The 288,358-nt window shown below is 40.3% G+C and overlaps 2 protein-coding genes and 1 long non-coding RNA gene across 4 annotated transcripts; 2 read left to right on the top strand and 1 right to left on the bottom strand.

The window, feature by feature from the left end:
• Positions 1–63,066: 63,066 nt before the first annotated feature.
• On the bottom strand, positions 63,067–180,026 carry KLHL14 (kelch like family member 14). 2 transcript variants are annotated; one of them, XM_069569349.1, is made up of 9 exons: positions 180,002–180,026; positions 177,259–178,242; positions 145,817–145,938; positions 85,543–85,632; positions 78,701–78,779; positions 69,289–69,479; positions 69,049–69,207; positions 65,796–65,953; positions 63,067–63,901 (listed from the first exon to the last, which is right to left on the bottom strand). In XM_069569349.1, exons 2-9 carry the CDS (start codon positions 178,197–178,199, stop codon positions 63,761–63,763), a joined length of 1,881 nt encoding a protein of 626 aa, XP_069425450.1. In that variant the 5' UTR covers positions 178,200–178,242; positions 180,002–180,026; the 3' UTR covers positions 63,067–63,760. The 2 variants fall into 2 exon arrangements, with proteins under 2 accessions (XP_069425450.1, XP_069425449.1); XM_069569348.1 differs by lacking the exon at positions 180,002–180,026 and adding an exon at positions 178,521–178,925.
• Positions 180,027–213,469: 33,443 nt separating this feature from the next.
• Positions 213,470–262,260, top strand: LOC138428306 (uncharacterized). The gene is made up of 4 exons (XR_011252377.1): positions 213,470–213,676; positions 251,074–251,670; positions 259,320–259,443; positions 259,957–262,260. It is a non-coding gene; the product is annotated as an uncharacterized lncRNA (long non-coding RNA).
• A 6,468-nt stretch (positions 262,261–268,728) lies between these two features.
• On the top strand, positions 268,729–269,068 carry LOC138428478 (large ribosomal subunit protein P1-like). Its single transcript, XM_069569244.1, has 2 exons — positions 268,729–268,780; positions 268,854–269,068. The coding sequence occupies exons 1-2, from the start codon at positions 268,729–268,731 to the stop codon at positions 269,066–269,068; spliced, it is 267 nt and encodes an 88-aa protein (XP_069425345.1).
• The last annotated feature ends 19,290 nt before the right edge of the window (positions 269,069–288,358 follow it).

Raw genomic sequence — 288,358 nt, 5'->3', positions numbered from 1 at the left:
GTTACCGGTTTGGCAATCTGGCGCTTTGGCTTGCTTTTCCTCGGGGGTTTCTCGGGTGTTGTAGAATCTTTCTGCTACTGTTATTAAATCCTGGATACTCTTTTCACCCAGGCGTTCTAGTTTTTGTAACTTCTTCCTAATGTCGGGGGCCACCTGGTTGACAAAATGCATTATCAAAGCAGCCTGAGTGCCTTCTGCTTCTGGATCCTTGGGGGTGTATTGTCTAAAGGCCTCCATCAGCCTTTCCAGCAAGGCAGCTGGACTCTTGGTGGGGCCCTGCTGAACATCTCCCTCTCTAGCTAGGTTAGTAGGTTTCCGTGCAGCTGCCTTAAGCGCCCCCCAAAAGAGTCTGGTGGTAGACCCGGAGCCTCTCCTTACCTAGTGCCGTACTGTAATCCCAGTCAGGTCGCGATAGAGGAAAAGAGGTGTTAATTTCATCTGTATTAGGGGTGGGTTCTCCATTTGCCCCTGGGACCCTTTTCCGGGCCTCATTCTGTATTCTCTCTCTCTTCTGTGGTGAAGAGAATCTAGAGCAGCTCTGTTGGCAGTCGTCCCAGGTGGGCTGGCGAGTAAAAAGCACAGTCTCTAGAAGGTTAGCTAGGTCTCTAGGGTTGTCTGAGAACTTAGCATTCTGGGATCTCCAGTTATATAGGTCACTAGTAGAGAAGGGCCAGTATTGATGAGGTTGGTTTCCTTCCCCATTGGGGGGGGCGACCACTTGTAAGAGGAGGGCAACCGTTGAGTTTGCCGGCCCCTCCTGGGGCATGGCTGGCCGGTGGTGAGTATTTTGTGTGGGTCCCCCACCCTGTCTTTCATCCCTGGGTGAAGGGATGACGGGGGCCTGGAGTGGTTCAGGGGGTTGATAAGGGGGAGGAAAGAGAAGTTCTACTTCTCTTCCCCCGTGCAAGATGGGGTATAGCGGCACTGTTGCTTCAGGCTCCTTGGGATTCTTCATGTTCTTTCCTACATGTGTCACCAACAGCTGAGTGGTAGAAAATCCCTGTTGAGGCAAAAAAGGTTTTACCCAAGGAGGGGGGCGCAATATGATATTTTCCCATACTATGATATAGGGAACTTGGTCAGGGTGTCCGATCCGCGGTCGGAAGATGATATCCCTGACTCGGTGTACAGTTCCCAAGTCAAAGGTGCCTTCTGAGGGCCAGTCTACAAGAAAGGTTGGCTATTCTGTGCTGCAAAAAGCGATTAATTTATTCCTTTTAATTTCTACACTGAGGTCATGAGCGCGCATCTTGACCTCCTTAAAATGGTCAGTGATCAGAGATAGAGGAGTAGGGCTAGACTGACGTTGCCCCATCGTTCCTGGATCAGTCAGATGTTGGTAAATTAACACAGACAATACGGACAGCCACACAGACAGACAGAGAGACAGGAGAAATAGACCTCCGGGAGTCCAGAGGCAAAACTGAAAGTAAGACAATGGCCTCCTGCCGTTCAGCAGGCGCTACCCACTATTGCCTACAGAGAACAGGGGCACTCTGTCCCCTCTGAGGGGGTCGGGGATGTCTCCCAACGACCCACACCGGTGACCCGTCGGCAAATGCGCCTGAGTCATATACCGGTCACAGAAAATAGGCCCTGTCAGAAACGAAAAGAAAGACAGAAAAAAGCTTACTGGCTGCAGATGACTCTCCGGATTGGTCTTCCCGTGGAGCCGGTGGGAGATCCCGGACGAGTCCCAAGATGTTATGCCCAAGTGGCGAAATCTCCCAGTGACCACCAGGGAGCTGATATCTGATGCAAAAGCAAGAGAGTTTTTATTACCAAGCTCGAGCTGGGGCTCCCACCGTTACCAATGCAGCAGCTATAGGGAGGAGCCCCGGGTTTTGGATTACATTGCTTATATAGGGTGTGTTCATGAAAAAAAGAATTTCTAGGTAGGGGGACGTCTGATTGGTCGCTTTCTTTTGAAGGGTTTTGTGTTGGTTTCTGATTGGTCCCTATTACCTAGGTAGACCACAAGTTCCTGAATGTTAAGTCAGGAGATTCTGGTCTGGGGTCCCATCGGCTCATGGGTGGTGGGGTGAGGTCAGGGGATTTCCAAAGGCTCTTTTTCCGGAACCTTACAAAATGGAGTTTTTCTGTTAACAGAATGGAGTGGCTTAGGTTCTTCAGTGACATTATTTGCTGAAGATAATGAGAGAATAAGAACCAGAAGCTAGCACCTATTGCAGTGAAAAGCAGAAAGAAGGATGAGTTTTTCTCTTTTCCTTTCCTGAGAACAAAGAAGATAAAGAGAACAGTGAGCAGGCCTGAACATTCTCAGAGTTTTTACTTTAACTGCTCCTAACTCTGCATGTCTGTAACCAAGTTTGCTTTTTTTGCCCCCTAACTCTACGGGAGCTACAATTCCCATTTTTTCCTTTGACTCTACGCTCAGTTCAGTTCAGTTGCTCAGTCGTGTCCGACCCTTTGCGACCCCATGAATCACAGCACACCAGGCCTCCCTATCCATCACCATCTCTCAGAGTTCATTCAGACTCACATCCACTGAGTCAGTGATGCCATCCAGCCATCTCATCCTTGGTCGTCCCCTTCTCCTCCTGCCTCCAACCCCTCCCAGCATCAGAGTTTTTTCCAATGAGTCAACTCTTCGCATGAGGTGGCCAAAGTACTGGAGCTTCAGATTTAGCAGCATTCCTTCCAAAGAAATCCCAGGGCTGATCTCCTTCAGAATGGACTGGTTGGATCTCCTTGAGTCCAAAGGACTCTCAAGAGTCTTCTCCAACACCACAGTTTAAAAGCAGCAATTCTTCGGTGCTCAGCTTTCTTCACAGTCCAACTCTCACATCCATTCATGACCACTGGACAAACCATAACCTTGACTAGATGGACCTTTGTTGACAAACTAATGTCTCTGCTTTTGAATATGCTATCTAGGTTGGTCATAACTTTTCTTCCAGGGAGTAAGCATCTTTTAATTTCATGGCTGCAGTCACCATCTACAGTGATTTTGGAGCCCCCCAAAATAAAGTCTGACACTGTTTCTACTGTTTCCCCATCTATTTCCCATGAAGTGATGGGACGAGATGCTATGATCTTTGTTTTCTGAATGTTGAGCTTTAAGCCAACTTTTTCAATCTCCTCTTTCACTTTCATCAACAGGGCTTTTAGTTCCTCTTCACTTTCTGCCATAAGGGTGGTGTCATCTGCATATCTGAGGTTATTGATATTTCTCCCGGTAATCTTGATTCCAGCTTGTGCTTCTTCCAGCCCAGCATTTCTCATGATGTACTCTGCATAGAAGTTAAATAAGCAGGGTGACAATATACAGCCTTGACGTACTCCTTTTCCTATTTGGAACCAGTCTGTTGTTCCATGTCCAGTTCTAACTGTTGCTTCCTGACCTGCATACAGATTTCTCAAGAGGCAGGTCAGGTGGTCTGGTATTTCCATCTCTTTCAGAATTTTCCACAGTTTATTATGATCCACACAGTCAAAGGCTTTGGCATAGTCAATAAAGCAGAAATAGATGTTTTTCTGGAACTCTCTTGCTTTTTCCATGATCCAGCGGATGTTGGCAATTTGATCTCTGGTTCCTCTGCCTTTTCTAAAACCAGCTTGAACATCTGGAAGTTCATGGTTCACGTGTTGCCGAAGCCTGGCTTGGAGAATTTTGAGTGCTACTTTACTAGCGTGTGAGATGAATGCAATTGTGTGGTAGTTTGAGCATTCTTTGGCATTGCTTTTCTTTGGGATTGGAATGAAAACTGACCTTTTTTCAGTCCTGTGGCCACTGCTGAGTTTTCCAAATTTGCATATTGAGTGCAGCACTTTCACAGTATCATCTTTCAGGATTTGAAATAGCTCAACTGGAATGCCATCATCTCCACTAGCTTTGTTTGTAGTGATGCTTTCTAAGGCCCACTTGACTTCACATTCCAGGATGTCTGGCTCTAGGTGAGTGATCACACCATCGTGATTATCTGGGTCATGAAGATCTTTTCTGTACAGTTCTTCTGTGTGTGCTTGCCACCTCTTCTTAATACCTTCTGCTTCTATTAGGTCCATACCATTTCTGTCCTTTATCGAGCCCATCTTTGCATGAAATGTTCCCTTGGAATCTCTAATTTTCTTGAAGAGATCTCTAGTCTTTCCCATTCTGTTGTTTTCCTCTATTTCTTTCCATTGATCGCTGAAGAAGGCTTTCTTATCTCTTCTTGCTATTTTTTGGAACTCTGCATTCAGATGCTTCTATCTTTCCTTTTCTCCTTTGCTTTTCACTTCTCTTCTTTTCCCAGGTATTTTTAAGGCCTCCCCAGACAGCCATTTTGCTTTTTTGCATTTCTTTTCCATGGGGATGGTCTTGATCCCTGTCTCCTGTACAATGTCAGGAACCTCATTCCATAGTTCATCAAGCACTCTATCTATCAAAACTAGGCCCTTAAATCTATTTCTCACTTCCACTGTATAATCATAAGGGATTTGATTTAGGTCATACCTGAATGGTCTAGTGGTTTTCCCTATTTTCTTCAATTTAAGTCTGAATTTGGCAATAAGGAGTTCATGATGTGAGCCACAGTCAGCTCCCGGTCTTATTTTTGCTGATTGTATAGAGCTTCTCCATCTTTGGCTGCAAAGAATATAATCAGTCTGATTTTGGTGTTGACCATCTGGTGATGTCCATGTGTAGAGTCTTCTCTTGTGTTGTTGGGACAGGGTGTTTGCTATGACTCTGTGCTAAATACATCCTATATCTGGTGTTTACCCTTACAACACCCTTCCCCTTACATATCAGAAAGAAGGCTGCAGAGCCCCCAACTGCCAGATTCAATCACTGGCTTACTGACACCAGTCCAAGACTGTCTCTGAAACAATGCGAGAGGAAGAAATCAAGATCCCATCACCTTTGTTCCTCATCACTGACACCTGACTGCAAGCCCTTGCCTTAAAGAAGCCCCTAGATTCATGGAGGGGGTGCACAGTGCTTGAAGCCTGAGCTTATTGTCTTCCCCTCTCCACTGGCTGAGAATTAAAGCCACCTTTCTGTTTCCTCCAAACTTGCTCTATTTTTTAATTTGACTTCGGTGGGCAGAAAAGGCCAAGATTTTGGCCAGCAACACACCTAGTACAATGTCTGAGACACACACCTAAAAAGCTATCTTCATCAAGTTGGAGCAAGTGCTTGGGGCAATGGGAAGATGTTATTCAACATTTGATAGCAGGAAATCCAGCCAGACAGATTAAGTTCTTTAAGGAGTGTAATGATGGGCAGCAAGCAGCAATCCTGGCAGTTGGTCTCTTCCAAGAATTCAAAGTAGGATTGTGGTTTCTTTGAAGGAATGGTGATAGATTAGCTATCAAATGAAAGACAGTTTCTAGTTAAGAGGAACGGAGGAGGTGGGAAGTCTACAGGGAAAGGGATTCAGACACAGGATAAAAAAATGGAGACTCAGTAGTGGAGCTTGGTTCTTTTCAAAGCAGAAGTCCAGGGAGACAGGTCCTAGAAAAACTAGCAGTGAGGCTGTGTTACTGCTGGAATGACTGAGGACACATGCTGATGACGTGACAAGAAATCCAGTATTGTCATAAAATGCCCTGGATGAAGATTAGATTGCCCCCAAAGTCCAGGGCATATTCAAGCCTGCGATTTTGGGGAGTATGTGCAAGCTAAGTTGCTTCGGTCCTGTCTGACTCTTGGCAACCCTATGGACCATAGCCCGCCAGGCTCCTTTGTCCATGGATTTCTCCAGGTGAGAATCCTGGAGTGGATTGCCTTGCCCTCCTCCAGGGGATCTTCCTGACCTAGGGATTGACCCCCGTCTCTTACCTTCTCCTGCACCAGCAGGCAGGTTCTTGACCACTTGTGGTTCAGCTGATAAAGAATATGCCTGCAGTGCGGGAGACCTGGGTTCGATCCCTGGGTTGGGAAAATCCCCTGGAGAAGGAAAAGGCTACCCACTCCAGCACTGTGGCCTGGAGAATTCCATGGGCTGTATAGTCCATGGGGTTGTAAAGAGGCGGACACAATTGAGTGACTTTCACTCACTCACTCTTTACCACTAGCGCCACCTGGAGCAAGATTGCTTAACAACACGTCAGACAGCATTAAAGAATCAGGAAATAAGAGATACCCAGAAAGAAGAATTTATGGTGGAGGAAGGGATGGGAGACAGCTCCTTCTACCTCCAGGCTCTGGAATCTGAAGTCAGCACTTTCTAAACTCAGAGGGAAAATTCAGGCCCATTGACCCTTGCGCTTCTATCAGCAGTACTGAGTGGTCTTTTGAATTGATCATGTCAATTTCTAAATGTTATGTTTAATGAAAAACTGGAGATTCTGCTATAGATTCCTAAGGGGAATCAAGAAAGACATAGTATTGGTTTGGGGACTATTCACTGAAGTATCCCAGCAGCAAAACCCCAAAGAAACACAGCTGGAATCGTTTTATGAATTGCAGGCAAATTGTAAGATTGAATTCAGTCAGAATAACTGGTTTTTAAGTATGTCCTTTTCTCTTTCTCCTATTTGATATTACCAACATGAAGTCTTTTGAAATTTCAATAATTTAAATGTAATTTAATTTATTTAATGACATTGTTTAATATTTTGAGAATAAAAGAATAGCTTTTGAGCAGTGGGAGAGGCTGGTGGAGGCAGGATGATGCTTGGCCTCCAAGGGGAATGAAGGTGCCTTCCATCTCTCCAGGGTGACTCTGGCTAATGCCACTGGAGTCTCTTTGAAAGGCTTTCTGTTTCAAGTTCCCCCAGTTGAATGCAAGGTGTGTGTGTGTGTGTATGTGTGTCTCAGTCATGTCCAACTCTTTGCGACCCCATGGACTGTAGCTCACCAGGCTTCTCTGTCCAGGAAATTCTCCAGGCATGAATACTGGAGTAGGTAGACACATTCCCCTCTCTAGGGGATCTTCCCAACCCAGGGATTGAATGCAAAAGGTACTGTCTGCCAAATGCCATTCAGGAAATGTAAACTGTATTAAAATAGGCAGAAATCAAATAGTATTAAATATAGTCCCCCTGCCCTCAAAATGCTAGTATTTAAGTAAAGTTGGAATCTGGAAAACAGATCGGACTGTCATAACTCCATAGCTTGGTGTTTAAAGACCTCCACAGCTTACTTTTTGCAAAAACCCTGAATCAGATTCAACTCTGAATCATTTTCAACTTAAAAAAAAAAAAAAGAAAAGAAAACGAACTCTTTCTCTTTCATGTAGTTTATGAAGTTAAATTTTTGGTACATAGAGTCAAATAGAAGACTTTAAATTTATCCCTATTTAATATGATCTTGTGACTTTGAACTAGACTAAGTTTCCAGGCTGTTCAAAATTTTTTGAATACTGGTTCAACCACCTAGTATATTCTCTGTTTCTCCCAGCTCTGTGCCTTCGGCAAATGTAACAATTATGCTGTTGACTCCTTCATCCAGATAATTGATTGAAAGTGTGGAGAGGACAGAGTTTAAAGACAAAGCTGTCCAAGCCTTCATTTTCTGTGGGCTGATATCAATTAACAGGGAATGGGGGAGGAAAACAACTTTTACAGAATATCTACCATGTATATGATACTATAAATGATCCCTTGACTGTATTAGCACATTTAATCTTTAATTCTACTAACACAGCTAGAAAGTACAGAAGTTGATTTTTGACTCTACATCTGTCTAACTTCTTGTTCTTACTAGTAAACCTTCTTGCCTCCAGTTAATTAAAGTTTTTACTTGCTTGTAAAACTTCTTGCCGATTTGCCAAACTGCATTAGTCTTCCAGCCCACATTTTGTATCTTGTCCACAGAATATCACAATAGGCCTCATTAAACATGTAGCTGAAATTAAAATACTCTATGTGAATTTCCCTCAGTCGTAATGAAAATAAGATAGATTAGGTGTGGTAGTAACGTCCCTGGTGGCTCAGATGGTAAAGAATCTGCCTCCAGTGCAGGAACCTGGGTTGGGAAGTTCCCCCAGAGAAGATAATGGCAATCCACTTCAGTATTCTTGCCTGGACAATCCCTATGGACAGAGGAGCCTGGTGGGCTACAATCCACGGGGTCACAAAGAGTTGGACACAACTGAGTGGCTGACAATCACAATCAAATTAGGTGTGGTGGTAAATTAGCTAAAAGAGGACAGTTGGAAGTGACAGAGTTTGATTTTTTACAAAAGGTGGTACTTATATTTGGTTAGTTCTTTTTGATAAGAAATAGATTGTATATGACACAAATATTAGAGTAAATAGAATGTGGTTTTTCATAATTTTTGTAGTATCATGTCTCTATGATTTATTTCTACAGTTGCTTTCTTTTTCAGAGTTTGGGAGGGCCGGTCCTACGATGGTGGAAGAATAGGACGGGGAGACCACTCTCTCCCCCACAAATTCATCAAAAGATCATTTGAATGCTGAGCAACTGCCACAAAGCAACTTCTGAACGCTGGCGGAGGACACCAGGCACCCAGAAAGGCAGCCCATTCCTCTCTTGGAAAGGAGGTAGGACAAAATATAAAAGACAAAAAGAGACACAGAAGAGTTAAGGATGGAGACCCGTCCTGGGGAGGGAGTCGTGAAGGAGAAGACATTTCCAAACAGCAGGAAACCCTTTCACCAGCGGGTCTGTGGGGAGTTTTGGAATCTCAGAGGGCAACATAACCAGGAGGAAAAAAAAACAACCACAGAAGAGGGTTTGGAAATTAAGGATCGAGTTGTAATGGGAATTCTGTGACATCTGAGGATGTTCTCCTCAATACTGCCAGCTGTAGTGCTAACAGGAAAAATTATCACATTTAAATATTTATTCTCTATCAGGCATTGTGTAAAGTGCTTTACATGTATTAGGTATCATCTCACTTAAACACAACAACCCTTTGAAATGCTTCCTATTATTACCTTCATTTTATAAATTAGAAAACAGACTAAGATGTTATGTGCTCGAGAGCTGCGGGTTGAACCCAGGGAGATGGGCCCCTCCAGTGCCCGTGGCTTCAGCCACTGCTGGGAGAGAATTCTCTAAGGATCTCCTGTATTTCTGTTTGTATTGTGAACAGAGGAACTGACTGCCCTATTCTGAATGATCTTTACAAGGAGTTTAAATAATGAATAACCTTAGGAGATACTGTCCAGTATAATAATAATTTGGGTTTCCCTGGTGGCTCAGATGGTGCAGGATCTGCCTATAAGGCAGGAGACCCAGGTTTGATCCCTGGATTGGGAAGATACTCTGGAGAAAGGAACGCCTACCCGGTCCAGTAATCTTGCCTGGAAAATCCCATGGACAGAGGAGCTTGGTGGGCTTTAGTCCATGGGGTCACAAGAGGCGGACATAACTTAGAAACTGAGCTATCAAATAATAAGATAATATCTCATAATAATTTATCTTGTATTTTATAATAAGAAAATAATCTCTCTCTCTGGGCCAGAGGTTAAAAAGGCCTGCTGTCCACTATAGAAGATGCAGATTCCCTAACCTCAGGATTCCTCTCCTGTAATGCAACTCACTGTGCAGACATCGACTGGCCCTCATTAATCACCTTCTGGGAGTGATGGTAGGGTAACTGGTACAAATGCAGACCCTCTGGCTACTGCTATTGCAGACAAAATTCTTTGTCTTTCTCCCAAGTTGCTCGTGCCTTTTTCTATGAATCTGCGGTGGGCTCACTTGTTATCTTGTGATTAGGATAAAAATCTCAGACCCTTCATGGTTCTTGACTGTCTCTATTCAAGAGTATGTGATTATCTCCTCCATAGCCCAGCAACACTATCCACCCCCCCCCCAAAAGTAACCTTATAAGAGAGGACTAATTGATTTCCAATGATCCAAACATCTTTGATGATATATTGGGTTGATCAAAAATTTGTTCAGGCTTTTCCATAACATCTTCCAGAAAATTCTGTGTGAATTTTTTTGCCAACTCAATACTTCCAGGTAATAAACCCCAGGTAGTGGCTTCTCTTCTCCCTCTCTTAGATAACAAAACAAGCATATGAGAATCTGACTCTCCTTTGTTCTTGTTCAGTCACCCAGTCATGTCTGACTCTTTGCAACCCCATGGACTGTAGCAAGCCTGGCTTCACTGTCTTTCACTATCTTCTGGAGTTTGCTTAAACTCATGTCTATTGAGTCAGTGATGCCATTCAACCATCTTATTCTCTGTCACCCTCTTCTCCTCTCCTTAGGTAACCTTGAAGTATAGCTCGGATTAAGAATATCTTGAAGCAGAGCTTCCAATTTAAGATGGCAGAATAGAAGGATACTTTCCTGGGTTGCCTTGTTTGGTGCCCTTAAGAATATGAACTCATTTTGATCGAAAAAAAAAATAAACATGGAGAAAAATCATTCAGTCTGGGTTTGTTGTAATTGTAGAGCTTGATATGCCTCTAACAACAGCAGACTGATCTAGTGTCAAGAGGTACAGGATTTCAGGAAAAGAGCTGCTCTGGAATGAATAACACTTACTTGAGAAAATCTTAGAGATTTATTGCTGAAGCTATGCTTTTAGTTTGTTCAGAAAAAGTGATCAGTAGAGTGTACAAAGGATGATTATTTTATTTTTACATAATGATTAGAATACTGTGCATTTTCAAGTTTGGGGTAGAAGAATTTGGGTTTTCAATAGTTTTCAGTAGATTTTAGGAGTGTTTTCCTAAGTTGCATGCAAGAGTTATAACTCTTGAAAGGTTGAACCCAAAGGTTTTATTCAAACTATTTAAAATTTCATGCACATATCTAATCTCTCCCAAATTTTCTGCTTAGCTTACTTGGGACACTGTGTAAAAAATAGCCAAAGTATGCAGGCTCCCAGGCAGGGTCTTGTCAGTGGTGCGTTGGAGCACAGATTTCAAATATGGGTGCATGGATTTCCTTCTTTCTAATTTTGCAATCAAATTAATGGTGATGGATGCAGAGAATGAGCTGGTAGATGGCTAGGAATAATGGAAATATTGGCTGTAGCTGGGCTGTCCTGGCTGATTTGTTGTAGAACCACAGACCAGCGAGCTTCAGAATTTCCTAGAGAGCTTGCTGTTTTTGTCTCACACCCCACCTCTAGAGTGTCTGGGGTGGGCCTGAGAACTTCATTGCTGTTAATAGTAATTAGTTCCTAGATAGTGCTGATACTGCTGGTTTGAGGAACACACTTTGAGAACAATTGTCTTACACATTTTCTGAGGGACAAACAGTGCGTCTGGTCTAAGATGGAGGAGGGGAGAACTCATTAGAAAGATTAGTCTTATAGAAAAACCTGAATGAATATTTTGGCCAGTGCAATGTTTAGTTTTTTTTTTTTTCATATTTGCCTTGTCCTTGCGCGCCTGCTTAGTCATGTCCAACTCTTTGCAACCCCATAGACTGTAGCCCACCAGGCTCCTCTGTCCATGGAATTCTCCAGGCAAGAATACTGGAGTGGGTTGCCATTCCCTTCTGCAGAGGATCTTCCTGACCCAGGATTCAAACATGCATCTTCTGCATTGGCAGGCAGATTCTTTACCAACTGCGCCCCCTGAGACATATATTTGCCTCAGGAAAGATATCAACTGTAGTTTCCCAGGGGACTTTCCTTCTGCTGCTGCTAAGCCACTTCAGTCATGTCTGACTCTGTGTGACCCCATAGATGGCAGCCCACCAGGCTCCCCCGTCCCTGGGATTCTCCAGGCAAGAACACTGGAGTGAATTGCCATTTCCTTCTCCAGTGCATGAAAGTGAAAAGTGAAAGGGAAGTCGCTCAGTCGTGTCCAACTCTTTGCGACCCCATGCACCGCAGCCCACCAGGCTCCTCTGTCCATGGGATTTTCCAGGCAAGAGTACTGGAGTGGGGTGCCATCGCCTTTTTCCTTCTACTTCATGCTGATTTTTGTTTTCCATTATATTTCTCAAAATGATAGTGAAATCCTGCATAACATATACTGACTTTAGTTGCAACTGTTCATTCCTTTTTTTCTGCTTTTCTTCCATCACCTTTTTCCTTCACATGTGAAGCCACACATACTCATCGTTAGGTGATTTTTCTGGACAAAATAAATGCCTATGATGCAAAGCTATTCTGAACTGCAAACAAGTGACCACTTGAATTTCTTCTGGAGAAGGAAGGAAACTGTCTGTTGTTGCTCTTAGTCTTTATTTGTTGAATTTCTGAGTGTTGTATGTCAACAAATTGTATGGTGTTTAAAGCCAAGCCCCCATCTGGATTCATACTTCTAGTAAGTGTTTGCTTTTTCTATAATAACAGTCTTCTACTCGGCTGTTGTATGTTTTTCTCATCATGATGAGAAAAGTTTTCATCCCAGTGTAGCCATATTGATCACATTTGAAATTTGTCATATGAGGCTAAGTATATTGTAAGTCCCCTACATACGAATAAGTTCCATTCTGAGAACACATTTGTAAGTACAGTTTGTTTGTAAGTCCGACAAAGTTAGCCTAGGTATGCTACTAACACAATTGGCTATATAGTACAACAGTAGGTTTATAATATGATATTTTCCCCACAAATAATACATAAAAACAAACAAACAAGAAGACATTTTTGATCTTACCTACAGTACCTTGAAAAGTACAGTAATGTAGTACAACAGCTGGCATACAGGGAGGGGCTGGCGTCAAGAACCAGCCAAGTAGAGTTACTGACTGGAGGAGAGTGAGGAGGTGGGAGGTGGTAGAGCTGAAGAATTGTCACCAATAGGAGATGGAGGGCAAGCTGCAATTTCACTCTTGCTTGATGTTGATGGCACAAGTTCTGGTTCCTTGTTGGAAACAGATGCACGTTCCCATCTTTGAAAGTTTGCAGCTTGAAGGTTCGTATGTAGGGGACTTATTGTATTCTTATTTATTTTTTACTGAAGTACAGTTGACTTACCATGCTGTGTTACTTTCTGGTGTACAGCAAGGAGATTCAGTTTTACATAGATATATATATAAACCCACCTTTTCACTTAATTATCCTGTATGCTTAATCTTGCTGAGTTTTATTTTCCTAATCTATAAAATAGTCATGAAATGTCTATTTCACAGGCTTTTGATAATTAAATGAGTTAATAGATGTAAAGAACATGTCAATAAAGGAGCCTATTATAAATGAATTACTGGTATTTAGGATGGGATATTTGGAAGAACCATTGTTAAAGATATTTGAAATTGGATGAGAGAATGTTTTGTATGTGATGAGTGAATTGGGGCCAAAGGATGAAAATTATACTAGGGAGAATTACAGTCAGTGAATATAAGGATGAACCCTCCAAGAACCAAAGCTAGGCAAGCAATGGGATGGGCTTCCACATGAGGCAGTGAGTTACCTAACCCAGAAAATATTCAGAGAGAGGCTGCAGAATTTGGATCAGATTGTGCAAAATGATTCCAACTTTAGACAGGAGGTTGAAGTCTATAATATCAGAAATTCCTCAAATTCAGTTATACTATAAACTCACCCCAGTGTCTTGTGGAAAAGCACCCTCTGTGCTCCTATTTCATTTACATTACTGCCGGTGATAACTCTGGGATTCCAAAGAATTTAGATTTCCATAAAGATGCAACGGGTTTCAGAAGAAAACTCATCAGTGTCAGTGTTTAAAAACCAACAAACAAAATGAGACAACAGGTATCCATTTCTTTTCGTTGCTTTAAAAAGAGTAATAGGTGCTTTGCTTACCCAAGGGCTCAAGCGTTGAACACACCCAGTTAAGCAGTCTAAGGTTGACAGGGCTAACAAGAGCACTTTTTCTGAAAAAGCACATCAGAACATGGCAACTGAGTCCGGCAGCCCCGGGAAGAAGCACATCACTGTGGCTGGAGGTTTCTGGTACAGTGATCAGCAGTGAAATGATTAACAGTGTTGGCATTTAAGTGATCATAATTAGGTTTCAAAGTTAACAGCCCATTGAGATAAATAGTGGAAGTTCACACCTCTCTCAGTGCTATTGTTTATCAGGCTGTCAAGTTGCAGATTCAGGAAGACAACATTAATGTGGCTTTGGACACTAATTGCCCAAAGCCAAGTTACATCCACCTGGGAGGGTCCTTTGGGCATTTGTTCAACTAAAATGTCAGGCGATATGCAGTGCTGGGGTTTTGCACTGCCTACCAGCATAAAACATTGCATTGATATTTTGATGCATAGAAGGCAAATGATGTGAAAATATGTTGTAATGTTTGAGAGGAATCTCCTTGTTTCATGGTGTATTTTCCTCAGTTTCTCCTCTCCAATAATAGTGACACTACTCACTTAGACAAAATGGTTTCTGAGAGAAATTTAATGATTTAAGCAACAACAGCAAAATCCTTTACTCACATGAATTAGATTTCTTAATGTTATTGTCCACAAGGAGTTATAGGCACATTCCATCAATAGAAAGGCATGGTGAGCATAATTAAATGAATTTTCATAAAATTCTGAACCATTTGTTCACAATTCAGTTTCCACGCATGTTTGCATGCTGCCCAAGTCTCAATAAGGGTAGACATTGTACAGTTTCAGTTTGCAAAGGATTGATTTTCTTTTTTCAAAAGACCTTCAGTAATTAAAGACAGAAAAACTGGGGAAAAAGAGCCCCTAAGGCGTAAAAAAGAATAGCATTGGTTGTCTTCATGACATAAACTTTTTTAAATGATCAAAGTCATTGGTATTTCATTATCATCGTCAACATGAAATAATTATTGGACTAGTTAAAAAATTACACCATCAAATAAGCCAAAGGAAAACTGAAGTTTAAAACTTCTCACTTCTTACCATTTTACCTTGAACAGAGTTTTCCTTTTTTTTTTTTGGCTTTTATTCCCCCCATCCCTCTACTGACAAGTTAGAAAATGGATCACGGCATGCCCTTTAGCTGAGGCTACCATGGGGCTTGACAGTGACCAAAGATGGGGGGTGGGGGGGGGTCCCAGGCTTGAAAAGGCAGGAGAAAAGGAAAAAGAAGAGAGGAAAAGAGAGGTAGAGGGACTTCCCTGGCAGTCCAGTGGTTAAGATTTCACCTTCCAATGCAGGGTGTGCAAGTTTGATCCCTGGCCAGGGAACTAAAATCCCATATGCTTCATGGCCAAAAAACCAAATATGAAATAGAAACAGTATTGTAACAAATTCAATAAGGACATTAAAAATGGTCCACATCAAAAAAAAGAGAGAGAGAGAGAGAGAGAGAGAGAGAGAGAGAGAGAGAGAGGGAAAAGCAGAGTGGAAGAGAAGCTCAGGAGAAAGAATATAGAAGAAGGGATTAAAAGCAGCCACACTGGAGAACAAGGAAGGATCATCCGTGAGCTCAGGTGCTGGGCCTCTTGTTTTCCTATGTCTCAGAAACAGTTGTCTCACTTCTGCTGCCTTCAAGGAGCTCTTCTCTGGGAAGCATTTCATGAAAAGAATTACACCAGAAAGAAATGGCTCTACTCTTTCTGAAAGAATAGGAGGTGTTTTCATTTCTTACTATTTTCCAACTGTTACACCCTGCTCTGAAGTCGGTCAGTAGAGGCTGTTTACACAGACAATTGAATCAGGGTGGGCTGTCCGGGATGCTCAGATTCACACTGGCATCTCTTGTCTTGTGACTGGGAAAGAATCATGTTTTCTTGTTTGTGGAAATAGGAGTAGACTATGAACTCCCTGAGGCCAGGTGTTGCGCCTTATTAATTTTAATATCCTCCATCTAAGCTCAATGCCTGGTACATGGATTCTTTTAAAGGGTAAATGAAGAATTTATGACAGATTTTCCTGGTGGTTCAGATGTCAAAGAATCTGCCTGCAATGTGGGAGACCTGGGTTTGGTGTCTGGGTTGGGGAAGATTCTCTGGAGAAAGAAATAGCAACCCACTCCAGTATTCTTGCCTGGAGAATTCCATGGACAGAGGAGCCTAGCAGGCTTCAGTCCATGGGGTTGCAAAGAGTTGGACATGACTGAAGTGGCTGATACTTTCTCTTTTTCACTTTAAAATATTTACATTAATCCTCATCTTTCATTAGGAGAGGTGAAAAGCCACTGGGTAATTATTATAATAATACTTATACATGTCACTGTATAGTCCATGGGGTCACCAAGAGTTGGACATGACTGAAAGGGCTTCTCTAGTAGCTCAGCTGGTAAAGAATTCACCCGCAATGCAGGAGACCCCGGTTTGATTCATGGGTCAGGAAGATCCCCTGGAGAACAGATAGGCTACCCACTCCAGTATTCTTGGGCTTCCCTGGTAGCTCAGCTGGTAAAGAATCTGCCTGCAATGCAGGAGACCTGGGTTTGATTCCTGAGTTGGGGAGATCCTGTGGAGAAGGGAAAGGCTACCCACTCTAGTATTCTGGCCTGGAGAATTTCATGGACTACAGTCCATGGGGTCACAAAGTTGGACACCACTAAGCAGCTTTCACTTTTACTTTTCATGCATTTTATACCACACATTATATATAAAAAATAATTCACTTTTTTTTTTCCCCAAAGTGCTTCCACAGTACTTTGGGACCCTATTGAATGTCTTGTGATCTGAATGCATGTCTGTGCCCAGAATAGGAAGAAGGTGCACCCACAACATAAGCCATGATGTGATGGTCAGTTTTGTGTGTCAGCTTGCCTAGGATATGGCCAGTTATCCAATCAAGTGCTGATCTGTGTCGCAGTGAAGGTATCTTGTAGCTATGACTAAAATATATCAGCAATTACTTCAAGTATGGAAGATTATTTTATATGTTCTGGGCAGGCCTAATTCAATCTGGCTGTTTTTTTTTAAATTGGAGTATAATTGCTTTATAATGTTGTGTTAGTTCCTGCTATACAACAAAGTGAATCAGCTATAGATAGATAGATAGATATAGCTGATTATATATATATATATATGATATATCTATCTCTCTCTCTATATAGATAGATAGATATAGATAGATAGATGTATATATATATATACATATATAGATGATATATATATACATCTATCTATCTATCTATACATCCCCTCCTTCTTGGACCTCCCTCCCACCTACCACTCCCCATCCCATTCATCTCGGTCATCACAGAGCACCAAGCTGAGCTCCCTGGGCTATGCAGCAGCTTCCTAATAGCTATCTTTTACACATAGTAGTTTATATATGTCTAACCTAATCTCCCAATTCATCCCACCCTGCCATTCCCCCATAGCTGGCTGTACCCTAGCCACGTTGACACATAAAATTGACCCTCACATCATGGCTTGTGCTATAGGTATCCACATATCTATGTCTCGGTACTAGGTTCATCAGTACCATTTTTCTAGATTCCACATATTGTGTTAATATACGACATTTGTTTTTCTCTTTCTGACTTACTTCACTGTGTATGACAGACTCTAGGTCCATCCACATCTCTGCAAATGACCCAATTTCATTCCTTGTATGGCTGAGTAATATTCCATTGTACCACAACTTCTTTATCCATTCATCTGTCGATGGACATTTAGGTTGTTTGTAAATTGTAAATAGTACTGTAATGAACAGTGGGGTACCTGTGTCTTTTTGAATGATGGTTTGCTCAGGGCATATTCTCAGTAGTGGGATTTCTGGGTCATATGGTTGCCGGGAGCCAGCGTGAGGAATCCCGCCCATGGCAAATGTCATGAGGAAGGAAGCCCGACAAAACGCAAAGGCATGATCTGGCTTCAGGGGTTCCCCCTGGGTTTTCCTGAACATCTACCCCCCAAAACCAGAGTCTGCCTGCCTTATTGTACTGTGCTTTCTACTCTTCTGACTTTCTCTGGAAAAAAGTTAATTCAGGGCTTCAGTCTCCTGCATATAAAAGGAATGTTTCAGCTCAAACCCCTTTGATGGCTCTCTAACTTCCCTCACAGGTTCCCCCAGACTTTTACGATTTGTGAATTGCTTATAGCCCCCCAACCGCGAGAGGCACAAAGCTTAAAGCATCTTAAAGATATAGAGCCTTTTCTAAAGAGCTAAAAATTATATTGGTGACGGGTTTTCACTGTTGACTCAATTACTGTTGCCAGGCCTCCATATTCTTTATCTTTTAGACACCTGAAGGATATTAATCAATGTAATTGGGATATAGAAATAGGAATATAGTAGTTTTGATGTTAGCAATACTAGACTTTTGAGTTAATTACTTTTCTCTTTGTTATAAATCACTGTACTTCTTTCATTGTTATAAATTGTTGTGTCTTTGATATGTAAGAATGTAACTTTATTTAATGCTTTCTGAGAGTGGCACCAGACTCTGGGAAGAACAACATTTTTAAGACAAATAAGTCTTCTGGTTGACAAACCCGTATCAGAAAAGGGCCGTAAAATGTTAATTGGCCTTCTGGCCAGAAGGTGATGTAAATCACCTAAAACTTGTGTATATAACTAGGTATGCAGAGAGAAAGCCTGGTCTCCATAAGAGTCAGGGCTGCTGACACTGCATAATTTTATATTATCCATTGATCTCTATGTACAAAAAAAGGTATAAAAAGCCTTTACAACAATAGAGGAGGGGCCAGTCACTGGACTGGTTTCTTCCATGTCTCTTCTTTTCTCTCTTCAGGCTGAATTCCCATCTGGAGCAGGGAGGCTCACCACGTCTAGTTACTTGCCCTGGCTTCTAAGATCCGTGAGAGAGGGAGCCCAAGGCAGGGCACCCTCCGATATTCAAACGGGCACCGGTGGCCCAAAGTAGATGGTGCAAACTTCTTGTCCTGAAGTTTTATTGGCTTTCCCCATAAACCAAGTTATTCAGCATCTTTTCTCCACTAAATTTTCCTACTACACTATTCTTTCCTAATTTCTTTTATATTTCTAAATAAATACATTTTTCCTCGCCATGCCGTCCCTGCTTCAAATTACCCTGGATCCACCAGGGGCTGGACCCCGGCATATGGCGGTTTCATTTTTAGTTTTTTTTTAATGAACTTTCATACTGTTCTCCATAGTGGCTGAGTCAATTTATATTCCTAACAGTCAGGCTTTAAATGCAAAACAGGCTTCCCTGTGGGAGAAGAAATTCCCCTTGAGGATGCGGTTTCAGCTCCTGCCTAACGGTTTCAGCCTGCCCTTCCTGGTGGTCTGCCCCAGAGATGTCCAATTTGCCTAGTCAGCCTCCATAAGTGCATAAGCCAATTGCTTTCAATACATTTCTTTCTTAAAAAAAAAAATCGTTTTTGAGATATGATTTACATACCATATAATTAACCCATTTGAAATATACAGTTCAATGGATTTTGATTATTACATTATTAACTTTTGAAAATTGTGGCTGAGTATATATAACATGAAATTTGCTGTTTTAACCATTTTTAAGTAAACATTTTAGCGCCATTAATTACATTCACAATGCCATGCAGCCATCATCACTATTTTCAAAGGTTTTCATCACTCCAAATAGAGTTTCTAAACATTATGTAGTTACTCCTCTTTCCCTTCTTCTTCCCAACTCCTGGTAATCTCTAATCTACTTTCTGTCTCTATGAATTTGCCTATTCTAGATATTTCATACAGTAGAATTATACAAAATCTGTCATTTTTTGTCTGGCTTATTTCACTTAGCATTAGTTTTCAAAGTTCATCCCTGCTGTAGCGTGTATCAGTACTTCATTCCTTCTAATGGCTGAATGATATTCCATTGTGTGTGTGTATATACCGCATTTTGTTTTTCTTTTCATCAGTTGATGGACACTTGGGTTGTTTCCATCTTTTGGCTGTTGTGAATAACGCTGCCATGAATATCAGCACTCGAATATCTGTTCAAAAGTTCTTACTTTCAATTCCTTTGGGTCTGTACTGAGGGTCATATGGTATTTCTATACAATAAATCTATATATCTATATCCGTCTCCTCTATCTATCAATATTTATCTATCTCTTCTAGTTCTCCTCCTCTGATTGACTCTTGGCTGATACAAAGGCATGTGATGGGGGAAAGGAGGGAAAGAGAGAACACAACACATTTGCAGAACTGAAATAAATCTATGGGCATGTTTGCTATATTTGCTCCAGTTAAAATATGTTTTCAGATGTAACAGGTACAGTTAAAGCTCTTACAATCCCATCCTTCACTCTCTCACTCCCCACCTCTCTTCTCCCAAGGTAAAGAACATTCTACAGCTGCTGTATACCCTTCTGCTCTGTGTGGATACATTTTCACATACATGTAAATGAATATAAACTGCTGAGTATTATATTTTGAGTTTTATAAATTTATATAAATTCCATAGTACTTTATCTTTTTTAAAATTTTATTTTTAAATGGAGGATAGTTGCTTTATGATATTGTGTTGGTTTCTGATGTAACTTACTTTTTGTGCTACTATAATATATTAAACATTCATACAAAAAAAAATATATATATAAATCTAGTTCATTTATTTTAACTTCTGAGTAACATCCCATTGTAAAAATGCACCATTATTTTTCATACCCTTGCTTATTGGTTCTAATTTTTCACTACTTCATATAGTGCTAAATGGATCCTTTTGCCTGTTTCCTTTTAAAACTGTGCAAAAATTTAGCATACAATGAAAGATGGAATCTTAATCTTTTATCTATGTCTAATCTGAAGTTTTGGAGAAGGCGATGGCAACCCACTCCAGTACTCTTGCCTGGAAACTCCCATAGACAGAGAAGCCTGGTTAGGCTGTAGTCCATGGGGTCGCTAGGAGTTGGACACAACTGAAGCGACTTAGCAGCAGCAGCAATCTGAAGTTTGGGCTTCCCTGGTGCCTCAGCTGTAAAGAAGCCATCTGCAATGCAGGAGATGCAGGTTCAATCCCTGGGTTGGGAAGATCCCCTGGAGAAGGAAATGCAACCCACTCCTGTATTCTCACCTGGGAAATCCCACAGACAGTGGAGCCTGGCAGTCTACAGTCCATGGGGTCAGAGTTGGACACAACGTAGCACTAAACAACACTAAACAATTTGATGCTTATGACATCTGTTGAGTTAATTCTAAAACTACTTCTTTTTGGAAAAGTTTTATTTGGCTCATTTTTCAAATTCACTTTTATTTTATAGATTTTCCTGTTCTATCATTATGCCATTTCCTCCATTCTGGGCAAAGGCAATTGTATGAAAAAAGAGTGTATATTAAAGAAAAGAAAGTTGTATTGGAGGATTTTGTAACTGACTAAACATAGGAAATAAAGAAGAAAGAAAAATACACATAAAACAATGAACATTTACTGAGCACTTAGCATGTGTTGGGCTCTGGGCCGAACATATCACATGCATGAACTCATTCATATTTCATGCAGTAAAAGATTTGAGCCTTGACAGATGACAGATTTAAGGGTGATAAAAGTGTATGTTTACTGGGAGACCTTGGGCTATGCCAGATAGTCTATGCTAACATGTGACTCACGGTCAGGGTTTGGGCTTCATAGTATCAGCGTGGGGGCTTCCCTAGTGGCTCAGATGGTAAAGAATCTGCCTGCAATGCAGGAGACCCAGGTTCCATCCCTGGGTCGGGAAGATCCCCTGGAGAAGGGCAATGGCAACCTATTTCAGTATTCATGTTTGGAGAATCCCATGGACAGAGGAACCTGGCAGGCTATAGTCCATGTGGTTGCAAAGAGTTGGATACAACTAAGTGACTAATACTTTCACTTTCACTTGACATCACAGGAATGAATGTCGTCACCAAGGTTGAGAATACAGGGAGAAAAGATAGAGGCTAAGAACAGAATCCAAGATCTACTGATGTGAATAGATGAGATTGAAAAAAGGAGCCAGTTAAGGATACTGAAAAAGAATAGTCAGCAGGAAAGGAGGAAAACCAGAGAATTATGCCAAGAACACCAAGGGTGGAGAGTCTTTCAAGGAGGAAGGCATGGATAATAGTGTCAAACTTACAAAGATATCACAAAAGTTTATAAGTGAATAGTGTCTATTGGGTTTGGGAACCAAGAGGCTGTGGCAAGAGCAGTTTTTTTGTTTTGTTTTGCTTGCTGCCTTGTTTCATTTTGTTTTGGTTGGCTGTGCAGCATGCAGGATCTTCGTTCCCCAACCTGGGATCAAACCCTTGCAGTGGAAGCAAGGAGTCTTAACCATTGGAACTCCAGGGATGTGCCAGGAGCAGATTTAGATGAGTGGTGGGGTCAGAAGCAAGGCTGCAGTGAATGGAGTCGAACGGAGAGATGAGTGTGGCAGTGGGGAGGTAGACAGCTCTTTGTCATCTGCATTGTCACTTGTCATTTTCTTGATTCCTTGGAATGTGAGTTTTTGTCTCCTGGGGGACTGTTGTCTTCATTGGGATGTACAGTCTGTCACTGACCCCTGGGAGTGGCTCAGGAATAAGCCCAATGCAGATGCAAGTTCCTATTTCATAAGAGTTGGTGTGCTGAGGAGCAGAATCTTGGTGGGTGGGAAGGCAGCTATACTAGGGGATCAACGTTCCTGGCGGGATTCAGAGCAACTGGGCTAGGCAAGGTTCATGGGGTACAATCGTTTTTGGCAGTTAAGCTGTGGGTTAGACAGACCTAGTCTCAAATCTTGGCTCTGGTACTTTCTTTGTGCAAGCGTGCATGCTAAGTCACTTTGGTTTTGTGTCTGATTCTTTGCAACCTCATGGACTGTATACCTCCAGGCCCCTCTCTGACCATGTGATTCTCCAGGCGAGAATACTGCAGTGGGTTGCCATGCCCTTCTCAAGGGGATCTTCCTGACCCAGGGATTGAACCTGCGACTCCTGGTCTCCTGCACTGGCAGGCAAGTTGGTTCTTTATCACCAGTGCCACCTGGGAAGCCCTTTCAGTGTAACTTTGAGCAACTAAGTTTCCACTTTCTTATCTATACAAAAGGTGTATTAGTTTGCCAGGTGGTCATAACAAATTCCCGCAGTCTAGGTGACTTAAACATTATTGTCTATTTTCTCACAGTTCTAGAACCTAGAAGTCCACGATCAACGTGCAGGCAGGTTTGACTCCTGAGGTCTCTGCCTCCTCTGCTTGCGGATGGCTGCCTTCTCGCTAGATCCTTGCATGGTTCTTCCTCTGTCTGTGTTGCCTTATGTTCCAATCACCACTTCTTATCAGGACACCAGAGACATTGGATTAGGGCCCACCCTAATGACCCCATTATGACTTAATCACCTCTTTAAAGTCCCTATCTCTAAATATAGTCTCATTCTGAGGTATTGGGAATATTGATTTCAATATATGAATTTGGGTGGGGGACACAATTCGTAACAAAGAGGATAATCTTACAACCTACTGCATATAGTTTGAGGAAGAAGAATTGAGAAAATATATAGGATATATTTAGTACAGTATCAAGGCCTTTTGCTCAGTCACTCAGTCGTGTCTGACTCTTTACAACCCCATGGACTGTAGCCTGCTAGGTTCCTCTGTCCATGGAATTTCCCAGGCAAGAATACTGCAGTGGGTTGCCATTTCCTACTTCAAGGGATCTTCCCCACTCAGGGATCAAACCTGGGTCTCTTGCATCTCCTGCTTTGGCAGGTGAATTCTTTACCACTGTGCCAACTGGGAAGCCCCAGTGACTAATAATAAATGACCTAGATGAAAATAAAACACACAGACTTATCAAGGATGTGCTTGCCTAGCTCCAGAAGGAAGTAGAGAGGAAAACCCAAAGTTCACATTCTGAGCCATTTTTCCTAGAACACAGCCCCCTAGCCCTCTTGTCTATAGGCGGGTCTCCTCTCAGCTCTGGTCCTGTCTGTCTGCTTCCGTTATGTCCCTCCTGTCATGACTGTTTTCCTCCTTGATGATGAATTCTTCAAAGGCAGAGATAAAGTCTATCTTGTCTATATCACCAGTATAGAAGCAAGACAACCTGCACAAACATATTTATTGAATAAATGAATGACAACATTTTTCTGAGATAACTCAATGACTCACCTTCCCTGCCCGCCACCACCCCCCCATCTTTACAGCAAAGCAGTACATTAAAAAAGCTAAAATTTAAAAAGATTAAAAACATTGCTTTGATTCATGGGTGTTTTGAATCTCTTTTATTGAGTGAAATTGCTGTTTAAGTTTCCCTCTTTGAGTAAAGGAAACCCTGATATGTTTGCAGGGCACGCAATCCACACACGGTTATGCTTTCTTAATATTTAGCTAGCTTTCTGTCTTTCTCGCCACCTCACTGGAGCCAAGGCTGAATTTTAATTTTGTCATTTTAGACCTAAATTTTAGCTATAGCCTTTACACAATTATGAGTATGTAGACCCCACCCCCACCACCAAAAAAAAAAAAAAAGAGAGAAACATCAAAACTCAAAACACGCTCTATGTAAATTCGCCTTCTCAACTTCGGCACCTGAGCTCAATGAGGCTCAGAAGAACAGTTGCAATTTGGTTAATGTTTTCCTTCTGACATAGAATTTTAATTTGGAATTGTATTTCTGAAAAGGTGGTACAGTTTAGGAGGCTGACAATTTAGGAGGCCATTTAAGATGATGCCTGCTCTATTAAGGGTCATAGGAGGGCTTCTTCTCAGGGATTAACTGGGCTGAAAGTTCACCAGGGTCAGAGAGCAACAAATGTCCTTGACATTGAGAAGGTCTGTTTGGAAATGTGAGAGAGATTCAGAGCCCCAGTTGTTGTTTTTAATGCTGTTAATGGGAGACAGAATGCTAATTAGTCAGATTCACTAAGTGGCTGAGTCATGCTGTAACCCTTCTTAAAAAAGAAGTGCCCATTTTGAGATGCTGAATGAGGCCATAAAGGCGGCCAACCATACCGTTCCTAAAACAGAAGAGAGTGCCAATGAGGCTGCTAATGTAGCCAGTGAATTGAGTTTTTTGTGTGTATCTGCACCTATATGTGTCTCTATCTATCTCTGGGTCAGTTTTCACATCTAGGGTCGACTCTAATAAGCACTAAAATAAATCCCGTAGTAAACCTGGGTTTCCAAGATATTGAATCAGAATCAATTTATTCTTAAGGAAAATCTGCTCACAATTTTTATTTGAAAAAAAATTCTAGAGCTTAAGAATTTAACAATTTTCTTCAAATATGAACACATATACATGGAATCTAGAAAAATGGTACTGGTGAAGCAATTCGCAGGGCAGGAATAGATATGCAGATGTCAAGAATGGGCTTGTGGACACAGAGCGGGCAGGGAAGGGTGGGAAGAGCTGGGAGAGTAGCCTTGACATATATGCATGGCTATGGGGAAACAGGCAGCTGGGGGAAGCTGCTGCATAGCTCAGGGAGCTCAGCTCGGTGCTCTGTGATGACCCAGAGGGAGGGATGGGGCAGTAGGAGGGAGGCTCAAGAGGCATACATGTGGCTGATTCACCTTATCGTACAGCAGGACCTAACACAACATTGTAAAGCAATCATAATCCAATTAAAAATATATTAATTTTAAAAGAACTGAACAATTTTCTTGAAAATTGTTATCCAAAGAAAGGTCAGAAGGGGAGAGACAGGTTCTGAGGCAGACAGAGGAATGAGATATGGGACTTGCAGGATTCAGCCACAGTTTCTTGGGAAGGATTTCTTAGATGGGTTTTTATTTTTTACTTTCTTCAGGAGAATCAAATTTCCAAGCTAATTATTTGCCTTTTTTTTTTTTTAAACTGCCTCTAGCGCTCTCTCTTGGTCGGTTCAGAGGTTACCAAGATAAAGCATTTGAGCTAGAATTCTTCCTAGAGGTGTTGATAGGCAGCCCTGAGTGGTGTTTGTTTTCACAACCGAGCCTATGTTTCAGTGCCTCCTATCCCTGGTGCAGCAGGACTGTTAACAGGAAAACCAATCCAGGGTTACTGGTGCTTGCTAACCAGAAACAGAATACACTGGAGAACTTGCAAAAGTGTAGCTCTGAGGAGACAAGCAGATCATCAGGGGTTGTCATTTCTCCCAGCACACTGATTAGCGACACCGAGGAAACAATGGCTTTTGCTTGGGATGATCTAGGCGAAGGGTATGATTAAGAAATACCATCTCACACTGGCCAGAGTGGCCATCATCAAAAAACTACAAACGATAAATGCTGGAGAGGGTGTAGAGAAAAGGGAACCCTCTTGCACCGTTGGTGGGAATGTAAATTGGTACAGCCACGGTGGACAACAGTATGGAGGTCCCTTAAAGAGCTGAGCATAGAACTACCATATGACCCAGCGGTCCCACTGTTGGGCATATCCCCGGAGAAAACCGTAACTCAGAAAGACACATGTATCCCAGTGTTTGTTGCAGCACTATTTATTAATGCAAAGCCAAGACATGGAAGCAACCTAGATGTCCTAGACGAGTGGATAAAGAAGATGTGGTACACATATACAATGAAATATTAGTCATAGAAAGGAATGAAATTGAGTCAGTTTTAGTGGTGTAGATGAACCTAGAGCCTGTCTTACAGAGTGAAGCAAGTCAGAATATGGAATCGAGAAAAATGGTATTGATGAACCTATTTGCAGGGCCGGAGTGAGGCACAGACATAGAGAATGGACTTTTGGACACAGAGGGGGAATGAGTGGGGGATGAATTGAGAGAGTAGGACTCACGCATATACTACCATGTGTAAAACAGATGGCTAGTAGGAACCTGCTGTACAGCACAGGGATCTCAGCTCTGTGATGGCTTAGAGGCGTGGACTGAGGTGGACTGAGGCTCTAGAGGGAAGGGATGTATGTATTCATATGGCTGATTCACAGTGTTGTACATTGACAATGTTGTACAGAAATGAACACAACATTGTAAAGCAATGATACTCCAATAAACATGTTTTTTTTTTCTTTCTCTCTCTGTATCTTTAATGCTCTCTTGGGAAAGGATATACATTCGTTTTATCAAAAGCAAGAGAAGAAAAAAGCATGGAGCTGGGACAAGCTAGCTTTGGTGACAACAGATGGGGGCCTGTGCCGTGGGGAGTTGACTTCAGGAGGTCACCCAGGAGAGAGCCTGTAGCTGGTGTCACCACGCTGACCTCCTGCACCAACCACCACTTGGCGCAGCCCTGAGCATCTTTAAGTTTCCTCTGATGGGAAAAGAATGCCTGGAGAGATGAACCTGCCCTGGCACAACTGGGGATGGAAAAACAAAGCAAAACACATTGGGCCTATTATACTCTGTACCTGTATAAACCATTTGGGTTCTATTTAGAGTCAACTGAGGTTCACAGTCAACATTATTCCGAGTAAAGAATGATATACTCAAGTTTCAGAAACATCATTTAGCAGCCAGCAAAGCAAAGAGGCTGAAGAGGAAACACAGAGGGAGAGAGACTGGAACGGAGCAGGACCCCATGGTGTCCTCTGCCTGCCTTTTGTCTGCGGAAAAATTTTAGCCAAAGAATAAGTTTCATCAGAGAGGTGAGAACATGCAGAAACAAAAAACAGTCAGAGGAGAGCAAATTGTCAAGGGATGCTGAAGCTGAAGTTCCAATACTTTGGCCTCCTAATATGAAGAGCCGACTCATTGGAAAAGACCCTGGTGCTGGGAAAGATTGAGGGCAGGAAGAGAAGGGGGAGACAGAGGATGAGATGGCTGGATGGCATCACCGACTCAATGGACATGGGTTTGGGTGGACTCCGGGAGTTGGTGATGGACAGGGAGGCCTGGTGTGCTGTGGTTCATGGGGTCGCAAAGAGTCGGGCACGACTGAGCAACTAAGCACACACACACACACACACACACACACACACACACACACACGCCCTGCCTGACTAGCGCATCCAAATATCTGGGGGTGTGTTCCAGGAAACTCTTCACATGCTCTGGGAAACTCTTCACATGCTCGGTAGTAGATTCTTTTTTTTTTTTTTTTTAAACTTTTCCATTATATGTGTTTTACATGGATACATCTATCACATAGAAAGATGAAAATTATCCTCCACTGTCATCTTTTCTATACATTCAAAATACAAAGAAAAGGACTACTTCAAAATAAAACAAAGCAAAACTTAAGTAAATTATGTCTGTTTTAGTATATAAGAGGTCAATCTTTCCTCTCTAGCTTAGCAAGTTCATGGTTAAGCTTGGATATGGAGTTCTTCCACAGTGGATCACAGTTCTTAATAAGTTCTCCACCATGTGCCGATGGACTGCAGCCCTCCACAGACATATCAGTAGTTTGTGATTCAGGAGGGAAATGCATCTGGGTTAAAATCTCTAGCAGATTCTGAGGACGCTGCTGGACAAGAAACCATGCGGGAAATGCCAAGTTCTTGGTCACCTGCTTGCGCACCTGGATGCAGCCTGGCCTTCCTGCCCTGCAGACATGTACTCTGTAGGGTTAACTTTCCATTCTAAAGCAATGAGGGAATGCCTTTCAACCATCAGGGTTCCACTTGGAAAACCACAACTTCCAGGGAATAAATCAGGCCACCTGGGAATAGTTTAGTCTCTTTACTTGAGAGGAGTGTTTCATCAGCTTCATTTCATCAGAGGATCTGGCCTGCATAGTAATAATAATCATTTTGATGACAACCAGCATTTGTTTAAGGAGGGATGGATGATGGCAGGGTATGGAGGACTTAAGTGTGGAGCAGCAATAAATCCTCTCTCTTTGTCTTTGCGGGCTAGGATAGTACTAATCATTTTCTTCTTTCCTTCCTCCCAGGGCTCTGCCTGGGCAGAAAAAAGCAGGCAGCAGCTTAGTGGGGGTGATTTGGGGCATACCACAAAGACCTCCGGGAAGGCCTAATATCCTTCCTGTCTGCCAGTGTTCCCCATGTATGGGTCCCTCTGAAATTCTATTGCTTTCTTTTACCCATCGAAAGCTTAGTTGCTTAAAATATGAGTTTCCTCTGAATGGGCTATAATTGAAGAGTATCCTTTAAATGACTTTGAAGAGGAACCCAAATATATTTATCTTAAAATATACATGTTCTATACTTGCTGTTGTTTAACCACTAAGTCATTGTCCTACTCTTTTGTAACCTCATGGACTGTAGCCTGCCAGGCTCCTCTGTCCGTGAGATTTCCCAGGCAAGAATCCTGGGGTGGGTTGCCATTTCCTTCTCCAGGGGATCTGCTCGACCCAGAGACTGAACCGGAGTCTCCTGCGTTGGCAGGAGGATTCTTTACCACTGAGCCACCAGGGAAGCCCGCATGCACTCTAGTACCAACATTATACATGTTATACTGATGCAAAAATAACAATGAATACATAATTGTGTATGAATCATACATTTCCCCCAATCTCCAACTGACTGAGCGGCAAATCTTGCTTCACAGAGTCCTGCTCTAAAACTGAAAGTCTTAATCTGAGGAAATCCATGAATGGGCTCCAAATGGTGAATCAACTACATAACATATATGCAAATCAATGGGCATTTCTTTTCTGGAGAGAAGGTATACCTATGGTTTTCCTAGAGGGATTTTTAAACTCAAAACATGTTATATAGTCACAGGTAAGGGAGAGAAGGATCTCCAATAGGATTTCACATGGGGTGAGGAGGGAGAAAGACAAGAATGGAAGAAATGGAGTTATTTTTAATGAGCAGCTGCTGTAAGTTAGACACTGTCTCTGAAACCCTGACTTCCCTTCTCTTACTTGATTTTCACTTTTCTTGCTGAAGCAAGTCATTGTTATCACTATTTTATAAATAGGCAAACTAGGACTCAGGGAAATTAGATGATTTTCTCAGGTCTTAGGATGGATGGGATGGATGTGAGATTCAAGGGGGGAGAACAATGGGTTAATGAATTCAAAGGGCTTCAAACAGGGAGATCAGGGATCTCAAAGAGACACATCCCTTCTTCTGGGCTCTGAGACAGATGGAGCGCTCCCCTTATCCGGGGCCAACCCTTCCAGATACACTGCGGGTTCTTCCCTATCCTGTCTCTTCTGGGACCATCTCTATCAAATGTTTTCTCTCCCTTGTACACCTTCAGTCTCTCCTGCTGCCCTGAGGATCCTCAATAAGAACAGAAGCACAGATATAGAGACCGGAGGGGTGGACGCGGGGTGGGGGAGGTGGGGTGAACTGGGAGATTGGGATTGACGTCTGAACACTGCCATACGTAAAACATAACTGGTGGGGGCCTGCTGTGAAGGACAGGGAGCTCAGCTTGGTACTTTGTGGTGATCTAGAGGCATGGGATGGGCTAGGGTGGGAGGGAGACCCAAGAGGAATGGGATATATGTATACACATTGCTGATTCACTGTGTTGTTCAGCAGACTCTAACGCGACATTGTAAAGCTACTATACCCGAACGGGGGAAAAAAGTGTCCGAAAAGGGCAAGGAATGTGTTTGAAAATAAAACCAAATCCTCTCCAGATAATTCTACCCTCTCTGTTTCACGGTCCCCTCCCCAACTAAGAACTTTACTTTCTATTTATTCTTTACCCTCCTGCATCCCTGATTACAAAAAATTTCCCTTAAACTGACATGCTTTTCCTTCTCTCAGTTCCCCTCTTCTGTCCTCTAGTACTTTTAAAGCACAGCTCTGTTCCTGTAGCTTTGGTGCATAAACACCTTCAATTAAAGTACATACGGTAAGATTCGTAGCCTACCCCTCTTTCTATCATGAAAGTCTGTAGTAGTATGTTATTTTGTCTTCCTGGGCCTGACAGAGAGCTGGGAACCACATGATAATGCAGACACAGTGAAGGAATGACTGGCTTCCCTTGTCAAAATTCACAGATTAAACTCTATGCTTTATATGGTCAACGACTATGGTGGTCTTTCCAGGGCTGAGGGGTTTCTTAGGATGCAGAACTTTTTGCTTGAAAGCTGGGCCAAATTGGTTGCCCCATGCCTTGACTTAATGGTCCAGACCAACTTGATCTGGCCCCAGGAAGCTTTTCCAAGCTCAGTGGTATTAGTTCCTCACAGACATTCTGTGTTTCTAAAAAGAAAACAAAACAAAGCATGTCCTTGAAGATGGATCATTTGCTAAACCTGCGATATGGATGCAGGGCCTCAAACCAAGTAGCTTGAGAAGCCCAGGGGTGGGGGAAGAGAGGCTATTTTGGTTGTACTTGGCTCAGTTTGCAACTAGAGGTCATGGGAATGGAACTGACCCAGAGGGATATTTGGATAGGAGTGGGGGTGGGGGAGGGATGATGAGGAAGGAGTCTGCTGTGGTGAGGGAGTTCTCCAAGTGTGGTCCTTGCCTGAAAGTTTGTGTGGTGTCTCGCCTGAAAAGAAAGGAAGTGTGGTGTCTCGCCTGAAAGTTTTCAGAAATGCAAATTCTCAGCTCTGCCCTCCTCCCCCCAGCCCTCCTGAATCAGACATTCTGAGGGTACGCCCAGCAATCTGTATTTTAACAAGTCACCCACGCACTGTGTTGCACATACAGATGAGAGTGCTACTGTCAGGGGAAATGAACACTTCCAGGATTCAGAAACCTGGATGGTAGTGCCAACTGTCATGCAGATGATCTGTGAAACTGGGGGGCTCCCAAATCTCTTGGTATTAACTGAGGGGGTTGGCATGGATGCTCTCTGAAGTGTGAGGGAAAGTCCTACCCTCCAATAGCTCTAACTTCCTCTTTTAGCCCCTGAACAACTATCGTCCTATGACTTCTCAGCCTGTGTCAAACCTTGATTTAATTAACTATTGTCTGCCCACTGCTCACTGCTTGGCTATTGCTACGTGGGGTGCTCTCCTGCAGGAATGCTGTGAAATGACTTAAGCCGATTTGATCAACCCTATTAAGGTCTGTGGGGGAAATATCTGAGGCCTGGTCAGGGTCCTAGATCTCTCCTGGATTGGGACAACCGTGACACCATGTTCTTTTTCAGTCATGCCACACAACTTGCAGGAACTTAGCTCCCCATCCAGGAACTTAATCCATGCTTTCTGCAGTGGAAGACAGTCCTAACCACAGGACCACCAGGGAATTCCCAACACCAAGTTTCAACACTATTGTTTGTTGTTTCTAAATCGTGTCTGACTTTTTTGTGACCCCATGGACTGTAGCCCACCGCGCTCGTCTGTCCATGGGATTTCTCAGGCAAGAATACCAGAGTGGGTTGCCATTTGCTACTCCAGGGGATCTTCTCCATCCAGGGACTGAACCTGCATCTTCAGCACTGGCAGGCAGATTCTTTACCATTGAGCCCTATAGGGAAGCCTCTTCGACAATAGCAAGGCTCAGATCTAATACTGCCACACATAGAAACATTTAAGTCAGGAGACACAAAGGAGTCACATAAGCTGTTCTATGAGCTTGAGACAGTCCCAGCTCTGGGTCCCTTTGAGTGTTCCAACAGCAATTTGCCTGGAGGGTTCACTAGAGGCAAAGAGGCAGTCATCGAGCAGCAGGGTTCAGCTAACATTCCTGCCGGATTCAGACGAGGAGACTCCTCGGAATCAGCGGCTAGACCCAGGACAATTTCCGAATCAAGCCTCAGGCTGGGCTCCTAATTGCACAGGCTATCAGGCTCAATGGATTCTTAGCCTCGTTCACGCATGACTGGGATGCCTGTGTACTATTTCAGTCAATACACACATCTTGATCACCACTCATTTCACCAATGAAAAATCATTTCTCATATCCATTACTCTAACAAAGAAAGCCTCTGGAGTCTATCGGCCATAAAGATAGCTGAAGTGTTGCTGGAGCCTCATATGGGAGCTGAAGTTTCCATTAGAGTCTTTTAGATTCTAACCACCCCAACAGAGAGAGCCAATGAGGGGGCTGACTCTGCCTCCAGCAAGAAGAAAACTACCTAACAAATACTGCTTATGGCTAAATATGCGGAGAAACACAATGTTATAAATTTCAGAACATGTGAAAATGCTGTATTTTTAGGTCCGCAATCTCTGGTTAAGGTTAGGAATTTTCTATGATTCAACCAAAGGACAAAGTCCTGGAGCACTTGAATACCTTGTGTTATCTCTTTTTGTCTCATTCTGTCTTTGCTAGTCTCCTTGAGTCTCCCACCTTTATCTCTTCCCAGACATTGACCTTGGTTCTCTGCCTGAGATGGTTCCGTCTCAATCTTTTTTTCTGCAAAATGCCAATTTTATCTGAGATATCAACGTATAAAAGGGATACTAGACTCCTCAAATATACCAGTGTTCTCCTGGGATATCTTTTTTAAAAAATCATTTTATTTTTGGCTGCTCTGTATCTTCTTCGCTGAACACAGGATTTCTCTAGTTGCAATGCATGGGCTCCTCATTGCGGTGGCTTCTCTTACTGTGGAGCGCAGGCTCTAGAGTGCTGGCTCAGTAATTGGGGCACGTGGGGTCAGTGATTCCACCGCATGTGGAGTCCTCCTGGACCAAGGAATCAAACCTGCATCCCCAACATTGGCGGGCGGACTCCCAACCACTGGACCACCAGGGAAGTCCATCCTAGGACATGCTAAACATCCTGTGCTAACTGCCTTCTGAGCACCATATTGTATCAATTCCTTTATCCTGGCCTGTATAGTCAAAGCTATGGTATTTCCAGTAGCCATGTACAGATGTGAGAGTTGGACTAAAAAGAGGCTGAGTGCCAAAGAACCGATGCTTTCAAACTGTGATGCTGGAGAAGACTCTTGAGAGTCTCATGGACAGCAAGGAGAGCAAACCAGTCCTAAAGGAAATCAACCCTTAATATTCACTGAAAGGACTGATGCTAAAGCTGAAGCTCCAATACTTCGGCCATCTGATGCAAAGAGCCAACTCATTGGAAAAAAACCCTGATGCTGGGAAAGACTGAAGGCAAAAGGAGAAGAGGGTGGCAAAGGATGAGATGGTTAGATAACATCACTGACTCAACGGACATGAATCTGAGCAAACTCCGCGAGATAGCAAAGGAGAGGGAAGCATGGTGTGCTGCAGTCTATGCGGTCCCAAATAATCAGACACGACTGAGTGATTGAACAACTGGCCTGTAGGTGGTGTGCTCCCCAACAGCCTGAGCAGGACCCAGCTGGTTGTCAGGACAGAGCAGGAAGGCAGCAAGTAGTACCTTATGTTCCACAGAAAATTGGAGAAGTTTTCTTGGAAGGAAAAATGAGCTTAACCTGAGTGACAATAATGTCCCCAGTGGACAATATAAGGCAGTTTACAGCTGGTGCTAAATGTTGAGATATGGTCTGTAAGTGCCATAAGCAGTTAAGGATAGGAGATTGAAGGTGAGGCTAATGGAAAGCCAGTTGAAGACATTTAGGAGATGAGATCTGAGCCCTTGTCCTAAGATTCCTGGAGACAACACAGGCCACTCTGCTATCACCCACTGGGCTCACCCTGGACCATTCGCTGTGGGGCAATGAGGCTTCCGTGCACTGAGAGAGAACTTTTGGCATCACCAGATATATGCAAGGGCGACAGAGGGAGGGGGTAGGAATAGCAATAGCAGTTACACCAATGACACCAGAACTGATATCGTCTGGGATCGCTCAGCCAATTAGCATACAATTTAGTGTAACAAGAAATCAGAGAGAAGAGAGAGAATGAGAACACAAACCCATGCGCCTATCAAGGATAAGCGAGGAAGCAAAAGACCGAAACTGCTGGCTTTGCATGTGGGTAGATCTCTCTCATTTTGCCAGCAAGAATTCCATCCAAGAAGGAAGATGACTGTGTCCCAGCCATTTTGGAGTCCGGCGTATTATCTGTTGCAGATTTTGATATCTTACTTAGGCGCGTGCCAGTCTGATTTTAGGAAGAGTGTACATTATTTACATGAAAACAAATACGAGCATTTGGAGGCATTTTTTCCCCTGCGTGCAATTCCTACTAAAGAATTTACATTCTTCTAATTTGCTGCTTTACTGCATCACTTAGTATCCGCCTGAGATGAGCACAATGTCCTCAGTTGGGAAGGTGCGGAGAAAATTTACCCTTTTTGCACCGAATCACTTGCTCTTCTCCTGGAAGCTACCAAACCCTTGCTCACTTGAAATACCCTTTTCTAAGCACCAGCCTCTGCAGGTATCAGCTGACCCCCAAATTACAATGTAGGCTGGGGAAAACGTTTGATTTTAACATTTCGTCTTGAGCGTCCTGTGCAGTATTTCTCCTCTGATTGAAAATGGTCTTCTTGATAACAATGCAGAGGCATGTGTTTTATCGATGCTGCAATTGATGGATTCATCTTGCGAATGGGGGTTCTGAGTGAATTTTAGCAACACACTAAACGTGAATACCATCTGGTGGGGCTGCTTCCTGCAGAGTTAGGGTAAACATCATGAATAGCATTAATGTAAACCACATGTATTAGTGGTACCCACCCTACCAGCTCAATAGACTTACAGACTGAATCTGAACTAGAAATGGTCTTTGGAAACCAGACATTGAACTTCTGAGTTCCTCTAGGAAAAGGAAGACACATTTAGAATTTTGGCTTAAACACACTGGAATTCTAACACCCATGCTTTTGCTTGCTGCATTTTGAATTTTAGGACTAAGAGGAATCCAAGAGGCCAGCTCTGAAGGCAGCTTTTGATGCGATTGTGGAGGTCTTACCAATTCAATTGAAATTGAAAGAAATACAGAAAATCATTGGAAATCTTTGTGGCTTCATGGCCCCAAGCATTTGCAGCTGTGCCCATCGAGCTTAAGCTGAAAGAACACTGGCTCAGGAAGAGTTTTTGTGTTTATTGAGAACAAATTGGTGGTGTTGATCATCACTGGGACAGAGCAAAGGCAACGGAGAGGCTGCTGGAATCGTGTTCATGGAGACTGATCTTTGTAGCAGTGCTTTACTTTCAAGTATCAGTAGGGAACAAACCTCTGCTGTGTGGTTTTTGCTCAACATTTTCTTAATATAATATAGCTTGGCCAGATTATTATAATCTCTGTAGACTGTATCCATGACTGCAACCTAGAATTTGAAGTCTTTTCCAAAGGGTTTGTTTTTACCATTGTGTCTGCCTCCTGCTGCTTAAATCCCTCACAGATGTAGGGAGATGGGAATAGGATATTCTTTGCTCTCCACTGTCTATCCCTCTCTGCCTTCTTATTTATTGTCTTTACTATATGCCTGCGATGCAGGAGACGCAAGAGATGCAGGTTCGATCCCTGCTTTCTAATTCCTGGCTCAGGAAGATCCTCTGGAAGAGGAAATGGCAACCTGCTCCAGTATTCTTGACTGAAAAATCCCATGGACAGAGGAGCCTGGTGGGAAACAGTTCACAGGGTTGCAAAGAGCTGGGCACGACTGAAGTGACAGCACACACACAAGCAAGAGGTCAGAAACTCTGGGTTGTTGGCCCCTGCTTGACTCTCCTTTTGCAAGGCCAACATTCATGCTTAATTTCAGCACCAGATGCCTGGAATTCCATTTTTTTCTTTCCTGAACCCCTGCAATGACCTTTGGCTAGTCTCTTTGCCACCATTTTTGCTCCCCTAGGGTTTGTTCTTCACGCAGTAGGGAGAATGAATGTATTAAAATGAAATTCAGACTTCCTCTTCTCCTCTTTTGCCATTTCAGGGATATTATGAATGCTTTGGTCTGAAATTCTGCTCATCTGCTTTTGGCAGAGCTAGCTTCTCATCCTTCAAATCTCATCTCAGTGACACCTTCTCAGAGGGGTCTTCTCTGGCCAGACTAAAGTATTTACATCCTCATCTTACTGTCTGTCTCACGCCCTGTTTTTGTCCCTTGTAGCTTTTATTGCAGTTTTTGCCTGTTCTATTTAATTGTCTTTTCCTATAGTATTCACCTTCTACAAAAGCAGGGATCCCAGTAGTTTTTGCTTCCTCCCCATTAAATCTCTACTACTTAACATGGAATCTTGCTCGTGCTCCATCGCTCCAGGTTGTGTCCGACTCTTTGTGACCCCATGGATTGTAGCCCGCCAGGCTCCTCTGTCCGTGGGATTCTCCAGGCAAGAATGGGGTGGATTGCCATTCCCTTCTCTAGGGCATCTTCCTGACTCAAGGATTTAACCTGAGTCTCCTGCATCGCAAGCAGATTCTTTACCATCTGAGCCTCCTGGGAAGTCCTAGGGAGATGATCTAAATGAGAAGCAAAGGGAGAACTGCCCTTCTCCAGGCAAACCCAGGGTTTGGAGCCACATTCTGGCTGCTCTATCTCTGACTTATATGTGAGAGGGGTGGAACCACTAAGTGTTCAGGTCCCCAGACCCAAGATCACAAAATACTCATGAAGTCTCCTATTCTATGCACTTCCACCATCTCTGCAAGCAGCACAGATCAGAAAACTCATCCCCTTCTTATACCCGGAGAACAGAACAGATGTAGAGAGAGATGAAATCGTTTGCCAAAGGTCACAGAGTTCATCATGCTTGAGGGCAAGGACCAGGAACTCAAACCTTTCTTTACTCCGAATTCAGAGCTTTCTCTAGCAGATGCTTCCGCCTGAAAAGCTGGTGTTTCAGTTCTTGTATGCTAAGCTCTGTTGCAGCATTTCTTCTGATGTATGGCCCAAATTCTGCTTCAGTGGGTCTTGCTCAAAACTCATTTCTTTGGTGAACCATCTTCTAATCTCAAATGACCACAGGCTCTCCTTAGATGGAAGCTCCCAGACATGGTCTTTGAAAAATTACATCATAATCCTAAAAAGAAATGAAGGAAATTGAAACCAATCTTTGTGACGTTCTGTTTTTATTTGGTTCCTTGTGCTATTTAGATGAAGGGGTTACAGGATAAGGGCTATATCTTTTCCATGTTTTATACCATGCTTAATAAGTTCTCAGAATATAATAAATGTTTCACAGGCCAATGAAAAATTCCAATGCACATAACCTACCAGAGAGGTTATAAAATTATTCATGGCTGACATTGATGAGAGGATCAGAGCTTTTACCCTACAGGGAGAAGACTGTGACTGAGAATCTAGGAGTTAGTCTCAGGAAAACCAGATAAAGAGTATTTCAATAAAACCAATTTCCAGCATGAGTTTATTAAGACATATAGAAATGTACATAATAATAAAGTGCTAATTTATGTTACTCTATGATAAACATAATAATTGGTGCTGGTTATTTATCACATGATACACTCATTTTGGAGAAGGAAATGGTGACCCACTCTGGCATTCTTGATTGAAAAATACCGGAGAGGAGCCTGGTGGGCAACAGTCCATGGGGTCAAAAGAGTCAGACACAACTGAGCTGCTAAGTACATACACACACACACACACACACACACACACACATGCACTAATTTTAATATGATTTTCAAAAGAGGATAGATATTACTGATTGAATGAGATAACACATGGGGAGGAGACCATGTATATAGTAAATATCACATATATGTAAATGGTTATCTTGATGGAATTATTTCCGATGTCTGAACAACTGAATAAGCATTGTGAAATTAGTGGAAAATAAAATTTCAAAGATGTTGGACAAATAAAATTTGAAATTGAACCGTCTACACTGTATGGATTGAGAGGTAGGAGAAAAGATTATCTGGAATAGGAGGGAGGAGAAAATCCTTTAGTAATTTTTGAACATTTGCTTCCTTAATTTATTGGTTGTATTTTCCGGAAGTCAATTTTCATTGCAAATAAAACCATTTACTAATGTGTGTGTTACTGAAAGGCTTACATGCTTATGTGTTCTGTAATAGTTCAAGAATACTATAGAAGGTGAATACAAAGAAATTTGGGGGTCAAGATATGAGTATATAGAACCACTGGGAAGCAGAGGCTGTGAGGGACTGAAGGTCAAGTCAATGGTCAAGGCTGGTATGAGTGGGTGAGAGAAGACTGACCTGGAGGAAGATGTCCTCAAGTAAGAGCGAGGTAGGGGCATGGACTCTCGCAGTTTTGTGAGAGAGACTGCTAAATTAATAAATGCAAAGTGCTAGTGGGATGATTGACTTGTTTGATCATATATTAGGTATCAAGTATATATTCCACCTTGGGGCTTCCCAGGTGGCTCAGTGGTAAAGAATCTGCCTGCAAATGCAGGAGAAACAGGGGAGTTTGGTTTGGAAGTAGGTTTGATCCCTGGGTAGGGAAGATCCCCTGGAGGAGGAAATGGCAATCCACTCCTGTATTCTTGCCTAGAGAATCCCACAGACAGAGGAGCCTGGTGGGTTACAATCCATAGGGTCACACAGAGTCGGACATGACTGGATGACAGCATACACACACACACACACACACACACACACACACACACAATTTTACCTGCATTTCTGTGTATCAAAACACCTTATGTGAACAAGCTAACAGACAGGAGCAATTATAAGATGCTCTGAAATCACATATGAGGGCTCTCTAACCTAGTCCAAGAGGATTAGGTTAGGTTTCTAGGAGAAGGGGAATGTCTTAAATCAGAGTGGAGGGGAGATGGGGAGTAGGCTGGAGAGAGGAGGGCATTCAGAGGGCCCCTCAGAATGGCAGAGAAATAAGGTGAATCCCTCTCCTTCAGACTGTTGTCCTTCTCATCAGGGTTATCTTTGAAGTAATTGCTGGTGAGAGAGTCATCCCATACTTAACCAGAAAAATTGAGTATCCCCTCCAAAGTTGCTCTTACCGTTTATGGTACCTATTGTTCTTGGTCATCAATATATCTGGTCTCCTCTCCAGCCACAGAGAAGGCTAAATTTCCCTTATCCTCAAGACATAGCCACGGAATTTGCTTTGGCCAATGACATGTGTGCAGAAGTGAGCTGGGTGGAGGCACATAAATGTTAGTGTGCTGTTCTCCCTAATTCTTGTGTCACCGAACCAGGAGATCACGTGCTCCAGATGGTACAGTGACAGGAGGGTGGAGCCTCTGTCTCTCTGGATCCTCACTCAGTGTCTCAGAGAGGCTCTGGGGGGTCCCCTTGACCCACAGCAAGTTTTGAGTGAGAAATAAATTTCTGTTCTTCTAAGCTGCTGAACGTTTTTTTGGAGAGGGGATGATCATGACTGCAGCATAACACTATCTGTACCGTTTGACTTTATCTTTGTTGAAAACCTTTTTGTTTTTAGATTTGTGTCTTGTTTTCATATTCTTTGACTCACTTTTTACCATAAAGTATTGTCTAACGGCTCTTCCTGGCATCTAGATTTTTGCTGGAATTAAATGACTTTTGAAAATAGCATACTATTATTTACAAATCTTATGGTAAATTTCAGGTGGTCGTGGAAGTATTAGTTGCTCAGTTGTGTCTGACTCTTTGCAGCACCATGGACTGTAGCTCGCCAGACTCCTCTGTCTGTGGAATTCTCCAGGCAAGAATACTGGAGTGGGTTGCCATTGCCTTCTCCAGGGGATCTTCCTGACTCAGGGATTGAATCTGGGTCTCCTGCATTGCAAGCAGATTCTTTACCAACTGAGTCACCAGGGAAGTACAAATATCAGATGGGAAATGCTTCTATTAAAATCCTAAATGGGGGCTTCCCTGGCAGTCCAGTGGCTAAGACTCTGCAGTCCCAGTGCAGGGGGCAGAGGTTCGATCCCTGCTCAGGGATCTAGATCCCACATGCTGCAACTAAGAGTTCACATGCTGCAACTAAAGATCCTGCATGCCACGACCAACACCTGGTGGAGCAAAAAAAAATCCTATATGGATAATATACTGCAAAAATACTCAAAACTATACTGCTACCTTCTAGGTGTTCATGCTTGGTTTTTTAGTTTTTTATTCTGTTTTACTGGTATAACACATTCTACATTTTTCCTATTGTCACTAATTAAAAAAGAACTTAATTTTCAAGTGACATGGCAGTCATATTTATTAGGAAACATGAGTTAAGTCCATATATCCTTCTGGAACTATTTTTCTTTTTATAGAGAATGTTTCCACTACATTGCTAGATCTCACAGTCTGCATTAATTAAAATATGCATTCATACACTTCACTGAAGCCAGAATTTCAATGTTAGACTCTTTTGGATGGTGTGAGAAGGTTGGACCCCAACTTGCAAATTTGGCCCAGTTTATTACCTAGAATCTACTATCAGTTTTGTTTCTCAAAGTAATTCAAAGGCAAAGTTAAAAACAGGTTAATAAAAATTCAGGTGCAACTACATCAGTAAACTAGATGATTAAGATGGGTTGTTGACCTGAAACAAGGGCAAAATTTTCAGTGGAATTCTGTTCATTACGTAATTTGAGAAGGATAAAGGGAGTATAATCTTTTCTGGGGTGTTTTAATTTGGAGACCCAGAGAAAGAGAGTAGGAAAATATAAGACTTCTTCCTTCCTCTGTCCAAGGGATTCTCCAGGCAAGAATACTAGAGTGGGTTGCCATGACCTCCTCCAGGGGATCTTCCCATCCCAGGGGTCAAACCCACATCTCTTGTGTCTCTTGCATTGGCAGTAGTGTTCTTTACCACTAGTGCCACGTAGGAAGCCCATAGAAGTGCTTGCTTGCCACCAAATATAAAACACATTGCTCATTTGACTTTTTCTTTCTTCCTTCCCTTCTTTTTTTTTTTTTTTTTAAGAAAAAACAAAACTGCTTTTTATTGGAATATTTGATGGTATCTTATTGTAATTTGAAACATATCATGGGATTTATAAAGTGAGCTGCAACCCCCTGATAACTTTTAGGAACCTAAAGGACTTGTTTGAGATATCTTCAAATCTTTCTGTGACAGCGTTTACATAAGAGCTGTATTTTTTATTATAATGTGTTTATCCTCCTGGACCCAGAGAGTTTCCTTACTAAGAGATGAAGTGATTTGTGTGCTTTAGTGATGAGACTCATCTTATCTATGTTCTATGACGATTCAAGGACAGTATTCAGAATAAATTTCCAATGTATATGTACCTTTTTTTTTTTTAGTACTTGTTTATGCCTTTCTGTACCATTTATTTGCGGGCTCATTTTCTGATTAAAAAAAAAAACCCATTCCTTCCTTTTTTGGAGCCCCTGTCCTATGATTAAGCACAATGTTATCTTCTACAGGAAACAGTGGAGATAAATGTTGAGATGACCACGATGGTGAAGAAATTGGCTGCGTATCATAAACTGAAAAAAAACAGTCTTTGTCCTGAGCCTGTCTACACTTTTTTCTTCCAGATTCTGTCACATTTCTGCACGTTAGTTCTTCATCTTTCTCTCCCACTCCTATTCCTGCCCTCCCCTCCTTACTTCTCCCTCCTGATACAGCCCTACCCGACGTCCACTATCATGCTTGTTCTTGCCTCCTAGCTTCTTGAGGGAAATAAGATGAGATGTTTTAAACTTCTTTTGACAGAATGAGGCATACTGATCATCCTTTCCCAACTCTTTGTCATGCAGATTACATCATTACTTCTCCAAGTCAGGCTCTGACCAAAGAGAAACAGAAAATGGGAATGATAAGATCTACTCTGGCAAAATAATTTAGCACCAGACTGTTTCACGTAGCACATACAGCTTACTGCTATATACAAAGGTATAAATTATCTGGTGACAGAATTATAGATTAAAAATTGTGCCTCAGAGATAATAAGTGCAAAATAAAGTGGAATAAAGAAAGATTCGCTTGAGAGCAGAATTATGCCATTACCAGAAAAATTAAATTCTGTATCTTGAGATTCGGCTTTCCCTTGTGGGGCTCATCCTGAGCGCACTTGCTTCTCTTTTGTTCGGTCTCTCTTTCCTGGTCTGTGTCCTCTGAGAAATCAGTGTCTTCAGGTAGTTTCCTAGCAGAGCCACTGGCACTCTGAGCAGGAAATCAAAGTCAAGCACACAAACTGGGTTGTCCAAGATGGAGTTTGTGGGTGGTCTCCGCAGTTCTCCTCCAGTGATTGCATTGTGTGGTCTGTAATAGCTACTTGGTGGAATAGAATCAAATGCTTCAAATACACATATTCAGTTACTTCAGGGTCTATGCATGTTTACTTTTCTGATTCGTATATATAAACACACACACACACACACACATATGTAAACACACGCACAGTATCTTGTTATCAGGATACTGTACAGGGCATGCTTGAATTAAACAGCGAGATAGATGGTCCTAGGTGACAATGAACACTACTTTCAAAACATGGGCAACTCACTTACCATTAACATGGCTGATAGAAATTACTCAACTATTGGGTTAAGTCCCCAAATGAGGACACCTTGTACGTTTTTTTTCTGTTTTCACCTTTGCATATGAGTTGTTTCAATATGCACCAGGACAACAGAACCACGAATCCCCTCAAACAAGTTTTATTGGGGTTTTTATGGTGATGGGGTTTTTGTTCTTGAAAGGATTCTTGGCTGTGTTGCCCTATATTGGGGTTTCAGTTCAGTTCAGTTCAGTTCAGTCACTCAGTCGTGTCCGACTTTTTGTGACCCCATGAGTCGCAGACGCCAGGCCTCCCTGTCCATCACTAACTCCCGGAGTTCACTCAGACTCACGTCCATCAAGTCAGTGATGCCATCCAGCCATCTCATCCTCTGTCATCCCCTTCTCCTCCTGCCCCCAATCCCTCCCAGCATCAGAGTCTTTTCCAACGAGTCAACTCTTCGCATGAGGTGGACAAAGTACTGGAGTTTCAGCTTTAGCATCGTTCCTTCCAAAGAAATCCCAGGGCTGATCTCCTTCAGAATGGACTGGTTGGATCTCCTTGCAGTCCAAGGGACCCTCAAGAGTCTTCTCCAACACCACCATTCAAAAGCATCAATTCTTCGGTGCTCAGCCTTCTTCACAGTCCAACTCTCACATCCATACATGACCACAGGAAAAACCATAGCCTTGACTAGATGGACCTTAGTCAGCAAAGTAATGTCTCTGCTTTTGAATATGCTATTGGGGTTTAGAATGTACTATAAAAGTGTACTTATTTGTAAATGCTAGGTAGTGTATTTCCTATTCTAGTTATATTTTACTTTCACTGATGGTGAAAATTTATATTTCCTCAGCACAGCTGCAGTTGGAGAAAGGTAAGGCTTCCCAGGTAGCTCAGATGGTAAAGAATATGCCCACAGTACAGGAGACCTGGGTTTGATCCCTGGGTCAGGAAGATCCCCTGGAGAAGGGAGTAGCAACCCGTTCCAGTATTCTTGCCTGGAGAATCCCATGGACAGAGGAGCCTGGTGGGCTACAGTCCGTGGGTTGCCAAGAGCTGGACACAGCTGAGTGACTAACACACATACACATTGAGTGCAAAGGGAAAATGAGGTGGAAAAAAATTTACTTCGGACAGAAATTTCCATTTTTTGTGTGTGTGATGTTAGAAAGGAGACCAAGGCGATTATGAGCACATGGATAACTTACATTTTTTATTATGAACATGAACTTATCCACTTTATTTTTTTTTTATAGGAACATTCAGGACTTATTTTTTATTAGGAGAGTAAAATACATTTTATAGGAAAAAAATACAAATCAGCATATCCAAAAATTCACCTCAGTTTAGAAATACATTGAGTTTAGATCTTCACTAAAAGATCTGTACCACGTATTAAGAGTTATCCCTGAGGAAAGATTGTTAGTTCAGTCATTTCATTTTTATGATTCCTTTGGAGAGAACTAGAGACTTGCTTTAAAAAGTTGCATTAGACTTGTGTCAGAGATAACTGTAAATTGCTTGAAAAAGAAGAAAAACAGCAACAAAAAATTTCTATAAGCTTTTTTTCCCTTTAAAGAACCACGCTGGAATGGTAGACAGCACGACATGGGTGTGTGTAGACACACCCAGCTCTATTGATATTTGATTCTGAAAGAAGAGCCTATGGCTTTATAGCAGCAGATTAGCAAATAAATGTGCATTTGTATATTTTAAATTACAATAAACTCTTTAAGGCACGTTGTGTCTTTTTTCTTTTTAACTTTAATTGACTGGGGCAACTTGTCCTAATCTTTCTACCTTTCATTCTGTGCATGATCGGTGGCTCAATCGTGTCTGGCTCACTGTGACCCTGTGGACTCTAGCCCGGCAGGCTTTTTTTTTTTCCTTCTGGTCCATAAACACGCTACAGCTTGCTATGTATTTAGAACTTCGACATCTTTTGTCAGTGTTTTGTAGTTTTCAGGTATGTTTCGTTATATTTAATACCTAGTATTTTATCTCTTTTGAGTGACTGAAAAGTATTATGTGTTTTTTTTCTGTGTCCATGTGCTCACTGATGGTATAGTGGGGTAGTGTGTGCTCAGTCCTGTCTGACTCTTTACAACCCCATAGACTGTAGCCCACCAGGCTCCTCTGTCCATGGGATTTCCCAGGCAAGAATACTAGAGTGGGTTGTCATTTCCTCCTGCAGGAGATCTTCCTGACCCTGGAATCGAACTTGTGTCTCTTGAGTCGCCTGCGTTGGCAGGTGTGTTCTTTACCATTAGTGAAGGTATATAGAAGAAGAGTTGTTTTTTTGTATGTTTATCTTTTCCTGTTATCTTGCAAAATATACTTATATGTTCCAAAAATTTTGGGGGTAGATTTTTGGAATTTTATACATAGACAATCATGTTTGGTACAAGCAAGGACAAATCTATTTCTTATTCCTATCTTTGTCTTTTTCCCTCCTTACTTGCTTTACTGCACTAGTTACCATTTTTAGCACTATAATGAGAATGGTGAGAGCTGATATCCTTGCATTGTTCTTGCCTTAGGAGAGAAGCATTCAGTTTTTCATCATTAAGTACAATGTTAATGGTAGGTTGTTGGTGAGTGGTTTTTTTTTTTTTTTGGGTAGCTGTTCCTTCTTAAACTGAAGTGTTACTATTTCTATTTTTCTGAGAGTTTTTATTATTAATGAGTGTTAACTTTTGTCAAATCCCTTTTTAGTCTCAGTTGATATGATCACATGAAGTATGATTGGTTGTTTCTCACCCTCAACTCCTGGGAGGGAATTCATTCTTTAGGACCATGGCATATATATGGCTATTGCTGTCTGCCCTAAAGCTGACAGTCTTGCAATGATGTCTGGTCATCAGGTCCTTGCAAGTCATTCTGTATCTTTCCTAGGACCTTTTCAAATGGTGTTCTTTCAGCTCCTTTGGCTTTTTAAGCTCTCTTGGAAATACAGAAAAATCTAGAGGCTCTTCTATATGAGAGTCTTGAGTGTTTATTGTGGTAGTATAATAAGGGTGGAGAAACCAAAATTATATTGAAAAGTCTCAGTTCAGGCCTGTTCTTGACATATGTGGGACATGAAGTGTCTTAAGTTCAATTATAAAAAAGCTATTAAAGAAACTAGCAAACTCTTAAAGATATGTCCAAACTCTTACCTTAATAAAATAGCTCTATAGTGATAAAAAATGCATAAAAATGTGGTTTGTACATGACTGAAAGTCAGCAAAGTATCTAAGGTAGCTGAATTTAATTATTATTTTGGATTTACGTGCGTGTGTACGAAGTTGCTTCTGTCGTATCTGACTCTGAGACCCTATGGACCATAGCCTACCCAACTCCTCAGTCCAGGGATTCTCCAGGCAAGAGTACTGGAAAGGGTTGCCATTTCCTTCTCCAATTTTGCATGTATGTGCATTTTATTGATAGGCTAATGAGGTTTACATAAGTAAAGATAAAAGCATACATATTTATATATTAGTATATATTTATTTCATAAAACTTATTTTTTGTATATTCATTTCAGTAAAATCACTAGTTACTTTGCTATTATCAAGATTTTCATGTAACTTGTATTCTGTTGATAACAAGGATAAATTTTACAGCCTTTGCAAATGCATAATGATTCTTATGTAGTTTTTTTTATTAATTTCAATTTGTATAAACTTCTGCTGAGACAATAGTAAACAAAAATATCAATAAAAATTTTAAGGACGTATCTATATTTCTACTTCTGTATTTTGGTGGAACCCTACCTTTTATGCTGACAAAAATAACAATTTGTAATATGCAATGTTATTGCCATGTTTAAAGGTGGTTATTGCCATATTTAAATTTGTGTTTACTGCCTAATTGGGTTGTTTTACCCCTTGAAGTTTTGCCCCTTGAAATATACCTTCAAAGGGCAAAACTTCAAGGCTTGAGTGTCAATGCTTTTTATGCTAAGGGGAAAATATACAATGAAGGGCTATTTTTGAAACAGTGGAGGTTGCCAGGCAAGTGAAATCCATACACAGGTGATCAAGAAGGGCAGGCTGGAACTGTCCAGCACTAGCTGAAGAGGAAATCCACAGATGGAATTTCTTATTTTTCTTCTTCCTCCTTTTTTAAAAAGTTTTTTCCTTTTTTTGATGTGGATAATTTTTAAAGTCTTTATTGAATTTGTTACAACAGTTCTTCTGTTTTATGTTTCTGGGTTGTTGGCCACAAGGCTTGTGGGATCTTAGCCCCCTAACCAGAGACTGGACCTGCCCCTCCCTGCACTGGAAGTCTTAACCACTGGATGCCAGGGAAGTCCCTCTTCTTTTCTTATGGTATTTCAACTGACTGAATCAAGTCCAGTCCCATAACTAGAATAATATTTCTTACCTAAAATAACCTGACTATAGAATTTAATCACATCTACAAGATACCTTCTCACAACATGTAGATTAGTGGTCAGGTAACTGGAGTCTTCTTGACCTCCATAATTGTACGAGCCACCTCCTGTAATAACTCTTCTGCTGCTGCTAAGTCACTTCAGTCGTGTCCGACTCTGTGTGACCCCATAGACGGCAGCCCACCAGGCTCCCCCGTCCCTGGGATTCTCCAGGCAAGAACACTGCAGTGGGTTGCCATTTCCTTCTCCAATGCATGAAAGTGAAAAGTGAAAGGGAAGGCGCTCAGTCGTGTCCGACACTTAGCATGGACTGCAGCCTACCAGGCTCCTTCATCCATGGGATTTTCCAGGCAAGAGTACTGGAGTGGGGTGCCACTGCCTTCTCCAAACTCTTCTCATATATATATTTCTCCTCTTGGATGTGTTTCTCTGGAGAGTTCTGCCTAATACAGCAGTTTTTAGAAAGTATATATATTACATTTACTCTTTAAAGATTCTATGGAAATACAGAGTACATTGCACCAAAAGCCAACTTTGGAAGTGAATTCAGTGAGTCTCACTTGTGCACTTTTTCTGCTAATCTCTGTGCTCTACAAGGGAGACCCTGAGTCTTATTCACCTTTGTACTTGAAAGTTCAGTACAGTCTTGCTGACAGAGAATGAATTAAAATTTCAATAAAAGAAAATGACAATAGTTAACATTAACTGATTGCCTAAAATATTCTAGGCAAATGTACTAGGAAGTTCCTATGTAGCCGACTCATGTAGGTTTGCTTGGGACTGAGGGGTTTCTGAGATATGACACTTTGAGTGGTAAAACTGTAAAGATCCTAGTCAAACTGGGATAGTTCTTCATTCTGTCCCATGTATTAACTTGAAGCAAACTGTAGAGTAATGAAGAGCCATTAAACAATAAAACGTTGTGCACTTATGAAAGTATTGCCTTTAAAGTACAAGAGTACTGAGAAAAGTTCACTAGCTGTCCTTGGTCCCACTAAGTTTCCAGGTCTTCAATGAATTCCTTATAAGCTTCAAGTTCCTTACAAGTGGCTTTTATGGCTTCCCTTGTGGCTCAGCTGGTAAAGAATCTGCCTGCAATGCGGGAGACCTGGGTTTGAGTCCTGGGTTGGGAAGATTCCTGGGTTGGGAAAGGCTACTCACTCCTGGCCTGGACAATTCCATGGACTGCATAGTCCATGGGGTTGCAAATAGTCAGTCATGACTGAGCAACTTGCACTTTTTAAAAACAAACTTTTTATTTTATATTGGAGTATAGCTGATTCACAATGATGTGTTGGTTTCAGCTGCACAACAAAGTGATTCAGCTATAGATGTATACATGTCTACTCGCTTTCAAATTCTTTCCCCACTTAGGTTGTTACATAATATTGGGCAGAGTTCCCAGTGCTTATTTGTGGAATCTAAAAAAAAAAAATGGTAGAAATGAGTTTATTTGCAAAACAGAAACAGACTCACGGACTTAGCAAATCCAGCATTATCGTTGGGAAGCAGGGTAAGGGGAACAGTTAGGGAGTCTGGGATAGACATGTACACATTGCAATATTTAAAATGGATAACCAGTAGGGATCTACTGTAAAAGTGCTTTTTTAACATTACAAAATCTGTGTTTCCTCAAAATGCATACTAGGACAGGATTACGGAGCATTCACTTTATTTCATTATTTGGAAATATAGTTACTGTTGGTAGAGGTTTCTCAAGCTGGTACATTATCTCATTTAACTCTGACAACAAACTTTTGGGGTAGAAATTACTATTCTCATTCATAGATGGGTAAATGGAGGCTCTGAAGAGTAGAATAATCTGCTTCAAGTCACAGACAAATAACAAGGCAATGAACAGTACAGTTGTAGCCTTTGCTCTTTCTAAGGGCTTGGCTGATGGCTCAGCAGTGAAGATGGCTCCTGCAATGAACTCAGATTCAATCCCTGGGTCAGGAAGATCCCCTGGAGAAGGAAAGGGCTACTCACTTTAGTATTCTTGCTTGGGAAATCCCATGGACACAGGAGCTTGGTGGGCTGCAGTCCATGGAGTCACAAAGAGTTCGACACTCCTTAGCGACTAAACAGCAACAAAGGCTGCAGAAACTGGATCTCAAATAATGAATCTGATGTGAAGAGGGAATGTCCAAAATGTATATGCCAGTGGTTCTCCAACCGGAATCCCACCTCCGGCTCTGCCAGCATAAAGGAAGGCACTATCTGCTCCCTGATCCCTGATTCAATGGGAACACATATTAGATTCTCCCAAGGGTGCTCTGGATTGTGCTTTGGAAGCAGGACAGAGCAGGCTCTGTTCTACAGCAGGAAGGTACCTTTGGGTAGTTAGCAGAGATCTTAGCTTCTACTCAATCAAATAGCTTCGATTTCCATGAGTGTCTGGAGAGTAGTAAAATGGCCCAGCACTCTTGAATTCTACAAGTTCCCTTTGAAAATCTCTAATAAATTTATAGTCTTTGCTTCAGAAGTGTTGGAAGGTTATAAGTTACTGGACCTTTTTGCCTCTTCAGCTAGTCCTCTGGGAATATGACCCTCACATAAGAAGACATGCACAGCCACTGCTCAGCTTTCCTGCTGCAGGGAGCTCGCTTGACTGACAGCCCCAGTGGCTGAGCTCTAAGTTGGTCACTGTGTCAAAGCCACCGTCCTCATGGATTGCTGCCAGCCAATGACTGAGTGGGTCAGGCGTACTAATACAGGCCTGCTCCCTTCAAGCAGGGGACTTTTCTGATGAGTGATGTTGCCTTTAGAACTTCTGACTGACCTCCTTCAAACTTTAGAGGCTAACTGGGGGCTAAGATTCTCCATGTCCAACTCACCTTTCTTCCCTTCCTTCTTCACTATGGTCAGAACCTGATTTGCATTTTTTTTTTTCTTTGCCATGCTGCGTGGCATGTGTGATCTTCATTCCCTGACCAGGGATCGAACCCCTACCTCTTGCATTGTAAGCTTGGAATCTTAGCCACTGACCACCATGGAAGTCCCCTTGAACTGTATTCTCAAAGTTCTTCCTGTCTCCGCTACTGCCTCCCCCATCTCCCAAACAGGCCTCTTCCTCAATTCATGTTTTTTCACGTCTATACCTATCATGGTGTTTGCTTCTCAGAGAACCTGAACTAACACATATTGGTACTGAATACCCACTGTCTTCAGTTTTTAGGACTTAGCCAAAGTTCTAACCTGAGACAATAGGAAAAATTGTATCTAATATCCTGCTACATATGCCATGAGTTCAATTTTTAGAGTATTGGATTTCATACCAGATATCTGAAATCAAAACATATTGGGAGGAGGTAAGAGAGTAGACTTGTGTCAATGGAGCACTTGAAGACCAATCATTTAGTCTGGATAATTCCCCAGGCTTCCAGCTCAGTTTACTTGTATAAATGTAAATCATACCAACCGTAAAGAAAATGGAGTAATGCTAGAGGATGGTTGACTTGGGACACTGAAGCGAGTTATGTGGCTCCTGAATTTCTCCTTCTCTTACTAATAATGGTCTTGAGTACAACCCTTCTGCATTATGCTGTCTTCACCTGAAATGTGTAAAATTTTTCATTCTACTCAAGAGAAAAATATCATCACTCCCATTTTGCAGATAATGAAACTAAAGCTGAGAGAGAAGATTGCAACTTGCCCAAATTAACCCAGTTAGGAAAGAATAGAATCCAAGTTTGGATAGGAGGATTGGTGGCTACAGTCTTTACTCTTTCCATCCATTTAAAACCCTATTCAGTAATCTTTAAGGTGTTTCTAGTTATTAATTTGATGGATTTGTGCACCTGAAATTAAAAGATAAAATTTGCCTAAAAGCACATTTTAACTGTGCGTGGGTTTTTTTTTTTTTTTTGTCAGTGAAGGGAACTACCTTATTGGGCAATTGTAGTTTATTTTTCATTGGCTGCTTTACTGAGCCTCATCAAATGTATTTGCTTTGCAGAGCTGCAGTGGATTAATCTTGAGTAAGTAATTTGGAAATGTTTTTATTCATTTCTATGGAAACCATCTATCTGGATTTTCATATATCAAGATCGCAGAGATTTGTCCCAGTCCAATTGCGATCTTAGTCACAGCAGTGTCGGCTTACATATTAAGGGCATAGTTTTGCTCTGATGGCCCTTCAGAAATCTGTAATTGGTGTGGAACACAAACACGAACAGAATGTGTCTTAGGAGGTCCTGTGAGTTAGGCTTCAGCAGATTAGCTGAGTCTTTCTTGATGGAACAAGCCCTTTGGAATTTATTAATACTCTGCTTCGTCCATTAACTACTCATGTCTTAAAATCCACTTGGTCTGTGTTTGCTAGCATTTTAAACAGTCAAACCTGAATCTGAGACTTAATTGACATCCATAGTGATATACACCAGACAAATTCCTTCACTTTTTATCCCCAAACAGGACGTTTTTTTTTTTTCACTTTGGGATAACAATACTACTTTTATATATCTTCCTTCAGCAGAGAAAGCATCTTTTTTTTTTCATTCTTAGAATACATCATCCTGCTTCTAGTTTGACTGTACTCCCTACCCCTCAGTGGTTTCAGGGCTTTTGGAACCATATTATCTCTTTTCTTCTGAAAATATTGAGAGTTGTGTGTTTGTTTGTGTGGGGGTGGAGATTGGGGGCTGTGAAGGGCAGCCTGCCTGGAGATTATGAACCATGTTTAAAGAATCAATACTGTGAGAAAGGGCCTATAAATCTAAGAAGTATGGTAGAAATTCAAGCCAAAGATATTAATCCTGGGAGAGTGTGTAACAAATATGCAAAAAGATTTGTCTCTTATCTATTTGCTATCTATATATCATCTACCTATCAATCTTTTAATCTATCAATCATGTCCATTTGCCTATTTATCTGCTTTTTCTCTTTGTTTTTTCTTTTTCATTTCATGTCCAATAATATCTTAAATTTCTTAATATATTGATTATCTACAACTGATTTATAATATGTAAAACAGCACCTAGTATGCAAAAGTATTATCAACCTAGAAATGCTAGGCTTTTAATGTAGGAAGAAGTCATACTCATTTTCATAAACTTTGTTTATATATATATTTTTAAATTTTTACCATACTTACTGCTATGGTAGCTACATCAGCTTTCTTTTGGTATATCCTTGTATTTAAATTTTGTCTCCTGTTAGGATCATATTGGAGAAGGCAATGGCACCCCACTCCAGTACTCTTGCCTGGGAAATCCCATGGACGGAGGAGCCTGGTGGGCTGCAGTCCATGGGGTCACTAGGAGTCGGACACAACTGAGCGACTTCACTTTCACTTTTCACTTTCATGCATTGGAGAAGGAAATGGCAACCCACTGCAGTGTTCTTGCCTGGAGAATCCCAGGGATGGGGGACCTTGGTGGGCTGCCGTCTATGGGGTCACACGATTGAAGTGACTTAGCAGTAGCAGCAGCAGGATCATATTAGGAGCTATTTTTAAACCAGTCTGACAATCTTACTCTTTCATTTGGAATATTTAGTCCATTTACTTTTAGGTGTGTGCGTGCTCAGGCATGTTTGACTCTTTGTGACTCCATGGACTGCAGCCCACCAGGCTCCTCTGTCCATGGAACTTTTCAGGCAAGAATACTGGAGTGGGTTGCCATGCCCTCCTCCAGGGGATCTTCCCAACCCAAGGGATTGAACCCACATCTCCTGTGTCTCCTGTATTGGCAGATGGATTCTTTATCTCTGTGCCACCTGAGAAGCCCCATTTATCTTCACTGAGCTTACTAATATATTTAGTTTTATATCTCTCATCTTATTTGCTTTTAATTTGGTCTGTTTTACATTTTTTGTCTTTCTTGCTTTTTATAAAATTATTTTCATTATTCTACTTTCCTCCTATTTATTTTTTAATTTTACATTTATTTTTTAAAATTTCTTTATTTTTAGTTGAAGCATAATTGCTTTACACTGTTATGTTTGTTTCTGCCTTACTACATTTATTATCAGTGCATGCTAAGACTCTCCAGTTGTGTCTGACTGTTTGTGATCCTATGGATGGTAGCCTGCCAGGCTTCTCTGTCCATGGGATTCTCCAGATAAGAATGCCTGAGTGGGTTGCTGTGCCCTCCTCCAGGGGATCATCCTGATCCAGGGACTGAATCTTGAGTCTCCTGCATTGGCAGGAGGGTTCTTTATCACCTGTCTTCCCTGGCTCAGTCAGTAAAGGATCTGCCTGCAATGGGGGAGACCTGGGTTTGATCCCAGCGTCGTGAAGATCCCCTGGAGAAGGAAATGGCAACTCACTCCAGTACTCTTGCCTGGAGAATTCCACGGACAGGGGAGCCTGGTGGATTACAGTCCATGGGGTCACAAAGAGACATGACTGAGTGACTAACATTTTTACTTTCTTTATCACTGCCTGTTAAACCACCTGCTTAACTTGCTAAGCCACCCACTAAGCCTGTTATTATTATTAGCAGTAGTAGTTTAATGGTTAACCTAGAGATCACAACTTGACATGACTTACTAAAATTATTTTTTATCTTTTCTCTAATACTGCTAGAAACTTAAAACATTAAACTCTGCTCCATCCCTGGGTTGGGAAGATCCCCTGGGAAAGGAAATGGCAACTCACTCCAGTATTCTTGCCTGGAGAACCCACCCCGTGGACAGAGGAGCCTGGCGGGCTACAGTCCATGGGGTCACAAAGAGTCAGACACGACTGAGTGACTAAACCACCACCACCCATCTTTCGAATTACTCTTGTTATACATTTTAATTATCTCTATATTTTAAATTTCACAATAATTCCTGATTATTTTCGTATGGTCGATGTTTATTTATAGTTACCCACATATGTATCATCTGTCTTCTTCATTGTTTGTTTTTTCCATGTTTCCAACTGTGATCATCTTTTTCCTGAAAATCTCTCTTTGGTATTTCTTTTAGTAAAGGCCTACTGCTGATAAACTTCTTCAGTTTTCATTAGTCTGAAATTCTCTACTGTTATTTTCAATTTTGAGAGGATTTTTTTTTTATCAGATATAGAAATCTGAGTTGGCTTTTCTTTCAGTGCTGAAAAATGTTATTATAAATTCTTTTGGCTTCTATCATTTCTGTTGAGAACTAAGTTGAAAATCTCATTGTTGCTCCTTTGAAAACAATATAACTTTCATCTCTAGCTTTAAGATTTTTTTGTATAAAATAGATAACCAACAAGACTTATATAGTACAGGGAACTATATTCAATATTTTAAAATATCCTATAAGGGAAAAGAATCTGAACTATATTCAATATTCTGTGATAAACCATAATAGAAAATAATATAAAAATAATATATATATGTGTATAACTGAATCACTTTGCTGAAACTAACGCAACATTAAAATTATACTTCAATTTAAAAAGAGAAAAGCATACAATGACAAAATATTTTTGGTTTTCAGGAACTTTACTACGGGTGTTGCTTTGTGTTTATCCTGCTTGGGGTTTGCTGAGCTTCTTGTAACTGTGGGTTGATATTCTTGAACAGTTTTGGAAAATTCTTGGCCAATATATCTTAACATATGGCTTTTATGTCATCTCTCTTCTTTCTTTCTAGAACTTAGTGATACATATGTTAAACATTGAAAGTGCTTACCAGAAGTCTCTTTCTCTTTGTTCCTCCTATTCTTTTTTCTCTTTATGTTTCCTTTTGAATGTTATCTATTAATCTTTCTTTTTAAATTTTTATTTTACATTGGAATAGTTGATTTACAATGTTGTGTTAGTTTCAGGTGGAGAGAAAAATGGTTAGGATTAACATATATACACTACATAATCAACAAAGACCTACTGTATAGCACAGGGCACTCTACTCAATACTTTGTAATAATCTACATTGGAAAAGAATCTGAAAAAGAATAGATATACATATATCTATAGATAAAAACTTAAAAAGAATCAAATGGTTATTCTAAAACTAAAACAAAGTATTGAGTAGAGTGCCCTGTGCTATACAGTAGGTCTTTGTTGATTATGTAGTGTATATATGTTAATTCCAACCTTCTAATTTATCCTTCTCTCTAATCTTTTCCCTTTTGTAACCATAAGTTAAAAAACAAAATAGATCCTAGTACTCTGGTGAAATTCTTCATCCTTTCACTTATTTTGTTCACTTTTCCTATATTTTATTTAACACATTGATTATAGTTATTTCCTTGCTAACTCAAAAATCTGGATCAGCAGGTTGATTTCTATTCTCTGTTTTATTCTATTGGTTATAAAGCATATGGAGCTGTACTTTTCTCAAGTCTAGGAATTTTTGACTAAATGCACTGTTTTGTGTATTAAATAATGTACTATGGTGGCTGGATATAATTTTATCTTCCATTAAAGCATGTGTCTTCTTTTTCTGTTATGCAGATAGAATGAGGAGGTGGTTATCTCAATTCAGTCATGGATATAGCTCGGCTAGGGTCCCTCTTCCTAGGGCAGGCTCTCCCAGGCTTTTGCTTGAGAGCCTATTCTTTGTGTCCTCAACCTTGAAGTCCAGAGAAAATCCAGCTCTTCCCTTTAGCCATTTTCCACGTAACTATCCTTCCAACTCATAAAACTTTAAAATTTGCAAATGTCCTAAGGGAGTGAGCAGTCATGCATTTGAAGCAATTCTTTTCATTTGGCAAGTCTTGAGATTGTGGGAACTTTTTCCTGCTTTCTAGAAGTTTTGACCTAGTTCCCCATCTTCCTGTACAACACTAGAACTCCAGAAATTTCCTTCCAGGCAAAGTTGGCTGTGTTTAGGGCTCCTCGGGTTTTTAATTGTGTCACTTCAGTTCTGTGTGACAGCTAAAGTTGGCTGGTTTCTCTTTCCCATTGGATGGATCCTCTGCCTGGGCTACGGTTGATCAACATGTGGCCAGGGCTTGAAAATGTCCCTAGAGAAAAAATACTGGCCATCAGAAGCTCACCTCAGAACACATTTCCCTCCCTAGAACTTGAGTACATTTAGTCCTAGTTGCTTTTATAGCTCTCTAATGCCTTGAAAAATATGGAAGTCTTGGCCTGCTGTGGCTTAATTTGCTCTATCCAAACATGAAAATTCCTTGACCTCACACTATTTCATTTTCTTCATCAATTATGTATTTAGTAGTTTTCTATATGAAACCGGCTTAGTTGTTATTTATTGTATTTTCAGAGATTGTCTTTACAAACATTAACTGAAAAAAGATCCATTCATTTTCTACTTAGTACTGACTTTGTATACTTCCTCTGACCCAGCCTGACTCCCTGGTTCTCCTAGTTGGACATCAACTCTTTTCTGGAATTCCCACTTTGCCATATGTGTATATCTTTAGAAGACGAGATGGCTGGATGGTATCATCGACTTAATGGACATGAATTTGAGCAAACTCTGGGAGATAGTGAAGGACAGGAAAGACTGGCATTCTGCAGTCCATGGGGTTGCAAAGAGTTGGACACAACCAAGTGATTGAACAACAACATTGTATGTATATCTTGCATTGTAGTTACTTAGGGATGTGTATATCCTATGCAGGGACCATCATAGAGCTTTGTTCATAGTGGAAGGAATACATGAACAAAACACCAACAGCATAAAACATAAAAATGCTCTAGGGATATCAAGAATTCTTACATACTCAGCCTTGTCACTGGTGAAGAGATCACTCAAGAAGCAGTATTTGTGTTGTTTTCTGAGCTGGGGGCCAGAATTACACCAGTACAATCCCATTTGTGTACCGGGGCAAAGATTTTCATAATAACAAGAGTTTCTGCATACAAATTCTGGCTTTCACAGTCATTAAATAGGGGGGACACGGTTAAAATGACAAAGGCAACTAGCTTGCACACACACAGACTAAGGCTATTTGCAGGGTTTGTCGTACTGGCAATGGTTAGATTGTCTCTCAGAAAATCCATGTACAACTTACATTTTCAATATGAGGTGGAAATAACTCCACTACTCCAGGGATTCTAATACTTCTAAAGTCAACCACTACTCATTCATGGAGCACCACACTGGGAAAAGCATTGTGGAGAAACATACCATTTCAGGCATTGTCCATTGTCCACCAAGGGGATTAGATAAAACAAGCCACAAATATATCATAATATATCATCGGTATAATAAAATATGTGATAGGTAAACTATGTGAAAAATATAGATAGTAAATATTATAATAAATATTGTAAGGATTTAGAAACAAAGATGACCACCCTAGTGATGATCTAGGGAGACTTGGATTATATTTTCTCATCAGACACATAGCCTTAAGGGCCTTTGGCTTTAAACTTCTTTCTTTACTTAGAGTTGGTTTAACATGGCCAATCATGTTGGAAAAGAAATGAATAAATTTGACATGGCATCACATCCCAGCTGGTTTTAATAATCTGAATTGCTTTTAAGACAAACTTGTAAGAACAAGTAAAGAACTTCCTGCCAAACTATATGAATGCCATCTGGTCTGAAGTGAGAGCTTGGTGGTGGTCTAAGTCCATTCACAAGGAGGGTACAATTTACCACAACTATTCTGGCAGAGCTTGGAGGTGGGGGAGTTGCAGCTTTTCTCATTACACGTTAATTGAGGAGAAGGATCAGAGAAGGCTGAATAAACAACATCTCTGGAGAGCTAGAAACTTTCATGTATTTCAAAGAGTATGTTATGGTGAAACCATATTAGTAGTTGAAAAGAACATGAATTGTGGAGTAAAACTGGTTTGAGGAATCAGAAAGAACACAAAAGAATGTTTGTTGGAGGACTACTTGTGACACCAGTGCATAAATCGAAATTTGCCAATGTTTGAATGTTTGTTCAGCATACTATGAAACTATTAAAAATTACTATAGAGACCACCTTGTCACCTAGAAACATGTTTATGAAATGTTGAAGATTTAGGAGATCAAGATATAAATACAGGGATCTTCCTGGCAGTCCAGTGATTAACACTTTGCCTTCCAGTATAGGGAGTGTAGGTTCGATCCCTAGTCAGGGAGCCAAGATCCCACATACCTTGTGGCCAAAGCCCCAAAACATAAGCCAGAAACAATATTGCAACAAATTCAATAAAGACTTTAAAGAAAGATATAAATCCAGTTGTACAGAATGCAAAAGTGCAAATGAAAAAGACAGGGAAGAGTCCGGAGCCCAAGAGACAAGTCATTGTGTTAAACGTAATTTTCTTTCATCCCTCTGTATTTCCCAAAATGTCCATAACTCGATTATATTAATCATTTAAAAACACAGGACTTTTATTCGAGAAATATTTCATGACTTCATGGTTTTTTCAAAGACATATTGCTTATTATCTCTACCCTCAAGGAACGCTGAATCTAGTAAGGGGGAAAGACATAAAATCTTATAAATAGTATGGAGTATAGAAAGTAAGAGAGCCATGGGAAGTCAGATGAAAACCATCACACAGGACTGTTGTGATCACGAAGGCTTAATGAAGGCAGTGAAGTTTGAACATGACCTTTAAAGACAGGATTTTAATAGATTGTGTTGAGCATGAAATGGCATTCTCTGTGGAGAAATTGCACAAGCAAAAAGGCAAAGATGGAAAAGCATAGCTGTTTATGTGGAAAAGCAAGGATTCACAACGCTCAATGAACAGAACAGCAAAGAAAAATGTGACTTGAAAGCAAGACTGAGGCCAAATTTTAAGGTGTCATTGCCAGGCTAGAAGTTGGATTTAATCATTGCATCGTAATAGCTGATTTGTGTATTTTTCTTCAGGGTTTACAAGGTGCAAAGTGTTCTCACATTCTTTACATATGATTTTTTCAATAATGTTCTGAAGATGAGATTATCACTCTATCTACAGATGACAAAACTGAAGTTGGAGGAACTGGAGGATGCCCCAAGTTCGCAGAGCAAGTTCCTTCTGCTCATTCTTCCCAGTGGTTCATTCACAACAACCATATAGCATTTGCCATAATGCACTATCGTTAGTTGTTCATTTTCCCCTCTAGCACATCCTAGTCACTTATGGAAAAAGCAGCCAGTTCACTGGGATTTCCTACATGATTTCAAATGATTGATCTAAGAAATTAACTTTGTTAGCAGGAGAATATGATGGTTGGAGGATGGGCTTAGATTAAAGCCTTAGGTTGAATCCTAATTCTGCTGCCTGTGAGCTGTATATCAAATAGTTTATCCCTTCCGAGCGTGTGTCCTTACTTTTCATATATGATTAACATTTGCTTTATAGAGCTGTTTAGAGGAGTAAATAGGAGAACACATGAAATGCCCAGGAGTGTGCCTGACGCATAACAAACACGAAGTCAGTGGAAGTGTTATGTTGTTATAATATTGCTCATATAACTTTGAATCAGTAACTAAATCCCATTCCTTTATTCTACTTTTCTAATTTAGTTCGATCAGTTTCCAGATGACCCAGATTTGAGAGACTTGATTGGGAGTCAGGAGCCTGCCATCTCTCTAAATGTAGGGTGACTTCATCCTGCAGCCAAGTGTTCCCCTTCCCTCCTGCCTTTTCACATATGTCACTTTGTTGTACAAAGGGGATTTGGAAGGTCACAGAGAAAGAGTCAACCTAATAAGTGAAAAAATGGAAGGAGAGATCACAATCAAGGACCACTTTACTTGAAGTGATATAATTATTCTGAGCCTGAGTAGACAGTCCTAAATGTCAAGTCACTCCAACCATCTTGTTTTCAACAATATCAGTGAGCTAAAAACATTAAGGTAATGCTACTTCTGCTAATGTTAAGAATTGACATTTACTGAGTCTTTAACATATGCTAGGCAACAGCCTAGAATAGAATAGGCCACTCAAGCTTCAATTTGTAGAAGAACTTTTTCCTTAGTCCTACCCCATTGTGTTGTATTCTTGACACACGTTCTCAGTCCGCATCTCTAGATAGAACTGAACATTTTGTTTATGCACCAAACCTGAGAGTCAACCAATGTAGGAAACCTTTATTAAGAAACACAACCCATGGCTCCTCAAGTGGTGCTAGTGGTTAAGAACCTGCCAGCCCATGCAGGAGACATAAGAGATGTGGCTTTGTACCCTTGGAGAATGAAATGGCAACCCACTCCAGTATTCTTGCCTGGAGAATCCCATGGACAGAGGAGCCTGGCGGGCTACAGTCCATAGGGTCACAAAGAGTTGGTCAGAACTGAGTGACATCACACGCACATACAACCCAATATAAGGCCCAAATCTAATACACAAGGCAGAGTAGAGCTCTACCATTGTACCAGACATACTCAGTATTTGGATATTTTCTCCTCATATTGACCTTTCTTCTTTTTTCTCACTGCCATTTTATTTTCCACCAAAATTTCAACATTCTCTAGGTCAGGTGCTTCTAGGGAAGTCAGGCCTGATCAGTCATGATCTTCCTTCTACCTCATCCACAGGAACTCAGTCTATTAAGATACTCACCAGTGTGTATTAATTGGCTTTGCTATGCTTTACCAATCCAATTTTAGCTGGTTTGCTTGTTCATTTAAAAATATTTTGACCTAGAGAACCAAGTTTAATCAGAATCCTGGAATTTACAGTGATGCCTTTGAGGATATGCTCAATAAATACTTGATACTTACAATGTTGATAGTGATAAGTGATATGTCAGGCAGCTGGGAAATGAGAAATTTGGCTCTCAAAGGGGAGAACAAACACAGATACTAATTTTAAGACCACAGACACAGCCTAATTAATTTTTAAAAATCTGGTCCTTATGTTTTCTCTTCCAGTTTTAGTCTAGTCATGGACTTAAGGAGAAGGATATGGCAACCCACTCTAGTATTCTTGCTGGGAAAATTCCACGGGCAGAGGAGCCCGGTGGACTACAGTCCATGGGGTTGCAAAGAGTTGGATATGACTGAGCACACACATGGACTTAAGTAGGTGGACCCTGGGATTAGGAGAAAGCCAAATATAACTTCTTAACTCATCATGATAACCGATCAGCACTAGAGATTTTGAGGCTTCAGAGTATTGGAAAGAGGTTCTGCAACAACTGGACATTGGCTCAGGAGAAGAGGAGGCTACCATAGAGAAGGGCCTTTCCTGCTATGCTACAGTAGCATGGTGAGCTGAAGATTCAGTGGGTAAAAGAAACTCCATTACTCTTGCTTCTGTGGAATACTGGGGAGAGTCAAATGACCCTTTAATTACCAGTTTAGTCATCAATAATGGAAGATTTGCCAGGGAAGGATTAAATACTTTCTAGTTTGCAGGCTCTTTGCCTGGAAGTTTGCCCAAACCTGCAACCACATGCCTCAGTTTCTCCTACGGTCTTCCACAGCCCCATCCTTTCCTTGCCCTGCACAACTCCCCTCACCGCCCCCCCCCCCACCGGCTGCAGATTTCTAAAAATAAAATGAACCACTGTATATTTAGAGAGTTGACTTAATTAAATATGTAATTCATTTAGGGTTAGGTATAGGGTTTCTAAAAGGGTTACCCTTTAGAAAGTGTGCAAGTATTGTTTCATGCATAAGGTGCTTCTAATAATTTCTCTAAGTACTCTGTTATTAGATCTTGGATAAGTATGCCTCATTGTAACATTTTTACAATGGAAAAACCAGATTCAGTTCATGATTTATAACTCACAATACTTTTTTATGAAACATTCTGTAGTTTTTAGCATTAATGCTACACACATATATGAAGGGCCAGGAAGCTAAATAAATTGATAAAGTGTATCTGCAGAATGAAAATAATTATGCATTTACAAATTAAAAACCCTCAAATAACTTAGTGTATGGATTTATACACATGCTTTATAAGTCAGAATATGAGAGACAGTTGAATTAGTACATAAAGTTTTTATTTAAAGTTTTCCCCTTCCAAGCAAGCTTCATTTACACATTCTAATACTGTACAAAATTTACATTCTCTGTGATTTATTTATTTATTCACTCTTCACTTTCTAATAGTTTACGCCTTTCTGAAATACAGAAAGCTTTACTTATAGTTCTCATAAATGCTTTTATTTATTTTGGCTAGAAATAAAAAATAAATGAAGAACAAGTCCAAGGAAAGCAAATACCCTTGTATAAACTGACTTTCGGAAGAGATGGGGACTATTGACGATAAAAGGTTTTGAAGGAGACCTTGTATTCTTCATGACATCGGCTGGGAATTTTATCACAACTGTAACCTTTCTTTCTATGTATTCATATGTGATCAAGGAAAAAGAAATGAAAAGCTGATTCCACTGGATATATATATTTATATATATATATTTTTACAACGGATCCTTTGGATCTGAACATACAAATAAATACAAAAACAACAAGGATTGCACTTTACTGTAGAAATGGCATTGGATTCCAGGACACCCATCCATCTTAACATGCTCCACAGTGAAACCTTGTCACCAGGGCAATTTTAATCGGTGGCTTCCCTATGTGGTTATTTTTGAACAACATACTTGTTGAGGGATTTGAAAACATCTCTTGGTGATTCACAACATATTTTAGGCTTTGATTTGTTCCTAATTGTTGTTGTGGCAGCTCTGAAGAGCTTGAAAATCAAATCCACGTTTCTGCTAGTTTTTCCCTATTGTAGGTCACACTGATACTGTCTCATGCTTTTCTGACCTTCTGCTCCTAAATTCCTCGGGCTTCTCAAGACAGCTAGTGATGGCTCGCTTCACTGAGCCCAGACATCTCTGGTGACAACAAAGAAATGTAATGGGTTGAGGGGAAGGAGGGTTCATCAGGTGCTTTTCTAGAGCCACACTTAGAGTCTTTTCTAGAGCTGAAGGTGTGGAAGAGGGAGAGCTATTGTTTGAGGAGCTACAGTTTGCTCATTAGGCTCTTTGTGGCCCCATGGACTGCAGCCCGCCAGGCCCCTCTGTCCATGGAATTCCCCAGGCCAGAATACTGGAGTGGGTTGCCATGCCCTCCTCCAGGGGATCGTCCCAACCCAGGGACTGAACTCATGTCACTTAAGCCTCCTGCATTGGCAGGCGGGTTCTTTACTACTAGCATCACCTGGGAGGCCCTGTTCGCTCCTTATATGCTGCCCCAAATGAGAAAGCCTCAGCCACTATAAACTGAATAGTGCATTTTGTTTCAATCTTTTGGATAAAACTGAGGACACAGAATTTATGACTCTGGCTAGCCTGGAACCGACAGGGCAGAAAGGAGTTGCCACAAGAGCCAATATCTTTTTCTTCTCCGTTCCCACGAGGCGCTGTAAGGGGCAGAAGGTATATAAAATGAAGTTCTATGGAAACAAAAACATTCCTCTTCAGTCTTACATGATTTTCTATAACTGTGTTGCCTCCGGAATCTGTGAAGCTGCCCCAGGTTAGGAATATAGAATCAGTGGCCATTTCTGTAATGTCGTATGAGTGTTTGGGTGGGTCAAATTTGGAATCATTCATGAACACAATATCCCCAAAACTTCAACATAGATCACATGCAGGTAAACTACAATGCACAATACTGATCTCAGGTCTCTCAGGGGGCACTCCTCCGTATTTTCTTTCTCCTGTTGAAAGTCGAGATCCACGTGGGGGGATTTCATAAAGCTGAGACAAGTTAAAACCAGTCTGAAATGGAAGAGTCTGTCACCACAGGAAGTTTGATGTGATCCGAGTTACAGAGTTTCCGTTCAAGAACAGGTCTTTTCCTTTTGTAGCTTCTTGTAAATCATCAGACACTAAAGTGGGTTTCGGCAGATGTACCATTAGAATGCATTGTTCTGGCTACAATAGGGCTGTCACTTGTCACTGCTTCCTCGAATGTGTCGTTCCGGGGTTTCCTGGTGTTATTTGTTGTAAGGTACGCAGGCGGGCAGGATAACTGTTGCACAGGCTGGCCCTGCCAGTGGTTCTGCCACATCTCCTTCGAGTTCTGTCCAGCTGCCTTTTTCTGGACAATAGCATATTGTGGATGACTTGTAGGCTCCCTGGAATGGAGAGCAGAGAGCCTTAGGGAAGGCTGTTCAGAAAAGTGCCACGGCAACCTTATTTATCACATCTACACTGGGATGGTTTACAAATCCTTTATGATAACTTAGCCCATGTTGGAAATTATCCTTCTGGTTTAAGTTTTAAAAAAGGAAAATTTATCTTAAATATTCTATGATAACTTACCCCAAGTTGGAAATTATCCCTTATTTAAGTTTAGAAAAAGAAGTAATTATCTTAAATATTCAAATAATTGAAGCAAATTGGATTTTAGATTATCACCTCACTTTTCCATTTTTTATCTTACTACTATAAAAAAATCAGAGACAGAGGGTTCAAAACCAGTTTAAAATAAACTGGAAATGAAGGTTTGTCAACTTCTTCACATGTTGATTTATTTGTTTTCAAGGGGCCACATGAGAAATAAAAAAATGTCTTTGATCTTCTTTCCTTTGTCAACCTCAGCAGCTAGTGCTTGTATATTTCCCTTTCTTAACCAAAGCAGCCTTGTTTTTTACCATAGGCAAAGAAAAAACCCAAAAATCCCAACCAACATAATCATTTTCTGGTTCCAAACACACATACGTTTGCAGCTAGCAATGTATGCCAGCAAATAAGGACATAGATGAATATCTAGTGATATATGTCAACACGGTTCACTTCCACAAGACTATAACTTTTTAAGGCTCTTCAAAACTTTAAATAACAGTTGTTGGATGCAAAAGAAATGAGGCCAATTAATATTATTAAAACCCCAAATAAATCTTATAAAACCAACAGATATATATATAGGAAAATACAGTCATCATTTCAAAAGTGGCTGTGTAGACCATTAGACTTATGTGTCTTCTGATATGTCATTTGAATTACATAGCCCCCCTCCTGTATATTATTGCTATTAATAAAATAAAAAAATTTTTTTTAAAGCTGAACTCAGGTCCCAACCGATAACAGTCTATAGGAACTATGGAGACAGGAGACTGTTTTTAAATGTCAACACAAGGAAATCATTAGCCAGTACCAGAATGTTGGGTATTCTATAAGATAACTGACCTTGCTTTTTCAACAAGTCAATGATATGGGACAGAATGAGGGGCAGGTGTAATTCTCCAGATCGTGGGGGATGTATGAGATATAATAGGAAAATATAAGAGAGGTCTTATGAATCCTAATTTGAGCATGTCAATTTGAAAAGCAGAATTTTTTTTCCAGATCAATGGGATAAACTTGAAAATGGATAGGATATAAAGGAATTACTGTTGATTTTATTGGGTGTAATAATGATAGTGTGTTTATATAAACAAGTGTTTTTTTAAAAGAAATACTGGAGCATTTAGGTTGAAATAATATGTCCAGAATTTGCTTCAAACTGCTTCGACCAAATATTTTTAGAAGGAGGAGGGATAAAGTATTGCAAAGCACCGATTGTCGAAGTTGGATGGTTCTCAGTTTTTGTGTATGTTTGGAAATTTTTATGGTAAAGAGGGGGGCAAAGTGGAAAGCAATGGCAAATTACATAATCCTAAATAGAATTTGTGGATAACTGAACAATTATTTTCCATTTTCTATGCTTTGCCAGTCAGAAACTTTTCAGACTCTCCTATACAGATTTAACAGACATCTGTAAAACCACTTCAGCCCAACTTTTAGCTGGAAAGCATGAGGATGGGAGAGAAGCAGAGACCTACTGTATTTTGTGATACAGTTGACCAGATAGCAAGCCAGATCTACAGCAACCACACTGATTCTATTTTACTGCTTAAAGTAATTTACTGTGTGCATATAAACATGATACTCTTAAAAGGTATTTGTGTGGGTGGTAACACACTTGGAGGGACATGAAAAGTAAGCACAAGCAAAAAGGAGGATGAGGAGGTAAATGTAGACACATACCATACTCCAGCTGTAGCCTCCCACCAGGTAAATGCTGTCATCGAGCACTGCACAGCCAGGACCACTGCGACCCTCTAAAATGGGTGTCTGGAGAATATTCCACTGGTCACCTTTAGGGTCATAGCATTCCACCAGCATTACATCGAGATGGGAGAAACCTAAGTGACATAGCAAAATGGAATCATCAAAGAATAAGCTCTTGGGATTCCAATTAAAGGCTAGAGCTTTTTTTTTTTTTTTAAATAAATGACCAGAGCCAAGAAATAGACAACTATACCTTTGAAGATGTATATATAAATTTACAGGTGAAATCAGGAGTTGTCAGAAAGACCTAACAAGCAAACGAATAAAAAATCCTCCCAAACCCCAACTCTTGATGTTTTGGATTAATTTAAAGCAAAAATGCCTGGCTAGATGTCATTGGCAAAGGTTGACTTACCTTGGAGTATCAGCAAAGATTTATTTAAATCTTATTAAAAAGCTTTAGCAATAGGTGAACTGTGAAATTCCAGATGTTCAAGCTGGTTTTAGAAAAGGCAGAAGAACCAGAGATCAAATTGCAACATCCGCTGGATCATTAAAAAAGCAAGAGTTTCAGAAAAACATCTATTTCTGCTTTATTGACTATGCCAAAGCCTTTGACTGTGTGGATCACAATAAACTGTGGAAAATTCTGAAAGAGCTGGGAATACCAGACCACCTGACCTGTCTCTTGAAAAACCTATATGCAGATCAGGAAGCAACAGTTTGAACTGGACATGGAACAACAGACTGGTTTCAAATAGGAAAAGGAGTATGTCAAGGCTGCATATTGTCACTCGGCTTATTTAACTTATATGCAGAGTACATCATGAGAAACACTGGGCTGGAGGAAACACTGGCTGGAATCAAGATTGCCGGGAGAAATATCAGTAACCTCAGATATGCAGATGACACCACCCTTATGGCAGAAAGTGAAGAACTAAAGAGCCTCTTGATGAAGGTGAAAGAGGAGAGTGAAAAGTTGGCTTAAAGCTCAACATTCAGAAAACGAAGATCATGGCATCTGGTCCCATCATTTCATGGCAGATAGATGGGGAAACAGTGGCAACAGTGGCTGATTTTATTTTTCTGGGCTCCAAAATCAGTGCAGATGGTGATTGCAGCCATGAAATTAAAAGATGCTTACTCCTTGGAAGGAAAGTTATGACCAACTTAGACAGCATAGACAGAGACATTACTTTGTCAACAAAGGTCCATCTAGTCAAGGCTATGGTTTTTTTCAGTGGTCATGTATGGATGTGAGAGTTGGATTATAAAGAAAGCTGAGTGCTGAAGAATTGATGCTTTTGAACTGTGGTGTTGGAGAAGACTCTTGAGAGTCCCTTGGACTGCAAGGAGATCCAACCAGTCCATCCTAAAGGAAATCAGACCTGAATATTCATTGGAAGGACTGATGCTGAAGCCAATACTTTGGCCACCTGATGTGAAGAGTTGACTCATTTGAAAAGACCCTGATGCTGGGAAAGATTGGGGGCAGGAGGAGAAGGGGATGACAGAGGATTAGATGGTTGGATGGCATCACCGACTCAATGGACATGGGTTTGGGTGGACTCCAGGAGTTGGTGATGGACAGGGAGGCCGGGGGTGCTGCAGTTCATGGGGTCGCAAAGAATCAGACACAACTGAGCGACTGAACTGAACAATCTTTAAAATGGTAATAGTTAAAGCAAGCATTTTATAGACTGCTTATAGTAATCTGGTTCTTTTCTAAGTGTTTTATATGAAGGAACTCATTTAATCCTCTCAACCACCCTATAGATATTTCTACATTATATTAATTTTATAGATGAAAAACTGAGGAACAGATGGAATTTTAAAACTAAATAAGTCACATAGCCTGTAGCTAGGCTGAGATTTGAAACCAAATGAATAGGCTTCAAAAGTCACACTTTTACAGACTAAACTTTATTGCTTTTCTTAAGTGAATATTAAACTCTATCAAAATCTTTTACTTTTTTTGACAGTCTGATTATGTAAACACCTGTGATGATGTGCTTTAACTATTATGAACTTGAAAATACTTACTTAAAAATGACATTTATCCAGTACTTATTACATTTAGGGGTAGATATGTATTGCTAAATAACAGAAAAAATGTGCATATCTAACCTGTGGTTTAAGAAGGGTATATGATTGGAAAATAAATGCATGAACAAAGGTGAAGTTTCTTAGTCATGTCCAACTCTTTGTGACCCCATGGACTGTAGCCCACCAGGCTCCTCTGTCCATGGGATTTTCCAGGCAAGAGTGCTGGAGTGGGTTGCCATTCCCGTCTCCAGGGGATCTTTCCGATCCAGGGATTGAACTCAGGTCTCCCGCATTGCAGGCATCTTTACCATCTGAACCACCGAGGAATCCCATATATGGGTATATGATTGGAAAATAAATGCATAGAATGGCCTTATGCACCATGCCCAGATGGCCTGTATTTCATTTCATTCAGTTTCAAGAATCATGGAAGGTCAGAGCTGGAGGAGATTTTAGAGACCAACTTGACCGGCTTCTTCATTTATAGATGAGAAAACTGAAGCTCAAAGTGATTCCACAATGTTCTCAATATCACAGCTCTCTTTGCTTTCCTGTAAAATTTAGTGCTGCACACATGCCCACAAACTACAAAAAACTTGCTGCCATATACATAATAAGGAGGGAAAAGAGCCATATATGGTTCTAAAAATACTGTTACTTACTAAATAAGCAAATGGAAAGAAGTTGAGAATCATAGATGGTTTGATATTCAACTCTTCAAAGAAGTAATTCTAAATTTAGACATGAAATTCTGTTTTCTTTAAGAAAAATCACGTTCATTTCTTTGTGCAGCTCTAAATTTAAAAAGAAAGTTCTTTATGATGATTACAAAAACAATTTTCTGGAAAAAATCCATTACTATAATTTGGTGATAAGGGATAATTTATTTTACTGAATTCATTGTTACAACCAATTGTTTGTGCTTTTCAGTTATTAATGCTCTTGTTTTTTATTTTCTGTAGACATCATTATTCATTTCTTTAATGTGTGTGGTAACTTCAAAATAATCCTATCTGCAGGAGAGCCAAAATAAGTGCTTGCCCAAGGGTACTGCTAATTTGCAAAGAGTAGATTTTATTTGGTCAACATGTTTTATACTTGGTTAACTATGATTATCTAACGAGAAACCCCCTTAGCAAGAAACATGAGATGCAAATGTTATTGTGATTTAAAAAAAGAGGACCTTTCAAATGATTTCCTCCAATTGCATATAAGCGATCATTCATTACAGCCAAAGTGTGGATAGCGCGTTTTGTGTTCATATCTTGTTTTCGAGCCCAGACATCCATGACGGGGTCATAGCAATATAGCCACGGGACATACTCTCCATTGTGTACACCGCCTGTGAATTAAACATAGACACACAAGTGAAGAAAGTGCCTTGGAACTGAACTTTGTAGCAGAAAGTGGAGGAATGACTTGCCTGAAATGTATATTTTCCCATTGTGCACTGCTCCTGCATGAGCCGCCAGAGGCTGTGGCAAAGAAGACACATAACGCCATTCATTTGTTTCCAGGTTATAGCACTCCACACTGGACAAATAACCAGTTTCATTCCGTCCACCAATCACGTATAAATGTTTGTCCAATCGGCATGCATAGAAACTGGCTCTTCTACAATGAAACAAAACAAAACAAAACAAAACCCTCTGTAAATACAAAGTAGCCCCATCAGTCAGGGAAAGTGGGGGCATCCTGCTTCAGAAAAGGGTGCTGTGTGAGCTTAGTCACTCAGTCGTGTCTGACTCTTTGTGACCCTTTGGACTGTAGCCCACCAGGCTCCTCTGTCCATGGAATTCTCCAGGCAAGAATACTGGAATGGGTTGCCATGACCATCTCCAGGGGGTCTTTCTGACTCAGGGATAGAACCCTCATCTCCTGTGTCTTCTGCATTGCAGGCAGATTCGTTATCTGCAGAACCATCAGGGAAGCCCCAGAAAGGGTACAGAGCTTTGGACATTACACATAAGACTCCTTGCTAAATCAGAGACCTTGAATAGTAATTATCTGTAATGCCCATCCTGGTTAACATTATTGACACTAAAATCACAGTAGAGGAGAAATTTACAACTCTTTGTTTCAGCTCTTTTTATCTTGCTTTTATACACTATTCAAGTGTTCACTAATGTTTGGGATATTTGGTACCTTGTAAAGATATCACAGCTCAGTAAGACAAAGTGAAAAATGAGGTAGATAATGTAACAATAATAAATTATCTTGACATTCACTTTCTTTATGGTCCTTCAAGGGTCATTGTTCCCAATTTATAAGAGAACTACATCATCAAAATTTTTCTTCAATTATCTTTTTTTTTTCTTTTTTTCCCCCAGTATGACTGCAAGTAGAGAAACTTTTCGGACTGAATATAGTGTTGAAATTTTGCTCTTAGGAATTTCATCTGTGTAGCTTTTGATGTTTTTACAAAGCCATAGGATATTTTTAAATCTCTTTTCAAGAAAGACTATTAAATTATCCCACCTTCCCTCAAAGGCAAAAGACATGCAAGTTGTATGGAAAGGATTGGAGACAGGAAGGCTTTTCTGAGGGAGAATACAATCTAGGAGTGAGAGATTGAGGACCTGAAATAGAGTTCTGGTAGAAGACATGGAAAGTGGGGATGCAAGATATGGTAAAGGAAGATGTAAAGCTTAACAACTAATAAACAACTAATAAACAACTAGTAAACAACTAGTAAAGCTGAGGGAGAAAAGAAGTTGGAGGAAGACTCAAAAAGTTAGAGTTAGGATGACAAGGTTGCAATCTGAAGCAAGACTTTAATCTTTAGCTTCTTTTTCTCTCATTGATGCTACTGGGATAATATACTTCACAAGGATAACATGTGGGTCAATACTGGAAAAGAATAGTTGTGAAGTGCCAAGCCCTTCAGAGGCTTTCCAGGTGGCTCAGTGGTAAAGAATCTGCCTACCAATGCAGGAAACTCAGGAGACTCAGGTTTGATCTCTGGGTCGGGAAGATCTTCTGGGGAAGGAAATGGCATCCTGCTCCAGTATTCTTGCCTGGGAAATCTCATGAACAGAGAAGCCTGCAAGGTTATGCATGGGGTCAAAGGAGTTGGATACAACTGAGCATGTATGCACAAGCCCCTCAGAGAACATAACTTAAGTTTGATGAATTGTTGTTATAAAAATTTATAAAAATTATTCATAAAATTTTATAAAAATTGATGCCAAGACTCTTGGGCAAAGTCAATAGCAAAATAAAGAATCCTAGAGGTTTTGAATCAGGAAAACTTATATTGTTTGAAGATTTTCCAAGCTGTGCCTATAAAGTATCAAGACCTCTGGGAAGCAGTAGATAGCATCTTGAACAGTTAGGACTCTGGAATCAGATTGCCAGACCATATGACATATTGTAAAGTGCATGTCATAGTGTCAACATTTTGTTCACTCTCATGAACTGTCAGTTGACATTGTCTGGATAAAAATTTTAAAAAAATCAGCCATTGTGATGTTTGCATATAAACTTCTAATAGCGTTTTCAGTGATGACTAAATTCTTTAATTTTTAAACACAATTTAGTACCATATACATGCACACTTAGTCGTGAGGTCATGTCAACTCTTTGTCACCCTATGAACTGTAGTCTGCCAGGCTATAGTTCATGGATTTTTCTGGCAAGAATACTGGAGTGGGTTGCCATTGCCTCCTCCAGGGGATCTTCCTGACCCAGGGATCAAATTCGCATCTCCTGTGTCTCCTGCGTTGCAGGAGGATTCTTTACCGCTGAGCCACCGGGGAAACCCATAGACATATGGCATATGCTATAGATGGTGATGTATTCAGTTTTTTTCCAGTTTTATTGAGGTGTAATTGACAAAACTATAATAAATATAAAGGGTACAGTGTGATGATTTGGTACATGCATACATTGTAAAATGACTTTCACAATCAAATTAATTAACACTTCTTCAGCTTACATACTAACCTCTATTTTTGTTTGGTGAGAACACTTAAGATCTACTCTCTTACCAAATTTCAAGTAAACAATAAGTATTATTAACTATAGTTACCATGCTGTAATTTTATCCTCAAAACTTACTCATCTTGCAATAGAAAGTTTGCATCCTTTCATCAATTTCTCCCTATTTCCCTCACCCTTATCCCCTGGCAGCCACCATTTTAACCTCCATTTCTTTACCTCTGACTTTTAAAATACAAGTCTACATATAAGTGATATACAGTATGTCTTTCTCAGTCTGGCTTATTTCACTTAGTGTAATCACTTTCAGTCTCATCCATGTTTGTCATGTAAATGGCAGAATTTCCTTCTTTTCTGTGGCAGAATAATATTCCAGTATATATATATGTGTGTGTGTGTAAGCTTCCCAGGTAGCACAGTGGTAAAGAATCTGCCTGCCAGTGCAGGAGATGCAAGAGACATGGGTTTGATCCCTAGGTTGGGAAGATCCCCTGAAGGAGGAAATGGCAACCCACTTCGGTATTCTTGCCAGGAAAATTCCATGGACAGAGGAGCTTGGAGGGCTACAGTCCATGGGATCACAAAGAGTTGGACACGAGCACATACTTGCATATTTATATATACACCACGTTTTATTTATTTATCTGTCAACAGACACTTAGTTTGTTTCCACATCTTGGCATTTGTGAGTAACGCTGCCATGAACACGGGAGTGCAGGTGTCTCTTTAAGATCTTGATTTTGGTTCCCTTGGATACACTGTATATGCAAAAATGGGATTGCTGGAATATAAAGTTCAGTTTTTCTGGATAGTTCTGGACTTGTTAGCATCATTGTTTATTTGAGAGTAGTATTTTGGCTATTTTTTTTCCTATATTTTCTTGATGGTTTTGACAGAAATGTGTGCTGTAGAAAACTCAGAAAGATGATGAAGAGAGCAATAATGGAAAAAGAGAGAATGTTATGAAGGAGAACGAAGAACAGGTGAGATAGATTTCACTAAATAAAGTTTGCTGCTAACCTGGGGCCATGTTTTCTGAGGGGTATGTGAAGCTCTGAAATTGTAAAAAAGTCTTTTAAATAAAATTATATATATATATACATATATATATAGTGAATATGCACACACACACACACACACATAATGCTTTTGTTTAGTTGTAAGTTATGTCTGACTCTTTGTGACCCCATGGACTGTAGTCCACCAGTCTCCTCTGTCCGTGGTATTTCGCAGGCAACCATACTGGAGTGGGTTGCCATTTCCCTCTCCAATATATTATAAATATGTGTACATATATGTTGTGAAAGTGCATTTTTTTTGGAGGCATATGTTTGGAGAAAAAGATTTTGAGGGGAATTTTTAATCAGATTATTAAGGGAATTTAAAACCTAAAAATTTGAAATTTCTTGGTATAAGAACATAAAAACTCATCTAAACATAAAATTAGGTTTAAAAACAATAGCAAAATTAAGTGCACATACGTAGACCCCTAGTTCCTTCCCTTTCTCTAGCCAGATTTCAGTTGCTCCCTTATTGAATATGATGGGTCAAGGTTGCTTTACTAGTGCTTTTACCTTCTCAAGTTAAAATATTTCGTTGAAAAGACTGACATGTCTATGAAAATTTGTACTAAAGTAACATATTTTTTTGCATCACGGACACAGGGTAGGTCAATATCCCTCTTCTGTATGACTCTATTACAAGTTTTGGAAACTCTGAAACAATTAAGTTACTAATTTTACTAATAAATCATCTTTAGTGGGCCAATTCCATAATTTGGACCGTGTTAGTTGCAATATACTATATTCTAAGTTCTTCTTTGTATTATATGTACTATATTCTGGTCTAGAAGAGAAAAATTGCTAGTCATAACAAGCATGAAACTCTCTATTAAATTAAGTTTAGGTAGTGGAGAATCAGAGAAAGATCTTCTGGCAGTGTCTGGCAGTGTGAACTCCTTTTATCTTGTCTACAGTTTAATTTTCTTCCTCTTTCTGATCCTGCTCCTTCCTTCCTCTCTTCACCCGAGGGAGCTGTCAGAGCTGTCTTTCTAACCCCAACATTCCTAATGTGATGTTCCATGTGTACTCCTAGCTTTATCCACACAGTGTCACTGTTAGGTTCTGAATGGGGAAAAAAAAATCAGTAGGTTTCACCTCCTGATGAAAAGTGCATTTTTATGTAGAAATTTTAATAGCTAAGGTTCTGAGTCTCTGACTTATTCCCTTGCATGCCCAAAGTGAGAATTCATGAAATGCATTATGGAAGCACTGGGTAGTTAATGGTCTATCAGCAACTGTGAACATTTGCTTGAGGCTGAAATTTTACCACACCAGGTTTCTCCTGGGAATGCTTCCTGCCCCTCCTCCCCACATGAAGAGCACACCTGATTAGGCTACTGTGTTTGGGGGCAAAAGGAAGCTTATTGAAGATTTTTTAATGGAATGACACTATTTGTATTTCAAGTTGTTTTTCTCTCCCTCCTCCACCCCTCCACCTCCTGTCCCAATGCTAGAGATGATATTCAGTGAATTGAGATAAGTTTAAATGACTATTGATGCCCTCTACAAATATACTTTGAACCTGCGTATAGTACAGATTTTTATAAGCCCTTTCTTGAAGCTTAAGGTGGTCAGTTCATATTCTCAAGAGTCATACTGAGAGGGTTTCCCTGATGGCTCACTGGGTAAAGAATCCATTTGCAGTACAGGAGACAGGAGATGTGGGTTTGATCCCTCAGTCGGGAAGATCTCCTGGAGTAGGCAGTGGCAACCCACTCCAGTATTTTTTGTCTGGAGAATCCCGTGGACAGAGGAGCCTGGCGAGCTTTAGTCCATGGGGTCACAGAGTCCAACATGACTGAGCCACTAACATTTCTTTCCCTATCTCTGTTTCAACTTTTGACTTTTACCATCAGGTTAAAAATAACAGATTTTGTCAAGCAGAATATTGTTTCTCATTGCTTCTTGTAAGGCTGCTAGAAACAAAGTATTTAAATTTGGAAACTTCTTTGATATACATGCTTCTTGCTTTTCACTTACTCTGAAACAAGCTTTCTTATTGGTGCTTCCCAAGTGGTTTTCCTCCCTCCCTCCCTCCCTCTATTCTTCCTTCCCTCCCTGCCCTCTCTTTTTCCTTTTTCTTTTTTGTTTCCTAGAGCAGCAGCTGCTGCTGCTGCTGCTGCTGCTGCGTTGCTTCAGTCTTGTCCGACTCTGTGCGACCCCATAGCTGGCAGCCCACCAGGGTCCCCCGTCCCTGGGATTCTCCAGGTAATATTTCCATAAGAATAACACCTAAAATGTCTACTTTTTGTTGGGAAAACATAATGGAAATCACCAAAGCGTTTTTACTGATCCAGTCGTTCATTTTTGCCCTCTTCCTACTGAAGAATCAAATCCTAAGTCGGAGATCAAAACAACTCGAGCTTTACATTTATCTTTGTACTTTTTTCTAACCCCTTCTGTCAGCAGCCTCATAGGTAGCAGACATACAATTCATGAGTTGACCTATGGCTGAGTAAGCCTGGAGGTCATGTGCCCATTTCCCTGATGAACTGGGAGGGTGTGCTGCCCTTTCATTATACTCTTTTGGAAGCTCTGATTAGGCAAGATATCTGAGGAATTCGCCCAGCCAGCTCTGTTAAGAGTGGGTGACCCTAGAGGTGACTTTCAATGTGTTTCCATTATTCTTAATCAGTTTGGTTACTTCTCAGCGTAGTAACAACTTCTCAGCAGTTTGGCAGCAGCTGAGGGTATGAGGGGGATTCCCAGGTGGCTCAGCAGTAAAGAACCCTCCTGCATCGTAGGAGATACAGGAGACACAGGTTCAACCCCTGGGTCGGGAAGATATCCTGGAGGAGAGCTTAGCAGCACACTTCAGTATTCTTGCTGGGAAAATATCATGGACAGAGGAGCCTGGCGGGCTACAATCCATGGGGCCGAAAGGAGCCGGACATGACTGAAAGGCCTGAGGACCCAAACACAAGGGAAGGAGGGAGGTGGGGAACTTCTGGTGATTCATGGTCTATACAATGCAGAGCTAACTCAATTAACTATCCCAAGATATCTCTTTTCTAATCTGAAGAGTATCTCATAATTTTCAATTTTTTTCCTTCTTTGTTTAATCACCAATTAAACCACACTGGTAGCTAACTGTACTTGCTCGGGTGAATGGAAGCTTGGCAATGACAGAAGAATTTCATTTTAAGTTATGGATTGCTGCCCAGGTCAACCAACCCATAGGAGATATGGAGCTAGAAGATTGACTGGGCATTTGTGAGATCTGCCTTTTCCCATTCAGCTCTGGAAGGAGCTCTTTATTTGGTCTATCGAGTTGATTGTTCGAAATCTAAAAAAAAACTTCTTTTACTAGGGACCTGACATGATATACCATAATGACTTGGAAAGAAACGTTAAACAGTCCATCCTGTCAACGGTGGCTGCCGGGCGCCGACAGACCATGGCAGGTCTTTTTATCAGGTCAATGAGCTGCTAAAAATTGTCTAAGTAGGACCCTGCCCTGATAGGCTATAGTGCCTCCGAGGAAGTCATTATAGAATATCAAGTAAACAATGCACATTTAAAAAAATTACTAATTAGGTTTTGCAGCAATACTTCTCATCCTTAGGGGCTCTACAGTGAGATAATTGACCGCGACGTGAGTTATGCCTCCCAAACCCAAGGCATGAAGGTTAATTATTGTGGTGAACAGCCCCCAGCAAAGGAGACCATGGTGATGAGATGCTGACATCTCAAACATGTTTTGATGTATATTTAATTTTTTTAAAATAAAACTTTTGGAATAGTTTGGATCAAAGGTTAAAGTGATGCAGCTAATAATAATAGCAACCAGAAAATAACCCCCAAAGGAGAGAAATTAGGTATGTTGGAGAAAGAAGCTTTCTCCAGGAAAGAAGCTCTTCTCTCAGGAAGCTTTTATATATACATGTATACACAACAGGAGGATTGAGAAATTTGTCAAGATATTAACTGAGCCAGAATAATCCCTTGAGGTACCTTTGAGTTAGGCATTCCTCTCTGTGGTCCTTAGAAAATGACTAAAATGACTAAATGACGAAAATGATGAAAATGTCATTTTCAGTGTATAACTTTTAGTCCCTTGAAAGAGTTTCAATATCCTTATATGGAATGGGACATTAGATACTAAGTTTATAGCAGAGCTTCTTACTCTCTTTTGGCAGTAATGTACTTTTTTGAGTGAATGGTATGATCTGAAATTTTTTTCACTTGGAATTCATGATTAAGGATTTAACTTGATCTCAGTGTAATCTGTGGTGCTGGAGAAGACTCCTGAGAGTCCCTTGGACTGCAAGGAGATCAAGCCAGCCCATCCTAAAGGAAATCAGTCCTGAATATTCATTGGAAGCACTGATGCCGAAGCTGAAACTCCAATACTTTGGCCACCTGATGCAAACAGCTGACTCACTGAAAAAGACTCTGATTCTGGGAAAGACTGAAGGCAAAAGGAGAAGCAGGTGGCAGGGGATGAGATGGTTAGATAGCATCATTGACTCAATGGGCATGAATTTGAGAAAATTCAAAGAGAGTGGAGATAGTGAAAGACAGAAGAACCAGGTGTGCTCCAGCCCATGGGGTTACAAAGAGTTGAACATGACTTAGTGACAGAACAACAGTGTAATCTGATTGAGTGTTTAAAAAAGGAGATGTTTAAGGCTATGAAGGAATAAGAACAAAAATTATTTCTTAGTTCAGCTGAGAAGAGAAAATAGGTTGCAGCTTATTGTTACTATTGTATCAGAAAATTTGCTCATGAGGATGTTGAGATATTATTTGAAAAGAACCAAGTGTTCAAGATTTAGTATGTGAATTTGCATGTATATATTAAGACATGGCTTCCTGCCTAATAGTCAGGAGAACTGAATGTGTACAAACACAGTTGCCTTATCGTCCTTTGATGTTAGAAAACTTTGGTGAGATAAACACTGCATACATTAAAAACGAGAGGACACCTTGCAAAACTGACTTTTCATTAGATAGCAAATCACCTATTTTTAAACGTCTGATGGGGAGATGCTTGAGGAAGTAAACAAGGAATTTGAGGTAGCGAGACTTGGAAACTTTAATATTGAAATATCTGCATCAAAATACATACATTGTGAGAATGGTGTTCTATATTTCAGTGATAAGATTTGAATAAATTACAACTGAGAAGAGTGGAATAGCCATGAAATTGTAGCTCTGCTTGTCAAAAAAAACTAGTGCAACATGGAAAAGGAAGACAAGCCATGGATGGGCATTATGCTAAGTGGAATAAGTCAGACAAAGATAAATACCATATGATATCACGTATGTGTGGAATCCAAAAAATGCAACAGACTAGTGGATATAAAACAAAAGCAGGAGACTCACAGATACAGAGAACAAACCAGGGGTTACCAATTGGCAGAGGGAAGTGGGGACGGGCAAGATAGGGTAGAGTATTAAGAAGTACAAATTAAGTGTAAAATAAGTTACAAAGGTCTATTACACAACACAGGGAACACAGCCAATATTTTAGAACTACAAATGGAGTGTAACCTTTAAACATTGTGACTTTTTATATTGTACACTTATATAATATTACACAGCAACTATATTTCAATAAAAAAGTAAACTTTAATGTGAAAAAAAAAACAACAAAGAAGACAAGTTATATAAATTCTTTCTTCCTACATTGGAACAAATACTTGACCTATTATTTTTCTCCATCGAGTTAATGAAGCAGTTAATCAGAGTTGGCCAGACCAGGTTTTGCATTTTGCCTCCAGTTTAATTCATTGGCTTTGTTTAGCATACCTTATTATGGAAAATCATTCAGTATCCTTCCTTCAGGTAAAGCAGCCACGAATGTTTCAGATGCGAGAGATAAACACTTACCGTTCTTGCATGGGCGGAAGTTGTATCCAGCTATTAAATCGGGGGTCATATCGGCTGACAAAATTTGTACTGTGTTTTCCTGTAAAGATATATTTGAGACACTTAAAACTTAGATTCCTTTGTTGTTTTGCACATTGAATAGGGTTTTATAAGATGCCCCTGTTCTCTGGTTTAACAAACAGATGACAGTAGAGGGACTATCTACCATGGTATGAGAATGAGGAGTCAGAACAAAAACCTATGTGCCACTTTAAATATTTTTCTCCTTTTTTCTTCTTTTCTCCTCTACTTTTTTTGGAGGGGATGAGTTAGAATAAAAATAGTGAAGTGAAAGTAATAATAAACATAAGTCAACCATAATAATAAAAGCAGATATGTTTATCAAACTAGTTTTATCCCAAAGTTAGGGTAAAATTTCTGTGTTTCTGTATTTGCATTTTAAAAACATGAAGTTATTATCTAATCATAATCAGTTCCAGAGACTACCTTGAATGATATCTCTGGTTAAAGTCTTTTTGATTTTTTTTAAGTGATTCAAGAATTCTAGCAGTGGTAGAGGCCACTCTGTCTCCATGGAAATGATAGCACTCACTACAATAAGAGTTCGCATACGAAATCAGTTGTAGCCAATGTCTGCCAAGTAAGTTCTGCTTTTGCATTTGGGGAGCACGCAGTTGCTGTAGCAGGTACGTTTGCTGAAATGTGAAAACATGAGTCCTCAGAGCTGGTTATTTAATAACCAGGTTATTTCCTCTGTTGAGGCTAAGAAGCACAGTAATGTCTCCAATGTGTCAAAATGAACCTTATTGTACATACAAACTGACACCAAAGCAAGAAATACAAGCAAAGAGTGTGTTACATTTCCTTTGTACCATTTGAGATGATAATAATCTAAAATACCTGAGGTCTTAACTCTAAAAGTCTGTTTTTTGTTAATATATGTGCAACTAACCATTGAAATATAGCTACTAAAATTCACTGCAGGAATAAACAGATAGGAGTGTGTATGTGTGTGTGTGTGTGTACATGCACTCACACAGGCATGAATATACCACACGAGTATTAATTGCACAAATACACACTGAGCACCCACTATGCGTCTTATGTATTCTAGGTTGTGGGACTATATTGGTAAACAAAAAAGACAAAGTTCCAGTCCTTACAAGGAAATAAATACAAACTTGTAAACTTGTAAATTCATCAAGTGAAGATGAATGTTATAAAGAAAAATGAAGCAGGAGTTGATCAAGGGAAACTCAGTTTCAGTACTATGGACACCTGTTCACAGATACACTCTGAAAGTCATGCAAATATCTGCAGAATTAGAGTCTCAGACAGTAGGGAAAGTGAGCACAACCTCTCCCTGGGCTGGCCATGGGTTCAAAACCAGCTAGACTGCTGGGGCTACTTGCACAGAAGTCAGAAGTATATGAAGGTCTGGACATAGTGTGCCTTGTGGCCTGATGCTGATTTTGGTCTTTTCTTCTAAGAACATTAGGAAGTCACTGGAAGGTTTTGAGCTAATGAGGAACAGGGCCTCACTTCTGTCTTGCTGTGACCATTCTGGCTGCTGTGTAACACACAGCCTGTAGAAGGGCTGCTCTGGAAGTCGGGGACCTGTCAGGAGGCCATCACAACTGTCAAGGCAAGAGCTGGCTTGAATGAAGGTGGATGCAAGATATGGCCATGCTTGGGATCTACTATTTGGGCACAGCCAATAAAATTTTCTGATAGACTGAACACTGGTGTAAGAAAAGGTGATAATTAAAGATGACCGCCAGAATTTTAGCCATAGTAACTGGTCAGGGGGGCTTCTCTGGTGGCTCAGTGGTAAAGAATCTGCCTGCCAATGTAGGAGACGTAGGTTTCATGACTGATCTGGGACTATCCCCTGGGGAAGGAAATGGTAACCAACTCCAGCATTCTTGCCTGGGAAATCCCATGGACAGAAGAGCCTGGCGGGCTGTAGCCCATGGGTCTGCAAAAGAGTGGGACGTGACATAGCAACTAAAACAACAACAATAACAACAACAACTGGTTGGAAGGTCCTGCAGTTTGCTGAGGTGGGGAAGACCAGGCAGGAATAGTTGAGGGTTAGGGAGAGAAGCCATGAAGTTTGTTTTGGACTTAATCTGCAGAATCCTACAGGATCTCAAAGTGAAAGTGGCTCATAGGCCACTGGCTAACTGAGACTGAGTTATTGTTTAAAATCATAGAACAGGATGAAAATCTTTAGTGAGAGGGTACGGAAATGGAAGATAAAGAGTCCTGGAAATGAGCTCTGGGGGAGAAGAAGGAAAATCCGCAAAGGAAAGGAACTGTCAGAAGTAGGAAGGAAAGTGCGGTGGGAGTTTGGAAGCCATGTCAGACAGAGGAGTGAGGAATGGGGAAGTGACCACAGGATCTGGAAACATGGCAGTCACCAGGACAAGCCTTGTTTACGCAGCGGACAGGAGGGGATGAAAGCCTAAGTGGGGACTCCTCAGGGGAGACTAAGATATAAGAAAGCAGAGGCAAGAGGATAGGCAAAGCTTTTAGGGCTTTCGGCATAAAAAGTTGAAGATTATAGCTGGAATGCAGCATCAAGAGAAATTTTTATTTGGTTGTTGGTTATGGTTTGAAATTCAGAAGTATTCCAAAGTCCTTGAGGAGGCAAAAGGGAATGAGGAGTAGACTTTAGGTTGGAGCAGAAATGATAATAGGAGGGATTGCTGCTGTGCTGTGCTAAGTCGTGTCTGACTCTTTACAACTTCATGGACACCAGGCTCCTCTGTCCATGGTGTTATCCAAGCAAGAATACTGGAGTGGGTTGCCATTTCTTTCTCCAGGGAATCTTCCCAACCCAGGGATCCAACCGAGGTCTCCCACGTTGCAGGCTGATTCTTTACTGTCTGAGCCACCAGGGAAACCCAATAAGAGGGATATATTTATCTAAAATATATGGGTAGTGGGACTTCTCTGGTGGTCCCATGGTTAAGATTCATCTTCCAGTGCAGGGGGTGGTGGGTCGATCCCTGATTGGGGAGTTGGGACCCCGCATGACTCGAGGTCAAAGAACCAAAACATAAAACAGAAGCAATAATGTCACAAATCCAGTAAAGACTTAGGATAGTTCACCTCCAAAAATCTTAAAAAAAAAATATCTGGGTAGCAATGGATTTGGTAGTAGCAAGATGAAGATTTTACTGTTTGAGTGCTTCTATTCTCATTGGACTACGAAGCAAGGCTATCAGCTGAGAGTGAGGAGGGAGGTTTTGGAGAAAGAAGTATCTGAGGGAAGAGAAGGTGTGAAACAATTAACCCAGAAGGTGGAAGAGCATATTGACCAGGGAAATTTAGCAGTGTTGGCTAGTAGCCAGCATGGCCATATGATTTTCTATGTCTCCATTTAGTGGCTCAAGGGGAGAAGAGAGATGGAAAGAGTTGGGCTGAACCAGGACCAGGGCTTTACCAGGCAAGAATAATAGGAGAGATGGACACAAGGGCTGCAGGTTTGTGCACTAATGTGACTATTAGGATGGGCAATGGACTATAAGCTCAGTGAGGAGGGAAGTATGGGCACGAGGAGCTTCCCCAGTGGCTCAGATGGTAAAGAATCTGCCTGCCATGCAGGAGACCTGGGTTTGATCCCTAGGTCGGGAAGATCCCTTGGAGAAGGGAATGGCTACCCATTCCATTATTCTTGCCTGGAGAATTCCATGGGCAGAGGAGCCTGGTGGGCTACAGTCCATGGGGTCACAAAGAGCTGGACATGACTGAAGTGACTTAGCATGCATGGACATGAAAGGATGATGGACAATGAAAAAGTGAAGGAGGTGGCATTTCCATGATAATACTGGGGAGCTGCTACATACAAGGGCAGCAGGAAGTAAAATCTGAAGACAGCCTTTAAAGTGGTGAGTTTAAAGCATGTGAGAGTGAATAAAGAAACAGAAAAGCTACCTGCCTCCAATAATATGAAGCATAAGGGCAAAGGACACAGAACACAGTCCCCATTGGAGAAAGTGGCTGGGCTAACAGTCCTCTCAGAGAACAGTCAGACTTTGATTAGAAAAGAAGCTGAAGGGACATTTAGGGGAGAGTTTAGGGGAGAGTTTAGGGGAGAGTTTAAGGATTATAGGGGCTTCCCTGGTGGTGCAGAGGTTAAAGCGTCTGCCTGCAATGTGGGAGACCTGGGTTTGATCCCTGGGTCGGGAAGATCCCCTGGAAAAGGAAATGGCAACCCACTCCACTATTCTTGCCTGGAGAATCCCATGGATGGAGGAGCATGGTGGGCTACAGTCCACGGGTCGCAAAGAGTCGGACACGACTGAGTGACTTCAATTTCACTTTCACTTTCACTTTAAGGATTACAGGGATATTGTTGATGTGCAATCATGAGCTCCGAGGATTGCATGGGAGGGTTTGGATCGCCTGGTTGGGTGGTAAATCAAAGTTTATTTGGGGATTACAGAAAGAGTTGGGGATTACAGAAAGAGCTAAGCGTGCCAGAAGTAAGTATGGCTCCAAAGACTTGGATTTCACAAAGGGAGCCTCCAAATCAAGGAAGGATTATGTCTAGAGTTGGTTTGTAATCATGTTTTTGTAGAATTTACAATCATTTCCCTGTAGAAAAAGTCATTCTTGATAGTCATGTTCCAAGATTAATTCCCAAATATATCCAAAGATGAATGTTTTTAAGAGGAATGTAGAATTCACCCACCACGAATAAGAATGTTTCTCTGTGATGCTTGGTTTAGAATTTCCATTTGGAGGAAGACAATGGGGCGTAGGACCTGCACATGCTGAGCACTGGTGGTAGAAATCAGCAATCGGCTTTGCTTATTGGTGGTAAATGGTAGTGACCGTCACTCAGAGAAAAGGCTGAGCTAACCACTCGTGTGATTTTGATGGGAACTGAAGAAAGAGTTTTCAGAGGCAAAGTCGGTGGTATGGAAAAGAGGCCAGGATGAAGGATGAGGAGATAAAAAGAAGAAAGATGTTCTGAAGTTGGCAAAGGATGTGCAGAGGGGATAATAAATCTCAGAAGGAATGAGTGAGGTAGCGTAAGGAAAGGGAGATAAAATGAAGACAGCGATTTCCTCCTTGTGCCCTTCACTGACCCTACTTAGACGCCTGAGGGGGTGGCCACAGGCAATGGAATTCTGGATTACTCTTCACTTTCTTAGTTTCTTCTCGTCTTTTCCATTTTCTTGTAACCCTTCCATTTCTCTCTCTCTGTTTCTTATGATGTCCGGTCACCAGACACGACTGTTGTCTATCACTTGAGTGATAGATAAAGCGGGAGCAAGGAGTGGCAGTTTTTAGCCAGTGGTAGAGGGGAAGGAAGAAGAAAGGAAAGGAAATTTCCCATGGGCAGTTTTTCTGGGGGGGGTTAATATTGGTAAGTGACAAATGTTAATTGGTTCTCTGTAAGTTGGGGCACGACAGAATATAGGCATGTATATTAGAATATTACAGAGCAGTCTATCACTAACGTCATCAGGAACAAGACTTTCCAGGCTTCCCTCGTCATGTGTTAATTTTCATCTGGCTTTCAAAAACCAATTCTGCACATTCTTCCTTAGATAAACCTGCTGGCTGCGTACTCTTTCCTCTTACAAATGTTCCACTCTGTTCAAATCACTTCCAGGGAAGAAGAGGTTAAACAGGAGAGTTCACAGCGGATTATATATCTACCAGGGCTTTTTTGTTTGTTTGTTTGTTTTTGGTAACATATGGAATCCGTCATTGCAAAGAGAAGTTAGAGAAGACATAATAAATAACATTTTTGTTCCTGATCCAAATCTGTTTCTCCCCAAAGCCCAGAAACTGTCTTTCTAACACTGAAAGATATGAGGCAGATCTTGAGAAAGACTGTCCCTTTCTCTTCAAAGAAATATTCTTGGAGGGTAGCCTGGACTGTTTTCCTTTAAGATTTTCTAGAATGAACAGATGTAACAATTTTCTATAATTTGCCTTGGTGCAGATGCTGAAAGAGAACATTCACCATAAAATATATGCACTATATGTAATTTCAGCTGGCTGTTCTGGGGTTTTAAAGTAAAAATGTGTACCTGCAAGCTGTTTTATGGTTTCTCAGTCATAATGATCTCTGTTACAGAGAAGGCTACAACGGCAACCCCTCCTTCACCTGCAAGGTTTCCAAAAATATCTTGATACTTTTGCGTGTTCTACAAGGCGCTGCAAGGCACAGTGTTCTCCCCGTGCTGGGCTTGGGAAGGGTATTCAAATGTTTCGTTTCTCTTTTTGACACAATTATGGAGTAATTGCATCAACAGGGAAGATGGTGGATAATCTGTGGATGAAACCCTTGCAAAAGATGCTGTAGCCTGAATAGTAATAAAGTACTAGTAATAGTAATAATTACTTAAAGCCCTTTAAGTAATAAAGGCTGCAGAGGAACTTCAGCTAAGGTTACCTTCAGCATGACGGCAAATGATGTTTACATATTGAAACTGTGTGTTATTATCCTGACAAAATGGGAGAAAACTGGTGGAGAAGGTGGTGAGAATTCTTCATAGCTGCCACTTGCTACCTGCCTCCAGGGAGTCTGGGCTTATGCTGGGGGCATTCCTCAGGGGATGGATAAGGAGAGGGGGCTGGGCATCACGGCGAAGCCAAATCCCCAGACAGTCCATGAGTGAACGCACTGCTGCGTACCGTCCTCTGCCAGCTCAACGGTTGACCCTCCCTCCAATTGTCAGCCCCCATCACCGACTACTTCATTTGTCCCTGCTGCACAGAAATATGTTTTCCACAGTAATTACAAGATGGATTGCCACCAGCGCCTCTCATCACATACGTGTTGAGCATCTACTACTAAGTGGTTCAATAGTTACCATTAGGGTTCCATTGGTCCTCTCCACCCAACACAAACAGGAAGTTTTCCACCTCCACGACGCAGTGATGGGCACTGTTGTAGGGCATGACTAGAATTGAGAAGGGAAAAAAAAAGGACATATGAAAATTTTCATCTTAGGACTGGATACCCTGGTTCACAAGTTATGTGCTTTCACCAAATGCACAAAACATGAGACTAAGTCAGAAGGCAGAAGAGCACACAGACAGCAGAGCGGGGCACCCCCCAGTCCACAGGGCTCAGCAGTGTGTTTCCAGCCACTGCCAACCCCACCCCTTTGGATGAATTTTACATAATATTATTCCGCAGATCAGTCAAGAACAACGTGTCGCACTGCTTTCAATTCTTAAGTTCTGCTCACCTGCCTGATGATGGGAATCGCAGTCTAAAACCATGAATGACACTCCCAAACGGTCAGGGCTGGGGGTTCTGTCTTGGAAGAAATCCCCCAGCATCCACTCGGAGCCATTAAGCTGCTCTGCCCAAACTTGGCTTGCTGGCAATCTTTCCATAAACAGACTCAGGGTGCTTGGCTGTTTTCTATTCCACAGCAATGAGCAAGCTGAATTTCCATACAGTTTTAAGTTTTTAAATTAAGGTCCTGCTGATTTAATGCCTTCTCCAAATGTATACGCTTAATTTCCTGTACAATGTCATTAGCAGCACAATCACACATTTTCTATCTGTCTGCTTAAGAGCTTTTCTGGAACAAAGATAAAAACTGTGAGGAACGTCACAAATATCCACTCCCCTCATCTTGCCCTGCTCTGCCCCGAATGCGGTGCCTGTGAAGAGGGGGAATGTGATTCAGAAAACCCACCAAAGCCAGGCTGCCCTGGATCTGTTCTCATGCACATGTTCGTTGGGGAGACACACATGACCAGACTAGGACACCCCTGTTAGCCCGTATGTGCAATGCTGCGTTCGTCTCTGCTATTATTATATCACATGGTGAATGCAAACGTACACGGCATTAGCTGTCACACCACGGGCAGTGTGGTTTGGGCCCAGTGACACCAGTAGGAAAAATGATGTCCTTGTTCAGCTCATCATATGGGCACCTTAAATCTAGGTGAGGACAAATGGGGAGGTGATATGCATGTTCAGCCAGGGAACTTATTGCTTGACACGGATCAACAGAGCACTTAAGAAACCAGTGCGGTGGGAAATCAATATGAGTCAGGGCCAGCTCGTACTCTGTACTCTTTTGCCAGTGGTGAGAGAAGATAGGGAGACAGAGAGAGCGAGAGAGACAGAGGGAGAAAGAGAGGGAGACAGAGAGAACGAGCCTATCTTATAACCCAATTTATCTGAGATGATACATATCTCTCATTTCACTTTGTTTTTAATATCTGCTATTTTTCTTAGAATGTACTTATGCTGGCTAAGATATGTATACAAAAATAAGGAGAAACTGGCAGAGCTTTGAATCCTTACAACACAGCTCCAGAAAGAGCAAATGAGATAGCTTAAGCTTCTTATTAAAGGATTTTAGGAGTTTTTCATTATTTTTATTAGGTATTCACTTTGACTGTGAATATTCACTGTTTCTGAACTAACAGCCACAAGGGAGATGGCATTGGTATGGAAATTCTGGATTTCTGGGATTGAGTAAAAATTGGTGTGCCCTGGATTTTCGTGGCCCATGAATTAAGTCAAGTGATTTAGGGAGTTATCTAGGGAATGTCCTTCTGCCCCTCAACCTTCAGTTATCTCTTTGGAAAACATTTTCAACCACATAGCTCCTGCAGGCTCCACTCCTCAGAGTCCATCGGGGCAAAGTATATGTTGAGTTTGTGGAGCAAATAAAATTGGGTGACTGGTTATACATTAAACATCTTTTTTTCTTTTCTTAAATTAATTCATCACTGTTTGCATTATGATGCTGCTTCCAAAATACCAAGCACAAAGCTATTACTCATATATTATGTATACTGCATGTGTTGTGAACAATCTGGTACTACTCTGGTTATCATAATGTCATCTGGTCAGAGTAAACTCAGCACAGATTGTTTCACCTGGATGCATCTATTCATATGAAACAAGTGTAAGAACAGAGGCCACTGGGAACTCCCTGGTGGTCCAGTGATTAGGACTCCACACTCCCAATGCAGGGGATCTGGGTTTGATCTCTGGTCAGGGAACTAGATCCTGTATGCTCGCATGTTGCAACTAAGACCCTGAGCAGGCAAGGGGGGAAAAAAAAAAAAAGAACTGACTATAACCAACTTACTTTGTGACTACCACTCTTCCAATATTTATTTTAAATTTTTGGTCAATTCAATGCCCACATTTTATAAATAATAAAAATTGTATTATCTTCATTTTAACTGGAAGTCCAGCTTTATATTAATAATAAAGCACAGACTCTGAAAATAGAACACTAGTTGTGTTTTGTTCTTGTCATTTACTTGCTCCCATTCAGGCAGAAATTAAGTGAAGGAAATAATACGTGATTTATTCTTAAGCCTCTTTCTCATTTGATTACCCCTATTGTTAAGCTTTGTGCAAACAAATGAAATTATTGCACTAAACTATTGAATCCTTCAAAATAAGAGAAGACAAGGTCTTTGAAATGCTCATATAAAGGCTACCTGAAGATATTCTCATTTATCTACCCATTTTTTTACTCTTGTTTTAAAACCTTGCATGCTGTATTTCTTGGCTCTTTCAGCATCTTCATTCCTGAATTATTGTTGTGAATCAAGAAACTATACATACACACAGAAAATCCTTTGAGATGATTATCAGTGTAAAACTCCAAATCTATTAGAAAAATGTTGCCATGAAATCAATGTTTGAGTTTTGCAGAGGATCTCATTGCTTTGACTTCTGATTAAGCCCGAAGGAAAGCAAAATAAAGAAAGCAGTGAGCAAGACAAAACATCTGTTTAAAATGACACCGGGTATGGCAATTATTGATTATCTTAAATAACAAGAAAGACGTGCCCACTTCCTTCCACATTTCTCTAGGGGTGGACACTGGCCTCGCCCTGCCAAGCAGGTATCATAAGAGAAGTTTGTACTCCCCGTTCATATACAGCCCGGTGTGAGTTTTTAGCGTGTCAGTCAGTGAGTTAGAGGGAAAGGGTAAAGAGAAGCTAATCAGGATGAAATGAGATTAAAGGCTGTCTAATTTTACAGCGACTGTGATCCATCAGCCACTGTGAAAGTGACAGTGGAAATGAATGATGGAGACAGACAGGTGGGGCTGTACATTTCACTGATTTATCCTCAAATGCACTGGGCCTTATTTTATTGAGTGAACATGACCGCATTTATCATTACTGTCATCTAAACCCACTTCCCTCCATTTAAAAAGGTCACTTTACTCACAGGGAGTAGGAGAGAGGCACTTTCAAATCAGATTTAAAATCTAATAACACGTGTTTATAAGGCCCTTTGTGAGAAGTCTCAACTTCATTAAACAAACTCAAAATGCTATAAGGAAAGAGAAAAACAGCCAGAAAACTGAAAAAGAAGAAACCTCTGGTCATCTGAGGGGTTCATTCAGCCTCTAAATGTGAAGCAGTTTGTATCACTTTTGCTTTCTCACTCCAGACCCCTGCTATTCTAGTCTAGTCTGGGAAATTTCATAAACCATTTGCATTTAATATTTTTGATTAAGAAAGTAGGAAGCAGGTGATTCTATAAAGTAAACTTGGAGAGGATATTAAGTCAGACTGTTTACTCTGCAGAATGACTGGTCAGCACACACTGAATAGATGTTAGTCATTGTTACAAGTTGAATCCTTGCCGCAATTCACTTACACACCTGTTAATTGTTTTCTCATAATTTGAAGGCCATAAAAATCTCAGTAACACAAACTCTTTTACCCTTTTCTGTACAGTGCAATGAAATGTCCTGGGATGTTATTCACAGAATTGGTCTTTGTGGATGTGAAAATGAAGAGTCAAACTCTCAAGCGTATTTTGTGTTACTTTTCACAGCAGGAACCACCATTAACCAAACGTTTGCTATGTGCCAGGCATTGTGCGGGTTCTCTATACGTATATGTATATATAATTATATTTACATATGTGTGTGTGTCTGTGTTCAGTCATGTCTGACTCTGCAGCCCCATGGACTGTAGCCCACCAGACTCCTCTGTCCACAGGACTTTTCTGGCAAGATTACTGGAGTGGGTTGCCATTTCCTCCTCTGGGGATCTTCCCAACCCAGGGATTGAACTCACATCTCCTGCATTGACAAACAGATTCTTTATCACTAAGCCACCAGGGAAGCCAATATTTATATGTAATTACCTATATTATATTTCTGAAAACATAACAAAACTTATGTTTTGTTATTACTGGCTCCTATTCAGGCAGAAATTACATGAAGGAAATAATACATATTATAATACACGATAAAATATAAGACATGATAAAATAGATATTTTATTTGCCTATGGCTTTCATTCAATACAACTAACTACAAGGGTAGCATTAGTGAGTCACTTCATTTCTGTAAGAAATACTGAGGCCTTGAGAGGTTAAGTCACTTGTTGAAGGTCAGACTCAGCTAATGAATGGCAGAGATAGAATCCAAACACAGGGCTATCTGGATCCCAACCCACGCTCTCATCCATTTCACTCTACTGATTTTCAATAGGTATGTTCATCCAACCAGCAAGTAATTACCGAGTACCTGTGTGTTCAATGATGGTGTTCCTGAAAGTTCTGTATAATTTTTTGGTATCGAATCATATTTTAAATATTTATTCTTTTCGTATTTAAAAGGATCCTTAATTAAAGCAAGTTGACACTCCTTTATATTTTTTCCCTATAAATCCACATATTCAAAGAGTGGATTTTCTGAAAGTAAGATACATGTTTTTGATGGAGCCAGAAAAACACTGACCGAATCAGCCAGGCAAGGATGGGGAGAGTCTATTGGCAGAGGGTTTTTATCTTTTGAACAAAAAGGGCATATTTCAACCTTGCAAGCAGATTCAAAGTACCTTGGGCCCAGAGGCCCTTTTCCTGGCATATAAAATGTACAGGGGTCTTGCTGCCTTTATGAAGATATTAGTCTGCTAGAGATCCACATCTCTGTTTTCTCTCATATTTTATATCTAAGGAACATATGCCTCTTCGAACAGTAGGTATCCTTTGCAACCACAGATTTCCTCGAACATCCAAACAAAAGACTGCATAGGGCTGTGCCAAGTTTATAGCATGACTAAAGATGTGGTTATTGAATGTTTATCATTTCAAGTAACATTTCTGAGTGCTTTGATTTCCTTTTGGCCTCAAATACATAAACTTGAAAAACCGTCAAATATGACATAATTTTCGGAAAAAGTAATTACTGCCCATGTTTTGTAAAAGTAGTCTTGTAAAAAATAATGATCTGCAGGAAGAATAAGTTTTCCTCAAATCTCTCTCAACCTTTCAGTTCCCTACTGCAGAGGCCAGCCCTGTTGTTTTCTTGGATTTTTCTTCCAGAAAAGTTATATATATGGGTCATTTTCTTTAATACAATTGGCATAGCATTCTATGGGCATACTATTCGGTACTTTGGTTTTTTTGTGCTCATAAATACATTCATTTATTCATTCCCCACCAATCAAAGATCTGTTTGGCTGTACCCTATGCCAGGCAATGCTCTACTTGTTGGGGAGGTCATGACAAACAGTATCAAGGAATGTTGTGGTCAGGGAAAGCATGTAACCAACATGGACACAAACAAACAGGCACTTCTATTTCAAAAGAAAAGTGCGTTGAATAAAAGTGTGTTTCCCTGGTGGCTCAGATGGTAAATAATCCGCTGCAAATGCAGGAAACGAGAGTTTTATCCCTGGGTTGGGGAGATCCCCTGGAGGAGGAAACAGCAACTGACTCCAGTATTCTTGCCTGGGAAATCCCACGGAAAGAGAAGCCTGGCGGGCTACAGTCCATGGGGTCGCAAAAGAGTCAGACAGGACCTAGCGACTAAACAACAACGACAACAATGAAGAAGAATAAAGCGGAGTCCTCCTCTTCAGAGGAAGGGAGAGAGTGAGGAATTTTGACAGTGGTCAGGGAGGCTCTTTCTGAGCAGATGACTTTTGAGCAGAGACCTGACAGAATGAGCAAGGCAGCCACATGGGGTGGCTGCAGGTATAGATGCAGGAATCACAAATACCCGGGCCCTGGAGACACAGGTGTGGAGCACAGCAAGCACAGCAAGAAGACCAAAACAGAGGATCTGAGATCAGGTCTGGGAGGGAGACCGAGGCCAGGTCTGTGTGATGGTGCAGCCTCGGTCAGAGGATAACCCTTGGATTGCCTACCATCTCATTCTAGAGCCACACTGTGCTCCATCTGAGGGGTATCCTGGGATGTGTTCCATCCCCTTCTGATTCGCTCACTCAACAAATATTTACTAAACAGTTATTATGTGCAGGCACTTCTCTGGTTGCTGATAATATAGCAATGAATGAAGCTGACAGTGGCCCTGCTCTCCGAAACTTCACTGACAGGAGCAGAAGAATCTGCACAAATACACAATGGAATGCACAGGAACACAGCCAGGTGAGGATGGATAATGTAAAGAGGAAAGCTAAAGGGACCAAGTGTTAGAAAGTGAGTGCCTGGCCACGGCTCGACCTGCGGTCATCAGGGAAGGCCACTCTGGAGACTGTCACGGAAGGTGAATTTTGAAGGGTGAGAAAGGGTCATTGTTGGAAATCTAAGGGAAAGGGGTCCAGGCAGAGATTCTAGAGCATTAATGAGCTGGATGTGCCTGAGTAACCTTGAGAAAGCCTCCGTGTCTAAATACACTGAGGGTGAGGGCCAGAGAGGCATGGGAGATATCAGGGGCAGGCAGAGGCGGGGTAGGTGGGTCTTTACAAGCCAGATTAGTGATGGTGATTTTATTTTTAGCATGATGGAAAGGCACTGGAGAGGTTTTAGCAGCAGCAGGATGTTATCTATGTTTTAAAAACATTGCTCTGGCCCTTATGATGTTGTGAGAGTGAACGAGGGAAAAGAAGGTGAGGCAGGATGCTCCTTCTGTGGTCCAGGTGAGAGAAGATGGAGGCTGGATGAGAAGGGGTAAGAGGGCTGGAGAGTAGGGGCATGGTGAAGTTTGCCGCTATTATTACAAGCAGTTCTCTGCTGAGTGTCCATGTGGGTACCCAACACGCATACACAGGGTTTATCTGTAGGATTAATTCTTCCAAGTGAAATTTCTGAGCCAAAGGATGGGTGTCTTACTTGTTGATGGATGTCATTGTATGGTACCCCTTTTAACATCTGTACCTTTTCCAACATGGTAGGTGAACAATTGCTGTCTAGTTAAATTTTAAATTTCCATTTGTTTAAATATGAAAGAGCATTTTCCATCTATTTCAAATCCATTTGTATTTTATACATTTCTTTATTGGTTTTTGATTTCTTGATATCATAAGTTGCCTCTAAGTATGTGATTTCTGTTCCTAAAGTGTTCTATGAAATTATCTAAATTGGCAAAATAAATGATATTTTGGAAGTATGGCATTGCTAGAATATATATTTGTACAATATTTACTCCTTGAAGCAAATTCACATAGCAGTTACATGCTATTGATAAGAAATATAACCTGAAAGAAAGATGCCTCATTTTAATGACACTGAATGAGTATTTCTTGCCATTGGATTGTAGAAAATTTTTTTTTTTACATTTTCTTCTTTTTTTTATAGTAAGTATAATCAAGGAACATAAATCTTTTAAAATTTACTAGTTTAATCCTACCATCCTGTCTTTCTGCAAAGATCTAGCAACTTAGCCAGTGATTCTCTGGAGACAGAATCAGACACACGGTCAAACTCTTGCATTAAGTGGAGAACATGCCTGATAAATATTATCGAATAAATAACACATGAAAAAGGGTCTGTTACTTTTTTCTATTGTATTTGGATTGTATTATCCCTGCTTTATTGTTTAGTCTCTAAGTTGTGTCTGACTCTTTGTGACCCCATGGACTGCAGCCCACTAAGCTCCTCTGTCCATGGGATTTCCCAGGCAGGAATACTGGAGTGGGTTGCCATTTCCTTCTCCAGGGGATCTTCCTGATCCAGGGATCGAACCCATGTCTCCTGCATTGGCAGGTAGATTCTTTACTACTGAGCCCTGCAAACTACCAATAAATGGACATGTTTTGTGTATTGGGGGATGATTTAGCTACGATGGTCTGTCTGGAAAATTAAAACCCGTAAGAAATTCAAATGATCTGAATCCTGTGATGAGTTGGTGGGGGTTCTGAATTAATCCAAAGATGGCCAACACCTTCTCCCTCACTCCCAATCTGTTCTGCACACACAGATTTGGGTTCCCATAGTCTCACTGGAGACAAACTTGTTGATGTGAGTTCAAGATATATAAATCTGAAAATAAGGGCCCACATGTTAGACCTTGGAGACTATGCAAGAACCAAGAGAGTCTGTTTCTCTTTCATAATTCAAAAATGTATCTGAGGGAGAGTTTTCCTGAGTGTTACTTTGTGACCCTCTCCTCTGTGCCACTGTTGTAAACGCATGACTTTATCCTACACTTGCCGAGTCATGAACCAGTGTATTAGAGACATGGATGGACCTAGAGTCTGTTATACAGAGTGAAGTCAGAAAGAGAAAACAAAAATCATATATTAACACATATATGTGGAATCTAAAAAATGAAACAGATGAACTTATTTGCAAAACAGAAATAGAAGCAGACTGGAGAATGAAGGTATAGACACAAAGAGGGGAAAGGGAAGGTGAGGGATTGGGAACTGGGAGACTGGGACTGATATATATACCCCATCGATACTATATATAAAATGATCACTAACGAGAACCTCCTGCATAGTGCAGGGAGCTCTACTCAGTGCTCTGTGGTGACCGACGGGGAGGAAATCCAAAAAAGAGGGAATATCTGTATCAGTTCAGTTCAGTTCAGTCGCTCAGTCGTGTCCGACTCTTTGCGACCCCATGAATCGCAGCACGCCAGGCCTCCCTGTCCATCACCATCTCCCGGAGTTCACTCAAACTCACGTCCATCGAGTCGGTGATGCCATCCAGCCATCTCATCCTCTGTCGTCCCCTTCTCCTCCTGCCCCCAATCCCTCCCAGCATCAGAGTCTTTTCGAATATCTGTATATATATAGCCAATTCACCTCACTGTACAGTAGAAAGTAACACAACACTATAAAGCAACTATACTCCAATAAAAATTAATATAAAAGAATAAAATAATTTTAAAAAATGTCTTTTGTGTGTCACTCAGATCTGTGAGATCCTTGAGGCTGGACTGTGTCATCTCTATAGCTTTACGGCCACCCTAGTGTCCAGTACATGGGATAATACAGCCTCAAGCATTGCTAGAGCTTTTATGCCTATTGCAGAAATTAGAAATGTTAGTGAATCAATAAATATTAGTAGCACAAAAGTGTGAATATTATGAGAGAATGTGGCAATTACTTCTTTGGCAGGTATAAAAAATGTATGAATACCAGAAGATGTGAAGGAGGGAGGAAGTGAAAAAATTAAAAGGAGGAAAAGGAGAAAGATACATGCGTTAGATCAGGATTTTACATTGTCTAGGAGGACGTCACCCCACACCCAATACACATGTTAAACGAAGGAAGTTTGTAACTTCTTCAAAGACTGTGACATATTTCTCTAGGAACTATCATAAGCCCAACTGTGCCAAGGTCAAGGTTTTTCAATAAATCTTTGTTGATTTACAGTTTTAGTTCTGAGTGCTAAAATGGAGGGAAGTGCTAATAACCAGCAAGACTGAGGAGTCTGAAAAAATCAGGCTTCTCTTAGCTATTCAACCAAAATTTACTTTTCAAATTATGACTCTATCATTACAATATTAACTACTGTATTTTGAATAGTTCTTAACATGTTAGTTAGAACTTAGAATAGTTTTATTTTCACTTTTGGAAAGTAAAACAGCTTTGGGAATGAACTCTGTGTGCATATGTGTGCAGTCACTCACTTGTGCTGGACTCTTTGCAAGCCCATGGACTGTATCCTCACAGGCTCCTCTCTCCATGGGATTTCCCAGGCAAGAACACCGGAGTGGGTTGCCATTTCCTCCTCCAGGGGATCCTCCCGACCCAGGGACTAAACTCGAGTCTCCCATGTCTTCTGCATTGGCAGGCCTACTCTTTACCATTGAGCCACCTGTGAAGACCTGGGAATGAGCACTGCAATATCTTCAAAATATTAGCTTTTTTCCCCTGCATTTCTAAAGCGTGTTTTCAGAGGCTAATGAAACATGCTGGTGCTTTGATGTCTCCCTTTTCCTAAGTGCCAATAAGTGTCTTCCTGATTTTGGCTTTCTGGAGGACTGAGAAATTGCACTTTTCATTGGTCTACACCCAAAAAGACTCATTAAAAATATAGTCAACTCTATAAATGAATTAAAGCCATAGAGCAGCTTATATTATTTAAGCTTGTGCAAATACTTGATGAAGGTCAAAGGAGCCAGGGCTCTTTATACTGTAGATGATATGGCAACGGGACAGCAAAAATGATTGTGCAACAGCTTAAATTCTCTTAGGTGATGGCTCTATTGTTGTCCCAAGTTATTGATGGCCAGAGGAAGGAAATGGATATGGTACATATAATGAGAATTTGTAAGGAAGTATTTTCTGATGTGGATCACACACACTCATTATTGGAAAGTGAACTCTGGTAGTTAATTATAAACCTTAGGAGATAGCAGCTCATTCATTCACTTATTTCATTCAAAAATATGTTTTGAGGAATTAGTTATTGTGCTACACTCTGGGATGCCATTCCTGTATTTCAGAGCTCACAGTGCAGAGAAAAAGAGAATGTGTAAATAGAGAAGTAAGACACACGTGTTCTAGGAGAAGAGCAATGGAAGAAGTGGGATGGAAATAATTATAACCTCAGGGAGAAAGTGAGACTTCAGATAAATCATAAAACTAGGACTGTTGGGGTAAATTATTTCCTTCCCTTTCTGTGCAAAGCAGCACTTTGTAGGTCAGTGTCTGGCAGACAGTTGTTAGATAAATGACAGCTTTGTCTTAAAAAAAAAGACCTATCTCGACCATTGATGCAAGAATTTCTAAAAGTGGTTCCTAAGCTGGTGGTGGTATGATTTTGTGCACATACATACATTTTGCCTATGTATACACAATGACACAGAAGACTATGAGTAGGGATTTTTTAAACAGAGTGCTTGTGGAACCACTGGGCATTTTCCATCCGCAGAAGAGCAGAATTCTCCCATCCTGCTCCCCAAAGACAAAGCAAATGCTGGCGGAAGTACTTTGGGCCAATCGTTTCTGTGTCTCCTAGGGATTTCTGGGGACAAGGAGAAGTCTGAAGATACAAAGCTGGCAGAAGCCGTCAGCGCTCGGAGTGTTGAGGAAGAGAGTGGGGGCAGGAGTAGCCTGTATTTCTGGATTTGGTGGAAAAAATAGCACCCAGTACCTCCCTGTGGGCTGAGCTGTGGGCCTGCTTGGCTAGAACTGCCATGAAAGGTTCCCAACCAAGAAGATTAATTGCTAGTGCAAGGTGACCCTAACAGAAGCCATGTGGTAGACGGTGGGATGCCTTCAACAGGTTCACAACTGGGACTTCCCTGCAGGTCCAGTGGTTAAGACTGCACCTCCAACATAGAGGGGCGAGTTCCATCCCTGGTTAGGGAAATAAGATCCTGCATGCTGCACGGCATTACAGCCAGAAAGTAATAATGATCATAATAGAAGAAAAATAAAAGTTTTTTAAATTAAAAAAAATTTAAAAATAAGAAAGAGGTGTACAACAGTGTCTATAGAGATAGCTCATGAGAAAACAAAGTCAGCTTTGCAGCATTTACCTCTTGAAGGTCAGGTTCTAAAAACACCAGGCAAATAAGAGCTTTCCTCTGTCTTCATCCCCTTCTGCTCTATCTCTGGTTGAACCAGACTACTTGCATGGTTGATTTCCATCCAAAGGTGAGTCAGTCTTTCTCACCTTCATGTCAGCCTCAGTGTGCAGGAAAGATTTAACACAGCAGGCCTGAAATGGCTATCCTTGGAAAAGTCTGGCCTTTCCTAGAAAGGTTGGACTTCAGCTACTGTTAGGGAACTTAGATTTCAAGAGCAGTTCACTACCTTAGCTAACTAAGATGGGCTGTCTGTGCCTAAATTGTACAAACAATGAGATTTATGCTGTTTTTCTTCTGGGAGTATGGAATTTTGGTATGTGCTAGGAATATGTCTACCTGACCAGCCCCCAGTAAAAGCTTTGGGCCAGTTTCAGCCTCTAATGAGCTTCTCCAGTAGACAACATGTCACAGGTGTTGTCATGATTGTATGCTGGAAAGAATGGGTGCAACCCATGTGTTTCCACTGCGAAAAGCCTGGTTTCCTCTGGACTTTGCCCCATGCATCCTTTCTTATTGCTGATTCTGCCTTCTATTTCCCCCTTGCAATAACTCATAGCTATAAGTATGACTACATGCTGATTCTGTTAGTCCTCCTAATAAATCACTGAACTTGGGGACCCACAGGAGACAGAGAAACTTCAAGTGTATTTAGAGAACAAGGTTTTGATTGACTACCCAAGACACCTGGGGTTGCTTTAAGAACTTTTCCTGTAGCCACAGGGAGAGATGAGACATCCAATACAGAGGTTTTAAAAAATCAGTGGTTGGGAAAAAAAAGTTGGTTTTGGTTAGCCCCATATGTGAAGTTCTCTCAATAAACTGCGGATATAGGTATGTATGACACGACTGCTTCTGGGCTCTGGGGAAGTGGGGTCAGAATCAGTGTGCAAACCCAGCACAGTCTCATTATAGGTACTAGATTTATCATAGCATTTTACATTATGGCCCTCTTTATTTTCTTGGGAAGTTTGCAGTTGCTATATTATTTGAAACACTAATACAGAGACATAGGAGACCATCTGTAAGGAGTGCACAGTGGTCCAGGAGCTTTGTGGCAGAGAAATCCAAAGAAGGGAGAAGTCACTGGGGCTTGCCTCCATCAGGTAGTGATACACCATCTTTAATCTCTCCCTAGCTATTTCATCCTTCTGCTGTGTTCACAGGGTGCTTTGCATTATCTTAAAAAAAAAAAGCCACAGAAAATGAATACTTTATCCTGCTGCTCCTTCCGGGCATGCTTACAGCACCCCATCCCCTGGGCCATAAACACAGAGGTGGACACAGTGAGTGACCGGTCGGTCTCAAGATGGCCCCATGATCCGGCCAGGCCCCTCAGCGGGGATTTCACCCTGGCTCTGACAAGAAGAAATCTTTCCTTTCTGGCCACAGATCCTGGAGTTGCTTGTGAAAGTGGAGAAGCAAACCTGAGCGAGGAGAAATGAGAGGAGAACAGGAGCGAGGAGAAATGAGAGGAGAACAGGAGCGAGGAGAAATGAGACCAAACTTTGACATTTTGTTTCTGAGTTATCCATAAGGTCAGAGCAGCTCTCCTCTCCTGTTTAAGTGGTCTATAAATCCCTTTCCCACTGGCCTTTTAAAAAGCCTTCTAACAGTCTCCTTTACCCCTTTGGGTTTAACATTCACAGGGCTCTCAGAATGATCCTTCAAGAACCAAGTCAGATGATGACATTTATTTCTGGTCAGTCTTTTCCTTACTTGCCATTGACCTCTGAGTAAACTTTGAAGTTTTTGAAATGACCTACAAGAACCATAAGGCTGTTGGCCACCTTCAACCAACTTTTCTACCACTGTCTCCTTCCCCACTGGTGCTCCAGCTATACTGATCTCCTTGGGAATTTCCCCTATGCCTCCAACACATTCCTGGTTGAGGACTTTGCTCTTGCTATCTGCTCTGCCTTATATGTTTTTCCTTCATGTATTCCCATGGCTCACTCCTTCACTTCATCCAGTGTCCCTAGAAAGGGAGACCTTCCCAGGCAACCATTAAAAAAAGGCCTTCTCTGTCATACATCACTCTTTTACCCTCTTGTAGTATTCTCAATAGCACTTGGAAAGGTTTATCATTAGACGGATCTTTTGTTTATAAAGTATTTCCGTACTGAATATATTAGCTTCATAGACAGGCAACATGCTAAAATGTTAGGCTCCTGGCTGCATTAATGCCTTGCTCATCACTGAATCCCTAGTGCCTTGAAAAAATATCTTGCACACAGAGATCGCCTGATAAACATTTGTTAACTTGATGACAAATCTTTAAGTTATATTGAATTGGATTTCTGTAACTTGCAACCAATACTTTTAAATTTCAGATGCAGAAAGTAACGCTATTTAGTTAAGGTAGGCTAACCATGCAGCATGCATGTGGCTTTAGCTCCTAGGTTCAATCTTGGAGACTTATGTGCAATCTGCCTTTTAAAATGGAAGGCAGTAAATTGTCATACAGATCTAGGTTTGATATCATTTAACTGTGTGAGCTTAGAAGTCGTGGTTTTCTTCATCAGTAAGATGTGAATTATAATATCTACCTTATAGGGCTATTGGAAGAATTCAATTAAATTGGATAACTTACAGAATGCACCAGGCTCATTACAGACAAACTATAAAAGTTAGTTCTTTTATTGTCCCCTTTCCTTAGTTCTTCCTTCAAATATTCTTACATTGTTTAATTTTATGAAGGACAAAAAACTCCAAACCAGCAAAATTCCTTCACTTGTGATAACTAGTTGACAAAAGCATGAAGCTGTTAGAGCATGAACTTGATAGAGAATGGACTTTAACACACAGTTTTGGTTTATTAGGGGTAGAAATGTATGGTCCCCCAAAGATTCACATTTGACTGTGACTAGGATGAAGAGCAATGGCACCCCACTCCAGTACTCTTGCCTGGAAAATCCCGGATGGAGGAGCCTGGTGGGCTGCAGTCCATAGGGTCACTGGGAGTCAGACACGACTGAGTGACTTCATTTTCACTTTTCACTTTCATGCATTGGAGAAGGAAATGGCAACCCGCTCCAGTGTTCTTGCCTGGGGAATCCCAGGGACGGGGGAGCCTGGTGGGCTGCCGTCTATGGGGTCGCACAGAGGCGGACACGACTGAAGCGACTTAGCAGCAGCAGCAGCAGCAGGATGAAGCGACGCAGGTCCCCGTGTTATCAAGAGGTATGCTGAGGATCCTTGTGTGGCTGAAACTAGCTTAACATGTGTTCCGTGAGGATAAGAGATTTCATGTAGTTTTTACCTAACATATATCACACATGGACATCACCAGATGGTCAATACTGAAATCAGATTGATTATATTCTTTGCAGCTGAAGATGAATAAGCACTATACAGTCGGCAAAAACAAGACCAGGAGCTGACTGTGGCTCAGATCATCAGCTCCTTATTGCCAAATTCAGGCTTAAACTGAAGAAAGCAGGGAAAACTACCATGTCATTCAGATATGACCTAAATCAAATCCCTTTATGATTATACAGTGGAGGTGACAAACAGATTCAAGGGATTAGATCTGAAAGATAGAGTGCCTGAAGAACTATAGATGGAGGTTCCGAATATTGTACAAGAGGCGGTTACCAAAACTATCGCCCCCAAAAAGAAATGCAAGAAGGCAAAGTGGTTGTCTGAGGAGGCCTTACAAATAGCCGAGAAAAGAAGAGAAGCAAAAGGCAAGGGAGAAAGGGAAAGACATACTCAACTGAATGTAGAGTCCCAGAGAACAGAAAGGAGAGATAAGAAAGCCTTTTTAAGGGCACAATGCAAATAAATAGAGGAAAATAATAGAATGGAAAAGACTAAAGATCTCTTCAAGAAAATTACAGATCCCAAGGGAACATTTCATGCAAAGATGGGCTCAATAAAGCACAGAAATGGCAAGGTCCTAACAGAAGCAGAAGAGATGGCAAGAATACACAGAAGAACTGTACAAAAAAAGTTCTTAATGACCCAGATAACCATGATGGTGTGGTCACTCACCTAGAGACAGACATCCTGGAGTGTGAAGTCAAGTGGGCCTTAGGAAGCATTCCTAAGAGTAAAGCTAGTGGAGGTGATGGAATTTCAGCTGAACTATTTCAAATCCTGAAAGATGATGCTGTAAAAGTGTTGCACTCAACATGCCAGCAAATTTGGAAAGCTCAGCAGTGGCCACAGGCCTGGAAAAAATCTGTTTTCATTCCAATTCCAAATAAAGGCAATGCCAAAGAATGTTCAAACTACCGTACAGTTGTGCTCATTTCACATGTTAGCAAGGTAATACTCAAAATCCTTCAAGCTAGGCTTCAGCAGTACATGACCGAGAACTTTCACATGTATAAGCTGGATTTAGAAAAGGCAGAGGAACCAGAGGTGAATTGCCAACATCACAGAAAGAGCAAGGGAATTCCAGAAAAACATCTATTTCTCTTTCATTGACCACGTTAAAGCCTTTGACTGTGTCGATCACAACAAACTGTGGAAAATTCTTAAACAGATGGGAATATCAGACCACCTCATCTGACTCCTGAGAAACCTGTATGCAGATCAAGAAGCAACAGTTAGAAGTGGACATGGAAAAACGAACTGGTTCAAAATTGACAAAAGAGTACATCAAGGCTGAATATTGTCACCCTCTTTATTTAACTTATATACAAAGTACATCATGTGAAATGCTGGGCTTGATGAATCACAAGCTGGAATAAAGATAGCCAGGAGAAATATCAACAGCCTCAGATATGTAGATGATATCACTCTGATGGCAGTCAGAGAAGAGGAACTAAAGAGCCTCTTGATGAGGGTGAAAGAGGAGAGTGAAAAAACCTGGCTTAATACTCGATATTCATAAACTAAGATCATGGCATCCAGTCCCGTCACTTCATGGCAAATAGATGGGAAAAAAGTGGAAACAGTAACAGATTTTGTTTTCCTGGCCTCCAAAATCACTGTGGATGGTGCCTACAGCCATGAAATTAAAAGAGGCTTGCTTCTTAGAAGAAAAGCTATGGCTAACCTAGACAGTGTATTAAAAAGCAGAGACATCACTTTGTTGACAAAGGTTTGTTTATTCAGCGTTACGGTTTTTCCAGTAGTCATGTACAGATGTGAGCTGAGCACCGAAGAATTGATGCTCTCAAACTGCAGTGCTGGAGAAGACTCTTGAGAGTCCTCTGGACAGCAAGGAGATGAAACCAGTCAATCCGAAAGGAAACCAACCCTGAATATTCATTGGAAGGACTTATGCTAAAGCTGAAGCTCCACTACTCTGGCCACCTGATGTGAAGAGCCAACTCACTGGAAAAGACTCTGATACTGGGAAAGATTGAAGGTAGGAAGAGGAGGGGGCGATCAAGGATGAGATGGTTGGATGGCATCATCAACAAATGGCCATGAGTTCTAGCACACTCTAGAAGATAGTAAAGGACAGGGAAGCCCGGCGTGCTGCAGTCCATGAGGTTGCAAAGAGTTGGACAGGACTTAATGACTGAACAACAACAACAACATATATTAGACACCTACTGCATGCTATGTATAAAACAGAGAAGAATGCAGTGGCTTATGTCCTATGGAGGAAAAATTTATGTCACATGAAAATATAATGCAAAGTAGAGTATAGGTAATAACATAAGTCCAAAGTACAGAGAAGGATGAGGCAAATGAAGAGTAATTTTTGTTAAAGTTGTCTTGTAAAATAAGAGCTAAAAGGAGATTTGTGGTGGGTCTTTGAAGGAAGGATGGGAAATGGAGCGATGCTGAGGAACTCAGGGAATTCCAGTCAATGCCATCTGTGTGCAGACAGGCATGGTGGCTGGGGAACTGTTAGGGAGCTTGGTTGGGTTAGAGTGTAAAGCAAGGTTTGAGAAGCAATGGGATGTCAAGTTGGGAAAGTAGAGCGAGACAAGGTCATGGAGGTGCCCAAATACCAAAGAGTCAACTACTCTCAGGAGAGAGGTTGTGAAGATTTCAGGGAGTAAAGCCTTAACCAAGCGAACAGGGAAAGGATCTTGTCCTTAGATCATGTTAACATTCTTTCATCACCTGGGCATGTTTCTGCTAAAATAATAGTAAGTCCCTTACACTTGAACCTTCAAGTTGAGAGCTTTCAAAGATGCGAATGTGTATCTGGTTCCAGCAAGGAACCAGACGTTGATGTTGTGCCATCAACATCAGGCATGACTGAGACTGCAGCTTGTCTCCATCTCTTATTGCTGATCATCTTTCAGCTCTTCCGTAACCTACCTCCTCTAATCGTTCTCGTCAGTGACTCTTTTTGCCTGTTCACTCAATGCCAGCGCCTGTATGCCAGCTATTAAAATAGAAGTACTATTGTACTTTTCAAGGTACTGTACTGTAAGATTAAAAATGTTTTATTTTGGGGATTTTTAAAAAAATGTATCATTTGTGTGAAAGGTAAGTACTGTAAACTTATTACAGTACAGTACTATATAGACAATTGTGTTAGTTGGGTGCTTGGGCTAACAGGTACCCAACTCATGAATGGGCTCTTGGTACAGAACTTGTTCGTATGTAGTGGACTTACTGTAATTAAAAAAAATAGCCATCATCTTAAAGATCATAAATGCAACAAAAGAGATAAAGGTCTAGAGGGAGCAAAAAAGAAGAGTATAAGCATCTTCAAGTGTCAACCCAGAAAATGGAAAACATAACCACGTGCAAAGGCTAAGAGCTGAAGACCAAGAAAAAGGGAGAAATCAAGAGAGGGAAAAAAGACCATTACCTGAAACATGACAATGGGTGTCCGCATTATTTGTGGACCGGGAATAGGCAAGAACACTTTTTATAATGACATAGGGCAAGAAGAGAGAAAGAGTAGTCCTCATAACTAAAAAATTAGTTCTTACTGTAAACAAGACTGTCCTTCAAGCATTCAACTTAATGTGGCTTCTCCTTTATTTCAAGTTGATAAAATGGGGAGCGGCATTATATCTCTTTGGCAGAATGATAACTACTCTAAACATCGTCACTCGACAAAGTATGAACCACAGTTTAGTTCTTACTCTCCAATAAAATAGCTAATGAATCGTTGTCGTCCCTCAGGAAAGGCATCTGAGCATCTAAGGCTAGCGGTAAGGCCTAAAGCCATTAAGCCTTTCTCTTTTCCACTACCCCCTGGCTGTCAAGTCCTTGCTTCCCTCCTGACTCAGCTTAGATACCAATACTTGCCTTTTAATAATTTCCTGGCACACACACACTCAACTCTCTTGTTCCTTTCTCCATTCTTCCTACTTGTGTAGAAAAACCACATCTTGGTTATATCCAGCCCCACACCACTCCAGCATGTGGCTGGAGATATATTTATATGCCATCATTTAAAATTCATGTCATTGTTGCCTGAAATTCCTACTGTGTTCCCCTACACCATTTTTCATCAAACTAAGGTCTAGGGGCCAAATTGGGCCCACCACCTGTTTTGGTAAACAATGTTTTATTGAAACACAACCATAGCCACCAGTTAATATATTGTCTGTTGCTGCTTTCTTGTTACAATGGCAGGGTTAAAGAACTGCAACAGATACCTAATGGCCTGCAAAGGATGAAATATTTATAACCTTGCCCTTTAAAGAAAAACTTTTCTGACCTTTGTCCTAAATGACTATTTTGTAGCTTGTTCTCTTTCAACTCTCTAACATCTGCTCCCTGATTTACTTTTAGCTGATAACATTGCTTTCTATTTCACTGAGAAAATGGAAACATTTAGAAAAGAACTCCCACAGGCTTCCAGCATCGTACCTACCAAATTACCTGCCTCGGTATTATCCGTACCCTACCTTTCCTTTTGCTTCCTTTTGTTATTAAGGATGGATGGACCATCCACACTCATTTCTAAAGTCAGGCCCTGCATTTGCGTCCCATTCCCTCTCAACTATTCAAGGATATTTTCTGAGCAATCTTATCTTGTCTTGTGTCTTTCACTGCCCTCCCTCCACCCCTGCCTCCCGCCCCCCGACTCTTTATCAGATCTCTCCTACCGGCAGAGGAACAACTGCTGCTTTGCCACCTTAAAAAACATTCTGGGATCAATATCCTTATCCCATTCTCTGTTTTCCTTTATATAAATGATTCTTGAAAGAGTTGCCTTTACTCCAGGTTTCCAATTTTTCCCCTTCCATCTTACTTGAGCCTTTTCAATGAGGCTTTTATGAATAGCTTCATCATTCCACTGAAGCAGCTGTTGTCAAAGCCCATGTTGATCAGTGAAATGTCATTTCCCATCGCTCATCTCATGAGATCTAGCTGCGTCACTTTGCATCGACCACTCTCTGCTATACCTGTGTCCTTCTGGGAGACCATTCTCTCTGGATCCTCCTACGACCTGAGCGGCGGCTTTCTAGTCTGACTCATGACTGGTTGCTGCTCATCAACTCAATCTGTTAACGTTGACATGCCCCAAGAGCATGACCTTGAAATCTCTTCTCACATCCAGCCACCTCACTGTCGTGGTGATCTTCCAGCCACATGGTTTTATTCAAGTCAATATAGCTCCACTTGGGTACCAAATGTGCTCTCAAACTTAACATGCCCCCAAGTAAACCCTGACTTTCCGCTCCAAATGTTTCCATCTAAGTCAGTGTCAATTCTATCTTTCTACTTGCTCAGGACAAAAACTTCAGAGGCATCCTTGATGCTTTTCTTTCTCTTGTAATAAGCTTGGTAAAAATAAATTATTCATTTCTCATGGGATAAAAGGTATCCTTTTAGACTTTTTCTCTGCCTTCTCACAAACACATAAAAATGGTATGCATATGATATATCTGCTTTTCTGATCTTCTCCTGTCACCTTAAATGTATGGTATTTTCATTAAGAAAAATATAGATTTTTCCTTAGTAGTTTTTGACAGTGGTATGCTATATTTTATATACATATTTTCGGTATGGATAAACTAAAACTCACTCAACATCCCCTAATTGTCAAACACCTGAGTTTCGTTATTAATTGCTCTTATAAACAACACTGATGTGAATATCTTTGAATGTGATATGTGAATGATTATTTTCTCAGAACAAATCTTAGAAGTAGCATTGCAGAAGTCAGGACCATTCTATTTCTTAAAAGTTTATATTTTTGTAATTCATATGTAACTGTATAAAAATAAAGAAATAAATTTTCTGGATTTCTAGATGAGCATGATGTATTAAGATATAGTGATGAAAACTACCCAACAAACTATGGATGATTTAATAACGTTCTTTCACTGACTACATCTGAATTGCACCTGTGAATCCAGCGCATGTAGAAGACGTTATACATTTGACTTCTAGAAAATGTGCCTTGCGGCTGTGGATTCAAGGTCCTCGTGGTAGCTCCGTGGCTCCCTAGGAGTTCATGGACTGGCAAGCCCAGCTTTGGTTAGTGGTTTAGAGAAGCAATTCTCTTAGCATATGATCATAAATGAAACCTATTTCCTCTCCCATCCAAGTTGCTCACTTCTTGACATAACACACTGTTACAGTAGGAATATTAATTCTGGTACTAAGCAGGCAAGTAAAAAGAGTTCTCATTAAAGCAGAGTAATTATACCTACGTAGTCAGAATAAAGTAGGATTTTAACTGAGGGCTGTTTAAATTAACTTCCTCGATCGAATCTTTTTATGTGCTGTGAGGGTTTCCCTCTGGAATTCATGGCAATCGCTTTAGCATTCGTCAGACGTCTGAAGACACGCGGAAGGAGTATCTGTGGACTGCCAGGGCGGCAAACGCCCACCGCCGCACTCTGCTCACTTCTGGCACTGTTGCAGTTCTGAACTCAACCACTAGATGGTGTACACTGTTCTCGGCTGGCCCCCCAGAAAAAGCATCGAGAACTCTGCTCAAATATGGGGCTCTCAGTAAAGTCAACAAAAACAAAGAGGAAAACCAACATCAGTACCACAAGATCTGGAGGATCTCTTTAAAACTCTGGTGTCCTTTTTTTCCCCCCTGATGCAGGCCATGCTGAGTTAGAGAATAACATCAGTGTTATTTTCTTTACTCCATTTCTCCTAAGTAATTCCAAATATCTGAACTGGACAAAAGCTATCTCTGATTCTCTAGCTATTTGTGGAAACCTCCTTTTGAACTTCATACTTCAGTGCTGAAGGCAATCTAAATAGTTTATTTCCTCTTTTAGAAACTCATATGGACCAATACTTAGCAGAGACATCCTATGCTGTTATTATCAAAGACAGATTTTTCACATAGATCAGATTTTTCAGTAACTTAAAAGATCTACAGGTTAAGTCCTGTGATGTTTATGTGGCAGAGATGTAATAAACTAGAATTTACTGCTGTTTTTTTTGTCTATACGAAATTTTGACCCATGCATCAACATAAACTTGCATTTCTATTTATAGTACACACACAATTGGAAAAATGATTTGGCTTCCTTTGCTTTTTAGGGAATAATTCCATACAAGAGACAAACATTTTTAACTGGTAAATTGCTTTAAGAAGCGAATATTTTAAAGAAGCTGAAAGAATAAATAAAATCCTCTTCCTTAAATTTCTGCCAGGTTTTTACAAATACATAGGCATTTAACTATTGATGATATTTTTTTAGTAGTTTCAGCTTATCTTTTATTCTTTGGTGAATTCATCCTGAGTGGTCTTTGAGCTGTGGGTTGGGATCCCAGCTCTATCATACATTGTGAACATGCTCATTTGCTCAGTCGTATCTGAGTCTTTGCAACCCCATAGCTTCTCTTTTCACAGGATTCTCCAGGCAAGAAAACTGGATTGGGTGACCATTTCCTTCTCCAAGGAATCTACCCAACCCAGGGATTGAACTCAAATCTCCTGCATCTCTTTCATTGGCAGGCAGATTCTTTACCACTAAGCCACCTGGGAAGCAATGAATTCATCTTAAATACAATAAGTTGCCTTCAGTTAAGAAAGCAAATAGTTTAGTGAAGAAGTTGATGGAATAAAAAAGTCTTACCTTAAAGTAGTCCCCCAGATTCTGTAAATAACACATGCATTTAAACTATGGATGATCATTTAAAAAAATTTTTTTATTGGAGTATAATTGCTCTACAATGCTGTGTTACTTTCTGCTGTACAGCAAAATGCATCAGCTAAACATGTATTTATTGCCTCTCTTTTTTGGATTATGTTTCTATTTAGGTCGCCACAGAGCACTGAGTAGAATTCCCTGTGCTATACAGTAGGTTCTCATTAGTTATCTATTTTATACATATTAATAGTAGTGAATATATATTAAGCCCAGTCTTTCAGTTCATCCCATCCCCACTTCCCCTTGGGGTCCATGTTTGTTCTCTATATCTGTGTCTCTTGGGTGACCCTTTATGGATTAAGTAATTTCAACATATCTTATACTCCTTCTTGTCATATTAACCTGGGTCCTGTGAATCATAGCTCCTCATCTCAAGTGGAACTTAGCTTTCTGAATCCTTAATAGTCAAAGATGCCTGTAGCAAATCAATATTATCATCCTTTGCAGGGAAATACCATTCAAACCAACTGGGGCCTCTGAGCTGACAAAAACTGCTCCAAGTTCATGTCCACTACCCAATAATGAGACAAAAACTGCTCCAAGCTCATGTCCACTAGCCAATAATGAGGCGAAAAAATGTCCACAGGTGGAACTTCAGTTGGAAAATCTAAAAAGTCAGTGAAATTACAAGGCTTTAATGGTGCTTCTAAAAACAGATCTAATTTTATATTCTCAGTTTTTACATTACATTCACTTGACATTTAGAAGCAATTTCAACAGAAATTTTTTTATTAACTGAGAAACAAGAATTCTTGGGCTCTAATGATAAATGATGACTCTTTTAAAAACACAGTCAACTCTTGATTACTCAGTTTTCTGGTTCATATATTATTTTAGTATTATTATTTCTTCTGTTACCTCCTTTAATCCTGCTCTTTGGTTATTTAATTCTTCAGGGAGTAGGTGAAGCCAAAGGACAGTGGTAAATGCAAGTAAATTGATCAGGTATCAGCTATGAAAAAAACTGATTGTGTGCGTGTGTGTGTGCTTATGCGGTAAGGGAACGGGATGATACGGTTAAATTTTTATAAACTGTCAGGTATGTAGTTTGCTTGAATTCTAACAATCAATTTTACCCCTTTACTCATACAATTTAAACTTCCCAAGTGGCTCAGATGGTTAAGTGTCTGCCTACAATGCAGGAGACCCAGGTTCAATCCCTGGGTCGGGAAGATCCCCTGGAGAAGGAAATGGCAATCCACTCCAGTACTCTTGCCTGGAAAATCCCATGGACGGAGGAGCCTGGTGGGCTACAGTCTGTGGTGTCACAAAGAGTTGCACACGACCGAGTGACTTCACTTTCACTCGTACAATTAATATTTAGAATTTGTTTTTTGTTTTTACATTATACTTTTAAAATTAATTTTTATTGGAGTATAGTTGCTTTACAATGTTGTGTTAGTTTCTGCTGTACAGCAAAGTGAGTCAGCTATACATAGACATATAGCCCCTCTTCTTTTGAATTCTTTCCCATTTAGGTCACCACAGTACATTGTATTTTGTATCTAGTTTATATTTTTAATATTTTTCAGATATCACTTTTGTAGATATGAACCTTTTACACTAAGACTCTTAAAGCTTTAGGTTTAACTTCTTTTTATTTCCCTATTCTTATTCACTCTGCGGTCCTTATTTGCTAGTCTAGGCTGGGCCTATAAAAGCAAGGTCAACTCAGATTGAAAGTCCTCTCTCTCCAAATTGGCGTTCCTAATTAATGATGGTCAGTGTGTTGGGCCAGCAGCTCCAAAACCTCTCAGGCAACATGTTGTATATATGGGTCACAGTAAATGAAGTGAATGCACTAAATATTTTGGTTCTATTCGGCACACTTTTAGTCCATGAAAAGTATTATCTGCTCCTATATTGTTGTATTATGGGAAGTCTTGAAGAAAAAATAATGGTGTTTTTAATTTAATGGTACAATTGCAGTTTGATGATAGATTTAAGTCATAAATTGAACTAGAAAAAAAAAGTATGGAAGTGAGAAGGGCAAGCAGAAGAAATTCTTCATGGTTGCCTGAAATTGAGGCCATGGAGTTCACATTTCCTGATGGGAGCCAGAGGAAGAATGGTAGCATTAGCCCATGATACAGACAGAACTTGAAATAGCTCAGCTGGAATTCTGTCACCTCCACTAGCTTTGTTCATAGTGATGCCTCCTAAGGTCCAGTTGACTTCACAGTTCAGGATATCTGACTCTAGATGAGTGATCACACCATCATAGTTCTCTGGGTCATTAAGACCTTTTTCTGTACAGTTCTTCTGTGTATTCTTGCCGCCTCTTCTTAATCTCTTCTGCTTCTGTTAGGTTCCTACCGTTTCTGTCCTTTATGGTACCTGTCCTTGCATGACATATTTCTGTGGTATCTCCAGTTTTCTTGAAGAGGTCCCTAGTCTTTCCCATTCTATTGTTTTCTTCTGTTTCTTTGCACTGTTCATGTAAGAAGGCTTGTGATTAGATTCGGGTTATTCATTCTCAGGCCCTCTGAGTAGGTGATGATGTCTTCATCCTATGGTATCTGGAGCAAATGGTATGTATTGGTGATGTTTATTTTGATCATGTGGTCAAATTCTTGCCCACTTTCTCCTTTCTGTAGTTACTTTTTGTTTTTAATGCCTTGCAATTAATAGAGCAACCTATGGGAAGAAACTTTTAACACCATGCTAGTATCCTGCCAGTCATCACAATTTCCTCTTTGATTTGGCATCTGTTAATCACTCTTATCTTATTTGATCTTTACCGTGATGGTTGCAAAATGATGATCTTCCAATTCCAGCACATTCCACCGTAGGCCTTCAGCATTCTATGTGCTCGAGTATCCTCTCTTTCCCCTAATTTGTTTATTATTGTTGGTATGGACTCTTCTGGAGAAGGCAATGGCACCCCACTCCAGTACTCTTGCCTGAAAAATCCCATGGATGGAGGCTACAGTCCATGGGGCTGCAAAGAGTCAGACACGACTGAGCAAATTCACTTCACTACAGACAGAACACTTCAGACAAAACAAAGGGCTGCTACAAAACTCCCAGATGGTCTTCCTTTATCTCCTCTTTAAAAGTTGGTATTCATTCCTTCACTCATGTACTCAATAAACATTGCTTGATTGATTCTATGCCAGGCATTGGACATACATAATCCTATTTTCTGAGAGTCGAGTTCTCACTAGTTCTCTTTTCACTCCATTGCTTGCTTCCTTGGTGGTTCAGATGGTAAAGAATCAGTCTGCAATACAGAGGACACCAGTTCGATCCTTGGGTCAGGAAGATTCCCTGGAGAAGGGAAAGGTTACCTATTCCAGTATTACTGCCTAGAGAATCCCATGGATAGAAGAGCCTGGTGGGCTACAGTCCATGGGGTCCCAGAGTCAGACATGACTGATCCACTAACACTTTTACTTTTTTCACTTTCTTCTTCCTTTCAGATCTCAATTTGCTTACAAGCTGACTTTAGAATTTGTGCTTCTAGCCGTTTCTCCTCCGTCATAGAGACCAATATTTTCCAGTCCTTTCTGGATAACTTCCCTTAAGTCTCTCCTAGTCTTTAATTCTTCCTTCTTTCATTGATACGTTCACCAAATATTCACTGATCACCTACAACATGCCAGGCAGAAAGCTGAATATGATGAATATAGACACTACAACTCAATGTTTAAGACTCAACTTATCCCTTCCTTCTCTAAGCTTGCTCTTCTTAGTTTCTTCTTTTGAGCAAAAAGGCATTAGTTCAGTTTAGCCAATCAAGCCAGACTGTCTCTTACCTCCTACTGTCCAGCAAGACAAATGAAGTTTAAATTCTACTTATGAAACGAGTTTTAATTTTGCCATTCTTTCATTGTTTTCATAGCCGTTGCAGTAAATCAGGCTCTAATTATCCCCCGCCTGGGTTATGTAATAAATGGTTATCCTGTCTCCAGTCTCTCCTTTTCTAATTCACCCTAAATTAACTTTTAAAACACAGATTTAATTATGTTATTTCCCCGCTCAAAGATTTTTGGTGACTCCCCACTGACTACAGAATAAGATCTAAATGGTTTTCACCTGACCCTTTACACCGGCTCTCAACCCACTTTTCAGCAGTTCCCAACTCTTTGCAATTTCCTAAGTTTAAAATGTTTCGTTATGTTCTGTTTTCATTATGCTGTCCTCTCTCTGCCTGGAATAATAACTCATTATATTTGTGCGTCATTTTCCAGTTTACAAGGGACTTTTCCCAAGCATCTTCCATTAGGTAGGTGGGATCATATCCCAGAATTTAAAACCAAAAGAGCCCGGGCTCTGAAGATGTAAATAATTTGATAAGGGCCTCATGATTAGTAAGAGAGCCCAGATACTAAACGTCAAGGGGACCCAGCACCAAAAAGCAAACTAGATTGAGGTGCAGCACTTTTGCTGAATAAAATGAATTTGAGACCTAGGTTGCCCTTGGTATTTGGTGTCATATATTTTATCTAAGAGCTTCATTTACACAGAAAGCCAGTTCTTCCTTTCTTCCTTTCTCCCTTCTGTCCTTTCTTTCTCTGGCTGCTTTGGGTCTTAGCTGTGATACAGGGGCTCAGCAGTTGTGTTCAGGCTTAGCTGCTCCAGGGCATGTAAAATCTTCTTGGACCAGGGATTGAACTCGTGTCCTCTGCAATAGTAGGTAGATTCTTATCCACTGGACCACCAAGGAAGTCCCAGAAAGCCAATTCTTAAATGCCATACATCTTTGAATTTATTATACTCTGACAGAATTTAAAAACAATTTTAACTATAATTTTATAGTCACTATGGTAAAGCTCTATCCTATTTTCAATCTTTGTGTATCTTTATAGTGATATAAATAAACTCACAAGATTGGTGCAGCCTAGCTTTTAGGAACATTTTGTAAAAAGAGCACCTGCTAGTTTCATCAAGATGTATAACATACCGTGCTACAATTTGATGGGGTTGCAAAGAGTCAGACATGACTGAGAAAGTACCTGTTTTGTGCCACTATGGTAGTCCCTTAATAAACAGTCCATACACAAGAATACATTTTAAAAGCTTGCCACAATATTTGAATGTGAACTATCAGATATGAGTCTAACCCAGAAGTCCACTATTCAAAGACCTGAATGAACTGGAATTTCTCTCATCATTAACAATGATAAGTACCTTGAAGCCTCACCATATAACATTTTATGTATCTCTCCAACAGCTTGAAGTGACTTTTATTCAAATTGATCACTGTAGGAATAAGATGTAAAGCTAAACTGGCTTTGTTGACTGTCTATTGATTTCCAGGGGTCCTTAAGCTGCTATTGTAGTTTAGGTACCACTCAGTCATTTCTTCAATAATTATTAATGTACTTGACACAGTGGCTATAAAGATACGTAACGGACAGAAGCTTTCAGTCTAGGAAGATAGACTAGACTCGGTATTTATTTATTTTTGTTTCATATTTGTACCTTTTAATTTTGTATAAAATGTTAATACAAATAATTCTTTAAAAAGTGCAATATATTTTACTTGTACAGATATTACTGACTTTGTTGCTTTTAGATGAAACTTCACATTAAAGTAAGTATATTTGGAATTTATCAAGTTTAGATTTATGGCCCAGGATGTGATCTATCCTGGAGAAGGTTCCATGAGCACTTGAAAAAAAGGTGAAATTCGTTGTTTTGGGGTGAAATGTCCTATAGATATCAATTAGGTCTAACTGATCTAATGTATCATTTAAAGTTTGCGTTTCTTTGTTAATTTTCTGTTTAGTTGATCTGTCCATAGGTGTGAGTGGGGTATTAAAGTCTCCCACTATTATTGTGTTATTGTTGATTTCCCCTTTCATACTTGTTAGCATTTGTCTTACATATTGTGGTGCTCCTATATTGGGTGCATATATATTTATAATTGTTATATCTTCTTCTTGGATTGTTCCTTTGATCATTATGTAGTGGCCTTCTTTGTCTCTTTTCACAGCCTTTGTTTTAAAGTCTATTTTATCGGATATGAGTATTGCCACTCCTGCTTTCTTTTGGTCTCTATTCGCGTGGTATATCTTTTTCCAGCCCTTCACTTTCAGTCTGTATGTGTCCCTTGTTTTGAGGTGGGTCTCTTGTAAGCAGCATATAGAGGGGTCTTGTTTTTGTATCCATTTGGTCAGTCTTTGTCTTTTGGTTGGGGCGTTCAACCCATTTACGTTTAAGGTAATTATTGATAAGTATGATCCCGTTGCCATTTACTTTATTGTTTTGGGTTCGGGTTTATACACCCTTTTCGTGTTTCCTGTCTAGAGGATATCCTTTAGAATTTGTTGGAGAGCTGGTTTGGTGGTGCTGAATTCTCTCAGCTTTTGCTTGTCTGTAAAGCTTTTGATTTCTCCTTCGTATTTGAATGAGATCCTTACTGGGTACAGTAATCTGGGCTGTAGGTGATTGTCTTTCATCACTTTAAGTATGTCTTGCCATTCCCTCCTGATCATTCCAAGCATCTTTTCTGACCATAATGCATTAAGATTAGATCTCAATTACAGGAGAAAAACTATTAAAAATTCCAACATATGGAGGTTGAACAACACACTTCTGAATAACCAACAAATCACAGAAGAAATCAAAAAAGAAATCAAAATATGCATAGAAACTAATGAAAATGAAAACACAACAACCCAAAACCTGTGGGACACTATAAAAGCAGTGCTAAGAGGAAAGTTCATAGCAATACAAGCATACCTCAAGAAACAAGAAAAAAGTCAAATAAATAACCTAACTCTACAACTAAAGCAACTAGAAAAGGAAGAGTTGGAGAACCCCAGAGTGAGTAGAAGGAAAGAAATCTTAAAAATTAGGGCAGAAATAAATGCAAAAGAAACAAAAGAGACCATAGCAAAAATCAACAAAGCCAAAAGCTGGTTCTTTGAAAGGATAAATAAAATTGACAAGCCATTAGCCAGACTCATCAAGAAGCAAAGAGAGAAAAATCAAATCAATAAAATTAGAAATGAAAATGGAGAGATCACAACAGACAACACAGAAATACAAAGGATCATAAGAGACTACTATCAGCAGTTGTATGCCAATAAAATGGACAATGTGGAAGAAATGGACAAATTCTTAGAAAAGTACAATTTTCCAGAACTGAACCAGGAAGAAATCGAAAATCTTAACAGACCCATCACAAGCACGGAAATTTATACTGTAATCAGAAATCTTCCAGCAAACAAAAGCCCAGGTCCAGATGGCTTCACAGCTGAATTCTACCAAAAATTTCAAGAAGAGCTAACACCTATCCTACTCAAACTCTTCCAGAAAATTGCAGAGGAAGGTAAACTTCCAAACTCATTCTATGAGGCCACCATCACCCTAATACCAAAACCTGACAAAGATGTCACAAAAAAAGAAAACTACAGGCCAATATCTCTGATGAACATAGATGCAAAAATCCTCAACAAAATTCTAGCAATCAGAATCCAACAACACATTAAAAAGATCATACACCATGACCAAGTGGGCTTTATCCCAGGGATGCAAGGATTCTTCAATATCCGCAAATCAATCAATGTAATTCACCACATTAACAAATTGAAAAATAAAAACCATATGATTATCTCAATAGATGCAGAGAAGGCCTTTGACAAAATTCAACATCCATTTATGATAAAAACTCTCCAGAAAGCAGGAATAGAAGGAACATATCTCAACATAATAAAAGCTATCTATGACAAACCCACAGCAAACATTATCCTCAATGGTGAAAAATTGAAAGCATTTCCCCTAAAGTCAGGAACAAGACAAGGGTGTCCACTTTCACCGCTACTATTCAACATAGTTCTGGAAGTTTTGGCCACAGCAATCAGAGCAGAAAAAGAAATAAAAGGAATCCAAATTGGAAAAGAAGAAGTAAAACTCTCACTGTTTGCAGATGACATGATCCTCTACATGGAAAACCCTAAAGACTCCACCAGAAAATTACTAGAGCTAATCAATGAATATAGTAAAGTTGCAGGATATAAAATCAACACCCAGAAATCCCTTGCATTCCTATACACGAATAATGAGAAAGTAGAAAAAGAAATTAAGGAAACAATTCCATTCACCATTGCAACGAAAAGAATAAAATACTTAGGAATATATCTACCTAAAGAAACTAAAGACCTATATATAGAAAACTATAAAACACTGATGAAAGAAATCAAAGAGGACACTAATAGATGGAGAAATATACCATGTTCATGGATTGGAAGAATCAATATAGTGAAAATGAGTACACTACCCAAAGCAATTTACAAATTCAATGCAATCCCTATCAAGCTACCAGGCACATTTTTCACAGAACTAGAACAAATAATTTCAAGATTTGTATGGAAATACAAAAAACCTCGAATAGCCAAAGCAATCTTGAGAAAGAAGAATGGAACTGGAGGAATCAACTTGCCTGACTTCAGGCTCTACTACAAAGCCACAGTCATCAAGACAGTATGGTACTGGCACAAAGACAGACATATAGATCAATGGAACAAAATAGAAAGCCCAGAGATAAATCCACACACATATGGACACCTTATCTTTGACAAAGGAGGCAAGAATATACAATGGAGTAAAGACAATCTCTTTAACAAGTGGTGCTGGGAAAACTGGTCAACCACTTGTAAAAGAATGAAACTAGATCACTTTCTAACACCGCACACAAAAATAAACTCAAAATGGATTAAAGATCTAAATGTAAGATCAGAAACTATAAAACTCCTAGAGGAGAACATAGGCAAAACACTCTCAGACATAAATCACAGCAGGATCCTCTATGATCCACCTCCCAGAATATTGGAAATAAAAGCAAAAATAAACAAATGGGATCTAATTAAAATTAAAAGCTTCTGCACAACAAAGGAAAATATAAACAAGGTGAAAAGACAGCCTTCTGAATGGGAGAAAATAATAGCAAATGAAGCAACTGACAAACAACTAATCTCAAAAATATACAAGCAACGTATGCAGCTCAACTCCAGAAAAATAAACGACCCAATCAAAAAATGGGCCAAAGAACTAAATAGACATTTCTCCAAAGAAGACATACGGATGGCTAACAAACACATGAAAAGATGCTCAACATCACTCATTATTAGAGAAATGCAAATCAAAACCACAATGAGGTACCACTTCATACCAGTCAGAATGGCTGCGATCCAAAAATCTGCAAGCAATAAATGCTGGAGAGGGTGTGGAGAAAAGGGAACCCTCCTACACTGTTGGTGGGAATGCAAACTAGTACAGCCACTATGGAGAACAGTGTGGAGATTCCTTAAAAAATTGCAAATAGAACTACCTTATGACCCAGCAATCCCACTGCTGGGCATACACACCGAGGAAACCAGAATGGAAAGAGACACATGTACCCCAATGTTCATCGCAGCACTGTTTATAATAGCCAGGTCATGGAAACAACCTAGATGTCCATCAGCAGATGAATGGATAAGAAAGCTGTGGTACATATACACAATGGAGTATTACTCAGCCGTTAAAAAGAATTCATTTGAATCAGTTCTGATGAGATGGATGAAACTGGAGCCGATTATACAGAGTGAAGTAAGCCAGAAAGAAAAACACCAATACAGTATACTAACACATATATATGGAATTTAGGAAGATGGCAATGACGACCCTGTATGCAAGACAGGGAAAGAGACACAGATGTGTATAACGGACTTTTGGACTCAGAGGGAGAGGGAGAGGGTGGGATGATTTGGGAGAATGACATTCTAACATGTATACTATCATGTGAATTGAATCGCCAGTCTATGTCTGACGCAGGATGCAGCATGCTTGGGGCTGGTGCATGGGGATGACCCAGAAAGATGTTCTGGGGAGGGAGGTGGGAGGGGGGTTCATGTTTGGGAATGCATGTAAGAATTAAAGATTTTAAAATTTAAAAAATAAAAAACTAAAAATAAATAAATAAATAAATAAAATACTTACATATCTGAAAAAAAAAAAAGAATTTATGGCTTATGATTTTTGCTAGTTATCTTTATTGCTTTAAGTCCCACCATATTATATATATAAAAACATGTACAAATTTAACTATTTTACATAAGTAAACATATAAATAAATGTTTTGATGTAAATTAAAAAAAAATAAAGTAAGTATATTTGGGAAATGTTAGAAAACATGAAACACACACACACACACACGCTATAGCTTAGTCTCATGACTGGGTTTTCTCTTCTTTTTTTCCAAAGTTTACTTTATTTTATATTGGAGTATAGTTGACTTACAATGTTGTATTAGTTTCAGATATACAGCAAAGAGATTCATTTATACCTAAACATATATCTACTCTTTTAAAAATTCATTTTCTGTTTAGGTTATTATAGAATATTGAGGAGAGTTTCCTGTACTATGCAGCAGGTCTTTGCTGATCATGTATTTTATATACATGTAGTAGTGTGCATCGGAGAAGGCAATGGCACCCCACTCCAGTACTGTCGCCTGGAAAATCCCATGGACGGGGGAGCCTGGTGGGCTGCAGTCCATGGAGTGTCAGCACGACTGAGCGACTTCACTTTCCCTTTTCACTTTCATGCACTGGAGAAGGAAATGGCAACCCACTCCAGTGTTCTTGCCTGGAGAATCCCAGGGACGGGGGAGCCTGGTGGGCTGCCGTCTATGGGGTCGCACAGAGTCGGACCCGACTGAAGCGACTTAGCAGCAGCAGCAGCAGCAGCAGTAGTGTGTATATGTTATCCTAAACTCCTAATTTAACCCTCCCACTCCAGAAGGCAGACATTTAAGCAATTGTAACACAAACAAACGAAAAGCTTTCGGAGGGTAGGTCTGGGCAGGGTACTGTGACAACACAGAGGAGAAACCAATCATTTGTTAGAGGGGGGTCAGGAGTTACCTTGGCACTTGGTCAGAAGGACATTTATGGCCGTGTGGGTGTAACACTATGTGCTCTCGCAGTAATCTTTGTTGTTCAGTCGCTCAGTCATGTCCGACTCTTTGTGACTCCATGGACTGCAGCATGCCAGGATTCCCTGTCCTGCACCATCTCCTGGAGCTTGCTCAAACTCATGTCCATTGAGACAATGATGCCATCCAGCCATCTCATCCTCTGTCGCCCCCTTCTCCTCTTGCCCTCAGGGTCTCTTCCAATGAGTCGGCTCTTCACATCAGGTGACCAAAGTATTACCTAATTTTATCTTGACCTAGCACATTATATAGAACTGATTCCTGTATGTTTCCTGTGAAAACTGTGGTGACCTTAATAAGTGCGATGTCCTACTTGTATCCTAAATTCCAAGCACAAAGCTCGAAACAAAGCAAGTGTGGCATAAAGTGAAAGTTGTTCAGTCGTGTCCAACTCTTTGCGACCCCATGGGCTATATAGTCCATGAAATTCTCCAGGCCAGAATACTGGAGTGGGTAGCCTTTCCCTTCTCCAGGGGATCTTCCCAACCCAGGGATCGAACCCAGGTCTCCTGCATTGCAGGCGGATTCTTTACAGCTGAGCCACAAGGGAAGCCCAAGTGTTGCATAACTTACATGGAATTAGAACCAAGAGCATTCTGTATAAGCAATGACCCCATGTCAGAAGGGCTGCATCTCAGTGATCTGAGTGTAGTTTGGAGAAGCTGGAGGAAAGGAGAGGGATGGGAGAATGAACATATAGTGAGTCCAAGGAGGCAGGCTTTAGAAGCCCTGCTGGGTTGAAGCTCACCTTCAGGGAATCTCATTTTGGGAATTTGCTGAAGGTTTTGTGCTAAGGATCCACAACGTGAATGGAGATTAAGAAATGGATTAAAGTGGATACAGAGGATAAAAGTGACAACATGCTGGTAAGATGAAGAAGGGATTGGAGGAGAGGGACACTTAGGGATGTCCCTTAGGTTCCCAGGTTGGGGAGATGCAGATGCCACTCACTGCGATGGAGAACAATAAAGCCAATGGGTGTAAGGCAAGATAACAATTTTAAGGCTAAGTGGAGATGTTCAGGAAGCACTTGGAAATACAGTTATTGGCTGCAATAGAGAAGTCTGGGAAGGAAATGCAGATTAGGGGTAGGGGTAGGGTCAAGGTCAGGGTTAATGGTCTATCATGAGCTGTTATGGATGCTGTGCTGCAGGAAAGGTGTTCAGGATGAGAAGAGGGCTCAGGATGATAGTCTGGTAAACACAAGTGTTTACAGAGTAACTAGGAAAAGTGGCATCCAGGATTACCTGAGAAAGCACATTTTTTTTTGCAAAGTTACATTTTTGGAGTCAGAAGGTGACTTAACCAGATGGATACCGTTTTCACTTGAGATGAAGGACATATTAGAGGCACTGGAAAAGTGGTACCGATGAACCTATTTGCAGGGCAGGGAGAGGGACGCAGACATATACAGACATGTGGACACGGAGGGGAGCGGGGACAGGGGGCTGAATTGGGAGGTTGGCATCGACACATATACACTACGATGTGTTGACTAGATAGCTGGGGGGGAAGCTGCTGAATAGCACAGAGTGCTCAGCTTGGGGCTCTGTGATGACCTCGAGGGGTGGGATGGGGGAATGGCAGGGAGGTGGAAGAGGGAGGGGATACATGTACACACATAGCTGATTCACTTTGTTGCACAGCAGAAACTAACACACCACTGTAAAGCAATTTTTAATTTGATTAAAAATTATATTAAAATTAAATTAATTTTTAAATTAAATTTAAAAAAAAATCCTGCCAGGAGGAAACCTGGGCATTTCTTAGTATAGCTGTCCCTGAGCAACACGGAGTGTTAATCCAAGAGTAATTTACAGTTGGCCCTTTGTACCAAGATTACTCCACATCCAGGAGTTCAACCAAACACCAAGGTGTAGTACTGTAATATTAATATTTACTACTGAAAAATATCTGTGTATGTGTTTCCATGCAGTTTAAACCTACATTGTTCAAGGATCAGCTGTAAATGTGCAGAGTAACACACCCCTTGGGAAGTTTTCAAGAGGCAAAGGGATGCCCCAGGCGTCTGCCAACCCTGATGTCCGGTTACCACTGATCATATGAACCTGCATAGGTAAGAGGTCAGAGGCAAGCCATGCATTCAAGGGATAAAAGAGAGGGGGAAAATGGCTTTCAAACTAGCTTTATATTGGAGTTAATAATACTCATTAAAAGTGATGTGTTATTGACATCTATATTCCCTGAGCATCGGTTAGGACTTGATGTCCATGAAATTTTCCATTTTACCTGCTTTTCGTGAGTCAGCTCTTGCCCACCTGATGCAAAGAGCCAACTCATTGGAAAAGACCCTGATGCTGGGAAAGACTGAAGACAGGAGGAGAAGGGAATGACAGAGGATGAGATGGTTGGATGGCATCACTGACTTGGTGGATATGAGTTAGAGCAAATTCTGGGAGATGGTGAAGGACAGGGAAGTCTGCAGTCCATGGGGTCACAAAGAGTCAGACATGCTTTAGTGACTGAACAATAATTCACTTCAACAAGGGATCCTCTTCTCCTACTCTGGGACATTTGTTTTAAATGAATTATTAATCAAACTCCACTTTTTCGTGTGACAGGTCTTCCTCAGTTGCCAACCTGAACATCTCTGTGTGATGATAATGTTAAAACACCTAATGCCCCAGTGGAGACAAGTTTGGGGACACCTTCTCGAGAGGTTCCTTTCTGCCTTCAGATCTCAAAAACAGTGAACCTACTCGCCTGATTCACCCATTTTAAATCCGCAAATACCCATCTGACCTTGAAAAACAGATAGTGTGACTCTCACACAGGACCCTCCTGGCAAGGCATTTTCTTTTATCATTTAGTGCCCATCAGAGGCCCCAGCTCAAACCAGTGTCATCCCGCAGATATGTAGCACCTTTTCATTATCAGCAAAGAGCCTCAAGTCTAACGCAACATGGACAACAAAGACGAAAAAGAGAGAGAAATGTAATTAAAAGGAACTTGGGAAAAGGGAGAGGAGCAGTATAGCAAATGGGTAGACGCGCACAGAGCCCAACAGGGACCTACACCGTTGAAGACAGTGGTCTCAGTTCCCATCTCAAACACACATTGCTTTCTGCCAATGGTGAGCCAAACCATGAATTTTCACGTTGTCACATAATGTGTGCAAAGCACAAGACTGTACCATGGAGACTGTCTTTAACATGGCAAAGAGAATCACAGGGAAGACAAGACATCCATCTTCAAAAAGTTAAACAAATCCTCACAGTCATTCTTACTATGGGGGATGGACTTAGGATAATACTGGCTTCAGGCTTGGCCTGTACCTGGTAGGCAGGTTTGGGGGGCATCTTGTCACTGTGTCCTTGTTACCAGCCTCCACTTCAGTTTGTTTACTTGATAGTGGGCCAATTTGGCTCAGAAGAAACTATAATATAGCTCAGGTTTTAAGGAACTCTGGTAAGCCAAACATGGTATTACAGTTACAAAGAACTGAAAAAACGTATCTGTCAGTTGAAGAGCTTGTGTCTACTTAAAAATGGCTTCATGAATGCTGAGCATCTTCTGACTGCCCTGCAGATGCTCTCTCCACGTCTGGGGACCCTCTTGGTTCTTTCAAGTGCTGATGCCCCTGACCACATCTCGGGGCTCCCTTTCCTCCAGCTTCTGACTGGATTTGGTTTCAGAAGACTGAGGGAGGAAGAAGAGAAAGGTCAGGGTATTTATTCCCCTAGCTTCCCTCTTCTGGGTCAGTATGGGCTACCTTCCTCGTTGGAATGAAGCTTCTACTGAGGCCATTTCAACATCGCTCTCTGTCTCTGGTTCTGGAAACTTCTCCCTCCCTTTGCCTTTCAGCCCTAAGGCTGGTGTCAATGTCCCACTGTTTTAGCACTGGCAAACAAGGAAAGGGGGGGGGGGTACACTACTCCTTGAGATGCTCTTAGCCCTTGCCTACATCTCTCTAAGTAGCTCTCATAATTAAACATCTATTTCCTGGCAGTCACCAAATATGCTTTAGCTTTAATAATGGCACCTGTGAGTTCTCACCTCTGCATTGTTTGCAAACAAGGAATTCATTATTTTCCATTCAAAATGGCTTGAGTGAATGAAAAGCTTCTGACATATACTTTTCTAAAGAATCCAGTTGAAAAAAAAATACCATGTTAAAAAGAGTTCGAATAATGTCAGTTACAGGTCAGAGAACTCCTAATAAGGTTTCATGGAACATGGCTTAATAGAAAGAGCACTAAACTAAATTAGGTCAGAAGCCACGAGTCTCAGTCACAGATTCATCAATTATTGCACGACCTTGACAAATAACTTAACCGCTCTGAACTTTAGTTTTCTCATATATCAACCAGTGATAATAATGCCTGTCCTGTTTATCACACAGGGTTATTGTGGGGAATCCAATGAATGACAGATGTGAAAATGCTTTCCAATTGTGAGGACTAGATAGGGATATAACCCAGAATGTTTCTGAGGATAAAATTTATCCAATAAAAAAATTTATTCAATAAAGAAACACATAAAGTTCCATTATGTTAGAAAGTCCACAATACCTGTCCATTTTTATCCTTAAAATCACAGTGACAAGATAAAAGCACTGTCCAGTTTAAGAGGCAGGTTCTGAAGCTAACTTTTTGGTCCCTAATTTGACCCTATCATGAGTAAGCTTGGACATACTCCTCCCATATAAGTTAAATAAGCAGGGTGACAATATACAGCCTTGAAGCACTCCTTTTCCTGTTTGGAAACAGTCTGTTGTTCCATGTCCAGTTCTAACTGTTGCTTCCTGACCTGCATAAAGATTTCTCAAGAGGCAGGTTAGGTGGTCTGGTATTCCCATCTTTTTCAGAATCTTCCACAGTTTATTGTGATCCACACAGTCAAAGGCTTTGGCATAATCAATAAAGCAAAGTAGATGTTTTTCTGGAACTCTCTTGCTTTTTCGATGATCCAGCAGATGATGGCAATTTGATCTCTGGTTCCTCTGCCTTTTCTAAAACCAGCTGGAACATCTGGAAGTGCACGGTTCATGTATTGCTGAAGCCTGGCTTGGAAAATTTTGAGCATTACTTTACTAGCGTGTGAGATGAGTGCACATCATGAGAAATGCTGGGTTGGAAGAAGCACAAGCTGGAATCAAGATTGCTGGGAGAAATATCAATAACCTCAGATATGCAGATGACACCACCCTTATGGCAGACAGTGAAGAAGAACTAAGGAGCCTCTTGATAAAAGTGAAAGAGGAGAGTGAAAGGGTTGGCTTAAAGCTCAATATTCAGAAAACTAAGATCATGGCATCCAGTCCCATCACTTCATGACAAATAGATGGGGAAACAGTGGAAACAGTGGCTGACTTTATTCTTTTGGGCTCCAAAATCACTACAGATGGTGACTGCAGCCATGAAATTAAAAGATGTTTACACCTTGGAAGGAAAGTTATGACCAACCTAGACAACATATTAAAAAGTAGAGACATTACTTTGCCAACAAAGGTCCGTCTAGTCAAGGCTATGGTTTTTCCAGTGGTCATGTATGGATGTGAGAGTTGGACTGTGAAGAAATCTCAGCACTGAAGAATTGATGCTTTTGAACTGTGGTGTTGGAGAAGACTCTTGAGAGTCCCTTGGACTGCAAGGAGATCCAACCAGTCCATCCTAAGGGAGATCAGTCCTGGGTGTTGATTGGAAGGACTGATGTTGAAGCTTAAACTCCAATACTTTGGCCAACTGATGTGAAGGGCAGGCTCATTTGAAAAGATCTGGATGCTGGGAAAGATTGAGGGCAGGAGGAGAAGGGGACGACAGTGGATGAGATGGTTGGATGGCACACCAACTCAATGGACATGAGTTTGGATAAACTCCGGGAGTTGGTGATGGACAGGGAGGGATGCTGTGGTTTATGGGGTCGCAAAGAGTCGGACACAACTGAGCGACTGAACTGAACTCAACTGAATACTCCTCAGCTTGGTTGTATCATCAATAAAATGGGATATAATGATCTCAGCCTCACATTGCTACTGCAAGTATTGAATGAGATCATCGTGAGAGCATGGAGCACAGTGTCTCCTCAGAGAGTTTCTTCATCTTTGTTAGCTTCAGCCATGAGATGGAGAGAGAGTCCCTCAGTAGAAACACGATGAGACAAGGTGCAGTATCCAGCTTCTGGAGTCAAAACTTCATGTCTTGGAATATTATCTCATATATTTATTATCTGTAACTTTGAACAAGTTATTTAGTCTAAGCTCTAGGTATATATATATATATATATATATACACACACACACAGACACACACACATATATATGTGTGTATATATATATATATATATATATATATATATTCAACGGCTAATTATATCTGCCTTAAAGTGGAAACTTGTGAACACCAAGTAATAGATATGTAATGTGCTTTGGAGATCAGCCCTGGGATTTCTTTGGAAGGAATTATGCTAAAACTGAAGCTCCAGTACTTCGGCCACCTCATGCGAAGAGCTGACTCATTGGAAAAGACTCTGAGGCTGGGAGGGATTGGGGGCAGGAGGAGAAGGGGACAACAGAGGATAAGATGGCTGGCTGGCATCACTGACTCGATGGATGTGAGTCTGAGTGAACTCTGGAAGTTGGTGATGGACAGGGAAGCCTGGCGTGCTGCGATTCATGGGGTCGCAAAGAGTTGGTCATGACTGAGTGACTGAACTGAACTGAACTGAACTGAATGTGCTTAACTGGTGGCTCAGACAATAAAGAATCTGCCCACAAAAAGGAGACTTGGGTTCAATCCCTGGTTGGGAAGATACTGCTGGAGAAGGGAATGGCTACCCGCTCCAGTATTCTTGCCTGGAGAATTCCATGGATAGAGTAGCCTGTCAGGCCACACACAGTCCATGGGATTGCAAAGAGTTGGACATGAGTGACTTACACACACAATGTGCTTAACACAGTGCTGGGTACATAATAAAATGCTCAGTTAAAACTGTACCATTTTGGTGTTGCTAAACTCAAAACCCCTCCTCCTTGTCTTTTTAGCTCTTACTTCTTTTGGATGAATAGTCTGCAAAGAGGCTGGTTTACATAATAGGTATTTGCAAGTTCAAAGATAAGCAGAGAAACCTAACTACACATATTTAAGGGCTGGGCATGTCTTTGAAAGGCTGATGTCTTGGCATAAGCAGTATATGACCTCCTGGAGAAGGGAATGGCTACCCACTCCAGTGATGAGCCAATGTTTAGCCACTTTTGGTACTTGCCTGTGGCCCTGGAAAATGACAGTTAATCACCTGATTCAGCATTTGCCCAGGGTCTCTGGGGTGTACCTGTGAACCAGGCGGGGGGCGGGCGCGGGGGTGGAGGTAATTAAGAAGGCAAATATACTATCTGCCTGCGCCATGTTGCTGCCTGAGAAAGTGTTTCATTTATTTTCAGAACACTGTCTTGAAGTTAAAAATGAAGGTCACAAAATATTCCCTTTGGGAGTGTATGGCTTGCGACTTAAGAGTGTGATCTCTGGAGTTCAAACTTTGGCTTTGTTTTTTACTCATGGTGTTGGACAAGTTATTTTACCTGTTTATTCCATGGTTCCTCCTCTGTAAAATAGGAGTTCATAGTAGAGCTTGCATCATTGGATTGATTGTTGAGAGGACTAAATGAGCTAATACATGTATGAATCTCTTAGGACAATAAATGTTAGTTATGCTTACCAAGATAAGTATTGTTTCATTACAACGTGGTGTGGTTTGTGAATAAAATAGAAATGTCCTTGGATCAGAGTGCAAGAGCTAGCAAATTATGATTTTCAGGTCATATCCACCCCTCCACCTTTTAATTTTTTTCCCTGTAAACTTCACTGGAAACCAAGTGAAAAAATTATTTGTTTGGCTTTGCTGGTCTTAGTGCAGCATGCAGGCTCTTGGGTCTTTGACGTAGCATATGACACCTAGCTTCCTGACCAGGGATTGAACCCAGGACCCCTGCATTGAGGCTTAGCCACTGGAAGACCAGGAAGTCCTTCTCCACTTGTTTTTATAAATGAAATTTTATTGGAACACAGTTGCAGTTATTTATTTACTTACTGCCTATGGCTGCCTTCATGCTACGTTGGTAGCTGAGTATACCTGTGATGGAGATCTTATGGCTACAGGCCCTGAATATTTACTATCTGGCTCTTGATGGAAAAATTTTGCTGACTCCTGGATAGACAGCTACTACAAACATATTCTTCTCAAAGGGAAAAGTTGGCATAGAAATTATTTATTCTGGGGAAATATGTTTATATTCACACATTTGCACTCTGTCAAGTGACATATTATGCACTGCAAACAAGGGCAGCTCAGAAGACCTTGGAAGGTCCGCTTTGTGCTCTCCCTGGCCCCCCCAGTTCTGCTTAAGGAAGCAACGTGCATGAGGTGATGCTACTAACTACTTTCTGCAGAATAAATATCCTGTTATTTTCCAGTAATGTTAATATGTGTTCACGCTTTCAGCCCCAATTAGGGAATTGAACTCTCTCTCATCCTTGACTTTTCTCAGACCATGAGAGAATCAGGCATTGGCTATCATTTTTATAAATAACTGAACTTTATTTGGTAAAGGAACAAAGTCGCTTCTTAAAAAAAAAAAAGATATGTATTTCATGTTTCTGTTCCTTTTTTTTTTTAAACAAAAAAGAATACATCAACATATAATAAATGCTGGAGAGGATGTGGAGAAAAAGGAACCCCCTCCACCGCTGGTGCAAATATAAATTGGTGCAGCCACGATGGAGAACAGTATGGAGGTTCTTTAAAAAACTAAAAGTAGAGTTACTCTATAATCCAGCAATCCCACTCCTGGACATATATCCAGAGAAAACTCAAATTCAAAATGATACATGTACCCCCAGTGTTCATAGCAGCACTATTTACAGTAGCCAAGACATGGAAGAAACCCAAAAGTTCACTGATAGATGAATGGATAAAGAGGATGTGGTATATATACATAATGGAATATTGCTTAGCCATAAAAAAGAAGGAAATACTTTCATTTGCAGCAATATGGATGGACTTGGAGAGTATCATTCTAAATGAAGTAAGCCAGTCGAAGACAAATATCATATGATGTTGCTTATATGTGGAATCTAAACAAATGATCCAAACGAACTTATTTACAAAACAGAAATAGACTTACAGATATAGCAAACAAACTTATGACTACCAAAGGGGGCAAGGAGAAGGGATAAATTAGGAGTTTCAGATTAGAATACACAGACTACTATATATAAAATAGATTACTAACAAGGAAATACTGTATAGCACAGGGTACTATACTCAATATCTTGCAATAACCTATAGTAGAAAATAATCTAGAAAAGAATATATATATATATTATATATATATGTATAACTGAATCACTTTGCTGTGCACTTGAAACTAACACAGCATTATAAATCAACTATGTTAGTCACTAAGTCGTGTCTGACTCAGAGACCCCATGGACTGTAGCATGTCAGGCTTCCCTGTCCTTCACTATCTCCTGGAGTTTGCTCAAACTCATGTCCATTGAGTTGGTGATGCTATCCAACCATCTCATCCTGTATAGACACCTTCTCCTCCTGCCCTCAATCTTTCTCAGCATCAGGGTCTTTTCCAGTAAGTCAGTTCCTCACATATTTTAATAAAAATATTAAAAAAACAGATGAAAACATTTCTCCTAGGAAACAGAAATCATTAACAAATGTTTCATGTTCAAAAGGATGTTGAGCTCAGAAAAGGTAATATGGTTAATTCCATGGAGAAAAGGCAAAATAAAAAGTTTCAGTTAAAAGATAAAATAATAAAACAGAATGTGGAAAATTTTTAAATTTTCCAGAGGTTAAGAAAGGTTATTCCCTCCAGCGAAAGTGCTGGATAGTGCCACACCTCTGGCTTCATCTTTTTTTTTCTGGCTTCATCTTGTACCCATGTCCACTCAAGCTTTTCAGTTCAGAGCTGAAACCAGCTGGAACAAGGCATGGAAGATGAATGCCCAATGCTGAGATTAGCAAGTGAACTGGATGTTAAAGATACATACAAATTATGAGAACTATTGTTGATTACTTTCTGAATTAGATCAAGAAATCTATTTACATGTATTTGTAACAAACACAATATAGGATATCAAACCTTGCAAATTGACTAATAAGATTGGAAGCAAATAACCATTACACATCTCCTTAATTTATCTGCACATGTATCTTTTGGTTATCATGCAAGCGGGGAAAATGATTTGGGTTTTTGACAATAATAAAGACAAAAAAGGATGCCTTATCACTTTGTTTTTTAAATGCAAGCTGTAACATGGAAGAAGTAATTTAATCCTAGGAAATTTTATGCACACACAAGAACAGCTACTGATATTTGGTAAAGTTAATGATTTTGGTAATGAAAAACTTCAAGCAAATTTATGAATGAACAGGAAACAAAGATCTGAGATTTACCAATGCAGCCAGGCCGAGGAATACCTCACTGTCATTAGTACAAGATAAATCAGACGACCACACTGAGAGAGCAAAATGCACAGCCTTCCTCTCTTTAGGAAACTGTATTTTGACACACAGGCCTTATAATTATAATTTTTGCAAGTGAAGGAATTATAAGACCCCAGGAAGTATAAATCACCTCTTTCTAAAATAATTTTCACCTAAAAATAACCCAATATGTATCACATTTTTTTCTTCAATCTTCAATTAACAACAAAGGGGGCAGTGGAAATCTCAAGAAATAAACATACATATTTAGGATATTAATATATTCTGCTTGGACAGAGAATATTCCATTTTATTCTGTATAAAATGCAGAAGTCTAGTCTTGCTTCACCTTTAACTCTTCTTACAGTTTGCACTCGGTCATTACTACTGTAATGAGAAAGAGAAAAGGGTACAGGCTCTGGAGCTTTATTTGGGTACACACTTTGGCTCTGCCATTTACCATCTGCGTGACCTTGAGCAAATGGCTTAATGTCTCTGTACCTCCATTTCTTCTTGTGAAGTAGAAATAATCACAGCGCCTAAAACCATAAAGTGCTGTTGTGAGACTCAAACAAATAATGCAAGTGAAGTGCCTAGGATGTGTGCCTTGCACACAGCAAGTGTTTAACAGTTCTTTGTTTCCTTATGTGTTCTCCTGGTATGTGTCACTTGGCAACCATAGTGAGCTGAATTGTGTCTCCCCAACAGATATGCTTAAATTCTAACCTTATTTGGAAATGGAGTTTTGGCAGATGTTATCAAGTTAAGATGAGGTCATACTAGATTAGGGTGAACCCTAAAGCCAGTGACAGATGTCTTTATAAGAGAAAGGAGAGGAAGATTTAGACACAGACATGGAGAAGTGGCATGGGGGAGAAGGCCAGGTAAAGACCAAGCACAGACCGAAGTGGTGAAGCTGCAAACCAAAGGATACCAAGGATGGCCAGGAGCCACCAGAAACTGCGAAAACGCGAGCACGCATTTTCCTCTAAACCAAAGGATACCAAGGATGGCCAGGAGCCACCAGAAACTGCGAAAGCGTGAGGAAGCATTTTCCCCTAGCATGTCTGGACGCTTAGATTTTGGACTTCTCATCTCCAGACCTGTGAGAGAATGTGTTTATTGTTTTAAGCCATCCAGTTTTGGGTACTTTTTTATAGCAGCCCCAGGAAATGAATACAGCAGGTAACCTCTATGAAAAAGCAGGGACTCGTAGGAGAGAATAAGGTGAAGTCATGGCACCTAGAAGAGAACACACAGGTGGCTCATTGGGTGTTCTTTGAATTGAGGTATTTCATGGAGTCACCTCTTTTTAACCTTGCTTAGAGGGGAACAGCTTTGGGCCAGTAGAGCTGGGGTGGCAGACAGCTCTCTGTGCTGTTGATACAGAAGCCATTCTTCACAAAGAGCTATCTAAATTTAAATTCATCAAAATGAAATAAAATTAGAAACTCAGTTTCTCAGTGGTATCAGCCGCGGTTACCATGCTCCATAGCCACACAGAGCTCCTGGCTGCCATATTGGGTTGTGCAGTTACTGAACATTTCCATCACTGCATAAACTTGCATTACACAGCACTAGATCACATTGGCACTGTAATAGGATTTATTTAGGAGGCAAATACAACAAGCAGACAGGTTGTGTAGAAAAAGGAAAGCGTCATACTCTTGTAATCGAGGTAGGCAACCCTATCATTTATGAAGGACAAAAGGAAAAGTGAAGATGGTAGAACTGATACTTGGCCAACTGCTCACAGGATATCTCTCTTGTTGAATGGTCTATTGTTTTCTTCTTAAAGTCACCTGCTGCTGCTGCTGCTAAGTCGCTTCAGTCGTGTCCGACTGTGCGACCCCATAGACGGCAGCCCACCAGGCTCCCCCGTCCCTGGGATTCTCCAGGCAAGAACACATCCCTGCTTTTCTGTAATTTGGACAAAGGATATTTTATTCAATTTTTGTAGACTGAAAATTAGTACCATAGAAAACTAGCCTGTATCCAATGCCAAACATCACTATAGAAGAGTATGGCTAACTTTACCTCACACGGAATTGGTTAATCTTTTGGTCTCTCAATACTGTGAAGGAGGTAAATGCTACAAAGCGACAAATGAGAACAAGAAATACGTGAGCTACACAATCTCTCTCCTCCTCTTCAGATCTAATCATACAGATGAATAAATTGCTATAAAAATACCAAAAATAAAACTAAAAACAATGATTGAATCATTTTTTTAAAATCTCATGTACTCCGTGTTCAGGTAGCAAGAAATTTAATTCCAGTCCAACCAGTCTCCTGTGATTTTTTTTTCCCCTTTCATCTAAGATATTTTTAATGCTCAGAGGCATTATAATAGAAAAGCATGTATTTTTGCCTGGTTTATACCCATCATCCTTACCATTACAACAAGACAAAAGCATTAAAGTAAAATTAATCATGTCAAAAGATTTTAGCAAAAACAAGTGAGACCATGCATAAAGCATCGCTTTGTCTAGTGTGAAGTCACGCTCTGATTAAAAACATATAATGAAAGTGAAAGTGATACATCATTGCCTTAGCAGTAGGATTTTCTAAAAGTGCTTTGCAGTTCTCAACATAAAAATGTGGCAAGATTTTTGTCTTTGAAACTCACAATGATTATTGTTCTAGCTAAATAACTGGAATTCAATCTTAAAATCTTTTCTTTAAAGAAATTAAGACTTAATGACCAAAATACAGCCTGTCAGTAGGATTAATAGTACACACTGAAAGGAGTGGTAGCTTGCCTTGACATCCAGACACAGGGATCAGAAAGTATCTGCTCAATATTCCTCTTTTGCAAAGCCATCTTTAATGCCAGATAATATGGTCAGCCCTTTAAGATATCTTCTGTGAAGCACAACTGTTTGCTTCATCAAAAGCAATCTCACTAATAAGTATTAAAGCATGGTCACAGAGTGATCATTCCTCCGTAATGGAGTCGTTTTATATATGCTACACAAAACCAAAAATTCTAACTGACCAGATATTCACAAAATATAGATTTAGCTCCTTGATGCCACCAGGGTTATGTTGTGCGTCTGAAAAGGAACAGTGTGCTTATTTGCACTTTCCTTAGTTACTCGTCTATTCTGACAGTTACTTGCATATAATAACACTCCCCCCAGGTTTCTTTTCATTGTTTTGTTGTAAGTTTTAAAGTCATTTCAATTCCTTTTTATCATCTCTATTGATGATAAAAACCACTCTGTCCTATGGGAATTATGTGTATCTCTATGATTTATATCTGTTTTGTACAAACTATATAGATGTATATTAGCTGGCATATAATAAACACAAGAAATAGTAAAAATTACATAAACTCAGACATACTTAAACTATTTGTGGAAGTCAAAATTAGAAAAATTCCCTTTCAAATGCCTTATACTAATATTTGGAGTGTACTTTAAATTTTTTCCTATAATATACAGGTTTGTAATCTTCTATGAATAAAGATCTGTCCCAACAATAAAAGTCACATTGATGCAGGAAGAGATAGAAAGATGCATGGAGCAGCTGTGACTTCTGACAGATAACTGCTCATAGGAGAAATGAGAATACTTTGCTTGAAGAAGATGGAACCAAATATTTGTTGAACATAAGAATGCACTGTTGTAACCATTCAGGCTAGTAAACAAATTTTTGGTTATTCTTTATTTGAGAGCTTGGGAGGATTTCATTTCTCCACCTACTTTGAAGTTAGGCGTGGTTAGGTGATTTGTTTTTGCCAATAAAATGTGTTAACTCTTAAAGAGTCAGTGTGACTTAAGAAGCTTAAGGAGTCAGTATGAAATTTTTCTCTCCCGTGCCTTGGCAACCATAATAAGCCAAACAGTAGTGGAATTTCCATCAATATGAGTACCGGAATAAGAAGAAATGGAACAGAGACCTAGGTAACTTATTACAGACATGTGATATGAAAAGAAAGAAACCTTTATTTATAGAAGCCACTAGGGTTTAGAGATCGTTATTACTGTCTAACCTAGTCTAGCCTCTAAAAGATACATGCATCGGTACTAAGAGGACCCAGGAGCTGACGACAAGGAAACTGACCCTGGAAGGTGGAAAGATGGAAATGCATGCTATGGTATGGAAAACCACTTTGTGGACCCTCAAAGCCAGTGCTCTGGGACAACCCAGAGGGATGGGGTGGGGAGGGGGGTGGGTCGGGGCTCAGGATGCAGGGACACGAGTGCACCTATGGCTGATTCACGTTGATGCACAGCAAAAACCACCACAATATTGTAGAGTAATTATCCTCCAGTTAAAATAAATTAATTAATTTTAAAAATTTTAATAAAAATACAACATATCAAAAAAATTGTTGTTTGCTATTACTTGGGTGGCTCATGGGTTACTTAATAAACATCCACCTCCAAGAGAAGAGGTTAAAAAACAGATATGAGAGATATCAAAAATGTTGATAGTGTGTATTGGTTGTTGTTGGCTGCACTTGGCTAGATGTACAAAGAAGAGATGATCTCACAAAAAAAGTCTGCATATTTATAAGTAGGATTGAAAGCAATAGTCTTGAAAACCAGGAGTGTGCAACATTAGAAGAAGCAATGCTTTTCAGACCCATCTGGGAAAAGGTGAAAGTGGAAAGAATTTTGAGCAAAAGACATAAATTCAAACTCAGCTTCTGTCTATCAGTAGAGGAATGGATAAGGAAGATATGGTACATATATACAACAGAGTCCCACTCAGCCATGAAAAAAAGAGAACAAAATAATGCCATTTGCAGCAACCTGATGGATCTAGAGATTGCCATACTGAGACACGTAAGTCACACAGAGGAAAACAAATACCATATGATATCATTTATATATGGAATCGAAAAAAAAGGTACAAATGAACTTATCCACAAGATATAAATAGAGTTACAGATATAGAAAACAAATTTGTGGTTACCAGAGGGTAAGGGGAGGAGGTACAAACTGAGAGACTGACATATACATAGTACTATAGATAAAACAGCTAACTAAGAAGAACCTACAGTTTAGCACAGGGAACTCTGTAATGACCTCCATGGGAAAAGAATCTGAAAAAGAGGAGACATAGGTATATGTATAACTGACATGCTTTACTGTACCCCAATTGTACTCCAACAAAAATTTTAAAAAGCTCAGTTACTGACAAAAAAATAAAAGTATGGCTTTAGAGTTCAGGGTTTCTGAGCCCAAGCCACCCATTTTCTTTGCTTGGCTTTGCAATAAACCTCCCTCTGCTCTAAACTAAAAAAAATAAATAAATAAAGTGTGGCTTTCACTGTAATTTTACTAGTTTAGAGTATCTTAGAAGAAAGTTTCAGTGAAGGGTAAGACATCCAGTAAACTCTTCTAACAGGGAAAAGAGTAAAAGGGAACTTCCTCAGTAAAGCCAGGTAGATATCCAAATATATAGAGTATTAGGAAGAGAAAAAAAAGAGAGAGATGAGAGAAAGAAATGGGATAAGGAAAAAAAACGGAAAAAAGCAATATAAGAAGTATATCAGAAAAGTGCATATGGTCATTGGCCATGGAATAGATGGAAATATAAGAAGACAGCTGAGTTTATTTAGAGGATGAATTACCCAAAGACTCACCAGTTTGGACTACAAGAGGCTGTGACCATTAGTGACTTAAAATAACCATCATCTGCTACATCTCTTAGACATGAAATGTACTTAGAAAATTCTTCCACTCCTAGGAAGTGCAAAACCCTCAGGCTGACTTCAGAGAAGGAAGAATCTCCCATACGGTGGAGCCATGCCATGGAGAACAAAGGATGGTGAGTAGAATTAGGGAGGACTCTCATCAAGGAACATACCTTTGGATAGTCACCTTTCCAAATGCCTATTTGGTGGGGTTGCTAAAGCGCTATGCTCTTTCTAAATTAAAGAGTTGTGCTCAACTTGTGCCTAATCCATCACTGTGCATTACGTGCGAGGGAGCCAGAAAATTTGTCTCTTTATTTGGTTTCCAGATCAAGTGAAAGTGTTAGTCGCTCAGTCAGGTCCAACTCTTTGTGACCCCATGCACAATAAGCCACCAGGCTCCTCTGTTCATGGGATTCTCCAGACAAGAATACTGGCATGGGTTTCCGTTCCCTTCTCCAGGGAATCTTTCCGACCCAGGGATCAAATCCAGGTCTCCTGCTCTGCAGGCGGATTCTTTACCATCTGAGCCACCAGGGAAGATCAAGAGGTGTCTCAAATAAACCCTGTGACTGAGCTGAAATGATAAATGTCATTTTTAATTTTCAGTGCAAGATACTTGCAGCTCATTCTCGCCCCTGCTGCACTGATGGTTGTTACATGTTAAGATGGAACCCAGTAAGCCTGGATCCCTGAAGGACGCCCTCTGCCAACATGTGCTGGCATGTAGCATGAGTGAGAAATAACTTTTTTGTTGATTTAAGATTTTAGGGTTGTTTGTTACCACAGCATAATCTAGCCTGTCCTGATTGACACACAGATCTTCAGGCTAGAAATAGAAATTTCATTCTGAATCAAACGTGTGTCTTCTTCAAATGGCTAACAGACATATGAAAAGATGTTAAAAACCACTAATTATCAGAGAAATGCAAACAGAACTACATCACACTGGTCAGAATGGCCACGATTAAGACGTCTACAAAGAATAAACACTGGGGAGAACATGAAGAAAAGAGAAATTTCCTACACTGTTGGTGAGAATTTGGTTGTTGCAGCCACTATGGAAAACAGCATGGAGGCTCCTAAAAATTAAAGTAGAGTTTCCATATGATTTAGCAATCCCACTCTGAACATATACCCAGAAAAAATATAATTAAAAAAGACATGTGCACCTCTATGTTCATACCAGTACTATTTACAATAGCCAAGACATGGAATCAACCACATGTCCATCAACAGATGACTGAATAAAGATGTGGCGTATATACAATGGAATATTACTTAGCCATTAAAAGGAATGAAATGATGTCATTTGCAGCAATGTGGATGGACCTAGAAATTATACTAAGTGAAGTTAAGTCAGAAAGAGAAAGGAAATACCATATGGTATCACTTATATGTGGAATCTAAAGTATGACACAAATGAACAGATTTACCAAACAGAAATCAGACTCAACAAAAGTAGAGAAAGTAGAGAACTGACTTGTGGTTGCTAAGGAGGAGGAGAGTGGTGGGTTGGGGGTGAGGGGGGATTGTGAGTTTGCAGGTAGCAGATGCAAACTACTATAAACAGGATGGCCGAAAAGCAAAGTCCTAGTGTATAGCCCGGGGAACTATATTCAATACACCATAATAAACCATAATGGAAAATGATATACATATATATTATATATACCATTTAGCAAAGTCACTTTGCTATACAGCAGAAATTAACATTGTAAATCAACTATACTTCAAAAAAAATTAAGAAGGATAGGTAATTAGATTAAAAAATAAAAGAAAATATATAACTATTACAAAAAGAAAAAAAAGCATGTCTTCTTTCTCAAATCTTGGATCATAAAAGCAGAAGATTCACTTCTGTCTAGTTGTAAAACAATACAAAATGGAGTCAAATAGAATAAAAATGTATCAGGGGACAACTATATTCCAGATACTGAGCCCAGAGCTTATATTATTTTTATTTAACTCTCACAATAAATCTAAGAAGTGAGTATAATTATACCTACATTGTGGGTGACAGCGATCAGAGAGGAAGCAGCGGGTGTATTTCTATTTAGATCTGTCTGTCCTGAAAGATGTGGCTCTGCGTGTGCGCGCGTGTATGTGTGTGTGTGTGTGTGTGTGTGAGTCTGTGGTTTCATTTTTGATACTGCTACCAACACAGATTTAAGCTGTCAAGAAATCTTTCTTCATAGAGTTATGGCTTGTCAGTAACCTTACATGCAAATTTCATCACTTGCACCTCCTAATTTGCAGATTAGTCCACAAACCAAGATTATATTCTTGACCTCTAGGAGTAGGGGATTCATTCAATTAACCTGCAGCAGTTCTACTCTTTGAACATGGAACTGATCCCAGTGCCTCGGATCCGTTTTGACTTTCATGGGTGCGATGGGTCAGCACAGGTTAAGTCCCATTCATCTGCTTGGAGTCTTGACTAATAGCACCTGTTGGTGAGATAGATCGGTGTGGGCCTGAGGCAGCCCTGTCTGATGAAAACTCAGAGACCAGTGTTCTGTTCCTCATCCTACCACCAAATCATCATGTGACTCTGGGTGCAACACCTCTGCCCAGTCAGTCATTTAAAGTGAAAGCCAACATCATGAACGTGCTGTAGAAAGTGCCTAGAGGATCTGGTTTCTGCTAATCTCTTTAGCCCCACGACATGTGTTTCTTTCCCTCACTCTGAGTTTAGCCAAGCACCTTCTTTCTGCAAGGTCTTAAGTGTTTTAGTGGCTAACTTGTGTCTGACTTTTTGTGACTCCATGGACTGTTCCCTGCCAGGCTCCTCTGTCTATGGGATTTTCTTTCTTTCTTTTTTTTTTTTGCAATCTGCACTTTCCTTTATTTTTAACAAGATAAATCAAACATTAATTTCTTCCTTTGGATTATAATAACTAACCTGGGGGAATCGTCTCTCATATCACCTGGGCAGCTGGCTACCAAATTCTCACCAACAGTGTAGGAAATTTCTCTTTTCTTCATGTTCTCCCCAGTGTTTATTCTTTGTAGACGTTTTAATCATGGCCATTCTGACCAGTGTGATGTAGTTTTGATTTGCATTTCTCTGGTAATTAGTGGTTTTTGAACATCTTTTCATATGTCTATTGGCCATTTGAAGAAGACACACTTTTAATTCAGAATGAAATTTCTTCTGTTCTCAGCTCACATGTCACCTTCTTTGGTGATATCATTCATGCCTCATACACTAGATCTGATCTCTCCATTCCATGATCTTATATATTTTATATCCTTCCTTCAGAGCACCATCACATTTTGTTATTATATACTGCTATCTGAGATTATTTATCTAGTTTACTTTTTGTTTTATATTGGAGTATAGCCGACTGACAATGTTGTGATAGTTTCAGGTGAATAGCAAAATGACTCAGCCATACATATACATGTATCCATTCTCCTCCAAACCCCCCTCCCATCCAGGCTGCCACATAACATTGAGCAGAGTTCCCTATGCTATACAGTATGCTCTTGTTTGTTATCCATTTTAAATATAGCACTGTGTACCTGTCGATCTCCAGCACCCTAATGAGATTATTTATCAATGCTGATTCCTCCAGTAAACTCTAGGTTTGGTGAAGACATGATGCTATTTGCTTTGACTCAGCATTGTTTTTTCTGCATGTAGAGCAATACCTGCTACACAGAAGGTATCAACTATATTTGCTGAATGAATGAAATTAATGTGCAAAATGAGAGGGCTGAGTGAGAAGATCATTTAATTTTTCAGGGCTCACATTCAGTGGTTTGCTAGACTTTGTCTGCAATTTGCCTAGGATTGACACAGAGCAAATCTGAGCAGCCTGTATCACTCATACCTCCTTCACGCCAGATTCAGTAGCAAATACCGCAGCTGGTGTGTAAAGAAGGCATCATCAGAATTATTGGTACCCATTCTGTCCTCTGGAGAAAAAGCAATTGCTATATTCAAGGGAGGTATATATAAACCGGAAATAAAGCCAACTGGTTTTTCTAGGCACCCAACTTACCTGAAATACAGTATTTGGAGTGACCACAACACATTAAAAAAAAAAACTATGAAAAATCCACTAATGCACTGGTGCATGAATACACAGTAGCAAATAATTCAAGATATATAGCAATGTGCAGCCATGGATCCCAAATTAGAATTGAGCTCATTGAAGATAAAATTAGATGCTAACATATTTTAAAAGTCCAAACAGAACTCTCTCTCCTTTTTCTTTGTCCAAATCCTGGAAACCATTATTCAGTGAACTGAAATTCAAAATTCCAAGCTAATAGAGAACAACTGCCATGCTACTTTTTTTAAAGTAGCACTTTAAATCACTGTGTTTAGATCACTATGTTTTCACTAACAACAAAAACAAAAATGGAGGCGTATCTCTCCTCTCGGTTCTTACTCTTGAGCCTATCTTAGCAATTCCTTGAAATGGTTCTGTATAATATGGTTCTTGGTTAACTCCCCATTTCCCACCACATACTTCCTTGACCTCAGGCTCTCCTATAGATACACAAATTCATTTCAGTTTCTAGAAGGCACCACCTCTCTCTTGCTTTTTGGCACTCCCAGTATGGGGCCCTCTTATTAAAATACTTAATCATTCATCTCTTGTTAAAAATATTTGTTTATTCATTTATTTATTTGGTCTTGGTGCAGTACTGGGGGCTCTTTAGTCACAGCATGCAGGATCTTTTTAGTTGCCACATATGGGGTCTAGTTCCCTGACGTGGGATTGAATCTAAGCCCTCTGCACTGAGAGCTGTGAGTCTTAGCCACTGGACCACCAGGGAAGTCCTGATCACCCACCTCTTTGCATCAATAATTCCTACGCATTTTTCTCAGTTTTACAGAAGGTCACTTTTATGGAAGCCTTCCTAACCTCCTATGTTTAGATGAAAGGTACTTTCTGGGCTCCCATGTAAGCCCAGCTTCTCCTGTTTATTCCTCAGCATAGTCTTGCTTTCATTGCCTCCTTGGGTTTTTGAGAGGAGATTTGATCACTTTCTACCTTACCACCTAGCACAGAGTGGGTATTCAATAATTGCTTGCTTCATAAAGGAATAAGGTCTGCAGTTAAGTTTAAATGTTTCCCAGGCATTTAGAGTAGTTCTGGAAGTACCTAGTTCTTTTCTGAGGTTCTCCTGCAAAGCAAAATGCCCTATCCACAGACTCTACCTAGCTGTCTAGAAATTAAGCTAAACAAGTTGTGGGTTTTGGTTATGGGTAATAAAGATAACACGAATAAAGGAAACAAAGGTATAGAACCCTCAATTAAATTTACTTTTTATTTCTTTCAAAGCAAATCATCATAAGAAGTGATTATTTTGCACTAACTAGCCATCTCCACCTCTCTAATATATCCTCAAAGAACAGAAATGAACTGAAATCAAGAAACAGAAGCCCAAGAAAGGAGTCCGATTAAATTGTCAGTGTGCAGGTTTATTATTCCCCGAATAACCAGCAATTAAACCATTCTCCGTTGCTCAAATATTGGCTAAATATCAAATCTACATTTATCTTTTGGAATTGAAGTTCAATGTCTGACGCAAGATGTGTTTTCTCAGTATTCTTTCTTCAACATTTATGGAAAATATGTTTGTTGTTTTTTTTTTAAATCAAGCGTCCACCAGCCTCTCATCTCTGCAACTCTCCTAAAAGAAATTATGACACCCAGCCCCCAAACTATTCCTGCATGGATAGGATCAAGTTCAAGGTCCTCCACAAACCAGACAGGAAGCCCAGGAAACCTCTGTACAATGGTTCTCTTTATTTTCTATGACTGAAAAAATACAAGTTCCCAAATCCTTGCACTACCAAGTAGAGGGCAGAGTTGTAAATTGAGAGGAAGAGGAACAAAGGCGGTTCTCCCACCTGCTAACAGAGGGATCTGAAAGCGGCCAAAAGGAGGAACACACCTTTCTAACTCAGCTCTTCTGATTTTCCTTCTAACCTTACTGAAGGGAAATCATTATCAGCACGTGGAGAGGGAAATCTATATTTTGAAATCCCTTTTCCTGGAATTGCTCACGGAAAACAATAAGAAGCCCCAAATAAGTAGAATCTCTTATTTGAAATGTCAGCAAAACAAGGTCAATTTCAGGGAAACACTTTACCCACCAGTAAAGACAATGGTCAGTGGGGAACCCAAAGAATTGACAGCCCCTCAGTACCATCTTGTGAGAAGGAAGGCAAGCTGCTTCTACAAGAGGACTTCGTGAAAACTTTGATATGTCAGTCATACATTACAGCAGTTCACAGCAGCCGCAGCACTTCCATTTTCCTTGATCTTTACAGGAAGGATTTTAAGGCCTGCAAAGTGCAAGAGGCACGCTTTTTGCTTGGCCATTTTAGTATTCATGTCTCCTGTACCGCTTCCTAATAAGTTAAGAATGAAACGGGAGACTGCGTGCAGGAGGGAGAAATGCAAGAAAAGCAGTACTGTAAAATAAAATGAACAAAAGTGCATTTCAACCTCCCTTTCATTATTAACAGTCAAGAGAAACAACAATGCCAATTTTCTTTTTAATACTTAACATTCCACACTTAGAAAAGGACTTAACCTTCATTTTTACAGGGTATTTCTTAGTATGTTCCTGATAGAGGCTGGGGAGCTGTGTTACAATTCGTAATGTTAATTTTATAATGTTATATAAGGGGTTTTTTTTTCCCAAAGAGAAAGATAAAAATGAAAGCTGTGTTAGCATGTTACCCAAACAATCTTTTTTTGAGAAAGATAAAAATGAAGGCTGTGTTAGCATGTTACCAAAACAGTCTTTTCAGGGAGAATAAGTGTTCCCTTTGCCGTTTGGGTAGACCAAGCCACTGGTTAGCTAGACTATTGAATTTTGTTTTCTTTATGTTAGGTAGAACCACCTTTTCACTTCCACTGACCTCCACCATATTTAATTTATTGTTATTTGTGGACCCCTTCAGATAGTGTTTCTAAAACATAAATAACACAACAGAATAAGAGGTAAAGAAAGTTGTGACTGACTTTCTTCTTAATTCTTCTTTTTCTTACTAAACATGTGTAAGGGGTATGACTCCCATAAGTGGGCATCTGTGCACCCACCTGGGGATGATATCCTTCTGAAAAAAAGCATGTCTGTGAGACAGGCTAGAAATGCTCAAGTCAAGTGGGCAAAGGATTCTACAATTCACAGGCTCTAGGTAATCTCAGATTTTAGGTTTCCGCTGGTTAACTTATTTGTTAGTTCTTATGAAGAAAGTCATTCAGTACATAAGTAGACTCCACACCAGGAACTGTCTGCAAGCATTAATTGGCATCTTCAACTCCCTGCCAACTGGCTTAGCAGTTCTTTGGGGTCAAAGAAAATGACCATGAGCAGTTCTGCAATCCCTAATATTTCATTAGATTTGGGGAGAATTTGGACACCTTCTTATACAGTAAGAAAACACTTTTTCACTTATTACTGGGGACTTCCCTAGTGGCTCAGCTGCAAGGCAGGAAATGCAGGTTCGATCCCTGGATCAGGAAGATCCCCTGCAGGAGGAAATGGCAACCTACTCCAGTATTCTTACCTGAAGTCCATGAAATGAGAGCTACAGTCCCATGGGGTTAGATGGCCCCAACAGTGTGGAAATTGATCAGTTAACTGACATATTTAGTCAAATAAGATGCCTTAATTAAAAATTACAAACCAGCAGCAGAAATCATCCAAATAGACTGTCTATATTTCTCCCATAAACCTGAAAAATATGCTTTCACATGGGACCGTGTAGTCACAGCCCAGAAGGTAATAAACTTGATTTCTTAAAGTGCAAGCCTAGTGAAATGAAGAGTATCAGTAGAGCAGAAATTTATTTCAAAAGTTATGAGCCTTCCTGAGTATAGGAAAAAAGATCCAAGAGTTTTGAACATGTTTCTATTAGAACTTTTCTACACATTAATGTCTTTATTTCCTTCCAATTTCAAATCTGATGGAGTCAACAGAACCCATTTGTCTTTTACTTTTTAGTCTGAAGATGTCTACGTTCAACGCATGAAAACTAGAGAAAATGGTCTCCCTATGTCAAAGTGGTGGATTTAGTCCTGGCTCTGTTACGACGTAATTTGTCTCCCCTCCGCTTGGAGAGCTTGAGGTGACTGATACCTCGAAAGTACAAAGGTACATCCAGTCCTTGGGCCAATATTGGTAGTAGTGTTACAACAATAGCAATAACATTTCCAATTTTTTGAGTTCCTGCTGTGTGCTTGATGATTTACTAATACAATTTTATTTTAAAAATACTCAGAGGATGCTGACAGAATGAATAAGCCATTATTCAAGACATTTACATGACTTGCTCAAGGTCACAGACAGGGGTTCAAACCTAGGTATGACCAATTCAAGTTCATGCTTTCTTACTGCACCTCACTAAGTAAAGAGTTAATCAGGCAATATGAGGAACTGAAGCAGGGTGACCCTATGTTCTGGTCCTACCTGTTGTTCCAGAAGAATGAACAGATCCCCATTTCAGACTCTAAGCTTCCCATGTTGAACAATAAATTGGATGAGCACTCTCTTTCTGAACAAGGCTTGAAACAGACATAAGACTCTTCATAAGTTGTTCGTAATGTTTTAATTAATCTTTTTGCCTTTAATGAAGGCCTTCAAGCCACTAGATAATTGGACCCTGCCTGATGTACCTGGGAAAAGAGATGTATTTGTGAGTGAATATCATTTATTGTTTGGGTCTAATATCTCCCTGTCCCCTGGCCTTTGTTTCTGTCCTCTTTCATCAAGAATCTACCTTCCTCTTCCCTCTCGCCTCCTCTGGGTATCTACCTCTCATTCTGTATATACCTTCTATATTGATCAGGTATCAGAAAATTGATTCTTTAGTTTTACTTTAGCTTGAGTTTCTGATGCATCTTGAAAAACACAGCTTGGTCACTCATGTCCAACTCTTTGCGACCCCGTGAACTGCAGCACAGCAGGCTTCCCTGTCCTTCACTATCTCCCAAGTCTGCTCACACTCATGTCCATTGAGTTGATAATGCCATTCAGCCATCCCTGGTCACCCCCGTCTCCTCCTGCCCTCAATCTTTCCCAGCATCAGGCTCACTCATTCAGATGTTTCAACTACTATGAACAGTATTTTGTCAAAAAGAGAATGAATATCATTTGAGGGTATCTCTAACTTACTTTTGTTTTCTCTTTCCTAATCTGGCAGCTACCCTTCACTACCTTATTACGTAACAACCAGAGTATGTCAGTGTCCAGGGAGCCTTCCCATTGCAGTTTCTGGACAATGCTACTGCAGGTCTGCAGGTTTGCTGGAGTAAGCCAGCTGCGAAATGTATTATTCCAAGCAGCACCTCACATGCCTCTACTCCTCTCCTGCATTTATGGGCAAACTGTTGTCCTCTTTCTATTATTTTAAAGGGCTTTCCATAAGAGGAGAGGAAACGACTTTTTAAAAAATCTGCTAAAATATATAACTGCTTCAAAAGACACATGCAACAAGGAAATCTAACTTTCACTTTGGCGGGTTTTAAATGTATGGCTTTGATTTATGGATCAAAATTGCTCATTTATTATTTTATCTATACAGCTCTGGGCAATTTTGACAGTTAAAATTTAGTTTTATTGACCAGTGCAGCCACTGTGCCCACAAGGGGACTGGTGCACACAGCCTGCTGCACTCAAGAAGTGATGATTTTTGATTCCATGACTGAGTCAGATTGGGAATCATAACCGATGTAACAATAAGTTCCAAATCTCAGTGCCCAAGGCAAGAGGTTTGCTGTAAAACACAATCACCCTTTAAGGAAGGGAGGAGAAGAATCTTGGGTGGAAGTCTGTAAGCACAATTTAATGCAGTCGGGTTAGGACTGGGGTGCCTCTGTCCATTCGAACAGTGGACATGGGAGCAAGTGGCGCAGGGGAAGGGGGTGGTTTTCTAAAGACTGGGGACCACAGCCTAAAGGTTAATGAGCAAAGATGCCTCTAAAGCAAACCGAATGTTAATTACAGAGACAATGAACTCAGCAACCATTTGGACCTGAGGAAATTTACTAGCTGACTGCTGTTCAGCAAGCTTTCCCTTTTCAAAGAGCAAAAACATAACTGAAGAATTTCTCTTGAAAGAAACACAAGCAGACAGACCAACTTGGTGCAGTGATTTTAGGCCAGTTTTTCATTTAAGCCTCTTCCCACTACCCAATTGGCCACCTCTGCAATGTTAATTTAGTCTTTCACTTTAGACCTCTTGTGATACATTCACAGACTTCCAAAGGGTAACAAATCAATAAAATGTCTAATTTGATTAACCATGTTTTTGAATTCATCGAGATAGCTCTACGTTGAAATAAATAGGTGGGTAAATAAAGAAAGAAAGGCACTCACTTGTGAGGATTTTCCAGGTCTTCTTTTCATCATCGTAGTACTGAACCAGATTGCTGGGAAGCCGGTCCGGCCCAGGAGGCAATCCACCGACCAATAACAGCATTTTCTTGTTAGAGCGAATTCTTCACCCAAAACAAAAGAGGAGATGAATAACCACATTATTATAGAGCCTTTTTAGTGGCAACAAAATCATAACCGTCAAAAGAATGTTCCCTGCCTGCAGATTTCTATTTCATTTTTTTCTGTTTCTTTTCCCATTCATTCTCAACAAAAGTTTTTTTTTTTGAACCAAGCAAAGAAATGATCAGAAGCATGGCATATCCCCATACTCAAGGAATAATAAGCTCCTTTTATGCAATTTGTTAGAGGTTCATTCTAGAACGACCTTTTTCTTATATTATCCCTTTAAATCATCACTCTTTACAGCTGAGTACACATGAAATGCTCTGGAGTTGTACTAAGGTTAAGCATTAAAGTTGCATGTCAAAAATCGTATTAGTCAAAATCATTATTATAAACCATTCTCCACTCAAAGAACCTTGAAAAAATTAAGGTTATGCAGAGAGTTTGTGAGCCAACTCTTTAATCACGCAGCGAACTTCAAATACCAGTTTGGTACAATTAGTAGCATAGGGGCTAACTTGGGTGGGTTCACCAGTGCCAACAGGACTTTTTGTTTAATTTAGCTGAGACTTCTGCCTTCATGCTCTTCCCAGCTCTTCCTCTCCCTTCCCCCATCCCAGGGCACCACTGGCAACACAGCAGCACCAATTGGTAAAAATGAGACTGTGAGGTTGTTCTGAGCCTCCCCAGAGCAGAGCCCTGCCAATGCTTGCCACTGATCCAGCGGCATGAACTTGCTCAACTGTGCAAAGTCACTCTAATTCCCTCCCTCTGTTTTTCTACCTTCTCCCCCCAGGGGGCAACCACTGAAAGGAGTGACTACCCACCCATCAAGAGCTGGCAATTCGCTGCTATTAACCGTGACTGTGATTCCCAGGCTGCCTGGCAGTTCCTGAGAACAGGCCTGCAACATCTCATATGCAGTAAAAGCTATAAGATGCACCCTGCCCTGCACACTTGACCTGATGGATGTACGATCCTGGGAACAGTAATGGATCGAGCTCACTTGCGATTGGAGGGAGAAGGGGAGGCCCAGACCCCCACAAGGGCCCTGCTGATTTAACGGTCGCTTTACATATAATTGAACTTCTCATTTACCTGAAAGGCTGAAGGTGGTGGTGGAAGAAATGCAACAACCATGATGGAGGGAGTAAGTCAATAAATGTAAACGGGTTCCTCTTAAATATGATCACCACCCACTGTGTGGCTCCGAATCTATGCTTACATGCTCATCACGGTTGTTCTGATTCAAGGATGCTTGGCGAAGTATGCCCTTGTGGAGAAGTGCTGTTTGTTGGTTAAGAACCTAACATTCAGAGAGTTAACTTAATACAGTTAATGACATTTCCATGGGAAGGAAGGGAACAAGAGAATTCCTTTAATGAAACGCTGGTGCCATTGAATGCTTCATGTATGGCTCATCAGAAAAAAAACACTTTCTGGAGAAACTTGTGTTAGGGACTCATGCCTGGAGGCAGCTGTATTGTGATATTTAATGTGATATTTAATGTGATATCAGCTTATGATATTAATTTTGTCACAAACAAAAATAAACTCAACTATTTTGATGTTGAAGTACTTTGGAGCTATACTCATATATCTTATAGATCAGCAGTGAAAGTGAAAGTCATTCAGTTGTGCCCAGGACTCTCTGCAACCTCAGGTACTATACAGTCCACGGAATTCTCCAGGCCAGAACACTGGAATGGGTAGCTGTTCCCTTCCCCAGGGGGATCTTTCCAACCCAGGGATTGAACCCAGGGCTCCCACAATGCAAGCGGATTCTTTACCAACTGAGCCACAAGGGAAGGCCATCATACAGGCTATACCTATATGAACGTGATCATATAGATCAGTAGTTGGAAAACAAAAACAATAGCAAAAAGCTCCATATTTTGAGGATTTCAGTCATTAGGGAGGTTTGTTGAGAAGGGTTAAGGAAACTCAGTGGAGAACGTATCTCTCTTTTACTTGCAAATAATACATAATTCACGTGCCATATCATCTCCAAAATGTCTGGTTACAGAACTAATATAAGACTATTTTTTGTTGTTGTTCTGCAGTTTAGCCAGAATAATCAACCACTCTGTGAGTACAAGATGACAGCAACTGTGTTTTTAGACTGTGATCTGACACGTGGACATGCTCTAGACTGAAAGCAGGCGTGCTTGTGCTTTGCTGCTCAGTTGTGGCCGACCCTTTGAGACCCCATGGACCATAGACTGTCAGGCTCCGCCGTCCAGGAGGATTCTCCAGGCAAGAATACTGGAGTGGGTTGCCGTGTCCTCCTCCAGGGGATCTTTCCAACCCAGGGATCAAACCTAAGTCTCCCACATTGCAGGCGGATTCTTTACCATCTAAGTCTGCAGGGAAGCCCAAAAGTGGGGGTAGATGGACCAATGTCTACCCATTAGACATAGAGGCAAGGATTCACTGGAATGGTATGACCAAAGTCAATTACCACATGGTAATTTGGTCTCTGCTTTAATATTTAAATAAATGTACAGCTTTAAAAAATGTGTTTCAGGAGTGACAAAGGGAGGTAAATGCATAGGTCAAATGATGCTCAAGTAAGAGTGTTTCATTCACTGATAAGGCCAATTTCCCTGGACCAGTCCCACTGGTGGTTTTCAATACCTCCTGAGATGGACCATCTCTCCAAATGAGGAGAGGATCAAGGGTCTTTGTCATTTCTGCCTAAAGAGCCAAAGAAGATGCCCAAAGAAGATGGAGAGTCTTTGTCCTTTCTGTCCCCTACAAACTGGACTGGGATTATCAATTCATAAGCCACTGATCAGCTGGCAAACGGTAACAACTGCCATCCTGCCAGCAAAGACACGACTCAAAAGGTTAGCTGGCAAAGCAGCTAGGAGAGACTCCATATCAACTAGGACATGTCTCTGAACCAGCCAGGCCTTCTGAAGAATTACATGGAAGGAAAGGAAATCCCCCATTGGCTGCGTGCTCTCTGTAAGAGAACAGTGCTCTGAGGTCATTACAGTGACCTCCCTGGTGAGTGAAGACATATTCTAAAGCTTTTGGACTGTTACATTTATTCCATCATTCATTCAACTTATGGTCTTCTTACTTGGAGTATTTTGTTCCTAAAGCTTATGTTACTCCATGTTCCAACCTGATATTAATACTATTTAATTCTAAACAAAGTTTAATGCTCTACCTTGTGAAGGTGAATCATACAGAAAGCAAACGCATGTGAGAAGCAGCACGGCACAGAACACATGAAACAACAAAATGCATTTGAGTGGTTTTCTTGGCCTTTTCTCCATTGATTCTCAGAACGGCACTGTCTTAGGTGTAGTTCACTCAATGGGAGTAAGAAAGTTCTTAGAGTCAAATAAAGTGGCAGAAACAGTGTTCAGACCTAGATCTTCTAACTACCAAGTCACTGATCTTTTTAAAATTCAAATCACTTAAAATTTTTTTATTTTAACATAAATTCTGGTTAAGACCCAGGTGACCTGGATTCTAAGGCTAATTTTGTGATTTAGCAGAGAGACTTGGTATAAATTACTCGGCTTCTTAGAGCCTATGTTTTCTTATCTTGAAATAGAGGAGTAATATCTGATCTGCATGAGGATTATATGAAACAATGAAGTGAAATGTTCTATGTAGACTCTAAGGTAAATGATTATTAAATCCATCTTTAGTATTGACAGTACAGTGTGGGCTTTATTTCATTATGCCAAACCTGATTAGTTAAAAAAGAAAAGTGGTATTTTTCACTGAGATTCTTATTGAGTTCATATATATAAATACAAGCTAATTAAGAGGATTCCACTACCTAGCTGTTATCTTATAATTGTATGTCCTTAGAAAATTATCAATTAAATTTTAATGGCTGTCTTTAAGCCATTTCTTTGCTGTAAGAAAATATACTTTGGACATGACATAAAACTGTGAACCTTTAAATAAAGAGCCAAATAAAGAGACCTAATAGAGATTACTCTACATTTCTTCTTTCTTAAGAATAAAACAAATGAGAAAAACCAACACATATTTTACTTTGATAGAAATGCAATGTCAACTATTCAATTACTCCTAGAAACTAATACACGTGAATAATTCCTGTGGAAAAGCTCCCATTCTTTTTACAGTGTGCAATTATAATAGTGACAATCACAATAATGACAGATAATAATGAATGCATATCAGATATTGAAACCTCTGATTATCACGCCATTCATTTGATGCGTGTGAACTTCAACTTGAAAACACCATGAAAAAAGATACCTTGTGAACTAGAAAAGTAAAATTAGAAGGACCTGAATTAACTTGCGGAGGGGGCCTTCAATTATTCTCTTCTAAACAATTCCAGTAGAGCTTTACAGGTTTAATTTTAGATTAGACAAAATCTACAATATTGCAATAGAGTTCCTTTATATGGCAACATAGTATACTTTTTAGAAGCTCTTTACATAGGAAAGTAATTTAGCCAAACTTAATCTGTTCTCTTTAAGTCTGTTAATATTTTAAAAATATTTATTTTCATTCCTCATCTTTGCACTTCCTAGACCAAAGTAATACATTTAAAAGCTAAGTAATTAGAGAAACTTAAAGAGCTGAGAATGTCATGATTAATAATACAATTTGGATGCTTTTGGGTTCTTAGATTCCTGCTTAGAAAAATATAAGGTTAGAAAGGCAATGGAATTTGAAGGTCTCCTTTGTTCCAGCTCAGTAATCACCCGACATTTACCATGTGTCACATTTGTGCGTGTGTGCGCGTATGTATGGGTGTGTGCTCGCGCGCATAGGTACTTTGGTTCCGGGGATGAATGATTGAAGAATAACCTAAAATCTCCTGGTATAAACAAATTTTTCATCATACTGGTGTTCTAAGTATGGTAAAGTCTCATTTATTTATATTTCAGTGATTTGGAACTTTAATAATTGGGAAACAGGCCAGGTAAAGTTTTCCTTCGCAGGATACATATAAAAAGTTTTTATTAACTAGGTTGCAAGAAGAGTTTTAACCAATTTAAGAAGTCAGTTGGTCTGCTGGCACTTTAGAGCCACCCACCTACATTTAGGGTAAGTTCTTTTTAGAGATAACAAATCATTCTCAACTATTTATTAAAGAAAATGTTCTGCAGTATCCTGAAGAATCATTAAGTCAGAGAATTCTTCAGCAATTCCCAAACCTGGAAAGTCATCAGAATCACCTGAGGGGATTAAAAAAATCAGATTTTTGAGTTAAATTCTTAGGTCTCAATTTCTGGAAGTTATGTTTCAGTGGGATGAGGTCTTAAAAATCCATAATGTTACAGTTTTCTGGTTGATTCTGACACACAGCCAGACCTCAGGCCATTCATTTGCTGCAGTTCTCTGTATAATGTAGAAATCCTTTCAATAGTTTTTTTTTTTTAATAAGTAAACATTCTTATTAACTTGGAAATTTATAAGGAAATGGATCTTAGTTTTTCAAATGCACTCTACTGTGGAAAGCTATTGGACAGTTGTGTTAAATCTATTTTTTCTTCTCCTGATGCTGAGCTGAAAAGTCTTTCAGAGAAAAAGAACAAATGCCCGGCTCTTTGTCACAGCACTTCTCCAATACTGGAAGATAGTTGGTATGTCTCTTCTCTTTTCCATGTTGAACATTTCCCTTTCTTTCTGAACAAGTTTTAATTTTCTTTACTATGCTGTTCACCTTCTTGAGTGTATTCTAGACAATCACTGTCCCTTTCAAAAATGTGAAGGTCAGAAATGTACACATATAACAAATACAATATGTGATGGACATACTTGTTTTAAGGCTTTCCAAAATGACAATGGTCTTTCAGCTGGCATGGCACAGTGTTGGTTCCTATACAGCTTCCAGCTGATTACAAATACAGATTTTTTTTAAAGCAAGACAAGCCAGGTATTTAAGTCAGTTTTTTCCCTATCCTGTATTTCTTTTAGTTAAGTATTTTAAACATCAATGCATGACTCTTTTTCAATGCTTGTATATCCTCTACTGATGGAGACTTTGTTTCATTTGTCATTTAACAATTACTGAGTTTCTACTATGTTCCAGTTTCTATTGTGTTTTAAACACTAAAGATCATAGTGTGAACAAGAGGAATACATTCCCTATTCCTCTTGGTAGTTACTTCCATCCTAGCGGGGACATGTATTGGAAACATCATGATTCTCCAAGCAGGACAGCCTGGTTGTTAAGGGTGTAGGTCTCACAATTAGTGAGACGTTTGGCTTCCACTCTCTTGAGATGGGGCTTCCCAGGTGGTGCTACTGGTAAAGAGCCCAGCTGCCCATGCGGGAGACTTAAGAGAAGCAGGTTGAACCTCTGGGTTGGGAAGATTCCCTGGAGGAGGGCATGGCAACCCACTCCGGTATTCTTGCCTGGAGAATCCCATGGACAGACGAGCCTGGCGGGCTACAGTTCATAGGCTTGCAAAGAATTGAACATGACTGAAGCAACTTAGCATACACACATTCTGAAATGAGGGACCTTGGGCTAGCCTCTTTGCCCTGTTGAATCTCGTTTATAAAATTGAATAAGAATAGATCTAAAGCATAGGTTTGTTTAACGCTCAGGGCTAAAAAAACAAAACCCTATATATGTATGTATGTATGTATGTATGTATGTATACAAACACACATACATGTAAACCATTTATAACAGTGCTAATTAAATGCTATCTATCACCATCACTTTCCTCTTTGTCTTCCTCCTTTCCATCATTGCCATATCATCAGTGTAGCTATTCTTTTGTTTAATTTGCAGGTTGATAAGCGAGTATCCCATGTCCCCATCAAAATTTTATTACTTAAAAACAATAGCATCACATTTCCATTGTTTACATATTTTAATTATCCCAACTCATTCTCTCTGAAATAATACATAAATATTTGAATTTTTACTCTGTAATTCCCCATATACGGTCTTTAGAAGTGTGTGTGTGTTTTAAACAAATATATAATGGAAAAACTAAGCAGTTTTGAAGTGGCAGTGTAAATGGGGTTAAGTATGTGCATGCTCAGTCATGTCTGACTCTTTGTGACCCCATGGACTGCAGCCTGCCAGGCTCCTCTGTCCATGGGATTCTCCAGGCAGGAATACTGGAGAGGGTTGCCATTTCCTTCTCCAGGGGATCTTCCTGACCCAGGGTTAGGACCTATGTCTCCTGAGCTCTGGCTTTGGCAGGCGGATTCTTTACCTGTAGATAAATACTACCTGAGCCACCTGTAGGTGATAATTATTCCATCCTTCAAAAGCCAATTTTAATATTTTTAAGATTTATTTATTTTTGGCTGCATTGAGTCTTCGTTGCTGCATGCAGGCCACTCTCTAGTTGCAATGAGCAGACTTCTCAATGCGGCAGCTTCTCTTGTTGCGGAGCAACAAGTTACGGCTTGAGGGCTTAGTTGCCCCGAGGCTCGTGGGATCCTCCCAAGTATCCTACCTGTGTCTCCTGCTTTAGCAGGCAGATTCTCAACCACTAGACCACCAAGGAAGCCCCAGGCTAAGTTAATTTTAAGAGTCAGCCAGATCTGGATTTAAGTTCTCTTTTTTACCACTTCAGATATGGTAAAGGTATTACCTTAGGCTGGTATTCAACATCTTGGAGCCTCAGTTGCCTCATCTGTAAAGTGGGAATGTTTTGAGTGTTAAAGTCATCTAAGTGTAATGGTTGAAAAGAAATGGCTGCGACTCATAAATAATAGAATCACCTTCTACAGCCAGTCTCTTCAGCAAAGGAAAAGCATTTTGTGCTGCTCTTGCCTTTAAAGATGGATGTCTCTGCACAGTGGGCAGAGACAAAATTGATGCTCCCAACATAATCCAGTAGAGAGAGGCTGGAGAAGACAGGAAGAAGTTTTAACTGTTCCCATGACTTTTCAACTTCGGTGAACTTTGCTAACCCTAGAATGGCTTAGTATTTTACACAAGCATTGAGTCAAGGAGGCATTTCATATCTAGTGATACAGTAGTAATGTATGGTAGTGACCTGAGAGGCAGCAAAAACTGGGAAGATGTAAACACCACTTCTGCCCCCCACCACCCCCCCCCCCGCCCTCCTCCCCAACCTCCGCCCCAGGATTCACAGAAACTAGGTTTTGAATTTCCACAGGCCATGGGATTGGAGGGGTCTGTAACAAATTTATCAGATTTTTAGCAGATCTGAAAAGCCACCAGATGACATCTGAGTTGCATATGGAAAATATTTATATAGTCCCATAGTAATCAGGGTTTCCCAGGTAGTGCTAGTGGTAAAGAATACTCCTGTCAATGCAGGAGGCTCAGGAGACATGGGTTCGATCTCTGGGTCAGGAAAATTCCCTGGAGTAGGAAATGATCCCACTCCAGTACTCTTATCTGGAAAATTCCACAGAGGAGCCTGGCGGGCTACAGTCTATGAGGCTGCAAAGAATAGGACACGAATGAGTGACTGAGCACCGAACACATAGTAATCAATCGATGAATGGTAACTATTATTAATATGCATCATTTATTAACCTTATAAAGCACTCATTTGAAAATGCATCTTTGGAATTTTGGCATTTTCTTTTATTGCTTGGAAGCCTTTTCAGATACTATAGGTGCATTGTTTATAAGCAGTCAGAATATTTACTGCATAAGCAAGTTTAACAAAAATATAAAAAACACCGGGCTTCCTGCAATGGTATTGGTCTAGATCTCAGTCATAAATTCAACCCACTCACTCCTGGCTGCCAGCTCCTCGTTAAGGAAGTCTCCAAACCTTATGATACCCAAGTCACCAGATTTTACAGTAATCTTGACTCTTCTCTCATTTTCCTGCTATAGTCAATGTTCTATCAAGTCCAATGCTTTATGGATTCTGGAGCTGTAACACGTATACACCGCTATATTTAAAATGAATAACCAGTAAGGACTACTGTAGAGCACAGGGAACTCTGCTCAATATTCTGTGGCAACCTAATTAGGAAAATAATTTGAAAAAGAATAGATACATGTATCATGTGTAACTTAATCACTTTGTTATACACATGAAACTAACATAACATTGTTAATCAACCAATATGAAAATATGTATCTCTTCATTTCAACCAAACTGCCAGTAACCTGATTCAGCTGGGTTGGCTTTCTCTGGAGCTGTTTTAACTGTGATGTCCTTGCTTTGTGAGCTTCTGCTCCCTTCTAATCTAACCTACATGCTTTGTCAAATGAATTTCAGCAAAGCCTGACATTAATGATCAATTACATCAGTCCTCTTTTTTATAAATTATCAAGGAATTCCCCATCGCTTATCCTCTGTAAAATATACATATCCTCCACGTTATAACCTCCCTTTTTCTTTCTTTATCTCTCTCTTTTTCTCATAGGTAAGTGCCTTGCTTGAGATTCTTTTCAGGAATAAAATTGTTTCTGAGTTAAGATCTGAAAAAACATGAAAGATAAATTTAAGGAGGAAACTGCTTAGACTCTGGGGGAAAAGTAAACAGAAGAAGATCCTGTATCAGTGGCCAGAAGGAGACTTTTTGCAAATCAGCTAGCCTTCCCTAAACTTCCAGCTAGAAAGGTACCCAAAAGTCCCCAGAGGAAAGCTGCTACCTTAAATTTTTTCCAGAGAAGTAAACTCCCCGGAGAACGTGTTCCAGCTGATTTGATGTTGTATTTAGGTTTCTTTATCATAGCTGTTCTTGGTAATTACACAGCAGCTTTCCTTCGAAGAGCCTTTAAATAGACCTGCTAATGCCTCTCTGAGGCAGGAAAACACAGAGTACCATTATCCCCATTTAACAGATGAAAGAATAGAGGAAAAGGGGCTTGGACACCTTTTCCAGTGCCTCAGGATGGGTTTTATTTCCTCCGTTTCACAGAGGAAATATCTCTAGGGCTTTCTCACGCAACCCTTCTGTGATTTTCAAGTATGGCTGAAAATGCCTTCACTTCTCAACTTATGACACTAGGTCACCCCTTTCTCCCAGTAGCTACATGGTGACTGGAGAATGTTAGCCATGTACAGGACTTTCTGGGCTTAGTCGTTCAGTCATGTCCGACTCTTTGATGCCCTGTGTATGGACTGTAGCCCGCCAGCCTCTTCTGTCCATGGAATCTTTCAGCAAGAACACTGGAGTGGGTTGCCATTTCCTACTCCAGGAGATCTTCTAGATGCAGGGATGGAACCCGCAATTCTTGTGTCTCCACATTAGCAGACAGATTCTTTACCACTAGCTACCTGGAAGGACTATACAGTATTTGTTGTCTTTGTTCAGTTGTTAAGTTGTGTCCAACTTTTTGCAACCCCATGGATGCCAGGCTTCCCTGTCCTTCACTATCTCCCAGAGTTCACTCAAAATCACGTCCATTGAGTCAGTGATGTTATCTAACCATCTCATCCTCCAACACCCCCTTCTCCTCTTGCCCTCAATCTTTCCCTTGCTGCTGCTGCTGCTAAGTCGCTTCAGTCGTGTCTGACTCTGTGCAACCCCATAGATGGCAGCCCACCAGGCTCGTCCATCCCTGGGATTCTCCAGGCAAGAACACTGGAGTGGGTTGCCATGTCCTTCTCCAATGCATGAAAGTGAAAAGTGAAAGTCAAGTCACTCAGTCGTGTCTGACTCCTAGCGACCCCATGGACTGCAGCCCACCAGGCTCCTCCATCCATGGGATTTTCCAGGCAAGAGTACTGGAGTGGGGTGCCATTGCCTTCTCCAATCTTTCCCTTAGTTTTCCTAAAATGGAAGTGACTTTAATAAGATTTGTTTGATCATATCATAAAGACAACACATTCTAACTGAGAAAAATTCTAAGTTTACTTAAACAGACAAAGGACTTAGTACTATACAATAGGTACTCAATAAATACTTGTAGGCATGAAGAAGAGATGAATGAAAGAACAAACTGGCAGAAGGAGTCAAAGTCACTTGCAATCCCACTGTCTAGCAACATGACATTATAGGTTCTTATCATCCTTTTTCCCCTCATCTCTTTTAAGGTCCAGTAAGGTGGGTGTGTTGATGGGGGTGCCAAAAGGCAAAACGGAAAGAAGAAAAGTTACATTTCTGAACCAAAACATGGAAGAGTCAGAGGGTGACATATTGGAAAACAGACAGTCTTATTGATGAGCCCCCAAATCTAATGTGCTACCTAGGGTCAGTGTTGCCTCCCAGAATGAGAGCTACCCATGACAGAGATAAGTTACTGAACTCCAGTTATTAGCACAATATAGTATCTTCATGCTCTCTGCCTTATCTGTATATTATTTACTTAATATTTTATTTAAAACTGATCACTTTTGAAATGCTTAATTCTAGTCTATTCAAGCCGTTCCCAATGGTGGCTGCTCTTTACAATCACCTGGGAGAGCTTTCATGAAATATTTAGGGTGGGAGCACCTCTCAGAGATTCTAATTTCATGACCCACTGTGGCACCAGCATTGGTGTTTTCTTTTTTCTTTTTTTTTTTTTACGTTACAATATTTGGGTATACTTTATTTTTATATGGGTTAACATTCTGCTATATTTCATTTCATTCATTCTTTTTGAGAAACTGAAAACAAAGGGAAATTGAGGGTAACTTGAAGATTATTTCCAACCAGTATCTTGAGTCTTGCAGTATCTCTGGTGTTTTCTTAAAAAATCTTAAGCATTCTGTATGATTCTAATATGCAACCAATATTGAGAATCATGGGTCTAGCAATTATATTTATGAATCATGGGCTTCATGGTTGCTTTGCTCTAATACATGTTAAGATATAGTAATACCTAATGATTAAAATAAATTAAAAAATGATTTCTCATGTACCCTCTGAAATGTCTCACATCCTACCAGGGGCAGGCAGACTATAGTTAAGAACATACCATAATAAACAGAAGAAATTGGGACTTTAAAATCTGAACATCTGAAAAACTAGTCACATTCCATCTCAACTACTTCTTATATGTTTGACCATGAGAAGCTCGATATATTTAATGACTGGAGTTTTACATGTTACAGTTGTAACGAACTATCTTCCCATCCATTTACTTCTCACTCCTGCCCCTGTAGCATGCTAGCAAATTCTTCTTCAAATCTTTACTGACACGTACTGATCTCAGAATGTCACTGTTATTTTACCTAAAGATTAAAATAAATTTTAAAAATGGTTTCTTATGTGCCATTTGAAATGTTTCACATCCTACCAGAGGCAGGTAAACGATAATTGAGGACACACTGTAATAAACAGAAGAAACCAGAACCGCATCCTCTGACTGGCAGGGTGGGGTAGTTTGCTAATGTTTTTGCCACATTTCTCCAGATACTAAAGCTGTAGACTGGATCATGATGGCAGAGGCAGGTATGACAAAAATGTCTTAAGGTCTTCATCTGAATCCATGAAAAGTAAGTCTCCCCAAGGCTTAGTTCATAAGCCAGATGGGTCTGTCTTTATACCGTACACAGCATTCACACTGTACTCCTGGACCTTGGCATCATGAGGGACAGCGGCTTTCACCCAACTTCATATTTAATACTCAGCGTTTTCCCCCTTCCCCCCGCCCACCCCCAGATTAAAGTTTCCTTTAGTAACTAGAAACAGTTGAATACCTTCTTTGCTTGATTACCTATATAATACCTATCTCTAATACCGAGTACTTAGTGACTTTCTTCTAAAGAGCGTGAATTGCAATGGAATAGCATCTCATTAATCGTGCCCATTCCTGGGTGGAAGTTTTGTGGCAAGTATGACCTCTGAGACTAATCTGTCTGCCTCCAAGTGAGAGGTGGGGATCTCCCTGCTCACTCTCACAGATGCCACCAACACATTGGGAGGGACACCAATGTTTGTTTAACAGGAGAAAACTTTTCTTCTTGCTCAAGAGAGATGTGGTTCTGTGCAACCTGTCACCAAGCAGTGATTCAAGCTCTTAGTGACAAAGGCAGATAAAGCATCCTTCTCGTGCCAGGGACAGACACGTAAGTAATGCCTATGTCTAACCCTCTAATGGGGCTTCCCAAGTGGCACTAATGGTAAACAATCCACCTGCCAATGTAGGTTAGATATAAGAGGTGAGGGTTCGATCCCTGGGCTGGGAAGATTCCCTGGAGGAGGGTGCAACAACCCACTCCAGTATTCTTACCTGGAGAATACGGTGGAGCCTGGTGGGCTACAGTCCATGGGGTAGGACATGACTGAAGGGACTTAGCACGCAAACCCCTGCTGCTGCTGCTGCCAAGTCACTTCAGTCGTGTCCAACTCTGCGACCCCATAGATGGCAGCCCACCAGGCTCCCCCGTCCCTGGGATTCTCCAGGCAAGAACACTGGAGTGGGTTGCCATTTCCTTCTCCAATGCATGAAAGTGAAAAGTGAAAGTGAAGTCGCTCAGTCTTGTCTGACTCCTAGTGACCTCAAGGACTGTAGCCCACCAGGCTCCACCATCCATGGGATTTTCCAGGCAAGAGTACTGGGGTGGGGTGCCATTGCCTTCTCCACACAAACTCCTGATAAAGGCCAATTATTAGACTATGCTGCCTCTTTAGAGCCAATATCATTATTGAGACTTCTCTCCCTCTTTTCCATCTGGTTGCCATTTTGAAGAGAAAAGAATGACTTCCTTTTCTTCCAAGAGTTCTTTCTTGGAAGAGCTCAAAAGTACAGAAAGACCCCAAATCAGAGAATGACGTTGAAAATAAAAGTTCAGGATGTTACATATTTCCCGCTGAAGTCATTTGTATCTGACAGTCCAAGACCTAACAATAAAGATGAATGTTTTAACAAAATCACGTTTTTCCAAATGGAAGTTCAGTCATTTAGGGTAAGAGGACAACAGCCTGATCCCACATCAAGGGTCTAGAGACTGATTTTATCCATTCCTCTGACTCCAGGGAGAGACTTCTCGTGGGGAAAGTAGGAGGCTGGTTCTGAGAACGGGAGCCAGCCTCCTGCCAGGCAGGCTGTTTCCGGTTGGAAAGTCACTGCAGGAGTGGTCATACAGGGAGACGGGAGAAAAGTTAGTTAGTAACTGAATATATTATCCCAGGCTTCTCTCGGAATATTCACGGCAACAAAGAGGTATCCCTCTTGGAGATAAGAGATTCGCAGCTGACACCTTTCACGTGGGCCCAGAATTTATTTTTAGAGGAACAATAATGTTATGAAATCATCCTGGGGTTAAGAGAAATGAAGAAGGTTATCCTTACTTCAGGGTAGATAAGCAGCAAGGGACTGAGGTGGGCCTGGGGGCTGTGTGCTGTGGAGACAATGAGGTGTGGCTTGTGGGAACCAGCTTAGGGACACCCTGCTGTGGTGGGTGAAATAGGAATTTCTTATCCTTCTCTTCTTTTCCTCTCCCTCCCTGTAGGGAGCCAGTTCTTTCTGTTCTTTGCTGCTTCACCGCGCCTGGAGGGACTAAATGCTAAAGAAAACCCTAGCTCAAGGGCCAGGCGGGGTCTAGGAGGTCCTCCAAAGGCCCCAGAGGAAAGGGCATGCGCAGAAGCCTCTGAGACCCCCGGATCAGCCAATCCCCCATAATATCCTTCTCAATCATCAGATCTCTGATTAGCAGAAACAAATTATTCTGGGAAAATTCGCCACATTTCTGAAGCTGCATTGTGGACTCGATACTGTGTGGCTTTGAATTATTCTGAAAATTCTCTAGAGCAGCAAGTACCCAAATTTTATCACCAGGAAACAAATCCCCTAGAGTCTGGTTATTCCAATAACTTGCCCTATGACTTATATCCTTTTTACTCATGTCAGTGAATCAGGTTTCTTTTAATGCAACAAATTTTCCTTAAACTTATCTTCCAGTAAATCACGACCCTATTTTCTTCCATCGTCTATGGAGCAAACAGGAAAACAGAAGCATCTGTTTAGTCGCCTGATTTTCACATGAATGCATGCTAAGTTGCTTCATTCGTGTCTAACTCTTTGATACCCCATGGACTGTAGCCTGCCAGGCTCCTCTGTCCTTGGAAATTCTTCAGGCAAGAATATTGGAGTGGGTTGCCATGCCTTCTTCCAGGGGATCTTCCCGATCTGGGAATCAAACCCGTGTCTCTTAGGTCTCCTGCATTGGCAGGCAGGTTCTTTACCACTAGCACCAGCTGGGAAGCCAACCACTGTTTTTCATAGCAAAACAGCCTGGGATGTTGCTGAAAATGCAGGTTCCTCAGTCCACGTTCCAGATCAATTTAGAATCTCCAGAGTAGGACTGGGAAGACCTGTGTTAGAACAAAGTTCTATGGTTGATTCTTCAAAGAACTACTGATTTAGGCATGATTTTTTTGGGAGGAGGAAAGCAGGCCTACATTTTCTTTCTCTTCTAGGTTTGTATTATTGAAAGAGCTATATATATATTGCTGACTTGGATAATTGCTCAGCTGCCTAGATAATTTTGCCTGTACAGATCTAGTTGAAAAATAACATTTCAATTAGTTTCTTCAACCGTTTTGTAATTCCTTCTGTCCTATTCTTGGCCCCTGTTATGGACTGAATGGTGTTGTCTCCAAATTTATATGCTGAAGCCCTAACTCTCAGCATGGTCGTGTTTGGTGATGAGGCTTTTAGGAGGTAGTTACAGGTAAATGAGGTCATAAGGGTAGGGCCCTTGTCTAATAGAACTGGTGTCTTTTGAGAGAGCTTCCCAGGTGGTGCAGTTGGTAAAGTCTCTGCCCGCCAATGCAGGAGACACAAGAGATGCAGGTTTGATCCCTGAGTTGGGAAGATCCCCTGGAAGAAGAAATGGCAACCTGCTCCAGTATTCTTGCCTGGAAAATTCCATGGACAGAGGAGCCTGGCCGGTTATGGTCCACGGGGAAGAAGAGGAAGAGACTCCAGAGCGTCCCCTCCCCCCTCCCCCTCCCACTCCCCAGCTCTAGACACACAGGAAAGACGATGTGAGGAGACACCGAGAAAGCAACTGTCTGCACCAGGAAGAGAGCCTTCACCTGCATCCGGCCCTGCCGGACCTTGATCTTGGACTTTCAGCCTCTAGCACTGTGAGAAAACATATTTCAGTTTAAGCTCCCTGCTGCTGCTGCTGCTGCTGCTGCTGCTGCTGCTGCTGCTGCTGCTGCTGCTGCTGCTGCTGCTGCTAAGTCGCTTCAGTCGTGTCTGACTCTGTGTGACCCCATAGACGGCAGCCCACTAGGCTCCCCCATCCCTGGGATTCTCCAGGCAAGAACACTGGAGTGGGTTGCCATTTCCTTCTCCAGTGCATGAAAGTGAAAAGTGAAAGTGAAGTCACTCAGTCGTGTCCGACTCTTAGCGACCCCATGGACTGCAGCCCACCAGGCTCCTCTGCCCATGGGTTCCCTAGTCCCTGTTATTCTGCTATGGCAGCTCAAGCAGACTAAAGCAGTCCTGATTAACAACTGCTTGGAGGAAGGATCCGGCGAATTCCGCCACACAAGAGCTATACTTTGTAGCAGCTTACCACCCACACACTGTGTGGGGAATTTGCAATATGGGGTAACACTGCTTATCGCCGCCTCTGCTTGGTGCTCAGCTACTTACGTGCATGCGTGCTAAAACACTTCAGTCATGTCCGACCACATGGACCGTAGCCTGCCAGGCTCCTCTGTCCATGGGATTTTCCAGGCAAGAATACTGGAGTGGGTTGCCACGCCCTCCTCCAGGGGATCCTCCCAACCCAGGGATCAAACCCGCGTCTTTTAATTCTTCTGCATTGTCAGGTGGGTTCTTTACCAGTAGCTCCACCTGGGAAGCCCGTGCTGTAAATATTAATAGTTAACCATGTTCCAATGAAGAAAAGCAGCCAGGAGGGATAAGAACAGATACAGAGAGTGTGGAGCCATGATTCCCATCAGTGTTTGTGGCACTCTAATTAATGTCTATGAAGCCATAGACAAATTTCTTTGTGCTTTCAGAAATTTTAAATGTTTTTTATGCTCTCAGATTCTAAAGTTTCCTTGCTGTAAACAACAAAAAATATGGGAAGCATTCTCCAGAAAAATCTTTCTCAGGTGAGATCATGCTTTCTAGGTCAAAAAGACTGTTGTGTCTGGAACCTGGGCTCTCAGTTTGACGAGGCTGCTGTGAAGCTTGAGGGGCTCCTTCCTATACAGGGGGTGCCCCTTTCTTGGAATGGGTTTTTACTTGCTGCTGGTTTTGTTGGCTGCTTCCTAACTCTGGAGCAATCACAAATCTTCAGTTTATTTGAGTGCAACAAAGTGCTGTTTATTTCAGTTTGCCTTTGTCTGCTTTCTCTTTCTAAAATTTTGAGTATAAGAATGTCTGGGTGACAGCTGAAATTTGCCAGGCTTCTCGGGGTTCTGAAGGGTTTCCCTGGCGGCTAGTCAGTACAGAATCCGCCTGAATGCAGAAGACCTGGATTGGAAAGATCCCCTGGAGAAGGGAATGGCAACCCACTCCAGTATTCTTGCTTGAGAAATCCCATGGACCGAGGAGGCTGATGGGCAATAGTCCATGTGGTTTCAAGAGTTGGACATGCATGACCTAGCAACTAAAGCACCACCACCACTCAGGGTTCTGAAGTGACTACTTTGAATTAGGTATCTACTCTATACTTCTGCCAAGGAAAGGACGTGTCTGCCTTCTTGACACACAAAGTGACTAATTTAGGTGATGCTCTGCCTTCCTGAGATCTGTTGGTAGTGCTACTAAAAGCCATAAAGTTGTAAGTTTGATAACACATTGTCCCTTTGAATAACCAGATAAGAAATCCGTGTTAAAATTTCTACTGCTTTGCACTCAGATCTATGATGGTGGTCTGGAGTCTTCTTTGTTGTGTAGTAGTCATGTAAATCTTTTAACAGAAAGCAAGAAGTTGATTGTTTGAAGAGACTGATCATCAAAATAGAAACTGTTCCATCCAGAAGCATAAACATGAAGCTTAGGGAACGCTTTGCTGAACATTCTGCCATATCCATACACTCAAAGCAAGAGTTAGTGAAGTAACCTATGGGAATTGCCTGGTGGTCCAGTGGTTAGGGAGCCACTCTTCCATTGCTGTGGGCCTGGGTCTGATCCCTGATCAAGGAACTGAGATCCCACATGCCTCCAGGCATGTAAATGAATGATTTTTTTTGTTTTAAAAAAAGAGTGAGGTAACCTAACCTACTAGGAGTAGCAAAATAATTTCTTGTTAAGAGCAGTAGATATTTTTTGTCCCTAAGGAAAATTGCAAGGACACTGTAGCAAAGGAAGATAAAAATGGACAAGTCATTCTCCTGATAAACTTGGCCTTTCCATGTCAGAAACTGCCTTGGTGATAGGAGGAGGGAAGCCTGAAGGTGCATGTCAGCCATGACTGAAGATTCTGGACTGTGCTGCTTCCTGCTGATCCCCACGAGGAACACTTCTGAATCCCCTTTCAAATGAGAGCATCTGTTTTTCAAAGTTTTTTTTTCTTTTTAAATTTCTTCTTCTGCAGCAGTTCTAATGAATTATCACTGTCTTGGCAGTCGAAGAATTTTACCTCATTTCCTTAAAATACTTATTGTATAACACAATAAAACACTTATTGTATAAACACAATTTATTGTATAAATTTTTTGAATATAAATTCTGATCTGCCTTTTAGATAATGTAAATTAATATTTGAGTAATAAACGTTTTTTCTTTGAATAAAAGATTTGCTACACCAAGGAATCTTCCTACACTTGAGGAATATAATGCCTGAATCAACACAAAGACAAAATAATCACATGAAGAAGAAAACAAACAGCATCAAAGTCAACCACAGACACTGTCCTCTGCCACACTAAACACCCAGAATTTTACACAATAGACATATGTGTTACATAAAAGTACTTGTAGAATTTTCCACTGTACATCTGCACGCATTAGTTTTCATTTTTGTCAAACAGGACACCCAATTCCTGCAGAAGGTGGCCCCAGCTTGACCTAGGAACCATAAGAAGCCCTCCTAAAAAGTCAAAAAGACTTCATCAACTCAGTAAGAAAAAGAAAACAGACCAGCTAAAAAGTGGCCAAAGGAGTTGATAGAACTTTTTTTCCCAAGAATATACAAGTGGCCTATAAGCACATGAAAAGACTCTCAACATCATTAGCCACTAAGGAAATGCAAATCCCAGTGAGATAGCACTTCACATCAATCAGGATGGCTATAGTCAAAAAGACGGTGTTAAGCGTGGGTGGGGATGTGGAGAAATTGGAACTGTGATGAAAAATGGTGCAGCTGCTTTGCAAAACAATCTGATGGTTTCTCTTGTTCATTGTTAACTGTGATACAATATGACCCTGCCATTCCACTCCTAGGTATATATACCTAGGATATATAAGATAAATGAGAAACATATGTTCACACAAAAACTTACACATAAATGCTCACAGCAGCATTATTCAGAGTAGCAAAAAATGGAAACAAATCAAATGTCCATCCACTAATGGATCAAGTGCGGTTTATCTATACAATGGAGTACTATTTAATTATAAAAAGGAATGAAGTATTGTTGCATGAACTTTGAAGACATGCTACATGAGAGAAGCCAGCCCCAAAGACTGGCTTGATTCCATTTGTTGGAAATGTTCAGAATAAGAAAATCTACGGATTTATGGAGACAGAAAGTAGATAACTGGTTGCCTAGGGCTGCAAAAGGCAGGGCCAAGTTGGTGCTGATTGCTAATAGGTCTTTAGGGCTTCCCTTGTAGCTCAGCTGCTGAAGAATCTGTCTGCAGTGTGGGAGACCTGGGTTCAATCCCTGGGTTGGGAAGATTCCCTGGAGAAGGGAAAGGCTACCCACTCCAGTATTCTGGCCTGGAGAATTCCATGGACTGTATAGTCTATGGGGTCGCAAAGAGTCAGACGTGACTGAGCGGCTTTCACTTTCATGGGGTCTTTTGAGGAGGGAGTGATAAAATATTCTAGGTGAAAGGCTTGTCTTTGTTCTTAACCTTAGTACCCCTGAACTTGCAGTTAGTCCCAGAAGTGAAGGTGGACTTAGGGAATCCAGGACACACAAAAATAAATAAATAAATAATAAAATTAATTGTGGTGATGGCTGCCAACACCACAAATATACTAAAAAAATCATTGAATTGTACACTTTTTTAAATGGGTGAACTGTGCTGGATGTAAATTACATCTCAGAAAAGCTGTTCAACCTGAATCAACAGAGGCTTTTCTAACTTTTTTCAGCTGCTGACATGGATATATCAAAAGGATGGACCAGACTCAAGACTGGCCTCAGCTCTGCAGTCTACCCAGAGGTGGATAAAACAAACCCTGTCCAGCTAAACCTCATCACTGTGAGAGCAAGCAGCACTTGGAACTCAGGCTGTGAGAATCCGGTTCTAGAATAAACATCCTGTATGGAGGTAGGAGTCCTAACAAGGGAACAGAAGGGCAAATTGATATAAACAGAATTATGTCTATAAAAATAAAAGCTATCAACGATTATGCATTTACTGTTAGACACCATGTCAAGTACAGTAGATGTTTTCACCCAACGTTCAGGATTGCCCTGAGGAGGTGGGTATCATTATTGACATTTCATAGATAAGCCATCTGAAAACAAGTTTAGTAAACTGCCCAAGGAGAGCCAGCTTATATGTGGTCAAGGTGGGATTTAACCTGAATCTGTCTGACTTTTAGGTCTTAATTACTATGCAATAGAACTGTTTAAGATATTTGCACTATAGCATAACATTTTTATCTGTATCTCCTATTATGTCATATTCTCTTTCTCTCCATACATATATCTCCTAGCTTTACTCTGTAGTCCGTGTTTACAGATGTCATTTTGGAGTGAACCCTTGTGAAAACCTTAAGACAGGGAGTTTATAGAAATTGCCACTGACAGTAGCGATACTGTTGTCATAGTAACCAATCCACCAAACTGGTCCCTGCAAGGAGCCGCACACTTCTGCCTCTATAAGGCACCAATATTGGCTGAACTCCCTCACAGTATCAATGACCCTCTGTTCATGCATACGGGGTAGAAAGTGCTGAGGTCCTGGTGTGCATCTTAAAGCATTAAAGTTCTTTCTTCTAAGTTTCCCTCTCTGACTCAAACATTTTCCATTCCCTCTCCTAATCCTTTCCATTTACTCAGGATGTTCCAGGGATGCTGGTTCTGAGGGGTGTGAAAAATCAGGGCCAGTCAGTATCCACAGTTTTGTTCTAAGCAGGAGTTACAAATATGACTACTTTCTTTTTGGTGAAAAAGGCACATTCCCAACCCAATAATTCTTCACTCAGTGCCAGACTCCGAATCTTTGTCCCTGCCCCAAACCTACACACAAGACCTTTAGCTGATTAAAAAAAAAAAAAACAAAAAAAACAAACACTTCTCAGGAGCCACTGTACATAAAATTTCAAGTTGGCAGCCCACGGTGCACACTGTGTCAGGGGTCTATGCACACAAGACATCCACACGCATCCAACCATCTGCATTTTTCAACAATGCCCCTACATTTTCAAGGACTCTTTTCTTCTCTAACCTGGGTCTTTCTCTCTTCCTTCTCCTCTCCATTTCACTGGCCTCGCCTGTCTTCAGAGGCACTTGAAGGCACATAAGGCAGGGAAGTGAAACCGACTGTAATTCTTCAGTTCACTTCCCTGCAGCCTCCAGTGAGCCAGTCTCCATACGGTGGCCCAGCTGAGCTCGGAGGAAGCCCAGGTCCCTGCGCAGGTGCAACCCACCAGCCCACTGGCAGGCGCCCTGGGAGAAGAGAGCCAGCCAGGGACACCAGAGGCCCTGCGAGCCGCAGAAAACCAAGCTTTACATCGAATACATAAGATTAAAAAGAAGAGGGCCTCTCCTCTGTGAAAGGAAGACTAGGAGACTCTTGTAGTATTTAAAAAGGCTATCATTTTCCCTTTGAGGAATTAAACATAAATTGCTGGGAGCAATCAGAAATTCTGATTTCCCCATTTTTTTCTGATGCCCTTGTGTTCACCTTTGGATCCCTCCAACTTCACTCTTAGGTCCTTACAAGTCTATTTCAGTGCTATCAGTGAAATCACAAATCCGTTCAAGGGCGTTCTTGATGGGCAAAAATGTATTCAAGTAAATCTGCTTAGTGTATCTTTTAAAATTAAAAATCAATTACAAATAGCACTTTCTGTTCATAAGTTTTTGTTTTTTTTTCCCATGTTCTCAGCTGATCCTTATGAAAACCCTGGGAAGTTGAACTATATAATTCTTAACCCATTTAACTCAGCTAAAGTGGAGCCAAGGTACACACTTAGGTTTATGAATTCAAAGGTGGCAGTGTTTCCAGTATAGTGCTGTTCATTTAGTCAGTTCAAGCATAAAAGCCTGCTGATTTTTCCATATGGGACTCATCCACGTAGTGGTTAATCCTTAGCAGGGCTGACAACTTCCTCTATAATCTTGACAATACTTCTTCCATAGTCTCTAGCCACTCACTCGTTTTTCCAGCTCCTGGAAGGTACCAAACTCTTTGCTGCCTAGTATTCTCTCAGCTTGTAACTCCCCGCTTCCAGATCCTGCCTTCCCCTAGACCCATTACCCTGGACATCTCAATCCTCAAAGTTCATCTTTCTTTCGTTTCTTTGGAATGTAATTTCTTTACAATATTGCGTTGTTTCAACTGTACAATGAAGTCCATCAGCTACATGTCTACATATATCCCCCCTTTCTGATCTCCCACTGCCGCCCCGAGGTCATCACAGAGCACCGAGCTCCCTGTGTTAGACAGCAGCTTCCGACTAGCTGGCTATTTTGTACGTGCGGTGGTAGTGGTATAGTTGCTCAGTCGTGTCCAACTCTTGTGAACTCGTGGACGGTAGCCCGCCAGGCTCCTCTGTCCATGGGATTTCGCAGGCAAGAATACTGGAGTGGGCTGCCATTTCCTTCTCCATTTCACACATGGTAGAGTATATATGTCAATGCTACTCTCCCGACTCGTCCTAGCCTCCCCTTCCCTCCCTGCGCCCCCATATCCACTCTCTACATCGGCGTCTCTATTCCTACTCTGGAAATAGCTTCATCTTAAACTTCTTCTGTAGAGGAAGAATTCTTTGCCAACTGTGACAAGGTTACAGCACCTTGTTATACCAGCTCTCAGAACATAGCACTGTTCTAATCTATAGCATGTATTATCAGTGTGATTAACTTGTATCATTATTTACTCTTTTTTCTATATGCAAACTACATGAAGTCATGACTGTGTCCATGTTCTTCACCCTATATCTCAGAGCATTGCCGACTTTGGTGTGTTATACCTGTTTGACACAAGTTTGGGGGCTATTCCACAACAGAGGTTCTTGTTAGAAGTCAATTCGATCCATCACCCCAAATTCCCACCGTGGGCCTGGCACGGTCATTGGCCTAGTTTAGAAAAGCTACCCAAGGTCGTGGAAGTGCCCCTGTTTCTCAAGTCTGCTGCCGGCACCAATTATACTGGGAATTAAGATTCACGAAGAGCACAGACAGATTTTCTTCTCCTCCTGTTGGCATAACCTTGAAACCCACACTTCTGAAACTACTACATTATCTAGCATAGAACAAAGAGTTATTTATAAACATTTCAGCTAGATTACAAATATATAATTATTGAACTGGATCAGGTTATAGGAGTGAAGGTTTCATGACTGACCATTTTCTTCTTGCTGATTTTTTTTTTCTTTCGAGGAATGAGGTTATTTTCCCTTTTAGTGGAACAGTGTAACTCTGTAAATTATATGTTCACTATGTAGAATGCTTTTTAATTTGTGCTTATGAGTCCAACAAATATTGAGTGTGTCTACTCTCCAAACTTGAGAATTTTCTTGCTTATCCTCCCTTACTACTAGTTTCCTTTTTGTTTCTTTTTTAGATGGTTTATTTCTTAATCCTTTCTTTGATTTACTGTGTTTCCGTGTACTTTTGTTACTGCTGTCTTTTTTTCTTTTACTTTCTTATGATTTCTTTTCTTTTCTTTTTTACTTTCCTATGATTTATTTTCTTTCTATCACAAATATTTTCTATTTTCATTCCCCAACTACTGTAGGTTTTTTCTAGTACCTTTCTGCTTTACTTCTAATGTTGCAAATAGTTCTAACATGATTGTCATTCACATTTGTGAATAAATGAGCCCTTTTGATATTTATAGCCAAATAGACATATTTACTATATGCTACAATTGAAAGTCCTTCCCCTGGTTAACTTACTCTCCTGTCCATATCAAAATAGTGCTTGTTTGGTATTTTTTTTTTTTTAAAGAGAAATCATCATTAGTAATCCACGCATCATGAGTTATCTTGGATGTTAATGGAAAGGACACAGCACTGAATATATTTTCTGGAATTCTAAATGAATGAAAGAAGGCACAAACACTACAGTGTAGCAATTCTTAAGATGATTTTTTTTTTAAATTTTCAAGGATTGTTTTGTTTTGTTTTTAATTAATTTATATTTTTATTGAAGGATAATTGATTTACTTGAAACAAAATGTAAACAGAATAAAATCTCAATTAGCATAATGTTATTTTCTGTTAATGAAACATACAAGCATTTTTATAATTCTGGCTTCTACCTGTTGTATTTATCAACTGTAAATATTATTATATGAGCTTTCTATTGTTTTCACAGAAACAAAGCTGATAGTTCTCCAGGACTCCAGTGCACACAGAGAAGGAAAATCTCTTGGTTCCAATTCAGGCTTCAAGGCTTTGTTTTGGTTTGTTTTATTTTCACAATTAGTTTTCATAGTTAAACTGTAAAGTTCTTTTTTTTTTTTTTAAGATTTTTTGGATGTGGATCATTTTAAAGTCTTTATTCAATTTGTTACAATATTGCTTCTGCTTTTTTATGGTTTGGTTTCTTGGCCATGAGGCATGTGGGATCTTAGCATCCTGACCAGGGATCGAACCTGCATCCCCTGCCTTGGAAGGTGAACTTTTAACTATCGGACACCCAGGGAAATCACTTTTATCAATTTATTTAAAATATATCAGCTCACCTTACTTTTAGAGTCCAATAATCATAGCACTAAATCTCAGCAAACTCATTATTTAGCCCCTTAGTCTCAGAACTAGTCAATTGAGTATGTAGACCAGTAGGAAAGAATCTGAGCTTTCTACTCTCTTCCTCTCACTTGGTGGTTTGAAGATGAGTTAGAAAATTAGCAGTTTTAATCACTACTGTGCTGTGGTAAAACAAAGATGTGGAGGTGTCGATTGGAATTTGCTTTTCCTAGAAGTCATATTTACAATATTCTCTCATAACAAGAGGCTATACTTCAAAGGATGACAACTGCTTCAACTCACCATTATTCAGATAATTGGACAACTTATTTATTTTCTCTGAGCCTCAATTGTCTAACGTTTTAAAAGACTGAAAGGACTAGAAAGTATGTAAGTAATATATTAAGCACATTCATGCTCAACTAGTCAGTGCTCAACTAGTGATAGGTACCATTATCATTGATAAACAGCAGTTGTGTGCAGGTGTGTGTGTGTGAGCATCTTTAAAATCATCTCCACTTTTATCTTCTGTTGGCTTTGTCAATTCATATGATACTGAAACAAATCCTAAGTGTCTATGACAACTATATTTACGACCAATAGCAATTCATATTGAACTCATATTTTGGGGTCAAGGCTAGGTACTTGATCTAGTTGGGAGATAAACACATAAGCCAAACCTACATCAGGACACATGGTCTGCTAGGGGTTACCCACCTTGGAGAAGGCAAAGAGGTTCTATAGACATACACAATCCAGCTGATTCACTTAGAAATCAGAAGTCCTGACAACAATGCCCTTTGATCACAGCAGCTGGAGATACAGGTTGGCATTTAGAAAAGTAATTGTTCACGTGTTCATTTATATGCCTAGATTAGTTTATTCAATATGTGCATGTCAATCTCAGAAAGCAGTGCGTTAAATGTACCTGGCTCCTTTAATTTCCTATTGGAAATCATTAAAATACCATATCAATGACCAGTCTATGTTAGTGGGGTCTATGTCCAGTATGTTTGTGAAAACGAGCAGCTCATTCACTGTTTTAATTAATCACCATTTACCTTCCTGGGATCACTGTTTACATTAAGTCTTACTATGGAAAGTTGAAATTTTAACTTGGCAGGGTAGAATTATTTAGATGTGAACTCTTTCCAAACAGAAGCAAGAAGACCAGTGGGATTCTCTCTACTAGAATAAGAGTAAAGTGTTGTGTCTTCTGTTCACTGATGTAGCCCAAGTGCCTAAAATGGGTTTTGGCAAACTATGACTCACAGAGCAAACCCAGCTTGCCTCTTGTTTTTATATAGTCCCCCATGCCACCCCTAGAATGGTTGTTACATTTTCAAAGGGTTGAAAAGAATCAAAAGAAGAAAAATATTTCATAACATGCGAAAATCACATGAAATGTTGATGCTCACAAATGTTTTATTGTAACACAGCCATGCTTGTTCATTTATGTACTATTTTTGTGTTACCATGGCTATTTCTGTGCTACCAAGGAAGAGTGACGTAGTTGCAACAGAGTTAATATGACCCTGAAGCCAAGTATAATTACTATTTGATCTTTAACAGAAAAAAAAAAAAAAAGCTGACCTCTAGTCCAGAGTAATACCCCTCCTTAACTTCTTTTAAAATCAGATACATTAAAATTTAACCCTTACTATATAGCACAAGGAACTCTGCTCAATATTCTGGAACAACCTAACTGAAAAAAGAACTCGAAAAAGAAGAGATACGTGTATACGTATAACTGAATCACTTTGTCATACATCTGAAACTAACACAACATTGTAAATCAACTGTACTCCAACGTAAAATAGGAAGTTAAAAAATAAAATAAAATTTAACCCTCACAAATGTCTTTCCATAAGAGAAGTTTTAACTTTACATATAGCCCTAAGGCCAATCAGCAGATTATATGCTAGGATAGAGAGGCTCACAGTAATAAGTAGAAACACCATCGATGAGAACACAGGCTCAAGAGCCACTGTGCTTGGCTCAGACTTTGGCTCTAACCACTTACTAGCTGTGCCGCCGTGGGCAAAATGCTTAACTGCCCTGTGCACCAGTTTTTCCATTTATAAAATGAGGCAAATGATGGTATCCATCCCTTAGGGCTATTATGAGCATTAAATAAGTTTGTGTTTGTAAAATGCTTAGAACATCATCTGGTATGAAGTAACTACTGTAACATATTTTTCACTGAATTTTTAAGGTAGAAAGTTGTGATAACTTAGAAATTAGCTAAGGTAATGAGCGAGCCCAATGTGTTCAAAATGGGGAAAAAGACAAAGGTGAGTTGAAATTTGAACATGTCCATTGTGGTCAGTAAGTACTCTGAGCCAGTGCAATGCACTAATATCTACTCTAACTGCCTTTTGATTGTAGGATATAACTATTTGTCTCCCACACCTGTGACATAATTCTGTAATCAATGGTCCTGTTTGAGATAATAAACAAATTGTATTCTGAATGGCTGAGTGACTTCTGATATGAAACTCTAACTACCTAGCAAGTTCTTATCTGAGGGTACCAAATGGACATAAAGGGAAGCAATGATTTAAAGGATTCATGGATACAAGATTAGTTTGCTTTGTTGAGGTTTTATTCAGGTCTTAGGAAGGGAACCGATGGAAAATATTATCCTACATTTAAACAAACACTTTCTAAGCACCAAAACCAGGAGTCAAAACTATGCCTTAAGGAATTCTAATGGCTTTTTAACCATTGCAAGTCATTTTAGCAAATAGATAATTAGTACTCCTGATGTTTAAATAGATTTTTATATCAATTTATGTGAAATCTTTAAAAAGACTGAAGAAAGTGAATTCTTTATAAAGTAACCTTTTATCTTCTATAAAATATAATCTCTTGAAAACTATACTTCAGTACAGGACTGTATATGGGACTGCAATAGCTTATAATTAAATATTCAAAAATATAATTATTTTTACAAATACTTTTCTGTTACAGGTGTTTTCCTGGAGGAGGTTCAATGAATTTTTGCTATGTTCAATAGGAATCAAGATTAAAGAACATATTGGGAAAACGTAATACTGAGGCTTTCTTATTTTATAATCTCCATTCCTTCAACTTTCAGTAAATGTTTATTTAACTGTTACACTGTGGAAGGTGCAATGAAAATGTAAGAGATCCAGTCCACTTTGATTTACTTGGGCCAATTACTAAATTATGCATAACAACTTTAAAAATACAAATAAAAAACTTTTGGGGGTTTCTTGCACTGAACTTGCACTCTAAGTTTTTGATATTCACTTTTTAATGCACTAAATGTTGCAAATCATGCCACTTTATTAAATCTTTGTGCTTTAGAAGCCTTTAATAATAGCTATTCTAGAAACTTTTCCAAAAACTTCTGTGTTCCATTTCTTGCAATAAAGCGAAATAAAAATAACTAAGGAATAAGATTTCAAAATATTTTAATTTTTGTCCAATCATGTCCTGTGATCTTAAATTAGTTATGTGTATATTTGAATATAAGATAATAAGTCTCTTATTTTGTAATATCCTCAGTGCTCAGTTCGCTAAAATAAAATAGAATCTGGGTATAAATGGCATAATAAGAAAAACTAACAACTAAGACAAAATTAAATTAATTTGCATATTTATAAAGTCTCTATGCTTGGCTTGCTTTATTTTTTAGACTTAAAAAATTCCAAATTACTCAATAATTTAAAAAATTAAAAAATATATAATTATTATATTAATATTCCTACATTCTATAGAAAACATGTACTCTTAAACAAGTAAATTCCTTTGAAGTTATTCTATTTGCTTGAATTTTGAACTTATTCCAATAGATTGGCCAGTTTTAATTTTTCAACTCCTTCTCTGAATTAGAGGACCTCTTTCATACTTAAGACTTCAGAAACTAAAGGTGGATAAAAAGTAATAAATACAATGCCCTTCCATCCAATTGCCTTCAATAAAACTGATGCAATTTCAAAAATAATTATTTAACACATTTATCCCTCTGTTAAACTACATGTAAAGCTGAGAGAACATTTTTATATTATGCTGACACTATAATAAATGGGCTGATATCATACTATTGGTTGCAACTTACAGCATTTTTGTCTACATTAAAGCTAAGGTCTTGGTGATTATTCTTGCATTCTTTCTGTGAATTAAAATTAGAATAATGTAATTAGTCCCCCAAATTAAAATGCTACAGTTACTGATAATGGAACAAAGTCTAAAATTATATTACTTTGAGATCAACAATAGGTTCACATGAACTGTTTTCCAGATCTGCTTTTTAAGGAAAATATAGTCTCCTTCCTGTTGCGGAAGTATCAGATTCTTGCAGCATCCATGACACTTGTAAGCATTCAGTGGTCAGACGGCACTACATATCCTTCAAATGATATGGCCCAGTGAAGCTGGACTGTGTGGTCACGGAGCCAGGCAGCCTGGTATCTCAGCCATCCACCACGACAGCCAGAAGGCCCCAGCTGGCATGCTGAATCCAGACTAAGGTGAGAAATGGATTTTTCATTTTGAAAGTCAATTCTTCTAACACTGAAACCTAGGACGTATTTATCAGGTAAAAGTGCATTGAGGACTTTAGGCTTATTTATTGGATCAAATGTATAATTCTTATTTCCCCCAGTTACGCTTAGAACAAATTAAATCTTAATTTTACTTTCCTTCTGGGTTTCTGAATTTATACTAGATAGTACAATTTTAAAACATATGAATACATGTGTGTTCAGGACTATAACTGAATATGTAAGATATATGCTAAATTAAGTATACCTGTAAGTTGTTTAAAAGTCAAAAAAGTTAAAATAACAGAATATTGATCACCAGTGTTCCTTGGTGTGGTGACATTTGCCCATCACATTAAATTTACCAACTTGATCTTTAGACAAATGGGAACTCTTACAAAATAAAAATACATTTCAAGTCCTAGTTGTCATTTGGACTTCTGTATTCACTATTCAAGCACAAGAGTTTGGATTCTTGCTTGTGTTATTGTCTTTCTTGTGTTATTTTCTGACACTACAGGTTATTAATTTATTTCTTACCAATATTAGAAAAATCAACTTACAAGATTTCTAAGTTCAAGATTTCCCATGCCTCCCGTGGGCCTCACATGATCACCATTGCTTCCTAAACAACAGTAGAGAATATCTTTCAGTTTCCTAAACTTCAGTTACCCAGGTCTGGTAGACACATCATGATGGAAAAAATAAACCTTTAATTCCATAAGGGTGCAGAAAGTGGACCCCATCTTCCAGATATCCTTCGGAGTGGGAAAAGGCCATGATGGATTCTTAAACCATGTACTTTCTAACACAGCACTTAGTGGATGAGACTGGGGTACTTGGCATCTGGACTCATGATGTTTTATCCTAACATCTCAGTTCTATCCTAGAAACTGAGAAGACACTGCTTCTTTTCTAAAAAGAGAAAGCAACCCTCTGCGAGGGCTCATTAAAAAGGGTTTTAAAATTGGAGCCAATAAAACAGGATTGTCAATTCTTACAGTTTTTTTTTTTTTTTAATCTCAGCAGCATTTTAAAAAGGCATTGTTTTTCTCTCTCCCCTTGGACAGGAAATCCCACTTTCAATACACACATGGGACACATTCCAAATAGCAACAACAGCAACAATTCTCCAACTCCTTTGTGACTTCAGAGCAGGCGCACAGACCTAACTGCAGCTAGATTAACTACTCCTCTTCTCAGTTTTCAACTGTGCTCCCCTTTGACATGGGAGCTACTAGGCAGGATTCACTCTCCCTCCCTGAAATCTCTTGCTTGGCTCTCCTTTAAAAGTGAAAAGGATAAGGTCTTTTTTTTTTTTTTTTCCACAAGACAGAAAAGTTTGTCTGGGTGATGCCAGTATTTCCAAGAGCAACCCTAAAAGACAAAGCCTTTTAGAACTCTAACCTCCAACGGGGGCAAACCCCAAACAAACAAAAAAATAACTTGAGTTGTAGGAATGAATGAAAAGCTTGTCTTCTGGAGTTATCCCCAGGCACTTCTGCTCGCCCGAAGCAGGGAAGGGGTGGAGTGGGCGGGGGTACTGCTCATCACAGGATCCCTTTCCTTAAGCCAAGCCTATTTTGAGAGGTAGAGGGAGGACTGGGTAGGAAGATTTCCCAAGCTGTAGTTCCAATGGCCCGGACCTTTGGTCCCACCTAGCCTGTCAATTTCAGCCCAGGAGCCCATTTTCCTCTCTGCGGATACTGAGAATGTGGACTTTCTGGCAGTCGGGGATGCACTGAGGCCAGTTTCCCGTTGACCTTTCAGGGACTCTGAAATCAACTCCCCCCCCCCCCCCCCAGTCTGAATTGTTTGTTTTCGGTTGTTTTCAGCCTGCAGGAACCTCCTGTTCAGCACACCCCTCTCCCCCTCCTCTGCCCTCTCCCCTCCCTCCGGCCTCTCGGGCTCTCCGCCCCCCCCCCCCGCCCCCACCACCTTTGTTGTCTCATACCTGCTGGCCAGGCTCTGCCTGCAGTGCTGCCTGAAGGGCATCAGGTGGTAGTTCATGGCGTCCAGCAGCAGCTTCTGGCAGACCGGGTCGGTGCGCATGAAATCCACCGACTGGACCCGCTCCACCAGCTCGGGGGCCGGGATGAGCGCGAAGCGGAGGCGCTTCATAAGGTCGGGCGCGTACTGCATGCGGGTCTCGCGGTCGTGCTCCAGCCAGAGCACGGACATCTGGAAGAGCGCCAGCTCCGACTCCACGGGGGGCGGCAGCGAATCCAGCAGGGCGCGCATCTCCTCGAAGTTGAGCAGCAGCACATCCTCCACCAGGTACTTGTTGGCCAGCTTCTTGGTCTCCTCCAGGCCGTGCAGCGCGGCGATCTTGCACACCTGCTTGTAGTTCTGCACTGAGATCTGGTCGTTGAGGAACTGCACACAGAGCTTGGTGACCTGGGGGATGTGCAAAATCTTGCTGACCGACAGCACCTCTTCCACCGTGTCCAGGGAGAGGGTCACGTTGGCCGTGTAGAGGTACTCCAGCACCAGGCGCAGCCCGATGGACGAGCAGCCCTGGAGCACCAGGTTGTTGATGGCCCGGGGACTGGTCAGCAGCTTGTCGTCGGGGGAGGAGGATGGAGTGCCGGGCTCCTCCTGCGCTGGCGGCGGCGGCGGCTGCTGCTGCGGCGGCTGCTGCGGTGGGTCCTTGGGGGCCCCCAGGCCGTCCTGGCCGCCGACCCCTCCCCCGAGAGGGGGGTGACTGGAGAAGAGCGATCGGAAGTACTGCGAGCAGGAGGCCAGCACGGCCTTGTGGCAGTGGAACTGCTGGCCCTGGGCCGTCAGGGTCACGTCGCAAAACAGCTGCTTCCTCCACAGCAGGTTGAGGCCGTGCAGCAGGTTGTCGCTGTGGCTGGGGTCGAAGGTGGAGGTCCGGTCCCCGGATCTGGACATGGCGAGCTGCCTCGGCGCACCTGGCTTTAAACCCGCCTCCGACCTGGCAGACAGGGGTGGGGGATGGGAGGGAGGTGAGCAGGGTGGGGGTGGGGTGGGGTGTGGTCGGGGTGGGGCAGGGTATGGAGGGGAGGGGAGGGCGAAAACCACCGTCAGTGCTCAGCTCAGGTCTCCGGACGGACCCGACCCTAGGCGGCAGGTCTGAAGGTGCTGGATCCGTGAGCACCCCCCCCCGCCCCCCGGGGCCCTCTCTGGGGGTCCGGGCGCCCGCTCCGCTCCCCGCTACTCCTCTCTCCGCGACCCCCACACTTGGTCCCTCACTTTTCCTAAAACCACCCGGGCTCGGCTCTCGGCGGCGACAGCGATGGCTGCAGCGACGGCAAAGTGGCGGCTGAGGCCGAGACACCTCGTGGGCTCGTGTCCATGCCGGGCCGGGGCGGGAAGAGGCCGGGGCGTGGGGAGCCCGGGGGGCCCCCCAAGAGCGCAGAGGCGACCGTCGACGGAGCTTCCAGGTCACCTCGGCGCCCGCAGCTTTGCGTTTCGCAGTTGGTCCAGTTTTGGGGGTGGGTGGGTGGGCAAGGGGGCCCGACAAGCGTGCGGGAACGGGGGAGATCCTTAGCCCTCCAAACGCTGGGAACCCCTTCGATTATCCGCGCTGCCCCGAGAAACTCCCGGGCTAATAGTCTGCGGGAGCAGATAAAGCCCTTTCTTCTCCCGGGAAAGTGCAGCGGAGCGCGGTGAGGACCAGCTCAGTGGACTCGGCAGAGGCGGGAGCTGTCCTTATCAATTCTAGCTCATTTCCCTCACCCCGGCCCTGCCTGCTTCTCTGCTTTCGCAAACTGTTGGCTTTCCCAGTCACCACTCAGTTTTGCTAATTTTTCAGAGACGCCTTTAAACCTGGCAGGAGAATCCCTCCAGCCCCCAACCCCCGAGATCCCCCCACCCTCCTCGCATTTTTAAGCGCGCAAGTTCGGGCGTGTGTCTCCCCTTCTCCGGCTGGGCGGCCCCGAGGAAGATGAGGAGGGAGGAAGTGGGACCACTGGGATGGATTAAGGGCCAGAGCCCGCAGGCCTGGTGGGATTCGCGTGGACGGTTCTCCCTCCAGGGCACGAGGCGCAGTGGCTTTAACTCCTGGAACTATGAGAAGTTCAAGTGTACGGGCAGGTGTTGGGGGAGGGGTGGGGGCTGTCCGATGGTGGGGGGGGCGGGGTCTCTGCCTCCCACCCAGCCGCCGCCCGAAGCCGCCGCTTCCTTTTGAGTCCCTGGGTGCAGCCCCCGGCGGCCCCCCACTCGAGCACCCCCACTCCCCGCCCCCCCCCCCAACCCGGCCCTGGAACTACTTCTGTAAAAAGTCTGAGCCGCCCGCATCTCGGCGGAGGAGGGCAGGAGGTGGGGGAGGCGAGGCGAAGTCGATACGCCGGGTCCTTAACCTCTAATTGCACCTTCTAGGGCTGAGCAGAAAGGGCCCCTCTCTGCCCACATCCCGCCTGCGCGCCCGGGAGACCCGCCGCCGCCGCCGCCGCCGCCGCCCGGCTCCGAGGGATCCCGCCGGACCGGCCCCTTCCACTGCGGCTCACTCTGCCCTGCCTGGCGCCAGTCCTGGATCGCCGGCTTCCTATTTCCACCGGACTGGGCTTCTCTCCACTCACTTTATCATCCCGTTCCAGGTGGACCCTAACCTCCCGCGAGCTCCCTCCCCCAGAAGCACCCGCCCCCCACCAACGATGCGCCCCCCCCCCCCCAAAGCGCAGGCTCTCCAAACACCTCCCAGAGTCTCTCCCTTGAAGTGGACCCGGTCATACCTCCCTCTCGCTCTCCCCGCTTCGTTGTCTCCCCCCCCAATCCCCACCGCCACATCTTTTCCTGTTCCCCTTCCTTCTTGCTCTCCTCGTTTGCCTTTCCCCCTCTTCTGCTTATTTCTTGCAATTGGAGTTTTATTCTTTATGAGCGTTTGCCACACAGCCATCCCCCCACCCCTCTGAAAGACTCCCTCCCCGGCCCTCCCCCTCTCCAACAACCCAAAAGACAGAACAAAATACACACAAGGCAGACACAAGGCCAGAAACTTACCTGCTTTCAACCAGCTGCAAAGTCAAGGCTCACTTAAGCTCCCCCCCAAAAATCAATTGTCCTTCCTTTTTAAAGGTTTGCTCTCTCCTTGGGAGGGGGGTGGGAAACACCTTCTGGTTCCCAACTCCAGGCAGTCACTCTTTACAATTTATTTTGTCGTACATCATTTGATCACCATGAATTAGCAACAGCAAGAAAATGTAGGAGAGGGAGAAAAGAGAGAAAGAGAGGGAGAGAGAGAGGGAGAGAGAGGGAGAGTGAGAGAGGGAGCAGAGCTTTCTGCAAGAGAAGAAGAAGAAAAAATGTACGTGTGACAAATTATGCTACCAAGAAACAACACATCATTATCCTTGGGCCTGGGGCTCAGTGAGTCGTAACGAGAGTAATAGGAAATCCACGGTTGGGGAGAGAAACGGTCGTGCTTGGCCAGTAGAGAGAGACCATACAGGGGGATGGATGCTGGAGAGACTCGCAAAATTATGGCTCAAGGCTATTGTAAAAATTGTCGAGCGTAAATGACTGCGATTTCAAACATCTTTGGAAGAAAGAAGGGGAAAAAGCGAGCCCCCCTCCCTCCGGCTCCCTCTCTCTCCCTCTCTCTTCTCTCTCTCTATAAAGAACCGTCAAGTTTTAGTGCGCATTGCTAATTAGTCAATTTCTCTCTGCCTTCACAGGCTGGCGACTTCGCTGCTGAGCTGAAACTGCTAATTTCTGTGACCAGCTTTTTTCTTAGCTGTGATCTGGATGAATGAGTAGCTGTCTCACAGAGATGACAAAAATAAACTCTAATCCCCCCCAAAATTTCCACTACATCTTTCTCATGCATAGATTTATGATCTTCAAGCGCTCTGTGCAATATGCAAACTTTTTGTGTCTGTAGATGTGCTGTTGTTTCCAGATTTCTCTACATTCCTGCTTTTCCCTTTCACTCTGCCCCCCCCCCCACCCCCCTACACTGGGAAACGGAGAAACCGTCTGATCTCGAAGTCTGCCAAGATGCCACTTTATAGTATCTTGGTGTTTGGGGTTTGGGTCTGACTTGGAAGTCAGGAGTCCTTGCCTAAGAACTGAGTGGCTGAGTATACAGCGGGGGTGGGGGGAAGTAGACAGAATAGAGGACAGCTCTTCGCTTTACATTTGCTTCCCTGCATTATTGAAGCTTTATGATCTTGTTGGAAAACATATTTTCTCCATCATTTTGTCGGGTTATACAACCATCTCGGAACTTCTCTGTCAGCTCTTCAGCAGGAAGGGTTCAAAAGTCACTTAATTTTTTTAATTGGAAAATTATCCTATTGTCAGATTTGCCTTTCAATTAGGAGTCTTTGATTTGCAGGAGCTAGAATCAAGTGCTAGGAGAGCCAGCTGCAATTTCACAAATGTAACCTTTAAACTTTGGAGCTCATCTGATATATAAGGTCGATCACAGAGAGCTCACATTTTTGACCCTGCTTAGCATGCAAAATGAACCCCAGCATGACTCTGGAATTTTAGCTGTACCAGAGATTCATGTGCGTTTTGGTAGAGGACGTGTTCTCTTAGACTTATCTCATGATGTATTGCGCCCTTACATTTATAGCCCTGCATTTTGGTTGTCAATGGGGGCTGGAGGTGTCCAAGAAAGAAAGGGGAAAAAAAAGAAGCAGGAAAAGGAAGGTAGGTATGCCCTTGAAGAAAATGAACATGGAAGAAAGCTGGATCTCAGTTAAATTGAGTTTTGCTGGCTATTAAATATATGAACATGATTCATTCTAACTGATATGTGCTCTGATTAGTAAACATATTAAAATACACATCAGGGTACCACCAAAATCCTGCCTTTTAACCTTCCCCTTTGATTGGTAAAAGATGAAAGACACCTGCTTAAGGGAGGGGAAAACCTGAAAATTCTTTGGTTCAGAAATCAGGAGTTTCCCACTTACAATGATCAACATTAATATGCACATGGGATATTTACTCTTAAATAGACTAGGCAGGATCCAACCCAAGCGCTTACCCCTCACAAGGGTCTTTCTTTATCAATAGCCTAGGTTATTTGAGAGCAAGACTACTTTTTTCAATCTTGCTGAGATGCTGTGTTCTCATAGTCATATTTACAATAAAAAAGCCCAAATACATGATAAGATAATAGAAAAGGATTTTTTTTTAATTAGAGCAGGGAAAGGAAAGAACAGATAATCCAAATCTTCTGGCCTTACTATTTTTTTTTTAATTTCTCTTATATAGTAGATTTTGAATAGGAAGACTGTGTAACTGTAATATAGTGCCTTTTTGGGGTTCTGTTTCATTAGCAGTTAAAGTTATCAAGTGTGTGAAGTGTCACCCAACTCTCAGACACTAAAAGTACAATTTTTAATGGTATGCTTTTGATGTTGATCTTTTATGAGCTTCCAATGACATATTTGGGACTAAACCCAAAGGCAAATTAAGAGTATTGATCACTTAAATTATTGCCATCTTTCCATTTTATCATAAGGGAATTAGAAATTAAGGTATGTTTTCTAGACCTTGCAGTATCTTAATTTTGAATTTCTGTATATATGTATATATATTTACTGGTGGGATATATTGATCACTAATTATGATTACTAGGACTTCTGCCGTTTCCAAACAATAGAATAGTAACATTTCAAAAATTTTAACTACCTATAATTTCAATGCTTATTTAACAACTTGGGTAGAAGGGAAAGGGGGTGGTTAGGGGTTGCAGTTCTTAAACAGCTGTTGAAATGGTTAGGCTGCTTTCTTCTGGATTTTGAAGTTACACTATTTGAGAATGTTTTAAATTCAGAGAAAAATTACAATTATGGCTCTTTTGTAAGCAATTAAAAAAAAAGAATATTTATAATAATAAAATCCGTTCACAATCTGTATGTAAACTAGTGTTTCTATCGTGTACATTACACACATCCAATATCTTGCCCTGGCTTTGGCTGAAATTATTGCAGAACTCACAAATGATATGACACTATTTACAATAAATCCCGTTATGAGAGATTCAATTTGCAGCAATCAGATGCTAGCTACTAAGCGATTGTAAGTATTTGAATTTTATCCTACTTCACTGTTCAACGTACAGAAATTGCATCTGTGTGTTTGATCTGTCCTGCTGAGCACTACCAGCAGCTTGCATCTCTGCCACTATTGTTTTTAAAATGGCAGGAAGGACGTGACTAGTCAAGAGCACTCAGCGGGATGGATTCCACATGGCTTAAGAGGAGCCAGAATTGTCTTACAAAAAAAATTAAATATGATCATGTAGTCATCTAATTCAAGCAGTCTTCGGTACTTCAACAGAATTATCAAATTTATTCATCAGTGAATCTGCATTTAAACTATGTACAGTGGAAAGATGCTGAGACTGCTGGCACTGAGCAGTCTAACGAGAGCTACCACGAGCTCTGAGCAGGCTGGTCATCCTTTACGGTAGCAGGGACCCAGGTGATTCTGTGGTTCTTGTTGCTCAGGGCCATTTCACCTCACTGGGTGAACTCAAGTTTCTCTTCAAAGCAGATCAAGAAGTGTTTTGCTGCCTAACAGGAGGGGACATCCACATTGAAACTTTCTCTCCTTCTTGCTGCCTAACAGGAAGGGACATCCACATTGAACCTTTCTCTCCTTGACTTTTTCGCTTAAGATATATGAGTCGTCTTCCAATTATTTAAACACCAAAATCTGGCCTCTCTGGTGTATCTTTCAGTTAATAAATACTACTTCCTGTGACCTGACCTTTCAGACTGCCACCATGGGAAGACAAGTAGAGATACTATTCCATTTTATAATAAAACTGAGGAGGGAAGGACCTCTTGATTCCCCAAAGTCAAGGAGTGGCAAAACCCAGACAAAACTTGTAGGTTTCTATTATTTTGTTTTAAATCTCCAGTAGATGTGGCCAGAGATGTCACAAAACCATCAGCATCAAGAAGCTTATTGAAAAATAAAACCTGAAATAACAATAAAAGACAAAATATAGTGCTATGGACGAGCACGTAATCAAAAGCCAATGGTTTACTATGACCCCATGGTCAAACCCAGCTCCTTGGCCAGCATCCTGAGATCCAGAATCTAGTTCAAGCACTGCTGGGAAGTCTGCTATTAGCTGTTTTCTGAACATGACCTGCTTTCAACCACAGTGCCCATACTTAGGTTGTGTCCTTAAGAGACCTTGCATGCTAAGTTGCTTCAGTCGTGTCCGACTCTTTGCAACCCTATGGACTGAAGCCCGCCAGGCTCCTCTGTCCGTGGGATTCTGCAGGCAAGAATACTGGAGTAGGTGGCCATTTCCTTCTCCAGAGGATCTTCCTGACCCAGGGACTGAGCCCATGTCCACCTGGGAAGCCCTTGGTTCTCTACATACAGAAATTCTGCCTAGTTCTCAAAATTAAACTCAGATTTCTGTCTGAGGCAGAACTTTTCTTGGCAACCTCAAGCAGCATAATAATAGCTAATACTTACTGAGCTTATTAGGGGCTTCCCTTGTGGCTCAGTGGTAAAGAATCTGCCTGCCAATGCAGGAGATGCAGGTTTGATCCATGAGTCAAGAAGATTCCCTGGAGAAGGAAATGGCAACCCACTCCTGTATTCTTGCCTGGGAAATCCCATGGACAGAGGAGCCTGGCAAGCTAGAATCTAAAGGGGTGCAAAGAGTCGGACGCGACTTAGTGGCCAAGCACAAATACACACATTGAGCTGATTACTCGTATAGTGGACCCTGGTCTAGTCTGAATCCTTTAGATGTTTATTTTCTTAATTCTCTTGCTAATCCTGGGACAGTATGGTAGATTATGAGATTGGCCCCAATCTCCATCCTTCCCTGTATAAACACCCCATAATAATGTGGCTTGGCTGATCTTCCCATCAAGAGTGGAGTCTATTTCCCCACCGTTTGAATATGAGCTGGACCTGTGACTTGCTTCAACCAATAGAATCTGCCAGGAATGACTTTGTGCCAGCTCCAAATCTGAGCCTCGAGAGGCCTTGTATGTATGTGTATATATATATATATGTGTATATATATATATATATATATAATTGCTTTTCAGTGCTGTGTTAGTTTCTGCTGTACAGCAAAGTGAATCAGCCGTATGTGTAGATGTATTGCATCCTTCTTGAGTCTCCCTCTCACCACCCCCCATACCACCCTTCTAGGTCATCATGGAGCACCTAGCTGAGTTCCCCATGATACGGCCACTTTCCACTAGCCATCTATTTCACTCATGGTAGTAAGTATGTGTCAAGGCTACTTTCCCAGTTCGTCCCACCTTTCCATTTCCCCCAATATCAACAAGTCCTTTCTCTGCATCTGCATCTCTATTCTTGCCCGGCAAATAGGTTCATCTGTACCATTTAGAGACCTTGTATATATTTCAACTCTCCCTCTCTGAACCCTGACAGCTGCCATGTGCAAAAGCCCAGGTTAGCCCACGGCTGATGAGATACCACGTGGATGGAGCCATTCCCAGCTGACCTGATGACCCAGCTCAGCTGTGTGGCTGAACTCAGCCAAGACGGAAGAACTAACATAACCCAAATTACTGACCCACACAACGCTGAGCTAAATGAATAACTGCTGTTCAAGCCATTAGTTTTGGGGGTGATATACTTTATAGCAAAATTAGCTGATCAAGAAAGTTTCTATTACCATAATTTTACCAATGAAAAAATGAATTGCAGAGAAATCAAGTGAAGTTTTCAGGCTCACAGAACATTCCAAAGGTAGTGCTGCAATTCAGACCCCACAATCTGACTCCAGAGATGAACCAACCTGTGCGGTGTGTTAGTCACTCGGTCGTAGCTGACTCTGTGCAACCCCTGGCCACACACGAAGTGCCTGCCTCTTGTGACCTATATTCATTCATTCACTCATCAATATGTTAAGTATTTATTATACACCAGACAATGTGGTAAACATTGAAGATACAATGATGAATAAAACAGAATCCTTGCCCTCAAGGGGCTGATGATCTAATGGAGGAGACAGGCAGGTAAATTACTCACAGCAAGTGAATAATTACAATTGTGATAATTGAGTAATCACGTGTGATGAACTACTGGAGCAGAAAGGAGCAGGCTCCTAACTTCCTTATAATACCTGTTATCTGTGTAATATTCTTTTGACATTTATTATTTACTTCTTTGTGTTCTTAGTTGCTAATTCAAGAAAACATATTTTATGATCTCAGCTAGATTATAAGTTTCTAGGGTAGAAATAGCCTAATGCCTGACAAAATCTTCCATGGTGCATGGCTCTGTATCTTGCCCATAATAGATATTCAATAAATATATCGATGGACTATGAAAGGTAAATTTTCAAATTTATCAGGGTAACAGAAGAAAGAACAAGGAGGTATTTCATAATCAAAGACCGTGTTGACCATTTAACTGAAGTGGTGCCTCTCAATCTCTTGATTATACTGATCTGTTGTCTAAATATTAATAAAATCTTTATAATATTGTGAAATAAACAATTTTCTCAGCACATAGATAAGCAATTGATGTGACCTTAGTGAGTGCTTCTCTCAAATCCTTCACTTGTGGCAACCATCACTCAACAAATTGCTCTAAATACTTGAAGAGAGTTGTTACTTGCATGAAAATATCTAACTACTAAACATAGGTAGGGGCTGCCCTGGTATCTCAGCTAGTAAAGAAATCTACCTGCAATGCAGCAGACCCTGGTTCGACTTCTGGGTCAGGAAGATCCCCTGGAGAAGGGGTATGCTACCCACTCCAGTATTCTTGGGCTTCCTTGGTTGTTCAGATGGTGAAGAACCTGCCTGCAGTGTGGGAGACCTGGGTTTGACCCCTGGGTTGGGAAGATCCCCTGGAGAAGGGAAAGGTTACCCATTCCAGTATTCTGGCCTAGAGAATCCCCGTGGACAAAAGAGCCTGGGGGGCTACAGTCCATAGGGTTGAAAAGAGTCAGACATAACTGAGTGACTAAGCACAGCACAGTACAGCAAACATAGGCAGGAAAACACCATTTTCCTAAGCCTAGATTCTGGAAGCAAATCACCTGCTTTTGAACCCTAGCTCTGTCTCTTTCCATGTGTGCCACTTTGGGCAAATAACCTCTCTCTGCCCAGTTTACTTATCTTGAAAATGGGGATAATCTATGTAGCACAAACCTTCTAGGGTTTTATCATGCATAACTTTTTGTAAATATTTGTGAAAATGCTCACTTAGACACATAGTGTCATGTGAATGTTTGTTAAATAAAAAATAAGCATATGTAGCTAGAGACTTTTTTCTTTTCTTTTATTCTTTTATTTTTATTTTTCCTTTCTACGTTCTCTCTTCTGAATATTATGTCTGGTGTTCCACAAAATACTGGATGGTGGAAGGAGTAGAAAAAGATCAACTTTTCTAAGGCCATGATTGCAATGATTCATGATGCTATTCAAGAAGCTTTAATGAAAGAACTACTATTTTTGACTTTTCATTTTAGATATTTTATGGAACAGTTTGTTTACCTGTAGTTTTCAAAGTCATCATTCTTTTATCTTTGGGGATGTTTGTCATTGTATATGAATACATGTTTTGAGTAATCGAGATTCTAAAAAACTAAGGCTATTCACTAATTGTTCAGTCACTAAGGTGTGTCCATCTCTTTGCGACCCCATGGACTGCTGCATGCCAAGTTCTTTTGTCCTCCACTATTTAATGATTGGCGGCAGAATATATCCCTGATTCTGAAAAGTAGCTTTTTGGGGATAGGTTTTTATGCCAGTGACTGAGATGAGAGAGGATGTTACTGCACTTCAGGTTCTGTGTTTGATATTACCTGTGACTCTGGACAAATCACTTTTCTTCTCTAGGTCTTAGTTTTCTCATATTTGGAGAGAGATAGCACTTCCTGCATTTAATTACTGTGTAGGTTTGTAGTTAGGGGAAATAACTAGAGTGAATGGTCCCCGAAGAACAATAGGGAATGTTCCTAGTGACTTGTGGAATAAGATGAAGATTTAGATAATAGGAGAAGAAAAAATTCTTCACCCCTTCAAAATTACCCAAAGGCCTGGGACCAATCATCTTTGTGGAAGTAGTCAGATGAAAACAACAAGTCAAAAATTGAATGTATTTTGAGTGTATCAACAGAAATCGTATTAGGTACATTCACAAATAAATTCTTTTGTATGCATCAAAAGTTTTCAAAGAGTTGGAGTTTATGAACAAGTATTTATTTTTCTGTAGAAATGTTGTATTCTGAATGTTCACTAAGGAAAAGCATGGAACACTTTCTTTATAAGCAAAACAATGCATCTTTATCATAAAGAGTTATCATGCAAATTTGCAAGTTATTCTAATCACCTTTTCCATCCTCATTTTTCTTTTACTTGTGGCAATATTTTATTTTCTTTCTCTTATTAATTCTTAAAAACACAGGTATGTATTGCTGTGTTGGAATATTTACCAGCCCACTGAAATTTTTTGTAGTTAATAGAGAAAAATGACCTAAGTTTCTTAATCAAATACCTTTATGCCTAATCATTAATTATTAGTGTATCATTTCAAGGACATACTATCTTGACTGAGTCCAGGTTTTCCTTAGAGATGAGCTGTTTATATATTGAAATATTTATTCTGCTCTCAACTTCCTCGATATCAGTGTAAATTTCCCCAGTTTTCCATTTTCAGTATAGTATTTCTCTATTGCTTTGTCTAACCCTTTTCTCTATACACTCCTGATTCCTCCATCCCACCCTAGTATACCCAACCCTATTTCTAATTATATTATGTTTGTTTTATTATAAAACATTTCATAGTATTTCAGTAAAACTGTTCAAATTCTATGAATTAATATTGTTTTGTTGTTGAAGAATTGTCTGACAGTTTGGATAAACTTAGGGAGTCTGTTGGCTTAGGTGACAAATAATTAAAGAATTCTGCTGGGTATTTTATTTTATTTGTTAAAGAAGCTGACTAACTAAAGGATATGTTTTCTCAAAATCTGATAAAAAACATGCAGTCATTGCTAATACAGCCCAATAAATCTGAATTGGGATTCATTGGTGGCTCAGTGGTAAAGAATTTGCCTGCAATGTAGGAGATGTGATTTGGATCCCTGGGTGGAAAAGATCCCACAGAGAAGGAAATGGCAACCTACTCCAGTATTCTTGCTCGGGAAATCTCATGGACAGAGGAACCTGGCGGGTTACAGTCCATGGGGTTGCAAAAGAGTTGGACATGACTTGATGAGTAAGCAACAGCAACAAATCTGAATTACAATCTTTTCATTTTGCCTTTACCTCTTATTGAGCTCAACAATAGAACTAATTTAAATTCTCTGAGGGGACTTAAATCCCACCTGCAAGAATATTTTGTCTAGTTTTATCATGTTTTATATGAACAAAGTCCACAGTTATTTCAAATTTCCTTAGTTTTACCTAATGTCCTTTGTCTGTTCCAGGATCCTATGTGGGATACCACGTTACATTTAGCTGTCATATTTCCTTAGGTTCTTTTTGGCTGATTGTTTCTCACACTTTCCTTGTTTTTGATGACCTTGAAAATTTTTCAGAATACTCATCAAATAATTTGTAGAATGTTTCTCAAGTGGGAGCTGTCTGATATTTTTCTTGTGATAATACTGGGGTTGTGGGTTTTGGGGAGGAGGACCACAGAGGTAAAGCCCCAGTTACTCACAGGACACCTAGTTGATGTTAAACTCGATCACTTGGCTGAGGTGGTATTTACCAGGTTTATGCCCCCTAAGCTGCTAAGTCATTTCAGTCGTGTCCGACTCTATGCGACCCCATAGATGGCAGCCCACCAGGCTCTCCTGTCCCTGGGAGTCTCCAAGCAAGAACAGTGGAATGGGTTGCCATTTCCTTCTCCATTGCATGAAAGTGAAAAGTGAAAGTGGAGTTGCTCAGTCGTGTCCTACTCTTAACGACCCCATGGACTGCAGCCTACCAGGCTCCTCCATCCATGGGATTTTTCAGGCAAGAGTACTGGAGTGGGGTGCCATTGCCTTCTCCTAAAGATACTGCTTATTATTTATTCCTCTTTCCATACTGCACTTCCTGGATATGTTTTTGTTCACAGTCACACTTAAGGAGTGAAGAGTTATGCTTCAGGTTCTTTAGCGTGGAGACAAATCTCAAGTCACACAAATGATTTGAGCTTTGTCTGCAAGGGAGATTTGTGTATTCTCCTCTATCTATTTACTTAATCACTTATTTACATCAGCATGGCCTCATGGATATTTATTTTGTACTTCAGGTTATAATCCGATACTACTTTATTTTGCTGCTGAAACTGTTCCAGCCTTGACCATTGGGAAGTCTTTCAGTTGGCTTCTGTATTCCTTGACCTGCTCCCATCATTAACCTCCCTTCCTTCCTGGCATGGCAGAATACTCCATGCTCATCTTGTTTATTTCTTTCCTTAATGCTAGACTCAACCATTTCCCCCAGGAATGCTGCTTGCCTTTTTGAAGAATGGTGTTAGGAGCAAAGATCTGAACATTAGATTATAGGGTTTTTCACCTAGACATCCTCAGCTGACACAGCAAGCTGTGTGTACACATGTATACATATTTCTATGTATAACCATCTGCTAAACATGAGTTTACACTGATGTCTAATCCACTCCAAGCCACTACCAGCCAACTTAATTTTAACTAAAATAGTTTACATGGAAGAAACAGGAGGAGAAGCAAGAGCAAGCCAAACAGTGTCCCTCCTTTGGGGTAGGTGAGACCAGAGACTACACTGAGCTCCTAGAGGATGTAAACAAGGGCTCCTCCTGGGGGAAGAAACTACCACCTTTAGTAACAATGTTCAGATTTACTATTAATAGTGTCAAAATTCAAACATTTTTAGGGTAACATGCAGCAAATGAATACTTTGCAATTGAAGTCCAGTATCTTTTTCAGTTGGGCTTTTGAAAGTCCAGTATCTTTTCAATATTTTTTCAATAGGAGACATGTCAGGACTCTGTAACCTGAAGGGAGACCACAACCACAGGTCTATAGAGAAGAGGCTATAAGGAAAACCATCCCAACCCAGCCCTATCTGGCTTCTAGAGGACAATGATCCTGCTGATGACAGAGTTCCTATACCAGGGATGGTTGTAGCTACAATTCACCTAATAATTTAATATGCAGAGGAAGTAATAGGAAGGAGCATAGGATTTGGATAGAAATGAATGGATCTGAGGATCACTTCTAGCATTGATAATATAAATATCCTAGTATCTCTAAGCCTTGGCTTTCTCATTTGTAAAATAGGAGAAAAATAATTCCTGCAATGTTTCTTTTTTAGGGGCAATGTAGGGGCTTCCCAGGTGGCTCAGTGGTAAAGAATCCACCTGCCAATGCAGGAGAGGCAGGAGAGGCCTGGGTTTGATCCCTGGGTCGGGAAGATCCCCTGGAGGAGATGGCAACCCACTTCAGTATTCTTGCTTGAAAAATCTCATGGACAGAGGAGCCTGATGGGCTGCAGTCCATTGGGTCACAGAGTCAGATACAACTGAGCATGTGAGCATGCACACAGGGGGAACGTAATGATCAAGAAAGCTAACACATCTGAAAGCAACTTGTGAACTGATAAAAAAACAATGCCAAAGTATTGTTACTTAAATTGTCTTTAAGGAGGATTGTAGGAGCATATCATATTGAGTTGACCAAAAAGTTCATTTGGGTTTTTCATAACATCATGCAGAAAATCCAAACAAACTTTTTGGCCAACCCAATAGGTAGCTGGAGATGATATAGCATGGCAGTCAAGTGAATTCTGGAAGGAAATTGCTTAGGTTAAAATTTCAATGACACAATTTACTAATTGTTTAAAAGTCAAGAAACTTAATTTCTCTGAGATTTCAGTTTTTGCCTAGGTAAATGAGATTCATCTACCCCATAAATATCCTATAAATTTAAATTTATCTATTTATATTATCTATCCCATAAGTTTAAATCTCATTGTGAGAATTTGGTGGGAGAATGTCTTGTACACAGAAAACACTCAATATCAGTTTGGTGAATCCCAAATAATTAATTCACAAGAGAGCTGAGAAATAAATCTACTCCCTATTAACTTCTCTTGGATTTTAGTTTGATTAGCTATGGAGTGGGGAGGGGAATATGCAATTGTTAACTTCCTTTTTAGCTCTAAACCTCAAATTCTGAATCTCTATTTCCTTAACTTCCTGATTGAGTCATGGGAAGAAGCCTCTCAGTTCATAATGCAGAACTGGGTAAATTTCTTGAAATAAGCTAGAGGGATGGCCCCTCAACTTAGCTATGAGGCATCTTCCCCAATTCAGTAATCAGAGAAAGCTACAGTTGGAAGGGACCTCACTTACACAGGCCCTTTCCAAATCTCTGGGAGGGGTGCTTGAAATGTGTAACATTTGCAAAAATAAGACATTTTAATTGCAATTATTGTTGATGTTTGGCAGAACCAATACAAACCAAAGCAATTATCCTTCAATTAAAAAAAAAATTTAAAATTAATTGTAGTCAGTTGTTTGGCTTTTGCTCGTGTTGGCTTTTGCTCATGTCAGATGGTATTGGAAGGACCATGAATACTTACTTTTGAGAGATGGTGAAAGAGAAGGTGATCCAGGAATTTAGTGAGGACTGAGGTAGAAGGATGTATTTATGTGTTCACAATTACAGAACTTCCTCCACTTACAGTGGGGCTATGTCCCAATAAATCCACCTTAAATTGAAAATACCATAAGTTGTTAATACATTTAATACACCCAGCCTACCTCATATCACAGTTTAGGTTGGTCTACTTCAACCGTGTTTGGAACATTTTCATCAGTCAACAGCTGGGCAAAATCATTTAACATAAAGCCTATGTTACAATAAGGCATTGATTCTCATGTAATGTACTGAATGCTGTGCTGAAAGGAAAAACTGGAACAGTCATTTGGAACCAGCATGGTTCTAAGTGTGTGGGTTGTTTACCCTCATGCTCACCTGGTTGACTGGGAGCTACAGCTCACTGCCTTTGCCCAAAGTCACCAGAGAGTATCCTACCAAATAGCACTAGTTCAGAAAAAGATGAAAATTCAAAATTTGAAGTAAGGTTTCTCCTGAATGCACATTGCTTTTGTATCACTGTAAGGCTGAAAAATTGTAAGTCGAACCAGTGTAAGTCAGGGATTGTCTGTACCTCCAAGCAGAGTTAAATTGTTGCCAGCCATGCTCACCCCATGACCTCCAGAAATATTCTGACTTCCCACCATTCTGACTCATACAAAATAGAGATAAGAAAGTGTAGGATTGGAAGTTATATTGTCATATGAATGTGTACTATTGCAACAGTTCCTGAAGAATGGGGGTGGCGAATGAAATTTAAATGGTTTTCTGCACAAGAAAACTTGAAATCTTACAGCTCATATATGAATGAACTTATAGCATTTCTCTCAAATATGTCATATTACCCATACATACCAGTTGGGAAGCTGAAAGAAATTTTCCCCACGAAAAGAATAAAAATAAAAATAAAAAATTTTGATCAATCATGATAAAAGAAAGACTGACTGGAATAAACAAGTCCAAGTCTCCTAGCTCTGGTGGTGACAAGTCAATTGCCTGAGTGGCTCCAGGTAGCAAGTTGAGCCCTTGGAAGCCATGTGATTCTTCTAGGTCAGTAGGGAAGGGGCTGTACAAACAGAAGGAAACTCTAAGAGGCTCAGCTCTTCATTTCACAGAAGATTCCTGAAATACAAAAAATCTAAAATGAAATCTAGGGACTTTCCTACAGGTCCAGTGGTTAAGACTCCAGGCTTCCAAGGCAGGAGCTGCAGGTTTGATTCCTAATCAGGGTATGAAGATCCCACATGTTGCGTGGTGTGAGCAAACAAACTAAATAATAAAAAAGTTTTGATAATAAACAAGCAGAAATCTAAATTTAGTTCTGCATCTCTGTGCATCAGAGAAATCCATCTACTCCCACAGCTCCTTCTAACAGGCTAGGCAGGACCCTCACAGAAGCAAATGTGGGGTACACACAGGACCAGATACCCATTCTTTGGTGCATAAAATTACAAATTTTAAAAAGCTATCAATACCACAAACATAAATAATCCACAAAAATCACATTTTTGTTGCTGTTCGGTAGCACATTAATATCCAACTCTGACCCCATGGACTGTAGCACACCAGGCTTCCCTGTCCTTCACTATCTCCTGGAGCTTGCTCAAACTCATGTCCATTGAGTCAGTGATGCCATCCAACCATCTCATCCTCTGTCATTTAGACATCTGCACTCCTATATTATCTACTCAGAACAAATGCACTGAGGTTTGTACAACGGAAGAACTGGCACTGTATGACAATTTGATCATTTAAGCACATTATCACTTATCAATATGGTTCTGAATCTGCAGACACTTAGAAACTTTTCTGGTATCTTACCACCTAACCTGACTTTTATTGAAATCATACAGAGCCGCGATCACTGTTTCCCAACCTCCACCCCCAATTCTTTATTCCAGTGACAGAATCTGATGGTGTATTTGTGCTAAATGAATCTCCTAATAAAAATGCATTTCATTAAAGTGATTTTAAAACTGCCAACTTATTTTGGAAAATAATATATTGCTGATCAAAACATCTGAACAACAATTTAAGTGGCCAAGTTCTCTATTCCAAGGTAGACATGGCAATTTTGTATGTATGCATGCATGAAGCTGAAGTTTCAATACTTTGGCCACCTGATGTGAAGAGCTGACTCATTTGAAAAGACTCTGATGCTGGGAAAGATTGAAGGTGGGAGGAGAAGGGGATGACAGAGGACAAAATGGTTGGATGGCATCACTGACTCAATGGACATGGGTTTGGGTGGACTGTGGGAGTTGGTGATGGACAGGGAGGCCTGGTGTGCTGCAGTTCATGGGGTTGCAAAGAGTTGGACACAACTGAGCGACTGAACTGAACTGATACATGTATATGTGTATGTGCACACATACATGTATTCATGTACACATGTTACTATTTATAGACATACACATCTATATACATAGGTATATATATGAAAGTGAAAGTATTAGTTGCTCAGTCATGTCCAGCTCTTTGTGACCCCATGGACTACAGCCTGCCAGGCTTTGCTGTCCATGGAATTCTTCAGGCAAGAGTACTGGAGTGGGTAGCCATTCTCTTCTCTAGGTGATCTTCCTGGCCCAGGGATCAAACCTGGGTATCCTGCATTGCAGGAAGATTCTTTACCATCTGAGGCACCAGAGAAGCCTAGATATACATATATAGTATATCTAATTACTCTATATATACACTTTGTAACACTTAAGAACCACTGGGCCCATCCTTAGAGTGAATAATCTATTAAAGCATTATTTTAGGACCAAAGTAATAGCTATAGAAGAGAAGGAGATATTACCTGTGTCACATGACCTACGTGGGGCTTCCCTGGTGAGTCATTTGCCTGCCAGTGCATGAGATTCGGGTTCAATTCCTGGGTTGAGGAGATCCCCTGGAGAAGAAAATGGCAACCCACTCCACTGTTCTTGCCTGGAGAATCCCCACAGACAGAGGAACATGTCAGGCTACAGTTCATGGTGTGACGAAGAATCAGACACAGCTTAGTGACTTGGCAACAACAGCATTGACACCTATGTGGGTTCTACTATTTAAGAATACATGTACTTGTTTGCTCAGTGGCTTTGTATAGTTACCCAAAGTAAGGCATCAGGTGGCAGATGCCAACAGCAAGCAAAACTTTGTTCTCCTCTGTAAATGTTTCAAAGGGGACAGCATCGGTTCCCAGGCTTCAGATTCTTGTCCAGTTCCATCCCTGAGCAGGGAGTGAATGGAAAGCATGTGCTTTAGGTAAAGGGCTGTCAGGACCCTTCTCTAGCATCCAGGCAGCAAATGGCGGCAAACGAGTCTGAGCAGCAGATCAGTTAGATCGGCTAGATCAGCAGTAGCTGATCATTCTACCCTCTGATCACTGCAGGACATCAACCTGCAGTTATCATAGCCTGGTCAGAAAGAAATGGAAGCTGGGGCCAGTCTCCCAGAATCCCCTTCACATTGGAGATGCTCCGTGGTTTGCTCTCCCATATACCCTACTGAGAAGATACGCAGTTCTCCTGTGAAGGCCCAAGGGTGACTTAAATAATTTCTGAAGTTATAGCTTACTGTAAGCTTTCATGCACTTACTCTGCTGAAGAAAATGAATTTACTACATGGAATCACACTCCTCTTAAAATATCCGTGGCTTTCCACAACCTATGTATATATAACAAGCCAGAAACTACTGATAGACACTGATCTATTAAAGCAGTTTCCTAAAACACCTATAGTCTTTTCCTATGAAACAGAAAAAAAAATCATTAAAGCTATGGTTTGCCAGACAATTACTTTGTCAAATCTCAAGAAATTGCATAATAAATTGTATACATGCATCAAACATGAACAGCAGAGTATAACAAGCTATGTCTTTCCAGTCCACTTGCTCTTTCATCCAAACAGTAGCTTTTGTTTTCAAGAGCAATTCTATATCCTTTTGAAGGCTTTCATAAAATATGGCTATACATTTATCTATCAAACTAAGTAGAAATAATTGAAACACTTAATATGCACAGTAATAGGGAAATGCACGAATAACTTCATTATTAATGTCTATTGATTATTTATGTTTTCAAATCAGCAAATGTAGCTGCCAGTATTTTGATCATGTAAATCTCTATGTGTATTTTGGTTTTACCTGTTTATTGGCAAATTTACAATCCACGTTATGGGCATTTTTATTGCTTTACACACTCATCTGACATGTGTATGACCCAGGTTAGTTTACCAATGACTAGTGTTTACTCAATTTGATTACTATGTTACATTTCTGAGCTTATTTCCCATTCGGAAAATTAACTGTACAAGGAAGCCCAGTAAATCTTTACTTAAAAATTCCAAACTTTAGATTGATTTCAGCAGTGAGTTTGTATTGATCTGAAAAGCTTTGCGTTCCTAACTAAAAACTAATCTTTATTTCACCCTTTAGTGACTGCAGTCATAAATATGCTCACTCCTACCCAGGAAGAGTGGATTAATGGTTATTGGAGATTGGGGGCTTCCCACTGAGTCTGGGAAACCTTAACCTTTGGAGGACAACATGAAAGCTCTTGCCCCTTGTCAGCTATAATCCCTAGGTCCATTTTTGACATTTACCTGAGTGTTAAACAGGAAGCTGAGCAGGGACTAGGGAATAAAGCTCTAGAGATCGTGCTTGGCTATTAATCACTCACAGTTAGATTGACTGCCGTGCCTGATCCAACTGCTTCCGGCTGCTAGAGTCACCCAAAGGCATGGCCCTGCCCTTCCACTTTGGGACCCAGGTTAACTCCTCCTGGGGGAGACTTTTACCACCTGCCTTTGAAGAGGGGTTTTGCATTGTTAAAAACCCATCTGTTAATATCCTTCCAACTTTGCTGCACCGTTGGATGAAATATTTGGAGGAGTGTGTCTAACCTATTGGAGAAGGCAATGGCACCCCACTCCAGTACTCTTGCCTAGAATATCCCATGGATGAAGGATCCAGGTAGACTGCAGTCCATGGGGTCACTAAGAGTCGGACACGACTGAGCGACTTCCCTTTCACTTTTCACTTTCATGCATTGGAGAAGGAAATGGCAACCCACTCCAGTGTTCTTGCTTGGAGAATCCCAGGGACGGGGGAGCCTGGTGGGCTGCCGTCTATGGGGTCTCACAGAGTCGGACACGACTGAAGCAACTTAGCAGCAGCAGCAGCAGTCTAACCTATTTGTAAAAGCTAATTATAGAGAACAAAAGAGTTAAAAGGGAACAGAACAGAATTTGTTATCAAGGGATGGTCAATAAGATTCCAGGCAGTAGTGGACAGATGGCTGACAAATGTTAAGGAGCTGGAAGGCAGGGTTTCTCCAAGTGTGGTCCTTGGTACCTCTTGAATCACAATAACCAAATCAGAGGGCAAACTTAAGAGTCTCCTGGGTGCCAGCATCTGAATTTTAGCAAGTACTCTAAGGAGCATTTATGTTCCAGAAGTGTGAGACTCACAGTTGCAAGGTGGGTGTGTAACGTGGGTGTGTGGCTGTGCTCAGCTGCTCAGTTGTTTCTGACTCTTTGCTACAGACCCATGGATTGTAGCCCATCAGGGTCCTCTAACCATGGGATTTCTCAGGCAAGGATGCTGGAGTGGGTTGCCATTTCCTTCTCCAGGGGATCTTCCCGACCCGCGTCTCTTTTATCTCATGCATTGGCAGGTGGATTCTTTACCACTGAGCCACCTGGGAAGCCCCAGTGTGGGTATGTTTTATCCCCTTTACCACTTTCTGTGGTGGGAAGTAGGAATTTTGATTTTCTGGTACTTGATGGCAAAAATTACTATGAGCTAACCCAATATCCATATTTTTCTTTCTTTTTAATGATGAAGCCTTAGTTTTTACCCATGCTCCTTCCTGTCCAGTTATCATTTCCCAGCCTTCCTCAAGCTAGGTGTAAGAGGGGCTTTTGTGTAGGGCTTTTAAACTGTCTGCTTTAAAAGATGGGAGTATGTCTATTTCTTCCTTTTCTCTATCAGCTGCTTGAAATGTGCCTATATTCTGGAGCCTCAGCAGCACAACCTGGCCCCTGATGACAAGGCAGGTGGGATTGGTAAATCAGATAGCTTGTCAGAGCCTGCATTTCTGATGGTTTTATGAAGTCAGCACACTGGTTCAGGACTGCCTGTGATGGGACCCATTTTATACGATACTGAGTTGACCAAAAAAGTTTGCTCAGTTTTTTCTATACTATCTTTATCACTCAGCAGAATAAAACCTGCCTGTTCAATCCCTCACTGTAATTCGTAGCTGAATGAGACTACTAACCTAAACAGACACCATTTAAGACTATGGGTTAACTTCAGGCAGAGTCTTCCCACTTGCAATGACTCCACCTTTTCCCCACAAGCATGACTTTTGACTGTGAGGGTAAAAGTTGTGTCTGAATATTAACAGTGACTTTGTTATGTTTGCATGAGTTCAGGAATGAGAGGAGATACCCCTGGTTCTGCTTATAATTTCATAAAGGTATGGGTATTACTGCTTCTTGTCCACAGAAAGGGGAGGGGTTTGCAGTGGCTAGTTGGCCACAGGGGTTCTAAGGAGGGTGGCAGCCCCAAGGACAGATGTGTGTGCAAGAAGCCAGATTGTCTTTTAAAGCAATTGATCACTTAGTGGTGCCCTCCATGCTCCATGAAGCTAACCTTTATCAGACTTAAGGCTAAGACTGTTACATATGGATGAAATGCAGTGTCTTAAAGACATTCAAAGCTTACTTCAAGTGTCCCTTTTACCTTGAGGAAGAAGCAATTGTATTTCTTTCCTTCTGTTAATGTTTTTATTTTTTTTCTTTTTCCAAATCTGATGCTATCAAGTCATTATCTTTGAGTAGGGATGGCATTTCCAACACTTACTCTCATGAGTCTTCAGACAATATGCGAATACTGCAAGCAACATAAGATTCTCTTTCACTGATACTGGCTCAGCTACTCAGGGTTTTCCCTGTTTTCCTTTTCTCTCTCATTCTGCTACAAATGCAGCTGCAACTTTTAACACTATTACTTTTATAGATACATTGATTAATGGGATGGCTACAGACTCACTTGGGCTTCTCTGGTAGCTTAGCAGGAAAGAATCCACCAGCAATGCAGGAGACTCAGGAGACCCAGGTTTGATCCCTGAGTTGGAAAGATCCCCTGGAGAAGGAAATGGCAACCCACTCCAGTATTGTGGCCTGGGAAATTCCATGGACAGAGGAGCCTAGTGGGCTACAGTCCGTGGGGTTGTAAAGAGTTAGATGCGACTTAGTGACTGAACAACAATAACAGATTTACTTGCAAGCTCATTTGTTATTAAGTTTTACACCTAACACCCAGCGTGATGCTGGTTATGTTAGGACAGGGATTCTCAGAGTGCAGTCCTTGGGCCAGAAGCATCAGCATCACGTGAGAACTCGTTAGAAATGCAAATTATTGGACTTCAACCCAGATCCACTGAATCGGAAACCCTGGAGGTGGGCTTGGCAACCGGCATTTTTATAAGCCTTCTAGATGATTCTGATGCTCATTCAAATTTGAGAATCATGTTTCAGAGTGAGCTGTCATGTCTTCAAATCCATACACCAAGAATGCTTAGAAGTTAATATTCCTTAATATTTCCTCACAAGTGAAATCAGAGGGACTCCTATGTGTTGACTGGTGAATGTTTAATTATATTTCTTTTATCTCATCTATCTTCAGTCTGCAGACAATTGGGCCAGGCGATAAAGTGACTCAATTTTGTACTAAAACAGCACTAATAATAACACCTTCCATTGCATAATACCTTTTCAGTCTTCAGTGTGCTGACATAAAATATCATTTGAGTATGCAATGGATGCAAATATACCATACCATTCAAATATACTATATACTATGGTACAAAATATACCATCTGAGTCAATGCAATTTAATTGCAGGTAAAAAAGAATAAACACAAATTATTGCAGGACTACATTTTATTTTTTTCTTTCTCTCTACAGTAGCTTTGGTTCTCTAGATTAGAAACTATACTGGAAAACAATATTATCTAATGAATTAACATCTAAGTGAACAACATTTAAGTGTGATATGCTAAGAAATTAGGGGGGAAATCTATGGAGTTTTAGGGTAAATTCATTTGAATGAAGAGGAAACTTTATGAAAAACATTTCCATTTTCTGATTATTTATTAGATGCTAATAAATAAACATTTGACAAAGGTTAACACCCATTGACTTACAGATGTGCTCCAGAGATTGACTTGCTGTCTTCATTTTAAGAGAAGACACAAACTCAACACAGTTATTGGGTCATAGTCATGAGGCCAATTTTCCTGTGTTATTATTAACTACTATTAGACCGGAGAATATAATTTTTTAAGGACGTAAATAGAATATTTAGGACTTATTTAAATAATTCTTATATCCATTTTAAAATTATACCTATAATCTAAGTAAGGATATTATGCTTCATTAGTTTACTGAATATAGCTTAAATAGTATATTTTAAATTATATTAAAAATTAAATAAAAATTATCTTTAGAAAATGGGAGAAAAAAAACCCTAGCACCTATATAAGTATTAAGTTTATTAAAGGCATTAGCCAACTACTTTTACTAATATTACAGGATTGTCATCCTAACCAAGTATTTCAGGGTTTGATAATATTCTCTCTCAGCTCTGAGACTTTTAAAAAATAGCATCAATCTTAAGACTCTTAATCTTTTCATAAGCTTTCCAAAAAAAGAAAATCCGAAACTACAGTGTTTTCAAGCAAACTTCTGATAAAGAATTTGGAGTATTTTCAATAAGAATAACTTAAAATTAAATTTCCAGGAGTGTGCTTTAGTGGAAAGAACTCTGAAGCTTTGAAGTCAGAAAATCGGGCTCAAGTTCTACCTCTGTGATTTACTAGCTATAAGACCAAGTTATTTATCCCAATGAGTCTCAGTTTCCTCATCTGTAAGTTGGGAGTGATTTTAATACTTGCTTCATAGAGTTTTTGTTAACATCAAACAGAACTATGTGTGTTGATTTTCCAGCCTGTGCACATGCTAAGTTGCTTGTTATATCTGACTCTTTACGACCCCATGGACTATAGACTGCCAGGCTCCTCTGTCCATGGGGTTCTCCCAGCAAGAAAACTGCAGTGGGTTGCCATGGGTCTTCCTGACCCAGGGTTTGAACCTGAATCTCTTAAGTCTCCTACATTGGCAGGTGGGTTCTTTACTGCTAGTGCCACCTTGGAAACTCTTATATAGATTATCTTTCATTATTATGAAAGAAAATGCAAATGTGCATGAAATAGCTTGCAAACATAGTATAATGGATATATGTCGGTTAATATATTAGTTTTTGCCAGAAATAAAGTAAAACAATATTAGTTAGAGGAACACTCTTTTCAAGGATATAGTTGGGGAATTCAAACCAGTTTGATTACATGACTTTCCTCAGTTAGTACACTAAAGACTCACACCAAAGGAGGAAATACCAAGGTCTTATATCACCTGGTAAGAGAAAGTAATTCATTACACAATTCCCTAGTAATTCAAAGGAAAGCTGTTCTTGAATTCTGGTATGCTAAAAGACAAGTAACTAGACAGGTACATTCAGACAGCCTGTAAGCTCAGCAACATGAATGTGGCATTAATGTTTTTAAGGGAAAAATAAAGATGACAAAAAAAGTGCATGACAGGGTCCAAAACTGATCCTGCCTTAGATAATTTCCACATCACCATCCACTACTTCCCCTAAACAAACAATAATAAAATAAGAATAAACCAATATCACCCTGGGAGACAACTGCCCTGTCATCTTTCAATTCATCAAACCTTCCCTGAACACTTTCAAAGTATAGTATGCTAGGAATTTGAAGATGAAAAAAAAAAATACAGCTGCTCTGGAATTGTTTAGCAATCCAACCTGCAGGACTTAAGAGAAGGAGGGAAAGTTTTTGAATTGAGTCACCATTAAATACAGAGCCAAAAATCAGGTGAGTTAAAATAGCCTGCAGACAAAGCACTAACTGAAACACACTCACCATGAAGAACTTTCATGACAAACTCATCCAGTTATTCATACCTTATAACACCATCACAGGTGAGCCATCAGAGAAGACTTGAAGGCAAGCATGCAGAGTTTCTAACGCCTGCAAGGTCCTTAAGCACAAGAGGTTAACTATGTAGAGTAGTAGTTCTTAAAATGTGATTCATAGTTGCATGGGGGTGCCTGAAGACCTTTCAGAAAGCTCATGGGGTCAAAACTAATTTTATACTAATAAAAAAATGTTATCTGCATTTTTCTGTGTTAATATTTGTACTGATGGTGGAAAAGCAATGTGGGTAAATCTGTTGGTGTTTTGAATCAAAGCAGTGACATCAAACTGAACTAGCAATTATTATATTCTTTTTTTTTTTTTTTTGCCACACCATGTGTGGCTTGTAGGATCTTAGTTCCCTGACCAGGGATCAAACCAGTGCCCCTTGTATTAGAAGTGTGGGGTCTTAACCATTGGACTGCCAAGGAAGTCTCAGTTATATTCTTAAATGCCAGGTACTTCTGGTTTAAAAGTATCATCAGTTTCACTTAACATATTCGATGAAGCAATAAAAATATCAATTGTATTACATCTTCACCTTGTGTACATATCTAAGATAATCTACATGACAAATGGGAATTTCTCCTGTATTGTATACCAAAGTATAGTGTTTGTCTTAAGGAAACATTCTAGTGCAACTGTTTGAGTTGCAAGCTAAACTAGTCTCTTTTTTTCACGAAACATGATTTGATTTGACAGAATGACTGACAAGTATTTTCAGACTTGGATATATAGCAAAAATTCTCTAGACAATTAACAACATAAACCTGTCACATCAAGAAAAGCAGCTGACTATTTATTGCCTAGGTTGAACTTTGAGCTTTCTAGTGAAAAATAGAATTTTGGAAAACCTATATCGACCATTATGAATTTAATTTAAACACTTACCTAATCCAATTGATTGTACTATTAATGGATAGTATTTTTAAAAATATTGTTTAATGATATGTGTCAACATTTAGAAATTTTGTATAATTCAGTGATGCAATATTTACCCAATACTAATATCTGATGATACAAAATCATACACAGGTAAAAGATTCATGAAAAATTTGAGGCTGGTCAATAGATTTTAATGTAACAGAATACAAAAGTTAATCAGTATAACTTCATATACTGCAACTGATTACAGGGAACTATCACTCGTTGAGTTTTGATGTAATATCAAAAAAGAATATTCAGGGCTCCCCTGGTGGTTCAGTGATAAAGAATCTGCCTGCCAATGCAGGAGACACGGGTTCGATCCCTAAACCAGGAAGATCCCACATGCTCTGGAGCAACTAGGCCCCGTGTGCCACAACGATCGAGCCAGTTGTCTAAGGTCAGGGAACCACAACTCCTGAGCACACGTGCCTCAACTACCGCAGCCTGCACACCCGACAGCCTTTATTCCATGACAAGAGAAGCTATCAACAGTGAGAAGCTGGTGCACGGAGCCTAGAGAAAAGGCCACGCAGCAACAAAGGTCCAGCACAGCTAGAAACAAAAATAAATAAAGTTATTTTAAAGAAAGACTATCTGAAATTAGCTGAAATGGCCACAAAAATGCCCTCTCTTTTTTAACTATGTGTCTGTGTAGGTCTGGATTTTCATGTGTTCCTATCAGAGCAACACATTACAAGTTGAATGCAGAAGCAGTCATGAGTCTGGTTGTCATCTATTAGGCCAGACATTTGTATATGATTTGCAAACATACACAAAAATACCACAATTCTCACTAATTTTTGTTTTTGGTAATACAATTACTTCTCCTAAATTGTGAATTATTCTTTTTGAATGAATTAACAGATATATTTTCAAGTGTCTGCTTTTTCATTTCTAATTATCAATAGGTATAAGCCATGTAACTAAAATCTCTTTGGAGTACTTAATATTTTTTAAGAGTATAAATGCAAACTAGTACAGCCACTATGGAGAACAGTGTGGAGATTCCTTAAAAAATTGCAAATAGAACTACCTTATGACCCAGCAATCCCACTGCTGGGCATACACACCGAGGAAACCAGAATTGAAAGAGACACATGTACCCCAATGTTCATCGCAGCACTGTTTATAATAGCCAGGACATGGAAACAACCTAGATGTCCATCAGCAGATGAATGGATAAGCAAGCTGTGGTACATATACACAATGGAGTATTACTCAGCCGTTAAAAAGAATTCATTTGAATCAGTTCTGATGAGATGGATGAAACTGGAGCCGATTATACAGAGTGAAGTAAGCCAGAAAGAAAAACACCAATACAGTATACTAACACATATATATGGAATTTAGGAAGATGGCAATGACGACCCTGTATGCAAGACAGGGAAAGAGACACAGATGTGTATAACGGACTTTTGGACTCAGAGGGAGAGGGAGAGGGTGGGATGATTTGGGAGAATGACATTCTAACATGTATACTATCATGTGAATTGAATCGCTAGTCTATGTCTGACGCAGGATGCAGCATGCTTGGGGCTGGTGCATGGGGATGACCCAGAAAGATGTTATGGGGAGGGAGGTGGGAGGGGGGTTCATGTATGGGAATGCATGTAAGAATTAAAGATTTTAAAATAAAAAAAAAAAAATAAAAAAAATAAATAATAAATAAAAAAAAATAAAAAAAATAAAAAAGTCTCCTGAAGCAAAATGTGTGAGAATCACTAATGTGGAGTGTAAGAAAATGACTCTTGGTGACATTTTAATTTCTCACTCACACTCTCTGAGGAAGATCTCACAATCATGGCCAAATGTCACATTGGAGCACGAAAGACAGAGGTTAACCTTGCTGTGCTGAATGTCCCTGGGAATCCCTGTGGATGATGGTGGGGATCATTAATGGACTTCCTGGAGATCCACAGGAAGTCCTCTGGTAAAATTCTCAGGGCATTTATTACTCTGATGGCCTAAATAGTTCTAGAACTGGAGCATAAGTTACTTTGATTTTGTGATACTCCAGGATGTCAAAAAAATGTCTCAATGGATGATAATTAAAAAATGAACTTTTCATCCATTAATTTGCTTCAGTTTTTCAGAAGTTTATAAATAGTGAACTCATAATTCCTTTCTTAGAGATGTGTGTGTATGAGTACATATATGTATGTGTATAAATGTGTCTAAAATTTACTAGCTGAGGAGTGTGAACCTTTAAAACATTAAAAGGCCTTCCAGGGGGGAAAAAAAAAAAAAAAAAAGCCTTCGCTGGCTGTAGGGACAATGCTTATGATAGGAACTAATATAATCATTACCGAAGCACACCTGTGACACTTTCCCTTCAGTTCTACCACTTAATTCTTTTGTTTTTCCTCTTCCTTCTCAGCGAGGTTCTAGCTCAGCACCCTTATTGTAATTGACCTCCTCAAGCTCTGTCCATTTTTATTAAGCACCAAAATGTCAGCTAGTTAGCCAAAAGATGTTGCTGAACTCTGCATGGAGCATCGCACACACATATGTAAAGGTATTCAGGAGGAAGGGAAGCCTCATACTGAGCCAGGAGCAGGTCACAAGGAGTCAGAAAGCCTCTCTTTTTGTCACTCCCTGCAGACTCCTGCATTTCCTTTTAGAAAAAAATGCCTTTGGTTTCAGGCTGAAAACAAGGGAGGGTGGAGAGCGGAGATCCAAATACCTTCCTTGTGATACTAGAGCGTTGGGATCTTACTGTGAATGAAGAAATCCAGGATCAGTTCAGTAGGGATCAAGGAGAGGCTGGCAGAGGCCCCTTCCATGGAGAAGGGAGGTGAAGGATTCAAGGGCCAGAGACACCAACATCAGTTTGCCCAGGTATCCGTGTAGGGTGGAGGCAAGTGTGGTGCCTGTTAGCAGTGGGTTTGAATCCCCATTCTCCCACTCTCTTACCAACCAGGTGACTCGAGGCAATCTACCTAATCTCATGAAGCATCAACCTGCTCATGTAGTAAATGAGGACAGTCGTGCCTCCCTCGCAGGGTTGAGTGAAGATTCAGTGAGAGCAAGCTTGTGACATGCCTGGAACACAAGCGGTGTCCAGTAAGCGCCAATTTCCTTTCTCTGTTTTAGTGGTTTTCACATATGTTTTCACATAAGTAAACGTTTGAATGGACAAATGGACCCGTTTTAAAATTTTTATTAAACTTTTTATAAGATCCTCTGGAGAAAGGCATGGCAACCCACTCCAATATTCTTGCCTGGAGAATCCCATGGAGAGGGGTCACAAAACATCGGACATGACTTAATGACTAAAAAAACAATAACAACATAGCTGATTAACAATGCTGTTAATGGTTTCAGGTGAATAGGGAAGGGACTCAGCCATACCTATACATGTATCCATTCTCCCCCAGACTCCCCTCCCACCTAGGCTGCCACTTAACATTGAGCAGAGTTCCTTGAGCTATACAGTAGGTCCTTGTTGGTTATCCATTTTAAATATAGCAACGTGTACATTTCTGTCCCAAACTCCCTAACTATCCCTTCCCCCGGCAACCATAAGTTCCTTCGCTGAGTTTGTGAGTCTGTTTCTGTCTTGTAAATAAATTCACTTGTATCATGTCTCTTTAGGTTCCACATATAAGAGATGTCATATGATGTTTCTGCTTCTTTGTCTGACTTACTTTACTCAGCGTGACAACCTCTAGAGCCCATTTTATCAGGGAATAATCGGACATTTTCTAAACTCTTCCCCACATCCTAATGAATTTACCTGTTTGAAGATGTTTCATAGTGTCAAACAGAGACCAATATGAAAAGCTTTCTTTAAAAAACGGGTAAAGAATAGAGCGTTCATTCTCTTCTCCTGTCTTCACGGTCAGTTGTGTCTTCCAGAAATTCCAACAAGTTAGTGAGGCTTGACCTTCCTCTTTTTCTTCTTCCCTCTCTGTAAAGCATGCCAGCAATCTTTAATCATGCTGCGATTTCTAAATGCCACCCAGGTTCGCTTCAGAAGCAGTTTCAAAAAAAGATTTAACACACAGACACACAAATGGCTGATCTGTGCGTTCCAGAGACTCAGAAGCTTTTTGTTTTTTTAAAAATTAATACGTTTCAGTTTTGTCTTTTTACTTTCATATTCATTTCCAGAGAGAGAGAGAAGCATTCTTTTTTTTTGTTTTGTTAAAGACTTTCCTAAAAATTCAGTGCTAATTATAGGGGGGTTTTGGTACTGACTCCTTGTTGAGGTGATTAAAATGCAAAGCATTTTATAACATTGTTTTCTTTTAAAAGAAGAAGCGTGGGTAGGTAAAGTAAACAGAGTTGACCACTTAGCTCCTTCCTAGGTCACCCAGTTTTCCCCTGATTAAAACTTATTTGCTGGAAAAGTTCACTGTTGGAAATGAGATTTGGAAAGGAAGATTAGTAAAGAGAAAAGGAGCTGAAATATTGCTCGAAATACTATTAGAGATCTTGCTGTTGACCCAGCTTCTTCCCACATGCTGACCATTAGCCATCCAGTCACTTTTGTTAGAAGACGAGGACAGTTAAGAGAGTTAGAACCAGTCAAATGCAGGCGGACACAGCCAAGATGAAAACATCCAACAATCAATCACCAAAAAGTCTAGAGGAAGTGCTTTCATAAGAAACAGGAGGAGACCTTAGAAAAGCAAAATGCCCATTAGATTGTTTCTGTCAACAGTTCTCTGCCCTACCTGCTTTGATTGGTGATGATGATACCACAAGTGATGGTGAGGAAAGCCCACAGCACTGTGAACCCATCAGGCAGAGATGGTGGCCAGTCTTAGGATGAGTAATATAGTAAATTGATCTGCAGAATAAATACAGCAACCCTAGAGATGTATAGGAAGTAAAAAATGGTGAAAGTGTCACTGAAATGAGTTCTCTATTTTTGAATGGTATTTGTTGACCGAAAGGAAAAAAAAAAAACAACCCAAAGCAAAAAACAAAACTGGATCCTTTTATTTGATGAAATATTTACAACGAGAAGCTCTTTATCATTGAGACCCAAGGGTGGCTAGTCCATTTTGCTTTACACCCTGCCAGCCCCAGCCCCCAGCACTTTCCTGAGCAATGGTCAGTTGGAGATGCTGGAGTGAACTGAAAAGCACAATGCGCAATAAGACAAAAACATTCAACGTAGCATTTGATGATGAAGGCATAATCAGCTGGACTTGGTGCCTGATGTGGCCAATTTGGTTTTCCTTTCTTTTCAGATCCCCAGTGCTTGCAGTGGAAATACCCCTCGAGCATTCCTCTTTCTCTTTTTTTCCTCCCAGTAGGTTGCATGCCTCTTTCACCTTGTGAGAAAAAGGACTGTCTGCTTTGATGTGGCTTCCCAAAGTGTAGAGGGAATATCCTTCTATTTGTTGAACTCTCAGGGTTTCTTCTTCATCTCGCCCAATACGCTGTGTGAAAACACATACTGCAAATAGCCATCCATCACTTTACCTCGTCATATCATTGTGCCTTATTTCTTGTCCTCTAGGTCAGTGAAAATGATGATCTGACCGAGACCATAATCATTGCTGATCAGTACTCGGCCTCCTGCAGAGGTCCATGCAAGCACATGGGCTTTTTCTAAGACGCCACTGAGCAGATATCAGATGGAGCTCCCTCCCCCATCACCTTCTCGCTGCTGAAAAACTTAATAACTTGGTATTGTTCAGTGAGTCATTCAAGCGAGCAGAGTGGAATTCTACCTGTTCCTCAAGGTAAAATATCTGCTAGGCTGCTGCAAAGACTGTTAGCCATTCACAGCTCTTGCTGTGTGTAAAACTCACATGGTTAGGTGAATGCAAACCTTGAGTGAAAGCTTGGTAACTTCCTGTGTTTGCCTGAAAGCATGCACTAATGAAGCCAGTATACAAAGCAGAGCTCAGAAAATACACTCCTCTTTTCAGTGGCCATTTTCTAATGCTATTTTTTTTTTCCACCAGGAGAGAAATGATTAGAACAGATTAGAAACACAAAGAGCTGAAAACTTTAAAGGAAACTTTCCCAGATGCTACACAGTTTCATAAATGATCACAGAAAGGTTTTTTTTTTTGCAAACATTGGTTGTAATTTCTACCAGGTGTCACAACCCAGTGAACCATTAAAAGTGAACCGGCTCACTGAACCGAACTGAACAGATGGAATTCCACCCTTGCTCTGCTTGAAAGGCTCCACGAACAATACAAAGTCTTCTTTTAAGTCCCCTCCTCTTAGCCCACCTCACCCATGAGAACGTGTGGGGAGCACTCAGGATGGGACACAGCCTCTGGGCTCTTAGTTCAAGCAGAAGGGAAAGCAGTCCATTTTGAAACCCTCAAGGCCACCCCCGTCATTTTCAAAATCCCAATGCTACTTTCCATTTGTCCCCAAATATATCTTAGTAGTTGAATGTTTTGTTCTCTTTTAATTCTGCCCTGAGTTGTCATTTACTTTCCTCTGTCCAGATATAGTTATACCTTGAAAGACTCTGTGTTTGTGAGTGTGTGTGTGTGTGTGTGAGAGAGAGAGAGAGGGAGATAGGCCTGAACAACATGGACTAGTGTGTTATTCTCTTTGCCTGACTTTATTATTTAATTTTCATTTCTTTTCAGGAAGTGAAGATGCATTCCAGACCACAAAACAGATTTCAGTCCTTTTTTGGCTTCTCAAATCCTGACAGCACAGGCAAAGGAAATTGATATAGATGGTTATAGACATGCCCTGCTAGTCAAAGTGCCAAAGATCTTCTTAAGGGACCAAGAGATCAAAAGACTATTTGCAGTCAATTCATTGAGCATTAGTCAATCAATTAGTTAATTCAATATATATGTATGAGGACTAACTGCTGTCAGACATTATATTGCATGTTGTGTGGGATCCAAATTGGAATGAAATGTCTGCTTTCCAGAAGATGGTAATTTAGAAGCGATAAGCTAGTCAGAGACCCTTATGCATTTGAAAATACATGCCATCCAAGTGGCCCCTTGATTTCTACACTCCTCCTTACTGTTCTCTTTTCACTCATAACTGATGCCATGGTCTGTTGACACGTGATCAGCATGTCAATTTCGTTAGTATTGGGATTTCATAGTTAACACTATTTTTCAAGGCTCGTGTTTTGTAAAGCTTTGGACTGATTTTGCTTCTTTGAAAATCAGACCATTTCTTCAAAGCATGTTCTAATAGGGTTGAGGAGACAATGGACCAGATAAAGCCAGAGGGGCCAGGACTGGGAGTTTGGGTAAGCACAAAAGGTACTGGCAGGTGGATTGTTGATTAATTCCAGAGAGGTCAGCTGAGGAAGAGATTTGCAAGTAAGAGGACCAGAAACCAGGGAGATAGGCATTAGCGATCAGAAACTGAGGTTAGGATTCCGGAACACACAAGGTCAGGGGGTGAAAAAGAAGTTTTTGGCAACATGGGGTCATGAGTCCAGGTCAAAAACCCCCAACAACAACAGATTAGGAGCCATTCAAAAGGTCTGAATAGTAGGCATAGGTTGTAAACAGAAAGCATGAGTGTGATGCTGAATGAGTCTGTAGCTCTCAGCCCTTTGCGTGGCTCTGAACTAAGGCTAGAGTTGGTTGGCGGGATAGGCATGTCTGAGATGAAGATAAAGAATAGAGCTGAGAATTAAGTATTTTGTGAGAGCATTAAAATCCAGTGTTGGGAAGCCATTGGCAAAACTGAGTTTCTGAGTTTACATATTCCTAGAGATTAAATTTGCCATTTAATGTTTATATAGTAAAACACAGTACCAAAGTGCAGTCCTTAGCATTTGCACATTTGAGTTTCAGTCTCTTGTGCTACTTATTAGCTACATGAACTTGTACAAAGTACTGAACCTCTCAAAGCCATGGTTTCTTCAAATGTAAAATGAGAATGGCTCCTATTTCGAGTGTAAAATATTCAACATTGAGAAATAACAGATGTAAAATGATTACTTGTAGACATTATTTTTATTATCACAATGCTCATTAAAATGGACCTAAATTTTTTACCTAAGAATTTAATCCTTTTCCCTTTCAGCATGCAATATTATATTCTATAAAGTTAATAGTTTGACTATTCTTGTTGATTTTTTCTTCCCAGTAACTCGATCTTCTTCCGAAAGTCTTTGCTTGTTTTGTCTATTAGGCCTGAGAAACAGCAATAATACTTATGAGGAAATATATTTAAATGTCCTAATAAAATGTATAATATACTTTAAAAACTCTGTGTAAAATCTTTCTAAGTTCACATTGACAGGTGCCCATCTAGTAACATTGACTAAAACACCAGGAGTTGGACAGTAAGTCTAGGGATAAGAAAATCTAAATCTTTCTCTATCTTATTCTAAGTATGATTTATTGTGAGGCAAACAGTTTACATTGTCTCTACCCCAACACCACACGAAAACCCTTATATTATTCTATGGATTTCCTATGTGGAAACAAAATTAATTAGGTTTTCTTCTGTGTATGTACATGCTCTGGACTTAAAACAAATGGATGCTCAACTGTGGAATAGTTCAGAATGTATTCTGATTTAAATCCTATTTTAACTATCCCCATGAATTATTATGTGCTTAGTCATTCAGTCGTGTCTGACTCTTTGCAGCCCCATGGACTTGGAGCCTGCCAGGCTTCTCTGTCCATGGGGATTCTCCAGGCTAGAATACTGGAATGGGTTGCCATGCCCTCCTCTTGGGGATCTACCCAACCCAGAGATCAAATCCAGGTCTCTCGAATTGCAGGCAGATTCTTTACCACCTAAACCACCAGAGAAGCCCATGAATACTGGAGTGAGTAGCCTAGCCCTTCTCCAGAGATTCTTCCTGACCCAGGAATTGAAAGGGAGTTTCCTGAATTGAAGGCGGATTCTTTACCAGCTGAGCTACCAGGGAAACCCTGATAAATTGAACTGTTACAGAAAACAAACAAACAAATACACACACACACACACATACACACACACACACAAACAACAAAACAGCCCAAAGTGGAAGACTCCTGAGGCAGAAACTGATGGATACCATTATAAAGAAGAAAAAAAATCAGTTTTCTTCCCTCTTGTTATTGAACTTCCATAATACTCTATTTAAAATATTAAAACCACATCCAATAAAGGGCAAAATCCTTGATTTCTAGCCTAGATCTGAGCCTTCATTTCTTGAGGGGGGAAAAAAAAGGCTTTTTTGGCTGCACTAGGTCCTCCTTGTGGCTCACGAGTTTTCTTTGGTTGCAGCTCATGGGCTTAGCTGCCCCACAGTATGTGGGAATCTTAGTTTCCTGACTGGAGATCAAACCTGAATTGCCTGCATTGGAAGGCTGATTGTTAACCACTGGACCACCAGGAAAATCCCCTTGAGAAATGTTTTTGAACGAGACTTTCTCTTTTTCTATCATGTTTGCTTGCGTTCTCAATCTTGCTACTTATCCACTCCCACTGCCAGATCTTCAATAGCGTTATTCAAACCCAATTCGGAAATACATTTCTTATTTCCATTGCCTAGAAGTTGATGTTACATGGCATGTGAGATTAACTTGGATGCTGGTGACCACTGTCCTGAAAGGCCAGTGTCATGAAAGTTACCATTGGTGTGATTGGCCCCACCATCAGACAGAGTTACAAAATTGACTCATCTATTGATTAACTAAGGTGATCTCAGAATTTTCTACCTAGAGCACAAGGGAGCTGTAGTAAACTGGTTGCATGGGTTTTTTCTCAGTGCTTGAGTTGGCAGTATTTTGGCAGCTGTAGATTTTCCCCACCCCATGGACTTGGGACTGAAGGGCAGAATAGTGAGAAGTCTCACGTCCACATTCAGGTTTGGTGCTGCTACTGCAAGGTCGAAGGGTGGATGGTCATCTATGAGGGAAGGAGCCAATTGCACTGTGCCCAAGCCACACTCTACACATCCTACAGACGCAATGGTATGCTAGACCGTGGTGTTGTTTCTGAAATCTCTACTTCTTTTTTAAAATTTTACTTATTTACTTTTTTACTTTTTACTTTTTTAAAATTTACTTATTTACTTTTTTAAAATTTTACTTATTTAATTTCTAGCTGTGCTGGGTGTTCATTGCTGTGCAGACTTTTATTCTCTAGTGGCGGCAAGCGGGGGTTACTCTGTAGTTGCGGTGTGCGGGCTTCTCACTGTGATGGCTTCTCTTGTTGGGGAGCACAGGCTCTAAAGTACAAGCTCAACACTTGTGGCACATGGGCTTAGTTGCTCTGCAGCATGAGGGATCATCCCAGATCAGGGATTGAACCCATGTCTCCTGCATTGGCAGGTGTATTCTTCACCATTGAGCCACCAGGGAAGCCCCACTTCTAATCCCTCATTTGCTTCCTTCATGTTCAGATATTGTCTCTCTTGCAAGGCTTTCTCATGCACCCATTTGCTTCAGCTCTGAACAAATTTAATTGCACGTTTCTCTGTACTTTCATAGCAGTTATTTATGAATCTTTCTCCTCCACTCATCCGTGAACCGCTTCACAAAAGGTTCTATCTAATCTTATTCATCTTTGGAAGGCAGAATAAGTTAGTGGTTAAGAATACGGACTCTGGAGTTACAAGGTTTGGGTAAAACTTCTGCTTCCTCCACATACTATGTGATCTTGAAAAAGAGGTTGCAGCAACTCTGAGTGATAGTTTTATTACCTGTAAAATGGCTGTTTCTTACCCTATAGAAGTTGCTCTCATAATTTAAAGAAATGCACATAAAGCTGCTGGCGCATAATGGCTCAACAACCATGAGCCCTGATCCACCATATTGTTCTGCATACTTTGTGCTCAGCCATGTCTGGCTTTCAGCAAGGCTGTCATGGGTGTTTGTTTCCCTTAGCTTGTATCATCCTTAAATCACATGCTAAAAACATATGACTTCAGCGGCAGCTTAGAACTTCCCTGGTGGTGCGGTAGATGAGAAAAAGCCTACCCGTGAGGGGGACATGGGTTCGATTTCTGATATGGGATCATGCCACAGGCCATGAAGCTGCTAAGCCAGTGTGCCATAGCTACTGAGCCTGTACTCTAGAGCCAGGGGGTCACAACTACTGAGCCCGTGTGCTGCTACTCCTGAAGCCTGCAAACCTAGTCTGTGCTCTGCAGCAAGAGAAGCCACTGCAATGAGAAGCCTGCACACTGCAATGAAGAGTAAGCCCCGCTTGTTGCAACTAGAGGAAGCCCAAGCGTAGCGACAAAGACCCAGCGCAGCCAAAACTAGCTAACTAAATAAATATTTAAGAAAAAGAGGCAGCTTATGCATTTCTTTCACCAAAGGATGGGAAGGACTGAGGACAGAACCTTCCTGTGAAAGACAGTGGAAAGGAAGTGAAAATTGAGCACTAAATTGAACTCGTATTTAATACTGCCATGAATGTCACCAAGCCAAGAGACTGGGGAGTTACAGGCCCTCAGTTCCAACTTTTGGATGGCTTCTCATCAACTATAGGAATCTAGAATCATCTTTTGACTTTTTTTTTTTTTGGTATCTCAGTTTTAATACACACAAAAACAGACAGTGAGTGCTAACTTGTCTTCTCTAGATGTCAGAAAACAGAGCACCACACTCAGCCTCCTTTATTATCAGGCTATTCTCGCTCCTGCAGCAGGGAAACTGAGATACAAGTCTGGAGACTTGATCAAGGTCACAGTCAGTGGCAGAGTCAAATTAAAATTCATGTTCTCAGAGTCCTTTCCATGCCATTGCTTCACCTACTGACCCATGGTTCTCTACCAAGAAGTACTTCTGATTAAGTGAACTTTCAGGTTTCAATAACACAAAACCTTGGCAAGGACTTTAGGTAAAAAGCTCATATCATAGACTCCGGTTACTTTTTGGCAAGAACTGGCTGTCTCATATATACGTTGACTTGATTGCCTCATACAGGCCAACACAAGAAAGTGGTGTGTTTTCAGTGTTGAACCAAGACTGCTGCTGCTAAGTCGCTTCAGTCATGTCCGACTGTGTGACCCCATAGACGGTAGCCTACCAGGCTCCTCCGTCCCTGGGATTCTCCAGGCAAGGACACTGGAGTGGGTTGCCAGTTCCTTTTCCAGTACATGAAAGTGAAAAGTGAAATGGAAGTCGCTCAGTTGTGTCCAGCTCTTTGTGACTCCATGGGCTGGAGCCCACCAGGCTCCTCCATCCATGGGATTCTCCAGGCAAGAGTACTGGAGTGGGGTATCATTGCCTTCTCCGGAACCAAGACTACAAGAGTTTAATAAAATCTTTGAAAAATAAGGAGGGCAAGTGAAAATGGGGACAGATGACTTCCTTATCAACTGTACCATGAAGGACACAACTCTTTTTGGCCATTGCTGTGTTTTCAGAGCCTAGCACAGTGCCCATGTATGATAATTCAATTGATATGGAATAAATGAATGAATACATGGAAACTTCAATACTTCAGATATAGTTAAATAGCTTCCAATACTCTAGTGCAACATTACTCTAATGCTAATATGGTGGATTTTCCTGTATCCAGTGTTTTTCAAAAAATTTTGTGTGTTTATATGTAATATGGTGTTAAAATTTAAGTTTTGAGCAAGACTCCGCAAAACAATAGATGTGGCATAGCAAAGTGAGGCGCTGGATCAAAATGTGTATGTATTAAAGCAGGAGGTTAAGAGCTGGTTTCACAAATTTGGAACCTGTGCCTAGGGGGACACTGAACCACATGGAGGATGTAACAATCTTGAGAGGACAGGAGAAAGTATTTTGAGGACCGTTTCTCAGGCAACGCTGCACTGACAGCCTCATCTTTCCCTAAGGGAAGATGGTTGGAGACACACCTGTCCTCATGCAAACAGAATAAGGGAGAATGTCCAAGAATTACTTGGAGAGCTTGCTATGCTTCCTCTGGGTTTGAGCTCAGAGTGGACAGAATCTGACTTCAGCCCAGGAAATTGGAGCGCAAACAAGATGTGTCAGAGAGATGGGTTGGCAACTGAGCAGAGGTGTCTCTGCCGCCTCCGGAAAGTAACTTCTTTCTCTTGCCAGAAGCTCTAAGAGGCAAACCCCAGGGTCCAGAGAGGGATTAGATGTAGGAATGACCTGAAGCCATTTTATGTCTTGGCAAAAAAGCCGGCTTATAAGAGGCAATGGGACTCCAGCAGAGAAAAATCTTCTCTCTCTAGAATGGACCTTCTGAGACCTGGGGCCCAGGTGGGGGTACTGAGGGAGAGGAGCTCAAGGCGAAGCATAAAGCAGAGTTAGAGCTGGAGGGGACCAGCTGGGGATTTGCCAAATTCAGTTGCCATTGCCTCCATGAGAGATGGGGTTTGCTTAGACATCTTCCAGACAAAGGTAGCATGAAGTCAGATTTATAGAAACTCCCATGCATGTAACAAACTTCTGTACTACTTTTCTGCTTTTAACCCCCAATGTTTCAATCCAAGAGGAGTTAGAAACCATAGCTAATTAGCAGGTATACAGGAGTAGAAGAGCTATTCTCGACAAGGAAGAAGAGTGTCCTGCCATCCAGGTGGAGCTGGGGCGCTAGTGGTAAAGAATTCTCCTGCCAATGCAGGAGACACAGAGACTCAGGTTTGATCCGTGGGTTAGGAAGATCCCCCAGAGGAGGATATGGCAACCCACTCCAGTATTCTTGCCTCCATAGAGGGGCCTAGGGGCTACAGTCCATAAGGTCACACGGAATCAGATACAACTCAAACAACTTAGCACACGTGCCCTCCAGGTGCAGGCAGCTCTCCCAAGACTGGTGGATGGGAGAGAATTTAATTCTAAATCAAGTTCAGAATTTTTCTAACTACCACTGATGGGCATCTGACTTTTGTTTTGAGACTGTGTTTTGAACCTAAAGTGCATCTAGAGGCATCTATTTCTAAACAGCAAACACAAAAGTAAAGGGAGGTGTTGAAGATGGAATTTAACGGCCAGGGAAACCTCCCTGCTTCAAGCATATTTTAAAGAAGGAGGGAAGATCAAAATAAAATTATTCTTCGGTTATACATCATAAGCTAAGCATGGTAAAAAAAATAGTAGGTAGAATTCTCTTCATTTCATTTTGTATATCCTTGTGTAAGCTTGGACAGACCTTTCACATTAAAAATACACAATTTTAGTAGCACCCACGGGGGCGCTGCCAACCTTTTGAGTGCACAGATCTGAGGAGGCTGCCATGGTTCACCCACGGTGTATCTGGATGTTAGATTAGTAAGAACATGTCAGTTTGGCTAGAATCAGAAGAAAGGCTTAGAAGAGAATTAGAAATCATTTGGTCTTACTCATCTGATATCTGCACTGTCGCCATTATATACTGGAAAAAAGAGAGCTGGTACCATTCCTGGACACAAATAAATATCAAGATGAACTGACTTTTGTATGAGTACTCCTTGAAATAAATCAAAGGGATTTAATTTGTAAAAATCTTTTTTGCTCAAATTTCTTTTTTTACAAAGTCAGTACTCCTTTTGAACAGTGACTCTTTTTTTTTTTTTTTTTTAAGATCTTGGAAGATGACAGTCTTTTTTTCCCACACTGATTGAATCATGCCATTTTATTTTTTCCTTAACTTTGTCACTTTCATTATTGTGGATTAAGAAAATACTTATATCAAAATGATTTTTTATTTATTTCAATGTACTAATTTGCTTTAACAAGTATTTCTTACTGTAAAAACTTTCTTCCCAGTTATTGTAGAATGAACGACCAAAAGATAATTTGGTGCATAAAAAGGTCAGGTCCACATTAAAAAATCACCTTTATCATTTTAATAAAATCAAAAACATAAACTCGCTGAATATTTCTAACTTAGTGTTCACTATGTTTTCTACTGGCTAGAATAAATTATCAAAAATCTTAGTGTTTGCACTGTTCATATTTGTATTATACTTTTTTCTTTGTAATTGTACTTAAAATTACTGCTATATTGAGACTTCCCTGGTGGCTCAGAGGGTAAAGTGTCTGCCTACAATGTGGGAGACCCGGGTTCAATCCCTGGGAGGAAGATCTCCTGGAAGAGGGCATGGCAACCCACTCCAGTATTCTTGCCTGGAAAATCCCATGGACAGAGGAGCCTGGTAGACTACAGTCCATGGGGTCACAAAGAGTTGGACACGACTGAGCAACTTTCTTTCTTTTTCTTCCTTTCTATGTTTAAAATTCATGTAAAAAAGTGGCCAATCTGCAGCTGATCCTGGCTAGTATTTAAGAGGTACCCTAAGCTGAATCAATGCTTATCAGTTGGTGAAAGGCACTTCCTGTGATGCAGTTTATTATATGTCTTATTCACTCAAGATTTCTCAAGTCCATTTCTATTCCTCCATCAGACTCTAACAGCTGACCTGTCAATGGGGATACTGTCATCTTGGTAGAAGTAAGAAGAAGGTGAGAAGGGAGAACTAACACCTGATACACCATTGGTCACGGAAATGAAGGGGGATCAAGGGAGTGGAGGTGATGTTTACTGAGCACCTACCCAATGACATGCAGCATGGAGGTGCTTTCACGACTGATCTGACTTTCTATGAATAGTTCCATGAAACTACATATTCTCATACCTACTTTAGATAGGAAACTAGAGAAGTGACTTGCTTAGCACTGTGAATTCAAGACAGACCCAAAATTCCTATAGTTTCTGCAATCCAATACATCTTCCATTGATACTACATTTTAAAATACATTTTGAAATTGGCTTGTGACGTCTCTCATTCTTTTTACTCTCCACAATCTAATCCCATATCAAAGCTGATAGTATTTTTAAATAAAGGAATTGTTTTTTATTTTCATTACTACATTTTTTGAGACTGCATTGAGTTCTGTTATTAGAATTGAATTTCAGGATCGCTAATGTCATATGTTCTTTCTCAGCACTCTATACCTTTCCATTATAGTGCACAACCGTTGATTCCAATCAACTTCTAAAAAAACTCATTACACATTTACAATATTTTTAGATTTCTATTACCATTCACAAATATCCTCAGAACTGTGTTCCAATCTTATGTGTGTTTCGATATTATGATAACTTTCCCCTAGGGGTTTATTAACTTCCATGTTGCAGTATTCATTTTACCTATTTTCATTTCCTTGGACTAAGTCCAGAATAGCCCCTGGTCTTGTTGATTGCTTCACAGGCTATGTGAGGGAACATTTTTGCAATGTACTCAGAGACAAGCAACCATCTGATTCCATTTCTGTGATCTATCAGTCATTGTCAGGGGATTGAAATCATATCACGTTGAGTACTTTTATTTCTCTAACACCTCCCCATTCTTTTTCCTGTTCATTGCCTAGCTTTCTTTATAGGAAAATATCTTCTCTCATTAGTATCTGTTTTTATGAATTTGATTCTTTTTAGAAAAGTGGCCTTTTTAAAGTGGAATGACTTCTTTTTTTAACCAACTGAAACCTCAACTTAACTCTACAACAGTGTTTACCAAGATTTTGACGTGCCTCTGGGGATGTCAAGGGCTTCCTTTGTAGCTCAGTTGGAAAAGAATCTGCCTGCAATGCAGGTGATATGGGTTCGATTCCTGGATTGGGAAGGTCCGTTGGAGAAGGAAATGGCAACCACTCCAGTATTCTTGCCCAGAGAATCCCATGGACACTGGAACCTGGCAGGCTATAGTGCATGCGGTCACAAGAGTCAGACACTACTTAACGACTAAGCCACTGGGGATGGAGCTGCCAAAAGCTGGGCTATTGGCTTCTAGGACAAAGTAATTCTCAGGGAAGACGTCTTCTTGAGGAAATTCAACAGCAAGAGGTAAATTTCAAGTCAGAGGAGAAAATCCAAATATGGCAATGCTGCCTGTCATGTGAAAGGTTCAATAGGCTGGCTAGGGACATAAGTTTGAGTCCTTAAGATCAGGGACATGAAAAAAGAAGACCAAGGGAAAATAAAACATGCAATCTCTCCACTTCCAAGGGACAGTAAGAACACAGGCTATAAGCAGCATGGACATCGGTGGCCACGGTGTGGATAGCCATGTGTTGAAGGAGGAGAAGTCGTACTTTCCTAGGAGTGACAGCGCTGGGGGCCGTAGTTCAGTGGAGCTGGTGGTAGTGGCTGTGATAACAGCATCACAGTGTCCTTCTAGAGTTCTCAAAATTGGATACTGGAAACACTGCCACACACACAGGCAGAGCTTCTGATGGGCAGCAGAGAAACTGGAGGTGATGCCATTAGGAAATTAAAAACCTTGAGAAAGGGAGAGCATTGGATATCCTGATAACCCAATAAGAGAGCATCTGGCAATTTCCAGAACGATTTGGTAGCTTGAACAGAGAGGGTAAAATTCCTGAAAAGCAGGTGGGGTAGAGTCAGTGTTTTGTAGGTTTTATGGCCATTTTCTTAGCCCCAGGCTTATATGGTTTAAGAAACACAAGAAAGAATAAGAGTAACCCCAACAAGAAGTAACACTTCTTCTCAGGTGCTGTTTGACTCCTCGAAACAGTACTTCAGGGTGATACTATTATTGCCCCCATTTTCGAGATGATACATTTGAGGAACTGAGAAATCAAGTAACTTTTCCAACCCCATACAAAGAGTGATTGCTGAGCTTCAACAGGACTTAGGATATCTAGTTCCTGGGTGGCTATCAGTTCAGTTCAATTCAGTCTCTCAGTCGTATTGGACTCTTTGCAACCCCATGGACTGCAGCATGCCAGACTTCCCTGTCCATCACCAACTCCCAGAGCCTGCTCAAACTCATGTCCTTAGAGTCAGTGATGCCACCCAACCATCTCATCCTCCAGGATGGCTATACTTTTAGCCATTTTACGACACTGTGTGAACTCATTATTTTAGTCTCAAGATTTAAATACAATTTTAAATATGATTTTTTGAAGACTTTTTTGAGGGTTAGTGAAATTCCTTTCAGAAAAACAACTGATTCAAGATTGGAAAAGGAATATTAAACTTAAGAAATATTGCATTTAATAACTAAAATATCTTTATTATAAAGTAAGATTCTTTTTCCTCCTATTCATCTTAGCCTTCCAATTATCTTGCCTTTTTTTTTCTTCTTGAATTTCTGTTAGATTTTTCTTTTTATTACTGTTGCTGCTGCCCTAGACCAGACTCTCATAACACCATGCCTGGACAATTATAATGATGCCCCAATGAAATGCCCTGACTCTTGTGTCTCACTTCTCCAGTTTATTTAATACTGCATTAGATAAATATTAATAAAACAGCAACCACATGTGCCCTGTTCAGAAATATTTGTTGACTCTGTGTACGTGCATGCTAAGTTGCTACAGTCATGTCTGACTCTTTGCGACCCCATGGACTGTAGCCTCTGTCCATGGGATTCTCCAGGCAAGAATAATGTAGCGGGTTGCCATGCACTCTTCCAGAGGGTCTTCCTGACACAGGGATCTAACATGCATCTCTTAAGTCTCCTGCACTGGCCAGTGGGTTCTTTATCACTAGTGCCACCTGGGAAGCCCATTTGTTGACTCTACGTAGCTATAAAATAAATCCTATACTTTTTAGCCCGAGTACAAGACTATTCATGTATACATCTTCCCTATATGCTTCTTTGGTTCAAAATACCCCCTCCACACTAGTCATCCCCAAACCTAGCCTTGGTACATTTCATTGGCAGATATAACAGAAATTATGGTCAGTCTCCAAGACTTTATTCAAATCTTACATCTTTATAAAATGCCACTCAGTTAGAGCCTCTTGACACTTACTATATATCTGTGTGAATTATAAAAAAGCCTCTCCTCTGATCTGAAGCAGGCTGCACAAGGGTGGAGGGCTTGGTGAGTGGAGCTGGGGTGGATTTCCGCTGCCCCGCCCCTACTCCACCTGGGCTCTTTGAGCAGAACACAAATGTCCTTCCACTAGTGGTGGCCCTATTGCTTCCCCTCCTTCCCAGGCTCACCCTGGCCCCAATTCCTAAGGCAGTGACTTCCACTACAATTCATTAGGCAATTAATCATGTATTATTTGGTAACATCTCTTCAATTGCAGTTTTTAAAATTCCTTTACCAAAATTTTAATGTTTAATGTGTTACTGTCTTAACTCTTCAGAATATTTATTCCCTCTTGAGGGCAGGATTAATACATTTCTTTGTGGTTCTCAGAATATACAGCACAGTGTTTTACATTGTAGGAACTCAAACATGATGCTTGTTGATTTTACTTGAATTGTTTTTATGCAAATACACACAGCTAATTACAAATGAAGCATGAATTTGTTGGAATTAATGATCAATAATTGGCTGTCCATTTTTAGCTGAAAAGGGTTATATTTCCAGCAACACACACACACACACCCCATAATTGTAGTGATTATAATTCACCTTTATTTTTATTATTTATCTTTTAAATTTTGGCATATTGAACTATCCACAACTACAAGTGGAGAGAATTATTCTTGTTCTTTGATTTACATTGAATGCCATATGGCCATTCATTATAGTTAGGCTTTTCAACATAATCATTTCACCAACAACTATTTATAAACTCAAAGTACTTCAGGGGAAACAAAAATGAAAACATTTCTGTCTCTGCCATCAGTGAGATTTAATTCCAAGTGGGAGAAAACATTTAAGTACAATGTTAGTAAAACAGATGCAAGTTTCATAAAAAGCAGTACCAAAAATGTGAATTAGGGGCTTAGAGAAACCAAGGAGCTCTAGAATTTCCATTTGAACTGATCCTTGCAGTAGGGCAGACAGGTTAAGCACTCCAGCCAGAGGCAAGGTTTGGAAAAAGTTAAATTGAAAAAGTGTCCCTGGAATCACAAAACTTTTTGTTTGGTGTGAAGTATCATTGCATACCACTTACACAATGCCATCTACAGTCCCCAATTCCTACATCTCTAATTTACGAGGTCTGCCTGAAGTGGATTACCACAGAAATACCTATTTCAATTTTCAGCAATGATTCCTGTAGAATTAGAAGCATTATATGCTAGTTATATGTTTTCTAAAACTCATTATGCTCTAGATGGAAAGAGATGGCTATGACATCAATACTTAAGTTTCACTTAAGAGATTCCTTTTTAGTTTTTCTCACTTAAACCGAATTTTTCATCACCTTAGCCAGATTTTCTGCAATACTACTGAAAAAAATGTATTTTTTCACTCACTTTATTATTTTTTTTTAATTTTATTTATTTTTATTTTTATTTTTTTTAAATTTTAAAATCTTTAATTCTTACATGCATTCCCAAACATGAACCCCCCTCCCACCTCCCTCCCCAGAACAACTTTCTGGGTCATCCCCATGCACCAGCCCCAAGCATGCTGCATCCTGCGTCAGACATAGACTGGCGATTCAATTCACATGATAGTATACATGTTAGAATGTCATTCTCCCAAATCATCCCACCCTCTCCCTCTCCCTCTGAGTCCAAAAGTCCGTTATACACATCTGTGTCTCTTTCCCTGTCTTGCATACAGGGTCGTCATTGCCATCTTCCTAAATTCCATATATATGTGTTAGTATACTGTATTGGTGTTTTTCTTTCTGGCTTACTTCACTCTGTATAATCGGCTCCAGTTTCATCCATCTCATCAGAACTGATTCAAATGAATTCTTTTTAACGGCTGAGTAATACTCCATTGTGTATATGTACCACTGCTTTCTTATCCATTCATCTGCTGATGGACATCTAGGTTGTTTCCATGTCCTGGCTATTATAAACAGTGCTGCGATGAACATTGGGGTACATGTGTCTCTTTCCATTCTGGTTTCCTCGGTGTGTATGCCCAGAAGTGGGATTGCTGGGTCATAAGGTAGTTCTATTTGCAATTTTTTAAGGAATCTCCACACTGTTCTCCATAGTGGCTGTACTAGTTTGCATTCCCACCAACAGTGTAGGAGGGTTCCCTTTTCTCCACACCCTCTCCAGCATTTATTGCTTGCAGATTTTTGGATCGCAGCCATTCTGACTGGTGTGAAGTGGTACCTCATTGTGGTTTTGATTTGCATTTCTCTAATAATGAGTGATGTTGAGCATCTTTTCATGTGTTTGTTAGCCATCCGTATGTCTTCTTTGGAGAAATGTCTATTTAGTTCTTTGGCCCATTTTTTGATTGGGTCGTTTATCTTGAGAAAGAAGAATGGAACTGGAGGAATCAACTTGCCTGACTTCAGGCTCTACTACAAAGCCACAGTCATCAAGACAGTATGGTACTGGCACAAAGACAGACATATAGATCAATGGAACAAAATAGAAAGCCCAGAGATAAATCCACACACATATGGACACCTTATCTTTGACAAAGGAGGCAAGAATATACAATGGAGTAAAGACAATCTCTTTAACAAGTGGTGCTGGGAAAACTGGTCAACCACTTGTAAAAGAATGAAACTAGATCACTTTCTAACACCGCACACAAAAATAAACTCAAAATGGATTAAAGATCTAAATGTAAGATCAGAAACTATAAAACTCCTAGAGGAGAACATAGGCAAAACACTCTCCGACATAAATCACAGCAGGATCCTCTATGATCCACCTCCCAGAATGCTGGAAATAAAAGCAAAAATAAACAAATGGGATCTAATTAAAATTAAAAGCTTCTGCACAACAAAGGAAAATATAAGCAAGGTGAAAAGACAGCCATCTGAATGGGAGAAAATAATAGCAAATGAAGCAACTGACAAACAACTAATCTCAAAAATATACAAGCAACTTCACTCACTTTAGCACAGCTAAAGGAGTCTAGAATTTTCTGGAAGGAATGTTATTTCAAAAGGGTGTGAGTGGTATTTCTGCCTCTGGTTATAACAGACTGCCTTGTATTAAAATAGCCCTCTCATCAGGTACAAATAGAAAAGTTGGAAGGGGCTTTGAAAAAATCTCTGATCGGAGGCAGTAATCTGCCAATTAGAAGGTAAGAGTTAGTGTCTGGTGTTCAACAACAAGAATGACAAGTGGCCAAGAAGGAAAAAAGCAGGAGGCAGTACCAACTTGCAGAAAACCAAGAGAAAAGAAGAAACAAAACAGGAAGACCGACAGGCAATTTAGATAATGAGAATTCAGGACATGGACTTTAAAATAAATGTGATTATTATACCAAGCCAGTCAATCAAAAAGCAAATAAAAAAAGCTACAGTGTCTATATTAATATCAGCTGAAGTGGACTTTAGGATAAATGTACTACGGAGACTCACAAACAGGATCAATTCACCAGGAAGAAATAAGAGCTTCAATATGTCTGTGTCAGATAGCAAAGCCTCAAATTATATAAAGCCAATTTCACAAAATTAAAAGGAGAAATTGATACTTCTGTAATCACAATGATAGATTCAAACACCTTTCTTTTAATAACTGAGACAGCAAGCATAAAGAAAACAATGAAGATATAGACATTTTGAATGACATAATTAACACTCTTAAACCTTATGGCAGAAAGCAAAGAACTAAAGAGCTTCTTCATGAAAGTGAAAGAGGAGAGTGAAAAAGTTGGCTTAAAACTCAACATTCAGAAAACTAAGATCATGGCATTTGGTACCATCACTTCATGGCAAATAGATGGGGAAACAGTGGAAACAGTGACAGACTTAATTTTGGAGGCTCCAAAATCACTGCAGATAGTGACTGCAGCCATGAAATTAAAAGACGCTTGCTCCTTGGACATTGTACAGGAGACAGGGATCAAGACCATCCCCATGGAAAAGAAATGCAAAAAGGCAAAATGGCTGTCTGAGGAGGCCTCACAAATACTGTGAAAAGAAGAGAAGTGAAAAGCAAAGGAGAAAAGGAAAAATATAAGCATCTGAATGCAGAGTTCCAAAGAATAGCAGGGAGAGATAAGAAAGCCTTCCTCAGCAATCAATGCAAAGAAATAGAGGAAAACAATAGTATGGGAAAGACTAGAGATCTCTTCAAGAAAATTAGAGATATCAAGGGAACATTTCATGCAAAGGTGGGCTCAATAATGGACAGAAATGGTAGGGACCTAACAGAAGCAGAAGGTATTAAAAAGAGGTGGCAAGAATACACAGAAGAACTGTACAAAAAAGATCTTCACGACCCAGATAATCACGATGGTGTGATCACTCACCTAGAGCCAGACATCCTGGAATGTGAAGTCAAGTGGGCCTTCAACACTACGAATAAAGCTAGTGGAGGTGATGGAATTCCAGTTGAGTTATTTCAAGTCCTAAAAGATGATGCTGTCAAAGTGCTGCACTCAATATGCCAGCACATTTGGAAAACTCAACAGTGGCCACAGGAATGGAAAAGGTGTTTTCATTCCAATCCCAAAGAAAGGCAATGCCAAAGAATACTCAAACCACTGCACAATTTCACTCATGTCACACTTTAGTAAAGTAATGCTCAAAATTCTCCAAGCTAGGCTTCAGCAGTATATGAACCGTGAACTTCCAGATGTTCAAGCTGGTTTTAGAAAAGGCAGAGGAACCAGAGATCAAACTGCCAACATCTGCTGGATCATCAAAAAAGCAAGAGTTCCAGAAAAAACATTTATTTCTGCTTTCTTGACTATGCCAAAACCTTTCACTGCGTGGATCACAATAAACTCTGGGAAATTCTGAAAGAGATGGGAATACCAGACCACCTGACCTGCCTCTTGAGAAATCTGCATGCAGGTCAGGAAGCAACAGTTAGAACTGGAACAACAGACTGGTTGCAAATAGGAAAAGGAATATGTCAGGGCTGTATATTGTCACCCTGCTTTTTTAACTTCTATGCAGAGTACATCATGAGAAATGCTGGGCTGGAGGGAGCGCAAGCTGGAATCAAGATTGCTGGGAGAAATACCAATAACTTCAGATATGCAAATGACACCACCCTTATGGCAGAAAGTGAAGAGGAACTAAAGAGCCTCTTGATGAAAGTGAAAAAGGAGAGTGAAAAAGTTGGCTTAAAGTTCAACATTCAGAAAACTAAGATCATGGCATCCGCTCCCATCACTTCATGGGAAATAGATGGGGAGACAGGGGAAACAGTGGCTGACTTTATATTTTTGGGCTCCAATATCACTGCAGATGGTGATTGCAGCCATGAAATTAAAAGACGCTTGCTCCTTGGAAGGAAAGTTATCACCAACCTAGACAGCATATTAAAAAGCAGAGACATTACTTTGTCAGCAAAGGTCTCTCTAGTCAAGGCTATGGTTTTTCCAGTGGTCATGTATGAATGTGAGAGTTGGACTATAAAGAAAACTGAACACCGAAGAATTGATGCTTTTGAATTGTGTGGGAGAAGACTCTTGAGAGTCCCTTGGACTGCAAGGAGATCCAGTCAGTCCATCCTAAAGGAGATCAGTCCTGGGTGTTCATTGGAAGGCCTGATGTTGAAGCTGAAACTCCAATACTTTGGCCACCTGATGTGAAGAACTGACTCATTGGAAAAGAAAAGTCTCATTGGGAGTTGGTGATGGATAGGGAGGCCTGGCCTGCAGTCCATGGGGTTGCAGAGATTCAGACACAACTGAGCGACTGAGCTGAACTGAACCTAGCTGACATAAATAAAACAGAGCTCAAAGCAACTACAGAATACATTTTTTTTTTAAAGTGCATGTAGAGAGCACTTACCCCACTCCAGTACTATTGCCTAGAAAACCGCATGGACAGAGGAGATTGGTAGGCTGCAGTCCGTGGGGTCACGAAGCGTCGGACACTTACTGAGTGCCTTCACTTTCATGCATTGGAGAAGGAAATGGAAACCCACTCTAGTGTTCTTGCCTGGAGAATCCCAGGGACAGCAGAGCCTGGTGGGCTGCCGTCTATGGGGTTGCAGAGTTGGACACGACTGAAGTGACTTAGCAGCAGCAGCAGCAGCAGCAGAGCATTTACCAAAATGGAACATATGTTGGGCCTTAAAGCAAAATCAATTAAATTGAAAAGTCTGAAAATATATAGAATATATTCTATGGTTAACATTTGAGTATAAAAGACATATTTGTTAAGAGGGTAGATCATTGCTAAGTGTTATTACTACAGAAACAAACATAAAAGAAAGGATAGCAAGAACTTTTGGAGGTGGTAGATTATATTTATAACCTTGATTGTGATGATGACTTTATGGATGGATGTTAGAGATCCAAATTCAGTAACTTGTTTACATTAAATATGCCCCTTTCTGTACATCAAGTATCAGTTCAGTTCAGTTGCTCAGTTGTGTCCAACTCCTTGTGACCCTATGGACTGCAGCACACCAGGATTCCTTGTCCATTATCAACTCTCAGAGCTTGCTCAGATTCCATTGAGTTGGTGATACCATCCAACCATCTCACCCTCTGTCATCCCTTTCTTCTCCTGCCTTCAATCTTTCCCAGCACCAGGGTCTTTTTCTTTAATGAGTCAGTGTACCAAGTATACCTCAATAATATTTCAATAATGGTTTTTGGAAAGAAAATCTCTAATTGCTCAGAAATTTAAAAATTTCTTCAAGAATTACAAGGAAATACTTAGAGTGGAAATTAGAAAGTATTTTTAATTAGTGATAATACAAATATGATATATTAAGATATGGATTGCAGCTCAAGCTGTGATGATGAGAGGGAAATATTAGTCTTAAATGCATGTTATAGAAAAGAAAAGGTTACAAATTAATGATCTGAGCGTCTATTTCAAAAAGTTAAAAGACTGAGAAATAAAACATAAATAATACAGAGAAAATAAAGATGAGAGACAGTAAACAAAGGTACAAATAGAGAAATCAAAGAAATGAAAGGTTGGCTATTTGAAAGACTAGTAAAATTGATAAAAATCTAGCAAGACTGATCAAAAGAAAAAAATGGAGAATAATTTCAATCTATCAAAATAGCATTACAGATATTAATGTATCACCTTCAGACATTAAAAAATATAATAAAAATATATTAAGTAAAGTTTAAAGTGATGAATTTGAATATTCAGATAAAATGGACAGAACCTTTGAGGAACACATTTTAATAAACCTGATGTAATAAGAAATAGAAAAGCTAAACAGTCCTACATTTACTAAGGCTGATAAATCTACAAAAATTATCTTTTCATAAAGAAATGTCAGAACAAGATGACTTTGTCAGTAAATTCTTTCATACATTTATAGAAGAAATAGGATGACTTTTATTCAAAAAAGAAAAACCCTCTTAATTACTTTTTACTAAAAAGCAATAATTCCAGCAGATATTTAAGACAGCTGTATGTGAGACAGGAAATTCTCAAAAGTCTTTTTTCAAGAACAAGGATCCTCTTGTGTTTTCCTTTATGTTTTTCTCAATATAATCTTTTTCTTTTTCTGAAAAACTAGTTTTTTTGTGACAGAAGCAAGAGAAATCTTCTCTGGAAGAAAATAATACTCAAAACTTCAAACTGTCTCTATTATAGGCCAGGGTAATCTTGATACCAAAGCTTGACAAAATCTTTACAAGAAAGGAAAATTGCAGACTCATCTATTTCATAATCAGAGGTGCAAAGATCCTAAAGAAATGATTAACAATTTAAATTTTATGACACTTAAAACAATAATACATCAACAGAAATTAGTGTATTCCTGGCAAGCAAGATTGGTTTAATGTTTTAAAATTGATTTTAACAATAATAAATACAATTATATTATCATTGCAAGGGATATTAAAAAAAGATCTGACAAAATTCAATATTATTTATGACAAAAATTCATATCAAACCAAGAATAAAATGAAATTTTCTTATTTTGATACAGGATACCAATAAAAATCTACATTAAATATCATAGTTTATTTATTTATTTATTTATTTTTAAATTTTAAAATCTTTAATTCTTACATGTGTTTCCAAACATGAACCCCCCTCCCACCTCCCTCCCCATAACATCTCTGTGGGTCATCCCCATGCACCAGCCCCAAGCATGCTATATCCTGCGTCAGACATACACTGGCGATTCAATTCTCACATGATAGTATACATGTTAGAATGCCATTCTCCCAAATCATCCCACCCTCTCCCTCTCCCTCTGAGTAATATCATAGTTTAAAATGAAATGCTTTCCCTGCTGAGATCAGAATAAGATAACACTGCATATTACTATCATATCTGTTCAACTTTTTACCAGAAGTTTTAGCCAATGTAAATGAGAATAAATAAATAGCATTAACACTGAAGAAAAAAAAATAAGATTGCCATTACTTACAGGACACTGTAAGCAGTCAGAAAATATAAAATACTTTTCAAAAAGTATTAGAATAAATAAGTGAACTTATCTAGGTAAATAGTTTAAGCTCAATATTAAAAAAATCAGCTGAATTCCTGTATACTAGAAACTACTTTAAAAAAACAGTCAAGTGGTTTACAATAGCATCAAGTCAAATGCCTTTAACTAAATCTAAGATGAAAAAAAAACAACACTGAAAATCATAAAACATTGAGAGAAATTAGAGTTAACCACATGTATATATATATTATAATTAAGAATTAGAAGACTAAATATTACTAAATTGTCAATATTTTCCAAATTGGTTTATAGACTTAATGTGATCCCAATCAAAATTCCAGTGGGTTTTTTAGAGGGGTGAAAATCAACAAACAGATTCTGAAATGTGTACAAAATGCAGGAACAGTAAAAAAAATTCATGAAAAAGAACAAAATTGGAATACATATAGTGCTGATATCAAGACTTTATTACAGTAGCTTTGTTACAAGAAAGTGTGGAATTGACATAAAGATGGACTCAAACCAACAGAACAGAAGAGAGTCCAGAAAACTCTACATTCTCTTGACAACATATGGCCTCTTCATTCACGACATTTGATGACACTGAGACTGTGGAGAAAGAATGTTTTTCCGACAATAGTGCTGGGCTGACTGGATATCATCTTGATCCCCGTTTAATACCGTAAATCAGCACTTCTTGGTGGGAGTGATTTTTGACCTCTCTCTGGTACCCAAGGACATCCAGAAATGTCTGGAGATGTTATTGTCATGAGTGAGTTGGGGAATGCTACTGGCATCTAGTGGGTACAGATTAAGGATGCTGCTAAACATTCTGTAATGCATAGTATAGTCTTAAACAGCAAGGAATTATTTTGTTCAAAATGCCAGTAGTGCTAAAATTGAGAAACTCTGTCTTAAACAAACAAAAATCAATCTCCAGAGTATTTGTAAGCTTAAATACAAAAGAATAATAAAGTTTTTTAGAGGTAAGAAGAAAGAAGATACTCATGACTTTGGCATTGGTAAAGATTTCTTAAATGTGACACGCAAAAAGCAGTAAGCAAAAAGAAAAATAATGATAAACGAGATTACAATTTACCAAAACATATCACCAACACAGAAAAATGTTAAGTCGGAGAAAAGAAGAAATTTGAAATATATATAACCAGCAAAGCACTTATATCAAGAATATATAAACATTGCCATTGAATCAAGAAGAAGGAAAGACACAACCGGGGGTGTGGGGTGGGGTGGAAATGGGCAAAAGAATCAAACTTGTGCTTCATAGTAGAGAATACCCATTTGATACTACATGTATGAGAAAGTGGCCAACATCATTAGTCGTGAAGGAAATTAAAATTAAAACTACAATGAACTAACTCCACATACTCACCAGAAAGGAGACAATTTAAGAAACTAAGAAATGAAATGCTGATTAAACTGTGGCGTCACTGGAATTTTCATACACCACAGATGGGAAAGTAAATTGGGACAACCTCTTTGGAATACTATTGTGAGTATCAACTAAAATTGAGTATATTCATAACCATCAGTTCAGTTCAGTTCAGTTGCTCAGTCGTGTCTGACTTTTTGCGACCCCATGAATTGCAGCACACCAGGCCTCCCTGTCCATCACCAGCTTCCGGAGTTCACTCAGACTCACGTCCATCGAGTCAGTGATGCCATCCAGCCATCTCATCCTCTGTTGTCCCCTTCTCCTCCTGCCCCCAATCTCTTCCAGCATCAGAGTCTTTTCCAATGAGTCAACTCTTCGCATGAGGTGGCCAAAGTACTGGAGTTTCAGCTTTAGCATCATTCCTTACAAAGAAATCCCAGGGCTGATCTCCTTCAGAATGGACTGGTTGGATCTTCATAACCATATGACTTAGCAATTCCATTCCAACAGAAATGTATATATATATTCACTAAATGATAGGTATATACACACAGATACTTATATATCCACATACAAGTATAGGATCTATGTATCCATATATGTATGAATGCTTACTGCAGCATTATTAGTAACAATTCATAACAGTTCAAAACTAGTTACAACCTAATTGTCCATCAAAAAAAAAAAGGAAATAAACTCTTGTATATTCAAACAATGGAATTCTTCACAGCAATGAAAATCATTGCTATATGCAACTATGTGAATAAACCTCATAAACAATGTTGAATGAAAGAAGTCAGACATGAAAGGAACATGCTATATCATTTCATGTTATAATATTGAAAATCAGGTGAAAGTAATATATGGCTTCTAGGTCAGGATCAGGCTTCCCTGGTAGCCCAGCTGGTAAAGAATCCACCTGCAATGTAGGAGACTCCGGTTCGATTCCTGGGTCAGGAAGATCTGCTGGAGAACGGATAGGCTACCGACTGCAGCATCCTTGGGCTTCCCTGGTGGCTCAGATGGTAAAGAATCCACCTGCAATGTGGGAGACATGAGTTCAGGCCCTGAGTTGGGAAGATATCCCGGAGAAGGGAATGGCTATCCACTCCAGTATTCTCCAGTATCCAGTACCTACACAGCATATTAAAAAGCAGAGACAATACATTGCCCACGAAGGTTCATATAGTCAAATCTATGGTTTTTCCAGTAGTTATAATGGATGTGAGAGTTGGACCCTAAAGAAGGCCGATGCCAAAGAATTGATGCTTTTGAGCTGTGGTGTTGGAGAAGACTCTTGAGAGTCCCCTGGTCTGCAAGTAGATCAAATCAGTCAATCGTAAAGGAAATCAATATTGAATATTCATTGGAAGGATTGATGCTGAAGCTGAAGCTCCAATATTTTGGCCACCTGATGTGAGCTGAGCTACTTCAAATCCTGAAAGATGATGCTGTGAAAGTGCTGCACTCAATATGCCTGCAAATTTGGAAAACTCAGCAGTGGCCACAGGACTGGAAAAGGTGTTTTCATTCCAATCTCAAAGAAAGGCAATGCCAAAGAATGCTCAAACTACCGCACAATTGCACTCATGTCACACTTTAGTAAAGTAATGCTCAAAATTCTCCAAGCCAGGCTTCAACAATACGTGAACCATGAACTTCCAGATGTTCAAGCTGGTTTTAGAAAAGGCAGAGGAACCAGAGATCAAATTGCCAACATCTACTGGATCATGGAAAAAGCAAGAGAGTTCCAGAAAAACATCTATTTCTGCTTCATTGACTCTGCCAAAGCCTTTGACTGTGTGGATCACAATAAACTGTGGAAAATTCTGAAAGAGATGGGAATACCAGAACACCTGACCTGCCTCTTGAGAAACCTCTATGCAGGTCAGGAAGCAACAGTTAGAACTGGACATGGAGAAACAGACTGGTTCCAAATAGGAAAAGGAGTACATCAAGGCTGTATATTGTCACCCTGCTTATTTAACTTGTATGCAGAGTACAACATGAGAAACTCTGGGCTGGAAGAAGCACAAGCTGGAATCAAGATTGACAGGAAAAATATCAATAACCTCAGATAGGCAGATGACACCACCCTTATGGCAGAAAGTAAAGAGGAACTAAAAAGCCTCTTGATGAAAGTGAAAGAGGAGAGTGAAAAAGTTGGCTTAAAGCTCAACATTCAGAAAACGAAGATCATGGCATCCGGTCCCATCACTTCATGGGAAATAGATGGGGAAACAGTGGAAACAGTGTCAGACTTTATTTTGGGGGGCTCCAAAATCACTGCAGATGGTGATTGTAGCCATGAAATTAAAAGATGCTTACTCCTTGGAAGAAAATTTATGACCAACCTAGAAAACATATTCAAAAGCAGAGATATTACTTTGCCAACAAATGTCCGTCTAGTCAAGGCTATGGTTTTTCCAGTGGTCATGTATGGATGTGAGAGTTGTACTATGAAGAAAGCTGAGCGCTGAAGAATTGATGCTTTTGAACTGTGGTGTTGGAGAAGACTCTTGAGAGTCCCTTGGACTGCAGGAGATCCAACCAGTCCATCCTAAAGGAGATCAGTCCTGGGTGTTCATTGGAAGGACTGATGCTGAAGCTGAAACTCCAATACTTTGGCCACCTCATGTGAAGAGTTGACTCTTTGGAAAAGACTCTGATACTGGGAGGGATTAGGGGGTGGAGGAGAAGGGGACAACAGAGGATGAGACGGCTGGATGGCATCACCGACTCGATGGACATGAGTTTGAGTAAGCTCCAGGAGTTGGTGATGGACGGGAAGCCTGGCATGCTGCGATTCATGGGGTCGCAAATAGTTGGACATGACTGAGCGACTGAACTGAACTGAACTGATGGGAGGAGCCAAATAATTCAAGACCTTGAGGCTGGGAAAGACTGAAGGCAGGAGGAGGCAGATCCTACAGAGGATGAGACGGTTGGATGGTATCACCAACTCAATGGACATGAGTTTGAGGAAGCTCCAGTAGATGAAAGACAGGGAAGCTTGGTGTGCTGGAGCCATTGGGGTTGCAAAGAGTCAGACACTCCTGAGTGACTGAACAACAACAAAAGTCAGTATGGTGGTACCTCTGAAAGGGAAGTAGGGATGGGGATGAAGAAAAGGTTCATGGCAGGCTTCTGGAGTTTGGTGATATTTATTTCTCTATTTTGTGGTGTTTTCATTGTATAAAAATCCATTGAGCTCCACACTTAAGATTTGTGTACTCTTCTGACATCTACGTTGATTAAATATTTATTTAAATATGTATAAGAGTGGGGTGGCGTGAAGGTAAAATTGATGTAGAAATAAAATATACTTTTTAAAACCCACATTAGCATATGAGCTCTCAAGATAAAGATTTTGGCTCTTAAGTTTTCAGTACAAAATATGAGAAAATTGTAGTGGTTTCCTCAAATTCTCTTATTATAAAATAAGTTGGCCCCAATTGTTAAGGTGCCCTTTTCTTGCCAGGTCTGCCTAGTTATTTGGTTTTTTTTCAGTGTGTGTTTGTTTTTAAAATATGAATATGGGCCTGAATTGGCTTCCCAGGTGGTGCTAGTGGTAAAGAACCTGCCTGCTAATGCAGAAAACAGAAGAGATATGGGTTTGACCCCTGGGTTGGGAAGATTCCCTGGCGGAGGGCACGGCAACCCACTCCAGTATTCTTGCCTAGAGAATCTCATGGATAGAAGAGCTTGGCAGGCTACAGTCCATAGTGTTGTAAAGAGTTGGATGTGACTAAAGCGACTTACCATTAGCACTATGGACCTGAATTAGACAAACTTTCTTTCTCTTTTCCCTGCCTCAAATTTTTCCATTCTGCCCTCAGAGCTGAGTCAGAGCTGTTGAACCAGAGTCTTGAGAGATCTGTCATGTCTTCAGCAATGTTTTCCTCCTGAGAAAACCACTGGCAGAGCAGGGAATTTAGCAGAGATTACACACCTGAGCGGCAAAGGAAAGTCACATTCCCATTTTTTAGGGTAAAACTTGGCACTGATCAGTTATTTCTTGGTGCCTAACAACAGATGATTTCCAATATATATACTGTTTCTGCTTAACAGCTGTATTAATTTCTTTCGTCAGTGTCCATCTATGTGACCTTCACAAAGTAAATTTTCTGTTACATCTGTAAGCTGTTCATCAAGAATCGTTATTGTACTGGGTTCCTTTCTTTTATGCAATAGTCACATTATTTCAAGATAAGTTCAACACAGTACTTCTAATTCACTAAAGGAATTCATTATCTTAGAGAATATAATAATCTGAAATTAACAAGGATTCTAATAATAATAATAATAATAATAATAATACACTCAAGTTAAAGTCTATGCATTTTCTTGAACTGTTGAATGGCAAAATTTAGCATCTTTAGGGTCTAGTCATCTATAGGCTAAAATTTAGTTTTCAAAACTATACTACAAATTTTTATATAACTGTATAAAATATTTAACATTATATATATGTTTACTGGAGAAGAAGATGGCACCCCACTCCAGTATTCTTGCCTGGAAAATCCTATGGATGGAGGAGCCTGGTGGGCTGCAGTCCATGGGGTCGCGAAGAGTCGGACATGACTGAGCAACTTCCCTTTCACTTTTCACTTTCATGCACTGGAGAAGGAAATGGCAACCCACTCCAGTGTTCTTGCCTGAAGAATCCCAGGGATGGAGGACCCTGGTGGGCTTCTGTCTAGGGGGTCACACAGAGTCAGACACGACTGAAGTGACTTAGCAGCAGCATATATGTTTACACATGATATATAAATACTTTATATGTTTACATATAATATATAATTAGAGAGTGTCTCAAAAAGAATAAGTGATATCTTTTTGAGACACTACAGTTTATTTTTTAAAAAGGAAGTCTAGAGATAAAAATGGAAAGGAGATCATGGGAGGAGCCTTTGTACCTTAAAAGAGCCTTTTTAGAAACTCCTGTCTCGAGATGACATACTGTTGTTTTAAACAAGTCCTGCTGGAATTATTGCTGCTAGTCCAGACGGCAGAGAAGGACTGTCCCTGAGGATGAAATAGTGCTCACAATTCTGCACTGCAGATGGAGTTGTGAATGCTGTGGGGAACCAGGGCAGAGGCGACGAGGAGGAGTGAGGGGCAGAGAAATGAGCGGAAATGAATATTCAACTTTTAAAATAAGATTGTACACCATATTTGGACTCTATTTCTTGCACATTGTACTTTAATTGCAGAAGGACTCCAGAAAAGATAGTATTTCATTATATGGACATATTACTCTGCCTACACGGAAGACCTTGGGAATAAGGTAAATCAGACCACTCTCTGAGACTCAAGCTAAAAAACTGGCGCACATTCCATCACCTAAGAGAGACTGGTTCCTGTATCCGAGGGGGCTTCCCAAGATGCTGCTTTATCTGTTCTCTGTATGCCTGTATCTCAGATTCCTCTACCCCAGCCTTCTCATTGGCTACCATACAACTGCCTCTTCCATGACCGTCTCTCATTGGCAGTGCATCCGCTAATGACTGCTAACTTCACTGGAGGCTACTCCACGCATCCTCAGGGGGAGGATCATGGTTTTATTCTGTACCACACTGGGTATAGGCTTCCTATACTTCCTATAGTATTGTTCAGTCGCTCAGTCGTGTCCAACTCTTTGCCACCCCATGGACTGCAGCACGCTAGGCTTCCCTGTCCTTCACCGTCTCCCAGAGTTTGCTCAACCTCATGTCCATTGAGTCAGTGATGACATCCAACCATCTCATCCTCTGTCATCCCATTCTCTTTCTGCCTTCAATCTTTTCCAGCATCTCGGTCTTCTCTAATGAGTCTGCTTTTGCATCACGTGGCCAAAGTATTGGAGGTTCAGCTTTAGCATCAGTCCTTCCAATGAACATTCAGGACTGGTTTCTTTTAGGATTGACTGGTTGGATCTCTTTGCAGTCCAAGAGACTCTCAAGAGTTTTCTTTAATACTACAGTTCGAAAGCATCAATTCTTTGGCACTCAACCTTCTTTGTGGTTCAACTCTCATATCCATACATGAGTACTGGAAAAACCATAGCTTGGACTATAGGAACATTTGTGGGCAAAGTAATGTCTCTGCTTTTCAATATGCTGTCTAGGTTTGTCATAGATTTTCTTCCAACGAACAAGTGTCTTTTAATTTCATGGCTGCAGTCACCATCTTCAGTGATTTTTGAGCTCAAGAAAATAAAGTCTGTCACTGTTTCCGTTGTTTCCCTATCTGTTTGCCATGAAGTGATGGGACCAGATGCCATGATCTTCATTTTTTGAATGTTGAGTTTTAAGCCACCATGTTGGAAATTGAATGAGGTTATACTAAAGGTTTGGGAATAAAGGAATGGAGGTAAAATAAGGGGAAGAATTCACAACTCGTTCCTAAACCCAGACTCACTTCAGGTAAAGCTTAGGTGTGATCCCCCTTTCTCTCTCAGGCTACTTCAGGGTGTAGGGATCACTCATGTCCACTCACCCCCTGGCTGGCCATTCTGGGTACTCACCCTGACACTGCTCATGTCGGCATTTCTTCTTTGCATTTGTTTCTTTGCATTTTTAAGAAACAGTGGGTGTGAAAGACTGGGCTTAAAAACAGTCACCTTCCACATGGCTCTCTTTTCTAGATCTTTCCTGGAAGATTGCAGAATAGCATTTTCAGTACATTTTCATGTTCTTTCTCAAACATGTCCATACTACTCCTGACATTTCCAGTCATGTTTATTTTATGTCTATTGCTTTTAATGGGCTTTCAATTCTGTAATATTTTAAAATTTCTCTTTGATTTCTTTCTCATTTTTCTGTCAGCTCAGTTTTAGTTGATCTTTCTCTTAATATTCACTAATTTGAATGCCTGTACCTTTTTTTTTCCAATTTTAAAAAAAGATATAATGATATCTCTAATTTCATTTAGCTTGTGGTCTTTTAGTTCTTCTGTTTCCTTGATTGATTCATTTTTCAAGGTTATTCTTTGTATGCCTTTTGCTGATATTCTGCTTTTTTTTTTTTTTTTTGCAATGTTTGTGCTTACGTTCCATACTGTCTCCTGTCTGATTCTTAGCTAATATTTGAATGGTCTAATATTTGTTATAAAATATTTTAAGGAGGGCAGAGATTGAAGATGGAACAAAGGCAGGGGGACAGGGGAGCATGAGGTGGGATAACTCAAAATTTCAGTTCAGACTTCCTTTTACACATAACCTTTCACCAAATCATTTATGTCCTTTTCCTGATGGCTTGTTTCTTATCTGAATTTTAGCATCCATGAGGTTGCTTCCTCATGTTTCACCTCACACTGTCCCCTGGATAGGAGTTCAAGCTGTCAACAATCAAAGGGATGGGTAGGATAAATCCCCCTTCATGACGGCCTTCCTACGGCTCCCTGACACAACTATGGATTGTGCACTGGTTCTCCTAGCTCCTACCTCCCTATTCATATACCCACTTGATTAGTATTGAGGGTGTGATTATTCTTGATCAATTGATTAATTTAATAGAACTCAGCTGACACAGTATTTGGCAGGGACATTTTGTACTTCGGGCTTTGGCACTGGGACTATTTCCTTGTTTGAATGAAGATTAATTTCTCCCTTTTATTATTTAGTAGCTTTTGATAGGTGTCTTTACTCTGGCATCTTTTCCCATATCCCCTGACTTTTTTTTTTTTTTTTAAGAGGTTTCAAAGGTGCTTTAGAGGAAAATCAAACAGTAGATCAACATGGAGAATAAGATTCACCTCCTCAACTTGGATCATCCCTTGTGTCTTGTAGCCAGTTGCCCTGTCCCTCCCAGCCTATCTTTCGAATAGCACGTGCCAACCACTGAAAAGAAGTCACTCTGTCCTTCCAAACACCACTCTGCTCTCAACCAAGCATTGCTGTCAACCTCTCCAGGATCATATTTAGGTTGAATAGACAAAAAGAATCCATTCCTTTTAGAGACCAATCTTGCGCAGACATGTAGGTTTATGGTTTAGCCTGAAAGTTCAATGAGACAAACATAAAATAGTGTTATATTGATACATCTCCAAATTTCTTACTTATTCATTTGCTTCCAAATTTCCATACTGCATAAAGAAAACATAGAAGGAATACCTTTCCAGCAATGGAAGGACAAAGAGAAGACAGTCAGAAAGAAAGATTTTGTTTTTGGCTATGCCCTCGGCTCTCAGGATCTTAGTTCTGGGACCAGGGATTGAATGTGAGCCCCAGAAGTGAAAATGCTGAGTTCTAACCACTGGACTGCTAGGGAATTCCTGGAAGGACCGTTTTGTTAGGGTACTTCAGGCCCTGCCCATGGGAGGTGCCCCCTTCGATTAAGTAGCTACTTTGTCCCTCCCTCAAATAGCCATCTGCAATCCCCAGAACCGATGCTATTAAAAATTAGAATCATATAATCCCCTTATTCTGATTCCATTCCAAGTTTTTCACAATTCGACTTCTTATGTGTTTTGTCTATAGGGAAAAACATGTGCTTGTTTAGCACTATTGATATTAAAATTTTCCTTGACAGTTAACTTTTAAATTAAAAATAAAAATTTGGATTTTTACAAGTGAATCTGTTAGAAGCTTTGATGCATGTTTTAGTGTTCCAAAGTTAGGTGATCTCTAGAATAAATATAAGATGTAATTTTCGGGCATGCAAGGCTGATGACAGCCCCTGGACTGCAGTCAGTGCACAGGGACATGTATCTGAAGGGGGTCAGTCTTAGAGGCGAGACTTGCTTCCCCAGAGAGGCTGGTTCAGAGGACGCAGGTTTTTCATTTGAACCCCTAAAGTGTGCACATTGCTGACCAAGAGGAAATCTCAATCTGACAAATCCAAACACTGGTAAAATTAGAAACATTTAACAAATTTATTGTTACAACTCAGCCTTACAAACAACTCCAAGAAGGTTCCAAGCCTCAGATAATTTTAACCAATATACCATCACTTGTAGAGGTCAAACTTTGAAAAATTACATCACAGTTCACCAAGCAGAAATCATTTCTCATCCTGGGAAGGTGAGTAAGTGTTTATATACAAGATTACTTTCACCTATTTAAGTGAGTGTCAAGTGTAAGATACTCAGGAATATCTTAAATTTTAGCAAAACTTGAAATAATTTCCTAGCCTTTGTAAAAACAATCTTTTTACCCTCTCTCATTGAAATAAGAAGGAAACACATATAACGAATGTTTTCTATGTGCAAGGGAGTATGATCAGTGATTAATATACATTATCTCATTTAATTCTTACCACTGCCTGATAAGTTATGATATTGTCCCATTTCACAGATGGGGAGATTGAAGCATTGAAATTTTGCTGTTTAGCGAGTCATAGAAGTAATATTAATACATTTCAGAGCCAGAATTATAATACCCTAGGCCTGTGTCCATACTGGAGAAGAAATCAATGATAATCATTATTATGCTAATGCTTTTCAGCCAAAGACCAGCAGGAACATACATGTAGTTGAAGTCTGGGTTTATTACTTCTCACATGAAGGGAGAAAACATACCATGGGGGACTGTAGGGTGTCTCAATAAGAGGGATTAGAAAGAGATTATTGGAAGATCTGAACTTTGGTTGGGGGATCTGGGCTTCCCTGGTTGCTTAGATAGTAAAGAATCTGCCTACAATGCGACCTGGGTTCAATCCCTTGGAGAAGGCAATGGAAACCTATTTCAGTATTCTTGCCTGGAGAATTCCATGGACAGAGGAGCCTGGTGAGCCTACAGTCCATGGGGTCACAAAGAGTTGGACACAACTGATCAACTAATACTTTCACTGGGTGATTTGGGGAGGGGTCCAAAGTAAGGCAAGTTCACTTTGGACTGTATAGAAAGCAGGAGTCATTCTATAATTTGGCAACTCAATCTTACCTACAAGAAGGGTATCCTGAGACAAGATAAAGCCATAATGGTTGGTAAAGAAAGAAGAGTCATTCATATTAGCCTATAGAGGGTTTGTCTGGTATTTCATGGGTGGCACAGTGACCTTGCTTTTATTTGTGTTTAGACAAAATTATGCAGTGGTCTTGTTTTATCTAAGTGACCTTGTCAGATGTTGGTGTTCTACAAGGTAATCTATATTTAATAGAAGAATATACATGGTCTGGCTATGAGCACCAATCCAGCTTCAAACAATGCTGAGTACTTGCTGTTAGGAGAAAAGGAAAGATATACCCATTTGAATGCAGAGTTCCAATGAAAAGCAAGGAGAGATAAGAAAGCCTTCCTCAGCGATCAATGCAAAGAAATAGAGGAAAACAATAGAATGGGAAAGACTAGAGATCTCTTTAAGAAAGAGATACCAAGGAAATATTTCATGCAAAGATGGGCACAATAAAGGACAGAAATTGTATGGACCTAACAGAGGCAGATGGAGAAGGCAGTGGCCACTCACTCCAGTACTCTTGCCTGGAAAATCCCATGGATGGAGGAGCCTGGTGGGCTGCAATCCATGGGGTCCAAAGAGTCGGACACGACTGAGCGACTTCTTTCACTTTTCACTTTCATGCATTGGAGAAGGAAATGGTAACCCACTCCAGTGTTTTTGCCTGGAGAATCCCAGGGATGGCGGAGCCTGGTGGGCTTCCGTCTATGGGGTTGCACAGAGTCGGACACGACTGAAGTGACTTAGCAGCAGCAGCAACAGAAGCAGAAGATATTAAGAAGAGGCAGCAAGAATACACAGAACTGTACAAAAAGATCTTCATGACCCAAATAACCATGATGGTGTATGATCACTCACCGAGAGCCAGACATCCTGGAATGTGAAGTCAAATGGGCCTTAGGAAGCATCACTGCAAACAAAACTAGAGGAGGTGATAGAATTCCACCTGAACTATTTCAAATTCTAAAAGATGAAGCTGTGAAAGTGCTGCACTCAATATGCCGGCAAATCTGGAAAACTCAGCAGTGGCCACAGGACTGGAAAAGGTCAGTTTTCGTTCCAATCCCAAAGAAAGGCAGTGTCAAAGAATGTTCAAACTACTGCACAATTTCACTTATCTCACACACTAGCAAAGTAATGCTCAAAATTCTCCAAGCCAGGCTTCAGAAGTTTGTGAATCCAATTAACCAGATGTTCAAGCTGGCTTTAGAAAAGGCAGAGGAACCACAGATCAAATTGCCAACATCCACTGGATCATAGGAAAAGCAAGAGAGTTCCAGAAAAACATCTACTTTTGCTTTATTAACTACGCCAAAGTCTTTGACTGTGTAAATCACAACAAACTGTGGAAAATTTTTCAAGAGATCACTTTACCTGTCTCCTGAGAAATCTGTATGCAGGTCAAGAAGCAACACTTAGAACCGGACATGGAACAACAGACTGGTTTCAAACCGGAAAGGAGTATGTCAAGGCTGTATATTTCACCCTGCTTATTTAACTTACATGCAGAGTACACCATGAGAAATGCTGGGCTGAAAGAAGCACAAGCTGGAATCAAGATTGCCGGGAGAAATATCAATAACCTCAGATATGCAGATAACACCACCGTATGGCAGAAAGTGAAGAGGAACTAAAAAGCCTCTTGATTAAAGTGAAAGAGGAGAGTGAAAAAGCTGGCTTAAAATTCAGCATTCAAAAAACAAAGATCACGGCATCCGGTCCTATCTCTTCATGGCAAATAGATAGGAAACAATGGAAACAGTGACAGACTTAATTTTTTGGGCTTCAGAATCACATAGATGGTGACTGCAGCCATTAAAGAGAAGCCATTAAAAGACACTTGCTCCTTGGAAGAAAAGCTATGACCAAAGTAGACAGCATTTTAAAAAGCAGAGACATTACTTTGCCAACAAAGGTCTGTCTAGTCAAAGCTATGGTTTTTCCAGTAGTCATGTATGGATGTGACAGTTGGACTATAAAGAAAGCTGAGTGCCAAAGAATTGATGCTTTTGAGCTGTGGTGTTGGAGAAATCCCTTGAGAGTCCCTTGGACTGCAAGGAGATCCAACCCGTCAATCCTGAAGGAAATCAATCCTGAATATTCATTGGAAGGACTGATGTTGAAGCTGAAACTCCAATAGTTTTGCCACCTGATATGAAGAACTAACTCATTAGAAAAGACCCTAATGCTGGCAATGATTGAAGGCAAGAGGAGAAGAGGACGACAGAGAATGAGATGGCTGGATGGCATCACCAACTCAATGGACATGAGTTTGAGCGAGCTTCAGGAGCTGGTGATGGACAGGGAAGCCTGGTGTGCTGCAGTCCACGGGTCTCAAGAGCTGGACATGACTGAATGACTGAACTAAACTTACTGTTAAGTTTCAGACCAGTTCCTGGATGTCAGGGCACTCTTTCTCTTCTAAAACCATGATATCACAGCAGAGTGGTAACAGTGGCTGAGCTGTGAAATTATGAAACCAAAAATTCTCTGGCTATTGGCTAGAAGGGTTTTTAGGCTTTGGGAGGCTCAAAACGGGAAGGTAAGGCAGAGGCAATATAATTTTGATAGGGCTGCTCACAGGACATGGTTTCCGAGAAAGACACGAGAAAGAGAGAAGAGAAAAAGAGCAAGAGATCATTTTCAAAATGGAAACTGCAATCTGCCAAAAGCCCATCTCATCATATTTACCATATGCTATTTATTAGAAATGTGTTGCTAAGTTCAGCCCACACATCAAAGGGAAGAGAATTAACCTTCAACTCCTGAAAGGAGGAGTATGAAAGAACTTGTGAACATATTGTTTAAAACCCCCAATGTATATCTATTGTTTTAATCATTATTGTTCCACAAAATTTTATACTATGTTTTATTGACACATATATTATGGTCTTTTTATTATCATTAAGACAAATTGCATATTACACATTTTAACTTAATGAAGTTTACTTAAGTGCACTTAATATGAGACAGAGAGAAGAGAGAGAGGAAAGAGAAATAATACCTATCTAAATAGTGTAGGGGAAAGAAAATACAGTGCATGCTGCTTAACTGGATTCAAGTTAACTAGCTATAGAAGATCTTTTGAGGAATAAGTACTACAGGAAATTTGAATATGGACTGGATGTTAGATGATATTAAGAAGTTATAACTTCTGCTGATGTGATGATAAAATTGGGCTATGAAAGAAAATTTCCTTTTTCAAAAGGGATACAGAAGTTTTGGGGAAAATATAGCTTCTGTCATTTGCTTTGCATTTTCAATCCCCACTGAAAAAAGGTGAAGCAGATACGCCAAGATTAATGTTTTTCACAACTTAGTAAATGTCTTATGGATGTTCAGTATACTATCCTTTTACTCTGTGTTTGAATTTTTTGATAATAAGAAGTAAAAGTAAAGCCAAAAATCCACCTAAAACACCCGTGCAGATGAGGCTGGCTCCACTCAGACCACAGGTAAAGAAAGAGGATAAAGCGAGTGTGGGGTTTCCATTTGGTCATCTTGTCTGTTGAGAGAAATTCTATTACAAAATGATATTGTATGTGGAAATGATGTAATATTCCGTTACATGTTTGTATGTACAAAGTTGAGCTTCCCAGGTGTCACTACAGACACAAGATGCAGGTTCAATCCCTGTGTGGGGCAAATCCCCTGGAGGCATGCCTGGCAACCCACTCCAGTATTCTCACCTGGAGAATCCCATGGATCTAGGAGTCTAGTGGGCTATAGTTCTTAGGGTTTCAAAGAGTCTGGCATGACTGAAGCTACTTAGCATGCGTGCATGCATGTACAAAATTACCTGTATTATGCTTATGGGTTACTTTAGGGATTTAAGGAAATTACTTGGACCTCACTGAGTTTTGCCCCTTTCGATGCTATCAGAACCGAGCCTGAGGTGCTTGTCCTCATAGGGGTGTTTGTGAATGCCATTCAAACTTGCGTGGTTTTTGTTGTACGTTGCAGGCAACAGCAACCCAGGATACCCTCTGGTTTTCCACATGTGTGATCCAGTCTGGTGTAGGGGGGTTAGAATGTGCAAAGGGACAGCATCCACGTTGGGACAGTGTCAAAGTAATAGCTTGAGCTTCACAATGTTTTGAGCTTAAATCTCCCACATTGGAGATTTATCACTGAGTCCTTCCAGCGAAGGCAGCAGATTTGCCAGGTAACAGTATTTGACACTGACAGTTTCAGTTTGGGTTAGGAAGGCTGAGGACTCTGGAAGAGGAGAGCCTGTTAGAAAAAATTGTGTCAGGGGGAGCCGCAGCGGGGAAACTGGGCCAGAAATGAGCAGAGAAGAAGAGGGGTTGGCAATTGAGGGTGGGGCCAGAGACCATCGATGAATTTAGGGTCAGAAAAATCTGTTGTCTAGATAAAGAATTAAATAGAGCAAAGACAATGGTTGCCCCAACTCCAGGTTTCACTCATAAAACAACGTGAGGTAGGTCAGCAGTTACTGAGTGAAGGAAGCCTTGTGTCTAATTGATCCTTTTGAACATTTACCTGTAATGATGGAATTAAAACATGATCTGTACAGCACTCCTGCTGAAATGCTTCGAGCCTGCAGTGCATGGAGTGGGTGGGGGGTGGCTGTTGGATCCCATGCCCCCTCCAGCCAAGGCGACATTCAAATCCGTCATAACCACCCTCTGAATTCCATTGTGGAGGGAACCCGTTCCATTTGTTGGTCACGATGGCCCATTTGCAGCCAAGTGGATTTAAGCCCTCTAAACATGGTTTCCCCTCAAAAGCCCTGTCTTTGTATGTGCTTGTGTGCGATTTCCCTGCAAGTCTCAGATGGAAGTTCACCTTGCCAACACTGCCACTTACTAATGAACACTGTGCTGAAATTATGCTTCAAAATGCTGCCTGTGACAAAGCTGATTCGCATTCATTTTCCAAAACGCAGGAAAAGTCACCAGAACCTTGCAGTGGCCTTGCCCCTCTGCAGTGCTCGCCTTGGATTTTTTATCAGTGTCTGCCGGAGACCCAGGGTTCAAACTACTGGAGGTCCAGATGACATCTGGCTTCCCAGCTCCCCCAGAATACTGGCTGCAGTGCTTATCAGTGCATTATTCATCAAAACTGATGATGCAAGGTACAGCATGCTGTCTGCCGTTCAGTGTGTGAGCGGAAGAGAGTTGGCAGAAACGCCTGGTGTTCTGTGAGCAGCATGTAATCAATAGTCTGGGTGCTTGTTCACTTTGTGTTGATGACTATTCCCTCTGGTACATCTCTGTATATTTTTGGGTTCACTGTACTACCAGCTGTGCAATTTTTCTTCCTCCTCCAATCAGCCTTGATAGACAGAGCAGAAGGAACCACCTTGGTGTGTGGTGGGTTTTAAATCCAATCATCTAACAACCAAAAACAGGGCAGCAGACATGGGCAAGAAGAGACTGAGCTAATAATATCCAAGTGGACTCGGTAATGAACTCAAAGGGGCTGCGTTTAAATTCAGACTTTCTGCTGCTTGACTCAGATGAAACAATACCAATCATCCCATGTGCTCCATTTCAAATGGCAAACAAATCACTGGTGCTCCCTCCACATTCCCCTCTAAGTGTGTGTACATGTGTGATACAGCTTGGAAATCCTATTCTCTCTGCGTAGAGGAACTTTGTTTCCTCTGTTAATGACAAACGCTCAACATGGTCACTGAACTGCAGAATCGGAGAGGTAACCCCTCCACCCCTCCTCCACTGACGATGTTACTAGAAATTGTAGAGCATGTACTAGAATCAGTACTGAAATCCATCCAGTTACATCTGAGATGAAAAAATTAATTTCCACTTGCAAGTTAAGAAGCAGTTACCCATCTTGTACTGCTTTTAAAATGTGATTATTTATTATAATTAAGAGAAAAGGTATTTATCTTTTTGAAACTATAGAAAAAATATAGACATCCAAATGGAAAAAGAAAGCTAGTTTTAAATGTTCATATCAGTCTTAAGTTTTTGTCAACTTCTCAGCAATCACCTTAGAAGCTCTTTAAGGTATGATACTTGCTGTAAGTTCAGGTTCTTAAGAGATCCTGTTTTACGCAGCAGTGAAATCTGTTGTCTGGGAGGTGATTTGAAGACTGGATGGCCATGCCGATACGCACTGTGTTGGCGGTCCATATCTAAGATTTAATAGCTACGTCTATCACTTGAGAAGGGAAAGGCTACCCACTCCAGTATTCTGCCCTGGAGTTGGATAAGACTGAGAAACTTTCATGTTCACTTCCATCAATTTTAATGACCCCCATGGGCCAAAACCATGGTCATTAAGAGTTTAACTTGTCACCTGACTTTCCACATATCTTCAGCATTTAGAAAAAAGAATTCTTAACTTTAGGATGAGGAAGTCTGGTTAGACTGATTCCTAGTGGTCAGTGGTATTATGCAGATGCAGTGAAGACCACAAATGGAAATTTCAAATTCTGGGACTTGCTTTGGATGTAGACCTGTGGCCCACATTGCACACATATAACACCCACCTCTTGACAGAAAATCTCTCTGGCTTCTAGGTCCTGCCCTGAAAGAGAAAGTGTTAGTCATTCAGTCATGTCTGACTCTTTGCGACCCCATGGACTGTAGCCCACCAAGATCCTCCATCCACAGAATTCTCCAGGCAAGAATACTGAAGTGGGTTGCCATCCATTCTCCAGGGGATCTTCTTGACTCAGGGATTGAACCCAAGTCTCTCGCATTGCAAGTACAGCTTAAAAATCGGCAAGAACACAGACAATACAGCATCATGTAACATGGCAGTGGGCAGGATTGGAATAAGAGCAATTGTGACAATATTTACAGTGGTCACAAAATTCAATGTTGGATAGTGTGATGGTTCACTCATGGGGCTGTGTCAATTCAGATGGCCCGGGTTCAAATTCTGTCATTTTCTAGGGCTGTTCAGTTCAGTTGCTCAGTCATGTGTGACTCTTTGCAACCACGGACTGCAGCACACCAGGCCTCCCTGTTCATCACCAACTCCTGGAGCTAGCTCAAACTCATGTCCATCAAGTCAGTGATGTCATCCAACCACTTCATCCTCTGTCGTCCCCTTCTCCTCCTGCCTTCAATCTTTCCCTAGCATTAGGGTCTTTTCCAACGAGTCAGTTCTTCGCATCAGGTGGCCAAAATATTGGAGTTTCAGGTTCAACATCAGTCCTTCCAGTGAATATTCAGGACTGATTTCCTTTAGGATTGACTGGATATTCTTGCTGCCCAAGGGACTCTCAAGAGTCTTCTCCAACACCACAGTTCAAAAGCGGTGCTCAGCTTTCTTTGGTGATCAGCTTTCTTTGTAGTCCAACACTCACATCCATACATGACTACTGGAAAAACCATAGGTGTGACTAGACAAACCTTTGTTAGCAAAATAATGTCTCTGCATTTTAATATGCTGTCTAGGTTGGTCACAACTTTTCTTCCAAGGAACAAGCATCTTTTAATTTCATGGCTGCAGTCATCATCTGCAGTGATTTTGGAGCCCAAGAGAATAAAATCTCTCACGGATTCCATTGTGTCCCCTTCTATTTGCCATGAAGTGATGGGACTGGATGCCATGATCGTCATTTTTTGAATGTTGAGTTTTAAGCTAACTTTTTCACCCTCCTCTTTCACTTTTGTCAAGTGGCTCTTCGGTTCCTCTTTACTTTCTGCCATAAAGGTGGTGTCGTATGGGTATCCAAGGTTATTGATATTTCTCCCTAGCTATCTTGATTCCAGGTTGTGCTTCATCCAGCCCAGCATTTCGCATGATGTACTCTGCATATGAGTTAAATAAGCAGGGTGATAATATATAGCCTTGATGCACTCCTTTCCCAATTTGGAACCAGTCTGTTGTTCCATGTCCAGTTTTAACTGGTGCTTCTTGACCTGAATATAGATTTCTCAGGAAGCAGCTCAGGTGGTTTGGTTCCTAGGGCTGAGGGCACCAATAAAGTAACCTCCCTGTTGTTTAGTTCCATTCCATGTTGGATGTGAATAATAACATTTCCCAGGTCATAGGTTTCTTGTGAGGAATAAATTGAGATAGATTATATAAAGGATTAGCAAGTGCCTGGCACTGAGTGGTCAATGAAAGTTAGTTGTTATTACCAATGACTAGCTGACAAAGACCTGGTAGCATTATTTCCATTGAAGTCTCTTCAACAGCAACAACATTGGTGAACATCTAACATGCGCAAGGCACTGTTCTGTGTGTTGAGGGGTAAAAATATGATGAAAATATGGCTCTGAACTCCAGTTTCTTAGAATTGATGGGGTAAACTTAGACCCTTATAAATATAACAGCAATGAGGGTACAACAGGCACACAAGCCATGTCCACGAACCTTGAGGATGAGGAGGAAAGTCTCTCATCTTTACTTGAGATGGGGAGGAGGGTGGCCCAGTAAAGCCAGGCCATCATTGGAGCTGGTCGTGGAAGTGTAAGTCAGAATTTAAGAAGAGATTGGAAGGGTGAGGGAATATTCTGATGGAATATCATAAATAGAGAGGTGGGAAGTGGTGGGGATGGAAGCAAATGGTTTCATTTACTTGGGATGCATGACAAGAAGAGGAACACATGCATTCTGAAAGTGGCCCAACCTCTGCTTGGTTCTGTCCTAATTCCATGGCTGTGTGACATGGAATCTCACCATAGGTGGAACACGTGAACACTGTTTATATGTACACCATCAATGATGATAGTCATGTATACCCTGTGGTATTGTTGTGGGGACTTAGAAAAATAAGTTATGTAAAGCACTTGGTTTGTGGAAGCCAACAGTAAATATTTCCTTTGAGGGGCAGAGAGTGGGAGGTTTATCCACTGTTGTTTAGTATAGCTCCGCTAGCAGAGGGAGCTCCCCAGTGCTTTGAGGCTTTGGGAAAGTTGACTCAAGCCCCAAATCCACTTTCCATGGTATCTGTGCATCACTATGTCCCTCCTGGCTCTGAGCTTCCTCTAATTATCTGTCCTGTTCTTTCTTCTCTTCCAGAAGTAGCATTTGTCCTTCAAGAAAGGCTGGATGGATTGGTCCATGCAGAAGGAAGAGCAGATGCAAAGACCCCGATATAAGAGTGAACCTGACTTACTCAAAGAAGAGCAAGGAAATCCTAGGGCTGAAACAGAGTGAGGGGGATGGGGGAGAGACAGCGACCAGAGAGGCAGTCAGAGCATGCATCAGGTCACAGATAATGGAAAGTGCCACAGACCACGGCAGAGAATTCAGAGCCAGAATGAGAAGACAAGTCTTGGAAGAGTTTTGGTAAAGGAAAGTGAAAGTCGCTCAGTTGTGTCTGACTCTTTGCGACCCCATGGACTATACAGTCCATGGAGTTCTCCAGGCCAGAATACTGAAGTGGGTAGTCTTTCCCTTCTCCAGGGGATCTTCCCAACCCAGGGATTGAAGCCAGGGCTCCCACAATGCAGGCAGATTCTTTACCAACTGAGCCACCCAGGAAAGCCCTTGGTAAGGGAAGTGAGATGATATATCTTATGTTGAAAAGGACCGCTCCGGCAGCAGAAAAGGAAAACTGACTGAAAAGGTAAAAGAAACACAGAGACCACTCAGGAGCCTCTTGAAATAATGCAGGTGAGAGCTGGTGGTGGTCTGGGTGAGAACCATAATGGCGGATGTAGCTGGAAATGCTCTAGGGAGAAGGGAGATGATTCATTCATGGATGGGACACAAAGATGCTAAAGAAGAGTCAAGGGTGAGTCCAGAGTGGTTTTTTTTTTTTTTTTTAAACCAGAGCAACTAGAGGTTAGAGGTAGTTTACCAAATGTTAAAGGACTGAAGGGTCTTCACTTCCCTCAATGGTGAACCTGACTGCCAATGCAAGAGACACAAGAGATGTGGGTTTGAGCGCTGGGTTGGGAAGATACTCTGAAGGAGTAAATGGCAACCCACTCCAGTAGTCTTGCCTGGAAAATCTCAGGGACAGAGGAGCCTGGCAGGCTACAGTTCATCAGGTTGCAAAGAGTTGGATATGACTGAGGTACAAAGCACACACACAGAGGACTGAAGGAAGAGCAGGTTTGTGGAGGGAAAATCGAGAATTCTGCTTTGGACACATTAAGTCTGAGATGTCTTTTTCTATTAATCATCCATCAATTGAAAATGGTGATCAAATACTTGAATACATGATTTTGAAATTCAGGGGCGGGCGAGCTTAGGACTTAGGATTCAATTTGGAAATGGTTCATCCTCCACTGTTACATGAATACGTTACATCTATGGCTCAAAACTATGGCAATAACACGGATTTTAATTTGACCAAGAGAAAAAAGTTTTGCTCTGAGTCAGTTTGCCTTCAACACCATCAAGTACCCAGTAAGGAGGGCTGACACAAGTGAATGTCAAGCACACAGGCCCAGCCCAAGAAGAGGAACGTAGAAATAAAGCTGCTCCAGAACATATCAGAGTAACAAGCAAAACGCATCTTCCTTGATTTTCTGTTTTATATCACTGAGCAATTTGATTAAAACAAATCAGCAGGACAAAAAATGAAGTTGCTTTTCTGTAGGGAGACAAAATCAATGAGAAGAATCAAGGTTGAGTAAATGTCCTATGTATACTCAGGGGAGATAATTCATTTTCCAGAATAAGATGGGGAACACGTTAGAATTAGAATTAATTGTTTTCTAAAAAGCAAAGTTACTTTCAATTAGTGCTTCCAATGGGGTTGGGGTCAAGTCAGGGGGGTGGGGGTCAGGTCACATCTAAGGAGAAATAGTCCATGAGCTGAGAGGGTTTCATAAGTGTTTATGATATATTAAAATTTTTTTATTGGAGGGTAATTGCTTTACAGAATTTTGTTGTTTTCTGTCAAACCTCAACATGAATCAGCCACAGGTATACATATATCCCCTCCCTTTTGAACCTCCCTCCCATCTCCCACCCCACTCCACCCCTCTAGATTGATACAGAGCCGCTGTTTGAGTTTCCTGAGCCATACAGCAAATTCCCATTGGCTATCTATTTTATATATGGTAATGTAAGTTTCCGTGTTACTCTTTCAATACATCTCACCCTCTCTTCCCATGTCCATAAGTCTGTTCTCTATGTCTGTTTCTCCATTGCTGCCCTAAAAAATAAATTCTTCAGTACCATTTTTCTAGATTCCATATATATGCATTAGAATATGATATTTATCTTTCTCTTTCTGACTCACTTCACTCTGAATAATAGCTTCTAGGTTCATTCACCTCATCAGAACTGACTTAAATGTGTTCCTTTTCATGATTGAGTAATATTCCATTGTGCATATGTACCACAACATCTTTATCCATTCATCTGCTGGTGGACATCTATGTTGCTTCCATGTGCTAGCTATTGTAAATAGTGCTGCAATGAACAATGGGATATATATGTCTTTTTCAATTTTGATTTCCTCAGGGTATATGCCTAAGAGTAGGATTTCTGGGTCATATGGTGGTTTTATTCCTAGTTTTTAAAGGAATTTCCATACCATCTTCCATAGTGGCTGTATCAATTTACATTCCCACCAACAGTGCAAGAGCGTTCCCTTTTCTCCACACCAACTTCCAGCATTTATTATTTGTAGACTTTTTGATGATGACCATTCTGACTGGTGTGAGGTGACATCTCATTGTAGATTTTATTTGCATTTCTCTAATAATGAGCAATGTTGAGCATCTTTTCATGTGTTTGTTAGCCATCTGTATGTCTTCTTTGGAGAAATGTCTGTTTGAGTCCCACTTTTTGATTGGGTTGTTTGTTTTGCTGGTATTGAGTTGTATGAGCAGCTTGCATATTTTGGAAATTAATCCTTGGTCAGTTGTTTAATTTGTTATTATTTGCTCCCATTCTGAGGGTTGTCTTTTCACCTTGCTTATAGTTTTCTTTGCTGTGCAAAAGCTTTTAAGTTTAATCATGTCCCACTTATTTACTTTTGTTTTCATTTCTGTTACACTAGGAGGTGGGTCATAGAGGATCTTGCTTTGATTTATGTCATCGAGTGTTCTGCCTATGTTTTCCTCTAAATTTATAGTTTCTTATCTTACATTTAGGTCTTTATCCATTTTGAGTTTATCTTTGTGTAGGGTGTTAAGAAGTGTTCTAATTTCATTCTTTTACATGTAGCTGTCCAGTTTTCCCAGCGCCATTTATTGAAGAGGCTGTCTTTGCCCCATTGTGTATTCTTGCTCCTTTGTCAAAAAATAAGGTACCCATAGGTCCATCAGTTTATTTTTGGGCTTTCTGTCTTGTTCCATTGGTTTATATTTCTGTTTTTTGTGCCAGTACCATACTGTCTTGATGACTGTAGCTTTGTAGTATAATCTGAAGCCAGGAAGGTTGATTTCTCCAGCTCCATTCATCTTTCTCAAGACTGCTTTGGCTATTCAGGGTCTTCTGTGTTTTCATATGAATTGCGAAAATTTTTGTTCTAGTTCTGTGAAAAATGCCATTGATAATTTGATAGGGGTCACATTAAATCTGTATATTGCATTTGGTAGTATAGTCATTTTCACAATATTGGTTCTTCCTACCCAGGAACATGGAATATTTCTTCATCTGTTTATGTCATCTTTGATTTTTTTCATTAAGGTCTTATAATTTTCTGTGTACAGTTCTTTTGTCTCCTTTAGTAAGTTTATTCCTAGATATTTAATTTCTTTTGTTGCAATGGTGAATGGGATTGATTTCTTAATTTCTCTTTCTGATTCTTCATTGTTAGTGTATAGAAATGCAAGTGATTTCTGTGTATTGACTTTGTATCCTGCAACTTTGCTAAATTCACCGATTAGTTCTAGTAATTTTCTGATACTATGTTTAGAGTTTTCTATGTATAGTATCATGTCATTTGCAAACAGTGAGAGATTTACTTCTTTTCTGATCTGGATTCCTTTATTTCTTTTTCTTCTCTGATTGCTGTAGCTAGGACTTCCAGAACTATGTTGAATACTAGTGGTGAAAGTGGACACCCTTGTCTTCTTGCTCCTTTGTCAAAAAATAAGGTACCCATAGGTCCATCAGTTTATTTCTGGGCTTTCTATCTTGTTCCATTGGTTTATATTTCTGTTTTTTTGTGCCAGTACCATACTGTCTTGATGACTGTAGCTTTGTAGTATAATCTGAAGCCGGGAAGGTTGATTTCTCCAGCTCCATTCTTCTTTCTCAAGACTGTTTTGGTTATTCAGGGTCTTCTGTGTTTTTATATGAATTGTGAAATTTTTTGCTCTAGTTCTGTGAAAAATGCCATTGCTAATTTGATAGGAGTCAAATTATCTGATTCTTCTGTCTTTTTTTCTTGATGAGTCTGGCTAAAGGCTTGTCAATTTTGTTTATCTTCTCAAAGAACCACCTTCCCCTGATCTTAGAGGAAGTGCTTTCCATTTCTCACTACTGAGAATAATGTTTGCTGTAGGCTTATCATGTATGGCCTTTACTTTGTTGAGGTAGGTTCCTTCTATCCCCATTTTTTGAAGAGTTTTAATAATAAATGGGGGCTGAATTTTGTCAAAGGCTTTTCTGCATCTATTGAGATTATCATATGGTTTTTAATCTTTCAATTTGTTAATATAGTGTATCACATTGATTGATTTGTGTATATTGAAGAATGCTTGCATTCCTGGAATAAACCTAACTTGATCATAGTGTATGAGCTTTTTGATGTGTTGCTGAATTCTTTTTTTTTTTTAATTTTAAAATCTTTAATTCTTACATGCATTCCCAAACATGAACCCCCCTTCCACCTCCCTCCCCATAACATCTCTCTGGGTCATCCCCATGCACCAGCCCCAAGCATGCTGTATCCTGCATCAGACTGTTTGCTAAAACTTTGTTGAGGATTTTTGAATCTATGTTCATCAGTGATATTGGCTTGTAGTTTTCTTTTTTTGTGTTGTCTTTGGTTTTGGTATAAGGGTGATGGTGGCCTCGTAGAATGAGTTTGGAAGTGTTCCTTCCCCTGCAATTTTTTGAAACAGTTTTAGAAGGATGGGCATTAGCTCTTCTCTAAATGTTTGATAGAATTCTCCTGTGAAGCCATCTGGTCCTGGGCTTTTGTTTTTTGGGAGATATTTGGTCACAGCTTCAATTTCAGTGGCTGTAATTGGGTTGTTAATTTCTATTTCTTCCTGGTTCAGTTGGAAGATTGAACTTGTCTAAGAATCTGTCCATTTCTTCCAGGTTATTTCATTGCCATATAGTTGTTCATAATAGTCTTTTATATTCCTTTGTATTTCTGCATTGTCTGTTGTAACCTCACCTTTTTCATTTCTAATTTTGTTGACTTGATTCTTCTGTCTTTTTTTCTTGATGAGTCTGTCTAAAGGCTTGTTAATTTTGTTTATCTTCTCAAAGAATCAGCTTTTAGCATTATTAATCTTTACTATTGTTTCTTTCATTTCTTTTTCATTTATTTCTGCTTGGATCTTTATGATTTCTTTCCTTCTACTAAGTTTGGGGCTTTTTTGTTCTTCCTTTCCCAGTTGTTTTAGGTGTAAAGTTTAGTTGTCTATTTAATGTTTTTCTTGTTTCTTGAGGTAGGATTGTATTGCTATAAACTTCCCTCTTAGAACTGCTTTCACTGCATCCCATAGGTTTTGAGTTGTTGTGTTTCCACTGTCGTTTCTTTCTAGAAATTTTTTGATTTCCCTTTTGATTTCTTCAGTAACCTGTTGGTTATTTAGAAATGTGTTGTTTAATCTCCATGTGTTTGTGTTTCTTACAGTTTTTTTCTTGTAATTGATATCTAATCTCATAATGTTGTGTTTGGAGAAGATGCTTGATACAATTTCAATTTTCTTAAATTTACTGAGGTTTGATTTGTGGCCCAACATCCTGAGAATGTTCCATGTGCACTTGAGATGAAGGTGTTTTCTTCTGCATTTCGATGAAATGTCCTGAAGATATCAATGCAATCCATCTCATCTAATGTATCATTTAAGATTTGTGTTTCCTTATTAATTTTCTGTTTTGATGCTCTGTCGTTTGGTGTGAGTGGGATGTTAAAGTCTCCTACTATTATTGTGTTACTGTCAATTTCTCCTTTTACGTCTGTTAGTGTTTGTCTTATGTATTGAGGTGCTCCTATGTTAGATGCATAGTTACAATTTTTATGTCTTCCTCTTGGATTGATCCCTTGATCATTATGTAGTATCCTTCCTTATCTCTTGTAATCTTCTTTATTTTAAGGTCTATTTTGTCTGATACGAAGATCGCTACTCCAGCTTTCCTTTGCTTCCCATTTGCATGGAATATATTTTTCCATCCTCTCACTTTCAGTTTATATGTGTCTTTGGGCCTGAAGTGGGTTTCTTGTAGACAGCATATATATGGATCTTGTTTTTATATCCACTCAGCCAGTCTGTGACTTTTGGTTGGAGTATTTAATACATTTACATTTAAAGTAATTATTGCTATATATGTTCCTATTGCCATTTTCTTAACTGATTGATTGATTTTGTAGATCTTTTTTCTTCTCTTGTATTTCTTGACTATATAAGTCCCTTCAACATTTATTGTAAAGCTGGTTTGGTGGTACTGAATTCTCTTAATGTTTCATTGTCTGAAAAGTTTTTATTTCTCCATTAATTTTGAATGAGATCCTTGCCAGGTACTGTAATCTTGGTTGTAGATTTTTCCCTTTCAATACCTTAAATATATCCTGCCATTCCTTTCTGGCCTGCAGTGTTTCTGCTGAAAGATCAGCTGTTAAGTGTATTGGGTTTCATTTATATGTTACTTGTTGCTTCTCCTTTGCTGCTTTTAATATTCTTTCTTTGTGTTTAGTCTTTGTTAGTCAGATTAGTATGTGTCTTGGCATGTTTCTCCTTGGGTTTATCTTGTATGGAACTCTTTGTGCCTCCTGGAACTAATTGCCTGTTTCCTTTTCCATGTTGCAGAAATTTTCAACTGTAATGTCTTCAGATTTTTTCTCATACCCTTTATTTTTCTCTTCTTCTTCTGGGACCCCTATAATTCAAATGTTGGTGCATTTGATATTGCCCCAGAGGTCTCTGAGACTATCCTCAGTTCTTTTCATTCTTTTTACTTTATTCTGCTCTTCAGAAGTTATTCCTACCATTTTATCTTCCAGCTCACTGATTCATTTTTCTGCTTCAGATATTCTGCTATTGATTCCTTCTAGAGTATTTTTAATTTCAGTAATTGTGTTGTTTGTCTTTGTATGTGTATTCTTTAGTTCTTCTAGGTCTTTGTTAATTGATACTTGCACTTTCTCCATTTTATTTTCAAAGTTTCTGATCATCTTTACTATCATTATTCTGAATTCTTTTTCAGGTAGTTTGCCTGTTTCCTCTTCATTTATTTGGAGTTCTGTGTTTCTAGTTTGTTCCTTCATTTGTGTAGTATTTTTCTGCCTCTTCATTATTTTTTTTAACTTACTGTATCTGAGGTCTTCTTTTCCCAGTCTTCAAGGTTGAATTCTTTCTTCCCTTTGGTTTCTGCCCTCCTAAGATTGGTCCAGTGGTTTGTGTAAGCTTCTTATAGTAAGTGTTAGTTGCCCAGTCGTGCCCGACTCTTTGCGATCCCATGGACTGCAGCTCACCAGGCCCTTCTGTCTGTGAGATTTTCCAGGCAAGTATACTGGAGTGGGTTGTCATTATAGGGTGAGATTTGTGCTGAGTTTTTGTTTGTTTGTTTTTCTTCTGATGGGAAAGGCTGAGTGAGGTGGTAATCCTGTCTACTGATGATTGGGTTTGTATTTTTGTTTTGTTTGTTGTTTAGATGAGGCATCCTGCACAGGGTGCCCCTGGTGGCTGGGTGATTCCAAGTCTTGTATTCAAGTCATTTCCTTTGTGTGAGTTCTCACTATTTGATACTCCCTAGGGTTAGTTCTCTGGTTGTCTATGGTCTTGGGTCAATGCTCCCACTCCAAAGTCTCAGGGCTTGATCTCTCTCCAAAGACCAGCCTAGGTCCAATCTACCAAGAGGAATTTCACCTGAAATGAAAAGGCCTTTACTTGAGTTCCAAAAGCCGGTGCACAAGAACACAATGGAGATCTCTGACTCAGCAGAAACTGCTGCCCTGCCCACAGCCTGAGCCATGAGCCCTTAGAAGTAAAGAGAAACGCTGAGAACGAAGGGTCTTGGAAGAGCTTGGAAACTCTATGATATGTTTTTTGACTTGTTAAGCTGTGGAAAATTTTCACAAAGGGATTCCTATATGAATGTAATTGGGTAAGTCCTTGGGAAAGAGTGTGTATCCAAATTCAAGTTGGCAACACCTGATTGGCTGTTGTCAATTTCAGCCCATGGTACCACCCTGGAAAGAAATCAATCGACGCCTGTAAGTGGAAGCCATACTGGAACCACTGAGCCATCATTCAAGTTAGACCTGCTTCCAGGAGTGTGTGTGGCCAACAGCCTCTAAGTGTAAGTGACCTTGGGCTCTGCCTCAGTTTTTGAGTCAATGCCAAATACTTCCCTGGCAGCCCCCAGCAGACCACTGAGCAAAGCAGTGTGAGGGGACTTTCAAACTCTAGACAGTGGCAACTGGTTCTTGGAAGCTTGTCTTGCTGGCCACCATTGGCTGACCAAGCTTCCTCATAACTGCCCCACAGGCTGAAGTTCACCCCCTCGCCCCCACAACCCTGACTCTCCTTTCTTCCCACCTATTTCCTCAGTCACCGCACCTCTACATCAGAGTCTGAAAGTTTTCTGGAATTGCTCTTGCTTCTTTCCCCCTTTATCTGTCACAGCCATTATCCCCAATTATTATCTTTCACTGCTAGCTCTGGTCAAGGCATCTGTTTCTGGGAAGACTCACCTGACTCATAGCACCATTTACTTCATTATATCAGGAGCTTTTGGAAAATACATGGGAAAACAATGAAAAAACAAGCCTACTTGTATTTTTTAATTTACTCATATATTCCTCATTTACAGCAATTCTTGCCTTATATAAAGGTATGACAAGACTTCCCTCATGTTCCAGTGGTTAAGAATCTGCCTGCCAATGCAGGGGACATGCGTTGGATCCATGGTCCGGGAAGATCCCCCATGCCACAGGGCAATTAGGCCCAAGCACCGCAACTACTGAAGTTCATGTGCCTAGAGCCCACACTCTGCAACAGGAGAAGACATTGCAATGAGACACCTGTGCCCCACAACTAGAGAGTATCCCCTACTCAGGGAAACTAGAGAAAGCCCACAAGCAACAACGAATATCCAGCTCAGCCAAAAATTAATCAATTAAAAATGAAATTTAGAAAAAATTAAACATATGATGTACTCTGGGATATTCCTTGTCTCTGATCCCTGATTTCCAGGTCTCTGCTCTGGTTGGGTCACATGGACTCTTTCTGAGATAGAATTTAGCATTTTTTGAAAGAATGCTAATATTTTGGAAGAATCAACATTAACAAATATGTACATTATTTAAAAGATAACAGCACTGTTTATAATAGCCAGGACATGGAAACAACCTAGATGTCCATCAGCAGATGAATGGATAAGCAAGCTGTGGTACATATACACAGTGGAGTTTTTACTCAGCCATTGAAAAGAATACATTTGAATCAGTTCTAATGAGATGGATGAAACTGGAGCCGATTATACAGAGTGAAGTAAGCCAGAAAAAAAAAACCACCAATACAGTATACTAACACATATATATGGAATTTAGAAAGATGGCAATGATGACCCTGTATGCAAGACAGCAAAAGAGACACAGATGTGTAGAGCGGACTTTTGGACTCAGAGGGAGAGGGAGCGGGTGGGATGATTTGGGAGAATGGCACTGAAACATGTATACTATCATGTAAGAAACGAATCGCCAGTCTATGTCCGATGCAGGATACAGCATGCTTGGGGCTGGTGCACGGGGATGACCCAGAGAGATGTTATGGGGAGAGAGGTGAGAGGGGGGTTCATGTTTGGGAACGCATGTACACCCGTGGTGGATTCATGTCAATGTATGGCAAAACCAATACAGTATTGTAAAGTAAAATAAAGTAAAAATAAAAATTAAACAAACAAACAAACAAACAAAAGAGATAAAATTTTCTCAGACAACTAAAAAATTGTAAAGTGTTATCAACTATTTTGCAATTTTGCTTGCAGCTGGTTGACATAGAATTGTTCTATCAAATCTAAATGGTCTCTAATTGTAACAGATTTGGGGACGGATGACTTTGATGGCAGATCTGAAAGCAACTGGGACCAAGTTGGGATGGGCTGAATCAAACCCAAAACTCCCTCAAATGAGCACTCTGGTGTGTTTCTAGCAAAGTGTTCATTTTCAATGCATGCTCACCATTCCTAACTCCTTAGTGTCATGTGTGCTTTAGTGTGAGAAAATCTGTGAGATCAATTATCCATCTTTCTTATTTTATTGCCAAACTAGACCCTGATGTGGGTTTTGGATCAGGTGCCCATGACCATGTGTAACCTTGGCCAATTCACCCAAGCTTCCAGGATTTTTTTTTTTAGGGTCCTTTCACATGTATGAAAGGAGGGGGCTGAACCAGAAATTCACTATGATCACTTTCAGTTCCTAATGTCTATAATCTTACAAAATGAAAAAGGAATAAAATATGCTGAAAAAATCTTCCTGTGTTACTTCTTCTCTAAAATACAAAATGCTAAAACATGTTCAGTTTTTCAAAAACATTTTGCTTTTTTCAGTCCTCTTTCCCTGCTTTGCAGGATGATCTCAATGAATTTCAGAGGAATCGAGAGGACCAATTTCCAGATCATCTGGAGTAATTAATTCCAGTGGTTGGAGTTAATTATGATGAGGCAATTCATAAAGTATACAGTAGAAAAAAGCAGCAATTGATGAGACAGTGGGTTTTTTTTTTCAAAGGCATTCTTCTGGCAAAACATTTCAAAGTTAAACATATGTGTGCTTCAATGGTGGGAAAACAGTTTATGATGTTATCATTAGGTTTGGGTGTGAATTATGTACAAATGGCCCTATGTATATTTTTGAAGATAAGATTCAGGCCTAATTGGTGTATTACATGGGAAAATTAATGGCTGTAGCAGAGATCTCAGCTCCATCATGCTTTTTATGTAGAAACTATGGTATTATTACCAAAAAATCCATTAGTAAAAGTGACATGATATTGTGAAATAATATTAATATCAACATGAAAAATCAACAGAAATGTATTGAGTATAAAAATAATGATTTGGGAAGCACTCTCAAATCTATATTATAAAAATAAAGAATTTGCAATAATGCAATAACAGACTGTATTTCTATTTTATGATTCTGATAACAAAACACTTAGATTCCACTTTCCTGGTTTATGCTGTTATCAGAACCCCCTGATATAATTAGATAGCTTTGTTTTAGATAATTATTTATATTTTCTTATTGCATAGCAAAAATCCCCTTTGTTAAAAAAAAATACCTTCAATATCTTAAATCTAAGAGCTATGTTGCTGAAATAAGCCTTGAGAACCCAAAATCATGTTCCTTCAAAATAAAAGAGCCAGGGATTTCTGTAAACTGATTAATAATGATAATACCACTACCTTGCATTTTCAAATATTCTAATAGTTAACAAATCAATTTCACTTTCATAATCTCTCTCATTTTATTCTCTGAATGCCCCTGTGAGGTAGGTTCTATTGTTCCCATTTTGCAGATAGAGAAATTTATAGTTGTATTAAATGGCAAAGCAGAGACTAGACTGTCTATCATGTTATTCAACAATTCCATTCTACTCAAAACCCTGCAAATTACAAGCAAAATCATTTAGCTAAGAAACATCATGTGTGTGATGCGCTTTGCAATATTGTGTTTTAAAGCTGATTATTAAAACCTAAAGCTGATTATTAAAACCTTTCTCAGAAACACCAATGTTTCACTTTCTACCTTAAAGCTGGGCGCCTGAGTTTTAAGCCCGGTTTTTGTTGTTAGGTGGTTTTGACTCCTTAGCTAGACAGCTTACCATCTCTGAAAGGAGAGGGCAAAGTCTTGTAGATCTAAAGCACTTGTTCCAAATTTTGTTAAACTAAAATAAACCTATTCCTGATTGACTGACCATGTCATCATCACTTACGTCACCATATTGTAATGGTTGTAGGATGAAATCAATGATTCAGAAAGTTTTGCTTCTGTAAGAACAAGCTTAAATCAGCTTGCATAAGAGATTTTCCTTGAAAATGATTATACCTAAAAAGGTTTTTCTCTAAAATATCTTATGTGAATAAGGCAAAAACTTAACCTACTCTGTTGAGGTAAGAAGAAAAAAAAAAAGAAAAGGAAGAAAAATTCACAAATGGAGATTAGCTTAACAGTATCTTAATAATTTTCCATTCTTTACTGATTTAGGTATTAGACTACAGAAACATTTTAGTTGTTGTGAGGAGGAAAACAATCTCACCAGTCTTTTGATATTAAGATAAGCATGTTGGGTCATATATGCTATGTTAAATTTATACAGTTGTCTAAAAGTAGGACAAACATACTCTCCATTGAGAATGTGAGAAAAGCAAAATATCAGATTATTAAAATGTTGGCCACACCTGATGAAAATATGAACTTGAAATGAATTTTCAACTTGATTATAAATAGAAGTATCTAAATTTTGTTTTGGATTTTTTGTGGCATTTCAGATAAGAAGTTGTCACCTAAAACATTGCTATTGTAGCCAAAATGTGGGAGCAACTAAAGTGTCCATCAACATATGAATGCATTAAGAAGATATATAATGGAGTATTACTCAGTTATTAAAAAGAATGAAATAAGCCATTTACAGTAACATGGATGGGTCTAGAGATTATCACACTAAGTGAAGTCAGAAAGAGAAAGACAAAAATCATACAAATGAACTAATTAACAGAACAGAAAAAGACTCACAGACATAGAAAAAAAATTATAGTTACCAAAAGGGAAAGACCGGATGGGATAAAATAGGAGTTTGGGATTAAAATATATGCACTACTATATATAAAATAGGTAACAGGTACTTCTATGCAGAGTACATCATGAGAAACGCTGGGCTGGAAGAAGCACAAGCTGGAATCAAGATTGCCAGGAGAAATATCAATAACCTCAGATAGGCAGATAACACCACTGTATGGCAGAAAGTGAAGAGGAACTAAAAAGCCTCTTGATGAAAGTAAAAGAGGAGAGTGAAAAAGTTGGCCTAAAGCTCAACATTCAGAAAACTAAGATCATGGCATTCGGTTCCATCACCTCATGGGAAATAGATGGGGAAAGAGTGGTAACAGTGTCAGACTTCATTTTTGGGGACTCCAAAATCACTGCAGATGGTGACTGCAGCCATGAAATTAAAAGACGCTTACTCCTTGGAAGAAAAGTTATGACCAACCTAGATAGCATATTAAAAAGCAGAGATATTACTTTGCCAACAAATGTCTGTCTAGTCAAGGCTATGGTTTTTCCAATAGTAATGTATGGATGTGAGAGTTGGACTGTGAAGAAAGCTGAGCACCAAAGAATTGATGCTTTTGGAGAAGACTCTTGAGAGTCCCTTGGACTGCAAGGAGATCCAACCAGTCCATCTAAAGGAGATCAGTCCTGGGTGCTCATTGGAAAGAATGACGCTAAAGCTGAAACTCCAGTACTTTGGCCACCTCATGCGAAGAGTTGACTCATTGGAAAAGACTCTGATGCTGGGAGGGATTGGGGGCAGGAGGAGAAGGGGACGACAGAGGATGAGATGGCTGGATGGCGTCACCAACTCGATGGACGTGAGTTTGAGTGAATTCCGGGAATTGGTGATGGACAGGGAGGCCTGGCGTGCTGCGGTTCATGGGGTGGCAAGGAGTCAGACACCACTGAGCGACTGAACTGACTGAACTGACTTGCTGTATAGCACAGGGAACTGTACTCAATATCATGCAATAACCAACAGTGGAACAGAATGTAAAAAACTAACATATATATTTATATATAGGTTTAATGGAATCACTTTGTTATACACCTGAAACTAACACAACATTGTAAATCAGCTATGTTTCAGTAAAAAGTTTAAAAACCACTGCCACTGTGTTGATGTACTTCAGTTCAAGTTACATATGCAGTTGATCTTTGAACAATGCAGAGGTTAGGGGCAATGATCCTCCATGAAATCGAAAATCGACATGTATCACTTAGGACTGACCCTTGCATCCACAATTCCACATCTGTGGATTCAACCAACCATACACACATGTAGTACTGCGGTACTTACTACTGAAAAAAAATTTGCTTGTATAAGTGGACCTGCATAGTTCAAACCTATGTTGTTAAAGGAGTGACTGTATTTCTTGTCTTACACATTTCCAAGTCCTCCCCAACTTCCCCCTCAAATCATGCCTTAACAGTAGCTATTGTTTATTATGCACTAGGCATTTATGAATATCATTTACTTTTATCTTGTAAACAACTGCATAAGTGAGGTATTGTTATCTCAGTTTTGCATGTAAGGAAAATGAGTTCAGTGGCAAATCCAGGTATACCTGCTTCTCAAGGCAAGTTGGTTTCATTAACCACGAAACTTTCCTTCCAGTTTGTAGCCAATTGCTGTAGCATTCTATACCCATGTGTTAGGAAATATGAATACTAGAGTGGTGGAAATTTCTATGTAGTGGTTTTTCTGGAACATAGGAAAATTCTGGGAATGTTAATGTGCAGTCCTCGGAAATAACAAATTCCTCCCTAAGAAGACAACTCCTTTTTTAAAAAAAAACAACAAAACTTTTATTGGAGTCTTGATGCTTTTCAGTGTTGTGTTATTTAGTTTTTACTTACAGCACAGTGAATCAGCTATATGTATATATATATCCCCTCTTTTTTGGATTTCCTTTCCATTTAGGTCACCACAGAGTACTGAGTGGAGTTCCTTGCGCTGAACAGTGTATATACACCAGATATTTGTTTTATATATCAATAATATATATGTGTGTTAGTCACAAATGGGATGAAGAGGACAATTCCTTGATGGCTGGGGAAAGGCATCAGTTTTCCAAACGTATGGGCTTTTGTGTTGTGTTATGTCTCTATATCTCTGCCCATTGGCAGATTTTTCCAGGCTTCCTTTTGCTTACCAGCACGTAATCAATTTTTCCTGGGAAGAGGCATGACCTAGGACACTTGCCTATTTTTTATATAGAACTATAAAGATAACGATACCCTCCAGCAAATGAGGAAAACCGTGAGCAGTAAATGCCTGTGACTCCAACTAATTCACAGAATTCCCTCCAAGAGAGGGACTTATTTTGCATTTGAACTCCAAAACACCTTTCAAGATTGTTAAACTTAACACCAGCTTGAAAATCCCAGTCATGCTGGAGATCAATTAACTGCCTCCAGGGTTCTGCAGGCTCCCCTTCAAGGTGTCTGCATTTGAGAGTAATTTGGCCATTACCACATTTGCACCAAATAAAAACACATTATTATTTTGTATGATATCAAGTTGACTTAAAATACTCACATGCATTCAAAGTTTGCTCCTTGACTCTCTTATCTGAACTAATAGTCAATGCCATCCTTATCCCTCTTCAGCAGTTTCAAATCTCAGCTTGTCTTCCTCTGCACACTTGTTTTATCTGAAATCCTTCTTTCCATGACACAACTGCTTTCCTCATTCTCACCTTGGGATTTCAATGCACCGATACTCCCCTCTTACATATTTCAAACCAACTTTCTCATATGGTATCAAAATTCATTCCTGTACTACTTAACTACCTATTTGCCTTTAGCTTTAATATTTTAAAATAATAATCTCTTATGACAGCAATCAGTGTTCACTGTAGAAGATTTATATGATTACAAATAGACAAGGGATAAAGAGAAAATAATAAACACTGCAGGACTGTCAATCAGAAATAACCTCGGTTGTATAGTTTTTCTTTATTTCCATGTATATTCTTATTTTAAAATGTTTCAATCATGAATCATACCTTATAAACTATTTTGTAAGCTTTGCCCACAATAAAACATGACTATATCTCTCCTCCTAGATGTTATTTTTCAATCTTATTCAAAATGGTTTCATAATTTCCCATTACATGGGTATACACAGTTTATTCAACCAATTCCCAAATGATAGGCTTGAGGTTATTTCCATGTTTTTGGTTATTTTAAACAAGTGTGTTGATAAATAACCTTGGTAAATAAATCTTTGTTACATTCTATAATCATTTTCTTAGGGTGAATTCTTAGAGGAAGTATTACTGTTTGTGCACAATTTTAGGATTAAAAAAATGAATATATTTTTCCAAAGTTACATTCAGCACAGCTGTACCAATTTATACTGAGACTGTTGATGACTGATAGTACCCAAGTACTAAATTTTCTTGGTAACAACTCTGATTCAACCAGCTTTTATTTGACCAGCTGAAGGAATTGAACTTAAAATTTTCCTGGTCTATATTTGGTTACATGTGTGCATGTGTGTATGTCTGTGTTTTATTGCCAGTTTATGTTCTTGGTTCATTTGTTTACTACGCTGCTGCTGCTGCTGCTGCTAAGTCGTTTCAGTCGTGTCCAACTCTGTGCGACCCCATAGACGGCAGCCCACCAGGCTCCCCCATCCCTGGGATTCTCCTGTCAAGAACACTAGAGTGGGTTGCCAATGCATGAAAGTGAAAAGTGAAAGTGAAAGTGAAGGCTACATACTGTTTTAAAAATATTAATTTGTAAGGACTCTCCATATATTTAAAATAGTAAAACTTTAATGCCATATATATTATAAATATTTTTTCAGGTTTTTAAAGCTTTTCAATTAATTTGCTTCAGACAGTTAAAAAACGTGTAGAGTTCATTTTTTCCTTTAAAGAGTTTGTTGCTTTGATGTTATCATATACATTTTCAGTTGTAGCACAGTTCCTAGTATTTTGATGATTTTAGTTTAAAATTTAGATTTGCATTACTTAAAAGAGCAAAGCATCTAACTACAGATTGGGACGATCCTACAGGGAGAAGCAGAGGAATTTCCCAACCACTCTCCATCCCCAGGTCCCAAGGCTGGGAGATTGGGAGATGGTGGTGGTACAGGAGGTCAGGATTGTATTCACCTGGGGGGGGGGGGTCACATGGAAAGACTTGCTATCGGCATCTGGAGAGGACATGCCAAGGGTTGGAGGTGAAAGCCTGGCAAGCACCACTTTCTCTGCTCTCCTGACTGTGCTTTAGCACAGGGACATTATTCATCAACAGCATTCCTCTAACGCTTACCCTAATCCTTTAAGGATCATCTCACATGCTCCAAATTGAGTGGAGTTCCGTCCAAACGCAGCATGAAGACCACAGTTTCCAAAGGCCCCACTTGGAAAAGAAGGGACCTGACACCCAGAGGTACAAAGTGGTATGAAAAGAAAAACAAGATGTTAACTGGGCCAGGGTAGACCCATCTGGGACCATCTGTGTTTAGCACGTGTCCCCTTAAACCTCTTCTCGAGAACGATCCTATTCAAAAAGGCTTGAGACTTCTGTGGCAGTCCAGTGGTTAAGGCTCCAAGTTCCCAATACAGGTTTTGATCCCTGGTGGGGGAACTAAGATTCCAGAGCACAGCCAAAATAATAATAATAATAATTTAAATGCCCTTAAAACATAAATAAAAATAAAAAACTTACCTTTTCTCAGCTGCCCTAAGATGCTTAGTCCTTCCAAGGAAGCAAGACCACATTGGGGTGAGGCCCGCACTTCATCCAGAGACTAGCACCACACCGTAGCCCTTGCCTAGCACTCCAGGATGGCCTCCGTCTCGGAGCTCACCTGCCTCTGTTCAGCCCTCATTCTACACGGTAAGGCTCATGGAGGATAAGATCAACACCTTCATTAAAGCAGCCGGTGTAAACACTGGCTCTTTCTGGCCAGGTTGGTTTGCACAGGCTCTGGCCAGTGTCAACACTGGGAGCCTCATCTGCCATGTGGGGGCTGCTGGACCTGCCCCCCCCAGCCGCTGGTGGTCTCTCAGCAGGAGTCCGGCCCCCTCCACCACTGCTGTCCCAGCTGAGGAGAAGAACACAGAAGTAAAGAAAGAAGAATCTCAAGAGTCTGATGATGACATGGGCTTCGGTCTTTTTAACTAAACCTTTTAAGTAACACATTCAATAGAAAGCTAAGCATGTTGCTGCAAATGGCTTGTATGTGAAATCTACAAAATGATGTAAATGAACTTACTTACAAAACAGAAATGGAATCACACATGTAGAAAACAAACTTATGGTTACCAGGGGGGAAAGGAAGGGTGGGATGAATTGGAAGATTGGGATTGACATAATTACACTATTATATATTAGTTAACTATATATAAAATAGATAACTATAGATAACAATAAGCACCTAGGGTATAGCACAGGAAACTCTGCTCAATACTCTGTAATGACCTACAGGGAAAAGAAGTTAAAAAAGAGTGGATATATGTATGTTTATAAGTGATTCAGTTTGCTGTACACCTGAAACTAACACAACCTTATAAAGCAACCACACTCCAATAAAAAATAATCAGAACAAACAAACAGAAGACTGAGCTCTCTGCTGCTATTGGTCTTACTGATAATAAATAAATAAGCTTACTCAGAATTCCTACCAGCAAATTTCTGTTTATATATTATTGGTCAGCAGTAGGAACATCTCTCACTACCAGAGAGGATGGAAATGCCAGTTTTCAGATGGGCACTTTGGCACCCATAATCCAATTAGCATTCTCTTCATAAAGAAAGGAGGAGAGACACACTGGATGAAAAGTAACAGTCTCTGTTATTTATGGGGGAGAATTTGACAAACATATTTCAAATAAAATGGGAAATTTCTAAATAATAAAATACTGATTAGAATATCAGTTATTGACTTCATTACTTCATAGAGTTATTGTGAGCATTAAATGAGGAAAGGCTCAAGAATTCTTAGCCATGATTTTTATATTTAAATTGAATGAGGTAATGCCTGTAAAGTGCTGGACAGAGCAAAGTCTTGGGAAATATTAGCCATGATTCTTTGCTGTTACAAAAACATTTCATTCTCTGTGATTCTTTATTTCTGCTTCATAAATGATATGAATACAGTTCTATGCAGAGGTTTTTATTTCCTATGTATATACATGAGGATCACAAGTTTAACCTTAAGGGAGATGGCAGTGCTTTCTAATCACGTTGCATAAAACATCACTTATGAAGAATGTTTTGGGAAGCTGTAGCCGATGATATTATTTATCTACCGTACTGGAATGCTCTGTTTTGTAACAGGTTGATTCATGAAGGTTTGTTGGAGTCAGGCTTGCTATAATGAACATCCAATGTTTGTGAGACTATTTGAGTATACTTGGTTAATAGCAACTGTCATCTTCTGAATGACATGACAAGAATAATGAATATAAAAGAAAGAGTATTTTCAAAAAACTGCATAAACCAATACAGTTCTGTAAAGCAATTATTCTTCAATTAAAAAATAAATGAATTTAAAATAAACTGCAATGACTTAGACTTACAGGCTCATTGAATTTTAGACCTGGGAAGATTTTAAAAGGGAAACTGAGACTGGGAGTGTGTAGAGTGAATAAGGGGATTGCAGAAGTTCACAGACAGGTAATAAAATCTATTACATTTTGTCTCATGAAGTCATATCAAGTAGAACATAAAAAATCCCCTTTACAAGAGATAGTGGTTATGTGTTATTTTTCTAATGTGATCAGTATTATAACAGTTTAGTTGCAATCTCCACTACAGCAATGAAAATATATAGTTTTTGTTGGTGAATTGATAAAAATAATGATATGATATCAATAGCTAGGATATAGGGCTGGTTTTGTATTTGTTGTCTTATCTCTGACCTTATGAGGTTCCCCTCCTTACTTTCCTTTCAACTAAACTGATAGAAGGGCTTCCCAGGTGGCTCAGAGGTTAAAGCATCTGCCTGCAATGCAGGAGACCTGGGTTCAATCCCTGGGTCAGGAAGATCCCCTGGAGAAGGAAATGGCAACCCACTCCAGTATTCTTGCCTGGAGAATCCCATGGACGGAGGAGCCTGGTGGGCTACAGTCCATGGGGTCACAAAGAGTAGGACACGACTGAGCTACTTCACTTTCACTTTCAAACTGATAGAAGAGCGTTTGTGTGTGTGTGGTGTGTATGTGTGTGTGTGTGTGTGTGTGTGTGTGTGTGTGTGTTCAGTCACATCCGATTCCTCACAACCCTATGGACTACAGCCTGCCAGGCTCCTCTGTCTATGGGATTTCCCAGGCAGAAATACTGGAGTTGATTGCCATTTCCGTCTCCAGGGGTTCTTCCTGACCCAGGGGTTGAATTTGCATCTCCTGCATTGGCAGGTGGATTCTTTACCTGGACCACTTGGGAAGCCCAGAATAATGTTTACTTTCCCTTATTTCTTGGACTTATAATCTAGAAATAAGACTCTGAGAAGTAGTGACTAAAGAATGATTTCATTGTGACTTCAATTTAGACCCAATGCACTTTGCAAATGGCTGTGATACTAGCAGATAATTTAACCAACCGAAACTTTGGCTGTGTTATCCTTCAGTCAGTTCAGTTCAGTCACTCAGTCATGTCTGACTCTTTGCGACCCCATGGCTTGCAGTATGCCAGGCTTCCCTGTCCATCACCAATTCCCGGGGCTTACTCAAACTCATGTCCATCTAGTTGGTGTTATCCTCACATGGGAAGAAAAGTAGTACCCGCCTCATCATGTTGCTGAGCTTTAAATGTGTAGTAAGTTCAAGAAATATTACAGAATGCACACATTGTATACATTCATTATTATTATTATAATTAGGATTATGGGTATAATAAATGGCACCTGCCTGAAACTTACAAGAGATTTTGTTGAGTTGAAAAACAATGGATTTGCTACAGAAGTCCTCATGTTCTGGGGAAGTAGCCATTTTATTACTGTCTAATCTTTCAAACATCTTACCGGCTTCAGGCACAATTTCTCAAATCCATTTTTATGTGGAGAGTCTCAATACATGAGTGATGTTAGTAGGACATACTCTCATGGCATCTATAAGAGTACAACTTACAGAGGACCACCTTAGCCTGCAGATCACTGATAAAAACAGCTGGAGCTAACATCTGTGCCTTGCAAATCTTTTCAAGTCATAACAAAACTGGCCTGATTTCACAGCCACCGTATGAATTTCAACATTAGTATAGAAAAGATGCCTGGGAAACCTGATAATGCTGGGCACCTAAGATAAAGGCCTTGTCCTTCAATTTCACATTGAGAAGCACTGATGAATGGACATAAAATGTGCACTTGACGCTTTCCTAAGTGAGCATGGATTTCACAGTTCCAGGTTGATTGTAATTTGGAGAATTCATGAGCTTTTAATGATTCTCGCCACTTTCAAATCACAAGTTAAGAGTATGTTTGAAATTGATCACTCTGATTTATAGTCATAAAGGTACAAGGATAAGTCAGAAGACATAAGGCAGGACTCTTTCTAAAATGTATTTTGTCTCTAGTTCCTTTGGCCAACCTATAATTGTTAATGAGCTCTTCTGCCAGTTGCAAGTCACAGGTCCCGTGACAGATTTTCCTATATGACTTTCATTAGATGCTTTGGAATCCTGGGGTAGAAAGAAATTATGTAAATATAAGTTTTTATTACTGTTTGGTTTTTATTACTTTTCTCCTCTGGTTTTTATTGCCTCATATAATACAGGTAAATATGGCGATCCCACACGGAGATGGGGGTTTCTCATGCCTTTGCTCTCACGGTTTGCATTCAATCCATGTTAATTTAATTATCCATGATTTCTTAGGCAAAGAGAGGAACGTAGACTCCATGCTGTCTGCAACTACTTCAGTCATTCCTTTACTGCCCGTGACACCACGTGAGACCTGCAGATGCTAAAGGATCTCTCCCTGCACCAGCTCAAACAAAAAATGTTAACCATATGCAACTTCAACCTGTTTATCCTTAAGCAATGCAAAGCCACGCAGCGATACAGACGGGCAGTGGGGAAGAGCATAGAGCTGACACTTCACACGCGGTTGTTTTGTGAAACAGAAGAGCTCAGAATCACAAGAATTTAGGGCAGGAATAGTTGAGTTGGGCTCTTTCTTCCAACTTTTTTCATTGATATAGACAAGGGCTCCTCAGAAATTCTGTTCATCTGAGTAGAATTGATGAACAGCTACTTAAGTATTAGCTCCTGGAGTTCAGGAGTTGTTAAGAACTGAGATATTCACCAGGAAAAAAATAAGGAGTTTTAATTCATGTTAGCTCATTTTGTTTAATTTGAATGATAATTTTCTGTAGTATATTATTTTTTGGTGTAGATATTTTCAAAGCTCTCTTCAACTTGGCAGCTAAAATTTCTTCATACTTCCTAAAACAACCCCAGAAGACTATTAAATACAAAAATGTAAAGGGCACTGGGAAATATAAATCAGGAAATAGAGAAAAGATTCAAAATGGTATTTGAATATAAGTTACAATTTCAGTCTCTTTTTTCTTTGAAATAAGCTTACTTATTCACTTATTTAATATTTCTCCTTCCATGAACTATAAAACAACATGATCACACTAAAGAGTATTTTTGAAAAAGAAAACAATGTTCCATCAATCCAACATATTATTTCATTTATCTTTATGTCTATACACATCTTGCACATTCTCTTTAAGACTTTGTTGCTCTGAAAACTCCTTATTATTAATACATCTGTTACCTGAGAAACTCAAACATATCTGGCAAGACAACCTTAGAGAAGTCTTTCTAAACATCCTGATCAAAGAATCATACAAATATTAAAGACAGTGAGTTAGGTCTTAGTTCTACATTTTAGAGAAAAGAGATTGGACATTTTCTAGTCAAGTCCAGTGTGTATTTGTGATCTAGTTTCAGTTATCCCACATGCTCTCATCCCTTATAGATTATGGTGTGTGGGTATCAAACTGAATCTAAATTAAATGAACCTCTGCCCCAGAAGCAACTTTGTCAGTCAGCACTATTAATTCATCTTTAATGACTCAACTAGAGAAGGAAACGGCAACCCATGCCAGTACTCTTGCCTGGAAAATCCCATGGGTGGAGGAGCCTGGTAGGCTGCAGTCCATGGGGTTACGAAGAGTTGGACACGACTGAGCAACTTCACTTTCACTTTTCACTTTCATACATTGGAAAAGGCAATGGCAACCCACTCCAGTGTGCAGAGTACTGATCAGAACTAAAGTCAAATTTGTAGTCAGCAATGTACAAAAAAGATTATACACGATGGCCAAATGGAGTTCAACCCACGAATGCAAGGTTGGCATAGCATCTGAAAATCAATCAGTGTAACAAATCACGTTCATAGAATGTACAACCAAAATCAACATGATTATCACAATGCATGTGAGTGTGCATGCTCAATTGGTAAGTCGTGTCCCACTTTTAGTGACCCCAGGAACCATAACCTGCCAAGCTCCTCCGTCCATGAGATTTCCCAGGCAAGAATACTGGAGTGGGCTGCCATTTCCTTCTCCAGATTACCTCAATATATCCAGTCAGTCAGTTCAGTTGCTCAGTCGTGTCTGACTCTTTGCAACCCCATGGCCTGCAGCATGCCAGGCTTCCCTGTCCATCACCAACTGCCAGAGCTTGCTCAAACTCATGTCCTTCGAGTCAGTGATGCCATCCAACCATCTCATCTTCTGTCGTCCCCTTCTCCTCCTGCCTTCAATCTTTTCCAGCATCAGGGCCTTTTCTAATGAGTCAGTTCTTCACATTAGGTAGCCAAGTATTGGAGTTTCAGCTTTAGCATCAGTCCTTCCAATGAACACCGAGGACTGATCTCCTTTAGAACGGACTGGTTGGATCTCCTTGCAGTCCAAGGGACTCTCAAGAGTCTTCTCCAACACCACAGTTCAAAGGCATCAATTCTTCGGGGCTCAGCTTTCTTTATAGTCCAATTCTCTCATCTGTACATGACTATTGGATCAGGGAAAGCATTTAAAAAATCCAACACCCTTTCATGAAAAAAAAAAAAAACTCAACCAATAGCAATAGAAAAGAACTTCTTCAACCTGATTTTAAAAAGCATTCAGGAAAAAATGCACAGCTAATATACTTCTGGTAAATGAAAATATGCCTTTCTCTAAAATTAAGAATAAGACAAGGATGTTTGGTCTCACCACTTCAACTTAACATTGTTGTAGAGGTCCTGGACAGGGCAGTTAGTCAAGAATAAGACATAAAAGGCATATAGACTATAAAGGAAGAAGCAAAACTGTCTCTCTTCATAGATGGCATGAGCTTATAGAATAAATCCTGGGGATACATAACAAAACTATTAGAACTAATAAATGAGTTGAGCAAGATTGTGGGACAAAAGATAACTATACAAAAATCAATTTTTTTCTCTATATTAGCAACGAACAATCTGAAATGAAGTTAAGAAAACAATTCCTTCTAATGGTATCATAAATAATAAAATGCTGCTGCTAAGTCACTTCAGTTGTGTCCAAATCTGTGCAACCTCATAGACGGCAGCCCACCAGGCTCCGTTGTCCCTGGGATTCTCCAGGCAAGAACACTGGAGTGGGTTGCCATTTCATTCTCCAAAATAATAAAATACTTAGGAATAAATCTGATGAAAGTGCAAGATGTGTACCCTGAAAACTGAAAAGTATTGCTGAAAGAAATGAAAGCAGACCTCAATAAACGGAAAGAAAACCTACATTTGTGAATTGGAAGACTTAATGTTGTTTAGATGGCAACACTCCCCAAACCAATCTACATATTTCACACAATCCCCCTCAAAATCTCAGCTGTGTTTTCTGCAGTATTTGAGAAGTGGATCTTAAGATTCATATGAAAGTGTAAGGGACCCACACAATTTTGAAAATGGAAGAGTCACACTTGCTAATTTCAAAAATTACTACAAAGCTATAGTAACCAAGACACTGTAGTATTGGCTTAAAAATGGACATATAGATCAATGAAATGAAACTGAGAGCCCAGAAATAAACCCTGATTACAAAAAGACTTGCATAGACATTTCTTCAAAGGAGATATACGAGGGGCCAATAAGCACATGAAGGGATGTTCAACACTACTACTCATTAGGGAAATGCAAATAAAAACTGTAATGGGATACCACTTCACATCCATGAGAACTGTTTTAAGAAGGACTATAAAAAGTGTTGGTGAGATTGTGGAGAAATTGGAGCTCTTCTATATGACCGGTTTTGTAAAATAGTATAGCCGTTTTTGAAAACTGTTTGGCATTTTCTTAATATTTTAAATCTTACAGATTGCCATTTCACTTCTTGGAATATACCCCAGAGAAATGGACACTTAGGTCTACAGAAATACATGGATGTTCTTAAAAGCATTATTTAAAATAAACAAAAAGTTAAAGAACCCAAATGTATGTATGGAGTTCCTTTTTGAGATGATTACCATGTTCTCGATGAAGAGTGTGATGACTGCACCTCTCTGAATATACTTCAACTCCCTGAAAAGTATACTTTAAGAGGGCATATTTTATTTTGTGTGAGTTATATCTCAATAAAGCTCTCATAAAACAAACAACAAAACCAAAAGCACTGGCGATAAGTTTTCCCTTGTTTTTACCTGTGCCCTTCTATTTTATTTTTGCCAACAGTTTTCATTTTTTAAATTTTTTTAGTCTGTGGAGTCCTGGGGAAATCTCCAGTGATTACTCCTTTAGAACAGTGTAGCACCCTCCAGTGAATTCATTCCCAAGAGCCACCAGTTTCATTTGGCTTCTGAAATTTATCAAGGCAACTTGTCAGTGTTATTGCTTATCCTGCTTAATCACATAGCTAAGGACAAGCAGATTTGCCATATTAGCGCTGCTAATTTTTTTAGAACAATCTGTGGTCAGTCAGAGGAAAAAAAGACTCCAAGAGGAGATCTTTTTTCTTTCTGATGGCAAGATCTTAGCACGAATACTTCAGTGCCCTGAATCTCACTGAGCATAGGCCAGGCTGAGCAAAGCAGGACAGAGGTTCCATGGGGGACTTGATATCATACAGTATTGTATAATCTGGTGGTAACTACTCCTGGGTCCACATAGGGTCTTTCAGCTAGACAACTCAAAGCAGTCTCCTATCAGAATGCTTATTTAACTTATTTTAATATGGCTTTTCAGAACTAAGGTGATTGATATTCATGAAGCTAAAAACCCTAACTAAAAGCCTCATAATACACAAGATCCTGCTATTTTACAGAATGAGGAAGAGACTTCTTCATAGAGCCAAGGTAAAATATTTCCCCGATGGTCTGCATCAGCTTGAATTCAATAATTGACCAGTCATTTGTACTGTAATCATGAAAATACAGAACTCTCTCATTATCGTCACTGCTTGTAAATAAATGTTTATGAGGAACTGCTCTGTTAGAGATTGTTATTCAAAACAAAATATTCTCAGAGTTGTTACTTGTCAGTAAGGAAGTCTTAGAAAAAATATCAAAAAATGTTTAAAATCAAAATCACAGCTATAGATCAGAGATGGTTGTCTGACCATACTATCTCCTCTCTCTCTAGGTCACTTCTAAAAAAGATAATAAAGGGATAAAATAGACTCATAAGAGCAGAGCTAAAAGGAGAAAAGATAGCCATAGAGGAGGGATCTTAATATGTTTGGGAACATGTCAATCAATGGGGTTATGAACATGGAAAAAGCTAAAAACCTAAGGGTCTTGAACAGCAACAACAAGTGAACTGACTTGCATTTCAGAAACTCTCGGGACTTGAGAGCTGGAGTTTCCAGTCTACTGCAGGGCATGGCTAAAGTCAATACTGAAAGTCAGGGGTAGTTAAAAGTATATTAATTTTTAATAGTGTCAGATCCCAGGAGTAACCCCTGAGGACAGTCAGCATCCTTCACCCTCAGACCAGGTGGAAGACTGTGAGCTGTTCTCTGAAAAAAGGGCAAATGGAGCCTCTGGACTCAAGAATATTGCTTGCAAGTCAACAATCTTGTCTAATGACATAAAATGTCCAAATATACTTTACTACATGAATCTTAAGTATGAACAGAAACTGAGAGAAGTGTAAGTCCATTTCTTATGAAAATATGAAAGAGAAATTTTAAAAATTAAACAAAAAAATAAACACAAAAGAAACAGAATTCTGAGAAGAGAATAAAATACTGCAAATCAACCAACTAACCAGCCAACCACCATCACCATCACCACAACTGCACCACCACCACAACCACCATCACCATTACCACTCCAAAATTAAAAATAAAAAATAAAGGTGCCCAATAACTCAAAAAGGAGAAAAATGAAGTAGCTATAAAAAGGTGAAATATATCCCGAAGAAGAGTTAAAGATAAAACAAAAGAATCTTCAAAAGCAGGTTGAAAAGATTGAGTGTGAAAATATATTTGCATCAATCCAAAAAGTCTAAAACATCTAGAAAAGGAAGGCAGAAAGAGCAGAATAATTAAGAAAAAGACAGTTTGTCTGCCCTGAAGAACATGAGATTCGAGAATCAAGGCACTCAACACAACAGATAGAAATGAAATCACCATATCGGGCTAAGCAATGGAAATAGCAGAGCCCCAAGGATGGAAAGACTTCAAATTCTTTGCACAGACACATAATTTTCTATCCAGAATTCTCTACTCAATCAAATCACCAGTCAAGAACTTGAGCAGGGTTATTCCATTTTTTGCACATCTCCTGTGTATCTTGGTAAAAAGATTAATTAATTAACTAGCATTTTAAGCAAACTACAAGAGGATATGCTTTGGCAGAACCAAGAAATCATTGAAGAAAAGGAAGACATAGGATCCAGGAACAAAAATGTACATTTAACAAGAGTTGGGAAGGGAATTTCCAGGATGCTATCTGTCCCATAGTCCTGAAGAGCAAACCAGACTCAGAATGAAGAAGAAAAAGTAAAGGGTGTAGGAAGAAAATTCTGAGAGAAAAAAGTGAGGCATGGCAAAAAACGATGCTTGAGTCTGAACGTTTGAAAAAAATATATAAAAAATATATATAAAAAATAAAAAAATATATAACTAGTTATAAATGTATGGTGGTTCCAAAGGAGTGTGCTTAGTCTCAGTTGTGTCTCTTTGTGACCCATGGACTGTAGCCTGCCAGGCCCCTCTGTCCATGGGATTCTCCAGGCAAGAATACTGGCATGAGTTGTCGTGCCCGCCTCCAGGGAGTCTTCCCAATCTAGGGATCAAACCCAGGTCTCCCAAATTGCAGGCAGATTCTTCACCATCTCTCTTCCCTCGTACCTCAGTCAGCAAAGAGTCTGCTCGCAATGCAGGAGACCCAGGTTCAATCCCTACGTGAGGAAGATCCCCTGGAGAAGGAAATGGCAACCCACTCCAATATTCTTGCTTGGAGAATCCCATGGACAGAGGAGCCTGGGGGCCTCCAGTCCATGGGGTCACAAAGAGTTGGACACGACTGAGTAACTAACACTTTCACTTTCTTTACCATCTGAGCCACTAGGGAAGCCCCAAAAAGGAGCAGTGGAACTTTTTGTAATGTATTTGATTCTAAAAATCTATTTAGGTAAAAGACAAAGCCAAAAATAAATTCCGAAAAGGAGCAACTATATGAGAAAGGGAATGTAATCACAATAATGATTTCACTCTGCAGTAAGTAGTAATGTGAACACTGAATTTTTTTATTTAACTATTTTTTTTGCTTTAATTATACTGAAATGGGAAGATTTGGCAGGTATCAGAAACTCAAACGTGAGGGACAAAGACATGGCACCTTAGCAAATTATTTATAAAGATAGATGTGAATGCCAAGAAAAGCAGGGAAAAAGGAGAGAATGATATTTTAAGAAGAACTGGGGAGAGGTATGGCAAGTTACTGCTTGTTTTTATTGAAACTCATTTAGTAGTATTATTGGATTAAAATTTATGACAATATCAATAGATTTTTTTGAACACTGAAAAAATGGTCATAAATGTCTAAAAATATCATCAAGAAAATTTTAATTTGTCAAACTGTAGAGAATTAAATTTAAAAAATTAACAACTTAGACAGATTTTTATCTCAAGCTGATCATACCAATTTTTTTTTTTTTTTTGGACTGTGCTTCAGTACATGGGCTTTCTCTAGTTGCAGCATGCAGGGTCTTCTTGTTGGGGAATACTCAGTAGTTGTGGAGCAAGGGCACTCTAGTTCCATGCTATGTGGGATCTTCATTCCCCGACCAGGGATCTAACCTGCATTGGAAGGTGGATTCTTAACCACTGGACCATCAGGGAAGTCCCTGACCATATCCTTTTAATCTGGTACGTGATGAACAGTCTGATTATCCTGGCCACCCATAACAGACTTGGGCCACATGAGAGACAGAGAAAAAAAATCTATATTAACTAAAGCATCAGCATGTTGACATTTTTTCCCAAGCCCTACCTCTATGAGAATATTTTAAAGCCAAAGTCATGTCAAATGCTTCTGAGTGCTTCCAGGCCGCCCTCCCCAGGCAGTTCCTGTTACCTGAAGACCCTCACATTCAGCTACAACCCCTCTCCCTTGCTTACTCTGCTCCACTGACCTCTGCAACTTCTTCAAAATGCTCTGCCTGCTGCTGCCTCTGGACCTTGGCATCTGTGGTGTCCCTCCGCCTGGAACACTTTCCTTGACTATCCATGGAGCTTGCCACTTCATCTTATTTAAGTGCCATTTTTGTGACCATCCTATTTAAAATCACAAGCCCCCCTCTCAGAGGCATTTCCATCCTCCTTTCCTGCTTTATTTTCTTGAAAACATTTACTACTTACTTGACTAGATTTTAATCTTTGTTGTTGCTATTTGTCCATCTATTTCAACTGAAAATGTATGCTCCAATAGAGACACAGGCATAGGGGACAAACATACAGACACCAAGAGGAGGGGGAAAGGGACTGGGTTGAATTGGCAGATTGGGAATGATATATCTACACTGCCTGCCTGCCTGCTAAGTTGCCTCAGTCGGGTCTGCTCTAAGGATCATAGCCTACCAGGCTCCTCTGTCCATAGGATTCTCCAGGCAAGAGTATTGGAGTAGGTTTCAATGTCCTCCTCTAGGGGATCTTCCCAACCTAGGGATCAAACCTGCATCTCTTTAAGTCTCCTGCATTGTCAGGCGGGTTCTTTACAACTAGCACCACCTGGGAAATCCCATATATACACTACTATGTATAAGATAAATAATTAATACCTACTGTATAGCACTGGGGACCCTACAAAATGCTCTGTGGTGATCCAAATGGGAAAGAAATCCAAAAAAAGAGGGCTGCAGGTAAATTGGGGCTTCCCTGGTAGCTCAGATGGCAGAGAATCTGCCTGCAGTGTGAGAGACCCAGGTTCCTTCTCCCCTGGCAAAGGAAATGGCTACCCACTCCAGTATTCTTGACTAGAGAATCCCCATGGACAAAGGAACCAAGCAGGCTACAGTCCTTGAGTTGCAAAGAGTCAGACATGAGTGAAGCAACTTAGCATGCAGGCATGTATACGTATAGCTGATTCGCTTTTCTGTACAACAGAAACTAATACGACAGTATAAAGCAACTGCTGCTGCTGCTGCTAAGTCGCATCAGTCATGTCCGACTCTGTGCGACCCCATAGATGGCAGCCCACAAGGCTCCCTCATCCCTGGGATTCTTCTGGCAAGAACACTGGAGTGGGTTGCCATTTCCTTCTCCAATGCGTGAAAGTGAAAAGTGAAAGTGAAGTCGCTGAGTAAGTGTCCGACCCTCAGCGACCCCATGGACTGCAGCCTACCAGGCTCCTCCATCCATGGGATTTTCCAGGCAAGAGTACTGGAGTGGGCTGCCATTAAAGCAACTATACTCCAATAAAAACTTAAAAATAAAATAAAATAAATAAAATGTATGCTCCGTATGGAGAGGTATTTTTTTAATGTTTCATTAAGTGTTATGTCCTTAGAACAGTGCCTGTCACATAATAGACACTCTGTACAAATCTGTTGAATGAATGATGATAAATTTTCTCTTTTCTATCAAAGAAGCAGTAGCAAAGTTACCACCCAAAGTTTCTGTTTGGCCTCTATTCAATTTCATATGAAGAGATTTGTGTTTGCTTCTCTGAAGAAATTGAAGAGAAAGATATGGAATGTTGCATGAATCTGTCCTTATAAAAGCTTTCATAAAATGGCTTCAGTTAAAAAATGAAATTGACAAGTGATTAGTCTACATTATTTTTTTTTAGTTTACATCATTTTTTCCCCATTTTTGAGAAAGACATTGTGAAATTGGTTAAGACACTTCAGATTTGGCAAATATATCTAACAGTAATCACTATACATACGCTACTCTTTCCTACCTTTCTTCTTCAGGTAGAGTGCTGGCAAATTTTGTTGCATTCTTTCACATAAACCAATTGTATAGTTTAAGATATACACAAAATACTGAATCTTGGTATAACAGTAAGCTTTCTAATTAAAAGCCTCCCCATCAACATTCATTTACTGTTTTATTTCTTTTCTTGTTATAGTTAAAATCTATGATGTACAACTTATTTTACCCCTTAATATATCATGGTGGTTTAATAAATACTAGACAAGAACAGTGACACTACTTTATGGGGATTTAACAAATATTAAATTGATGATGTTAATATGGTTTTTCTAGTAACTTAATAGGCTATACAACTTCAAATATAATAGTTCAATAACACAACACAACAAAAAAAGTCATAGAGTTGGTAAGGACATGTTATATCCCATACCTGGAAGTCCTGGGAAGAGCCCTCGTGGTTGAATCAGAAATGTGCTTAGAACCTAGATTCCTTCCATCTTTCTGCTCTATGATTCTGAGCATAAAATGCTTTTCTCTTTAAGATAACAGATTCAAACCTAAGTATACTAACTACTGGGTTTCCCTGGTGGCTCAGAGGGTAAAGTGTCCGCCTGCATTGCAGGAGACCCTGGTTCGATCCCTGGGTTGGGAAGATTACCTGGAGAAGGAAATGGCAACCCACTCCGGTACTCTTGCCTGGAAAATCCCATGGATGGAGAAGCCTGTAGGCTACAGCCTATGGTAGGCTATAGTCTATGGGGTCGCAAAGAGTTGGACATGACTGAGCGACTTCACTTTCACTTTCACTATACTAACTACTGGACTTCCCAGGTGATGCTAATGGTAAAGAATCTACCTCCCAATGCAGAAGACATAAGAGATGAAGGTTTGACCCCTGCATCAGGAAAATCCACTGGAGGAGGGCATGGCAACCCACTCCAGGAGATATACCTGGAGAATCCCATAGACAGAGAGCCTGGTGGGCTATAGTCCGTAGGGTCGCAAAGAGTCAGACACAAAAGTGACTTAGCATGCATGCACACACATACTAACCACCTCCCTTTAACCTTTGTAAGAAAGTTCTGTCTCATGTAGTTTCCTCCTGATTAGGGTTGTCCCTGGATAGGCGGCCCTTCCAAGCACTGATAGGTGAGTATCCCTAGATAAAAATTCACAAAGAGGCAGTTTACACAGAGGTGGGGAATATGTGTGGTAGATTTAGTTTGCTGCTGCTGCTGCTGCTAAGTCGCTTCAGTCGTGTCCGACTCTGTGCGACTCCATAGACGGCAGCCCACCAGGCTCTCCTATCCCTGGGATTCTCAAGGCAAGAACATTGGAGTGGGTTGCCATTTCCTTCTCCAATGCATGAAAGTGAAAAGTGAAAGTGAAGTCACTCAGTCGTGTCCGACTCTTAGCGACCCCATGGACTGCAGCCTACCAGGCTCCTCTGTCCCTGGGATTTTCCAGGCAAGAGTACTGGAGTAGGGTGCCATTGCCTTCTCTGAGATCTAGTCTGTCAGAGTTCAAACACTGGACCCACTGCTCATTAACCACGTTATCTTGAGTAATTAACTTCTTCATGTTTCAGGTTCCTTTATTTGTCAGGGAAGATAAGAGAACATGGCTCAAATATATTTTAAGTGTTTAAAACTCTGCCTGTCATATGATAAGTGCTCAATAAATGTGAGTACATTGTTATTTGCCAGTTATGATAGATCTCCCAAGTTCAATATCATATTGATATTGGCCATTATGTGGACAACACAGACAATAGTTCAGGCCCAAATCATTACTTCCTCAATTATATGACACTTTTAGGAATTAGATATGTCATTTGTTTAATTATTCTGGGTGGTACAATACACACTGCTATTGAATTAGCAATGAGGTTAAAACTAAGGTATAAAGATTAACAGGCATTTGGTAGACAAATGGATCGGGGTAATACCTAGAAGAGATACCTAATGAAATCATCAAATACTATTCAACCTCACTACAAAGTTATGATACTTGTAGATCCCATGGGCAAACTGACTTCAGAGGAAGTTTTATATTGTTTGGTATGTCATACACTACCTGAATTTAAATTTCTTGAATGTACTCATATCTGAGTATGTGTGTTTAAATATTCATGTACAAGTAGTAAAATGAATGAGAAAGAAAATAATAGATCATAAGACAAAGATTATTGTTATTACATACTTTATCAGTTAAAGTTCTAGAGAGAACTACAATAGGTTAATACATTTATACAAGACCTCTGCAGCAATGGATTTTTTTTTTTAAGAGGCAATCCTGATCAAAGCAGCTTTGTCTTTTTAATTTATTTTTTCTGCTTAAAGTCCTCTACTTGCTATTCTTGTCCCTGGGACTCAGAAGTGGAGCTGATTTTACAAATGAGGATTGCCCACATGTTTTTTCAAAGCCACAGGACAATAAGTCAGCTTCTCGGCAGTTGACACTAGCGCTTTCCTGAGAACAAACCCCACCTATCTCTGATGAAGTAACTTTTCAAGCACTTTCTCTTCATTACTAAAGTGAAAGATGGTGTTATTATTACACATAATTATCAGGCTAGCTGCTCCCTTTTCCTATAAGAACAGAGAGCAGGGTATTCATCTTGCAAGTACCATTTGGGTTTTAATAAAAAGAAAAGTTTCTCTTTAAACGTGTTGGTAGATTCGATACGTACAGCTTTAAAACTGGGAAATCCCCCGAAACCTAAGGCAGTGTGAAAATGGGAAGAAGGCAGTATTTTTTAAAGCAGGTGTTGGTTGTTTTGGCCACCTTTGTGCTGCGATCATGGGGAGAGAATGCCCCTCCCCCTACCCCATCTTCCCAAAAGATTCCAAGAAAACGGTCTGGGGTCAGTTTTCAGGGGACAGCGGCACCAAGCCCTCTTCATTCTTACAAGAAGGATATTAGCGACCTAGAAGGTTGTGAAAGTGTGTTTGCTTTCATCCTGGGGCAAAGAGAGATAGCCATGCAGAATCTGTGTATGTGTGTGTGCATGTACGTGGATTCAGGCAACCTCTGTGTGTGTGTGTGTGTGTGTGTGTGTGTGTGTGTGTATAGAGATCGGATACAGAATTTGCCATGGCCTTTGTTAATCAGCAAATAAGCTGTGCCCATTTCGACATTCTATCAAAAACCTGAATTTCTGGTTAAAAATCTCTCTGCCTCAACGTGTCTGTCGGATATCAGGACCGTTGCTATTGCCAGGGGTCATTAAATGTACAGGGAAGGAGGCCAGGCCGAGATGCTCTTTCTTGTCTTAAATGAGCAAGGGTTAGTGCAGAACGCTGGCGGATGAGCAAGTTATATACAATCCCAGCCACTCCAGTCCCCCTCCTGGGGACTGCGAAATTCTCTGCCACTGTGAAGCGGCTTAGAAATGAGCCGACAAAGAAGTCCATTGACTTTAACACGAATAGGCTCGAATCACACAGAAGACGAGAATAAATCACCTTACCAATGTGTCTGGTGTAATTTTCTCGGATCCTTCCAGTTCCCCCACCCCCACCCCCTTTTGTTCTTTGTGGCTGTTTTTGTTATCAGCCGCATCTCTGCGAAGTCGCCTTTTCCTCCGCGGATTTTTCTAAGGGTAACTAGGAAGGGTGCTAGGTAGGGTAGGAAGCTGCGGCTGTATGAATCTTTTAAAAGCCGCCTAAGAAATATTTAAGACCTGGTCTAGGAGGAACTGTTCTCCCAGGCATAATTTTTGGTGCTGGTTGCAGCAGGGAGCGTATGCTGGGAGGAAAGTATTATTTTTCTAAATGGAAGGTGTCAGATGGTCACGCAATGTGACTGCATGTTCGAGATCACTGCCTCCCATCTGCAATTTGTGACGTGTGAAAGAGTCTGCCCAAATGTGCTCACCAACTGGAAATCCCTGGCACTTTTTTTCCTTATCAGGAGAGACCAAGATAACCAATGGTTTACAGATCAGGGATCCTATCAAATTAATATCACTGTAGGATAAAATCTGTTTTAAATACAACTTCTAAACTCCAGCAAAGTTAACTAGTACAAACAAGTTCATTCATCTGATTAAGAACGGATGCTCAGGAAACAATAACAAAATGAAATCTGCTTATCACTGTACCCACTTCAAAAATAGGCTGGGTCGCCAAACAGGGTATATTTTTCCTTACTAATTAATGCCGGCCATTCCCAGGATGGAAGGAAAACATGTTTGAGTCAAGATCGGCTTTTCCTGATCTTACAGCCTGGGAGTCTCTCTCAAATTAACCGCAGCCAAACTCGGGGAGGACAGACTGTTTAGCCTTTGCCTAATCTGGGGTTCCACCTTTGGAACTGAACTTGAACCTTTGAGATCTGTTTATTCTTGGCTAGGCATCATTCCCTGCTTCTCAGATAAAAGGGTCGTAAAAAGGCTCATAAGGTGCTCTGGACATCAAATAGCTCATACAAAACAATATCTTGATGAGTTAAGTGCAAATGAATCAGAAATGTAATAGGCTAAAATTCCCTTGCCATGCACCGCGAGAAAAGTGCTCGGTTTTGCAAAGCACATCTTGGCTTTCATTCCCACCAGACAGTTGGGTGGGGGAGTTTCCACGTTTGGCGGTCAGATGTGGGTTTCATTTGCTTTGCTGAACTCTCACCTGATGAACTGTGAAATGGGAAGGTCTTTCCTGGGTTTAGTTTCTCAGCCATGTCCCATGGGGAAGGAGCAAGGGCTAGAAGGAAAGAAGCCCTCACAGGTGAGTACAAAAGCCCTGTTCACCCCCACATCATTTTATACTGTACACTTTGCATCACAAAGTTCTTCACAATCAGTGACAAAATATAGAAGGATTAGAAATTCAAGAAATGTATCACTATCACCTTTTGTTTGTGAAGCTGCTGCTGCAGAGATGGCATGAAGGTCTGAAATCCCCTGAATCCTCTGTGCTGAGAACCAGTAGGAGCTCCAGAGGCATCTAGTGTGACAGTGGTTCCCAGAAGAAGAGCCCTGAACCCCACTTCAGGGTCAGAGGACGATGTGGTCTGATGGTTCCTCATGCAAACCATCTCCCACAATGAATCCTGGCAGGCTTCAAGCCCTCAGGCACCCCATAGGGTTGAAGACAATGAGGCACCATGTGGAAGACTTCACAGGTGAATTAACAGAACTAACAGAGGAGAAATTAGTACTGCTGAAAGAAACCCTTCTGACAGCCCCAACTTTCTTACTCAGGATAGCCACTGCCTCGTATGCTGGCCCCCTCTGCCCAGGGATCCTAGCTGATCCTGGATCACCTGGTCTGGAGACTCTCTCTGGTCTGGAGAGAGTGCTTCTGTGGAGTAAGAGCCTAGACAGTTGTTTCTCCATTCATGCTGTGTTGCTTTGGGAAGCCTGTTGGTGATAAAAGTGTGATTTGAGGCTGCACTTATGATAAAAACAATGGAGCAACACACCAGATATGAGTCTACATCTTGGCCTGAATCTCCTTCAGATTTTTCAGGGCCCAGTGCAACAATGGGAGCTATTACATCTTCCCACCTATTATCTCAGAGACACTGTGCTTGCAGGAACCTTCCACCCCCCGTGCCTCCTGGGCCCCATGATTCTCCAGCCAACATTTCCAAACTCTCAGAAACTCAACACAGAGGAGGGTGAGCTGATGTGTCATGTGGAAGCCACTGCTATAAGCTTAACACCCTCTTGTCTATAGAATGGATACTTTTGAACTGTGGTGCTGGAGAAGACCTGAGAATCCTTTGGATAGCAAGGAGATCAAACCAGTCAATCCTAAAGGAAAACAAACCTGAATATTTATTGGAAGATGCTGAAGCTGAAGCTCCAGTACTTTGGTCAACTCATGTGAAGAGCTGACTCATTGGAAAAGACCCTGATGCTGGGAAAGATTGAGGGCAGCAGAAGGGGGTGACAGAGGATGAGATGGTTGGATGCCATCACTGATACAATGGACATGAGTTTGAGCAAACTCTGAGAGGTTGTAAAGGACATGGGAGCCTGGCATGCTGCAGTCCATTGGGTTGCAAACAGTTGGACACGACTGAGTGACTGAACAACTCTTGTCTATGGAAATCTTGATCCAGGATAGACCTGTATGATAGGGAAGGCTTTCAGGGCAGCTCACCTCCTTGCTAA

The sequence above is a fragment of the Ovis canadensis genome, chromosome 23 (genome assembly GCF_042477335.2).
Source record: "Ovis canadensis isolate MfBH-ARS-UI-01 breed Bighorn chromosome 23, ARS-UI_OviCan_v2, whole genome shotgun sequence".
NCBI lineage: Eukaryota > Metazoa > Chordata > Mammalia > Artiodactyla > Bovidae > Ovis > Ovis canadensis.
Note: the sequence above shows the minus strand (reverse complement) of the source record. Positions and strands in the feature narration are given on the sequence as shown.

What these genes read in the sequence shown, in the direction of transcription:
- LOC138428478 (XM_069569244.1), top strand. Translation starts at nt 268,729, where the DNA reads ATGGCCTCCGTCTCGGAGCTCACCTGCCTCTGTTCAGCCCTCATTCTA. An exon ending in TTCAGCCCTCATTCTACACG is followed by an intron (nt 268,781 to 268,853) that starts GTAAGGCTCATG and finishes CTTTCTGGCCAG; the next exon opens with GTTGGTTTGCACAGGCTCTG.
- KLHL14 (XM_069569349.1), bottom strand. Translation starts at nt 178,199, where the DNA reads ATGTCCAGATCCGGGGACCGGACCTCCACCTTCGACCCCAGCCACAGC. An exon ending in AGGCAGAGCCTGGCCAGCAG is followed by an intron (nt 145,939 to 177,258) that starts GTATGAGACAAC and finishes TTTTGGGTGAAG; the next exon opens with AATTCGCTCTAACAAGAAAA. An exon ending in TGGGAAAATATACATTTCAG is followed by an intron (nt 69,208 to 69,288) that starts GCAAGTCATTCC and finishes TTTAATTCACAG; the next exon opens with GCGGTGTACACAATGGAGAG.